The 269,617-nt window shown below is 42.5% G+C and overlaps 2 protein-coding genes and 1 non-coding gene across 11 annotated transcripts; 1 reads left to right on the top strand and 2 right to left on the bottom strand.

The window, feature by feature from the left end:
* Positions 1–7,886: 7,886 nt before the first annotated feature.
* Positions 7,887–62,098, bottom strand: ZNF346 (zinc finger protein 346). Of its 5 annotated transcripts, none has more exons than XM_066344727.1 (7): positions 61,893–62,098; positions 29,413–29,516; positions 28,589–28,681; positions 26,128–26,272; positions 21,926–22,159; positions 13,825–13,918; positions 7,887–10,691 (listed from the first exon to the last, which is right to left on the bottom strand). In XM_066344727.1, exons 1-7 carry the CDS (start codon positions 62,065–62,067, stop codon positions 10,604–10,606), a joined length of 933 nt encoding a protein of 310 aa, XP_066200824.1. In that variant the 5' UTR covers positions 62,068–62,098; the 3' UTR covers positions 7,887–10,603. The 5 variants fall into 5 exon arrangements, with proteins under 5 accessions (XP_066200824.1, XP_066200825.1, XP_066200826.1 ...); XM_066344728.1 differs by having other exon boundaries at positions 21,926–22,111; XM_066344729.1 differs by lacking the exon at positions 13,825–13,918.
* Positions 21,463–21,646, bottom strand: LOC136377718 (U2 spliceosomal RNA). Its single transcript, XR_010746377.1, has one exon. It is a non-coding gene; the product is annotated as a U2 spliceosomal RNA (small nuclear RNA).
* A 47,480-nt stretch (positions 62,099–109,578) lies between the features above and the next one.
* On the top strand, positions 109,579–263,513 carry UIMC1 (ubiquitin interaction motif containing 1). Of its 5 annotated transcripts, XM_066342610.1 has the most exons (15): positions 109,579–109,694; positions 129,917–130,071; positions 159,490–159,574; positions 179,095–179,219; positions 181,799–181,904; positions 182,216–182,946; positions 190,103–190,167; positions 192,374–192,450; positions 197,591–197,694; positions 209,162–209,315; positions 255,206–255,284; positions 258,398–258,569; positions 260,964–261,027; positions 262,038–262,074; positions 263,053–263,513. In XM_066342610.1, the coding sequence occupies exons 2-15, from the start codon at positions 129,925–129,927 to the stop codon at positions 263,261–263,263; spliced, it is 2,157 nt and encodes a 718-aa protein (XP_066198707.1). In that variant the 5' UTR covers positions 109,579–109,694; positions 129,917–129,924; the 3' UTR covers positions 263,264–263,513. The 5 variants fall into 5 exon arrangements, with proteins under 5 accessions (XP_066198707.1, XP_066198705.1, XP_066198703.1 ...); XM_066342608.1 differs by lacking the exons at positions 181,799–181,904; positions 182,216–182,946 and adding an exon at positions 250,312–250,371; XM_066342606.1 differs by lacking the exons at positions 181,799–181,904; positions 182,216–182,946 and adding an exon at positions 250,312–250,371 and having other exon boundaries at positions 159,487–159,574.
* Positions 263,514–269,617: the final 6,104 nt, after the last annotated feature.

Genomic DNA, 269,617 nt, shown 5'->3' with positions numbered 1-269,617 from the left:
CTCGAGTTTCAAACCTGGGACCTCAGTGTCTACATTTTTTTTTTTTTTACAGAGACAGCGAGAGAGTCAGAGAGAGGGATAGATAGGGACAGAGAGAGATGAGAAACATCAATCATCAGTTTTTCGTTGCTAACATCTCAGTTGTTTATTGATTGCTTTCTCATAATGTGCCTTGACCTTGGGCCTTCAGCAGACTGAGTAATCCCTTGCTCAAGCCAGCGACCTTGGGTCCAAGCTGGTGAGCTTTGCTCAAACCAGATGAGCCTGTGCTCAAGTTGGCGACCTCGGCGTCTTGAACCTGGGTCCTCCACATCCCAGTCCGACACTCTATCCACTGTGCCACCGCCTGGTCAGGCCACTTCTACATCTTGAGAGCCTGGCACACAGTAGTTATCCCTAAATAACTTTGCCCTGCTTGGTTCAAGTCTGCTTTACCTGCAAGCACTTCTCTTCTGAGCATTTTGACAGTGGCAAAATAGCAGGCCAGCTGACCTTTGACTTCTGCCCAACCCTCACCAGAGTCCAAGCCCTCAACTCCTTAAAGTCTCTTTAAGGGGAATCCTTAGCCAGGGTCTTAGCTCACTTCCCATTAGCCCTGGGCTGATGGAGTCCTTGGCCATGCAGAAGCACTTTCCGTTCCCATTGTTATGCCAAGGAGCTGGTCTCTCACCCTTACTACTAGGAAGGAGGTTTACTTTGCATAACTAAAAGGCCCATTAAAGTGATTTCTTTCTTTTATCTTACTTTTCCTTCTCAAAGAAAAGAATGGTCTTTCAAAGATAAGTCAGAAGATAATTGGCTATCTTTTAAAAAACAGCTTCTCCTAATTCTTGTCTTTCAGGGTCCCTTCTTGCTGAAACATCCAGAAAGGTAATCTCTACCAGCCCATATCCACTTTTATTCATTTATCCTTTAATTGACTCAACCACCATGCAGTTATGAAAACAATCACAGTACGATCTTGGGCAGGTAGCTCAGTTGGTTAGAGATCATCCTGATATGTCATAGTTGCGGGTTCAATCCCTGGTCAGGGCACATACAAGAATCAATCAATGAATGCATAATGGGTACAACAACAAATTGATGTTTCTCTCTCACTTTCTCTCCTTTCCCCCTTCTCTAAAATAAATAAATATATAAATAAATAAATAAATAAATAAATAAATTTAAACAAACAAACAAATGATCTCAGTCCTATGCTGGGCACTAGGGGACCCAATATAATGAATAAGACCTAGTTCCTGCTCTCAAAGAGTTTCTTTTTTTTTTTTGGATTGAGTTAATTTTTTTTATTTTTTTTTATTTTTTTTATTTTTTACAGAGGCAGAGATAGACAGGGACAGACAGACAGGAACAGAGAGAGATGAGAAGCATCAATCATCAGTTTCTCGTTGCGCGTTGCGACTTCTTAGTTGTTCATTGATTGCTTTCTCACATGTGCCTTGACTGTGGGCCTTCAGCAGACCGAGTAACCCCTTGCTGGAGCTAGCGACCTTGGGTCCAAGCTGGTGAGCTCTTTGCTCAAGCCAGAAGAGCCCGCGCTCAAGCTGGCGACCTCGGGGTCTCGAACCTGGGTCCTTCCGCATCCCAGTCTGACGCTCTATCCACTGTGCCACCACCTGGTCAGGCTCAAAGAGTTTTTTGTCTAAAGGAAGAGACAGGGAATGAAATAGATCATAACACAATATATTAAGGGTGTAAGGTATTTTTCCCACTCAGAAGGAAAGAAGAGGGCTCGGAGCCACCAAGTGTGTAATAGCAAAAGGCTTTATTGAGTACAGCGCATCCCCGCCCGGCAAGGTTCCCTGGCCCCGAGGTAAAATGGAGGCCAAGGAAGTTGCAAGGATTAAACCACGTGGGAGATATTTAAAGGGGTCCCTCTAGGGAAGTCGAGCTAACATGACGTGTTGAAATCCCACTGGCTGGTAGATGGTCGCTTTTTTCCAAACGGTTCCTGTGAAGCCTCTTTTGGCGCGCTTGGTTGTGGGTGGTCCTAGCCAAGGTCGGGGGTCTGGGTTCCCCAAGTGACCATCCCCCAATATCCACTGACCTTACAAAGGGCAATGCCAGAGTGGGTATGGGGCATCTGGAAAGGCAGCCAACTCAGCCTCGGGGATAGTGACACCTACCCGGGATCATCTTGGACATCTCCAGGTTGATAAGGGAACCTGGAGCAAGTATTAAGCAGAACTCTTGGTTGTAAGTGATAGAAACCTGACTTAAGGAAAAAGGGAATTTATTGACTCATCACTAAAAAGTCTTGAGAACACTGTCTTCAGGCATGTTTTGATCCAGGTGCTCTTCAGAAATCAGTCTCTTCTAATCTCTCAGCTCTGTTTTCCTCTGTGTTAATTCTCAGGCAGACTGTCTTTAAGTGTTGACAAAGACAGCTACTGACAGTTCCAGACTTATGATTCTGGTTGCTCAGTTCTAGGTCAGAGGTTCCTCTGGAACCAGGGAGTGGGATCAGTCTCTCAAACCACAGGGTTTAAGAATGGAGCAGAGCCTGACCTGTGGTGGCGCAGTGGGATAAAGCGTTGACCTGGAACACTGAGGTCGCCGGTTCGAAACCTTGGGCTTGCCTGGTCAAGGCACATATGGGAGTTGATGCTTCCTGCTCCTCCCCCTTCTCTCTCTCTGTCTCTCTCTCACACTCCTCTCTCTCTAAAAAAAATCAATAAATAAAATATTAAAAAAAAAAAAAGAATGGAGCAGAGATGTTACTCAAAGGAAGTTAAATGACGTCTAATGAGAAGGCCAGATATCAGGTGTGCTCCCAGACAGGTGACTAAATTAAAGATCTCAAACAGAGGTGTCCTCAGGCGGGAAACGTCCCGAGGGAAGGGCTAGTTGGCCTTTGGGGCTCAGGAATAGTCATCTTAGTCTCTTCTGCATTAAACCAAACAGCGGGGTCCTGGGGCTGGTCTACTTTGCCCCGCAAAAAAAGGAGCGTTCTCCACCTAGCGGCCATCGGGATCATTGCAGCTGTAGCATAGACCTGTTTAGGACTGGAAGTTACTTTGGCAGGGTGAAGTTCCTGGACAGATGAAGCAGTGTTTGCAGACAGGGAAACTGGGAGTGCCAGAACAGGGACCTGTCTGCCTTCTCTGTAATGCGGGCTTGGCACAGGGCAGAGTAAGCGAGGTAGTTAGGGGGACAGGTGGTCAGAGGAAGAAGTTGTATTTGACGGTAAGAGTAGCTCACCTATGCCTACCTGTGGTGATGTAGTGGCTAGAGAGTCCACCTGTGGTGGTGTAGTGGCTAGAGAGTCCACTATGAGGTCATAGTTTGAAACCCAGAGCTTGCCTGGTCAAGGCATATACAACAAGCAACCAATGAACAACTAAAGTGAAGCAACTATGAGTTGATACTTCTTGGCCTCCTCCACTTTCTGTAAAATCAATAAATAAAATCTAAAAAAAAAAAAAAAAATGGGCAGCTCACCTGGCAGGGGCTGCTGTTGAAGGAAGAGCTTTCTTCTTTCCCTGCTCTGGGAAGGACCCCTAACTGCCCATCATTGCTACCTCATCAGGACTCCTAGGAACTCTTGATTTCTTCCAACTTCTTCACAGACAATATTAAGGCCTCAGTTCACATGAAGCTGGTGGCAGGGCTCAGACTGGTGCCCAGGGACCTTGAATCCCAGGCCAGTGTTCCATACACACTCCATTACCATTATATGGGCACATGCACAGCTCTGGGTCTGCACTGGGAGTTATTACATCCCAACACTTGCTTTGCATCTGGCTCTGAACTAAGAGCTTTATATGCGTTGTTTTTTTTAAGGTAATAGGAGGGGAGACAGTGAGACAGACTCTCACATGCGACCCAACTGGATTCCACCTGGCAACCCGTCTAGGGTGGATGCTCAAATCAACCAAGCTATTTTTAATGCCTGAGGCCTGTGCTCGGACCAACTGAGCTATCCCCAATGCTTGAAACTAATGTTTGAACCAATCGAGCCACTGGCTGTGGGAAGGGAAGAGGGAGAGAAGGGGGAGAAGAAAGGGAAGAGAAGCAGATGGTTACTTCTCCTGTGTGCCCTGACTGGAAATCGAACCCAGGATGTCCATACACAGGGGCCACGCAACATCCACTGAGCCAATAGGCCAGGGCTGCGTGGTTTTCTTTTTTCTTTTTTTTTTTTGTATTTTTCTGAAGCTGGAAACGGGGAGGCAGTCAGACAGAATCCCGCATGCACCCGACTGGGATCCACCTGGCACACCCACCAGAGGGCCATGCTCTGCCCATCCGGGGTGTCGCTATGTCGCGACCAGAGCCACTGTAGTGCCTGGAGCAGAGGCCAAGGAGCCATCCCCAGGGCATCTTTTGCTCCAATGGAGCCTCGGCTGCAGGAGGGGAAGAGACAGACAGAGAGGAAGGAGAGGAGGAGGGGTGGAGAAGCAGATGGGCGCTTCTCCTGTGTGCCCCGGTCGGGAATCGAACCCAGGACTTCCGCACGCCAGGCCGATGCTCTACCACTGAGCCAACCGGCCAGGTCCTAAAGGAAGAATTTATTTAGAAATTCACAGAAATTGAAGAAGTGAGCTATGGGAAAAGTGAGCCAGCTGGGATGTGTGGGCTCAGGAAATGAATTAGTCAAAAGAAGGGCTCCTGGAGCTTAGGAGAGAGAAAGCAAAGGCACAAGGTGGCTTCTTGCTGGAGCCCAGCATGTTGCCTGCCTTGCACATTGAATTAGGTTTACAGCATTTCATAAATCATTGAGTCTTTTTTTTTTAATTGAATTTATTGGACATTGGTTAGTAAAATTATAAAGGTTTCAGGGGTACAATTCTTCAATAGCATATCTGTACAATGTAGCAGTCACCACCCCAGGTCAAGTTTCTTTTCATCGCCATTTATTTTCCCCTTTACCTTCTCCTACCTCTCCCTACCCCTTTCCCTCTGGTAATCACCATACTGTTGTTTGTGAATTATTTCTTATTAATTCCATCACAATTACTGAGTCTTAATACAAAGGGCTGTGTCAGATGCCATCTACCTGTGGACTCACTTTCTTTCCCAGGGAGACCCAGAGCTTACTTAGGCCAATAACAGAAACAGCAGCAGTCATGCTTTATGTAGCACCTATCATCTGTTAGGCACTGTAATTTCTTATGTAGCTATTCTTTTTATTCCCACAATCGCCCTGTAAGGTATAGTTTCACCCTGAGGTAGAGGTCAACTAACCAAGATCACATAGCCTCACAGTGGCAGAGCTGGGATCTGAACCCTGTCTGCCTGACTCTTTGCTACTACACTAGACTGCCTCTCCATAACTGATTCCTCTCCTGTGGGGACTTTCTTGGTCACCAGAGCCATGGAGCGGAGCTCCCTCTGATGTTTACTGGATTGTATTGTGGGTCCAGGAACTGACATCAGAGATGATTTCAGGCTAGAGAACTCCAACCCTGATATACAGGGGTGGACAGAGTACACGGGGCCCTGATATACAGTCAGGACCCTCGGGTTCAAATTCCTGGATGTCACCAGCTTGGCCAAAGTTAGAAAGACCAGCATTAGCAAGTGCTGCCTAGGATATGAAGCATGTGGGACTCTCCCACATTACAGGTGGGAAAGCAGGTGAGTAGAACCACTCTGGAAAACCTTTTGGCAGTTTCTAGACAAACTAAATCCACCTACCCTATGCTACAACAATTCCACTCCTAAGTGTAGTGCACACAAACACCAAACAACACAGACAAAATTGTTCACAACAGCTTTATTTATAATAGTTTAAAACTAGGAACAACCCAATTATCCATCAACAGTAGAATGGCTAAATTGTGGTATATTCATATAATGGGCTGCTACTCAGCATGAAAAGAAATGATCTTCTGATGCATACATTAACATGGATGAGCTCACAGACATATACTATTGAGCAGAAAAGGATGCATGACTTCATTTTTATAAAATTCAAGAGCAAACAAAATTAATTTATGCTAATAAGAGGTCACAATAGTGTTTACTTCTGGGGGATACTGACTAGAAAGGAAAACAAGGGAACCTTCTGGGAGCTGGCCCTGTTCTGTGTCTTGGTCTGGAGGACTGCCCAGATGTCTGCATGTATGTGAGGACTCATCAAACTGCACATTACTAAATGTATGCTGTATCTCAAAAACTCAGGGGGAAAAGGGTTAGGTGAAGACACTTTCTGGGTGTGGCTGACGAGTTATTTTTGCCCACTCGTACCCTGTTCTTCTCTCATAGTCTGGAGAGAACCCACACTTTCTTTTCTTTCAGTCATTGTGTTTCAGGAGATGCTCACTCCCTCGCAGGCTCCAAGTCAGAGCACCATTTCCCCTGCCTGCAGTGAATGGTTTAGGGATGGGAACAGGACCAAACTGGCTCATGAGTCAGTCCCAGAAGTTTTTGTTGGAATCAGTAGAAAAAGATGTGCTTTCGACTGCAGTTGCCAGTCTCCCAGGCCACCTTCTGAAGAGCCTGCTGGAGAAAGGTCACACAGAGGAAAGCGGCGAGACAATTCTTCCTGATGCCACTTTCAGAACCTGGACCTAGCCATGCCTCCACCAAGATTTTTCATTAGGTGAATAAAAATTTCCTTTTTAGCTAATCATTTCAAGTTTCATACAGTTATAACTACTGTCTAATACACTGAGAATCTTGGGTAGAATTATGAGTGATACGAGGGGGCTTGGAATATAAAGTAGCCACTGAACCTTGTTTGATCTCTTTTGTGGGTGCTGATGACACCCCTGCACTTGCTCTATGAAACTATGTCCTGTCAGATGAAGGGGTTGTGTGAGAAGGACTCTGGGCCTTGTTTGAAAAGGGTTCTATCTCTGGCCAGATAGCTTGGTTGGATGGAGCATCATCCTGAAGCACAGAGGTTGCTGGTTCAACCCCTGGTCAGGGCACAAACAGGAGACCTATATTTCTGTCTTTCTCTCTTCTTTCTTCTCTCACTAAAATCAACAAATAAAAGTTAAAAAGAAGCCTGACCTGTGGTGATACAGTGGATAAAGCGTTGACCTGGAACACTGAGGTTACTGGTTCAAAACCCTGGGCTTGCCTGGTCAAGGTACATATGGGAGTTGATGCTTCTTGCTCCTCTTCTCTCCTTTCTCTCTTTTCTCTCTAAAAATGAATAGCCTGACCAGGCAGTGGTGCAATGGATAGAGCATTGAACTGGGATGCTAAGGACGCAGGTTCAAGACCCCGAGGTCACCAGCTTGAGCGCGGGGTTACTTGGTCTGCTGTAGCCCCCCGGTCAAGGCCCGTATAAGAAATCAATCAATGAACTACTAAAAAACCGCAACGAAGAATTGATGTTTCTCATCTCTCTCCCTTCCTGTCTGTCTCTATCTGTTCCTCTCTCTGTCTCTGCCACACACACACACGCACAAAAAAAGAATAAATAAAAAGTCTAAAAAAAAAGAAAAGAAAAGGATTCTGGGCCCTGGCAGGTTGACTCAGTAGATAGAGTGTCAGCCTGGCATCCGGAAGTCCCGGATTTGATCCCCAGTCAGGGCACACAGGAGAAATGACCATCTGCTTCTCTCCCCTCCCTCCCCCTTTTCTCTTCCCCTCTCATAGTCAATGGCTCTACTGGTTTGAGCTTCATCCTGGGGCACTGAGGATAGCTCTGGTTGGTCTGAGCATTGGCTCAAGATGGGGGTTGCTGGGTGAATTCCAGTTGGGGTGCATGAGAGAATCTGTCTCCCCTTCTCTCACTTAAAAAAAAGAAAGGGCTTGGGAGCAGGAACCCTGCGAATTGGATTCTACTCCCCATTTTGCTGCCTTCTTAGTGGTAAGACCTTGGGCAAATCCCCACAGCTCTTTTGAGGCTTGTTCCTTTTCCATAAAAGGGACTATCATCATCTAGCTCAAACAGCTATTGCAGATCAAATGCATTTCCCAACTTCTTTTTTTTTTTTTTTTTTGTGACAGAGACAGAAACAGAGACAGAGAGAGGGACAGATAGGGACAGACTGAAAGGGAGAGATGAGAAGCATCAATTTTTCGTTGTGGCACCTTAGTTGTTCATTGATTGCTTTCTCGTATGTGCCTTGACCAGGGGGCTACAGCAGACCGAGTAATCCCTTGCTCAAGCCAGTGACCTTGGGCTCAAGCTGGTGAACCTTGCTCAAACCAGATGAGCCCACGCTCAAGGTGGCGACCTCGGGGTCTCAAACCTGGGTCCTCCATGTCCCAGTCCAATGCTCTATCCACTGTGCCACCACCTGGTCAGGCACATTTCCCAACTTCTCCAGCTTTTCATACCCTTAGCTGTTAGTGCCTACATCCTGGCATCTGTACAGCACCCTGTATGACCCTCTGACCATTGCCATAACGGTCTTTAATAGTATGTGAGCTTCCCAAGGAAAAAAGTGTTCATCCTTGTGTCCTCATGCCAACAGGGCACACACGGCTGGCAGGGACTCCTGAATCCAGACAAGGTGGTTCTGCAGGCCAAGGGTATGGCGTGGTATGGCAGCCCGCCCATCCTTCTGCCCATGACCTCCTTGCCTGGCAGAGGAACCCAGTTCCAACATCCTGGGTGGGACAGAAGGACTCTGGCAACTGGGAGGCAGCCTGGGCTCTAGAAGCCGAGAGTTGAGAACCCACACTGGGGGCTTCCCCTGCTGGCCAAGAACAGATGCTGAGTGACGAATGGGAGCTAAGACCATGGGCTCCTTCCTCAGATCAGTCTGCCTGAAACAAGGCTGGATCAAGGATTCCTAAAGCCATGATACTCTGTCTCATGGAAAAGGTTCCTCCTAGAATGACCAAGCCTATGGAAAGTCTCATGGGACAAACTTACCACTGTGTAAGAGCTGAGTGGGACAAGGCCATCTCTCCTTATACATCCTCATTCATTCATTCATTCATTCAACAAACACTTCATGACATGCCACTCCATGCATTGAGGAAGTGATGAACTGGGTTTCTGACCTGAAGGGGCTAGCCTGGAGACAGCCACAATGGACACAGCCTCCATTCTGATCTGTCTCCTTTCCTGTTCCCCTACAGTCCTTCTGTGCAGAGCAGCCAGAATAGTCCTCTCAAGCAAAGCATATCACTAGTTTAAACCTTATAAACACTTCCACGAGGCCCCCATCACAGGGGAAGGTGGATGAGCGAATGAGGTTGTACTGAGTTTAGGGCACCTGGGAAGACTTACATAGGGTTGCCAAACAATTTGCTTGTCTCTCTCTGTCTCAACTCTTGAGATCAGTATTTAGAGCCCTGGGAGACTGAGTGGGATGAGGGTGAGGGGTCAAGACACACACATTAGACTCAATAGCATTACAGTCCCAAATTGCATATCTGTTAAGTTACAGTCTGGCTCATGGGAGAACTTCTTTATTTAGATGCTTCAGTGACTGAGACAGAGTGTAAGTACACACCCACATGTAATACTCCAGGCTTTCATAGACAAGGGCCAAGGAGTGGCAGGAGGTGGCTATGAGAGCAGCTAGGGGCTTCTTTGACCCAATGAAGGGGAGCCTCAGATGGTGCCACTCCTTAGAACTCCTGCTTTAAAGATACAAGGAAATATATATCCCAGTGAAGTCCAGGTGATAAAAAATGCAGCAGAGTTGGAGAAATCTAGGTTTGGGGCTTGGGGTGCACCTGGTTCCTCACTGTGGAGACTTGTGCCAGCTCTCCTTTCTGTCCCTGGGGCTCTGTCCTGCTCCCTGGTGCCTAGGAATCTCCTGGTGGGTGATGAGGCCCAGGGGTTAGCACCACAGCAACCTGGGCAGGTGGCTGCTGCACATGGGGAAGAACAGGGCTGGTGGGGGCTGAAGGGCAACAATGACTCTGAACTGACTGGTATAAGGCAGTTTGCCTTTAAGGGCACAGAACCATCAAGCAAACCTGCAGGTGGGGACTTTCCCATATGACCCTGGGTCAGAGCACCTCTGACAGAGGAAGGGAACCCACTGGGTACTGCAGCCTTCTCTAGCTCTAGCTTGTCTCCCGCTGCTACAGGTCCTTAGCACCACTCAGTGGAGGAGGGGCAGGAGGGACAAGCTTTACTCTGCCAGGATGTAGAACACCAGGAGGAGACTTCACAATGGGTAGAAACCCATACCACTGGCTGGCATCTGGTCCCCGCTTAGGAAAGCCTGCACTTTTGGGGAAGGGGGAGGGTCACAATAACTCTAAGCTCCTATGTGGCAGCTACTTTCATCTGTCCTTTCCTCCTCGGTCAAGGTCTGGCGTGAAAGTGACAGATTTCACCGGAGATGCCTAGAGCCCAGGGAGAGCTCAACTGTTTAGCTGCAAGGACTGGTCTGACACTAACCTGCAGAGGAAACACAGGCCTGGAGCCTCATGCCACATGGCCCAGAAGGACTCGGGAAGGGGAAGGCCATCCTCTAAATACAATCCTGTGACAACCCAAGTCCTCTTAAGACCCTTGATTCCCTTGTCTGGACCTACAGGGCCCATTCCAAAGGGGAGCAGCAGGGGTGAATTTGCCTGGACCAATCAGAGGCTGTGGCCCACTCCTTCCTCAGGCCTATGTAAGAAAGGAGGAAGAGGGAGCCAAGGGCTGATCATGGTCATGGTCACAGTCACAGGGAGGCTGGCTCATGGCTGGTTCAACCTGGGGTGCTGAACAGAAACACCTCTAATCTTCCAAGGTAGTTGAGTCTTTTTGAATGTGTTGTCTTTGCACTGGAATCTGGCCCAGGGGTGATGCCATTGTTTTTGGTGACCTGTAATTTAAGAAGGAATAAAGGTACAGGGTCAGTTTGTAGTGGCTGCAACAGTGATCCAGGTGGCTTATTCTAATGGGGACAGCTTTTCCAGAGGCTTGAAGCAGGACAGCTCTCCTTCACTGAGGGCCACGGCATGGTATGCCAGGCATGTGCTTTGCTTCCAGCACCCTATTTTACTCTCATGGCAATTCTGCAAAGGAGTGGGAAACTGCACCCCCATTTTACACGAAGAAACTAAAGTTCAGAAAGTACAAGCAGCCTGACCAGGCAGTGGCGTGGTGGATAGAACGTTGGACTGGGCGCAGAGGACCCAGGTTCGAGACCCTGAGGTCGCCAGCTTGAGCGCGGGCTCATCTGGTTTGAGAAAAACTCACCAGCTTGGACCCAAGGTCACTGGCTTGAGCAAGGGGTTTCTTGGTCTGCTGAAGGCCCGCGGTCAAGGCACATATGAGAAAGCAATCAATGAACAACTAAGGTGTCACAATGCTTTTCATCTCTCTCTGTTCCTGTCTGTCCCTATCTATCCCTCTCTCTGACTATAAAAAAAAGAAAGTACAAGCAACCTGCCCACAGTAAGTTTTTAAGTATAGTAGAGTCAAGACCAACTCCCCCCCCCCCCCCCCCGCCTCATGTCTTCCCACTATACCAAACCATTTATCCTGCCCACAGGGCCAATAGGAGCTGCATGGTACAGACGGCCATTCCCCCCTACACTACATCTACAGTGGCTCTCCTGTCACTCTTAACCCCACTCTTTGGGTACCCAGCACCAGCTGATAGTCTTACTTGTTTGAAGATTTGCTTCTACCACCAGAGGGGTTGATTCTTCCTATAGCCCCAATGTCCAAATCAAGGCCTGGCACATAACAGGTGCTATATAATTATTTGCTGAGTAAATAAAAGCTCATTTCTAATAGCTCCCCTTTTGGTACTAGCACTTAAAGTACATTATCTCTAACCCTCACATTATCTGAGAAGGTGAAGATAATGAGCTCCATTTAGAAGTAGCAGAGCAAAATGAATGGGCTTTGGAGTCCAAGAAATTTTTTTAAGATTTTTAAATTTATTCATTTTAGAGAGGAGAGGGAGAGGGAGAGAGAGAGAGAAGAGGGGGAGAAGCAGGAAGCACCCTGCTTAGAGGGATAGAGAGAAGCAGGAGAACAGGCCAGGCCTGGAGTCCAAGAGATTTGAGTCCTGGATCTAATTCCAGGTAACTGTGGGATCCTAGGCCAGTCACCCGGTCTACCTGACATTAGGTTTCCTTGGGTTGTAAAAAGGGGGTCCTAATTCAGAGCTACTGTGTGAATTATATATTTTTTAATTTATTCATTTTAGAGAGGAGAGATAGAGAAGGGAGGAACAGGAAGCATCAACTCCCATATGTGCTTTGACCAGGCAAGCCCAGGGTTTCGAACCGGTGACCTCAGCTTTCCAAGTTGACGCTTTACCCACTGCGCCACCACAGGTCAGGCTACTGTTGTGAATTATTAAATGAGACTGAATTAGGTGTTCAACAAATTGTAGCTATAGTCTTACAGAAGTCCTAGTTTACTGACTTGCTCAACATGACATAGCTGGAAAGTGTAGGAGTCAAGTAGTAAACAATACTAGCATTTTCAAGTATGAGCAGCCCCAGGACGGGGGCTCTGGTTGGCTCCAGACTGTCTGTGAAATTGCCACCAGTCAAGGTGCCTCAAGCCGCAGGCATGCTAAAACAGCAGTGAGCCCTGCCCTGGAGGGCTGGGGCTTGTTTCAAGTCCATAACTAAGAGAAATCTCAAGAGTCCTCCAGTTCAAGACAAATCTACAAATAAAGAGAAAGACCTTCTGAAGCATGGGAGAGGAGACTTCGGCAGAGCAGAGAGGACCAAAGACATTTTTGACTCCAATACTCTGTTTCTACCCCTTTTAATTCATTTGGCTTTGTGAACAGTGCAGAACCAAAGACCAAAGTTAAAGCAATCATTTTAGCAGGCTTGCCTGCCTGCAACTCTGTTTACTCATCTGCAAAATGGGGATAATTCTGACCTCAGAAGTTTGTTGTGGCACACTCTCCACACTACACAGTTCCTGTCTGAGAGGAAAGGACGTAACCACATGGGTCCTTCCCGGCTGGGTCCTAGCCTCTTTGTCTCACGTGGTGCCACTACCTCCCTGTCAGCCTGACACTTGGGAGGAACACGCTGAAAGCCTCGGTTTGAATTATGGTTCTGCCTCATAGGTTCACTTTTTTTTTTTTTATTCATTATAGAGAGGAGCGAGAAGGGGAGAGAGAGAGACAGAGAGGGAGAGAGAGGAGAGAGAGAAGGGGGAAGGAGCTGGAAGCATCAACTCCCATATGTGCCTTGACCAAGCAAGCCCAGGGTTTCGAACCAGCGACCTCAGCATTTCCAGGTCAACGCTTTATCCACTGCGCCACCACAGGTCAGGCTTAGGTTCACTTTTAATGGGGGTTGCCTCTGTCTGTAAATCAGAACATTGATCCCCTCTTCCCAGGCTTGCTTGAGAATTACCTGAGAGAGAATAGGTGTTCAAAGAATGTTACTCATTTTCAAGATTATCACGAACAGACAACTCTCTGTTTACCTCTTCCTTTCACAGAAGTTATCACAATTTGCAATTATTGTTTGTTTATTTAGGTTTTGTCTCCTATCAGAATGTAAGGTCTTGAGAGCAGGAACTGGATTTGTCTGGGCCATGACCCAGAGGGTATTCAATAAATATATATTTGATTAATGAATGAAAAAAGCTGGTCATATTTGGTAATGACCTATAGAGGAAGCTCTTACCACAGAATTGATAGCAATGAAGAACAAGGTCTTGGGTCCAGTGAAAAAGGCTTCCCTAGTCAGGCTGCTTCAGGCCAGGAAATCCAAGTAGTCTTAGAAGGCCACCAAGGAATTGTCTATGCTTCTCTGCCCAAACTTTAGCCTAGGAGGTCCAAAGGCTGGGGTGAAGCTGATGGGATAAAAACTTACAGAAGAGATACTTCTTTCTCTTAACTGACTGATCTGTTGACTGAGAAAAGGCTGACAGGATTCCCTTTCAGCCAAGAAGTACCTGGTTTTGCTCTAATTCAGAGTCCAGAGCTCCTGCTGCAAACCCTTGAACTTCAAAGAACAGTTACTCACTGGTTCTTGTGTTTGAAGCCACTGACGTGAGCTTGGTACTGCTCTATGGAGTTCAGCACTATTTTACACGTCTTGCACAGGTAGCCCTTCCCGGCTGAAACACATACAAAGTCAAGATGCTTAGTTATCCAATAAGAAGGGACCTGGGGAGTGCATGCAAATGTCCTGAGGACAGAGGGGTGAGATGAGGGCCAGTGGTCGGCCCTGATGAGAATCCCAAAGGCCTCAATGTTCAGGGGGCATGTGCTGTGTGTCTATGTGAACCTCTTCTTTCCCCTATGCCCACAGTCCCGTCCCAGCATCAGACCTGGTCCACAGCAGCTGTCTATTGAATAAATAAGATTAACAGAACAAAGAGGTAATATTTGGTGTAGCTGTCTTGTCCATCTTGACTGTGTTAAGTGACCTCATTAAGAATGCTCTTTGCCCTGGCCGGTTGGCTCAGTGGTAGAGTGTTGGCCTGGCGTGCGGAAGTCCCGGGTTCGATTACCGGCCAGGGCACACAGGAGAGGCGCCCATCTGCTTCTCCACTCCTCCCCTTCTCTTTCCTCTCTGTCTCTCTTTTCCCCTCCCACAGCTGAGGCTCTATTGGAGCAAAAGATGGCCCGGGTGCTGGGGATGGCTCCTTGGCCTCTGCCCCAGGCGCTAGAGTGGCTCTGATCGCGACAGAGCGACGCCCCGGATGGGCAGAGCATCGCCCCCTGGTAGGCGTGCCGGGTAGATCCCGGTCGGGCACATGCGGGAGTCTGTCTGACTGCCTCCCCATTTCCAACTTCAGAAAAATACAAAAAAAAAAAAAAGGATGCTCTTTGTCCAGAGACCTCTGGGAAGGTGCCACTGTCTTTGGGCTTTCAATAACAGTAATTGATGAGAATGCTTACTATGAAAACCAATCTGCTTTTGTACCTTGGGACTCGCAGAAACATTGTCTTACTACCAGGGCTGCTCCAATGACCAAGTGGCCTTTCTCCACAGGGTCTAACAGAGAAATGAGCAGGAGCCAAGATATGGGACTGGACTCCTGCCTATTTCTTTATACGACCTTGGTTGAATCCCTTCCCCTCTGATTGACCCTCAGCTTTTCTCAACTATAAACCATAATACTGACAACTGATAACCATAATACTTGTCATAAAAAGCAGCTATTATTTACTAAGTGCTTGATACAGGCCATGAACTTCAACATGATTTCAAGAACTCTTCTGGCTCTTATACCTTTCACATCATCTGCCACCCTACTATCTCATAGCTCTGCACTGATATCACCTGGGCTCAAATCCCAGCTCTATATATCCTACTTGTAGGGCCATAGGCCAGTTACTTAACCGTGCTGAGATTTGGTTTCCTCATTTGCAACAGTGGAACTTCTCTGAAACTCAGGTTCCTTACCTATAAAATGAGGCTAATATTGGTATTAACCTCGTAGTTACATGGAAAAGATGCATAATGGACTAGAAACGCCCTGCCTCAAGGTCAAGTGTGGGACCTGGGGCTGGTGTGGGGTGATAACCGCCAGTGGTTAAGAGTCACTGACACCCAGATTACAAGAGCCTACTCTTACTATTCATTAAGCACTAGGCACCATGCCAGAATTTTGGATATTTGTGCCCTTGGATTCTTACAACACACCTGCAAGATGGGTGGTTATCTTCATTTTTCAGAGCAGGAAACAGGTCCAGAAAGGTTAAGTGGCTGACCTGAGGTCAGAGCTGGGATTTGCCCCCTGGTCGTGAAGCCCCTGTTCTTCCCTTTGCACCACGTCTCTGAACTCTCTTATGTTCCTTGTGAGGTACAAGATCTCAAAACACTATCTGCTGACTTGTAAGCCAGGCTCAAAATTGTCATTTGGGGAACTGCAGAATTCACTGGTGATCTAAAAAAAAATGAGATTTGTCCAGTACTTATGCTCATTAATTTTTATCTGCTTTTCATTTTACATGTTTGATATTCTTGTTTACCCATGTGATTTTATGAAGTCACCAGAGCTGATTTTTAAACATCTGGCTTATTTGGAAAAGCACCTCTATCTCCTTTACTGCTGAGCCTTTTGAAAGACCTGTCCACACTTGTTTCTCCAATTCTTTTGCAATCTCTCTCTCTCTCTCTCTCTCTCTCTCTCTCTCTCTCTCACTCACACACACACACACACACACACACACACACACACACACGTGCGCGCGCACCTTTCCCAAGGCCAGTGTATCTAAATTTTATGCAGCCCTGGCTGATAGCTTGGTTGTCTGGACTGGAGCATTGTCCTGAAGCACAGCGGTTGCAACTTTGGTCCCCAGTCAGGGCACACACAGGAACACAGTGATGCTCCTGTCTTTTTCTCTCTCCCTCTCTCTAAATCAAATTAAAAGAATTAAAAAATACAATAAATTTAATGAAAGCAATGGATGCTTATGAGGCCTCATCATATTTGAGCTCTCAACAGCAGCTGACAGATTAATGACTCTTCCCTCCCTCACCTCTGCCCTTGGCTTTCAGCATGTATACTCTTGATTTTTATCCTCTGGTGGCTCCTTCTCGGTTTCTTGCTAACTCCTGTTTCACCTCCATCATTAATAGTGGCATTCCATAGGGTGCAATCTTTTTTCTTTTAATTTTTTTTTTGTGTGTGTGTGACAGAGACAGAGAGAGGGATAGATAGAACAGACAGACAGGAAGGGAGAGAGATGAGAAACATCAATTCTTCTTTGTGGCAACTTAGTTGTTCATTGATTGCTTTCTCATATGTGCCTTGACTGGGGCTATAGCAGAGTGACCCCTTGCTCAAGCCAGCAACTTTGGGCTTCAAGCCAGTGACCTTTGGGTTCAAGCCAGCAACCATGGGGTCATGTGTATGATCCCAGGCTCAAGACAGCGACCCTGTGCTCAAGCTGGTGAGCCCGTACTCAAACTGGCGATCTTGAAGTTTTGAATCTGGGTCCTCTGCATCCTAGTCTGACGCTCTATCCACTGCGCCACTGCTTGGTCAGGCTTTTTAATTTTTTAAAAAATATTTATTTATTTAAAGATTTTATTTACAGAAAGAGAAGGTGGGGGAGAGTGAGAAGAATCAACTTATAGTTGCTTCACTTTAGTTGTTCGCTGATTGCTTGTCTCATGTGCCTTGATCAACTGGCGAACTCAGCGTTCCATGTCAACACTTTATCCACTGTGCCACCACAGGTCAGGCTAATTATTAAATTAAATTAACTATTTTAAGTGAGAGGAGGGGAGATAGTGAGACAGACTCCCGCATGTGCTCCGACAGGGATCCACCTGGCAACCCTTATCTGAGGCCTACACTCAGACCAACTGAGTATCCTCAGCACTGGGGGCTAATGCTCAAACCAATCAAGCCACTGGCTGCAGGAGGGGAGGAGGGAGAAAAAAGGGAAAAGGAGGGGAAGAGAAGCACATAGTTGCTTCTCTTGTGTGCCCTGACTGGGGATTGAACCCAGGACGTCCATACACTGAGCTAACTTCTATCCACTAAGCCAAGCAGCCAGGGATATTTTATTTTTAACTGTGGTAAAATACAAGAGGAAATTTACCATTCAAACCATTTTAAGTGTTCAATACAGTAATGTCAAAAGATAGGTCTGGTTAGAGAAATCTGTGTTTTCATCATCTTTAAGTATACTCACACTGCCATGCAACTAATCTCCAGAACTTTTTCATTTTGCAAAACTGAAAAGTTCCACCTATTAAACACCCTAACCCCTGAATCACCATCATTCTACTTTTTGTTTTGGTGAGTTGATTATCCTAGATACCTCACATAGGTGAAACCATACAAGATTTGTTGTTTATGCTCATTTCACTTAACATAATGTCCTTAAAGCTCATCCATGCTGTAGCACATGACAATACCCAGAAGGCTCAATCTCAGACCCTTAGCTCTTCTCTCATTAAACTCTTTAAGTCATTCCCCTGACTTTAATTACCACCTATTAGGTTAAAACATATGGAACTCCCAACATTTAAGTTTATTACCTATCAAATGGCAACATCTCTAACTCACACCTCTCGTCTGAGGTCTTGACCCACATACCCAACTGCCTCTTCAGAACCTCTGCCTGGGTACTGCACAAGCATCTGACACTCAGGCTGGCAGAACCGGTCATCTGCCTATTTGCTTGAGACTGAATCTGGGAGCCATCCTTGACTGTTCCCCTTCCTACATCTCTCACATCTGAGGGCCGAGCCCTGACAATTCTACTTCCGACATACATCTCTAACCCATCTATTCTCATCTCCTCCACTGCTGCCTTTGTCCAAGCTCCTGTCTTCTCCAGTATGTTCTTTCCCACTTCCTTTCCTCCCTATTCCAAACCACTCTTAACTTTGTAACCAGAATGAACAAATAATGCTTAAATGGTCAATGGCTTCTCAGTGCTTTTAGGATGAAGGCCCAAATCCTCAATACGACCCGCAATGCCATGAGTGGACACTTGCTTGTTTCCCCAGCATCATTTTGCTCCACATCATCCCCCTGACCCTTTGGAAACCTTCCGTGACCCCTGCTCCCCTACAGTAGGCTATCTCTATAGTTTCCCGCTTACCTCCTGCTCTAAAGCTTGTTGCACTTGTTAATTGCTCAATGCCTATCTTCTCTGTAGAATCTAAGTTCCATGAGAACTGGGACAATCTCTCGTTTACTACATGTACAATGTCTGGCATATATTAGGAAAGAGAACAACAAATATTTCTTGACTATATATAAATTTTGTAAGAACTAAAATCTTGTCCTGTGTAAGGGGTTGAAGAAACTGAGGGATCAGCATAGGCAGAGAAAGCAGACCTGTCCTGTGGAGGAGGCAAGGCCAGAAGTGGGTAGAGGAAGTGATGGGTGAAGCCGAGCTGCAGTAACACAGAGGGGATGCTGAGTGCTCTGGAGGTTGGAGGATCTGGTGCCTGGATGATATGCAGGTTTGAGTTTTATTCTTGGGTCCATGAGAGAATGTGAGCCTGGAGTATAAACTCCTGATCTTGTTGGATCTGCTGGTAGGTGCTGCATCTTCCCCTGATGGGAGAGCTCTAGATGCTCTGGGTCATCTCACATTTGACCCAAATTGTCTTGACACACTTGCCAGGAGTCCCATGAAAACTATTCTCTGGACTCAACACAGAGCTTGACCTATTTCAGTGCTGGCTCCACTGCTGCCTAGTGTGGGACCCAGGACAAATCGCCTCATCCTTCTGACCCTAATGTCCTTATCTGTAAAATGGGGAGAATAAAACTTGTACAACAGAATTAATGTGAGAATTAAATCAGGCAGTTACATATGGGAGCATCTAGCCTAAGGCCCAGAATTATAACAGCCACTTGTAAATGCAGGAAGACTGGTAGAATAAATGAGGGAATGAAGGAAGAAACTTTGGCTGAACTGAAGCCAGCCAGGAAAAGTCAAGCCGCTATCTAAATCCTTTGCTAGGGCAGAACCTGTCAGTTGAAGTCACTGCCTGCATACTTTAGGTCAACAGCCTACTTCTGTGAGAAAGGGGTCAGCGTTGGCCCAGTGTCTCTGCTGATGTCCTGTGACTGAAAAGCCTTCTGCTAAGTACACTCAGAGCTGGAGGAAGAAGGAAGAGCTTTGGAGCCAGACAGAGCTAGAGACCCCTGCTGAGGTTGTCACCAATCAACAGCAGGTCATAACATGTGGATGTCCTTCACCATGTCACTCTGAGTCTCATCTTTCTTATTTGTGAAGTGGGAAAACCATGCCTATTTATAGGAATGCTGTGGAGATTATGTTATAATGTATATGTAAATATAAAGGGGCATGTGATGCCCCTACTCCTCTGCTTATGGCTTTTTGTGTGTACTCCATTTTGATTTATTGATTATAAAAGTTATACAATTTGACTTCCTCTGCCTAGAAAGATTTTGGCTGACCTTTAAAGCAGACGCCTTAAGCAAGCAAAAAAAAAAAGATCAAGGCTACAGTACTAGTATTACTTATGTAATTCAGACAAACGGAGGAGGGTGGATAGAGAAAGGAGGCTTTGGCTTGAGATAAAAGAACAGGATGGATAAGCAGCCCAAAGACTGTAGTGCCTGAGTCCTTCCCAGAGACAAGAGATAATGAAGAATGACCAGGGCAGGGCCGAATCAAGGAGCAGGAGCTAGGGCAAAGAAGGGTCAGCTGCGAGAGACCCCGGGGGCATGACAGCTGAGTGTTATGCTGGTATCAGTCACAAGCCAGAATAGGAGGATGTTGTGAAGTGGGATTCTAAGAAACTTGGTTCTGAGGTTTCCAGACTCCTCAGCCCATGAGACTGTCCATCCTGTTAAAGGGGAAGTCAGTGCTTGTATGTGGGAATGGTAAGTAAGTATCAGTTACCTCTTTCCAGTTCTGAAGGTGTGTAAAGCGGGGCCCTTCAATCCTTGGTGCCCTGCTTAAGGGCCCTCCACCTTGTTTAGAGCCACTGCTTTGCACCCTCCTCATCTGTCAGTCTTGGCCCAAGGACGGCCTGTGTTGTATGGTTTCTTTGGGGTTTGGAGGGTTGTTAGCCATGATCCCTCTCCATGCTCTTATGTGGTCTGGAACATCTAAGACATCTGTGTGTTCACCTCTCCAGTACTGTGGGAACAGCACAGAACACTCTGGGAAGCACCTTCCCTGAGGCCAAGTTATTGGTACCCGGATGCCATGGGGGCCTCAAGTGCTGGATCTCTGTGGCCTGGGGAGGAAGCCCTGAGGACCAACACCAATGCTCACATGGGCTCCATGAGACAGGAACTGTCAGTCTTGGTCACTACTGTACCTCAACGAGGAAACACAGTAGGTGCTCAATAAATATTCACTGCCTGAATGAAAAAATAATCTTCCTCTTTTCCCTCCCTTCCTGTAGGCAGTGAGTAGTTACCGTGATGGGAAGGGTCCTAACTTTCTTTTTTTTAAAGATTTTTTAATTTATTCATTATAGAGAGGGAAGAGAGAGAGAGAGAGAGAGAGAGAGAGAGAGAGAGAGAAGGGGGAGGATCAGGAAGCATCAACTCCCATATGTGCCTTGACCAGGCAAGCCCAGGGTTTTGAACCGGCAACCTCAGCGTTTCCAGGTTGACGCTTTATCCACTGCGCCACCACAGGTCAGGCCAGGGTCCTAACTTTTTATGGACGCTCACTCTGTTGATGCTCACGGGCGAGCATCTTGAGGTCAGGGGTATAGCTAATATTCTGAGTCAGAATGGACTTCTTAACATTATCCGAGGAATATAGGCTGGCCTCAGCTGCTGAAAAAGGAGGGGCCCTGAGAACACTAAAATTTGGCAAAAGCTGTTGAGCCCTTCACACAAGGAATGGGGATGACAGGAAGTTTTAAATTAGGTTACAAACTGGTAGTTTGACCCAAATCTCACAGGGTTTGACATTTAAAAAAATTTTTTTACAAAAAAATTTTTCCATTTACTTAAGTGGGGGGTGGGTAAGGGAGAGAGGGAGAAAGAGAAGCATCAACTTCTTGTTCCACTTAGTTGTTCCATTTAGTTGTATACTCATTGCTTCTTGAGCGTGGCCTGACTGGGGTTTGAACCCACAACTCGGGATGCTTTATCCACTGAGCTACCCAGCCAGGACCTAACTACTTTTTACTCATTGATTTTTAGAGAAACACCAATTTGTTGTTTCACTTATTTATGTACTCATGGGTTGATTCTTGTATGTGCCCTGATTGGGGATAGAACCTGCAACCTTGGCATATCAGGACGATGCTCTAAGCAACTGAGAGTTCCCTGGCTAGGGCTGGGGTTTAATATTTTAAAACTTAGTTGCACATTTACACTGATAAGAACAGATACTTGATCTTAGCCAGAAGGCTGAGAAGCAATGTTGCACATTTAAAAAAGAGGAGAATTCTTATTCAAATCTGGCTTCTAGATTCTCTTTAAAGACATGGTAATAATTGGCTAGGGCTGGCAGGCCTGCACTCTTCAGCTGACCATATCCAGTCCAGGCTCTCTCTCTTATGTAAGTTTCCTATCTGTTTTCTGCAGGCATTTGAGTTTGGCACTCCTGCCTTAGGAGACCTAAGGAGGAAAAGCATAGCCGTGGTGGTCCAGCTGTGATCCAGTTGTGGGTTTGGGCTGGGGCCCCTCAGGCCACCTTACCTGATGAGTCAGTGACAGCAGGGTCTGCCAGCCGTCCATAGTGTGCCATGAGTTTGAGCTTGGTCTCCTGTTTCCTGTGTTTCTTGCCCACATAATGTTGTTGAGCCATGACAGGGTCGTTGAAAGTCGCATGGCAGAGGCTGCAGAACTTGTCTGGGTCTATCATCTCTCTATTCTGGTATAAGGCTAAGGTGGAGGCCACAAGGAAAGGGTTTGTAAGGCGTTTCGACAGAGCTGCGTTGAGAGATTCAAACAGAAACAATGAAAAGACCTAGAAGGTGCCAGGCTTTCGAGTATGCTGAATGCAAATGAAGGCTGGTCACTAATCATACTTGCACATGTAGTCCTGTGGTGTGAATCACACAGTGAAAGCTTTCTCTAAGAAAACAGCGAAGACTTGGGGGTGCTACCCTGTCCCACAGCTTTAACTGTCAGGCACGTGAGTCCTGATGTCACACTGCACTTTTGCTCTCAGGCTGCCAAGTGACACCAGACTGGAGAGGCACATGGTTACGTCTTTTTATCCTTCAGAATTCCCCAGAGCTTCACAGAGGGGAGGATAAGAAGTTCGGGTATTTTATCCCATCCTCACAGTATCCCGGTCACAGAGCTAGGAGCCGATGTGCAGATAGAGAAACTAAAGGTCTAAGGCCCTGCAGGGTCATTTAGAAAGGGCAACTATCCTGGAGACCTTCCAGGCTGTGGTGGGGAGAGAAGAGGGTTTATATTGCCATTTAGTTATGTGTCTCACACATATACTGCTCACAAAAATTAGGGGATATTTCAAAATGAATATGAAACAATAGAAAAAAAAGTATTTGATTTTTTTTATTAAACAAGAACATCAGAAAAGCAAATGACAAGTCAAAGAAAGTTGTTCGATTATGCAAATGAGATATAAAACCAACTTTTATTTCACTGGTGAAAATGCACTATACAAAAGGCATGTTCTCTGATCCCCTAATTTTTGTGAGCAGTGTATACTTTCTTCTTTGGTCCTCAGAGCAGCTCCTTGGGTTAGGTATCACTTTGCTCTACCATAAAGAAAAACCAAGGCTCAGGTGAAACGACTTGTCCAGAACCACCCAGCTACTGCGTGGAACCCAGGTCTGTGTGATCCTTACGATAATGCCCTCTTTGCTCAGCCAGGCTGCCAGAGTGTGTCAAGGAGCCCTGAAGGCCATGCTTTCACCTTAGAAAAACCCCTGGCTTTGGTCAATGAGTTGCATTAATCACAGCCTATAGTGTGTGCATATGTGTAAGCCTCCTATAGATAAAAGATGTCCTAACTCTGACAACAAGTCACGCTGCTGCCTTACAGAGTGGATGCCGTTACTCACTAATCAGGCCACATGGCCAAGATGGTGTGGATCTAGTAACCACTGCTTTAAAAATGTGGCCTAGAGTCCCCAGCATGGGTGGAGGAGGGCGGAGCTCAGCAGTACACACAGGTGGCTTAGGTGCTCGTGCATCTTGGTACCACTCTAGTGGGGAAGTCTTGAGGACTCTTAGCAAGCCAGAGAAACTTGCTGACTTTTCCCACAGTGATTTTCCAGTACAGGGAATCTTAATTTCTCTGGCTGTTGATTTTCCTTGGCCCTTGTTTCAGCAAGTCACTTGAAAAGTAATGTACATGCTACAGAATACATATTTAATACTATGAGAAATATTCAGCCGGGTACTGAGTGAATAAGAAAAGGTTATACAGAAATCTCTTTCTTTTGTCCTCTGTAAAACAACAACAATAAAAAACCTACTGGTGATGTATGGAAGAAAGACCAAAAGTATAGGTAGAGTAGAAGGGTGTTTTTCGGTATTTTTCAACTTTTCTACAATGAATGTAGATTTTTGAATCAGAAAAGAGATAATGGTTGACATAAGTGTCATTCTTTAAAAGACACTGAAGAGAAGCATCACAGTTGAATGGTTAAGTAAAGTTAGAGGAACCACTTAACGGACATCCAATAAAAATGAGAGGTATGGAAGTTTTCTCTCAGGAAACAGCTTGAAATATGGAGAGTATTCTATATGGATGCTTGCCGTAGAATTATTTATAAATACCAAAAAGGGGAGGGAGGAAAACATTAGAAGAATAGTTAAATGTGGTACGATGAAATATTTTAGTCATTTAAAATGTTTACAAAAATGTTTTTAATAACATGAGGAAATACAGATGTTATATTAAAATGAAAAGAGTATAAAAAATTACACATATATCATTATGAAAAGATAGATACATAGTTTACAGGTGTGTACTGGTATTTTGAAATGTCAGCAACATGTTTATAATGTTTTTCTCTTGCTGGTAGAATTTGGGTGAACTTTTACTGTCCTCTTTGTACTTTTTGAATTGTTTGAACTAGAACTATTTATAATGAGTATGCATCGTTTTCATAAAAACAATCTTTAAAGTATTCTATGTTTATATGGACATATACATGAATTTAATCTAGATATACATAAAACAGATATATACACAATATACACACATACACATAACAAAAGATTATAGGAGAAAGAGTACTATAAAATATTAATAGTGGTTTATCTCTAAATGGTAAAATGATGGGTACTTTTCCTTTCCATTTATCTATATTTTCCATATTTTCTACAACATGCTTGTATTACTTTTACACTAAAAATGTTTAATTTCAGAAATATAAACTCATGTAATAACAAGAAAATGTACTTAAACTACAAAATTCAAGTAAAAGCAGGATACATGTACAATGATTACAACTACCTAAAAATGTATCTGGCATGTGGCAAAGGCCAAAAGTGCATATGGAAAATAATTTTTTGAATATGGAATCTTTGGGATCAGGCTATTCCAGGGAATTTCCCCACTTATGGGAAAATAAGTCCGTGTAAAGATAGTGAGTGACTTTATCAAGTTCTGTTTTTAATCTGATTTCTCTTGGCCTAATGTTTAATCCTTTTGGTACTATGAACAGTGAATTTAAACTAAAGCAATTAGTAGCAGCATAACTTAATAATGAACAAACCAGAAGCAAGGCCAGTGATATGCTCTGTCTGACCAGCTACTGCATTTGGTGGGGGGGAATTCTACTCAATGACTACCTTACTGATGGTGATGATACTAACATTAGCAGCTGTCATTTACTGGGCATCTGGTTATGTCCCAGGTTCCATACATACTATTTCATCCTCACAATCTATGAATTAGAAAGCATTATCAACATTATAGGTGAGGAAACTCAGGCATGAAGAAGTCATATAAAGGGTAAATAGCAGCCCTGGATCTTAAACCTGAGTGTCTCCAAGTTCAGAGTCCACACTCTGTTGTTTCACAGCATGAATAACTAGCTCTGGGTATGATAAGAGTTATAAAATTGTAAGTGATGTTTTTACTGTATCTTCAAAGCCTTCTAAACGCTATTGTTTTGCTTTCATAATACAGTAATATAAAAAAAAGATAGTAAGTATTTTAGATAGTATAGTCTACTTCTTGGTCCAAAATGAGGAGAGAAGCAAAAATTACCAAGAAAAAATAAAGATCAAAGAACTTCCAACTCTTGACTAACTGTAGTTAGCAGAGGTTAAAAAACCCCAGAAAGTCAGGAGCTAGTGAGATGAAAGTGTGGCCCAGTGGTGACAAGGTAAAGAGGCCACTTTGGAAGTCACTGTAATGGGAATGAAGTCACAGTAGCTGTGAACACAGCCTGCTGGGCAGTAGCAGCAGCACTGAAGTACTGAGCTTTGAAAGGCAAGTCCCTACCTTAGGAGAAGAGGCAACTTTGAGGATTAAAGTGAGCAGGGCATAAACTGTGCACAAAAAAGACAAGGTTGTAGCTTTCAACGTCAAACATGATGATAAGGGCAGGTGGATGCTGAGAGGGAAAAATCTAAGTGGAAGAGGTAGGAAGTAGAATGCTCTCATGGTGTGCATAGCCTGGAGGACTTCGGCACTCCCGAGTTATAATATTAGTCAGAACAAAAGCTCAGGGCTAAGAATCCTCTACAGAGAAAAACTGATGTAACTAAAGAAAGGGAGGTTAGGTCAGAACAGCCCTGAGGCTGCATTTCAATGAAGCTAGGCCTATTTTAATATTTTTAAGGGCTCTCAAAAGCAATTCAACCTCTCCAAGTCTGTGGCCCCAGTGAGCATTCTGGGGCACCTGGTCTTGGTGCCCTGAGGACGGGAGGGGTCCCGACATAGCACTACTCAGGAAAACCAGTACCTTCCACCTTAGTGGATTGCTGCTTCAGCTTTAAGTTCTTTGCGTGGGTCTTCCCCAGGTAGTGCGACTGGGCCACGACAGGGGAGGAAAAGGTCATGTTACAGGTGGGGCAGCACTGGTTCTTGTCTTTGCTTCTGCTGCTCTTCTGGTTGGGAGAAAGAACACAGGTCTGATCACGCCACTGCCCGGCCAAAAATCTTCAATGGTTCCCCAATGCCCATAGGAGAATGGGCATCCAAGGCCCCGTGTGCATACTACCCCAACCTACCTTTCTGGATTCTTCTCCAGCTAACTCATCCCATTCGTCATTTTTGCTCTGTGCTTTCTTGCTTTTCTTGGGCCATTCCTGCTGCCCAGAATAATCTTCCCTTTTTTCCTGCCTGGCATATTATCTGCTTAGCCTTCAAGGCCCAGGTGAACTATTACCACTTCTAGGAGACTTACTCAGAAAATCATTCAATAAACAATTATCAAGCCACTTTGTATGAATATGCCAATAATAATTAATTTTGTTCCTCCTCTGTACTCCCAGCGTGCATGAAATATAACTCTCTGGCATACCATTGTCACCCTAAACTGACAGCGTCATCGCTTGAGAGACTTCTGAGAACTAAAGTTCAACGTTTGGGCTTGGGCTGCTTAACTTGTCTGTTTCCCATCCTTAACACCTGCTGGAGTCTGGCACATGGCAGATGCTCAGGGTTTGTTGAACAAGCAGATCATTGGGTTTTATTGGTTGATCATGATTACGAGCAAACAAGACAGCATTTTAAACCTTGGCACTATTGACATTTTGGACTGGATAGGTTTTTTTTTTTCTTTAAGTAGGGGGAGAACCGGGAGAAGAGAAAGGCAAGGACATGCTCCTGGGAGGGAGAGTGCACTGGATAGTTCTTTACTGGGGCATGGGGAGGAGTTTGTGATCTTATTTAACTGCCAACCTACCCTGATTTGAAGGAACTGAAATACAAAGAGGTAAAGTGACTTGCCCCGCCAGGGCCATGGGAGTTGATCCTGACTTTCTGATTTTTCTTTCTTTCTTTTTTTTATTTTAGCTGAGGAGGGGAGACAGTGAGGCAGACTCCAACATGCACCCCAATAGGGGTAACCCCATCTGGGGCTGTTGCTCAAGTACTGAGCTATTTTTTAGCACCTGAAGCTGATGCACTCATGCTCAGATCAACTGAGGTGATCCTCAGTGGCCTGGGGCCATGGTGGAACCATTAGAGCCACTGGCTGTGAGAGGGGAAGAGAGAGAAGGGGGAGGGGGAGAAGTAGATGGTAGTTTCTTTTGTGTGCCCTGGCCAGGAATCGAACCTGGAATGTCCATACACCAGGCCGACACTCTACCCACTGAGCCACCAGCCAGGGCTGACTTTCTGAATTCTGAATCACAAGGTGAAAGGCAACTAGAGGGTCAGTCTAGCGAAGTGAAGAAGGGATGAGCATGGCCCTTTCAACCTGTGGTCACTGTAACAGAAGGCACAGTTTACAAACTCACTGCGTGTCCACTAGGAATTGAAATTCTACCTCACAATACCCTTAGGAGGTAGGCAATACTATTTTCATTTTATGAGTGAAGTACACACCGGTTAAGTGATTTATCCAAAGTCATCCAACCAGTAAGTTGCAGAGCTAGTACTGAGGCCTAGTTGGTTGACTTCTTATCCAGCGGTTGGCAAATTCATTAGTCAACAGAGCCAAATATCAACAGCACAATGATTGGAATTTCTTTTGAGAGCCAAATCTTTTAAACTTAAACTATATAGGTAGGCACATTGTTATTTACTTAATTAGGGTATTCCTAAGCTGGCCTTTGCTGAAAACGTCATCAATCTGATTGAGCTGCATGCGGCTCATGAGCCGTGGTTTGCTGACCACTGTAGACTTATCCCATGATATTTACACATCCTCCAATGGAACAAAAATGACAGTACCCGTCAGAGACTGGGATTATTTCAGCATAATTCCCACAGTATTTCTAAACCAAAAAGCAAATATGTTAATATCTCTATCAGAACAGGTATCTGGAAAGGTGTTCCTTCTATTTGTTTATTCAAAACATTTAAATGTTCAACTCAGCTCCTTCTCCTGACCTTGAGAAAGCAGGCAGCCTGGGCCTCCTTCCATTTTGTTTCCTTGAGTAGTGAACGAGCAGTTTCTTGTCCTACTCCAACAAACCATTGGGTGGTAATGTATTGCAATGGCTCCATTTACTGAGCTCCTACTATGTGCCAGGCTCTCTGTTGGGTGCTTTATTCTTCCCTCATTTTAGTTAGGAAAATCCTAAAACATAGTTGACATTAGCATCCTCGTTTTTATAGAGGAAGAAATCAAGGCTCAGAGAAGTAATAAGACTTGGCCAAGTTAGTCTGACTCAAAACCCATGCTCTTTTACCACACCAACCTGCCTGCTGGCCTCACCAGGAAGCGAGCGGTCTCAACATGGCAGCTGAATTACCTGATCTGAGTCTAGCTTCTTCGTTTCCCCCTTTAATGTCTCCATTCCATGGATTGCTAGGTATCTCTTCACTTTGTTGGCATGTTTTTTGCTCTGTAAGAACCCAGGAGAAAGATCAAAGATAGCCAAATGCCATTTCATATCTAGGCACTCTAAAACACTTACTAGATTTTACCTGATTCATCCTCACAAAACTTTTGAGCAGGAGAGGGTATGGGAGTTTACCAAGTTCCTACTCTGTTCAAGGCACCTTACATGCTGTCAAATCTAATCTTCACAACAATCTATGAGAAAATGATTACCATCACTATTTTTTATTTATTCATTTTAGAGAGAGAGAGAGAGTGAGAGAGAGAGAGAAGGGAGAGGAGCAGGAAGTATCAACTCCCGTATGTGCCTTGACCAGACAAGTGCAGGGTTTTGAACTGGCGACCTCAGCGTTCCAGGTCGACGCTTTATCCACTGTGCCACCACAGGTCAGGCATCATCTCTATCTTATAGATGAAGAAATAAAGGCTGAAGATGATGAGAATTCTTGCCCAAGATGAGTAGCAGAGTTGTGATTTAAACTCCGGTCTATTTAAAGCCAAAGTACTTACTTTCTACTAAACAGGCTACAAGGAAACATATTAAGTATAATAGCCTGATTTGGATGGGAGAAATGAGAACTGGAAAAATTAATTCAGTCTTCAAGTTACAGTTAACATGCATGGAGGCAATGTCTGGGTGGCTAAAAAGGAACCTTCACTATGCAATCCAGGGAGAAGTGGGGGCTTGGAACTGGGTCTGGAAAGTAAGCCAGTTCTAAAGGTAATATGGCATACCTGGTAGTGTGCCAGCTTCTGGGACTCCGAAATGAGCAAGGCGCAGCAAACCTTACACTGGGTGTTGGTGAAAAGACACTGGTTCTTCTGGATCATGTGTTCCACTACAGAGAGGAAAATAAAAAATCTGAGTTAAAAACCTGCTTTGCCTGACCAGGCGGTGGCACAGTGGATAGAGAGTCGGACTGGGACATGGAGAACCCAGGTTCGAGACCCCAAGGTCGCCAGCTTGAGCCCAAGGTCATTGGCTTGAGCAAGGGGTCACTTGGTCTGCTGTAGCCCCCTGCTCAAGGCACATATGAGAAAGCAATCAATGAACTAAGGTGCCGCAATGAAGAATTGATGCTTCTCATCTCTCTCCCTTTCGGTCTGTCTGTCCATATCTGTCCTTCTTCTGTCTCTGTCACACAAAAAAAAAAAATCTGCTTCAATAACACTGTCTTTGAACCCTGCTGGCACTGAGTAATGGAATGCCATACTATTTTTTTTTTTTAATTTAATGATTTGAGAAAAAGAGAAAAACATTTTTGAGAGAGAGAAAGGAAGAGAGAGTGAGAAGTACCAACTCGTAGTTGCTTCACTTCAGTTATGCATTGATTGCTTCCTGTGTGTACCTTGACTGGGGATCAGACCTCAGGCTCAAGCCAGAGACTTGGGATCATGTGGATGATCCCGTGCTCAAGCCAGTAACCTTGGAGTTTTGAATTAAAGACTTCAGTGTTTGGGGTCAATGCTCTATATAACTGTGCCACCATCAGTTAGGGAGGAATGCCATACTGTTATATCCTGGCAACCTCAGTCACTCTTCTTCTACTGCTTTCATAACTCATGCTATGTTATGTTTTTACACAATCTATATCAGTGTTTTTCGACCACTGGTCCATGGACTGGTGCCAGTACAGCAGAAATTCTGTTCCAGTCTGCAAAAGAGTTAACCACTCTGATGTATGAAGACCCTATGATTATATGAAGATTAGAAACCCAATGATTAGAGACTCTATAATCTTCATATAACATCAGGGTGGTTAAATCTTTCGTGGACTGGCACGGAATTTCTGGCGGACAAGCACCAGTCTGTGGACTGGGGGTTGAAAAAAATCTATATTATTATTCACTTATAATCTTATGTAAGCCAAATTTATTTACTATATAAATTGTTAAAAAAAATTTAAGCTGGCCCTGGCTGGTTGGCTCAGCGGTAGAGCATTGGCCTGGCGTGTGGGAGACCCGGGTTCGATTCCCGGCCAGGGCACATAGGAGAAGCGCCCATTTGCTTCTCCACCCCCCCCTTCCTCTCTGTCTCTCTCTTCCCCTCCCGCAGCCAAGGCTCCATTGGAGCAAAGATGGCCCGGGCGCTGGGGATGGCTCCTTGGCCTCTGCCCCAGGCACTAGAGTGGCTCTGGTCCTCTGGTCGCGGCAGAGCAAAGCCCCGGAGGGGCAGAGCATCGCTCCCTGGTGGGCGTGCCGGGTTGATCCTGGTCGGGCGCATGCGGGAGTCTGTCTGACTGTCTCTCCCCGTTTCCAGCTTCAGAAAAATATTAAAAAAAAAAAAATTTAAGCTGAGCTATAACTGACATGTAACATTATATTAATTTCAGGTATACAATATGACTCAATATTTATTGAGTTATTTATATATATATTGTGAAATGATCACTGCAATAAGTCTAGTTAAACAGTTAACATCCATCATCACAGTTATTTTTTTAGTTAAGAAATTAAATTTAATATGGTACAATGTTTTTCTTATGAGAAATTTTCAGATCTACTCTCTTAGAAACTTTCAAATATACAATACAGAGTTATTAACCTAGTCACAATGTTGTACACATAAATTCTTATATTTATTTATTTATATTTAAGTGAGAGGAGGGGAGATAGAGAGACACTCTCACACGCGCCCCAACCAGGATCCAGCTGGCGACCCCTGTCTGAGGCCAATGCTCGAATCAACTGAGCTATTTTTAGCACTTGAGGCTGATGCTGGGAACAATCCAGCCATTGGATGTGAGAGGGGAAGAGGGAGGGAGAGAGAAGCAGATGGTCGTTTCTCCGGTGTGCCCTACCTGGAAATCAAACCTGGGACATCCATATGCTAGGACAATGCTCTATCCACTGAGCCAGCCGGCCAAAGCCAAAAAGGAATCTTTAGATTACAAACTTAAATAGACACCAATAATAATGAAACACAATTCTAGCCACATACTTGTGTCAGTGACTTGGAGCTCTCCTTAAAATGAACAATAAGAGGCCCTGGCTGGTTGCCTCAGTAGATAGAGCACCCAACTGAGTCTTCTTCCCTAATAGAACTGGAAGGACTGAAAGACAAAAAGGGAATCATTTTGCCTGACCAGGCAGTGGCACAGTGGATAGAGCATCGGACTGGGATGTGGAGGACCCAGGTTCAAGACCCCAAGGTTGCCAGCTTGAGCACGGGCTCATCTGGGTTGAGCAAAGCTCACCAGCTTGGACCCAAGGTTGCTGGCTTGAGTAAGGGGTTACTCGGTCTGCTGAAGGCCCACGGTCAAGGCACATATGAGAAAGCAATCAATGAACAACTAAGGTGTTGCAACAAAAAACTGATGATTGATGCTTCTCATCTCTCTCCGTTCCTGTCTGTCTGTCCCTATCTATCCCTCTCTCTGACTCTCTGTAAAAAAAAAAAAAAAAAAAAAAAAAAAAAAAAGGAATCATTTTCTTACTGTTTTTTAAGGAAATTTATTATAATAATACATTCTGTATCTTTTTATTACTTGTGGAACATTTTCTATGGAATTAAAAATAAACCTTCAAATTTGCTCCACTAAAAGATCAATAGCATTTTCTGATTATTTAAATTTACACTGGTACACACAGAATTGGTAGAAAATTGTATTGGGGTTTAATTATTAACAGACTAGAACATTCTTTTTGTATAGTAAGAATGTGAGTTTCTGTTTATTAAGAAAACATTAAAATTAGAAATTGGTTTTCTTTTGAACAAATCAGAAGATATGAAAAGAAGTTTCAGAGGAAAAGTATCAGAAGATGGTGCTGATGCGGAAAGGTAAATTAGTCCTATTCTTAAAATAAACACAACTATTATCTAATACCAGCTAAATGTTTATTGTACAAATCATGATTAGGAACTTGGGAGTCCCTGGGCATGATCACTTTGGTTCAAATCCTGCTGTTACTTACAAGCTCTGTGATTTTGCAGAGACTACTTAACCTCCATCCCACAGTTTTCCTTTTATATGTAAAATGGGGGTACTGGTAACATGTATCTGATAGAATGGTTTCTCTTGTGGTTTTCCATAATAATACAGTTAGCACAGTACCCAGCCTAGTATATATTAAATTTCAAGGTTACTGTCAAATTATTTTCTGGGCCCTGTGGTTATAAGCAAATTAATTATTTCCTATATTGTACCCATGTTCATATTTCTTAATTGGATAACTTAAAAAAATTTTCTTGCCTGCCTGACCAGGCAGTGGCGCAGCGGATAGAGCGTCGGACTGAGATGCAGAAGACACAGGTTCGAGACCCCGAGGTCACCAGCTTGGGCACGAGCTCATCTGGGTTGAGCAAAAAAACTCACCAGCTCGGACCTAAGGTCGCTGAGCAAGAGGTCACTCAGTCTGCTGAAGGCCCACGGTCAAGGCACATATAAGAAAGCAATCAATGAACAACTAAGGTGTTGCAACGAGAAACTGATGATTGATGCTTCTCATCTCTCTCCGTCCCTGTCTGTCTGTCCCTATCTATCCCTCTCTCTGACTCTCTCTCTCTCTGTCCCTGTAAAAAAAAAATAAATAAATAAATAAAAATTTTTTCTTGCCTGACCAGGTGGTGGCGCAGTGGATAGCGCATCGGACCGGGATGCAGAGGACGCAGGTTCGAGACCCCGAGGTAGCCAGCTTGAGTGCGGGCTCATCTGATTTGAGCAAGCAGGCTCACTAGCTTGGACTCAGGGCCGCTGGCTCAAGCAAGGGGTTACTCGGTCTGCTGGAGGCCTGTGGTTGGGGCACATATGAGAAAGCAATCAATGAACAACTAAGGTGTCGCAATGCGCAACGAAAAACTAATGATTGATGCTTCTCATCTCTCTGTACCTGTCTGTCCCTCTCTCTGACTCTCTGTCTCTGAAAAAAAAATTTTTTTTTTCTTGGCTTGTAGGCTCAGTGGTAGAGCGTAGGCCAGGCATGTGTAAGTCCTGGGTTCGATTCCCGGTCAGGGCACACAGGAGAAGAATCCATCTGCTTCTCTCACCCTCTTCCCCTCCTGCAGCTATGACTCAACTGGTTCCAGCAAAGTTGGCCCCAGGAGCTGAGTATGGCTGCAGGGCTTCACCTCAGGTGCTAAAATAGCTTGGCTTTCAAGTACCAGAGCAAGGACCCCAGGCAGGCAGAGCATCACCCCTTAGGGGGCTTGCTGGGTGGATCCTTGTTGGGGCACAAGCAGGAGTCTGTCTTTCTGCCTTCCTGCCTCTCACTTAAAAAAAAATTCTCACTGTTCTTACTCTGACTTTGAAACACCTAAAATCACCTAACATATTACACCTAACATTTGAACTGGCGACCTCAGTGTTCCAGGTTGACTCTTGATCCACTGAGCCACCACAGGCTAGTCTAGGCCAAAGCTTTTTAAAGGGAGGGTAAGAGGCTCCTTACAATGCAAAGCCCACAAGGGGAAGGTGGTATCCAAGAGTCAGAGTCCAGCCATCCCCTACACGCCTGGAGATGCTGAATTTTGTTTCATTAAAGGAGATGGGGTTTCTTTTCAAGGATACTCAGAATCTGACTCCCAAAGATAGGGCAGGAACCACGTCATTTACAACTTTTTTTTTTTTCCCTGAAGTTGGGAATGGGGAGGCAGTCAGACAGACTCCCGCATGCGCCCGACTGTGATCCACCCGGCACGCCCACCAGGGGGCGATGCTCTGCCCATCTGGGGCGTCGCTTTGCTGCAATCAGAGCCATTCTAGCGCCTGAGGCAGAGGCCACAGAGCCATCCTCAGCGCCCGGGCAAACCTTGCTCCAATGGAGCGTTGGCTGCAGGAGGGGAAGAGAGAGACAGAGAGGAAGGAGAGGGGGAGGGGTGGAGAGGCAGATGGGCACTTCTCCTGTGTGCCCTGGCCGGGAATCGAAGCTGGGACTCCTGCACGCCAGGCCGACGCTCTACCACTGAGCCAACTGGCCAGGGCCAACTTTGTATCCCTAGTACCTAGTATAATACCTGACCTATATTAGGGGGTTGAATACCTGCTGAACGACTGAAATGCACCTCTCTGGCCTCAGAGTACACTCATGTACTGCACAAACAAATGCCTTCTGCCTGGCTGGTGGTAGCACAGTGGATAAAGCAATGACCTGGAATACTGAGGTTGCCAGTTTAAAAAACCCTGGGCTTGCCAGGTCAAAGCACATACAAGAAGCAACTACTATGAGTTGGTACTTCCTGCTCCTCCCCCCACTCCACCTCTCTCTCTCTAAAAATCAATAAATAAAATCTTCAAAAAAAATACCTTCTATGTGCTAGCACTGGGCTTTACACGGGGGCCATATCAACAAATAAGAGAGAGTACAAGATAAATGAAAAAGCAAGATAGTAACAGAAAGTGAGAATTGCTATGAAAAGAAACAACGTAGAAGAGAGTGATGGGGGCAGTATGTCAGTGAAGACCATTCTAGAAAGCATCTGCCTCTAGATAAGAAGGTCTGCGGGAAAATGTGCCAGCCTGAGACAGTGCCACGTCTCTGAGGCAGGAATGAGTTTAGCATGTTCAAGAAATGAATAGAAGGCCAGTGTGGCTAGAGTATGATGAATGAGAGAAAAGGGGTAGGAAATAAAGCTGGAGAGAAAGCATGAAGACTACCGGATCATGGATAAATATAAGGCCTCATAAGTCATGATATGAATTATGGATTTTATTTTTAGTGCAATGAGAAGCAACAAGATCTAGCTAGTGTTTTGAAGCGATTACTTTGATCACTGTGTCAGTAGACTGTACAGGGAAGAAATGGAAGCAGGGAGAACAGGAAGGAGGCTGTTGTAGTCTTTCAGGCCATAGATCAGGGGTAGTCAACCTTTTTATACCTACCGCCCACTTTTGTATCTCTGTTAGTACTAAAATTTTCTTACTGCCCATCGGTTCCACAGTAATGGTGATTTATAAAGTAGGGAAGTAACTTTACTTTATAAAATTTATAAAGCAGAGTGACAGCAAGTTAAAGCATATAATAATAATTACTTACCAAGTACTTTATGTCAGATTTTTGCTAAGTTTTGCAGAGTAAATCTTTTTTTTTTTTTTTTCATTTTTCTGAAGCTGGAAACAGGGAGAGACAGTCAGACAGACTCCCGCATGCGCCCGACCAGGATCCACCCGGCACGCCCACCAGGGGGCGATGCTCTGCCCATCCTGGGCGTCGCCATGTTGCAACCAGAGCCACTCTAGCACCTGAGGCAGAGGCCACAGAGCCATCCCCAGCGCCCGGGCCATCTTTGCTCCAATGGAGCCTTGGCTGCGGGAAGGGAAGAGAGAGACAGAGAGGAAAGCACAGCGGAGGGGTGGAGAAGCAAATGGGCGCTTCTCCTATGTGCCCTGGCAGGGAATCGAACCCGGGTCCTCCGCATGCTAGGCCTGGAGTAAATCTTTTAAAACAACTTACTATAGTTAAATCTACTTTTTTATTTATACTTTGGTTGCTCCACTACTGCCCACCATGAAAGCTGGAATGCCCACTAGTGGGCGGTAGGGACCAGGTTGACTACCACTGCCATAGATGGTGGAAGTTTGGACTAGGTAGGCTGGCAGTAGAGGCAGAGAAAAGTAGATGGATTTAGAATCACGTTGTAGGCGTAGGTCAGGCAATTCAATTTCTTAGGTTGGGTGGGAGGGGCTGAAGAAAAAGAGAGGATTCAAGGATAACTCCTAGGTTTTGAACTTAAGAAACTGAACAGATGAGATCAGAACTGGAGGAAGACAGCCTTGGAGAAGAAATTGAAGACTTTTTTCCCTGCTATGTTAAATGTGAGTGGTTTATCAGACACATGGAAAAGATGTCAAGTAGTCACTTGGAGATTTAGGTCTAGAGCTCCAGGGAGAGATCAGAGCGGATATATTAGGAATCATCATTGTATCAATCATATTTAAAGCTGTAGATGGAAGAGAATCCTAGTGTAGATGAAAAAAAAAAAAAGATTCTGGGACTGAGTCTTGGGAATCTCCATGTCTACATATAAGTCAGGCAATGGAAGTGAGGTTGACTATGAAACAAGTACAGGACAGAAATCCTTTCGCCCCAAAGCAATTATAAAACTAGGCAAAACTGACAAAAACAACCACTTCAGCGCTCACGATGTTGACCAAAGGCACTTAATCTGTGAAGCACTTATGTTTGTACACCTGCTGAACACTGGGTGAGAACAGCGGGAATCTGAGGCTGCTCCCATTCCCTTGCACTCAGTCAGCATAGACAACCTGCCAACAAGAGGCACGTTGTGAAAACCAGAGCTTCCCAATGGAAGGGGAAAACACTTGATTGGGAGTAGTGGGCAACATGAATACCTAGTGATACTACTGGTGGAAGTGATGCTCTCAGAGGCAGGTGAGCAGGAAGGGCCCAAGGCTCTAGCCTGAGGTTGAAGTCATGGTTGGGGCAAGTGTGTACCTGGCTGAGACTGAGTGGCAATGAAGACCTGAGAGGGCCCAAGGTAGTCACATACTTTGGTCTATTCTGAGGCTGTGCATAGAAACAGAAAAGATGCAAAGGGCCAAACACAAAGCCATGGCAGATTTAAAAGGGCCTGAATGCTCTGGTTTCTCTTCAGATCATATAAATCCTTCGCCTTTTAAAAGGGCCTGAAGTGTTTTGTTTGTTTGTTTTATTAAGTGAGAGGCTGGGAGGCAGAGACAGACTCCCGCATATGTCCTGACTGGGATCTACCTGGCAAGCCCCTACCAGGCATTGCTCTGTTGCTTGCTTGGCAACCAAGCTATTTCAGCATCAGAAGTGCAGCCATGGAGCCATCCTCAGCATCAGGGCCAACTTGCTCGAACCATTTAAGCCATGGCTGCAGAAGGTGAGGAGAGAGGGAGAGAAAGAGAGAGAGAGAAAGGGAAGGGGGAGGAGTGGAGAAGCAGATGGTCGCTTCTCCTGTGTGCCCTAAGAATCGAACTCGGGACTTCCACATGCCAGGCTCACACTCTACAGCTGAGCCAACCAACCAGGGCTTAAAATGGCCTGAACTTTGAATGTGTGAACTACACACAGATCCAACAGCAGAGGACCAAGGCCTTACTGGCTCCTGGTGTCTGCGAAAAAGCTCTGCTGAATCACTGGCTATGGAAATGGAACGACGTATTTTAAAAAAACCTAATTGGGAATATTTTCTCTTCAACTTTCTAGTCATTGTGTAAGCAGTTTTCTTCCAAAGTGTGTACAAACTATTCCATACATGAAACCACGTGGAGGCTCTGAGACTATCAGTCAAAAATGCTTTCTGGCCAGCCTCTGGAAGCACCATCCCACAGCTGTTTCTGTTCTAGTCACCACCTGACCGCAACGGTCTAAGAAATCCTGTGTTAGACCTGTCCAGCCAGGTCTTTCCTAAATTCCTGACCCACAAAAACCATGATATTACTGAGGTTGGAAGAAGCTGCAGTTCACAAAGGAAAAAAAATTCAGGATTTATCAGTCTTGTGAGAAGGTGGTCTGCATTGCATCTCTGTTGCTCTGATAGGCACGTACAACTTGAATCCAACTACTGACCACCTCTCAAGAGTGAGATAGGTTTGATACAGGAAATTAGGTGCTTAGAAAATCTTTGGAAAAGCTGAAGGTATGAGATTGGGTCCCCAGAAACATCTCTAGTAACAATGCAAACTTTTCCAAAAGGCAAGCTATAGTCTCTGAGGCCTCCACCACAGTTGTTTTTTTTTTTTTTTTTTTTTTTTTTTACAGAGACAGAGAGAATCAGAGAGAGGGATAGACAGGGACAGACAGGAACAGTGAGAGATGAGAAGCATCAATCACCAGTTTTTTGTTGCGACACCTGAGTTGTTCATTGATTGCTTTCTCATATGTGCCTTGACCGCGGGCCTTCAGCAGACCAAGTAACCCCTTGCTTGAGCCAGCGACCTTGGGTCCAAGCTGGTGAGATTTGCTAAAACCAGATGAGCCAGCGCTCAACCTGGCGACTTAGGGGTCTCGAACCTGGATCCTTGGCATCCCAGTCCGACACTCTATCCACTGCGCCACCACCTGGTCAGGCTCCATCACAGTTTTTTTTGTTTGTTTGTTTTTATATTTTTCTGAAGTTGGAAACGGGGAGGCAGTCAGATCGACTCCCACATGCGCCGAACTGGGATCCACCTGGCATGCCCACCAGGGGGTGATGCTCTGCCCATCTGGGGCGTTGCTCTGTTGCAACCAGGGCCATTCTAGCGCCTGAGGCAGAGGCCATGGAGCCATCCTTAGCGCTGGACCAACTTTGCTCCAATGGAGCCTTGGCTGAGGGAAGGGAAGAGATAGAGAGGAAGGAGAGGGGGAGGGGTGGAGAAGCAGATGGGCGCCTCTCCTGTGTGCCCTGGCCGGGAATCGAACCCGGGACTCTTGCACGCCAGGCTGATGCTCTACCACTGAGCCAACCGGCCAGGGCCTCCAACACAGTTTTGACAGAAGAAAGAAGCTTCTATTGTCACTTGACCTACCTCTCAACCTATGAAGCTAAAGAATGGATGCTGGAACCGTGATGTAGGAATATCTCCTTGTTCCATGACTTTTGTTGACAGCAACAAAAGCCAATAGCCAAGGAATATGGCCTTCATTGCATTTCTGACTCTTAAATATTTTTTAAATTTTATTCATTAATTTTAGAGAGAAAGGAAGGCAAAGTAAGAGACAGAAACATTGATATATTCCTGTATGTGCCCTGACCCAGAATTGAACTCATAACCCTTGTGTGTTGGGATGACACTCCAACCAACCAAGCTATTCAGCCAGGGCTGCCTTCCAAATCTTATGTGAAAGCATATGATTGGCAGGATTTAATTTCTATTATCCATACTGTAGCCAACCAGAAGATGTATGGGGCAGTGGCTCAGATATCTACAGTGTAAAGTTCAGGACTGATTTTGACAGAGTCAGTGAAGTAGGGACAGAAAGAAACAATGTGGGAAAGCAAGCTAACTCACAAACTTAAGAAATTTAGTGGAGGTAGTATCTGGGAAACAAAATGATAACACTTCAATGAGAGTTACAACTGTCTTTGGGTGACTTAAGGTGCCTTAATTTGCCCTAGGATGACTCAGGGCCAGGATAGCTGGTTATTGTGTGACTAAACTCCTAAATTCCAAATAATAAGTCAACATTGTTAATTTATAATGACTTGCTACTCCTTGGGTCTAGATGTAGCCTTAGAAATTTCAATTCATCTCTACAAAATACCATCGACTGATTGGAGTTGATCCTTAAAAAGAGAAAAAACTGGGCCCTGGCCGGTTGGCTCAGTGGTAGAGTGTCGGCCTGGCGTTCGGAAGTCCCGGGTTCGATTCCCGGCCAGGGCACACAGGAGAGGTGCCCATCTGCTTCTTCCTCTCTGTCTCTCTCTTCCCCTCCCTCAGCCGAGGCTCCATTGGAGCAAAAGATGGCCCGGGTGCTGGGGATGGCTCCATGGCCTCTGCCCCAGGCGCTAGAGTGGCTCTGGTCGCAACAGAGCAATGGCCTGGATGGGCAGAACATCGCCCCCTGGTGGGCGTGCTGGGTGGATCCCGGTCAGGCACATGCAGGAGTCTGTCTGACTGCCTCCCAGTTTCCAGCTTCAGATTTTAAAAAAATTAAAAAAAAAGAAAAAAAGAAAAAACTGCCCTGGCTGGATGGCTCAGTTGGTTACAGCATCATCCTGAAACAGGTTGCCAGTTTGATCCCTAGTCAGGGCACATACAGGAACAGCTCAATGTTCCTGTCTCTCTCACTCTCTCTCCCACTTTCTCTCTTGCTAAAATCAATTAAAAAAAACAAACAAGAAAAAAAAAACCTATTTACTACCCTGCTTATTGAAATTATAGCTTATTAGGAGGTAGTGGGTTTCTAGGTACTGCTATAGTAGACAGTAACAGACAACTAAAAGATCCTAGAAAAAGACGGCTGGATATAATATAAGGTCTACCGGAAAGTTCTGTCCATTTTTGGAATAAAACAAAATACAAATTTTTCTTACCATCAATAAACTCTATTAAATAATATAATTGCCATTATTATTAATGATTTCTTGCCAGTGTGAGGGCAATTTGTATATCCCATTTTTGAAAAATGTTTTATCTTTTGATGCGAAAAATTGAACCAGTGCCTGTTTGATATCTTCTTCATTTTTGAATTTTTTGCCCTTCAAAAAATTTTGTAAGGACAAAAACAAGTGATAGTCAGAGGGTGCTAAGTCCGGGGAATATGGTGGATGTGACAGACATGCTTCAGTAGCATTTCTTCCTTGTTGAAATTCGTAAAAATACAGTGGCGTAAATGAACTTTATCAGTAGCCATGGGTACAACTATCGCTTCACACATAAGACTAATGTGAATTAACTTTGTTTTAGTTCATTTGCTACGTCAGTATGTATACATTAAGTGATAAAAATAGAGAGGCACACATGTGCCAAATAAACATGTGCTTACGTGTCGAAACTTGTTGTGATAGAAACGAACAGAACTTTCTGGTAGACCTTATATAACCGTGTGTCAGACTGGTTAGGCAGTATACTCTAACAGACAGGGTGGTCCATAAGAATGAACTGAACAATTAGCTCCATTAAGGTCACTTAGCCTTAAGACGTCAACTTTGTGAACCTGTATTTATGATGTCTCAAAAAGCTCAAATTTTCATTATATGAAAAGAGCATGAAGAAAGCAAATGTAAGAGTGCTGATGATGTGGTGCTAGAATGTTTTCTATTAATCCTTAAGTAGTGAGTTTTTTCATGCTCACTGACCTCCGGGATGGTCAGGAGGCATGAGGACGTACAAAGGGTTTAGAATTGTATAAAACAGAGTTGAGCTAAAATGAAATAAATGCAATAAATACGAGAAAAAAATTCACTAGAGGAACTCAATAGCAGATTCTAATAGCAAAAGAAAATAATCAGTGAACTTGAAGATAAATCAATAGATATATGAAATCTGAAGAACAGAGAAAAAGAGATTGGTGAGTAATGAACAGAGCCTCAGAGAGCTGTGAGACACATTGCGCATAACCATCCTATTTGTAAGGGGAATCTCAGAAGAAGAGAAGAAAAGGAACAGAAAAGAAATATTAAAAAAAATTAAGGCCTGAGAACTCTCTACCTTTGATTCAAGAAAAACATTTATCTACACATCCAAATATCTTAAGTCCCCCAAAGCAGAATAAAAACCAAGAGATTGATATCTAGGATATCACAGTTAATCCATTGAAATATAAAGACAGAAAATCTTGAAAGCAGTAAGAGAAAAATGACTCAGTATATACAGTGGAATGATCTGATTAATGGGTTAACTTCTCACCTGAAACAATGACGGCTGGAAGGCAGTGGAATGATATATTAAAAGTAGGGAGAAAGACCAAAACTATCAACCAAGAACTTTATTGCCAGAAAAACTATCCTTCAAACATTATGCTAAGTGACAAAACTATCAACCAAGAACTTTATTGCCAGAAAAACTATCCTTCAAACATTATGCTAAGTGACAAAAGCCAGTCACAAAAAGCCACATATTACACAATTCCATTCATATTAAACATTAAGAAGAGGCAAATCTATATGAACAAAAAGAAAAGATTAATAGATGCCAGAGATGACTGCTAATAGGTATAGGGTTTCTTTCTGGAGGAACTAAAATATTCTAAATGTACTTTTTACTTATTTATTTTAAATTTTAGGCATTGGCCGGTTTGCCCAGTGGACAGGGTGTCAGCCCAGCGTGCAGATGTCCTGGGTTCGATCCCCGGTCAGGGCACATATGAGAAGCAACTATCTGATTCTCTTACCTTTCCCTCTCTCTTCCCTTCTCACAGCCAGTAGCTCGACTGGTTCGAGTACTGGCCTCAGCTAAGGAAAGCTCGGCTGACTCAAGCATCAGCCCCAGACAGGGGTTGCTGGGTGGATTCTGGTTGGGACACACACGGGAGTCTGACTCTCTATCTCCCCTCTGCTCACTTAAAAACAAAGTTTATTAATTGATTTTAGAGAGAGGAGAGAGAGAAAGGGTGGAGGGGAAGCAGGAAGCATCAACTGGTAGTAGTTACTTCTCACATGTTGCCTTGATCGGGAAAGTCTGGGGTTTTGAACTAGCAACCTCAACATTCTAGGTAGTAGATGCTTTATTCGCTGCACCACCGCAGGTCAGGCAAAATGTACTTTTTAAAAGAGTGAATTTATGGTATATAGATTATGTATCAATAAAGCTGTTATTAAAAAAACAACCCTTGAAGGATTAAGACAAACTAAAGACATTCCCAGATAAAGACAGCAAGAATTCACTGACAGCAGGTCTGTCTTGCAAAAAATATTAAAAGAAGTCCTTTAGGCTGAAAGAAGGTGCCAAATGGTAACTTGAATCCAGAGGAAGAAATGAAGAACACCAGAAATGGTAAATATGTGGGTTAATATAAACACATTATAAGTATTTTTAATTTCTCTTAACTTCTTTAAAAGACTATATTGCATAAAGCAATAATTATGCCAATTAAGTTAATATGAAGTAGACTGTAATGAGTTAAGATGTATTCTATAGTCCCCAGAGCACCAATAGAAATACAACTTGAAAAGAGTAAAAAAAAAAAAAAAGAGAGAGAGAGAAACTATGTGCCTATTCAGTAGTGGTACAGTGGATAGAGCAGGGGTTGGGAAGCTATGGCTCTTTTGATGGCTGCATCTAGTTCGCAGACAAATCTTTAATAAAAAAATAATGTTAAAAATATAAAACATTCTAGCCCTGGCTGGTTGGCTCAGTGGTAGAGTGTCGGCTTGGCGTGCAGGAGTCCCGACTTTGATTCCCGGCCAGGGCACACAGGAGAGGCACCCATCTGCTTCTCCACCCCTCCCCCTCTCCTTCCTCTCTGTCTCTCTCTTCCCCTCCCGCAGCCAAGGCTCCACTGGAGCTAAGTTGGCCCAGGCACTGGGGATGGCTCTATGGCCTCTGCCTCAGGCACTGGAATGGCTCTGGTTGCAACGGAGTAACACCCCACATGGGCAGAGCATCGCCCCCTGGTGGGCATGCCAGGTGGATCCCGGTCGGGCGCATGCAGGAGTCTGTCTGCCCCCCCATTTCCAACTTCAGAAAAATACAAAAAAAAAAAAAAAAAAAGAAAGAAAGAAAAGGACATAGAAAGCATAAAAAGAAGAAGGAGGAGGGGGAGAAACAACCCAGTCAGAAATGAAGAATACACTAGAACAGGAAAATACATATTTATTATACAATACATTTTAAAATAAAATATGTATTTCCGATGGCTTTAGGCGACCCCTGTGTTTTGGTCCTTCGACCCCCGCCGGGGTCGCGACTCACAGGTTGAGAACCGCTGGATTAGACTTAAATGGAAGACTTGGAACCATAAAACTCCTAAAATAAAATATAAGCAGTCAAAATCTCTGACATTTCTTTTCTTTTTATTAAGTGAGAGGCAGAGGGGCAGGGAGGCAGAGGGACAGACTCCTGCATTCACCCCGACCAGGATCCACCCAGCAAGTCCCCTACAGGGTGATGCTCTGCCCATCTGGGGCCACTGCTCCATTACTCGCAACCAAGCTACTTCAGCACCTGAAGTGGGGCCATGGAGCCATCCTCATTGCTCAGGGTCAACTTTTTCAAACCATTTGAGCCATGGTTGTAGGAAGGAACAAGAGAAAGAGAGAGAGAGAGAGCGAGAGAGAGAGAAAGAGGAGGGGGAGGGGTGGAAAAGCAGATGGTCACTTCTCCTGTGTGCCCTGACTGGGAATCGAACCTGGGACTTTCACACGCTGGGCGCACCGCTGAGCCAAATGGCCAGAGCAGTTTTGTTTTTTTTTCCTGCTATATCTCCTCAGGCAATGGAAACAAAAGGAAAAATAAGCAAATAGGACTATCTCAAACTAAAGTTTTTGCAAAGCAAAGAAAACCAAAACGAAAAGACAAGGGGTTAATATCTAAAATTAATAAAGAACTAATACAACTTATAACCCCTCACCAACAATCTAATTAAAAAATGGGTAGAGGGCCTGACCTGTGGTGGCGCAGTGGATGGGGCAATGACCTGGAAATGCTGAGGTCGCCGGTTCGAGACCCTGGGCTTGCCTGGTCAAGGCGCATGTGGGAGTTGATGCTTCTAGCTCCTCCCCCCTTCTCTCTCTCTGATTCTCTCTCCTCTCTCTCTTCTCTAAAAATGAATAAAAAAAAGAGGGTGGAAGAAAATCTTTAAAAAAAAAAAAGCCTGACCTGTGGTGGTGCAGTGGATAAAGCGTTGACCTAGAATGCTGAGCTTGCCGGTTCAAAACCCTGGGCTTGCCCGGTCAAGGCACATATGGAAGTTGAAGCTTCCTGCTCCTCCCTCCCTTCTCTCTCTATCTCTCTCTCTTTCTCCTCTAAAATGAATAAATAAATAAAAATAATTTTAAAAAATAAAGTATCATGTTTATAAATTAAAAAAAAAAAAAAGGGTAGAGGGCCTGAATAGACACTCCTCTAAAAAGGACATACAGATGGCCGCCAATAGACATATGAAAAGATGCTCAATGTCACTAAATTATCAGAGAAATATATATTAAAATCATAATGAGATATCACTTCACACCTGACAGAATGGCTATCATCAATAAATCAGTAAGTAACAAGTGTTGGCAAGGATGTAGAGAAAAGGGAATCCTTGTGCACTGTTGGTAGGAATGCAGATTGGTGCACCCACTATGGAAAACAAAATGGAGGGTGAGGGTCCTCAAAAAATTGGAGGCCCTGGCCGGTTGGCTCAGTGGTAGAGCGTCGGCCTGGCGTGCAGAAGTCCCGGGTTCGATTCCCGACCAGGGCACACAGAAGAAGCGCCCATCTGCTTCTCCACCCCTCCCCCTCTCCTTCTTCTCTGTCTCTCTCTTCCCCTCCCGCAGCCGAGGCTCCATTGGAGCAAAGATGGCCCGGGCGCTGGGGATGGCTTCTTGGCCTCTGCCCCAGGCGCTAGAGTGGCTCTAGTTGCTACAGAGCGACGCCCCGGAGGGGCACAGCATCGCCCCCTGGTGGGCAGAGCTTCGCCCCTGGTGAGCATGCCAGGTGGATCCCGGTCGGGCGTATGCGGGAGTCTGACTGTCTCTCCCCATTTCCAGCTTCAGAAAAATAAAAAAAAAATAAAATAAATTAAAACTGGAACTGTTTTATGACCCCACAATTCCACTTCTGGGTATATACCTCCAGAAACCTAAATCAATTCAAAAGAATATATGAACCCCTATCCTATGTTCATTACAGAGTTATTTATAATAGCCACGCTATGGAAGCAATAGATGAGGGAATAAAAAAAGTAGTGGTACATATATATACAATGGTTTATTACTCGGCCATAAAAGGAATAAAACCTTACCATTTGCAATAGTATGTGTATGGCCAGTATTCGCGGCCACTATCAAAGCCGCCTGGCCAACGCAGGTTTGCATATGATTCTGAGAGATGGTACGGAATCAACAGAGCCAAAAACTGGTGGTCCATTTTCCTTTAATCCTAGCTCACACCCAGCAGGCGAGTAAATACACACAGCGGGAAACACTTCCCTTTCCATTCAGGGCTCCCAAAGCCACTGACTCATCCGAGTTTTCCTAGAATCTAAGGCTCCCACTTCTTTGCCTCCATTTTGGCTGCCTCCTCTCCCACACGTGGCCTTTCTCTGCCCTCCTACAGCATTGGCTCCTCCTCTCTACAAGAATGTGGTCACTCGCCTGACCAGGCGGTGGCGCAGTGGATAGAGCGTTGGATTGGGATGCGTAGGACCCAGGTTCGAGACCCCGAGGTCACCAGCTTGAGCGTGGGCTCATCTGGTTTGAGCGGAGCTCACCAGCTTGGACCCAGGATCACTGGCTCGAGCAAGGGGTTGCTCACTCTGGTGTAGCCCCACGGTCAGGGCACATGTGAGAAAGCAATCAATGAACAACTAAGGTGTCACAACGAAAAACTAATGATTAATGCTTCTCATCTCTCTCCGTTCCTGTCTGTCCCTGTCTATCCCTCTCTCTGACTCTCTGTCTCTGTAAATTAAAAACAAACAAACAAAAAAAAACCCGTGGCCATTCTCCTCCAAAATGGCCTCCTAGCTCCTTTTAAAACCTTTTGGCACGATCTCCCTCCCCCAACACACATTAGCATAACCACGCCCCTTCCCAGGCAAGAGGGTAATTAATATAACTTTATCTGCCCAACAGTATGCATGAACCTAGAGGGTATTACACTTGTTGTAAAGTAGTGTACCTTAATTCCACGGGTTATGTAGACACCAAGGCAGGATACAGAATAATTGTTAAGAGATTTATTGCCTGACAAGGCGGTGGCGCAGTGGATAGAGCGTTGGACTGGGATGCAGAGGACCCAAGTTCGAGACCCCAAGGTCGCCAGCTTGAGCGCGGGCTCATCTGGTTTGAGCAAAATCCCACCAGCTTGAACTCAAGGTAGCTGGCTCCAGCAAGGGGTTGCTCAGTCTGATGAAGGCCCGTGGTCAAGGCACATGTGAGAGGGCAATCAATGAATAGCTTAAGTGTTACAACACACAATGAAAAACTAATGATTGATGCTTCTCATCTCTCTCCATTCCTGTCTGTCTGTACCTGTCTGTCCCTCTCTCTGACTCAATCTGTCTCTGTAAAAAATAAATAAATAAAAATTAAAAAAAAAAGAGAGATTTATTAATAAGCCGGCTGCATATGACTTACAAGGGGTATAGCTGACCCAAATCGTGTAACCTGGAATATATCTCTGAGGCTAGTTATATACACTTGATCACATACAGGTTGGGGGGGAAAGGAAGGGGAAATACAATAATCAATCATTAACAAGCTTATAACATTTGTCTATACGATCTATAAAAAACATTCCTACAGCCTGACCAGGTGGTGGTGGAGTGAATAGAGCATCGGACTTTGAAGCAGAGGACCCAGGCTCGAGACCCTGAGGTCGCCAGCTTGAGCGCGGGCTCATCTGGTTTGAGCAAAAGCCTACCAGCTTAAACCCAAGGTCGCTGGGTCCAACAAGGGGTTACTCGGTCTGCTGAAGGCCTGCGGTCAAGGCAAATATGAGAAAGCAATCAATGAACAACTAAGGTGTTGCAACGCGCAATGAAAAACTAATGATTGATGCTTCTCATCTCTCTCTGTTCCTGTCTGTCTGTCCCTGTCTATCCATCTCTCTGACTCACTCTGTCTCTGTAAAAAATACATAAATAAAATTTTAAAAAAACAAAAATGATTCCTACATATTAAAACTTACAAGGTAACACAATAGTGATGTCGTTTTACATAGCAAAGACATTCACAAATCTTTTAGTGTTTACCTCCCATTCCTTTGTCTAGAGCGGTGTTTCCCAACGTGGGGCCCACACCCCACAGGGGGGCAATTCGATAGTTAAGGGGGGCAATTTGAAAGTGGATTCCACACGACTTTAACTCTTTCGCCCTGGGCCATTTAAATGCAATTCTAGATATCGGTGCCAAATTTAACAAAAAATGCAATTCTTAAATAATTGCGGTAAATAATTATTAAGTATAATTTCGTTTTATGAGACCAAAATATCAACTGGGTGATTGGCGTCATCAAGTAAACTTCGTCCTGGGTTCACCGCGGAGCATGCCGTCTGCCGCGGGGAACCTCGACGTTTTAAAAACTCACTAAACAACGCAGTTATTCTCACCTAATTGGCCCATCGCAACTTCTGTAGTGTTTCACATCATTCAGTTGGTGTTAATTTGAAATAAGTGTCAGTCAAAACTGTTGTAAAAGCTCGTTGATTTAATAAATATACATATATATATTATATAGATATAATTAGTAAGTTTGATTTTATTTTTATCAATATTAAACTCTTTATTAAGTACTTCTTGCATCGGGGCTAGAAAGCAATAATATTTTATAAATATTATTGGGGCTATAATAGTGCATGCACGACAATTTTAATTTTAGAAGCATAACTTTCCAGAAAATTTTGTCAAGTGGAAAAAATATAGATATCTTTTGATTTGTGGTGGTAGTGTAGTAAATGTGTTATATACATTTAAATAAATATGAATTTTTAGTATACGTTTACTCTATGTCACATTGAATATATTTTAACACATATTTTAATATTAGTTTTTAATTGATCTTATTTTTATTTCTTATAGCCCATAGTAAAATGAGTGGTGCAAGCAAGAAAAAAACTCGTCAATATTCGGAGGAATATTTAAAATTTGGGTTCATACCTGCTGTTCACGATGAGCAGATTCCTTTTTGTCTTTTATGCCAGCAATGCTTGACCAACGAATCAATGAAACGAGGTCGTCTTGAGGCGCATTTGAAGGCGAAACATAGTGCTCATATTAATTCAGATTTGAGTTACTTTAAAACTTTAAAGAAAAATTTTGAAAAAAGAACAACATTAAAGTCTCTATTTACTGCTCATACTTCAACTAATAATCGTGTTCTTGAGGCTAGTTATCAAATTTCTTTATTCATCGCTAAAAAAACTGGAGAAAATCACACTATAGGAGAGAATTTAATAAAACCGTCAATATCAGCATTTCTTAAAACGGTTCATTAAAAAGATGACAAAGATGAAAAAGCTATGCCACTCAGTAACAATTCTGTTAGCATAAAAATAGATGAAATGAGTGAGGATATTGAAAAACAACTTATTGAAAAGCTGAAAACAAGAAAATTCTCCTTGCAAATGGATGAATATTGTATTTGTTCCTGTTTTGTTTTTTTTTACTTTAAAATAAGATATGTGCAGTGTGCATAGGGATTTGTTCATAGTTTTTTTTATAGTCCGGCCCTCCAATGGTCTGAGGGACAGTGAACTGGACCCCTGTGTAAAAAGTTTGGGGACCCCTGATATATATAATAAGCTAAAAAACTACTTAGATGTCAATGATATACCAATGAAAAATATAACATCTTGTGCTGCAGATGGTGCTCCCAATATGATGGGCAAGAAAAATGGCTGCTTAAAATTGATGAAAGATGCGAATCCAGAAATGATTCTTGTGCATTGTGTTATTCATAGGGAAAACTTGGTAGCTAAAAACATCTCGCCTGTTCTGAATGAAGTATTACATACAGTAATAAAGTGTGTTAATGCTATTAAAGCTAGTGCCAAATGTGAGCGTCTTTTCAAGCTATTTTGTGAAGAACAAAATGAAGACCATGTGAGACTTTTACTTCATACTGAAGTCAGATGGCTAAAGGAAACTGTTTGAAAAGATTTATGGAACTGTTTGATACTCTTAGTGATTTTTTAAGCGACAAACCTGAAATGAAGTATCTGTTAACAATAGATGGTAAAGCATTTGTGAGTTATTTAGCCGATATCTTTGAAAAACTAAATATATTAAATAAGCAACTTCAAGGAACAAATAAAACTCTTGTCGATGCAAAAGCAAAGATATTTGGTTTCATTACCAATATTGAGTTATGTCAGAAACATATTAACAACAAAAACTTTAAACAGTTTCATTGGCTCCAAAAATGTGAAGTAACTGATACCGCTTTACTTGTTATTGTCAATCATTTGAATATTCTATCGGCTGATTTAAAAGAAACATTTTCTGATTTAAAACAAATTGATTTCCCAACATGGAAGATGCAGCCAATGTTAGTGGATTTGTCTGATATATCAAATATGCAGTATCAAGAAGAACTCGAAGAATTGCAAAATGATGAGTCAGTTAAAGCTTTATTTAATATCAAAGGAGCGATGGCATGGCTTTGTGAGGAAACAGAAATCAAATACCCAAATTCAACCAAATGTGCAAGAAAACTATTGCTACCGTTTCCATCTTCATTTTTAGCTGAATGTGGATTTAGTGCTGTAAATGATTTACTGGTAAAAAAAAGAAATCGGCTGGATATAACACAACGTGGAGACTTGAGACTAAAGCTAACCAAATTGGAACCTAATATAAAATCTCTGTGCAGCAAGCATCAAGCACAAGGATCACACTAAATTAAAATAATAAATTAATATAGAAAAATCTGTATTAAAATTATTTGGAATTTAAATTTCTGTTTTTCATTATATGTTTTGAAATTTTACTTACTGTGTTTGTTAACAATTTCATAGTGATTTCTTCCTAGAACCTATCATTTATGTTTATTAAGTGAACAAATCAATTTTTTAATGTTAAAAATTATGTATGTTACATAGGGGGGGACATAAAAATTTTAGAAAGGTTAAGGTGGGGCATGGCACAAAAAAGGTTGGGAAACACTGGTCTAGAGGTATATGTTACTCTCAGGATTCCAGGAAGGGAGGAAGAGGTTTTTGTTGTTGTTGTTGTTTTTGTATTTTTCTGAAGCTGGAAACGGGGAGAGACAGTCAGACAGACTCCCGCATGCGCCCGACCGGGATCCACCCGGCACGCCCACTAGGGGGCGATGCTCTGCCCCTCCGGGGCATCGCTCTGTTGCGACCAGAGCCACTCTAGCACCTGGGGCAGAGGCCAAGGAGCCATCCCCAGCTCTCGGGCCATCTTTGCTCCAATGGAGCCTTGCTGCGGGAGGGGAAGAGAGAGACAGAGAGGAATGAGAGGGGGAGGGGTGGAGAAGCAGATGAGCGCTTCTCCTGGGTGCCCTGGCCGGGAATCGAACCTGGGACTTCTGCACGCCAGGCCGACGCTCTACCACTGAGCCAAACGGCCAGGGCCAGGAGGAAGAGTTAAAATCAGTGTAGGATATGTAAATACTGTTTCTTATTGAAAGGGAAAGGAAATTCTTTTTTTTTTTTTTTTTTTTTTTTTTTTTTCATTTTTCTGAAGCTGGAAACAGGGAGAGACAGTCAGACAGACTCCCGCATGCGCCCGACCGGGATCCACCCGGCACGCCCACCAGGGGCGGTGCTCTGCCCCCCAGGGGGCGATGCTCTGCCCATCCTGGGCGTCGCCATATTGCGACCAGAACCACTCTAGCGCCTGAGGCAGAGGCCACAGAGCCATGCCCAGCGCCCGGGCCATCTTTGCTCCAATGGAGCCTTGGCTGCGGGAGGGGAAGAGAGAGACAGAGAGGAAAGCGCGGCGGAGGGGTGGAGAAGCAAATGGGCGCTTCTCCTATGTGCCCTGGCCGGGGATCGAACCCGGGTCCTCCGCACGCTAGGCCGACGCTCTACCGCTGAGCCAACCGGCCAGGGCCTAGGAAATTCTTCAGATAACCTTTATTCTTTCAAAGCCTGACTTTTCCTCTTTAAAATGGCGTTGCCCATACTAAGTTTTACAGTTCTTTAGCACCTTACCACACACTAAGTGAAAGCACCTTACCACACACTAAGTGAAATAAGTCAGCCTGAGAAAGACAAATGCCATATAATTTCACTTATAAGTAGACTCTAAAAAACAAAACAAAACAAAAACAAAACAAACAAAACAAAAGTGAAACAGACTCAGAAAACTGACTCATGGTCGCCAGAGGGGAAAGGGATTGGAAGATTAGGTGAAAAGGGGAAAGTACAGATTGGTGGTTACAGAATAGTCATGGGGCTGTAAAGTACAACAGCATAGGGAATATACAGTAGTTAATAATATTGTAATAACTATGTCTGGTGCCAGGTGGGTATTGGAAATACCAAGGGAACTCTTTGCAAAGTATGTGATTATCTAACCATTATGCAGTATACCTGAAACTAACATAAAATAATATTGAATGTAAACTTATTTAAAAATAAAATTAAAGCAGCATAAAGGGACTAACTGGAGTAATGGATATGTGTGGCTATACAACTCTATACTTTTACTAAAGATCATTGAATTGTACAGTTACAATGGATGAATTTTAATAGCATGTAAATCATAACTTAATGAAAATGCTAAGAGAAAAAAAACAAGGTGAATAGAACATGGTGTTACAGGTATCTACCTAGACCTCATAAATATTGCAGAAGTGAGGAGTCAGGAAATAAATCAGGCTGTAAGTGATACTGTATATTCATGCACACATAAAGACAGTTCACTTTTCAGTGCGCAGTTGCTGTGTTCTATGTCCCCTGTGGACAACAGTTACTTCCTCTTTTTGGGCACCCCCCACCAACTCTTAAGCATTCCTCTTCACTGTTCCCATTACATTATAATAAAACGGCTTTGGGCCCTGGCCGGTTGGCTCAGCGGTAGAGCGTCGGCCTGGCGTGCAGAAGTCCCGGGTTCGATTCCCGGGTTCGATTCCCAGCCAGGGCACATAGGAGAAGCACCCATTTGCTTCTCCACCCCCCCCTTCTTCTCTGTCTCTCTCTTCCCCTCCCGCAGCCAAGGCTCCACTGGAGCAAAGATGGCCCGGGCGCTGGGGATGGCTCCTTGGCCTCTGCACCAGGCGCTAGAGTGGCTCTGGTCTTGGCAGAGCGATGCCCCAGAGGGGCAGAGCATCGGCCCCTGGTGGGCAAAGCCTCGCCCCTGGTGGGCGTGCCGGGTGGATCCCGGTCGGGCGCATGCGGGAGTCTGTCTGACTGTCTCTCCCCGTTTCCAGCTACAGAAAAATACAAAAAAAAAATAATAATAAAACGGCTTTGGCCTGACCAGGCGGTGGCACAGTGGATAGAGCCTTGGACTGGGATGCAGAGGATCCAGGTTTGAGACCCTGAGGTCGCCAGCTTAAGCACGGGCTCATCTGGTTTGGGCAAAGCTCACTAGCTTGTGATAGATACATGAATCCCAAACTGCCCTCTTGCTGTTCCGCTTATCTGTCAGACCTCACCCTTACTGGACTATCCCCCTGAGACAAAGGAATTCCAAAAAGCTGACAACCCGCCCCAAGTAGGGGCTCCGGACATACCAGGACTTTTGATTCAACACTTACATGCTCGAAGCCCCCCAAGGAGGAGCATTCCGGACATACCAGGACTTTTGCCTCAGTATCCCCTCAGGCTCTCCCAAACACTATATAACTTGCCCCTAGTCTGTAACTGGTGCTCTTCTCCCCCAGGAGAAGTGCCCGGCAGGGTTTCTTTCTTCGTTTCAATAAAGCCTGTTACTCTGGTCTTTTGGACTCCCATGGATTCCAACATTTGGTGCCGAAACCCGGGACAGAGTACTAACTGTCTGGACGATCCCTCTTTGCCGTCCAAACTTACAACCAGAGAAGCAATGGGCAGCGGCAGCTCGTCCCAGGCTTACTCCCTGATTCTGTTTGGACGTGTAATTGTGGGTTGATTGGCCGGCAGTCTAACCCTGTCCTGAACCCTGCTGGACCAGAAAGGTAAGGAGTTTCTCCCTTCCCCTTCCCCAGTTGGCCTCTAAATTTCTCTCTAAAAACACCCCTTTCTGGTCAGACGGTTTTCTCTGACACGCCTCACGTCTTGAGGGGTTTGACTTTCAGTCTCAGTGGACTGCACGGAAGACTAGGCGCCTAGCCAAACCTCTCCACTCTCTCGGACTTCTCGTCCTTGGAGCTCCCTGACATGTGGTGACGACCTCTATTAGGGACGACTCCCCCACACGGAGATTCTCTCCTCTTGAGACAGTGACAAAAGGCGGGGACGCCCCCTCTTGCTCACCTGTCTCCACTATGGGCTCTTCAGGGTCTAAGCCTTCCGACCAGACACCTCTAGGATGTCTCATAAAAAACCTCACCAAACTCGGTCTCTCAGACCTCAAACTGAAGAAATTAATCTTCTTCTGTAACACGGCATGGCCTCAGTACAGACTAGACAATGACTCCCATTGGCCTGAAAACGGGACATCCAATTACAATATCCTAAGACATCTTGACAATTTCTGCCACCGGACAGGGAGGGCATCAGAAATTCCTCACGTGCAGGCTTTCTTCTCCTTTCTCTCCTGTCCTTAATTTCTGTACTTTCTGTTCTACACGCAGGCCATTTTTAGCCAAAGAAACCTCTCCTAAAACCTCTGCTCCTAATCTTTCCTTCTCTGCGGACTCCCAAACTCTCTCCTTCTCCTGCCTGACCCCCGGGGCACCCCTCTCTCGGGACCCCTCTCTAGTCTCTCAGCAAATCTTTTTGCTGGAGTCTCTTCCCTCCAGAAAGCCCTTCCTTTCACTAAATCTTGTTTTCTCATTTCACCAGTCTCTCTTTCTCCTCCCCTGCTGGCCAGGGGCCTCTCCCTTCTCCACTGTGTTCTTTGTCCCCTCCCCCCTCCTTAGAAGCTGTGCCTGTCTCATCTCTGACCTCTCTTCCCTCCTTACAAACTGCAGTTCTGTCTCCTCTCCGACCCCTCCTCCTTCCTTACAAACTGTAACTGTGCCTCTTTCCTCCTTGCCCTCTCCTCTCTCCTCAGAGCTCTAAATCCTTTTGACTCCTCTGACCATGTGGCGCCACACCAATACTTTAACCTCCTTCTCTCCTCCTGCAGATTCTGACTTTCCTTCTTTCCATCCAGCTGCTCACACTGTCCATCGTCTGCTTTCTCTCTTCCTCCCCTCTTTGCTGGCAACTCCCTACCATCTCGAAAAACTTAAAAAACAGAATTGTATATTAAGCTATGTGAGTAAGTAATCTGTCTTGTCTCATTGTTTGTCAGAAAATATTTCTAGTGAATTGAAACAAGTAAAGCGCGCTCATTTAAATTCCTTTATTCATAATATGTGAAGTCTTTGTTTAATGTGTAACTGTGTCTGTTTCTAAGGCCTTAAACCAGTAATTACCCACCTCATAAACCAGGTTTACTCATCCCCATGGGATCTCCCTGCAATACCCTCATCTTTCCTGTTCGAAAACCTTCAGGAGCTTATCACCTCATACAAGCCTTATACCTAATCAATGAGGCAGTAATTCCCCTCCATCCAGTAGTCCCTAATCTCTGTAAATTACTGTCACACATTTTCTCAAACACCACTCATTCATAATCCTAGCCCTCAAGAATGCCTTCTTTACCATTCCTCTACACCAGGGGTCTCAAACTCAACTCAGCATGTGGGCCGCAGAGCAAAATCACAGCCGTTCGGCGGGCCGCACTAGGTCTACAAAAGGCAACTGTTACACAACACTTTTCTCACTGCAGTTAAAAACAAAAAAAAAATCAGTACAACAAGCACAATCGTACATGCAGTTTACTCAGTGTCACAAAACGACCAGAAACTGTAGTTCGCATCACAACTGCTGTTAACTAAGCTAATATCCAGCTAGGATGCTAGAGAAATGAAAAATACAAGTAGGCCCCTAGGCTTACTTAATTTTATCCAAAATATTTTGAACTTCGTGGATTAGTCTGTGGGCTGCACAAAATTGTTCGGCGGGCTGAATGCGGCCCGTGGGCCGCGAGTTTGAGACCCCTGCTCTACACCCTGACTTTTACTTTCTGTTTGCCTTTACCTGGACACTAGTGCAGCCCAGCAATTTACGTGGATTGTCTTACCCCAAGGGTTCAAAAACAGCCCACACCTGCGGCAGGCACTAGCTCAGGATTTAGCAGCATGCAATCTCAAAACTAGTACTCTCTTACAATATGTAGATAACCTACTCCTCTGCAGCCCCTCCCTGCCTGCCTCAAGGAGACTCACCACCACCCTTCTTAACTTCCTCACTATGAAGTGTTATCCTGTCTTCTCTGCTAAGGCTCAACTTTATTCTCAGTCCCTAGTCTATCTAGGCATTACTTTAACCCCCACCACCTGAAGTCTCACCCTAGCTCAAACTCAGACCCTCCACAGTCTCCAACCACCTACCACAACAGATCAAATCTTTTTTTTCCTCAGTCTAATAGGCTTCTTTAAACACTGAATTCCCAATTTTGCTCTCTTAGTCAAGCCCCTCAGTGAGATCTTCTGAGCATGGCTTTTAAGGTCTATAATGACCAAGGAAGTAACAGAAAAGGCAAATAAGGCCCAAAAGAAGTCAGGAAATACCAGCTTTTGGCTCCAACACCCTAAGGGGCTTCATAGCTTTCATCAAGGCCCTGCTCCAGAGTGGAAAGAAAGGTCATTGAACTGAAGCCTGCCAGGCTTCCTGGCCCCACCGGTGATACACCTGTGCTGTGGAAAGAGGGACACGAGAAGGTAAGCTGCCCCCTTTCTCCATGGAGGGAGGGTTCAGTCTCTTCTAGCCCTGCTTCAGGTACCTGTGACCTGACCTTGCTCAGAGTGCTGGGAATTGCCAATGAAGGCCCAAGGACATCGTTCACGAGCCTAAGGTATTTCTTCCAAGTAGCAGATAAACTGATCTCATTTCTTGTAAACACAAGGGCCATCTACTATGCCTTGCCTGAATATTTAAGTTTTATTTATCCCTCAAAGATCTCTACTGTGGGTATTGACAGTCTGATTTTATTGCTTTATTTAATGTTTAGTATCTCTTTTGTTCCTCTTATCTCAATGCCCCATGCCTATTATAGGCTGGGACCTGCTGGTAATTCCAGCTAGAAGCAGTGGTCACTAGGACTTAAACCCTAACTACAAAGTGTAGAAATGTAACACCCTTTTCCTAAGTACTTGCAGGTTTTATAGGTCACTCAGCAAACTGTTCAAACACTGTCCAAGAGGCACTTCCAGCATTACATCACCCAAGGACTGACTTTCACATGGACAGGTCCACACACCATGATCCTGACAACTCCCACTGCTGCTAAAATAGAAAAACGGAATGCCTTACTCAAATCACAAACCTGAAGCTGGTTGGTCTACGTATGGCAAATATATGAAAAAAACTAAGGACTCTTTTAGTCAGGCTTTGGGAAAAGGGAAACTAGGATAAAAAGAAAGTCAACTTGATTATCACTAGAGGTTAAAATTTTTTAAATCAAGAGTTCTGACTAGAAAGGAATTGTATGGTTTTGATAATAGAAGGTATAAGGTATGGAAATACTTTTGAAAGAAAAAGGAAAAGCAAGTTGTTATGAAAGCCAGTTATTTCTGGATAAGAAAGTGCATGAAAGTTGAAGGTTTATGTAAGGTGTAGAAGGTTTGTGCAGGCTGTAGGAGATTTGTACCGAGAAAAAAGAATTTGTACAGTCAGAAAACTGGTTTTCAAAGAATGTTTAATCAGTCACCCAAGCTAACAATCCTCTACCCTCCCCACTTATTAGGACGACTCTTTCCTCCACCCTGACCATCTGGAGCTCAGAAACAGAGAAACAAAACCGACCCCTTGTCCTTCTATTCTCTATTCACCTGCCTCACCAAATCAGGAACTTTCTACTCGTGTGGGACCAACACCTATCTGCGTCTCCATACTAATTAGACAAAAACCTGTACCCTAATCTATCTCACCCTAAATATCAACCTAATCCTACCCCATGAGCCTCTTCCAGTTCCTAATACACTATCCATCAATGTAAGGACCAAACAAGCTATACAGGTAATTTCTCTTCTTATTGCTTTAGAAATCTCTACAAAAGTTGATCTAGGGACAAGGGGACTAGCCACACTGCCCTGTCTTATTCCTATTTACTCTCTCTCTCTCTCTCTCTCTCTCTCTCTCTCTGAAGCCCAGCGAATTTGTAAACATGGAATCAGTGGTTTCACACAAACTGGGCGTCTTACTATTGCCTTTCATTAGTCCACTCACTCTCCTATTTACTTTTCTAACTTTTAAACCCTGCCTCTTACATTTGTTTACTAGTTTCTTACAGAACTGCATGCAGACCTTCGCCAATCAGACAACTGGAAAAATCTACCTAACCCTACACATCAACCCTGAAACCTGCCCTCATGAAACAGAAAAATCTGAAACCCTGTATTTGCAAACCTCCTAAATTCTATCTTTCAACCTCTACAGGTCCCCTAACCCTAAAGCTCTCCCATATTCCTGAAGAACTAGGAGAATAAATAGCAACACCTCTTAACGCTTCTCAGTCTTTTTCCCTTCACATAGTAAAAGGACAAGATCACTGGGTCTTCTTGGAGCCTACAAACGGACATGAAACATTTCTTTTAACTCAAGCTAACTGCTCTCTCCAGGTCTGCCAGGAAAAAATATCTCTAACTTTACCATGGAAGAACTTTCACACACACACCCCTATACAATCCTCCTTATCTCTGCATTGCTAATCTCCAAATACCTGCCTCTTTCTTTATTAAGTTCCTACAGGCCGGGATGAGAGAAATCTCTAGGATTACCTACAATCAAATGCTCCTACACTCCTATTCCCCAGTACCCCAAGGAGAACTTCACGAGGGAAATATCAAATAGGTAGGGATGACAGCAGGAAGAAGCCGCCCCTCAGCCCGAGAAGTTCCCTCCTGAATGTTCTCCAAACTCTCTTCCTCTTTACCACACATACTCAGTCCTTCTAAAAACTTACACCAACAAGTTTCCTTCTCTTAAAATCTCCACATGTCCTCTCATTTGAGAGGAACCAGACCAGCATGTCTCATGAGGCTCATCCAGGAGACTATGTATCACCATGTCATTCTGTTCACTTGGCACTTGCAGCAAGCAACTAACAATTATTACCTCGCAAAATTTTTTTACTTCCTCACTCAGGTTTTCAGAGACATCACCTGGTTCAGACCTTACAGCATGGAAATTGATGACCTCCTTAACTGGATGAGGGATTTGGCTTGACAAGATTCCCTTCTTGAGTTCTCTCCAGAAGAAGAAATAATTTCCCAATTTTTTCTCCTCTTTCTCCTCATCACCCCTCACCATATAATATAAAATTAATAACTGCCTTTCTTTTATATGTAACCACAGAGTTGAGAAATGATAGATATGTGAATTCCAAACTGCCCTCTTGCTGTTCCGCTTATCTGTCAGACCTCACCCTTACTGGACTATCCCCCTGAGACAAAGGAATTCCAAAAAGCTGACAACCCGCCCCAAGTAGGGGCTCCGGACATACCAGGACTTTTGATTCAACACTCACATGCGCAAAGCCCCCCAAGGAGGTGCATTCCGGACATACCAGGACTTTTGCCTCAGTATCCCCTCAGGCTCTCCCAAACACTATATAACTTGCCCCTAGTCTGTAACTGGTGCTCTTCTCCCCCAGGAGAAGTGCCCAGCAGGGTTTCTTTCTTCCTTTCAATAAAGCCTGTTACTCTGGTCTTTTGGACTCCCATGGATTCCAACAGCTTGGACCCAAGGTCGCTGGCTCGAGCAAAGGGTTACTTAGTCTGTTGAAGGCCCACGGTCAAGGCACATATGAGAAAGCAATCAATGAACAACTAACGTGTCACAACGAAAAATGATGATTGATGCTTCTCATCTCTCTTCATTCCTGTCTGTCTGTCCCTATCTATCCCTCTCTCTGTATCTCTAAAAAAAAAAAATCTCAGTATTAAAAAATAATAATAATTAATTAATTAAAAAAAAAAACCAAAAAACGGCTTTCGTGTCTGCTTCCTGGACCAGACTACAATCTCCTCCAGGGCAAGAACAGTATTTTCCTAATCTCTGATACCCAAACAGTCTTGGGAATAGAGCAGGCATCAGTGAATGTCTATTGAATTAATGAAAGAAAAATTCCGGAGGGAGAGGGGGAGGGCAACTTTGTACCAAACAAGTTTGAATGTATGAGGGACAGTGTGGGGTCCATAATAATTTAGGAATCAGAATAGACTAGTTTTTAAATTGGGGAAGTACATATTGTATATATTAGGGTATACAGGTCCATGTACCAGCCCAAACTGAAACATACAGTCCTTGAATGTGGTCAAAAATTCCATTTTGGCTCTGGCCAGTTGGCTCAGTGGTAGAGCGTCGGCCTGGCGTGCAGAAGTCCCGGGTTCGATTCCCGACCAGGGCACACAGGAGAAGCGCCCATCTGCTTCTCCACCCCTCCCCCTCTCCTTCCTCTCTGTCTCTCTCTTCCCCTCCTGCAGCCAAGGCTCCATTGGAGCAAGGATGGCCCGGGCGCTGGGCATGGCTCCTTGGCCTCTGCCCCAGGCGCTAGAGTGGCTCTGTCGCAACAGAGCGACGCCCTGGAGGGGCAGAGTGTCGCCCCTGGTGGGCATGCCGGGTGGATCCCTGTCGGGCGCATGCGGGAGTCTGTCTTTCTCTACCTGTTTCCAGCTTCAGAAAAATACAAAAAAAAAAAAAAAAAAATCCATTTTACCCCAGGGCTATCAGTTCAGAGGCAACATATAAAACTTTTCAAGATTAGTCTGCTCAGCAAGCAAACAAAACATTAGAGAAGAAGCCACTAGTTGTTCTACTTTTGGGTAGAGTTAAGCAGGTAGCTCTGCTAAGGACTGTGTGAAGGGGCTCACACAACCAGGCTAGACCAGCCCTTTCCATCTCCTCTCTCTTCATCTTACCTCTGCCAGGTCAAATGCAGAGCAAGCTAGGAAGCTTGTTTCTCAGGCTCCTGGCCTCCATCTCAGGAAGGGGTAGAAACCAGACAACTAAAAACAGGGGTAAGCTAGAGCTTTGTCCAATGGTGGGATTCAGCCGGTTCACACCAGTTCGGTGGAACTGATACCTAATATTTTGTTCAGTTTGGCAAACCGGTTGTTAAAATGGCACTTGTAATCAGGGTACTCTCTAAGGTGGGCGCCTGGGCAGCTGCCCAATGTGGAAATAACAAATTTACATTCCTTACTCTTTTTTAATGTTCATCTGTGCAACAGCATATTCTAAGCACCTGTAGTAATGTTCATTCTGTCCATAGGTGAAAATAATTGCAGGTGAGGGTGGCAATCAAGAAGCAATATGGAAATATCCTAAATAACAGTTCTATAGTTTTTTAAATCAGGTATTATTTAATATTTTTCATTAATATTTAAAACTCATAGCATAATCTAGTTTTGTGTACCTCTTTTATTGTTCTTATTTAAGTATTAAATGCATGAAATAATAAACTACTTTTCGGTGTATCTTTTTTTTTATACTTAAAACGGTTATTAGGGCAGAGAACGGGTTGCTAACTTACTTGAATCCCACCACTGGCTATGTCACCAAGGTCAAGAGGAACATGGGGGTAACAAGGCCTTCTAGAGCCCTTGGAAGGGTGGGGGCATGACAGAAGGGAGGCTAGACACTAGAGGTAGAAGAGCCCAGAGACAGGGACGCTAGAGAGTGAGGGAGAAAGGATGCAGGAGCTGAGTCTGACAGGGAAGGTTCTGTCTCCCAGAAGGGCGTGGATAGGGATTACAGTCCGCAGCTTGGGAAGGGCTGCGCTCTCGTGGTCACAGAAGCACATCGCCTGAGCATGAGGTAGCCCTGAGTCAACTGCACGCGTCCTCGCGTGTCCAACCCTCGGTTTTCAGGAGCCGCCGGCGCTGCACGAGTCCGGGAGTCCCCGGGTGCGTCACGCAAGGGGTCGGGGGGGGGGGTGACCGTAAGCCCGGGGGTTGGTCCGTGTTGTCGCCCTGCGCTTCTGCCACAGCTGGCAAAACCAATTGGGCGAGGAGCATCCTTCCTTTGAGAACCCTCCCCCTTCCCGGACTCACCTTCCTCCTTCCCCACTGGCTGGACCCCAGACACTGCTTCCCACAGGCGGCACTCCCTCTCGCGGTCGAAGCGCAGCCCGTCCGGTTCCCGGTCATCCTGCTCCTCCAAGCTGCTATATGGCCGGGCACCTCCACTGTCCTTGGCCTCCACGGTGCCCAACGCGAGATACTCCATCTTTCCCGCAATCCCAAGCCGGCCGATAGGCGTGCCTGAACTTTAGTCTCGCGAGATGTGGCTGGAAGGGTGACTTTGCCAGGCTAGCAAATCTCGCGATGTTGGCGTCGCAGACCGTGTTGCGGTACCCGCCGTGGTGGTCCTTTCGCGGTTGTAACTGCTTGTGATCTGGATTGTCTGTTGTATATTTGGAGGGGAAAGGAAGGGAAGGACACCCCTCCCTTCTGGACAGTCCTTGGTGCAGGGTTCTCACTTTGCACATGGTCAGCCTCAAATGGAATCTTTTCCTCAAATACTTCTCATTTTATTCTCGTGAAGGCCTTGTTATGTGGAAATATTTTCCCCATTTCACTGGTAGGGAGACTGAGGCCCAGAACCTAAAAGTGGTTTACTCGAGAGTTCACTACTAGTAAGTTAGTGGTAGAGTGGGACTCCATCACCATAATTAGATAACATTTGAGTTTCAAATGCAACCCCCCAGCCTAACCTCTTCTTAAACTCCTTTCCTATATAACTGTCAAACCCGTAATTCTATGGGAGCCATCACTTCTGGCCAAAGTTCTTGTTCTAGAGTTCATTGGTCCTGTACTTTCCCCTTCAGGTAGTCCCAGAAAAGCAGCCCCAGTGATCCTCTGACACCCTGGTGCTCAAATTCTCCACCACCTTTTCTTTCTCTTCAAAAAGCCAAAATCCTGCAGTGGATAGAGCTTCGGACTGGGATGCGGAGGACCCAGGTTAGAGACCTCAAGGTCGCCAGCTTGAGCCTAAGGTCACTGGCTTGAGCAAGGGGTTACTTGGTCTGCTGAAGGCCCACGGTCAGGGCACGTATCAGAAAGCAATCAATGAACAATTAATGTGTTGCAATGTGCAATGAAAAGCTAATGATTGGTTCTTCTCATCTCTCCGTCCCTGGCTATCCCTCTCTCTGACTGTCTCTGTCTCTGTAAAAAAAAAAAAAAAAAAAAAGCCAAAATCCGCCTGACCAGGCGGTGACGCAGTGGATAGAATGTCGGACTGGGATGCGGAGGATCCAGGTTGGAGACCCCGAGGTCGCCAGCTTGAATGCGGGCTCATCTGGTTTGAGCAAGGCTCACTAGCTAGGGCTCAAAATCGCTGGCTTGAGCAAGGGGTTACTCGGTCTGCTGAAGGCCCACAGTCAAGGCACATATGTGAAAGCAATCAATGAACAACTAAGGTGTTGCAACGAAAAACTGATGATTGATGCTTCTCATCTATCTCCGTTCCTGTCTGTCTGTCCCTATCTCTCTCTCTGTCTCTGGAAAAAAAAAAAAAAGCCAAAATCCTTAGTTTAGCCAACAGGACCGAACCACACTCTGACATCCCTTAACTTTTCTGGCCTTATCTACCATGAGTTCGTTGGCCTCCAACCCCCTACATTCTTGTCCCAGTTACCCTGGCCTCCTGAAATGCATTTCCACTGATGTCTTCATGGCTCAGTTCTCTTTCCTTCTTGGGTTAGTACATCTAAAGTTGTACCCCTCCACATAGACTTCATGTCTTTTCCTGTTTTATTTATTTTTCCTTCATTAACATTTATCATTATCAGGCATAGTTTAGGTCAGGGGTCCCCAAACTACGGCCCGCGGGCCACATGCGGCCCCCTGAGGCCATTTATCCGGCCCCCGCCGCACTTCCGGAAGGGGCACCTCTTTCATTGGTGGTCAGTGAGAGGAGCATAGTTCCCATTGAAATACTGGTCAGTTTGTTGATTTAAATTTACTTGTTCGTTATTTTAAATATTGTATTTGTTCCCGTTTTGTTTTTTTTACTTTAAAATAAGATCTGTGCAGTGTGCATAGGGATTTGTTCATAGTTTTTTTTATAGTCTGGCCCTCCAATGGTCTGAGGGACAGTGAACTGGCCCCCTGTGTAAAACGTTTGGGGACCCCTGGTTTAGGTTTTACTTTTTTTTTTTTTTTTTTTTTGTATTTTTCTGAAGCTGGAAATGGGGAGAGACAGACAGACTCCCGCATGCGCCCGACCGGGATCCACCCGGCACCCCCACCATGGGGCGATGCTCTGCCCACCAGGGGGTGATGCTCTGCCCCTCCGGGGCGTCGCTCTGTTGCTACCAGAGCCACTCTAGTGCCTGGGGCAGTGGCCAAGGAGCCATCCCCAGTGCCCGGGCCATCTTTGCTCCAATGGAGCCTCAACTGCGGGAGGGGAAGAGAGAGAAAGAGAGGAAGGAGGGGGAGGGGTGGAGAAGCAGATGGGTGCCTCTCCTGTGTGCCCTGGCCGGGAAATCTAACCTGGGACTTCTGCACGCCAGGCTGACGCTCTACCACTGAGCCAACCGGCCAGGGCCTATTGAAAGTTTTTTTACTCATAGTTCACAAGAGAGGGGGCACACCACACCATGGCAAGGCCAGATGGTGAAGTACCAGGGTTGGTCAGGAGGCAGGAGCAAGGGGAGAGCAAGGTCCAGAGCCTTTTTCTTTAAGGGGAGGGAGAGAGAGATAGAGAGAGAAAAGAAGGGAGGAACAGGAAGCATCAACTTGTAGTAGTTGCTTCTTGATGTGCCTTGACTGGGCAAGCTCTGGGTTTTGAACTGGCGACCTTAGCATTCCAGGTCGATGCTTTATCCACTGTGCCACCACAGGTAAGACAAGGTCGAAGCCTTTTTGTGGTTTCTACAGGTAGGAATGGGTGAGACAAGATAAACAGTTTAGGATTGGCTAGTTTGAATAATTTCAGCAGGCTCTGGCTTCTAGGAGTGGGTTCCTAGTTATCTAGTGTTGATTTACAATAGGGGGTATACTGGCTGGTGTGCGAGTTAGAGAAAGGAGGTGGTGGGAGTATGGGCTTTGGATTGGTTGGTTTGCATGTGAAAGGTGTGCTCAAAGACAAATTGTTTGCTATTTCTAGGAATTAGCTCACCCTGAAAGGGGCAGGTCAACCTCTGTCCACAAGGCCCCAAGATGTCAAAGTCTGGGCCCTGGCCTGTTGGCTCAGCGGTAGAGCGTCGGCCTGGCATGCGGGGGACCTGGGTTCGATTCCCGGCCAGGGCACATAGGAGAAGCGCCCATTTGCTTCTCCACCCCCCCTCCTTCCTCTCTGTCTCTCTCTTCCCCTCCCGCAGCCAAGGCTCCATTGGAGCAAGGATGGCCCGGGCGCTGGGGATGGCTCCTTGGCCTCTGCCCCAGGCGCTAGAGTGGTTCTGGTGGCGGCAGAGTGACGCCCCGGAGGGGCAGAGCATCGCCCCCTGGTGGGCAGAGCGTTGCCCCTGGTGGGTGTGCCGGGTGGATCCCGGTCAGGCGCATGCGGGAGTCTGTCTGACTGTCTCTCCCCGTTTCCAGCTTCAGAAAAATACAAAAAAAAAAAAGATATCAAAGTATCAAAATACGAAAAATAAAACATGATACAACAACCAAGGCTAGTATGGTTGGGGTGAAACAACAAAGCCCAGTTGGGATCATGGTAGTATCAGGGTTAACCCATGTGAGGCTTTCTACTTCTTAGCTCTGTAGACACATCTCTAGCTGTTAGAGGTGGCCACAGATTAGGTTTTACTAACAGGATTTGAACAAGTGTTGTTTGACACAAGAACTGAGGTTGATTCAAAACAGCAGGGGTGAACAAGTGTTGTTTGACACAAGAACTGAGGTTGATTCAAAACAGCAGGGGTGCTCCTGAGGAAAACTGTGGAAAAGCCATACTCTGGGAGACACATCTTTGCTACAATTCTTCCTGGGCTGGGTTATTTTAAACTGCTTTCAGGGCTGCAGGGAAGCAATGTCTTTAGGGGATGCCAGGTTTTAGTTTAGTGACTTTCTAAGGACTAATCACAGAATGAGATTTCCAGATGCTTTTGAGAGGAAGGGAAGGAGGAGTATTATACTGGATTCAGTTAGAGTCTTCCAAACTTTTTCCATATCACAGCTGAGCTAGAAAATAAGCATATCTGTATGGCAAATTAGAATTAACAGAAGGCTTCCTTCCTGCTTATCACCCAGTGGCCACCCAGTGGCAGTCCTGGGCCTATGATGAAGACCATATCATCATATTGATCAATGTCACCTCATTAAATTTCTTTCTTTTTCCTTTTTTACAGATTTTATTTATTGATTTTTAGAGAGAGAGAAGGAGGAAGGGAAATGAAAGAGAGAGTGAGAACCTTCAACTCATAGTTGCTTCACTTTAGTTGTTAATTAATTGTTTCTCGTATGTGCCTTGACCAACAAGCCCAGGGTTCCCAACTGGTGACCTCAGTGTTCCATCCAGGTCAATTCTCTATCCATTGCACCACCACAGGTTAGGCAAATTTAATTTCTTAAAAAAAAAAAGACTGTATTACCTAAATCCTACTTTTCTCCATAATTTCTAGAATCAGTTTCAATTAATTGTGCATTTGATTACACTGGGGAACAACATTTTTGTTGCATCCACAAAAACACTTGTTCTTACCTAATTTGAGTGTGCTGATCTCAAATCTGACATTAGTTTTTCTCTGTAAGCTACAGGTTTTTTTGCAATTTAAGATTTTAGGTTTTCATCTTATTATAAAATTTTCAACATTTAGTTTAACATAATGAAGTAGAATGTCTTCTTGGGCATCATCTTTGTGAAAATATAATAATTTATATAATGCAGTAAATACACTAAAAGATATGATTGAATCAGAATTTGTCTATAATTTCAAAATAGAACATATTAAAACACTTATTTTAATCATAAAATTTGTGCAAAACTTATTTAAATTGTATTCAGAAAAAAAAACTGCATTTGTAGCTCTTGCATTTGTGTACTTTTTGAGGACAATCTCATTTGATGCTCCAGCAGTAGTCTGTTCATCACTAACAGCTCCAAGATTTTCAGGAAACTTATCAAGGTGACTGTTCAGGAAGTGAATCTTAACGCTCATGTTACATCCAATGTCACGGAAAGCTAACAGCATCCTTTGAACTAGAAATTCATAGTTTTCTGCTCCTTTGTAGCCAAGGAAGTTCTTTGTAACTTCCATAAAAGACTGCCATGCTGCTTTCTCCTCCTTATTCATCTTCCTGGCAAATTCTTTGTCACATATGAGGGTTCAAATTTGAGGTCCATCGAATACACCTGCTTTTATCTTCTCGAAAGACAAGTCAGTAAAAGCAGAAATAATATGTTGAAAGCATTCACTTTCTCCATTCAAAGCCTGAACAAACTGCTTCATTAAGCCAAATTTGATGTGAAATGGGGGAAAAATGATCCTGTCTCAATATAGGTTCATTTACAATAGTTTGCATCCTTACTTCCAGAGCTTCATGTTTTGGCCACTCCTTCTGTGTCCAGTGTTTCTCCTGAGCTTGGCTTTCCCACGAACACAGAAAGCAAGGATACTTCGTGAAACCTCCCTGTTGTCCTAGTAGGAAATTTACCATTTTAAGATCCACACAAATGATCCAGCAATGCTCCTCATACTTTAGAAAGTCGGGGACAATTTTTATGTCATTCTTACTAAGTCATTCAATTCGGGTTCGATAAACTGCTGAGGGGTTAATGACTGCTTGGCATCAGAAGAAGACCCTTCAGATTCTACAACTATTTCCTCATGCATCTTATCAAAATACACTTGATCACCATGTTCACTTTCTTCGTCCTTAGAAAAAATAAAACCATTGAAAACTGGAACCAGGAGTGTCTCAGAGTGTGGGATAGGTCGTATTGCTGAAGGAATATTAGGATATGCGATTATATGCCATTTTTTCTTGCCAATGCCCTTTGTATGGATCAGACAGAAATAACAGTCACTGCTGTGGTCCTTAGGTTCATGCCAAACCATAGGAATACCAAGAGGCATTCCTTTGCGTTTTCCTTTTGTCCAGTAATGAAGCATTTCCTCACAATTATGACACACAGTATGAGAAGCCCAATTCTTGTCTTGATTGCCAAGGGGAACTTGAAAATAGGCAATATATGCATGTGTCTCAAATGATGAAATATTGTGCCTTTGACGTTGAAGTGTGTAATAGCCACATATATAACAGAAGGTGTCAGGACTATTCTTACATTTACACCCACTCCAAGAAGACATGATTCAATCTTAAAGCAAAATAAGAGGGTGTTTTTTCAGATAATAATTTTTTACATTTAAAAACAACTACAGGCCTGATCTGTGGTGGCGCAGTGGATAAAGTGTCAACCTGGAAACGCTGAGGTTGCCGGTTCAAAACCCTGGGCTTGCCTGGTCAAGGCACATATGGGAGTTGATGCTTCCTGCTCCTCCCCCCTTCTCTCTCTCTCTCTCTCTCTCTCTCTCTCTCTCTCTCCCCTCTCTATAATGAATAAATAAAATCTTAAAAAAAAAACACAACTACAATTATGTAAAAGTGATGTTTGTAAAACATTAATTGCCTTGTGGTTATGTTCAGTCCAAGAGTCATTGCCCTTTAACTCCAATTTAAAAACCAGTGCATGCCATAACTGTAACAAAAAGAAATTAAAATTGCATAAAAACTAGAGCATGCACCAAAAAATGGATTTCAGCTTTAGAATCAGCGATGCAGAAATACATAGAAACAGTTCTAAAACCTCATGCAACAGAAAATGAAAAAAAAAATTGTTCCCCAGTGTTATGGATCAGAGTGATTTAGTGTAGTTTTTGTTTTTAGGTGAGAAGAGGGGAGATAGGGAGACAGACTCCCGCATGCACCCTGACTGGGATTCACGTGGCAACCCCATCTGTGGCCAATGCTAGAGTACTGAGCTATTTTTAGTACCTGAGGCTGATGTGGACCAACCAAGCTATCCTCAGTGCCTGGAGCCATGCTTGAAGCAATCGAGCCACTGGTTGCGGGAGGGGAAGAGGGAGAGAAGAGAGAGAAGGAGAGAAGCAGATGATTGCTTCTCTTATGTGCCCTGACTAGGAACCAAACCCAGGATGTCCATATGCCAGGCCAATGCTCTATCTACTGAGCCACAGGCCAGGGCCTGATTTAGTGTAGTTAATGTACTCAAGGAAATCTAGAATGGCCTAAGATGATTCAATGAAGTTCTATCATCTCTATTGAAGGATTCTCAGGAAATTGGTAGAGCTCTTAAACTGGCATAGAAGTTTGAGACACATCTAATCAATACATTTTATTTTGGGTCTACTATATTATGTATCAGTGTCTTAGTTCATTCAGGATGCTATAACAAAATACTACAGACTAAGTGGCTTAAACAACACACATTTATTTCTTACAGTTCTGCAGGCTGAGAAATCCAAGATCAAGTTGCTGGCAGATTGGATGTCTGGTGAAAACCTTTTTCCTGGTTCACTGATGGCTTTTTCTCCCTTTGTCCTCACATGATAGAAGATGTTGAGGGAGCTTCTAGGGTCTCTTTTGTAAGGGCACTAATCCCATTAATGAGGGCACAACCCTTATCACCTAATTACCTCCCAAAGACCCCACCTACTAATACCATCACATTGGAGATTAGGATTTCAACATACAAATTCAGGGAGATCATAAATATTCAGTCTATTGCAACTAGGTACTGTAATATACACCCTAACCTACAACACTTCAGTGGCTCCTCATTACTTTTAGGGCAAAGTTAAAATGTCCTATTGTGATATAAAAAGCCCTTTATAGTTACTCCTTCCCTCTTTACTTCTGATACTCTTCCAAGCATCTGTGCTCCAGACATACTGAATGAACTTGAGCACTGTGGTTTGTTCCTTGATGGAAAATCCTTTCACACCTCTTTGCCTTTGCACATGTGGTTCTACTGCCTTTAATGCCCTTCTACCATCTTGTCTTTTCCATTTGATGTACTTCTTTAAGTTTCACCCCAAGTTTCAGACACAGTACTATCTACTATCCAGAAAAGAATAACATACCAGGCATGAGACTGTTATCTTTTTTTTCTTCTTTTTCCAAGTGAGAGGAGAGTAAATAGACAAACTCCCACATGCACCCCCACCAGGATCCACCCAGCAACCCTTGTTGGGTGCTGATACTCTGCCCATCTGGGGCTGTGTTTGCATTGAGCTATATTTAGTGCCCGAGGCGGAGGCTCCATGGAACCATCCACAGCGCCTGGGGTCGATGCACTGGAACCAATGGAGCCATGGCTGAGACTGCAATCTTTTGAAAGGCCTGTTACCAAGGTTGGCTTTTAGCTAGCATCTGGGAATGTGGATTTTCAGAGGGTTCCTGAATTCCCTAACATATAAGAGTGGCTCACTGGGCCAAGAAGTTTGTGCAAACAATATGTTAAATACCCGTTTTCCTTCCGGGAGTCTGAAATGTTGGTACATGGTAGGCAGAGTGTCTACATGACTGCCCCTGATACATACCCTGGATGCTAGAACCAGGCAAGCTTTCCTATCAGATAACACTTATAAGTGTTGTCATAATTCTATGCTGGAGAAATTAAGTGTCCTGTGTGACTCCTCTAGGATTCTTGAAAGCCTGTGACATTTTTTTCCTATGGCCTTTGGCCCAATGTGCCCTTTTCCTTTGATGATTTTGCTTTGTATCCTTTAGCTATCATGTATCATAGCCATGAATGCAACTATATGCTTAGTCCTGCAAGTCCTAGTAAGTAAATGGAACTTGGGAACCCCTGACACACCTTATTTAGATAAAATTCTCCTTACTTCTACTTTTTTTTCCTTACATGGGGAAATGTGGTACACTTGCCTGACCAGTGGTGGTGCAATGGATAGTGTCAACCTGGGATGCTGAAGTTCCTGGTTCAAAACCCCGAAGTTGCCAACTTGAACGTGTGGTGATTAGATTAAAGCCCACAGTTGCTGGCTTGAGCAAGGGGTTACTCAGTCTGCTGTAGCCCCCCGGTCAAGGCATATATGAGAAGCAATCATCGAACAACTAAAGTGAAGCACCTACGAGTCAATGCTTCTCATCTCTCTCTCTCTCCACTTCCTGTCTTGGTCTTTCTCTCTCAAAAAAAATTATATATACTTAAATAACATTGTTTAATTTTGTTTGCATTTGAGCTTCATGAACATGACATCATACTGTTTGTATTTTTTTCTGTGACTTCCTTTTTCCCTCAACATTAAGTTTCTAGCCTGATCGGGCGGTGGCACAGTGGATAGAGTGTCAGAATGGGATGCTGAGTCACCCAGCCACTGAGTCACCCAGCCACAGCCTGCTATTAACATTCTTACATTTATCTCTTGGTGCACTTGGGCAAAAGTTTCTCTAGAGTATGCACCTAGAAATTGAATTGCCAGCTGGTAGGGTATGTGAATGTTATACTTTACAAGCTAATGCCAAATAGTTTTCCAAAGTAATTGATTATGTCACTTTATATTCTTATCAGCAAAGTATAAAGTTCCCACTGATTTTCATTCTCTCCAGCAGTTGGTACTGTCAGACTTCTTTATTATTTTGCCAACTTAGTGGGTGTAAATGGTATCAGATAGCCTGACCAGGCGGTGGCACAGAGGATAGAGCGTCGGACTGGAATATGGAGGACCCAGGTTCGAGAGTCCGAGGTCGCCAGCTTGAGCGTGGGCTCATCTGGTTTGAGCAAAGCTCACCAGCTTGGACCCAAGGTCTCTGGCTTGAGCAAGGGGTTACTCGGTCTGCTGAAGGCCCACGGTCAAGGCACATATGAGAAAGCAATCAATGAACATCTAAGGTTTCACAACAAAAAACTGATGATTGATGCTTTTCATCTTTCTCCGTTCCTGTCTGTCTGTCCCTATCTATCCCTCTCCCTGACTCTCTCTGTCTCTGTAAAAAAAAAAAAAAAAAAAAAAAGGTATCAGATATATGTTAGGTCTCTTCACCTCGTCCTGTATCTCTCTCTTTTTTAAATTTACAAACACTTATTAAGCACTTTCCATGAACTAGATATATTGTTAGGTACTAGGAAATGTAATGTCTTCCTTTTTCTCTAATTTACTTCTTTTTAATTGAGGTATAAAGTATACCAATACAAATCTTGAATGAATTTTATATATAAATACACCTGTATATCCACCACTAATATTAAGATATAGAACATGTCTGCCTGACCAGGAAGTGGCGCAGTGGATAGAGTGTCGGACTGGGATGTGGAGGACCCAGGTTCAAGACCCCAAGGTTGCCAACTTGAGCACGGGCTCATCTGGTTTGAGCAAAGCTCACCAGCTTGGACCCAAAGTCGCTGGCATGAGCAAGGGGTTACTTGGTCTGCTGTAGCCCCATGGTCAAGGCACATATGAGAAAACAATCAATGAACAACTAAGGTGTCACAACGAAAAACTGATGATTGATGCTTCTCATCTCTCTTTGTTCCTGTCTGTCAGTCCCTGTCTATCCCTCTCTCTGACTCTCTCTGTCTCCATAAAAAAAAAAAAAAAAAGATATAGAACATTTCTAGAGTCCCAGAATGATCATTTGTGCCCCTTCTCACACAAAAGAAATCATTATCTTGAACTCCATTGCTATAGATTTGTTTTGTCTGATCTTGAACTTTATATAACTTCTAAATATGTGAGGCTTTTCTAAATTTCTTATTATTGTTAATTTCTAATTTAATCCATTCTGATCAAGAACATAACTCTCTGCCTGACCAGGCGGTGGCGCAGTGGATAGAGCGTCGGACTGGGATGCAGAGGACCCAGGTTCGAGACCCCGAGGTCGCCGGCTTGAGCACAGGCTCATCTGGTTTGAGCAAAAATCCCACCAGCTTGAACCCAAGGTCTCTGGCTCCAGCAAGGGGTTACTCGGTCTGCTGAAGGCCCGTGGTCAAGGCACATATGAGAAAGCAATCACTGAACAACTAAGGTTTTGCAACACGCAATGAAAAACTAATGATTGATGTTTCTCATCTCTCTCCATTCCTGTCTATCCCTCTCTCTGTCTCTGAAAAAAAAAAAAAAAGAACATAACTCTGTAAGACTTCAGTCTTTTGAAATCTTTTGAGATTTGTTTTATGGCTCAACATATGGTCTATTTAATGCAGGAGTCGGGAACCCTTTTGGCTGAGAGAGCCATGAACGTCATATATTTTAAAATGTAATTCCATGAGAGCCATACAACAACCCGTGTACCTTACGCATTATCCAATAAAAATTTGGTGTTGTCCTGGAGGACAGCTGTGATTGGCTCCAGCCTCCGCAACCATGAACATGAGCGGTAGGAAATGAATAGCTTGTAATACATGAAAATGTTTTATATTTTTAACGTTATTATTTTTTTATTAAAGATTTGTCTGTGAGACTGACCAGGTGGTGGCGCAGTAGATAGGGCATCAGACTGGGATGCCGAGGACCCAGGTTCGAGACCCCGAGGTCGCCAGCTTGAGCGCGGGTTCATCTGGTTTGAGCAAACGCTCACCACCTTAGACCCAAGGTCACTGGCTCGATCAAGGGGTTACTCGGTCTGCTGAAGGCCCGCGGTCAAGGCACATATGAGAAAGCAATCAATGAACAACGAAGGTGTCACAATGTGCTACAAAAAACTAATGATTGATGCTTCTCATCTCTCCATTCCTGTCTGTCTATCCCTGTCTATCTCTCTCTCTGTCTCTGTCTCTGTAAAAAAAAAAAAAAAAAAAAGATTTGTCTGCGAGCCAGATGCAGCCATCAAAAGAGCCACATCTGGCTCTCAAGCCATAGGTTCCCAACCCCTGATTTAGTGAATGTTTCATTTGTATTTGAAAAGAATGTGTAGCCTGACCAGGCGGTGGCGCAGTGAATGGAGCGTCAGACTGGAATGTGGAAGGACCCAGATTTGAGACCTCGAGGTCGCCAGCTTGAGAGCGGCCTCATCTGGCTTGAGCAAAAAGCTCACCAGCTTGGACCTTAGGTCTCTGGCTCGAGTAAGGGGTTACTTGGTCTGCTATAGGCCCATGGTCAAGGAACATATGAGAAAGCAATCAATGAACAACTAAGGTGTTGCAATGAAAAACTGATGATTGATGCTTCTCATCTCTCTCTGTTCCTGTCTGTCTGTCCCTATCTATCCCTCTCTCTGACTCTGTCTCTGTCTTTGGAGAAAAAAGAAAAGAAAAGAATGTGTATTTTGCAGTTGTTGGGTATAGTGTTGTATAAATTTTCAATTATGTCAGTGTGGTTGAAAGTATATTCATACCTTTTATATCCCTACTGATTTTTGTCTAAGTCTTTCAATTGTGGGTGTATTTATGTGTGTTCAAATCTCCAACTATGATTTTGGATTTGTCTACTTTTTTTGTTCAGTTATTTTTTGCTTCATGTATCTCATTTCTAAACATAGAACAGGAAAGTCATATTTTCAGTTAGGAAAACACCTCTATTAGTATGAAATGTTCCTCCTTTTAGTAGTAATACTGATTTTCTTTTCTTTTATAAAGAAAGAGAGAGAGAGAGACAGACAGACAGACAGACAGGGACAGACAGGAAGCAAGATAGATGAGAAGCAGCAACTCATAGTTGTGGCACCTTAGTTGTTCACTGATTGCTTTTTCATATGTGCCTTGACCAGAGGGCTCCAGCCAACCCAGTGACCTCTTGTTCAAACCAATGAACCAGGGCTCAAGCCAGCGACCATGGGTTCATGTCTTTGATCCCATGCTCCAGCTGGCAACCCTGTGCTTAAGCTGGTGAGCCCGTGCTCAAGCTGGATGAGCTGGCACTTAGGCCAGCAACTTCCAGGTTTTGAACCTGGGTCCTCATCATCCTAGGCTGACACTCCATCAGCTGTGCCACTGCCTGGTCACCAAAGTAGGCCATCTCTTTTTTGTTTGTATTTGCTTGATATGTATTTTTCCATCTTCTTCTTTTATGTCCTTTTTTTTTTTATCTTGATAACCTTATATTTAGAGATTTTTTTTTTAATTTTATTTATTTATTTATTTTTTACAGAGACAGAGAGTGAGTCAGAGAGAGGGATAGACAGGGACAGACAGACAGGAATGGAGAGAGATGAGAAGCATCAATCATTAGTTTTCCATTGCGCATTGCAACACCTTAGTTGTTCATTGATTGCTCTCTCACGTGTGCCTTGATCGCGGGCCTTCAGCAGACCGAGCAACCCCTTGCTGGAGCCAGCGACCTTGGGTCCAAGCTGGTGAGCTTTGCTCAAACCAGATGAGCCCACACTCAAGCTGGCGACCTTGGGGTCTCGAACCTGGGTCCTTCCGCATCCCAGTCCGACGCTCTATCCACTGCGCCACCACCAGGTCAGGCGATAACCTTATATTTAAAGTGTATCACCTGTAAATAAAATAGCCCATAGTAGAGCTGGATTTGTAAAATCTAGTATGACAATCTTTTATTTAGAGTGTTTAGTCCATTTTTATTTAACTTAATTACGATATAGTGTGTTTATTTCTACCATTCTCCTATTTGGTTTGTTTATTTCATCTGTTCTTTGTTTTTTTAGTCTCTCATTTCCCTTCTTTTGGATTGAACACTTATTATTATTATTATTTTCCGTGAGAGGAGGGCAGATAGAGAGACAGACTCCTGCATATGCTTTAACTGGGATCGACCTGGCAACTCCCGTCTGAGGCTAATGCTAGGACCAACCAAGCCATCCTCAACACCCAGGGCCCACACTTGAACCAATCGAGCCACTGGCTGTGACAGGGGAAGAGATAGAGAAGGAGGAGAGGGAAGAAAAGAAGCAGTTGGTCACTTCTCATCTGTGCCCTGACCGGGAATTGAACCTGGGACATCCATACACCAGGATGATGCTGTAGCCACTGAACCAACTGGCCAGGGCCTTTTTTTTTTTTTTAAATTATTTTTAGGCCCTGCCGGTTGGCTCAGTGGTAGAGCGTCGGCCTGGCGTGCAGAAGTCCTGGGTTCGATTCCAGGCCAGGGCACACAAGAGAGGCGCCCATCTGCTTCTCCACCCCTCCCCCTCTCATTCCTCTCTGTCTCTCTCTTTCCCTCCCGCAGCGAGGCTCCATTGGAGCAAAGATGGCCCGGGTGCTGGGGATGGCTCCTTGGCCTCTGCCTCAGGTGCTAGAGTGGCTCTGGTCGCAACAGGGCGACGCCCGGGAGGGGCAGAGCATCGCCTCCTGGTGGGCAGAGCGTTGCCCCCTGGCGGGTGTGCCGGGTGGATCCCGGTCGGGCGCATGCTGGAGTCTGTCTGACTGTCTATCCCCGTTTCCAGCTTCAGAAAAAAAAAATATTTTTTTAATTCCATTTTTATCCTTTATTTTTATTATTATATATTTAATTTTTTTTTTTTCAGGGACAGAGAGAGAGTCAGAGAGAGGGATAGACAGGGATAGACAGACAGGAATGGAGAGAGATGAGAAACATCAATCATCAGTTTTTCGTTGGGAGACATTTGTTCATTGATTGCTTTCTCATATGTGCCTTGACCGCAGGCCTTCAGCAGATCAATTAACCCCTTGCTCGAGCTAGCGACCTTGGGTCTAAGCTGGTGAGCTTTTTGCTCAAACCAGATGTGCCCACGCTCAAGCTGGTGACCTCGGGGTCTCGAACCTGGGTCCTCTGCATCCCAGTCCGATACTCTATCCAGTGCACCACTACCCGGTCAGGCATTATTTAATTATTTAGGTATTTGATTATTATTTGATTATCTTTTTAGTGGTGGTTACTCATTAGGTTATAGTATAGATCCTTAACTCATCACAGTCTACCCTAAATTAGTATTTTCCCATATTCTGAATAATGCTAGAACCTTAAAAAAGTTTAACACTTTTTTCTTTCTGTGCTATTATTATCATATATTTTATTTCAATATATCAGCTATTTTCAACCAGTATGCTGTAGCACACTGGTGAGTCAAAAGAATTTTTAAAACATGCAATACTGCCTGAGCAGGTAGTGGCGCAGTGGATAGAGCTTCAGACTGGGATGCAGAGGACCCACGCTTGAGACCCCGAGGTCGCCAGCTTGAGCGTGGGCTCATCTGGTTTGAGCAAAAGCTCACCAGCTTGGACCCAAGGTCGCTGGCTCGAGCAAGGGGTTACTCGGTCTGCTGAAGGCCCGCGGTCAAGGCACATATGAGAAAGCAATCAATGAAAAATTAAGGTGTTGCAATGCGCAAGGAAAAACTAATGATTGATGCTTCTCATTTCTCCATTCCTGTCTGTCTGTCTCTGTCTATCCCTCTCTCTGACTCTGTCTCTGTAAAAAAAAAAAGCTAACATGCAATACCTGACTATTTAGTCAGGGACACTGACCACTTTTCTCTTAGATTGTCAGATTAAAAAATTGGCAACAGGTGACACAACATTCTGGTATGAATGAATCAAAATTATGCCTATATTTTTTTCAGATGGGCAAAAAATACAACTTTTTTAGTGAGTCGCAGAATTTTAATAGTTTGTGTGCCATGAAATGAAAATGGTTGAAAAATCATTGCAATATGTTTTTAAATTTTACAAGACATGATTATTGTTGTTGTTTTAAACTGTCAATATTTTCCTAACCCATGGTAGCACAGTGCATTTAGTGTTGACCTGGAATGCTGACATCACCGGTTCAAAACCCTGGGCTTGCCTAATCAAGGCATATATGAGAAGGACCTACTACTACGAGTTGATGCTTCCTACTACTTCAAACCCTGCCTTTCTCTCCTCTCTCTAAAATAAATAAATAAAATCTTTAAAAAACTGCTTGTATTTATTTATATTTACCTACTTAGTTAATGAAAAATAAAAAAGTATATTTACCTACGTAGTTGTCCATTCAGGTGTTCATTCTTTTTTTTTCTTTCTTTTGACAGAGACAGAGAGAGGGACAGACATACAGGAAGGGAGAGAGATGAGAATCATCAATTCTTTATTGTGGCATCTTAGTTATTTATTGATTGCTTTCTCATATGTGCCTAGACGGTGGGGCTCCAGCAGACTGAGTGACCCCTTGCTCAAGCCAGCGACCTTGGTCTCAAGCTGGTGAGCCTTGCTCAAACCAGATGAGCCCACACTCAGTCTGGCAACCTCAGGGCTTTGAACCTGGATCCTCTGCATCCCAGTCAGATGCTCTATCCACTGCGCCACTGCCTGGTCAGGCTAAAGTTAATTTTTTAAGATTTACTTATGATGATACATTTAGATCTAGTTCCTTTCTTTTAATTGTTTTATTATTCTATTATATAAATATACTATACTGTATAATATATCATTCCTTACTGATGGACATTCAGATTTATATCAGTTAGGATGTTGTCTACTGCAAGTAACAGAAAACATGTCTCATAGTGATGTAAATATTGAGACCATTTATTATTTCACATCACAGAAATACCATAAATGAAATGGTCTCCAGGCATATATATATATAGATATATATGATCAGGATCCTCACCTTGCCGTTTTTTTCTCCCCTCAGCTGTGTATTAGTTCTCTTTTGTTATGTAACAAATTATCCCAAAACCTAGTGGCTGAAAACATAAACATAATTTTTGTGGATTAGGAATTGAGATATGGCTTAGCCTGATGGTGCTTTTGACTTAAGATTTCTTATGAGCCTGACCAGGCGGTGGCGCAGTGGATAGAGCATCAGACTGGGATGCGAACCCAGGTTCGAGACCCTGAGGTCGCCAGCTTGAGCGTGAGCTCATTCGGTTTGAGCAAAAGCTCACCAGATTGAGCTCAAGGTCACTGGCTCGAGCAAGGGGTTACTCGGTCTGCTGAAGGCCCGGGGTCAAGGCACATATGAGAAAGCAATCAATGAACAACTAAGGTTTTGCAACGCGCAATGAAAAACTGATGATTGAGGCCCTGGCCGATTGGCTCAGTGGTAGAGTGTCGGCCTGGCATGCAGGAGTCCCAGTTTTGATTCCCGACCAGGGCACACAGGAGAAGCGCCCATCTGCTTCTCCACCCCTCCCCCTCTCCTTCCTCTCTGTCTCTCTCTTCCCTTCCCGCAGCCAAGGCTCCATTGGAGCAAAGTTGGCCCAGGCGCTGAGGATGGCTCCATAGCCTCTGCCTTAGGCGCTAGAATGGCCCTGGTTGCAACAGAGCAATGCCCCAGATGGGCAGAGCATCGCCTTCTGGTGGGCATGCCGGGTGGATCCTGGTCGGTGCATGTGGGAGTCTGTCTGACTGCCTCCCCATTTCCAACTTCAGAAAAAAAATTACAAAAAAAAAAAAAAAGAAAGAAAAACTGATGATTGATGCTTCTCATCTCTCTGTTCCTGTCTGTCTGCTCCTGTCTATCCTTCTCTCTGACTCTCTTTATCTGTCTCTGTAAAAAAAAAAAAAGAAGCCTCTTATGAGGTTGTGATTAAGCTGTCACCCTGGGTAGGTGGCATGTGTGTGGGGGGATTACCTTATGACATAGCATTTGGATTCCTCCAAAGGTTGAGAGTTCCCAGGAAGGAAGCCAAAATCTTTTTTATTTTTTTTTTATTTTTTAAGAGAGAGAGGAAGGGGGAAAGAGAGAGACAGACACATTGATCTGTTTTTTTTTGGGTTTTTTTAGTGAGAGAGAGGGACAGACAAGCTGGAAGGGAGAGAGATGAGAAGAATCGATTTTTTTTTTAACAGAGACAGAGAGAGGGATAGATAGGGACAGACAGGAATGGAGAGATATGAGAAGCATTAATCATCAGTTTTTCGTAGCGACACCTTAGTTCATTGATTGCTTTCTCATATGTGCCTTTATTGTGGGGCTACAGCAGATCGAGTAACCCCTTGCTCGAGCCAGAGACCTTGGGTCCAAGCTGGTGAGGTTTTTTTAAATTTTTTTTTTATATTCATTTTAGAGAGGAGAGGGAGAGACAGAGAGAGAGAGAGAGAGAGAGAGAGGAGAGACAGAGAGAGAGAAGGGGGGGAGGAGCTAGAAGCATCAACTCCCATATGTGCCTTGACCAGGCAAGCCCAGGGTTTCAAACCGGTGACCTCAGCATTTCCAGGTCGACGCTTTATCCACTGCACCACCACAGGTCAGGCCTAGGCTGGTGAGCTTTTGCTCAAACCAGATGAACCCGCACTCAAACTGGCTACCTCGGGGTCTTGAACCTGGGTCCTTCCGTATCCCAGTCCGACGCTCTACTCACTGCGCCACCGCCTGGTCAGGCTGATCTGTTCTTATATACGTGTTCCTGTATATGACCTGAGCAGGGATTGAACCTGCAACCTTTGCATATTGGGATGACATTCTAACCAACAAGCTATCTGGCCAGGTGTGGAGGAACAGTATATAAAAAATGTATATGAATTTGAACTCAATTGAATATGAACAATAAGGGCCACAAAAAATGCCTGCAGGAATGACTGAGTTATTTACTCAGGGTGGGATGAGATATCCTGTTGTAGTTTCCCTGGAAACCAGGAAGGATGTTTTTAATCTCTTGATTGCTGACCTAGTTAATTATTCCAGAATGTGGTGATCTTTCTTTGTTCCTAGAGCAGGGGTCGGGAAGCTATGGCTAGTGAGCCAGATGTGGCTCTTTTGATGGCTGCATCTGGCTTGCAGACAAATCTTTAATTAAAAAAATAATAACATTAAAAATATAAAACATTCTCGCCTGACCAGGCAGTGGTGCAGTGGATAGGGCATCAGACTGGGATGCTGAGGACCCAGGTTCGAGACCCCAAGGTCGCCAGCTTGAGCACGTGCTCATCTGGTTTGAGTAAACCTCACCAGCTTGGACCCAAGGTGGCCAGCTTAAGGGGTTACTTAGTCTGCTGAAGGCCCACGGTCAAGGCACATATGAGAAAGCAATCAATGAACAACTAAAGTGTCGCAACGAAAAACTAATTGATTCTTCTCATCTCTCTCCGTTCCTGGCTGTCTGTTCCTATCTGTCCCTCCCTCTCTGTCTGACTCTCTCTCTGTCTCTGTAAAAAAAAAAAAATAAAAAAAAAAAAAAAAGATAAAACATTCTCATGTATTACAATCCATTCATTTCCTACTGCTCATGTTCATGGTTGCAGGTGGCTGGAGCCAATCACAGCTGTCTTCCGGGACAACACCAAATTTTTAAAAAAATATATTTTTTAAGACTTTTTATTTATTAATTTTAGACGAGAGAGAGAGAGAGAAGTGGGGAGGAGCTGGAAGCATTAACTCCCATATGTGCCTTGACCAGTCAAGCCCAGGGTTTTGAACCGGCGACCTCAGCATTTTAGTTCGACACTTTATCCACTGCGCCACCACAGGTCAGGCTACACCAAATTTCTATTGGATAATGCGTAATGTACACGGGTCATTGTATGGCTCTCATGGAATTACATTTTAAAATATGTGGCGTTCATGGCTCTCTCAGCCAAAAAGCTTCCCGACCCCTGTCCTAGAGGCTATGCATTAAGGGCCCTTGTGCAATAAACTCCAGCCAAAGTTTTCCCATATAAAAGGTTGGGTCTCAGACTGCCCCAGAAGCTCTAGAGAACTCTTCCTTGTAGATGTGCATGATGGGTGGCTGACTTTGGAGCTCCGGCTGACTCTTCCCAGTCTGGTGATTGAAGTGCAGTGATACCAAAACCCTGTCCATAGAACAAGGTTTGCAAGATTTGCAGATAAATAAAAGAGTTCTGTAAAGTCCATAAATGTTCACTAATGTCTCTAGATTTGGAAAGCCCTCAGGATGCTGCCTTAACGACATCTATGAAAGGCTAAGATAACCAAACACATTCTTTTGCTTTTTGTAAAATGCTTAGCTGAGCACTCTCTCCCTAGATTGTTCCAATGATAACTGAAAGCTTGTTTCACTTCTGTAAAACTGCTTTGGCTAGGCGCTCACCCCCTCCCCTGCTTCTTTACACCTTTAAAAGCAAATCCCTGAGTTAGAGGCCGTGAGTTCTTTAGGATGCGATCCAGTAGTGGTTGCTAGCCTTAGAATAAAGACTCCTTAATCTGACTACTTGATTGTGTGGCAAAACGTATGTTTCCTCGCTGTCCAGATATAACATTTGGGGGCTCGTCGGGGATCATGTCCTCTGGGCACATTTGGCTTTGCCACACATGGGCAACTGGCCTCCTCGGCCTGACTGCCGGGAATGAAAACCTAGCAGGGGAGGCGCCACCTGAGACATTCCAGGGCTCACTGGTCTTTTCTGTCTGGCCGATAGTCAGCTGTGGACAATTGGCATGTCCATCCACCCATTTGGAGTCATCAGAAAAGCCTCCGGAGGTGAGTAGAGCAAATTTGCAGTTTATTCAATTTGTAACTTTCTTGTGGCTAGTCGTCTTGCATCTGTTGTGATTGAGGATTGGACATGATCCTACTCACACAACAGACTCTCCAGGGCCAAGATGTTGGCAGAGAGTTAGTGTGTTTTCAGGGAAGACATTGCAATTAAGTCTCACCTCAGGATTTCTGGGAAACGTTTGGATTTGCTCTCTCGCATGTTTACTTTCTGCTTGTTTTGTCACGTTCGTTTATTTTTACAAGCTACCTTAGAGGACATTTCCTGGTTTGGTCCCTCTTCTGGAATCTCCTTCCTGCATTCTTCAATGGATAGGGGACCTTTATTTTCAAGGGTCCCTCTCTGATTTTACTCCTGACAAGATCTCATTCTTCGCCTTTGCTTTGTTACTCTGTCTCTACACTGAAAACCCCTGAGTGATTGGTGTATGAATGAGGAGCTGTGGTACCTGCACCTGAGTTTCCAGTTTGTGGTTCCATGGTGAATAACCACAAAGTCTGAGTGGGCCCCAACCTACCATTCCGTGGTGATCCTTATATGGCTTAGAGTGGTATCAGACACTCTCTGATCCGAGTAGGGGCTTTACACCGACCCACCAATGCTAAGAGGCACCTAAGTTCCTGTGAGGGATGTGGCCAGGTGGGCACCTGAGTGGCTCTTCATGGGGCACCCCCTTCCTTTGTTTGTCAAACCTTGTCTGAAAACTCTCTGTCCTTTGATCCTCCAGGGTATGATCCAATGGGGGATATTTTAGAAACTGGCACAAACCTCGGTTCTTAATTTCTTTTGTGATCTTGGGAAGCTCATTTGTACTCATACTATTTGTAACAATGGAAAAAGGGCAAAGTAAGAGCCAAACTCCCCTTGATTGTATGCTTAAAAATTTCAAAATTGGCCTGACCAGGCAGTGGCACAGTGGATAGAGCGTTGGACTGGAATGCGGAGGACCCAGGTTTGAGACCCCGAGGTCGCCGGCTTGAGCGTGGGCTCTTCTGGTTTGAGCAAAGCTTATCAGCTTGGACCCAAGGTCGCTGCCTTGAGCAAGGGGTTACTTGGTCTACTGAAGGCCCACGGTCAAGGCACGTATGAGAGAGCAATCAATGAATAACTAAGGTGTCAGAATAAAAAACTGATGATTGATGCCTCTCATCTCTCTCTGTTCCTGTCTGTCTGTTTCTATCTATCCTTCTCTCTGACTTTCTGTCTCTGTAAAAAAATAAAATAAAATAAATTCAAAATTGCATTTTCTGATGATTATGTTGTAAAACTAAATAAGGGAAAACTTCAAACCCTTTGTGAATAGAGTGGCCCTCCTTTGGGGGTAGGATGGCCCTTGCAGGGATCATTAGACCTTAGAGATGCCAGAGCCATATGGAATGTAGTAACTCAACCCCAGGATCACCCAGACCAGTTCCCCTATATAGATCAGTGGAAGGCACTAGTGGAAAATCTCCCTCCTTGGCTGAAAGGTTGTGCAATCAAGGACGGTCATCATGTTTTACTAGCAACAGCCCCAAAATCAAAAAAGAAGGTCCCTGTCTCACAGACTGTTGAGGAGAAGTCTGAATGACCTCCTCCATGCCCTTCTTCTCTGTCAGCTCCACCTACCCCAGGGAGCCCAGAGCCACTGTCAAGGCGGACTAGAAGACAAGAAAAGAGAAAGCAAGCAGAATCCCTCTTACCATTGAGAGAAGCCCCACCAGCAGAGGAAAGGGAAAGGGAAGAGCCTTTTCTTCTTTATGTCCCTTTCTCCTCTAGTGAGAGAGGCTAAAAATCCCCCATACAGTATTAAGAAACTGCTAGAAGCTGGTATTCTTGTTCCTTGTCAATCCCAATGGAATACCCCTCTACTACCTGGTAAAAAGCCAGGCACTGCCTGACCAGGCGGTGGCGCAGTGGATAGAGCATCAGACTGGGATGCAAAGGACCCAGGTTCGAGACCCTGAGGTTGCCAGCTTGAGCGCAGGCTCATCTGGTTTGAGCAAAAGCCCACCAGCTTGAACCCAAGATCGCTGGCTCCAGTAAGGGGTTACTCGGTCTGCTGAAGGCCCACGGTCAAGGCACATATGAGAAAGCAATCAATGAACAACTAAGGTGTTGCAACAAAAAACTGATGCTTCTCATCTCTCTCCGTTCCTGTCTGTCTGTCCCTATCTATCCCTCTCTCTGACTCAATCCCTGTCCCTGTAAAATAAATAAATAAATAAATAAATAAATAAAATAAAATAAAAGATATGTGCAGTGTGCATAGGGATTTGTTCATAGTTTTTTTTATATTCCGGCCCTCCAACGGTCTGAGGTGTCGGGAGCCGATCAACAACTGCTGGCTGACAAGGTCACAGCAGGAGAAGACCCACAACTGCTGGCTGACAAGGTCACAGCAGAAAGAAGACCCACAACTGCTGGCTGACAAGGTCACAGCAGAAGAAGATCAAAAACTGCTGATTGACAAAGTCACAGCAGAGAAGACCAATGGCTGCGGGTTGACGAAGTCACCCAAAGGAGAGACACAACGATACTCCCCCCTTTGACTTTTTGAATTAATCTGGCCTTATATCCCCCCTTTTCTGGGTGTGTGCTATTATTTATGGCACAGGGATAATAGTACCGTACTTTCCCTGTAGATTCGTAGTGATTTCTTTGAAAATGAGACAGAGGGTGTGAGTTCCACAGAAAAGCCTGTAAGCCCCTTGAACTGGGCTCATAAACATAAGAGGCTGGCTATGATATCCCTCGTAAAGGGTTAAGTTTGTAGGAGAATTCCTTCTTAATCATGTTAGAAAGAATAGATTGTAACTTGTGAATAGGTAGGAGGCAGTGGCTGTGCACAGAGCGCCTTTCGGCCTTCACTTAATTCAACATTTTTCCTCCCTAGCCTTTTCATGTGATAGAGTAAAGAAACATTCCTTTCTTCTTGCTTATTTGATCTGCAGATAGTGGTACACTCTGAGAAGAATAGAGTTAGAACTTAACTAGTGTTTAAATATAATAAATAAGTAATATTTGACTAGACAATAGTATTTTAGGTAAGGTATAGTAGAATGGTCTATTGTGTGGCCTAGGATGAGAGTGCAGTCAGCAAGAAAAGAATTTTTTACTAAGAGAATTGTCTTTTGACTAAAGGCAATTGCTAGGCTTTCTCAATGAGATGGTCTCATGAGATTTATATGCTTTCCAAGATTCTTTGATAATGAGAAAAATGTAGGGGAATCCATAGAAGTAATAACAGTTAATGTCTTATGTTGCTACTAGGCTATCTTGCAAGTACACTCTGTATATCTTTGGGTGAAAGCTACTCTTAATGTTATGTCAATTTCTTTATAGGCAAGCCTTTTAGAATCTTGTGAGAAAAAGTAGGACACTGCATAAACTCAAAGCCATTTACCTGAGCGAGCAGTGGTCCATTGTTAATCCTTAATGATTTCCTCTGCTAATCTCTCTCTGCCCCTTGACTCACAACAGCAGTAAAGTTAGTTAACTATTAGTACTAATACTTTAAAAGCTTTTACCGATGTTGTTATTGCTATTCAAGTTATTTTGTATTTTGAATGATTTGCTACCTGGTTTGTGATTTATAGATATAATAAATTAACTGTTATCCGGAAACATGTAAACATAGTGAATCAAAAGCAATAATTAACACCATGTAATTGTAACTCAGTGTGTGTGTATAAAAAGGGAGCTATACTAGCAATTGGCAGAAATGCCTGACAGTAAATGCTAACCAGAGAATAAAGAGAAAGAAAAGAATTCGGCTCTCTCACTCGATTCGTGCCGATGCCGTCTCCTCCTGTGGGACCCCTGGATTCCCCCCGGGGCTGGACCCTGGCACTGAGGGACAGTGAACTGGACCCCTGTGTAAAAAGTTTGGGGACCCCTGCTCTAAAGGCTCCAGCACCCAGAAAGGGCTTCATAGGATTCCATCAGGGCCTTGCTTCAAGAGTGGAAAAAAACTCTTGAACTGAAGCCTGCCAGACTTCTCGGCCCCACCAAGGGACACATCTTTGCTGTGGGAAGAGGGACACAAGAAGGTAAGCTGCCCCCTTGCTACATGGAGGGAGGGTTCAGTCTCTTCTAGCCCTGCTCCAGCTACCTGTGACCTGACCTTGCCCAGCAGTATGTTGGGATTTGCCACTGAAGACTAGAAGGTGCCCAAGGCCTGCCATTGGCCCCATCTCACGACATCATTCACGAGCCGAAGGTATTTCCTCCAAGTAGCAGGTAAACTGATCTCATTTCTTGTGATCAAGAAGCTAAATACTATTTGTTCCCTGATGATACCTGGTGGGTCTGCACAGATGGACTCACTAGGTGTGCTAACAAAGATAGATTTAAGAAACAAGACACACCCTGACTTTGTATACTGGTAGTTGTTATGCCTCAAGTTTATTTATATGGAGGGGATGAAGTATGGCAACTAATAGAAACCCCAAGCTCATTATCCCATTGGAAACCAGCCCCAATTATGATCCCTGTGTTAGTAGCCTTAGGGATAGCAGGGGCAACTGCTATTGGGACCAAGGCTCTAGTAAGAGGAGAAATGCATTTGGGACTATTAACTAATTTGATCAATAATGATTTAGAAACAACCCATCTAGAACAATCCATCTCAAAATTAGAGGCCCAGGTAGACTCCCTAGCCGAAATGGTCCTACAAAATAGAAGGGGTTTAGATCTACTGTTCCTCCAACAGGGAGGTCTATGTGCAGCCCTAGGAGAGACTTGTTGCTTTTATGCTAATAACTCTGGGATTACTAAGGAAAGTTTATCTTTAGTCATGAAAAATACAGAAAAGAGAAAAAAAAGGAATTTGAACAGTCAGAGAACTGGTTCCAGAGAATGTTTAACTGGTCACCTTGGCTGAGAACCCTACTGTCTGCGGTGATCGGCCCCCTCATTTTAATATTGTCTTGCCTAATATTAGGACAATGCTTAATCAATTTTATAGCAAGGTTTGTTCAAAAAAGGATAAACTCTATTAAATTAATGGTAATTAGAAGTCAATATACACTCATACAAGAAGATAGCAATGAAGATGAATCAATGATTTGATTCCTACATAAATAAAATTAGGCCTGACCAGGCGGTGGTGCAATGGATAAAGCATTGGACTGGGATGCTGAGGACCCAGGTTCGAGACCCTGAGGTTGCCAGTTTGAGTGCGGGCTCATCTGGCTTGAGCAAAATAAAAATAAATATAAATGCTCACCAGCTTAGACCCAAGGTCACTGGCTCAAGCAAGGGGTTGCTCAGTCTGCTGAAGGCCCATGTTCAAGGCACATATGAGAAAGCAATCAATGAACAACTAAGGTGTCGCAACAAAAAACTGATGATTGATGCTTCTCATCTCTCTCCGTTCCTGTCTGTCTGTCCCTATCTATCCCTCTCTCTGACTCTCTCTCTGTCCCTGTAAAGAAAAATAAATAAATAAATAAATAAAATTAGTAGGGAATGAAGTGCAGTGATACCAAAATGCTGTCCATAGAACAAGGTTTGCAAGATTTGCAGATAAATAAAAGAGTTCTGTAAAGTCCATAAATGTTCACTAATGTCTAGATTCCAGAAAGCCCTCAGGGTGCTGCCTTAACAACCTCTGTGAAAGGCCAAGATAACCAAACACATTTTTTTGCTTTTTGTAAAATGTTTTGCTGAACACCTTCTCCCTAGATCGTTCCAGTGATAACTGAAAGCTTGTTTCACTTCTGTAAAACTGCTTTGGCTAGCCCCAGGTTGGCAAATAGTGGCTAGTGAGCCACATGTGGCTCTTTGGCCCCTTGAGTGTGGCTCTTCCACAAAATACCACGTGTGGGTGCTAGCTCGATAAAGAATGTACCTACCTATATAGTTTAAGTTTAAAACATTCGTTCTCCAAAGAAATTTCAATCATTGTACTGTTGATATTTGGCTCTGTTGACTAATGACTTTGCAGACCACTAGGCACTCGACCCCTTCACTCGCTTCTTTATACCTTTAAAAGCAAATCCTGAGTTAGGGACTGTGAGTTCTTTAGGATGCAAATCCAGTAGTGGTTGGTGGCCTTAGAATAAAGACTCCTTAATCTGACTACTTGATTGTGTGGCAAAACATTTGTTTCCTCACTGTCCAGACATAACAGTGATGTTGTGTAGAGCTAGAGCTCAGCCTGATTTTTCTTTGCCTGGTGATATTATGTAGCTCATCATTGCATTGATTCTTTTTCTTTTCTTTTATTATTATTATTTTTTATTATTTTTTTTTGTATTTTTCTGAAGTTGGAAATGGGGAGGCAGTCAGACAGACTCCCGCATGCACCCGACCGGGATCCACCTGGCATGCCCACCATGGGGCGATGCTCTGCTGTAAAGCCAGTAGCCACAGCCACTATCACAGCAGCCTGGCCCATGCAGGTTCACATTGGATTCGGACAGTCGGTGAAGAAACAGTGGAGCCAAAAACTGGTGGGCCTTCATCTTTAATCCTAGCTTGCACCCAGCGGGCAAGTAAAAACACACACTGGGCTCCAATACCCACTCACATTCAGTGCTTACAAAGCTACTGACTTATTCGAGTTTCCTAGAATCAAAGGTTTCTAGCTCACCAGACTTATTCACCTCTGTTTCCCATCTCCTTCCTTCTCCCTGCACAAACTCTGCACAAACTGGCTTCTCACTCAACACTCTGCCATCTTGGCTGCTTCTCCTGGCCTCCTCCACGTGGCCTTTCTCTGCTCTCTGCTCTCTCCTCTGTCCTCTCTCCTCTCATGATAATCTCAGGAACCAAGAGAGCAAGCTCCTGTTCTGCCCCCATTTTATAGTGTAGATTCATAATCCAATATACAAAATAGGGAAGTTTCTAATTACAAAGTCACTTATCTGGGGCATGATGGGATTGTACCACCCCACATCAAATCGGGTGGGAAAGGCTTAATCCTAAAACCAAGCCCCAAGCTACAAGGATCCTGCCTGCCCACAGCCCACAGAGACACACATTAATATCACCTGGGCAACGACCTCCACGTGGGCAGTGTCATCTTTAACAAAGTGAGCATAATACATTTTATCTGCCCAACATCTGCCCATCTGGGGCACTCCTGAGGCAGAGGCCATAGAGCCATCCTCAGCGCCCGGGCCAACTTTGCTCCAATGGAGCCTCGGCTGTGGGAGGGAAAGAGAGAGACAGAGAGGAAGGAGAAGGGGAGCGGTGGAGAAGCAGATGGGTGCTTCCCCTGTGTGCCCTGACTGGGAATTGAACCTGGGACTCCTGCACGCCAGGCCGACGCTCTACCACTGAGCCAACTGGCCAGGGCCTGATTCTGTTTCTTTATTCTACTTTAGGTTGTATAAATTCAGGCCCTCCTTTTTTTCTTCTTCTTTTTGTATTTTTCTGAAGTTGGAAACGTCAGGCCCTTTTTTGATTTTGCCTTAATTTTTTTATTGTTATTAATCATAATAAATTTCCACCTAAAATCCATCCATGAGTAATTGCAACTCTGTACTGCACCTCCTGCACAATATACCAGGGAGCCACAGTCTTTTTATAACTTAGTTTTGGAAATGACATCCCATCACTGCACCTTATTATATTTAAAGAAAAAAAAAAAAGAGTCATTAAGTGTAGCGTACCCTCAAGGGGAGGGAAGGGATTACACAAGAGTATGATTACCAGGAGGCTGGATGATTGCGTTACCTATCAGTTTAAAGTCTGTGTGCTGGGTGCTTCAAAATGCCAATATTTAAAACATCAGAGTTTGTAGTAAGGAAAATTTATTGATGGAGAAGGTACCAGCTTGAAAAGTTGAGGGTACTTACAGGTCCTCAAATCCGTCCCCAGGGTGTCCAGAATTTAGGTTTCTTTTACCTCATTGTAAGGGAGGGGCAAGGGTAATTGACAACAAAGATATCTGGAAACCAGCAGGAATCCAAGAAAGTGAGAAATCTCTAAATCTGTTTCTGGTGTTGACCCTCTGTTGATCTGAGTCACCTCTCCAGCCTAAGTGCCTTTTGGCTGTTCTTCCAAAAATTCAAGCCTCCAGCAGAATTCCTGTAATGATTAGCATATCTATAGAAGGAGCTATTTGCCTGGAGGCCTGAAGGCTGTGGGAAAAATGCAGACTAAAATTAAGATAGAGTCAAGGAGACTGACCAGGCAGTGGCACAATAGATAGAACATCAGACTGGGATGCAGAGAACTCAGGTTCGAAACCCTGAGGTTGCTGGCTTGAGCGAGGGATCATACACATGGCCCCACGGTCACTGGCTTAAAGCCCAAGGTTGCTGGCTTGAGCACAGGGTTGCTGGCTTGAGCAAAGGGTCATTTGCTCTCCTGTAGCCCCCAATCAAGGCACATATGAGAAAGCAATCAATGAACAACTAAAGAGCCTCAATGAAGAATTGATGCTTCTAGTGGAGCTCATGCTACCCTACCTGGAGCCCTGGGGACTGAACCCAATTTGCAGCCGAATGCAGGGTGGGAGGAGCCCTTCCTGAGCTGGTTTCTTGCGGCTACATAACAGATGCACAAATCCTGTTGTCGTTAGAGATGTGCCAATGTGTTAAGAAGGTTGGGACCCTTGACTGAAGGCACAGAATAAGAAAATCCTCACCCCCAAAACTATTAAAATTATGAAATATGAAGTAAAAGTATTTCTTTGTGATTAAAGGTCAAAATGCAGTAGAGTATTTCAATGTGAAACTAGATTTCTAAGCCCCAACATGATGGTCAGCATTTAATGTTAATTTTAAGGAGGACTCTGTAAATGTTTTCTTAAATGTTTGTTTTACTGGATTCTAGTTAGGGAACAGTATTAATAAAGTACTTGGTATGAAAAAAAAAGAAAAAAAAGAATTGATGCTTCTCATCTCTCTCCCTTTCTGTCTGTCTGTCCCTAACTGTCCCTCTCTTTGTCTGTCACACACACACACAAAAAAAAAAAAAAAAAAAATGATAGAGTCACAGAGCATTTCCACTACAATAGGGAACCATCTTACAATAGGCTGGGAACCATCTTACAATAGGCTGCCTAGCACTGGCTGGCACTCATAAGGGTTGCAAGATGGCTGAAGATGGCTGCTAACACAACAGCATCACCATTCTTCTCTGAACTAAGATGCTTTTTTTTTTGGTATTTTTCTGAAGTTGGAAACAGGGAGGCAGTCAGACAGACTCCCACATGCGCCCGACTGGGATCCACCCAGCATGCCCACCAGGGGTCAATGCTCTGCCCATCTGGGGTGTTGCTCTGTCACAACCAGAGCCATTCTAGTGCCTGAAGCAGAGGCCATGGAGCCATCCTCAGTGCCCGGGCCAACTTTGCTTCAATGGAGCCTTGGCTGCGGGAGGGGAAGAGAGAGACAGAGAGGAAGGAGAGGGGGAAAGTGTGGAGAAGCAGATGGGTGCTTCTCCTGTGTGCCCTGGCCAGGAATCGAACCTGGGACTCCTGCACACCAGGCCAACACTCTACCACTAAGCCAACCGGCCAGGGCCTGAACAAAGATGCTTTAAAAGGACCTTCTGGGCCTGACCAGACAGTGGTGCAGTGGATAGAGCATTGGCCCAGGATGTGGAGGACCCAGGTGCGAGACCCTGAGGTCCCCAGCTTGAGTGCAGACTCATCTGGTTTGAACAAAATCTCACCAGCTTGGACCCAAGGTCGCTGGCTCAAGCAAGGGGTTACTCGGTCTGCTGAAGGCCCACGGTCAAGGCACATATGAGAAGGCAATCAATGAACAACTAAGGTGTCGCAATGAAAAACTAATGATTGATGCTTCTCATCTCTCTCTGTTCCTGTCTGTCTGTCCCTATCTATCCTTCTCTCTGACTCTCTCTCTGTCTCTGTAAAAAAAAAAAAATAATAATTAAAAATGGACCTTCTGGGCCTGCATTGAAACTTTTTCAGATTTCCCTTCTTCACAATTCAATTCAATCAACATGTACTGAGTATTTGCTTTTGGCCAGGTTCTTTGCTACTTTCTAGGGTTATATATAAGCTAACTAGTCTTATAGAGGGATAGATATATACAGTGAATAACTGCACTATATCATGGGTAAGTCATTGTCCCAGAAGCTGAAGAAACAAGCAGAAGAAATCAACTGGAGTTAGAGGAGGCAGATGAAGAAGTAGTTTATCCCTGGCCAGGTAGCTCAGTTGGTTAGAGTATTGTTCCTATACACCAAGTTTGTGGGTTTGATCTGTCAGGCACATACAAGAATCGTCAATAAATGCATAACTAAGTGGAACAACAAATCAATGTTTCCCTCTCTCCCTTCCTCTCTCTCTAAAATAAATAAAATAAAATAAATAACATAAAATAAGATGTGGTTAGCTGGATTTTAGCAGATCAGTTGGGGGTAGGCAACTTGGGAGATAGGAAAAGGGCATTCCAGGATTATAGGTTACAAAAATGTACTGAGAATAATATATAGTTCTACTACCCAACTGTAACCTTTTTTTTTCTTTCTTTCTTTTTTTTTTTTAGTGAGAGGGAGAGGGAGATAGAGACAGGAAAGGAGAGAGATGAGAAGCATCAACTCATAGTTATGGCACTTTAGTTGTTCATTGATTGCTTTTCATACATTCTGTTTGGCAAACCAATTGTGTTTCAAGTGTAAAATAAATGAGTTAGGTTTGCTCACTTATATTTTGCATTGGCTCAGGGCAGCGCCAGGTGTGTATAGCCTATGGAAGGCTACAGGTGCTTTCCCTCAGGGTGGCAGATTGCAAATTGTGGACTGTCTTCCTGCTTGGAGGGGCCATAGTTTGCTATTGTTTGCTGGAGGAGGGTTTTTTCCCCCGGCCTGTTTTGGCTGGAGAGTGCATATATATATATAGTGAGAGAGAGAGAGAGAGAAAGAGAGAGAGAGAGCTGAGGGGCTTGGGAACCCTGCTAAGGTTGGTGGGTGCTGAAAGAGAGGGAAGCAGCCGTCTTCCCTGCCTGCTTGCTTGTCCACCGTTAGGAGACATTAATAAATAGAATGGCCCACCATTTTCTGGCTGTTGCGGTCCAGCTGCAATGAGTCTATTCCAGGGTCTAGAACGGGAAAATGTATGAAATTGAATAAATGATATACAGAGACTTAAAGATATATACATACAGATGGGTTCGGGAGGATGGCATGGCAAACAGTCTCTACTGTTTCTTAGCTGTAACATGGCTGCTCCCAAAGACACATCCATCTTTATTAAAGGAAAAAACGTGGTCCATTAGCAATTCAATTGTTTCCAAGACAACCCCCACCATACCTTTCAAATCTAACTTTACACCAATAAGAAACTAGCTTCCAGCCTCTTCTGGAGAACATGGGTGGGACAAGTGAGAATCAGGTATAGCTCTTTGTTAACTAGGCACAGGTAGGGAATTAGATGGGAGGTTAGGCCCAGCACCTCTGTCCCCAAGATGTCCAGATTATAAAAATACCCTGTTTATATTTCGGTCCCCAACATTGGCTCCACAGTTTCTTTACTGTCTGCCTGAATCCAATGTGAACATGCATGGTGATGGCAGTGGCCACTGGCCCTACATCTGGTGTAGTTGGCAGAATTCAAGTTCAGATTGGTATGGAGCCACAGCCACCCTTGAAGGGTAGGGCAGAGGACTGGTCATTGCTCTTCAGTGTACGGTTCCCCATGGACTTCCTTTTGGGAACTGTTGGCTGTTTTTTAGAGCCCTGCGAGAGGAAAATGAGAGCTGTGTGCGAGAGGCTGCCTTCAGTCAAACCCTCCATAAAGAGCTACAGATCTGAGAACTGCAGGTGTGGCTAAAGGCTGAGAACCAGCAACAGCTTGAATTGGAGCGAGCACTGGAAAAGGAGGCTGAACGAGTTTGCAAGTTGCAGTTTTCCCTAGAAGTTGACGTTGGCAGCAGCAGTTATTGGAGGCACAACTGCAAGTTCAGCTTCAGGCCAAGAGCTGGCAGCTACAGGAGCTGAAGATGGAGCTGTGTCAGTGAAGTAGCTCTGAGTCAGTGGGAGCAGGCGTTTCCAACTCCTCTTTTGAGGATGAGGAGGCTTGTGCTGAAGCTGCCATCCACACACTCAGAGCTTGGCCAGTGGTCATCGATTGTAGGAAGCCAATCAATGGCTGCTGGTTGACAAAGTCACAGCAGAGAAGATGAATGGCTGCTGGTTGACAAAGTCACAGCAGAGAAAAGGTGCAACGATACTTCCCCCTTTGACCTTTTGAATTAATTTGGCCTTTTATCCCCCCTTTTCTGGGTGTGTGCTATCATTTATGGCACAGGGATAATAGCACCATGCTTTCCCTGTAGATTCATAGTAATTTCTTTGGAAATGAGACAGAGGGTGTGAGTTCCACAGAAAAGCCTGTAAGCCCCTTTGCCTGGGCTCATAGACATAAGAGGCTGGCTATGATATCCCTCAAAAAGGATTAAGGTTGTAGGAGAATTCCTTTTTGTAAGGTATTTTTCCCCACCGAGAAGGAAGGAACGGGGCTCGGAGCCACCAAGTGTGGAATAGCAAACGGCTTTATTGAGTACAGAGCGCGCATCCCACTCGGCAAGGTTCCCTGGCCCCGAAGAAAGATGGAGGAGATGGAAGCTAGGGAAGTTGCATGGATTAAACCGCGTGGGAGATATTTAAAGGGTCCCTCTAGGGAAGTGGAGCTACTATGACGTCGTGAAATTTCACTGGCTGGCAGACGATCGCTTCTTTCCAAATGGTTCCTGGGAAGCTTCCTTTTGCGCGCTTGATTGTGGGCGGTTCTAGCCAAAGTTTGCGGGTCTGAGTTCTCCACGTGACCATCCCCCATTATCCACCGACCTTACATTCTGACCTTTTGTGTTAAATAGAAAAAGGGGCACTGTTTATTCATCTGGCTACTTCCTGCTGAATAGGGGCGTCATGGGGAGGGGGAGATCGGAAGGTGGTGGCTTTGAGGGGTGTCAGGAGGAACATCTGTGTGGCTGTGAGTTGAGAAACTTCGCAGATGCGGTCCTGTAAGGATTTTTTAAAAAAAGAGGAGTAATAGGGGAATTTGCAGGGTCCAGCTTTTTGGTGAGCTGGAGATGGATGGAGTCCAGTGGTTCCGACTGCCAGTGGTCCTGTAAGGAGGCAAGCTTGAGGCAGAACTGCATGTCAGGAGTAGCGTAAAAAGGGGAAAGGAAGAGGGTCCCATCCACTCCCATAACCGAAACCTGTGAGGGAACTAGAGGTCCAGAGTGTGATGGCAAAACAGAGAAGGCAGCCCCTGTGTCCACAAGAAATGAGATGGACTTACCCACTTGTTGCAGAACCCTGGGTTCTCCGAGTCCAGGCCATGTCCTAGGAGTTTGAGTGATGCACCCACCTCGCTGGATTGGCCTTCCCATTCAGGCGGCTTGTCTGCCACGTAAAGGCGCTGAGGAAAAACCTGTTGCCCAAAGGGGCAATCACTCCGCCAGTGACTGGGCTGCTTGCAGTCAGGGCAGGGCTCAGTGGGCAGCTGCGGGCAGGGGCCCTGTCGGGACCAGTGGTCCTGCTTGCCACACTTAAAGCATGCTGCTGGTGGCTCTGCTGGTCTCAGGGTTGCCACAAGAGTTTGGGTTTGGAGCGTTACTTTCTGCTGCATGGGGGCCTGGCGAACAGCCTTGGCTTGCTTCTAGTAATTGGGACCATTAAAAACTTTAAATGCCATATTCACAGGTTCCAGATAGGGGTTTGGGGGGTTGGGAATAAGAGGAGGGGGGCTTGTGCGGAGCCCGGCACCCAGATCCTGCAGGAAACGCTGGACAGGGCAGGAACTTCCTGCAAGAAAATTGGGGTTGAAAACCGGTGTAAGAGCCAATGCCAGGCTGAGAAAGGCCTGACGGAGGAGGGACTAGAGACTAGAGAACACAATGACGGGAGGGGCCCCTGGCCAGCAGGGGAGGAGAAAGAGAGATGGTAGTAGATGGTGAATAAGAAACAGGTTTTTGAGAAGGGAGGGGAGAGGGCTCTCAGAGTGAAGAGAGACCCGAGCATAAAAGAGGTCCGCAGAAGGACCAGAGAAAAGTCCCAAGAGAGGGGTGCCGGGGGTCACACAGGAGGGAGAGAGGGTTGGGAGCCCGTGGAGAAGGAAAGATCAGGAGTGGAGGTTTTAGGTGAGGTTTCTCTGGCCAGAAAAAGGCCTGCGCGGTGGAACAGTCAGCAGGCCTTGGGTGCATGCGGGAGTCTGTCTGACTGCCTTCCTGTTTCCAACGTTGAAAAATACAAAAAAAAAAAGTATTTCTGTACCCTATACCTTTCATAATAACCAAGCTGGTTGCTGGAGAATAGCAAGCTGCAAAAGGCATGCTGGGAGTGGGTGTTGCACTGCCAGAAGTCTTGGGTGCTCACGTGCCCACTAGCGTTCCTGCCATGGGGTGTGAGTGGCTGGATGCCAAAGTACTGGGCCAACAGCTACTATATCCAGAAGAGCATGAAGCATGCCCAGAAGAGTAGCACAATGCCCAGGATGAGGTGCAGCACTCTAGGGTTGGGCAGCCGCTGCGTCTGTGGGAAGGAGGCCTGCTGTGACAGTCAGTAGGCCCAGGCCAGGTACATGTAGAGCAGTCCAATGACCACGCCAGGCTCCACAATGCTGGTCCCAAAGAGCAGTGTCAGGCAGGCACGGTAGGTGCTTTGGCTCCAGGCTGGCAGGCAGAGGTTCTTGTGTTCCCTGTGGACCAGCTGGATAGCCAGCATTATGGGCAGTGCCAGCAGCCACGTGTCAAGCGCCAAAACCTTGTGGTAGCCCTTGGAGCACTGTGTAGTGTACATTGGCATCAGCATTACTCCAATGGCACCTGTGGTCACCTTGTCCTCCAGGTAGGTGGGTTCTGTCAGACTGGCCCACGAGCTGTTGGTGCTAGAGGGGCAAGGGGGGTGTACCTCACCCAAAGGAGGGCCACTTTTCACCGATTTGAAAAACTAATTTGGTTAAAGTTTCCTTTACAATTCAATTCATGCATTCTACCTACCCTTAACTTTTGGGGCCTGTAGGCACAATGTAATTTCCAATTAACTTCCAATTAACATTGGGTGCCTTTTCCACTAGCCATGAGACCTTGGATACAAATGCAAGCCCTTTATTAGACCCAATATTAATGGGCAAGCTAAATCTGGGAATAATTTCATATTGCAATTTCATAATAACTGTTATTGCGGTCTCATTTCTAGTAGGAAAGGCTTCTACCTAATTGTTAATTACTTTAGTAAAATCTATTTCTAAATGTTTACCTGGGAAAGTTCCTCTCTCCCTGTTTCTTTTTATAATTTCTTTACTTTGCTTAGTACATATAAGATTTATTTTGCCCTGGCCTGTTGGCTCAGCGGTAGAGCGTCGGCCTAGCGTGCGGAGGACCTGGGTTCGATTCCCGGCCAGGGCACACAGGAGAAGCGCCCATTTGCTTCTCCACCCCTCCGCCGCGCTTTCCTCTCTGTCTCTCTATTCCCCTCCCGCAGCCGAGGCTCCATTGGAGCAAAGATGGCCCGGGCGCTGGGGATGGCTCTGTGGCCTCTGCCTCAGGCGCTAGAGTGGCTCTGGTCGCAACATGGCGACGCCCAGGATGGGCAGAGCATCGCCCCCTGGTGGGCAGAGCGTCGCCCCATGGTGGGCGTGCCGGGTGGATCCCGGTCGGGCGCATGCGGGAGTCTGTCTGACTGTCTCTCCCTGTTTCCAGCTTCAGAAAAATGCAAAAAATTAAAAAAAAAAAAAAAAAAAAACATATAAGATTTATTTTGTGAAATATTGGTTATTTCAGTTGGCGCTTTTAACTAAATCTTTAGAATTTGAGACATAGATGTAATAGGAAATAGTTTAAATCCTTTTCCCCAAGTGACCTATAGAATTAGAAAGCTCAGAATTGCCTTTATCAGAGAAGCCTCAAGCCCTAACAGGAGTGTTAGAATCTGTACTGTACATATGCTGCCCCACTTAAGACAATCAAGACTACCTCAAGAAAATGTTTCTGGTTGCCTAGCTTAAGTGAGATTCTAGCACCTAAACAAGTGAGGAAATTTTGGACACTTTCCACCAGTTTCTGTTAGCCAGGATCAAAATCAAAGAAAATACTAAGGCAGTCAACTTAGCCTTTACATAGAAATCAGCTCTAGAAATTAGAAAGAAATGTATTATAAGGTTTTTTTTTGTTGTTGTTGTTTTTTTTTTGTTTTTTTTTACAGAGACAGAGAGAGAGTCAGAGTGAGGGATATACAGGGACAGACAGACAGGAATGCAGAGAGATGAGAAGCATCAATCATTAGTTTTTCATTGCGCATTGCGACACCTTAGTTGTTCATTGATTGCTTTCTCATATGTGCCTTGACCACGGGCCTTCAGCAGACCAAGTAACCTCTTGCTTGATCAAACGACCTTGGGTCCAAGCTGGTGAGTTTTTGCTCAAACCAGATGAGCCTGTGCTCAAGCTGGCGACCTCTGGGTCTCGAACCTGGGTCTTCCGCATCCCAGTCCGACGCTCTATCCACTGCGCCACCACCTGGTCAGGCTGTATTATAAGTTTTAAAAGGATAGCATCATCAGCTGCTAAAAAAATAATAAGTAAAACTAAGCATTTCATAAGGGTCATTGCTCCTCCTTCAATCACATAACTCTGATTGGCCCCTAGATGGCTGGTTAGTCAAAGACGGGTAAGATTCCTGAAGGCAGAAACAACCTAAGACAGGCACAGTCAAAGAGGGACCATCAGGAGAAGGCTTAAGAACTAACAAAGGTGAGGCTCAAACCCTCACCCCAACAATGCAGGAAACTGCTCCCCTGAAATAGTGGCCTTCATCCACTGTCCAGAGCACCAAAAGAGGGAGACTCCCTAGAAACTCAAGAAAAACCAAGCAGCTGATGATACAACCAATAAGGTAGCCCTAAAACCAGTGGAATTTTTGGGAAATTTTAGTGACTTTACTAGAATCCTGTTGCCAAAAGTTTATTCGCAACCAATTAGAAAAAGATTTTGCTAGCAGAAAAGGGATAATTAGAAAAGCCAGACTTAGAATCTATTGCAGAAGGCATAATGTCCGAGTGTTTAGTTTGTGCCCAAATAAATACAGTGTGTCTGTAAAGTCATGGTGCACTTTTGACGGGTCACAAGAAAGCAACAAAAGACAATAGAAGTGTGAAATCTGTACCAAATAAAAGGAAAACCCTCCTAGTTTCTGTAGGATGATGTGGCAGCATGTGCGCATGTGCAGATGATGACATAACACCATGTATACAGTGGAGCAGCCCACGGCCATGCCAGCCGAGATGTGGACGGAAGTTCAGTGTGTTCTGTGGCTTGCTAAATTCGAATCTGTGACTAAAGTGCAACGTGAATATTGGTGCGTTTATAATGAAGTGCCACAAAATAGGAATAACATTCTTCGGTGGGATAAGCAGTTGAAGGAAACCGGCAGTTCGGTAGAGAAAGCCCATTCTGGTAGGCCATCAGTTAGTGATGAGTCTGTAGAGGCTATATCGGATAGCTACCTAAGGAGCCCTAAAAAATCTGTGCGTGAGCCCACATTGAACTGCACTGAATAGGTATGAAACTGGGAGAGTTTTCCTTTATTTGGTGCAGATTTCACATTTCTTTTTTTTTTAATTTTTTTTATTTATTTATTTTTTACAGAGACAGAGAGTGAGTCAGAGAGAGGGATAGACAGGGACAGACAGACAGGAATGCAGAGAGATGAGAAGCATCAATCATTAGTTTTTCATTGTGCATTGCGACACCTTAGTTTTTCATTGATTGCTTTCTCATATGCGCTTTGACCGTGGGCCTTCAGCAGACCCAGTAACCCCTTGCTGGAGCCAGTGACCTTGGGTTCAAGCTGGTGTGCTTTTGGTCAAACCAGATGAGTCCGTGCTCAAGCTGGCGACCTCAGGATATTGAACCTGGGTCCTCTGCATCCCAGTCCAATGCGCTATCCACTGCGCCACCGCCTGGTCAGGCAGATTTCATATTTCTATCGTCTTTTGTTGCTTTCCTGTGATGGTCAAAAGCACAGCATGACTTTACGGACACACTCTATTCTACTTAATCACAAATTCCTTTTATATTCCAAGAAAACATACCTTATTTATGCTGTAATTTCATGCATCCTAACAGATAATGTCTAAAAAGCTCAAGAGAAACAGATTTCTGTTCACATCCTGTAGCCCTTTTAATCTGGGCTCAAAACTTAAATGTCTCCTACAACCACAATTAGTTATCTATTTTCTATTTTCTCCTTTCCACCTATTATGTTGAGAATTCTACCGTTAAGCCTATCAATACTGATATTTGTCACTCTGGGTTTGGTGACCTAACATGGAACAATATTGCTTCAAAAATGATAAACTAAACATTTATATACCACATAAAAAGATATCATTAATAATCAATACATATTTTCTAATATTTAAACCAAGATTTCAAAATCACAGGGCTATGAAATAGCCAATAAAAAGGATGTTGGGCAGATAAAATGTATTATGTTCACTTTGTTAAAGATGACGCTGCCCACGTGGAGGCCGTTGCCCAGGTGATATTAATGTGTGTCTCTGTGGGCTGTGGGCAGGCAGGATTCTTGTAGCCTGGGGCTTGGTTTTAGGATTAAGCTTTTCCCACCCATTTTTTTTTTATTTTTTTAAATTTTTTTATTTACTTATTCATTTTTTTTAGAGAGGAGAGGGAGAGACAGAGAGAGAGGAGAGACAGAGAGAGAGAAGGGGGGAGGAGCTGGAAGCATCAACTCCCATATGTGCCTTGACCAGGCAAGCCCAGGGTTTCGAACCGGCGACCTCAGCATTTCCAGGTTGATGCTTTATCCACTGCGCCACCACAGGTCAGGCTTATTTTTAATTTTTTTTTATATTTTTTTCTACAGGGACAGAGAGAGAGTCAGAGAGAGGGACAGACAGACAGAACAGAGAGAGATGAGAAGCATCAATCACCAGTTTCTCATTGTGACACCCCAGTTGTTCACCGATTGCTTTCTCACATGTGCCTTGACCGCGGACCCTCAGCAGACCAAGTTACCCCCCGCTTGAGCCAGCGACCTTGGGTCCAAGCTGGTGAGCCTTTTTTTTTGCTCAAGCCAGATGAGCCCGCGCTCAAGCCGGCGACCTCGGGATCTCGAACCTGGGTCCTTCCGCATCCCAGTCCGACGCTCTATCCACTGTGCCATCGTCTGGTCAGGCTCCCACCTGTTTTGATGTGGGGTGGTACAATCCCATCATGCCCCAGATAAGTGACTTTGTATTAGAAACTTCCCTATTTTGTATATTGGATTAAAGGTTATGAATCTACACTATAAAATGGGGGCAGAACAGGAGCTTGCTCTCTTGGTTCCTGAGATTAGCATTAGAGAGCAGAGAGCAGAGAAAGGCCACGTGGAAGAGGCCAGGAGAAGCAGCCAAGATGGCAGAGTGTTGAGTGAGAAGCCAGTTTGTTCAGAGTTTGTGCAGGGAGAAGGAAGGAGATGGGAAACAGAGGTGAATAAGTCTGGTGAGCTAGAAACCTTTGATTCTAGGAAACTCGAATAAGTCAGTAGCTTTGTGAGCACTGAACGTGAGTGGGTTTTGGAGCCCAGTGTGTGTTTTTACTTGCTTGCTGGGTGCAAGCTAGGATTAAAAATGATGGCCCACCAGTTTTTGGTTCCGTTGTTTCTTCACCGACTGTCTGAATCCAATGCGAACCTGCATGGGCCAGGCTGCTGTGATGGTGGCCCTGGCTACTGGCTTTACAAAGGAGAATTAACAAAAGACTCTTAAAGTAACATATACATTTCTAACATACAAAATACTTTTTCTGTCCTGGCCTGTGGTAGCGCAGTGGATAAAGCATTGATCTGGAATGCTGAGGTCGCTGGTTCAAAACCCTGGGCTTGCCCGGTCAAGGCACATATGGGAATTGATGCTTCCTGCTCCTCCCCCCTTTCTTTCTTTCTCTTCTTTCTTTCTCCTCTCTAAAAATGAATAAATTAAAAAGTCAAATTTTTAAAAAAGAAAATAGTTTTTCTTTTTGCAAACATGGCTTCTTTCTCTGCAAAACTGGCTTCTCCTTCAGCACTGTGCATTCTCTCTGCTCTCCCTGAAAAACATTAGCAAGACAATAGCCCTTTCCCATAATCCTATCACTCATTCTCCTTTTTGGAGCTGTAATTCATTTCAAGAAACTGCTAATCAACAAGGTCCACACATGTGGTTTGTTATTTTCCAAACATTTTTATCTGGCCCTGTTCCCTTTTCCTTCTCTAAGATTTTTCTAAAAAAAAGTTTAAATATTTTTAATACTATTCCTACCCCTTATCTTCCAATTGGGCAAAACTTCTTTTGGTCAGTAGGCAGATATCTGAATATCTGAAACTAGTTTTTATTCTATACTTCCTCCAGTCACCCAACCCTTAGTTGTCTCTGCCACCTTACTCCAGCACCCTTCCCCTGTCGCTCCACACACAGCGAATCGCGGCCCAGCCTCCCACTCTTCTCTCACCTAAACTGCTCACTAGCCAGCCCTTCATTCCCAGAAGCTGGAGAAACACTTCCCAGAGCACATTCCTCAGCCCTCCCCTCTTTGCAATACCCGCACTGATTCATTCCTAGCAGAGTCCTAGTCCTTTTTCTCGAATCCCTTTTTGTCCTAGATGTAAATCTGGCTGGACTAGGAAGACGTAATGCCCTTTTCTGTATCAAGCATGCTTTTAGCCATTGATCAATGAAGGGGAACTGGTCAGGGTAACCTGGGTCCTCAGTTACAATATTCCAGACTGCCCTTACCACCCGGGTATTAAAAGTCCCGGTCTGTGGCTATCCAATCCCGAAAGTGGGCCATTCTGATTCACAGAGAGTGCGAAGTCTTCCTTTGACCATTTAATTTCATACCCTCAGTTGTCTCCTGACATGCTAAGGTTTTTCTTGAAAGTGCTTTAGGAGACAACCTAAGGGGTCTTTTGTGTACTGGGCCCTCCTCCCATATTTAATAGCTAGGGCACTGATTTACAAAATTGAAGCTGTCTGGGAGAATGCAGGAATCAGCACACCAATAAAAGGCAAGAAAGATAAAACAGATAATAATTAGCACTCAGAATAAAGGGTGTTTGACTATAGGGGTGTCAATCATCACATAAGGCAAGAGGCAGGAGCCAACAGAAGATAATTTCTTCAGAGGAGAATTCAGACAGAGTGCCCTGAAGCCAGAGGTCTTGGATCCAAGAAAAGAGATTTAGTGGGTCCGGGGAAAGAGGCCCATACCAAGAAATGTCATGAGAGATTTCTTGGATGAACAAAGAGAATCTACAGTACAGACAATTCACCATTTAAGAATTTTTTTAAATTATTTATTTATTTATTCATTTTTTAGAGAGGAGAGGGAGAGAGAGAGAGAGAGAGAGAGAGAGAGAGAGGAGAGACAGAGAGAGAGAAGGGAGGGAGGAACTGGAAGCATCAACTCCCATATGTGCCTTGACCAGGCAAGCCCAGGGTTTCGAACTGGCGACCTCAGCATTTCCAGGTTGATGCTTTATCCACTACACCACCACAGGTCAGGCCAAGAATTTTTAATACTTCTATGAATTTTGCTGGTTTTATAATTTGCAGGCTCCGGCAGACAGCTGCTAGCTCATATGAGGTTTATGAATTTCCCTTCACTTTTGCCCTCTGGTTTTTAAGCCATAAATTTTTAATTTTTGCATGCAAGAACTTAATTCAGGCCTTGAAAACAGATACATTTAGACATTAAACAGACTTCACATACAATCACACAAATTAAGAAATTTAAATGAGCGCGCTTTACTTATTCTAATTAAAATTACACCAGAGATTTTTCTGAAAAACAAAGAGAACTTACAAAACAGACAATTTACTATTTTACATTTACACTTGATGTTTAGGCACACAGTTCAACAGACAAAGGAAGGGGTTCCCCCATCAGGGGCCTCTCAGGTGCTCGCCCAGCTGCGTCCCTTATGGGAGTTTACGCTCAGTCACCAGAGATCCCCACTTACTCACCAATCACTCATGGGTTTTAGACAGAAACATTAGAAGCAAAGAATGGGATCTCAACAAGCACAAAAGTGTCCCTGGAAGTCTGAGACAGGACTGATTAACTCAGTTTCCACTCAGGTCTCTCTTTTATTTTTTAACAGAGACAGAGAGAGGGATAGGTAGGGACAGACAGACAGGAACGAAGAGAGATGAGAAGCATCAATCATTAGTTTTTTGTTGCGACACCTTAGTTGTTCATTGATTGCTTTCTCATATGTGCCTTGACTGTGGGGCTACAGCAGACCAAATAACCCCTTGCTCAAGCCAGTGACATTGGATCCAATCTGGTGAGCTTTGCTCAAACCAGATGAGCCTGCGCTCAAGCTGGTGACCTCGGGGTCTTGAACCTGGGTCCTCCACATCCCAGTCTGACTCTCTATCCACTGTGCCCCCGCCTGGTCAGGCTCAGGTCTCTTTCTGAGAGCACCACCAAATGTCCTCACTCAGGTCTTTTCCTGAGAGCTCAACCAGATGTCCCTGGAAGTACAAGGCAGGATTGTTTAACTCAGTCCTCACTAATTGTCTTCCTAGAGTACAACCAGATGTGTCTGAGAAAAGCCCGAGGCAGGACCCAAAACTCTCCACCGATGTCTCGGTCTTGGAGAGGCTATTGCAAGAGTGTGACCGCGTCTGTTCATCTATGCAATAGTTCAAATTGACTAGTCCCAAACAGAATTCAGCGAAGCAAATGATTTGCCTCACTTACTTCTGGAGGTCAGAATTTACACTCCTCGATTTCTGCTGAATTGTTGAATTTTGGGGACCGGAGGTGTCTGCCAAGAAGTTGTCTGAACCTCACAGGAAAACGGGAGCCCTGGAATGTCTCAGGTGGTGCCTCTCCTCAATATCCCAGTGGGGTCAGGCAACCCTTCAGAAAGACCAGCCGATCCTGGTATCTCTACCTGGTGACACGGAACACCGGCATCTCAGATGAGCCCCCAAATGTTGTAAAGTAGTGTTCCGCAGGTTTACATAGAGACACCAAGGCAGGATACAGGAGAATTTTTAAGAGGAGATTTATTGATTAAGTCGGCTGCATATGACATACACAGGGTATAGCTGACCCAAATTGTGTAGTGTCGAATGTAACTCTGAGGCTGGTTATGTACCCTTGACCACATGCAGGTTGGGGGGAGCATGACACAATCATTAATAAGCTTATAACATTTGTCTAGAGGATCTATAAAAAACATTAAAACTTTCAAGGTAGCCTGACTAGGCGGCGGCGCAGTGGCTAGAGCGCCAAACTGGGATGCAGAGGATCCAGGTTCGAGACCCTGAGATCACCAGCTTGAGCGGGCTCATCTGGTTTAAGCAAAAAGCTCACCAGCTTGGACCCAAGGTCGCTGGCTTGAGCAAGGGGTTCCTCGGTCTGCTGTAGCTCCATGGTCAAGGCACTTATGAGAAAGCAATCAATGAACAACTAAGGTATTGCAATGAAAAACTAATGATTGATGCTTCTCATCTCTCTCCATTCCTGTCTGTCTGTCCCTATCTATCCCTCTTTCTGACTCTCTCTCTGTCTCTGTAAAGAAATAAAAAAAAGAAAACAAAAAAACTTTCAAAGTAACGCAATAGTGATGTAGTTTTACATATTAAAGACATCACAAATCTTTTAGTGTTGGCCCTGGCCGGTTGGCTCAGCGGTAGAGCGTCGGCCTAGCGTGCGGAGGACCCGGGTTCGATTCCCGGCCAGGGCACATAGGAGAAGCGCCCATTTGCTTCTCCACCCCTCCGCCACGCCTTCCTCTCTGTCTCTCTCTTCCCCTCCCGCAGCCAAGGCTCCATTGGAGCAAAGATGGCCCGGGCGCTGGGGATGGCTCTGTGGCCTCTGCCCCAGGCGCTAGAGTGGCTCTGGTCGCAACATGGCGACGCCCAGGATGGGCAGAGCATCGCTCCCTGGTGGGCAGAGCACTGCCCCATGGTGGGCGTGCCGGGTGGATCCCGGTCGGGCGCATGCGGGAGTCTGTCTGACTGTCTCTCCCTGTTTCCAGCTTCAGAAAAATGCAAAAAAAAAAAAAAAAAAAAAAAAAAAAACCAAATCTTTTAGTGTCTATCTCCTCTCCTTTGCTTAGAGGTATATGTTACTCTCAGGATTCCAGGAAGGGAGGAAGAGTTAAAATCAGTGTAGGATATGTAAATACTGTCTCTTATTGAAAGGGAAAGGAAGTTCTTCAGATAACCTTTATTCTATAGTTAAACTAAATGATCCAGTCGTCTTTGCAAGCCAGAAAGCTTCTGCATTCTTCTCCCTCCATTCTTTTTTTTTTTTACAGAGGCAGAGATAGACAGGGACAGCAGGGACAGACAGACAGGAACGGAGAGAGATGAGAAGCATCAATCATCAGTTTCTCGTTGCGCGTTGCGACTTCTTAGTTGTTCATTGATTGCTTTCTCACATGTGCCTTGACTGCGGGGCTTCAGCAGACCGAGTAACCCCCCTGCTGGAGCCAGCGACCTTGGGTCTAAGCAGGTGAGCTCTTTGCTCAAGCCAGATGAGCCTGCGCTCAAGCTGGCAACCTCGGGGTCTCGAACCTGGGTCCTTCCGCATCCCAGTCCGACGCTCTATCCACTGCGCCACCACCTGGTCAGGCTCTCCCTCCATTCTTTAAAGAAAGGACGGGCAGAAAGCCTGACTTTTCCTCCAAAAATTAATATTAATTTTTGCAATTCTTTGGTACCTCACCACAGTGGTAATATAATGTTATAGTAATTAAATATATAGAAATATAAAAATATATAGAAATATTTAAAGTCTTTAAGATATAATATTGGTCCTGGCCGATGGCTCAGTGGTAGAGTGTCGGCCTGGCGTGCAGGAGTCCCGGGTTCGATTCCCGGCCAGGGCACACGGGAGAAGTGCCCATCTGCTTCTCCACCCCTCCCCCTCTCCTTCCTCTCTGTCTCTCTCTTCCCCTCCCGCAGCCAAGGCTCCACTCGAGCAAAGATGGCCCAGGCGCTGAGGATGGCTCTGTGGCCTCTGCCTCAGGCACTAGAATGGGTCTGGATGCAACAGAGCAATGGCCCAGATGGGCGGAGCATCGCCCCCTGGTGGGCATGCTGGGTGGATCCCGGTAGGGTGCATGTGGGAGTCTGTCTGACTGCCTCCCCGTTTCCAACTTCAGAAAAAAAAAAGATATAATATTAAAATTAATTAAGGAAATTAAACTTATGCTATCTGGATAGGAATTAATATAGTATGTGCAGATGTGATAAACAGACTCTGATTTTTTTTTTTTAACATACTCTGATTTTCAAGCAGGGCTCAGTGTGTGTGTGAAGTTATACATAGATAAGAAGTGGCTTGATGGCCTAACTCTGTGAGCTAACATAAACAAGAAGCTTCCCTAGGAACATCTGAAAAGTGGCTTGATGTAACATTTCAGTAGATTAACATAAAAAGGGCTCCCTGTGAGGAACTCCCAAAAAGGTGGTTTGAGGTGATAATCCCTTAGATTGACACCTGTTAGAAGGCGTTGGCCAGCCTGACCTGTGGTAGCGCAGGGGGTAAAGCATTGACCTGGAATGCTTAGGTCACCAGTTTGAAACCCTGGACTTGTTTGGTCAAGGCACAAATGGGAATTGATGCTTCCTGCTCCTCCCTGCTTCTCTCTCTCTCTCTCTCTCTCTCTCTCGCTCTCTCCTCCCTAAAATTAATAAAAAGTAATCTAAAAAAAAAGGTACCAAAGCTGAGGGCCCCCTCTGCTGTGGTAGTTGCTCAGACTACAACGTGAACGTGGACTGTCTCCATGCCGCTCTGAGCTCTGACCAAAGACAGCTGAGGAGAGCATGACGACGGGGCCCCCTTAAGCTGTACCCAGTGAGTAATAAACTGCCTGTGTGATTCTTTTTTTTTTTTTTTTTACAGAGGCAGAGATAGACAGGGACAGACAGACAGGAACGGAGAGAGATGAGAAGCATCAATGCATCAATCATCAGTTTCTCGTTGTGTGTTGCGACTTCTTAGTTGTTCATTGATTGCTTTCTCACATGTGCCTTGACCGCGGGCCTTCAGCAGACCGAGTAACCCCCTGCTGGAGTCAGCGACCTTGGGTCCAAGCTGGTGAGCTCTTTGCTCAAGCTAGATGAGCCCGCGCTCAAGCTGGCGACCTCGGGGTCTCGAACCTGGGTCCTTCCGCATCCCAGTCCGACGCTTTATCCACTGCGCCACCACCTGGTCAGGCCCTGTGTGATTCTTGAAACTAACTTTTGTCTGGTTGTGTCTTTCCTCAGGTGGCAGTTGGTGTCGGCACTTATAAGTAGAATCCTCAGAGCTGCCTCAAGAGTAGTCTTGAAGAGACTGCCAGCCCTGCTGATAAGCAGCAGGAGTGTCCCATTGCACAGGGAAGTCGAATCAGGGATGCCTGATGGATGTAGAGCTTGGGCTCTACTGGGACACAAACCTCAGGGTTTCAAACCTGGGACCTCAGCATCCCAGGTCGACACTCTATCCAATGTGCCACCACTGATCAGGCATCTTGTTTAAAAAGAATTCATTTTATTTTATTAAGAAATATTTTTATTTAATGATTTTAGAGAGAGAAAGAGAGAGAGAGAGAGAAACATCAATTCATTATTCCACTTATCCATGCATTCATTGGTTGACTCTTGTATGAGTTCTGACAGGGGACTGAACTGCAACAACCTTGGTGTATCTGGATGATGCTCCAACCAGCTGAACCACCTGACCAGAGCTCTAGTTCATTTTCTATATACACATATATTTTCCATAATCAGGATATACTGTCATTCTATACATTTTAAAATTTACATATATCACTTTACAGTATATATATTTGTTGGCATGTTGCTATTCAAATACTCATGTTGTGAGCTGTCAAATATTTCAAATGTTGCTTCTTATAATACTCATTTATTAGTTTTATTTAAAAAATATTTGTTGTAATATTTTGTCATAGGAACGTATCACATCATCCATGTCTATTGGACATTTCTGTTGTTTCTGTTTATTTATTTATTTTGCAAGGGAGCAGGCTTGAACATGGATATGTCTTTTTGTGCACACCTGTAACAGTTTCTGTCTGTATTTTTAGAGATGAAATTGCTGGTTCATAAAATGTACATGTTAAATTTCACCAAAAAGTCAACCTACTTAAATACTATCATAAAAAATTTCACCCAAAGTGGCTGTTCTGATTTTAAAATTTACCTGACATCTCTAAATTTCCCAGATTTCCCCTGAAATGATCAGACTTAAACATTTAACATCCCAAGAGTTTTCAAGTAATCATACGAACAAATAATTTGCCTACAACTCTAGACTAATGCCAAGAAAGGGCCAGAGGAAGCTTGATATGGCAGAGAAACTTTGAAGGGTTTTAACTGAAGTGTTGTGGAGACTCGCTGCTACTCCTTGGTTTCCCTCAAAGTGCTAGCAGATAGATCATACAACGAACAAACACTGCAGAACAGCCCCGGGCCGCACTGCCGTAGATGCAGTGATCCCTCCGCCTCGCGCAGTTGGTACGTTCTGGAGGTGTCTTCCCCCCGTGGTGCACGTTGGTTTTGTCCCCGGGCGCCTGCGCCTGCGCCCGCCTGGGGAGCGCGCGCGAAGGCGCATCCGCTTGCCAGCCAGTTTCCAGCTCCTGACGCTGGTTACTCCAACCGTCCGTGGAGGGGGCTCGGCCCAACGGCGCGGGGCCGGTGGGTGAGTACCTGCTGTCTCCGCACACCTGCAGTCGGCCCTCTTCCTGCTTCCTTCTCCCCCTCCCGGCGCCCGCGGCCCGCTCCTCGCCCGCAGGGCCGCCTCGGAGAGGCGGGCAGGGCCTTCTCGACGCTGCGGCGGGCCTCTCGGGACAGCGGCTGGGCGCCTCGGCGTGCCGGTAGGCTTCCGTCCTCGGGGGCCTGACCCAGTGGGCTCACCCGGGGGTGCGGCTTCCCTCTTCCCGGGCGTCCGCCTGGGCACTTCCCGCTCTCTGCGGAGGGGCTGTGCTCACGCCCGTCCGCCCCTCGCAGGCGGCTTCCTGGCGTGGAGCCCCGGGGCGAGGCCCCGTTCCGCCGCCTGCCCGGCCGCTGCCTCCGTACGCCCTCCCTCCGTCAGGCTACTGTTTTTTCGGGGAGCGATCCTTGTAGTTACTATTTTGCCAGCGAAAAAGTTTTTCCTTGGAAAGCCTTGTCATTTCCCAGTTTCCCTCCTGCAGAGCCAGTGCGTGTCCTCTCCGCAGGACGGCAGACACGGGCTCCCGCCGTCAATGCTGGCACGTGCCCTGCATCTTCCCGAGGAGGCGCGGGCCGCTCTCAGTCCCACGACGGTCAGGCGCAGCTCCCCACCGCAGAGCTGGTTTTCAGGCCAGGCAGCTTGATCTGGTGTTCCTGTATTTAGTCACTTTGTCATGCTGAGATATAAGTAACACCCTGGAAAAAGTAGAAGCCTTATGCTTCTGTCTTTATTTTTTTCCTGTGTGTGTGTGTGTGTGTGTGTGTGTGGTGGGTGGGGGGGGGACAGTGCTTTGTAGTTGAGTCAGAGAATGTCTTTTTGGAATAAGATACGTTGAGCTTCAATTCTCAGGATAGTTACCAACTTAACAACTGTTTGATTTTCAGTAATTTCCCTAACGTGTAAAATAGTGATAAAAATCGTTTATAAAAATAGTGGTAAAAGAGTGTAAAATAATGATATCTGTCACAGACTTACTGGGAGAAATAATCTCTATAATGCAGGTGAGGTTCCTAAAATAGTCTATCAAGAACTTAATAACTACAATTTAATTATTACTAAAAATGTTTTTGCATTCTCTTGTTACACACTTGGTCTAAACTGAGGCTGAATATGAATATGTTTATGTTTATACAGTATATGTATTTATTTACCTTCTCTTAAATGTAAGAAACAGCTGCTGTCAGTTGATAAAGAGCTTGGTACTCTATTTATTTTTGAGAGAGGAATTTTTCCATTGATTGCTTCTAATATGTACTCTGACTGGGGCTCCAACTGGTGACTTCTGAGGGTCGAGCCCTTGGGGTGAAGCTGGCCTTCTTGGGGTTGAGCCTTGACTGCAGCTTGAGCCTGTGACCTCAGGGATTGAACTGGAGACTTTGGGCTCCATCTGGTGACCTCGGCTTGCCAGGAGGAGGCTCTTTTACTGTGCCAGGGCCTGCATTTCTTTTCTTTTTTTTTTTTGGTATTTTTCTGAAGTTGGAAACCGGGAGGCAGACTCCCACATGTGCCCGACCGGGATCCACCCGGCACGCCCACCAGGGGGCGATGCTCTGCCCCTCTGGGGCCTTGCTCTGTTGCAACCAGAGCCATTCTAGCGCCTGAGGCAGAGGCCACAGAGCCATCCTCAGTGCCAGGGCCAACTTTGCTCCAGTGGAGCCTCGGCTGCGGGAGGGGAAGAGAGAGACAGAGAGGAAGGAGAGGAGGAGGAGTGGAGAAGCAGATGGGCACTTCTCCTGTGTGCCCTGGCTGGGAATCGAACCTGGGACTCCTGCACGCCAGGCCAACGCTCTACCACTGAGCCAACTGGCCAGGGCCTGTATTTCTTGAATAGTGACTTATTTAGGGGTAAGAGTTATTCATTCATAAATATTGTTAAGGTTCTCTGCCCCTAAGCTTTCAAAGGAATTTTACAGGTTTGGTAGGTAGAATGTTAAGATTTCAAATTATCTTGTTAGTGATTTTCAGTTAGATCAAGATGATGGATGTGCTGAAAGAAAAGACAAATAGCATCCTGAATTGGAAATTTTCAGTGACACTGCCAGAATATGTTATATGTTAAATAGTAAATAACAGGTCTCAAATATTGGGTCACTTTTCCTGCTTGTGCATTCCTTTAGAGACATTTTATTCCTAACTGTCATGATTATGAAGAGGCTGTTGGCATCCATACTCTTCTCCTCCTTTGCAGACACTTAGTGGCAATTTGTTCTGTGGTCTCAGTTCAAGTAAGTGAAGATAAACTAGTATTTTAGTGAGTTTTTCATTTTGAAGGGTAAAAACTGAAATGAAAGTAGTTGAATTACATGCTGGTTTGGTTATTTAAATAGGCTGAGCAGTGACCATTTTTACTTAGATTTACTTTGCAAACAATGTGGCTAAATCTCTTGAAGCACTAGAATTTTGGAATCTGTATCTGTGGGTGCCTCTACTTAATGCTTCTTTTTTTTTTTTTTTTTGGTATTTTTCCAAGGTTAGAAGCAGGGAGGCAGTCAGACACAATCCCGCATGTGCCCAACCAGGATCCACCTGGCATGCCTCCCAGGAGGTGATGCTCTGCCCATCTGGGGCATCTACTTAATGCTTCTTATTGGTCCCTTATCTGCTATGATTCTTTGAAAACCCACTTTGAGCCCACAGGTAGTTCAGTCCTAGGGAGAAGGGTTTTTATTTATTTATACATCTTTCAGAAATTATGTACATATATTTGGTGATATAGCTACCCTTGCTATAAGATTTGAGCATATTGGTTTAAATAACTCTAGGAGAAAGAAGACATTTACTAAGATGGAAACTATTCCATGTAAGATGTTTTCTTAAGGCACTATGATTCCTCCAGTCTTCCCCCATGCTAATCCCCACTTCCAAGTCCTGCTCTTAGGTTCAAGGATCACTGTAAGTCTTATTATCTTCCATAAGGTCTTCAACCTATAATTTATTCTCTGTGCCTTTATTTATTTATTTAAAAATTTTCCCAGTCCTGGCCAGTGGCTCAGAGGTAGAGCGTCGGCCTGGCGTGTGGAAGTCCCGGGTTTGATTCCCGGCCAGGGCACACAGGAGAGGCGCCCATCTGCTTCTCCACCCCTCCCCCTCTCCTTCCTCTCTGTCTCTCTTCTCCCCTCCCGCAGCTGAGGCTCCATTGGAGCAAAAGATGGCCAGGGCGCTGGGGATGGCTCCATGGCCTCTGCCCCAGGCGCTAGAATGGCTCTGGTTGCAACAGAGCGACCCCCCCCCCCCCGGATGGGCAGAGCATCGCCCCCTGGTGGGCGTGCCGGGTGGATCCCGGTCGGGTGCATGCGGGAGTCTGTCTGCCTCCCTGTTTCCAGCTTCGGAAAAATACAAAAAAAAAAAAAAATCCCATTGATTGGGGTGGGGGGAGAGAGAAGCATCAGTTCCTTGTTTCACTTGTTCTATTTAATTGTGTACTCATTGATTGCTTCTCATGCCCTGGCTGGGGGTTGTGACCTCTAGTGCTCTGGGTGAGGCTTTATTCACTGAGCAACCCAGCCAGGGCTTATCCTTTGTGCCTTTATATAGTGTTTAATAATTTTAATATATACTTTATGCTATTTATTTATTTATTATTTTTTTACAGAGACAGAGTGAGAGTCAGAGAGAGGGATAGATAGGGACAGACAGACAGGAACAGAGAGAGATGAGAAGCATCAATCATTAGTTTTTCGTTGCAACACCTTAGTTGTTCATTGATTGCTTTCTCATACGTACATGCCTTAACCGTGGGGCTACAGCAGACTGTGTTGTTGTGAGTCGGGGGCACAGAGAGAGACATCAGCAGACGAAATCATCAAGGACTAGCAAAGGACCACCGCTCGTTCAGGCAAATGGCCCCGAGTTCATGCAGTGTCCTAATTTTATCCACAAGACTTCAAAAAGCTTGTTTACTGAGAAATTGGCATAACATCAAGAGTAACTTTTACTTAAAGATACATAGAGTGCACCTGCAAGATAGCTTAGTAACAACATAATATCATAAGGCATTAATTGCTATTGCTTCTATGGATCCCACAACATTCCTCTCCTTATCTTAAGGGATAACCGTGGAAAGTACAGAAATCTTAAGAGAATGTTTTACTGAGAAAAGTCCAGCAACTGCCTTCAGTCACATAGACCTGTTTCAGTGACCCGCCTTCAAGTCACAAAACAATTCTCCTTAGCAAAACATTCTTTTCTTGTTGGCTGTGTTCCCATCCAAGGCCATGCAATGGATTTTTCCACTACAAGACTGAGTGACCCCTTGCTCAAGCCAGTGACCTTGGATTCAAGCTGGTGAGCTTTGCTCAAGCCAGATGAGCCCGCACTCAAGCTAGCAACCCTGAGGTCTTGAACCTGGGTCCTTCCGCATCCCAGTTCAACGCTCTATTCACTGTGCCACCGCCTGATCAGGCAAACTCCTGCTTTTCTTAACAAACATGTACAGTTTCCAACTCTTTGTGAATTTAGCTTTCTACGATGGAAGAATAAAAACATAGCGGATTGAGCTGTTTTCTAATGCTCAATGGGAGGAAATGCCTTTGGCTCTATTGCCTACCAAGCTAACAGGTGTAGGGAGATGATATCTATTTATATTATAAAAATGTACATATGTTGAAAATATCTTTGCCTGACCTGTGGTGGCGCAGTGGATAAAGCGTCGACCTGGAAATGCTGAGGTCGCCGGTTCGAAAACCTGGGCTTGCCTGGTCAAGGCACATATGGGAGTTGATGCTTCCAGCTCCTCCCCCCTTCTCTCTCTCTGTCTCTCTCTTCTCTCTAAAAATGAATAAATAAAGTTAAAAAAAAAAGTAACCTTATTTAAAAAAAAAAAAAAAAAAGGCCCTGGCCTGTTGGCTCAGCGGTAGAGTGTCGGCCTGGCGTGCGGGGGACCCGGGTTCGATTCCCGGCTAGGGCACATAGGAGAAGCGCCCATTTGCTTCTCCACCCCCCCTCCTTCCTCTCTGTCTCTCTCGTCCCCTCCCGCAGCCGAGGCTCCATTGGAGCAAAGGTGGCCCGGGCGCTGGGGATGGCTCCTTGGCCTCTGCCCCAGGCGCTAGAGTGGCTCTGGTCGCGGCAGAGCGACGCCCCGGAGGGGCAGAGCATCGCCCCCTGGTGCGCAGAGTGTAGCCCTTGGTGGGCGTGCCGGGTGGATCCCGGTCGGGCGCATGCGGGAGTCTGTCTCTCCCCGTTTCCAGCTTCAGAAAAATACAAACAAACAAAAAAAAGTATCTGTTTACTTTTTCCATAGCAGAACATCAGCATGGTAAAACATTATCACCTTAAACACAAACAGGCAAGATGGACCCATCCCCCTAAATCCCCTCCCATCTGGCAACTCTCAAAATGTTCTCTGTATATATGAGTCTGTTTCTGTTTTGCTTTTTGGTTTATTTTTTTAAATTCAATTGTTGTAAATATATGTATTACCATTTTATTATAATATTTTTAATATTTTCTTCTTAAAGAAGAACCTTTAACATTTCATGTAATACTGGCTGGATGGTGATGAATGCCTTTAGATTTTCTTGTCTGGGAAGCTCTTAATGTGTCCTTTGATTCTGAATGACAGCTTTGCTGGGTAGAGTAATCTTGGTTGTGGGTCCTTGCTTTTTCATTACTTGGAATATTTTGTGCCAGTTACTGCAAAGTTTCTGTTGAGAAATCAGCTGACAGTCTAATGGGAGCTGCCTTGTAGGTAACTGTTTTTCTTTTTTTTTTTTTGTATTTTTCTGAAGCTGGAAACGGGGGGGGGGGGGGGGAGACAGTCAGACAGACTCCCGCATGCGCCCGACCAGGATCCACCCGGCACGCCCACCAGGGGGCGACGCTCTGCCCACCAGGGGGCGATGCTCTGCCCCTCCGGGGCGTCGCTCTGTTGCAACCAGAGCCACTCTAGCTCCTGGGGCAGAGGCCAAGGAGCCATCCCCAGCGCCCGGGCCATCTTTGCTCCAATGGAGCCTCGGCTGCGGGAGGGGAAGAGAGAGACAGAGAGGAAGGAGAGGGGGAGGGGTGGAGAAGCAGATGGGCGCTTCTCCTGTGTGCCCTGGCCGGGAATTGAACCCGGGACTCCTGCACGCCAGGCCGACGCTCTACCACTGAGCCAACCAGCCAGGGCAGTAACTGTTTTTCTTTTGCTGCTTTGAAGATTCTCTGTCTTCTTCCCTTTGTATTTTAATTATGATATATCTTGGTGTGGGCCTCTTTGGGTTTGTATTGTTTGGAATCTCTGCTTTCTGGACTTGTATGTCTATTCCTGTCACCAGGTTAGGGAAGATTTCTGTTATTATTTTCTGAGCAAGAGAGAGAGATACAGACAGACAGGCAGGAAGGGAAAGAGATGAGAAGCATCAACTCGTAGTTGGAGTACTTTAATATTTTATTGATGCTTCTCATATGTGCCTTGACTGGGGGTCTCAAGCCAAGTGACCTAGGGGTTTTGAACCTATGACCTCAGCCTTCCAGGTTCCAGTGACCCCTTGCTCAAGCCAGTGACCTTGGGGGGGGCTCAAGCCAGTGACCTTGAATCATGTTGATGATTCTGTGCTCAGGCTGGCAACCCTGCAGTCAAGCTGGATGAGCTCATGCTAAAGACAGCAATCTTAGGCTTTCATACCTGGCATCTCAGTGTCCCAGGTTGATGCTCTATCCACTGTGCCACAACTAGTCAGGCTGTCACTTTTTCAAATAGGTTTTCAATTTGTTGCTCTTTCTCTTCTCCTTCTGGCACCCCTAAAATGCAAATGTTGTTATGCTTGAAGTTTTCCCTGAAGCTTTTTAAACTATATTCATATTTTGAATTCTTTTTCTTTTTGCTGTTCTTATAGGGCGGGGGTCAGGAACCTATGGCTTGCGAGCCAGATGCGGCTCTTTTGATGGCTGCATCTGGCTCACAGACAAATCTTTAATAAAAAAAAATAATGTTAAAAATATTAAACAGGCCCTGGCCAGTTGGCTCAGTGGTAGAACGTCGGCCTGGCGTGCAGGAGTCCCGGGTTCAATTCCCGGCCAGGGCACACAGGAGGAGCGCCCATCTGCTGCTCCACCCCTCCCCTCTCCTTCCTCTCTGTCTCTCTCTTCCCCTCCTGCAGCCAAGGCTCCATTGGAGCAAAGTTGGCCCGGGCGCTGAGGATGGCTCTGTGGCCTCTGTCTCAGGTGTTAGAATGGCTCTGGGTGCAACAGAGCGACACCCCAGATGGGCAGAGCATCGCCCCCGGTGGGCGTGCCGGGTGGATCCCGGTCGGGCGCATGTGGGAGTCTGTCTGACTGCCTCCCCGTTTCCAACTTCAGAAAAATACAAAAAAAATATATATATATATATATAACATTCTCATGTATTACAATCCATTCATTTCCTACCGGCTGGAGCCAATCACAGCTGTCCTCCAGGACAACACCAAATTTTTATTGTATAATGCCTAACATACACGGGTCGTTGTATGGCTGTCACGGAATTATATTTTAAAATATGTGGTGTTCATGGCTCTCTCAGCCAAAAAGGTTCCTGACCCCTGTGATAGGGTGTTTTTTGCCTCTTTATATTCCAAATTGCTGATTTGATTCTTGGCTTTATTTACTTTACTATTGATTCTCTGTAAGTTACTCTTCATTTCAGTTAGTATATCCTTTATTTCTATTTTTATTATTTTAGTGAGAGAGACAGGAAGGGAGAGAGATGAGAAGTATCAAGTTGTAGTTGCGGCACTTTAGTTGTTCATTGATTGCTTCTCAAATGTGCCTTGACTTGGGGGCTCCAGCCAAGCCAGTGACTCTTTGCTCAAGCCAGCAACCTTGGGCTTTAAGCCAGTGACCATGGGATCATGTCAGTGATCCCATGCTCAAGCTGGTAACTCTGCACTCAAGCTAGCGAGCCTGCGCTCAAGCTGGCGACCTTGGAGTTTCGAACCTGAGACCTCTGTGCTCTGTGTCCCGGGTCAACACTCTATCTACAGCGCCACCACTGGTCAGGTAGTGTATCCTTTATTTCTGACTGGTTCTTTTTTTGTGGTTTCTGTGTGTCGTTTTCATGCTGTTGAAGTTTTAAGTTCTTTGAGTTTCTCACTAAGTTCCTTGAGCATTCTTATAACCATTATTTTGTCTCTGGTAGTTTGCTTGCCTCCATTTCATTATTTATTTTTTTGGAGAGGCCTCCTGTTTCTTAATTTGGATCCTTTTTCTTTGTCTCCACATTTTGGCTGCTTTCCGGTGTTAGTTTCTATGTATTAGAGCTGCTATGTCTCCTGGACTTGGTAGAGTGGCCTTGTACAGTAGGTGTCCTGTAGGGCCCACTGGTGCACCTCCCTATTCACCTGAGCTGGACCCTCCAGGTGCTCCCCTGTGGGCTGTGTGCACTGTCCTGTTGTAGTTGAGCCTTTATTGCTGTTTGTCACTGGAGGGATTGAACCCCCAGGCTGATCAGCTGCAGGCACAAGCTGTGACTACAGTGTAGGAGCTGCTGTGCAGGAGCTGGCTATGGAGCAGGACTATCTTTAGTGGGGCTTTGTTGCTCTTCCAAGTCTACTTCTTGAGTGTGTGTGTGGTGTGTGTCTCAGAAAAGGAACAGTGGCCTCTGCCAGCACTTCTGTCTGGCAGAAAGCAGACCCCAGCTCTCTTCTTGATGCTGGACAATTCAGTTCCTCTGGTTTCTTTCAAGCTGCTGTCCCAGTGCTAGAGCTCAGCGGAAGTGAGTCCAAGTAAGCCCATGCATGGACCCTTTACAAGGAACTGCCTGGGATTTCAGCAGCACTCTGTCTCACTCAGCCATAATCCTTGCTGGTTTTGGGGACTTCTTTTCCTGGCGCTGGAACCCTGGTGTGGGGTTGGGACCCTGGCTCTTCAGGGGGGACCTCCACAGCCAAGATATGTCTACTAATTTTTATCTGCCACATTTGGGTGTGGGACCAGCCTGTTCTGTGTCTCTAGTCTTGATTTGGTTTTCTTTAAATTTCTAGTTGTAGGACTTCCATTATTTTAGGTAGTTCTGAATGATGGTTGTTCTGTAGTTTAGTTGTAATTTTGATGTCGTAGGAGGATTCATCAACCACTAATCTTGTTTTCATTTCTAAAATGTGCAAGTGTTTAGGTATGTAATATTTTGGGATTGGCTTTTTGCTCAACGTACTTCCCTGAGGAGTCAACCAAGCTGTTGCATGTATCAGTAGTTCATTCCTTTTTATTGCTGCGAGTGTTCCACTGTATATATGTAGCACAGTTTGTTCAGCCTTTCACCTGTTGAAGGACATCAGACTAAATGATACTTTTGTCTGTTAAAAATAAAGCTGTTATGAGCATTTGTGTACAGATTTTTTGTGTGTGTGTGTGTACAGATTTTGTGTGAACATAGTTTTTATTTCTTTGGGAAAAATGGTTGAGAGTACAGTTATTGGGTTATATGGTAGTTGCATGTTCAGTTTTAAAATAAACTGCAAAAGCTGTTTTCAGAGTGATCATACCATTTTACATTCCCACCAAGATTGCCTGAGTGACCTAGTTTCCCTACATATTTGCCAGCATTTGATGGTGTGAATATTTTAAAATTGTATCCATTCTGATATGTTTAGTGCTATCTCATTTTAGTTTTATTATGATTAATTTCAAGTTAATTTTATATAAAGTGTGAAATTTGGTCGAGGTTCATTATTTTTTTGCCTGTGGATGTCCACTTGCTCTAATATTATTTTTTGAAAATGCTTCCTCCACTGAATTGTTTGCAGTTTTGTCAGAAATGAATTTGAGCATATTTGTGTTGGTATATTTCTGAGTTTTTTATTGTTCGCCATTGATCTTTTTGTCTATTCCTAATACATAGCCAGTACCACACGATCTTGATTTTTGTAGCTATATAGTAAGCCTTAATATTGAGTAGAGTAATTCCTCCCACTTTATTCTTTTTAGCTAAGCTGGTTTAAGCTATTCTAGGGCTATGCCTTTCCATATAAATTTTAGAGTACGCTTGTCCAATTCTATAGGAAGTCTTGCTGGAATTTTTAAAATAGAAATTATATTAAAACTGAGATGAATTTGGGAAGAATTGACACCTTTACTATGTTGAGTCTTCCAACCCATGAGCATGGCATGTCTTATTCAGATCTTTGATTTCTTTCATTAATTACTCAGAAGAGAAATACTTAGGTATAAATTTAACAGACCACATACAAAATGCAGCAAGATATTTTTGAGGCCCAGTGGAGCTTGGCAACAATCTGAGGCAATAAAGAGCTGCTCATAGGACAGAGAGGTAACACACCTTTGGGTTTCCAAATGCTGCTGCTGCTCCTTGCTTTGGTCTTGCTCTAGAACCTGATGAGTGTTCCTGGGTCCTCTTCCTTTCCTTTCACTCTGCATCTGCATCCCAGGCAAAGAGGCCTAAGTTGGGGAGGAAGAAATGATGCTTTTCTCTTCCTAAAGCTGAGGCCCTGGTCATCTTTAAAGCATATTGAGCAGAGCCTGAAATTCTTCCTTAACAAGGGGTGTTTCTGGTAGTCCTGGAGGTCCTCTTCCTGGAAATCCCCCTTTAGAAATGCTTGTGCCTGACTCTGAAGCTCTGGAATTGAGAGGAGTTCATCCTAGGATCTTGAGGATTCTGCAGAAAGTGTCCTAGTGTGTGAAGGCTTTATAGTTTCCTTATGAGAAAAAATTATTAATCTTCTTATTTTGTCAACAATAATCAGAAGTCTTGATGAATTTTAGTCAAAGTATTATACCTGTGTAACCACCACTACAACTAAGATACAGAACACCACCATTATCTCACAAGGTAGCCTTATGTATTTTTTTGTTTTTTTTCTTTTTATTTATTCATTTTAGAGAGGAGAGAGTGAGTGAGAGAGAGTGAGCGAACGGGGTGGGGGGGGGAGGAGCAAGAAGCATCAACTCCCATATATCCTGACCAGACAAGGGCAGGGTTTCAAACCGGCAACCTCAGCGTTCCAGGGTCGATGCTTTATCCATTGCACCACCACGGGTCAGGCCAAACGTGTGTGTATGTGTGTGTGTGTATATATATATATTTTTTATTTTATTTTATTTTATTCATTTTATTTTATTATTATTTTTCCGAAGTTGGAAACGGGGAGGCAGTCAGACAGACTCCCGCATGCGCCCGACTGGGATCCACCCGGCAAGCCCACCAGGGGGCGATGCTCTGCCCATCTCGGGGCGTCGCTCTGCTGCAACCAGAGCCATTCTAGCGCCTGAGGCAGAGGCCACAGAGCCATTCTCAGCACCCGGGCAAACTTTGCTCCAGTGGAGCCTTGGCTGCGGGAGGGGAAGAGAGAGACAGAGAGGAAGGAGAGGGGCAGGGGTGGAGAAGCAGATGGGCGCTTCTCCTGTGTGCCCTGGCCGGGAATCGAACCCGGGACTCCTGCACGCCAGGCCGCCGCTCTACCACTGAGCCAACCAGCCAGGGCTTTTTTATTCATTTTAGAGAAGAGAGACAGAGAGAGAGAGAGAAGGGAGGAGGAGCAGGAAGCATCAACTCCCATATGTGCCTTGACCAGGCAAGCTTGCGGTTTCGAGCCGGCGACCTCAGTGTTTCAGGTCATTGCTTTATCCACTGCGCCACCACAGGCCAGGCCATAGCCTTGTGTACTTCACAAGTTATCTCTCTCTCCCCTACCCATTCTGGCCTTGGGAAAATACTGGTCTGTTTATTTTTATTGATTACTTTTTTCTAGTATTTCATGTAAATAGAATTGTATGTACTCTTTTTTTTTTTTTTTTTTTTGCGAAAGAGAGATAGAGACAGGAAGGGAGGCAAATGAGAATCATCAGCTCGTTTGAGGAGTTGCTTCATTTTAGTAGTTCATTGATTGCTTTCTCATACATGCCTTGATGGGGGGGCTCCAGCAGAACCAGTGACCCCTTGCTGAAGCCAGCGACCATGGGGGCATGTCTATGATCTTGTGCTCAAGCTGGTGACCCTGTGCTCAAATTGAAGCTGAAGCTGGTGTGCCTATGCTCAAGCTGGATGAGCCCTACTCAAGCCAGCGACCTTGGGGTTTTGAACCTGGGTCTTCAGTGTCCCACATTGAGGCTCTGTTCACTGTGCCACCACCTGGTCAGGCGTTGTATGTACTCTTTTGTGTCTTTCTTTGACTCACTGTATGTTTTATATAGTTCTTTCTTTTCTTATTGTTGAGTTTTCCATTGTATGGATAGACCACAATTTCTTTATCCAGTGTCTTGATGAGTATTTGGATTATTTCTAAATTTTGTCTACTGTGAATAGGGCTGTTATGAACAGTCAAACTTTAGGCCGTGGTTATTTAGCTAAGTGGATAGAGTGTCATATGGTATGTGGATGTCCTGATTTCGATCCCTGGTCAGGGCACACATGAGAAACGACCATCTGTTTCTCTTCTCCTCCACCTTTGCTCTCTCTTCACCTCTCATATCCAGTGTCTTGGTTGGACTGAATGCCGGCCTCAGGTGCTGAAGATATCTCAGTTGGTCTGAGCGCCAGTGGAGGCTGCCGGGTGGATCCCAGTCGGGGTGCATGTGGCAGTCTATCTCTCTCTTCACTCCTCTCACTTAAAACAAACAAAAACCAGTCACACTTTATTTTTCTTTGGTAAATACCTGAAGTGGAGTGGCTAGGTCATATATATAATAGGTATATGTTTCATTTTTTATGAAACTGCCAGATTTTTCCAGAGTAGATGTACCATTTTATATTCCGGCCAGCAATGTGTCCGAATTCCAGTTGCTCTGTGTCCTTGGCAGCACTTGGTCTTTCCGTCTTTTAATTTTTAGCTATGCTAGTGGATGTGTAGTGGTATCTCATTGTGTTTAGTTTGGTAAGTTTTTCAGTTATATGCACTCATGAAACTGCTACTACAGTCATGATACAGTACATTTCCATCATCCTCAGAGATTCCTCATGTTTCCTTTCAGTCCCTTACTTCCTACATTCCCTGGAACTTGGCAACTACTTACTTGCTTTTTGTCACTGTAAATTACCGTATTTTTGTACCATAAGACACACCTAGGATTTTTTTTTTTTTTTTTTTTTTTGTATTTTTCTGAAGCTGGAAACGGGAAGAGACAGTCAGACAGACTCCCGCATGCGCCCGACCGGGATCCACCCGGCACGCCCACCAGGGGGCGATGCTCTGCCCCTCCCGGGCGTCGCTCTGTTGCGACCAGAGCCACTCTAGCGCCTGGGGCAGAGGCCAGGGAGCCATCCCCAGTGCCCGGGCCATCTTTGCTCCAATGGAGCCTCGGCTGCGGGAGGGGAAGAGAGAGACAGAGAGGAAGGAGAGGGGTAGGGGTGGAGAAGCAGATGGGCGCTTCTCCTGTGTGCCCTGGCCAGGAATCGAACCCGGGTCCCCCGCACACCAGGCCGACGCTCTACCGCTGAGCCAACCGGCCAGGGCCGACACACCTAGGATTTTAAGGAGGAAAATAAGAAAAAAATATTCTGAACCAACTGGTGTGTTAAAATATTTTAAAAAATACGATAGTTTGCATTTAATATAAGTGGAATAAAACAATGTATATATACTCTTTGTGAATGGCTTTTTTTTTTCATTCAGCAAAATGATTTTGAGTTTTACTTATGTCTTGCCTGTATCTTTTTTATTACTGGGTAGTATTCTGTTGTATGGCTAAACCACAATTTGTTTATTATCTGTTGATGAACGTTTGGTTCATCTCCATCGTTTAACATTGTGGAAGAAGTTGCTGTGAATATTTGTGTACAAGTCTTTGTGTGGTGATATGCTTTTATTTCTGTTGGGTAAATAATAGCAGTGGAGTGACTGGCCTGTATAGTAATATACCTTATTTTTCTAAGAAACTGCCAGTTTTTCAAAGTGGTTATGCCATTTTACATTCCCATTAGCAGTATATGAGAGCCGTTGATGTATTTCTCATCTGTGCCCACAGTTTTTAGCTGTAACTGTTCTAATGAATGTGCAGTGTTATGGCATTGTGGATTGAATTTCTATTTTGACAACTAATGATGCTGAGCATCTTTTTTGTTTGTTCTTTATTTTTATTTATTTATTTTTTTAGAGACAGAGAAGGATAGACAGGACAGACAGACAGGAACGGAGACATGAGAAGCATCAATCATTAGTTTTTCATTGCGTGTTGCAACACCTTAGTTGTTCATCGATTGCTTTCTCATATGCGCCTTGACCGCAGGCCTTCAGTAGACCGAGTAACCCCTTGCTAGAGCCGGCGACCTTGGGTCCAAGCTGGTGAGCTTTTGCTCAAACCAGATGAGCCCGTGCTCAAGCTGGCGACCTCGGGGTTCTCCAACCTGGGTCTTCCGCATCCCAGTCCAACGCTCTATCCACTGCGCCACCGCCTGGTTAGGCTGTTTGTTCTTATTGACCATTAGTATATCTGCTTTTGTGAAGTTTGTTCATCTTTTGCTTATTTAAAGAATTGGTTTGCCTTTTTTTTTATTATTGAATTGAGTTCTTTGTTAGATACCTATATTGAAAATATTTCTCCCATTCTGTGGCTTGTGTTTTTGTTTCCTTAATGGTGTATTTTGAAGAACAGAGATTTTAAATTTCAGTAAAGTCCAGTTTATTAATTTTTAAAAATTCTATGCTTTGTACTTTCTGTATCCTGAGAAATGTTGGCTTACTCAGGGTCACAGAGATTTTATTACCTTTTAAAAGTCTTAGCTCTACAGTAACTTATTGTTAGCACAATCCATAATACATGTATTAATTTAAACTTTTATATATACTTATGCATATACAAAAAAATAAAAATGTAAAAAATGAAATAGTCAAAGAACTTGAATAATACAAAGTAAACATACTTATTAAATAAAAGCACTGGGAGACTTTAGAAAAGGTTATGTCTGTTTGAACCTCTGGATTGCTTCTGAAAATGAAGGAGCTGTGGTGCAACAGTAGCGCATCTGACTCCAGAGCAGAAGGTTGAGTGAAAATGGAGTTTAGCTACATTGTTGGTCGTTTTAAACTCTTGGGTCTTAAGCTCCTTTAAGAATTGGATGAAAGGTATAAAAATTGTTCCCAGGGAATATATAGAAACAAGATAATAATTTTGCACACAATTTCAGGAGGTTGTGAGTCTCTTGAGGCCTATCCATAGATTCTTGTAGAGCTTGTGGATTAACAGGTTAACAATGCTTAGCCAGCATTACAGGCATAACTTAAGAAGCTGGTAAAAGCTCAAATAAACAATTTAACCCTGCATCTAAAACAACTAGAAAAAGAGTAGCAAGTAAAGCCCAGAGGAAACAGGAGGAAGGAAATAATAAAGATCAGAGTAGAAATAAGTGACATAGATGCTAAAAAAACAATACAGAGGATCAATGAAACCAAGAGCTGGTTCTTTGAAAAGGTAAACAATATTGATGAACCTTTAACCAGACTCATCAAAAAGAAAAGAGGACTAAAATAAATAAAATTAGAAATTAGGGTGGAGAAGTAACAACTGACACAGCAGAAATACAAAATATTGTAAGAAAATACTATGAAGAACTGTATGCCAAAAAATTAACCTGGGTGAAATGGACAAATTCCTTGAAACATATAATCTTTCAAAAATCAATCTGGAAGAATTAGAAAACCTAAATAGACCGATTACAACAAATTAGATAGAAACAGTTATCAAAAAACTCCCAACAAACAAAAGCCCTGGCCAGATGGCTTCACTGGCAAATTCGACCAAACATTCAAAGAAGAACTAACTCCTATCCTTCTCAAGCTATTTCAAAAACTTCAAGAGGAGAGAAATCTTCCAAACTCCTTTTATGAGGCGAGCATAATTCTGATTCCAAAACCAGGCAAAGACAACACAAAGAAAGAAAACTATAGGCCAATATCCCTGATGAATTTAGATGCTAAAATTCTCAACAAAATATTAGCAAACCAGATCCAGCAATACATGAAAAAAATGATACATCATGATCAAATGGATTATTCTGGGGAGGCAAGGCTGGTACAATATTTGCAAATCAATCAATCAATGTGATTCATCACATAAACAAAAGGAAGGACAAAAACCACATGATAATATCAGTAGATGCAAAAAAGCATTTGATAAAATCCAGCACCCATTTATGATCAAAACTCAGCAAAGTGGGAATACAGGGAACATACTTCAACATGATAAAGGCCATCTATGACAGAACCACAGAGAACATCATACTCAATGGGCAAAAATTAAATCCCCTTAAGATCAGGAACAAGGCAGGGGTGCCCCATTTCACCCTTCTTATTAAACATAGTTCTGGAAGTCCTAGCCACAGCAGTCGGACAAGAAGAAGAGAAAAGGCATCCAAAGTGGAAAAGAAGAAGTAAAACTATCATTATTTGCTGATGATATGAAACTGTTCATAGAAACCCTAAAGTCTCAGTCAGAAAACTACTGGACCTGATAAATGAATTTAGCAAGGTGGCAGGATATAAAATTAATATTCAGAAGTCAGAGGCATTATTATACACCAACAGTGAACTGCTTGAAGAGAAGTAAAGAAAACAATCCCCTTCACTATTGCAACAAAATAAAATAAAGTACCTAGGAGTAAATTTAACCAAGGAGGTTAAAGACTTGTTCTTGGAAAATTATAAAACATTGATAAAAGAAATCAAGGAAGATACAAACAAGTGGAAGCATATACCGTGTTCATGGATAGAAAGAACAAACATCATTAAAATGTCTATATTACCCAAAACAATTTATAAATTCAGTGCAATTCCTATTAAAATGCCAATGACATACTTCAAAGATATAGAACAAATATTCAAACATTTATATGGAACCAAAAAGAACACGAATAACCTCAGCAATCTTGAAAAAGAAGAATAAAGTGGGTGGTATCACTTCCTGATACTACAAGGCCATTGTACTCAAAACAGCTTGGTAGTAGCATAAGAACAGCTATAAAGATCAATGGAACAGAACAGAGAACCCAGAAATTAACCCACTCCTATATGGACAATTGATATTTGACAAAGGAGGTAAGAGCATACAATGGAGTAATGACAGCCTCTTTAACAAATGGTGATGGGAAAATTGGACAGCTACCTGCAAAAAAGTGAAACTAGACCACCAACTTACACCATTCACAAAAATAAACTCAAAATGAATAAAAAAATGTAAGTCATGTAACCATAAGCATCTTAGAAGAAAACATAGGCAGTAAGCTCTCTGACATCTCTAGCAACAATATATTTGCTCATTTACCTCTACAGACAAGTGAAAAAGGACAAGATGAACAAATGAGACTATATCAAACTAAAAAGCTTTTGCACAGCTAAAGACAATATGAAAAAAATAAAAAGACAAACCACACAATGGAGAACATATTCAACAATACATCTTATAAGGGGTTAATAACCAAAATTTATAAAGAACTTGTAAAACTCAACACCAGTAAGATAAACAATCCAATCAAAGAGGGCAAAAGAAATGAAGAGACATTTCTCCAAAGAAGTCAGACAGATGGCCAATAGGCATATGAAAAAATATTCAATAACAGTAGTCATTAGAGAAATGTAAATTAAAACCACAATGAGATATCACCTCACACCAGTCAGAATGGTGCTCATTAACAAAACAACACAGAATAAGTGCTGGCCAGGATGTGGAGAAAGGGAACCCTCCTGCACTGCTGGTGGGAATGCAGACTGGTGTAGCCACTGTGGAAAACAGTATGGAGATTCTTCAAAAAATTGAAAATCAAACTGCCTTTTGACCCAGCCATCCCATTCTTAGGAATATATCCCAAGAACACCACATAACTGATTCAAAAGAAGAAATGCACCCCCATGTTTATGGCAGCATTCTTTACAGTAGCCAAGATCTGGAAAGAGCTCAAGTGTCTGTCAGTGGACGAGTGGATTAAAAAGCCATAGTACATATACACAATGGAATTCTATGGAGCCACGAAAAAGAAGGAAATCTTACCTTTTGCGACAACATGGATGAACCTGGAAACTTACATTAAGTGAAATAAGCCAGGCAGAGAAAGAAAAATATCATATGACCTCACTCATTTTGAGGAATCCAATGAACTAAATGTGAACTGAGGAACGGAATAGAAACAGGTGGGATCAAATGGACCAGAGGGAAAGCAAACAGAGGGAAATGGGATCAGAGAAGGGAATGAGATTGGTGAAATTATATATACATTAAATGTTATAGAGAGCAGAAAAGCAAATCATGGAGGGTAGGGGGGGTAGGAGGATGTTGAGCAGAACATGGGGGAGGGGTGGTTGCATTGGGGGGATACTAGAATCTATGTAAACAACAAATTAAAATCAATAAAAATAGACTATATTTTCCTCATTGAGTTATCCTGACACCCTTGTTGAAAATTTGATAATGTGTGTTTTCTGGAATCTCAGTTTTGTTTCATTGATCTTTGTCTATCCTTGTGCCAGAGTGTCACAGTGTCTCAATAACTAGCTTTGTAGTAAGTTTTAAATTGAGATATGTGAATCGTTCACATTTTTTCCCTTTATTCAAGACTATTCTGGGACCTTCTGTTTCCATGTGAATTTTAGGATCAACTTGTCTATTTCCTCAAAAACGCCAACAGGGAATTTATTAGGGATTATGTTGCATTCATAGAGCAATTTGGGGAATATTGCTGTCTTAACAATATCAAGTCTTCCAGTTTGTGAACAATAGATGTCTTTGCATTTCCTTAGATCTTCTTTAATTTCTTTTAACAATATTTTAAAGGTTTCAGTTACAAGTCTTCTACTTTGTTAAATTTATTCCTAAATTATTAGAAATTGAATTTTTGGATTGTTTGTTGCTAGTAGATAGCAGTACAAGTGGTTTTTGAATATTAACCTTGTATAAACATCTTGCTGAACTCATTCATTAGTTATATTTTTGTATATTTTTCTTTTTTTTCAATTACAAAATTATGTTATCTGCAAATTATGATAGGGTTTACTTGTGTGTATGTTTTAGTGAGAGAGAGAGAGAGACAGACAGACAGAAAGGGACAGACAGGAAGGGAGAGAGATGAGGAGCATCAACTCATAGTTGCAGCACCTTAGTTGTTCATTGGTTGCTTTCTCATTTGTGCCTGGACTGAGGGGCTCCAGCTGAGCCAGTGACTCTTGCTTGTGCCAGTGTCCCCTTGCTTAAGCCAGTGACCTTGGGCTCAAATCAGCAACCTTGGGCTTTAAGCCAGTGACCTTTGGTCTCAAGCCAGTGACCATGGGGTCATGCCTCTGATCCCATGCCCAAGCTGGTGACCCTGGGCTCAAACTGGTGAGTCTGCGCTCAAGCCGGATGAGCCCATGCTCAAGCTGGTGACCTAAGGGTTTTGAATCTGTGTCCTCAGCATCCCAAACTGACACTATCCATTGTGCTACCACTTGGTCAGGCAAATTATGATAGTTTACTTCGTCCTCTTCAATTTGGGTATCTTTCCTTTGGGATAATGGACCTGTGTAGAATCTTCAGTATAATGTTTACCTTCTCAATTAAAGTCTCAATACAATAAACAGATAATGATGTATTATAGAATTGTACCCCTGTATAATTCAATTAAAAAATAAAATTTTAGTATCATGTTCAATAGAAATGATTAAAGCAGACATTCTTGTTTTGTTTTTCTAAGTGAGGGGAGGGGAGATACTGAGACAGACTCCCACATCTACCTCCACCAGGATCAACCAGGTAATCCCCTTCTGGGGCCGATGCTCTACCCATCTGAGGCCGTGCTCTCAACTGAGCTATTTTTAGTGCCTGAGATCGAGGCTTCCCCAGCCATCTTCAGTGCCCAGGCTGATGCACTCAAACCAATCAAGGCATGTCTCTGGGAGGGGAAGGGGTGGAGAAGCAGATGGTCGCTTCTCCTGTGTGCCCTACTGGAAATCGAACCTGGGACATCCACATGCCAGGATGATGCTCATCCACTGAGCCAGATGGCCAGGGCCAGCATTCATTCTTTTATCTTTGAGTATGATATTAGTTGTGGATGTTTTGGAGATGTTCTTATTATCAGGGTGAGGCACTGGTATTTAAAAAAAAATTTTTAAGATAAATTATATGCAATCAAGAAAACTAATTATCTAAGTCAATGTTTAAGGAACTAGGATAAATTATTGTATTATTCCTGTTGATATTTAACTAAAGAGTAGTGGAAAAGTTCAGATACCTAATTTTACTTTTATTAGATGGATATCTTTTTTATATATGACTGAATTACAAATAGCATCTAGAAAACTTTTACTTTGAGTGAATTATTTGTCCTTATTTTTCAGACAGAGGGATGCCACGGAGGAAGAGAAAAGTTAAAGAAGCCTGTGAAGCTCAGAACCTGGAGAAGAAAGCTGTAGAAGGTACCAGTGCTGTCAATGTAAAGAGGAAGCGTAAACTTGAGGGTGCATTCATTGTGATATCTGACAGTGATGGAGAGGTCAGTATTTTGAAGAGTGGAGCTCTAGGTCTCAAACCAGGCCTTGTTATATAAGACTGGTTTGTGTCGTGACCAAACCTTAGTACCAGCTTGTTTGACTGTGCAATTTTTACTCAGCTTTATTTTATTTGTAAATGGAAAAGAAAGTAATCATATTGTTTGGCTGAGGATGGATCATGGTACTGAGGATCATGGTTATAATTATTAACCCAAGATGGTATTTTTAAATTATTTGAATGATCTATATCAAATGTAAATCTTAATTTACCCACAGACATGGTTCAATTGGTTTGAGTGCATCAGCCTGGGCACTGAAGATGGCTCTGGGAAGCCTCTGCCATAGGCACTAAAAATAGTTCAGTTGTGAGCACGGCCCCAGATAGGTAGAGCATCAGCCCCAGAAGGGGGTTGCCTGGTTGATCCCAGTGGGGGTGCATGTGGGAGTCTGTCTCTGTATTTCCCCTCCCCTCACTTGGAAAAGAATAGATAAATAAATAATAAGAAAGAATGCCTCCTCAAGTCAGAAACAAAACAAGAATGTCTGCTTTAATCATTTCTTTTGAACATGATACTGAATTTTTATTTTTTAATTGAATTTATTGGGGTGACATTTACATAAGTATGGAAAATGCAAGAAAGGGGATGTAAATGCTCGCTATTTATTTAGAGGCTGGGAGGCAGACTTCTGCATGCGCCCCAACTGAGATTCACCTGGCAAGCCCATGGGGCTGTTGCTCTATTGAAACCATAACCATTTTAGTGCCTGAGGTGAGGCCATGGTGCCATCCTCAGTGCCTTGACCAACTTACTCCAATGGAGCCTTGGCTGCAGGAGGGGAAGAGAGAGGTAGAGAAGCAGATGGTCCAGTCTCCTGTGTGCCCTGACTGGGAATCGAACCTGGGACATCCAAACACGGACCAACGCCCTACCACTGAGCCAGCCTATGAGGGCAAGGTTTTGTGTTTCCCCATGTTTAAGACGCACCTTAATTTTGGGGCCCGAAATTTGAAAAAAAAATATTACATAACGTTATTGAACTCAAGTTTTATTCATCATAAAATTCATACAACTCCTCATCACTGTCAAAACTCCCATCCCTTGTCCTCGTCTGTGTCTGATGATGAATCACTGTCTTCAACAATGAGTGCAAAAACAAGCACAAAAAGTGGGAAATGCATGTAAAAAAATCTATAACCACTGTATAAGATGCACCCAGTTTTTAGACCCCAATTTTTTGCAAAAAGGTTCATCTTATACATGGGGAAATATGGTAATTTTGTGTATGGTATCTAATAGCAGTCTAGTTTCATTCTTTTGTATGTGACCTTCCAGTTTTCCAGCACCATTTTTTGAGGCTTTCTTTTCTCCATTATATGTTTTTTGTTCCTTTGTTGAAAACTAGTTGCATAATACATGTGTGTTTATTTTTATGCTCTCAATTCTGTTTCATTTGTCTATGTGTCTGTTTTTTTGCCCATGCCATATTGTTTTGTTTATTGTAACTTTGTAGTCAGGGAGTGTGGTACCTCATGCCTTGTTCCTTTTCTCAGGATTGTCTTGGCTATTTGGGGTCTTCTGTGGTTCCATAAAAATTTGATGATTTTTTTTTTTTTCTATTTTTTTTGAAAAATGCTACTGGGATTTGATGGGGATTGCATTAAGTCTGTCTATGGCTTTGAATCCATGTACACAGACTGTCTTTTCATTTCTTGGTGCCTTTTTAAATTACTCATAATAATGTCTTGTATTGGACCTTCATGTCCTTTAAGTTTATTCCTAGGTATTTTATTATTCTTGTTGCTCTACTTCTTCTCTTGATCATGTGTCATTTGAGTTCTTGCAGTAGACTCTGAACTTTCTTCTCTTCCTTCAGTTTTTTCTCTCTACATTTTACTTAACTTTCTTTTAGAAATTCAGATTTTAGTTCTTTGTACTTGCTTGCTTAAAAATTTATGACCATGGCCTGACCAGGCGGTGGCACAGTGGATAGAGTGTCGGACTAGGATGCGGAGGACCCTGGTTTGAGACCCCAAGGTCGCCAGCTTGAGCGCGGGCTCATCTGGTTTGAGCAAAGCTCACCAACTTGGACCCAAGGTCGCTGGCTCGAGTAAGGGGTTACTCGGTCTGCTGAAGGCCCGCGGTCAAGGCACATATGAGAAACCAATCAATGAATGACTAAGGTGTTGCAACGAAAAACTGGTGAGTGATGCTTCTCATCTCTCTCCATTCCTGTCTATCTGTCCCTATCTGTCCCTCTCTATGACTCTCTGTCTCTGTAAAAAAAAAAAATTATGACCATAATACCTACAAGATCAATTTAGAATTTTAATGTTACACTTGTCAGAAACTCACAATCTGGTTTTATCTGTACTCTTTTTCATTTTATTTTCTTTTTAGGATAGAGGAGGGGAGATAGTGAGGCAGACTCCCGCATGCACCCCGACCAGGATCTACCCGGCAACCTCAATAGGGGCCCATACTTCAGTATCAAGCTATTTTTAGTACCTGAGGTGCTCCAGTAGAGCTACCTTCAGAGCCCTGAGCCATGCTGGACCCTGTTGAGCCACTAGCTGCCGGAGAGGATGAGGGAGAAGGGGTAGAGCAGGGGTCGGGAACCTATGGCTCATGAGGCAGATGTGGCTCTTTTGATGGCTGCATCTGGCTCGTGGACAAATCTTTAGTAAAAAAAATAATAACGTTAAAAATATAAAATATTCTCATGTATTACAATCCATTCATTTCCTACCGCTCATGTTCATGGTTGCGGGTGGCTGGAGCCAATCACAGCTGTCCTCCGGGACAACACTAAATTTTTATTGGATAATGCGTAAGGTACACGGGTCGTTGTGTGGTCCAGAAGTAAACTTCTCTCCTTTTAATCAAGTAGTCAGCTAGCTAATTGCAGAAACCCTTTTGACGAAGAAGATGGCTAAAAGAAAAAAAGATGAAGACTATTGTACTTTTCAGCAGGAATGGACAGAGGAATTCTCCTTTGTGGAGAGAGCAGGTTCTGCAGTGTGTCTAATATGCAATGATAAAATTGCATTGATGACATGGTCAAATATAAAGCGGCACTTTGACACATGCCGTACTACATTTGCATCAAAATATCCAGCGGGGTGCCTGACCTGTGGTGGCGCAGTGGATAAAGCGTCAACCTGGAAATGCTGAGGTCGCCGGTTCGAAACCCTGGGCTTGCCTGGTCAAGGCACATGTGGGAGTTGATGCTTCCAGCTCCTCCCCCCTGTCTCTCTCTCTGTCTCTCTCTGTCTCTCTCTCCTCTCTAAAATGAATAAATAAAACAAACAAACAAACAAAAAATATCCAGCGGGGGACAGCAGGAAGAAAGCATGTCAAGAGCTACTGTGCAGAGTGCAAGCTAGTCAGCAGCAACTCTGTGTTTGGACCCAACAAGGTGACTGGAATTGGGCTAGCTTTGCTGGTGCTTTAGCAATTGTGAGAAACGGAAAGCCATTCACAGATGGGGAGTATGCCAAAACATTCATGCTTGATGTTGCCAATGAACTTTTTGATGACTTTTCAGATAAAGAGAAGATAATCAAATGAATAAAAGACATGCTTCTGTCACTAAGAACTGTTCACAATTGTACCATCATGATGGCAAATCAAATTGAGGCAACACAAGTGAAGGGCATAAATGCAGCACCATTCTTTTCTCTCGCTTTGGATAAGTCAACAGACGAAAGCCATTTATCCCAGTTCAGCGTGATTGCAAGGTATGTTGTCGGTGACACACTCTGTGAGGAAAGTCTTGCTGTTTTGCCTATGAAAGAGACAACAAGAGGAGAGGATTTATCCAAGTTTTTCACTGAGTTCGCTAAAGAAAAAAATCTACCGATGGATAAACTTATTTCGGTGTGTACTGATGGTGCTCCGTGCATGGTGGGGAAAAACAGAGGATTCATAGCGCTTCCTCGTGAACATGAAAAAAGACCCATCCTAAGTTTTCACTGCATCCTACATCAGGAGGCGCTTTGTGCTCAGATGTGTGGTGAGCACCTTGGTGAGGTGATGTTGCTGGTCATTCGGGTGGTCAACTTTATTGTTGCCCAAGCTTTAAATGATCGCCAGTTTAAAACACTGCTGGATGAAGTTGGGAATAATTATCCTGGTCTGCTTCTGCCCAGCAGTGTGCGTTGGTTGTCAAGAGGGAAGGTGCTCAGCCGTTTCGCGGTTTGTCTGAGCGAAATGCAGACTTTTCTTGAAATGAAAAACATCGAGCATCCTGAGTTAGCTAACACTGAGTGGTCCTGAAGTTCTACTATCTCATGGACATGACTGAACATCTGAACCAGCTCAATGTAAAAATGCAAGGCGTTGGAAATACAGTCTTATCCCTTCAACAAGCAGTGTTTGCATTTGAAAACAAGCTGGAACTCTTCATGGCTGACATTGAAACAGGTCATTTACTACACTTGGAAAAACTGGGAGAGTTTAAAGATGCATGCACAGCAAGTGACCCTACTCAACATCTTGATCTCCAGCAGCTAGCGGGCTTTACATCTAATCTCCTGCAGTCATTCAAAGCACACTTTGGAGAATTTCGTGAGAGCACTCGTCTTTTTAAGTTCATCACCCATCCACACGAGTGTGCAGTGGACAGCACTGACCTGAGTTACATCCCTGGTGTCTGTCAGAGATTTTGAGCTACAAGCTGCTGACCTGAAGGTCGCAGACATGTGGGTGAATGAGTTCAAGTCACTGAATGAAGATTTGGAAAGACTTGCACGACGGCAAGCAGAGCTGGCGAGCAAACACAAGTGGGGAGAAATGAAAAAACCAACCTGTGGACCAGCTGATTGTCAAAACTTGGAACGCGCTTCCTGTCACATACCACACACTGCAGCATGCGAGTATTGCTGTACTGACAATGTTTGGCTCTACGTATGCATGTGAGCAGTCTTTCTCACATCTAAAGATCGTTAAGACCAGTCTACGATCACGTTTAACGGATGGAAGTCTCAATGCCTGCATGAAGCTTAACTTCACCACATATCAACCCGACTACAAAGCCATCAGCAAAACCATGCAGCACCAGAAGTCGCATTCATGGTAAGAAGTACTTTATTCATCATTGGTTAGCAACAGTATAACAACGTTACTAAAAAGAATTCAGCCCTGGCTAGTTGGCTCAGTGGTAGAGCGTCGGCCTGGAGTGCAGGAGTCCCGGGGTTGATTCCCGGCCAGGGCACACAGGAGAAGCGCCCATCTGCTTATGCACCCCTCCCCCTCCTTCTTCTCTGTCTCTGTCTTCCCCTCCGCAGCCAAGGCTCCATTGGAGCAAAGTTGGCCCAGGCACTGAGGATGGCTCTATGGCCTCCACCTCAGGCGCTAGAATGGCCCTGGTTGCAACAGAGGAATGCCCCAGAGGGGCAGAGCATCGCCCCCTGGTGGGCATGCCGGGTGGATCCTGGTCCGGCGCATGCGGGAGTCTGTCTGACTGCCTCCCCGTTTCCAACTTCGAAAAGATACAAAAAAAAGAATTCAGAGACTTATTGTACTTAAAAGTGTTGGTCTTACAGAAAATGCACACATTTACTTGTATTTAGTGTTAAACATATTGTAGGGCTCTCACAGAATTACATTTTAAAATATGTGGCGTTCATGGCGCTCTCAGTCAAAGAGGTTCCCGACCCCTGGGGTAGAGGGAGAACTGGGAGAAGCAAATGTCGCTTCTCCTGTGTGCCCTGACCGGAATTAAACATGTGCTGGGCTGACATGCTATTCACTGAGCCACTGGCCAGGGCCTTATTTCTACTCTTATCAGCAGTTCATTCTTTGTCCCCATGCCAAGATTATTATCATTTAAAAAAATTTTTCCATTTGATATTTAAAAAGTTGCATATTTTTAATAATTATAAAAATTGAGTATTTTTTTATATCTTTATTGGGTATTTGTTTATTTTTTTTTGAATTTTCTCATAGTTTTTAATTAGGATTTTGTCAAAATAGATTTTTTTAAGATGTAAAAGTATAAAGAAAACAAAACAGCCCATCAATTCTACTACACAGATACTTTAAAAAGTTACATACGTTTAAAAAATCAAAACAATAAAAACTGTTTGAAAACAAACTGTATAGAAAGGTTTTAAATGACGATGTATACCTTAGTGTACATTTCTTTGTATTTTTCTAGAGAAAAAGCTTTATGCCTATGCCATCAATAAAAACTTTTATAGAAAAGAAATGCTACACATACTATTTTGCTTTTTTCAATGAATATTTCTTGGGAGTCTTTCTGTAACAGCACATATAGATCTATCTCAATTTGAAAAAGTTGTCAAATACATCACACATATAGGAGAGTGCATAAAATGTATATGCATAGTTTTTAAAATTTATTTTGAGGGAGAGAGAGACAGGAAAGGGGAGAGACAGGGAGAGGGAGGAGAAAGAAGCATCAACTTGTACCTGCTTCACTTTAGTTGTTCTTTGCTTCTTGTAAGTGCCTTGACCTAGGGGTCCCAGCCGAGCTAGTAACCTCTTGCTCTAGCCAGCAACCTTGGGCTCAAGCCAGTGACCTTGGGATCATGCTGATAACCTCATGCTCAAGCCACTAGTCCCCACTGGTCAGGTTAAATGCATAGTTTAAAAAAACAATCTGTCTGACCAGGCGGTGGCGCAGTGGATAGAGCGTTGGACTGGGATGTGGAGGGACCCAGGTTTGAGACCCCGAGGTTGCCAGCTTGAGCGCAGGCTCATCTGGCTTGAGCAAAAAAAAAAAAAAGCTCACCAGCTTGGACCCAGGGTCACTGGCTCCAGCAAGGGGTTACTCAGTCTGCTGAAGGCCCGCGGTCAAGGCACATATGAGAAAGCAATCAGTGAACAACTAAGGTGTCGCAGTGCGCAGCGAAAAACTAATGATTGATGCTTCTCATCTCTCTGTTTTTGTCTGTCTGTCCCTGTCTATCTGACTCTCTGTCTCTGTAAAAAAAAAAAAATCTGAGCACTTGTATTCACTACCTTAGAAGCCCTTTTGAATTAGTCTGACCCGTTCCAGTCACATTCCTTTTAACCCATGTAATGGTAACCACTGTATTTATCTTTCTATGCTTTTCCTTATGGTTCTATCTTATTTATGTGTATTCCTAGGCAGTGTACATATGTATATTGCAAAACTTGAATCTCAGTGGTTAGATGCTTCTACCAACATTTTTCTATAATCTCCTTTTCCAAAGATTTGAAATTTTATCTTTATTGTAAATTAAAATCTTCCCTTAAATGTTTTTTTGGATTTCTTTTTCTTTTTCATTTTATTTAGAAAATTAACAGGGTGACATTGATCAATAAAAGTACATAGGTTTCGCCTGACTATGTGGTGGCGCAGTGGATAGAGTGTTGGACTGGGATGTGGAGGACCCAGGTTTGAGAACCTGAGGTCGCCAGCTTGAGCGCGGGCTCAGCTGGTTTGAGCAAAAGCTCACCAGCTTGGACCCAAGGTTGCCGGCCCGAGCAAGGGGTTACTCTCTCTGCTGAAGGCCTGCGGTCAAGGCACATATGAGAAAGCAATCAATGAACAACTAAGGTGTCGCAACAAAAAGCTGATGATTGATGCTTCTCTCCTCTCTCTGTTCCTGTCTGTCTGTCCCTATCTATCCTTCTCTCTGACTCTCTGTAAAAAAAAAAAAAAGGTACATAGGTTTCAGGTCAAAATTTCTATAGCATTTGAACTGTTGATTATGTTGTATACCCATCACCCAAAGTCAAATCATTTTCTTTCACCTTGTATTTGTCCCTCTTTTTACCTTTCCCCTACCCTGATTTTTTTTTTCTCTTTTTTTGGAGCATTTTAAATTTTGTTCCATTGACCTGTCACATATTTTTGAAATTGTTTAGTGTATTATCTTGGTTTATTTAGGTAAGAGCTTGTATCTGCTAATAAGTTTCATTTTTTCTCTTTCTAGTAAACTTATACCTAATTTTTTTGTTTCATTGCATTGACTTTAGCCTCCAGAACAATGTTGATTGTCATAAATGATAGAGTACACCTTCGTCTTGATTTTGAATTTAATTGTAGAAGTATTTAATGTTTTGCTATTTGTTTCATATTTCTGTTCTTTATTGTATTACAGAAATATCCTTTAATTGCTTATATGCTATTAGTGTATTTAAGAATGGATGTTTAATCAAATGCCTTTTCATTATTTAACAAGATGATGGTATAGTTTTTCTCCTTTAATCAGTTAATATATAGTTCATTAATATATTTTCTAATGTTGGAACATCTTTGCGTTTCTGGAGAAAATTTTACTTGGTCACGTTGTATTACATTAACATAATATATATTTTTTATATATTGATTTTTAGAGAAAGAGGAAGGAAGAGAGAGAGAGAGAGAGAATCATTGATTTATTTTGATTATTTATGCACTCATTGGTTGATTCTTGTATGTGCCCTGACTAGGGATCGAAACCCACCACCTTGGCACATAGGAATGACACTCTAACCAACTGAGCTACCCAGCCTGGGCCACATTAATGTAATACTGAATTTGCTTTCTTAATGTATCATTTACGAGTTTTTTGTGTATTCCTTGAAGCATTGATTTTACATAAGTGTCTTTAGTTTTGGTACTAGGTCAGATTTTAATTTCAGGTTTATGCTGTAAAATAGAAGGGGCATGACCAGGCGGTGGCAGGCCGTAGTAGATAGAGTGTCGGCCTGGAACGCAGAGAACCCATGTTCGAAACCCCAAGGTTGCTGGCTTGAGTAGGGAATCATAGACATGACCTCAAGGTCACTGGCTTGAGTACAATGGTTGCCAGCTTGAGCAAGGGGTCACTTGCCTCTGCCGCCCTATCAAAGCACATATGAAACAGCAATCAGTGAACAACTAAGGTGCTGCAATGAAGAATTGATGCTTCTCACCTTTCTCCCTTCCTGTGTGTCCCTCTCTCTGTCTCTCTCACACAAAAAATAAATAAAATAAAATAAAATGGAAAGGAAGCTTTTCATTGTTTTTTTTTTTGTCCTACCACCATTGGATAGTATGTAGAGGAATTGTCTGTTCTTTAACGTTTACTAGTACTTGCTCCTAAACTGTTCTATCAACTAATTTTGTGTGTGTGTGTGTGTGTGTGTGTGTGTGTGTGTGTGTATTTTTCTGAAGTGAGAAGCCGAGAGGCAGAGAAACAGACTCCCACATGCACCTGACCAGGATCCAGCATGCCCACTAGGGGGCGATGTTCTTCCGATCTGGGATGTTGCCGTGTTGCAATCGGAGCCATTTTAGTGCCTGAGGCAGAGGCCATGGACCCGTCCTCAGCACCCAGGCCAACTTTGTTCCAGTGGAGCCTTGGCTGCGAGAGGGGAAGAGAGAGACAGAGAGGAAGGAGAGAGGGAAGGGTGGAGAAGCAGGTGGGCGCTTCTCCTGTGTGTCCTGGCCAAAATCGAACCCGGGAAATCCACAGCCTGACCAATGCTCTACCATTGAGCCAACTGGCTAGGGCTCAACTGTTTTTAATATTTACTTTATGTTTTTTAAATATCTTTTGTATTTTTGTGAGACTTTTAAATGACTTTGTTTTAGCATATAAATAAATAGATGATAGAGTCATTTGGGAGCATATTCATTTGGCCTTGGAAGTTGAAAATTGAATGAATTACTTGATATTTCTTTTGCTCTTTGTACTATTGACAGGACTACAATTTGTTCTTCAGTTTAGATATTACTACCTTTTGGGTTCCTTGCAGATTTTCCAAGACTGGGTCATTTGGCCATCTATTGTGCTTCCACAGAACCTATGCTTATTTCTGAAGTATTACTTGTCACAGTGTTGTGGAATTGCCATGTGTTTTTTCTGCCTTCATCATTGGACTATGATTTCCTGGAGGGCAGGAATTCTTTATCTGGAACACTTAACAATAATGTTTGGCCTGCACTAGTAGGCATTTTCAAAAAATATCTGTATCAGGTTTTACTTGTTGGTGCTGTTTTATATTTTTTTAAGAAAATAACCTAGTGCCTAGTACAAAAGAAGATTTGGAGTTTTATAGTTGGACAGAGCTAGATTTATTCCTGACTTTATACTGTTGGAGCCTCACTTTTCTCATCTATGAAATGGAGGCATTGATCTCTTCACACAGGGATTTTGAGAAGAATTAATTGAGGTAATGTATATAGAGTGCCTGGCACATAATAAATACACACTATAGACTAACTTGTTATTATTATTTTTAAAAGTTTCTATTTTATGATAAAAATGTTGTGTATAAATTACCCAGCTAATTTCTTAAAATTTATAGTGTTTCTAGTTGCAAAGTACTTTAATATAATAATATAATATGTTAGTAAAAATAAAATTCACTCATCTCAATCCACTCATCTCTAAAACTGGTAGACTTATAAGAAACATTTATATAAGAGACTACAAGAAGTGTGCTGTGTCACAGAATTGCTTCTTTGATACTAGTTGGAGCATCTGTCTCACTCTCTGAAAGAAGATGCCCACAAGGGTCAGTAATCAGTTGGATTTTGTCAATACCAAAGTTGATGAATTGGATTTATTTATTCTTGTCTTTTTCAATCTTCAGTTCTCCATTTTCAAGATTCTCAGTTGTCACTTTGAAGTATTTCAGTTGGATAAAAGTCTGCTCTCCTGGGAATAGGAAGATGCATTTCTGTCTGCTATTTCCCTCTTTTCTAATCTTTAAGAGAATAGTTTCTTGAACCTCACAGCATTTATTTTGCTTTTAGTATCTGCTTACCCCTTTAAGAAAGATGGTTTAGATATCACTGTGTGCTCTTAAAATTAAAATCTGCTATAGCCCTGGTTGGGTAGCTCAGCTGGTTAGAGCATTATCCTGATATGCCAAGGTTGTGCGTTTGATCCCTGGTCAGGGTACATACAAGAATTAACCATTTAATGCATAAATTGATGAAGCAGCTGATGGATGTTTCTCTGTCTCTCTCTTGTCTTCTCTCTAAAATCAATCAATAAAATAAAATAAAATCAGCTATATACCCAGAAATATCTTTCTCCAGCCCTTTGCTTAGGCAATGTTGCAATGTTTTTCATACAAAAAGTGAGCTTATTCAGGGAATGTGTTCTATCTCTTAGCAGATTCTGTGCAGATATTAACATTAAATATTTTAATCTAAAGTTAATATGTTTATAGCTTTTCCAACTGGTAAAACTTAAGAAGGCTTATTCATTATTTATTCAACAGTCAACATCATTGAGCACCTAATATGTGTCAGATACTATTATAGGGGCTGGAGATATAGTATGAACTGTATCTTCAAAACAGATTTTCTGCTCTTATGGAGCATATACTTTAGTGAGCACACTCTTAAGTAAAGGGATTAAGTATATTTCCCTTTGGTATTATAAACTTTAAACTTAGATAAACTTTTTTATAAAGTTGACCAATTAATCATTGTCTTTGAAGTTGTTTTTTCAACTTGATTCAAGTGGTTAAAACGTTACTTTGGGATTTTATGAACAGCCCCAACTTCAATTGTTCTATCTCTTGGATTCCCCAACCATGGAAATAATCTGGAACTCTTGTTATTTCATCATCCAAACTATTCCAAGACTTTCTTATACCTTGAGGGTTATAAAAATCTTTTTGTTTTGTTTTCTTGTTTCAGAACGTATTGTCACCAAATTTATGACAACAGTGTTTGTGTATTTGGTATCTGTTGAGATTAGAAACAATTCAGGTTTGTTAATTTATTTATTTATGACAGATACAGAGAGAAGGACAGATAGGGACAGAGAGACAGGAAGGGAGAGAGATGAGAAGCATCAATTCTTTGTTGCAGCACACAGTTGTTCATTGATTGCTTTCTCACATGTGCCTTGACGGGGGTAGGGGGTGGTGGTGGGGGCCTACAGTGGACTGAGTTATCCTTGCTCAAGCCAGAGACCTGGGGCTCAAGCTAGTGAGCCTTGCTCAAACCAGATGAGCCTGCACTCAAGCTGGCGACCTCAGGGTTTCGAACCTGGGTCCTCTGCGTCCCAGTCGATGCTCTGTCCACTGTGCCACTGCCTGGTCAAGCCAGGTGTGTTTATTTATGATGACTTTCTCTACACAAAGTCCTATATAGCAGTGGTCCCAACTCCCCGGGCCGCGGACCAGTACCTGTCCGTGGGCCATTTGGTACCAGTCTGCAGAGAAAGAATAAATAACTTATATTATTTCCGTTTTATTTATATTTAAGTCTGAACGATGTTTTATTTTTAAAAAATGACCAAATTCCCTCTGTTACATCCGTCTAAGACAGTGTTTTTCAACCAGTGTGCCGTGAGACATGGTCAGGTGTGAGTATAAATACATTTAGAAACTATGTTATTAACTATATGTATAATATGTACTGTATTAGAGTGTCATTTTGTGTCATTTTGGTAGGTGGTGTGCCCCAGGATTTTGTAAATGTAAAAAATGTGCCGCGGCTCAAAAAAGGTTGAAAATCACTGGTCTAAGACTCACTCTTGACGCTTGTCTCAGTCACGTGATACATTTATCCATCCCACCCTAAAGACCGGTCCGTGAAAATATTTTCTGACATTAAACCGGTCCATGGCCCCAAAAAAGGTTGGGGACCACTGCTATATAGAGTTTTAGCGATAGCACTTCAGTTGAATTCTGGAGTGCACAATTAATACTTTTGGAGCTTTTAAACTACCAATTTAATTTCTTTAATATACAGGGAGTATTCTGGTTATCTGTTTTTCTTGAGTAACCTTTGGTAGTTTTTTTTCAAGAAATTTTTTTTTGTGTGTTTTTTTGAAGTTGTAAACAGGGAGGCAGTCAGATAGACTCCCGGCACGCCTACCAGGGGGCAAGGCTCTGCCCATCTGGAGCGTCGCTCTGTTGCAACCAGGGCCATTCTAGCACCTGAGGCAGAGGCCACAGAGCCATCCTCAGCACCCAGGCCAACTTTGCTCCAATGGAGCCTTGGCTGCGGGAGGGGAAGAGAGAGACAGAGAGGAAGGCAAGGGGAAGGGGTGGAGAAGCAGATGGGCGCTTCTCCTGTGTGCCCTGGCCGGGAATTGAACCTGGGACTCCTGCTTGCCAGGCCGATGCTCTACTGGCCAGGGCCTTTTTTTTTTTTTTTTTACAGGGACAGAGTGAGAGTCAGAGAAAGGGACAGACAGATAGGAATGGAGAGAGATGAGAAGCATCAATCATCAGTTTTTTGTTGCGACACCTTAGTTGTTCATTGATTGCTTTCTCATATGTGCCTTTACCGTAGGCCTTCGGCAGACCAAGTAACCCCTTGCTTGAGCTAGCGACCTTGGGTCCAAGCTGGTGAGCTTTTGCTCAAACCAGACGAGCCTGTGCTCAAGCTGGTGACCTTGGGGTCTCAAACCTGGGTCTTCGGCATCCCAGTCCGATGCTCTATCCACTGCACCACCGCCCAGTCAGGCTCAAGAAATTTCTTAATTGTCAAATTTATGTGCATAGAGTTTTATTAATATTCCTTTATTATCCTTTGATGTTTGAGGATTAGTAATGATTAACCTCTTTTATCCCTGATATTTTTCTTTTTGTCAATCTGGCTAGTGGTTTATCAATTTTATTTTTTTCTGTTGATTTGAGAAGCATCAACTCATTTCACTTACTTGTTCCATTTAGTTGATTGCTTCTACTATGTGCCCTGAATGGGGGTCAAACCCACAACCTCTGGAGTGTTGGGTCGAAGCTTTATCTGCGGAGCCACCTGGCCAGGACCTATCATTTTTATTGATCTTTATAAAGAACCAACTTTTGTTAACTGTAGAGTTTTTTTTTTGTTTGTTTGTTTTTGTATTTTTCTGAAGTTGGGAACGGGGAGGCAGTCAGACAGACTCCCACATGTACCCGTCCGGGATTCACCCGGCATGCCCACCAGGGGGCAGTGCTCTGCCCATCTGAGGCTTTGCTCTGTTGCAGCCAGAGCCATTCTAGCGCCTGAGGCAGAGGCCAAGGAGCCATCCTCAGCGCCCGGGCCAACTTTGCTCCAATGGAGCCTTGGCTGTGGGAGGGGAAGAGAGAGACAGAGAGGAAGGAGAGGGGGAGGGGTGGAGAAGCAGATGGGCGCTTCTCCTGTGTGCCCTGGCCGGGAATTGAACTTGGGACTCCTGCACGCCAGGCCGATGCTCTACCACTGAGCCAACTGGCCAGGGCCTAACTATAGAGTTTTGATAGATGTTTTTGTTGTTTTTTTTTTTTTTATAGGGACAGAGAGAGAGTCAGAGAGAGGGATAGACAGGGACAGACAGACAGGAACGGAGAGAGATGAGAAGCATCAATCATCAGTTTTTTGTTGCGACACTTTAGTTGTTCATTGATTGCTTTCTCATATGTGCCTTGACCACAGGCCTTCAGCAGACCGAGTAACCCCTTGCTCGAGCCAGCAACCTTGGGTCTAAGCTGGTGAGCTTTGCTCAAACCAGATGAGCCCGTGCTCAAGCTGGCTTCCTCAGGGTCTTGAACCTGGGTCCTCTGCATCCCAGTCCAATGCTCTATCCACTGCGCCACTGCCTGGTCAGGCTTGATAGATGCTTTTTTATCAGGTTGAAGAGTTTTTTATTTTTTTTTGTTTTTTTTTTTTTTCATTTTTCTGAAGCTGGAAACAGGGAGAGACAGTCAGACAGACTCCCGCATGCGCCCGACTGGGATCCACTCGGCACGCCCACCAGGGGCGATGCTCTGCCCACCAGGGGGCGATGCTCTGCCCATCCTGGGTGTCGCCATGTTGCGACCAGAGCCACTCTAGCGCATGGGGCAGAGGCCACAGAGCCATCCCCAGCGCCCGGGCCATCTTTGCTCCAATGGAGCCTTGGCTGCGGGAGGGGAAGAGAGAGACAGAGAGGAAAGCGCGGCGGAGGGGTGGAGAAGCAAATGGGCACTTCTCCTGTGTGCCCTGGCCGGAATCGAACCCGGGTCCTCCGCACTCTAGGCTGACGCTCTACCGCTGAGCCAACCGGCCAGGGCCCTTGAAGAGTTTTTTTTTTAATGCTCCTTATTTGCTGAGTTTTTTTTTTTTTTTAGGAATGGATATTGAATTTTTAAAATGCTTTTTCTCTATATTTTGGGATATACTTACAGGTTTTCTTTTTTCTGATAATGGTGAGTTATATTGATCTTTGAATTTGTTAAACCAATCTAGCATTTTTGGGATAAACTCTACTTGCTCATGATGTATTACCCTTTCATGATATTGTTGAATTTGAGTTGCTAAAATTTTATTTAGGGTTTTTGCACCTATTTTCATTAGGGTTATTGGTCTATAGGTTTTCCTTCTTAAAATGTTTTTGTCTGGTTTTGATGTCAGGGAAATTTTGGCTTTCTAAAATGAGTTGGGAAATAAATACATCTTCAGTTTTTTGGAAGAGTAGGATTGGTATTATTTCTACACTTGATCTTAGCCAAAAGATCGAGAAGTGATAGGATTAGTAATATCTCTAATGTAAATGTTGGATAGAATTTACCATTAAAGTCACCTGGGCTTGAAGTTTTGTTTGTGAGAGGGATTTTAACTAAAATTTAATTTTTATTAATACATATAAATTAATACATATAAGGCTATGCATTTAATCTTTTCTTTTTTTTTTTTTTTCCCATTTTTCTGAAGCTGGAAACAGGGAGAGACAGTCAGACAGACTCCCGCATGCGCCCGACCGGGATCCACCCGGCACGCCCACCAGGGGCGAAGCTCTGCCCACCAGGGGGCGATGCTCTGCCCATCCTGGGCGTCGCCATATTGCGACCAGAGCCACTCTAGCGCCTGGGGCAGAGGCCACAGAGCCATCCCCAGCGCCCGGGCCATCTTTGCTCCAATGGAGCCTTGGCTGCGGGAGGGGAAGAGAGAGACAGAGAGGAAAGCGCAGCGGAGGGGTGGAGAAGCAAATGGGCGCTTCTCCTGTGTGCCCTGGCCGGGAATCGAACCCGGGTCCTCCGCACGCTAGGCCAACGCTCTACCTCTGAGCCAACCGGCCAGGGCTAATCTTTTATTTTTTTTAAGATTTTATTGATTTGAGAGAGAGAGAGAGAGAGAAGTGGGATGTGGGAGTAGTAAGCATCAACTCGTACATAGTAGTTGCTTCTTGTATGTGCCTTGACCAGGCAATCCCAGGGTTTTAAACGGGTGGCCTCAGCATTCCAGGTCAATGCTTTAACCACTGCGCCACCACAGGTCAGGCAAGTTATCTCTTTGTCGAGTGGGCTTTTATTGTGCCTTTTAAGGAATTTGTCTATTTCAACTACATTGTTCAATTTCTTGACATAAGGTTCTTTTATAGTATTCCTTTGTTATTCTTTTAGAAATCTGTACAATGAATAGTGATATCACCTTTTTTCATCTTTGATATCTATAATTTCTTTATCCTGCTCAGTCTGGCTTATCAGTTTTACGTTCATTGATTTTTTTTTTGTTTTCTGTTTTATTGATTTTCACTTTGATCTTTATCATTTTCTTTTTTCTGCTTTAATTTTTTTTCCTGATATTATATTCTTAATGTAGAAGCTAAGGTCATTGACTGGAGACCTTTCTTCTTTACTAATATAGGTGTTTAATGTTTTAATTTCCCCGTAAGAAGTGCTAAAATGTCCTACAAATTCTCATATGTGTGTTTTCATTTAATTCAGAATACCTTCTGAGTGAACTAACAAGCAACGTAGAAGCAGACTCATTCATAGAGATCAGGTTAGCAGCTTATCGGGTTGTGGGGGATGTTGGGTGAGGGAGATGGAGGGATAGAGCAAAAAAGGACACAAAAAAATAAAACTCGGGGATAAGGACAACAGTGTGATGATTGCCAGAGTAGGGGAAATGTAGAGAAGGATACAGGAGGGATAAATGGTGATGGACAAAGACTTGACTTGCGGGGATGAACACAATACAGTATACAGAGATGTGTTATAAAATTAGGAACCTGAAACCTGTATAATTATATTAATCATTGACACCCCAATAAAATTCAATTAAAAAAACAAAATACCTTCTGATTGCTCTTTTGGTTTCTTCTTCAATTGTGGGTTATTTAAAAAAAAATTTTTTTTAAATTTTATTTATTCATTTTAGAGAGGAGAGAGAAAGGGAGAGAGAGAGATAGAGAGGGAGAGAGAGAGGAGAGAGAGACAGAGAGAAGGTGGGGAGGAGCTGGAAGCATCAACTCCCATATGTGCCTTGGCCAGGCAAGCCCAGGATTTCGAACCGGCGACCTTAGCATTTCCAGGTCGACAGTTTATCCACTGCGCCACCACAGGTCAGGCCACTTCAGTTGTGGGTTTGTCTGTTTCTCCTTTCAGTTCTATCAGTTTTGTTTCATGTATTTTGAAGTTTTGTTATTAGGTGTGTAAACATTTAGGATTTTTATCTTTTCTTGATAATTGACCACTTTATCATTATGAAACAACCTTTTTTTTATCACTAGCAATATTCTTTTTACTAACATCTACTTTTTACAGCATTAATAAAGCTACTCTAGTTTCCTTTTTTTAATTTTTAGCTTATTTTTATTTTAAAATTTTTATTTAGTTTCCTTTTTTTAAACATATTACTTAAAAATTTTTTATATCATGTTTTATTTTTCAATTACAGATGACAACAGTATTATATTAGTTTTAGGTGTACAACCCAGGGATTAGACATTCTATAACTTACTAAGTTATCATCCTGATAAGTCTCATACCCATCTGACACCATACATACTGTAGTTATTAGAATATTGTTGACTGTGTTTCCTATGCTGTACTTTTCACCCCCATGATTATTGTGTAACAGCCAATTTGCCCTTCTTAATCCCTTCAGTTCTTTCACCCATCCACCACAACTCCCCTCTCATCTGGCAACTGTCAAAATAAATGTTCTCTGTATATATGAGTCTGTTTTTATTCTGCTTGTTCATTTATTTTGTTTTTTTAGATTCAATTGTTGATAGATAAGTATTTATTGTTTATTTTCATATTTTTTTGTTCTTTTTTTATTTTTAAAATTCATTTTAGAGAGAGGAGACAGAGAGAGAGAAAGAGAGACAGAGATAGAGAAGTGGGGGGAGGAGCAGAAAGCATCAACTCCCATATGTGCCTTGACTAGGCAAGGCCGGGGTTTCGAACTGGTGACTTCAGAGTTCCAGGTCGATGCTTTACCCACTGCACCACTGCAGGTCAGGCTGTTCTTTTTTTTTTTTTTTTTTTTTTTTTACAGAGACAGAGAGAGAGGGATAGACAGAGACAGACAGACAGGAACGGAGAGATTAGAAGCATCAATCATTAGTTTTTCGTTGTGTGTTGCAACACCTTAGTTGTTCATGGATTGCTTTCTCATATATGCCTTGACGGCGGGCCTTCAGCAGACCGAGTAACCCTTTGCTCGAGCCAGCGACCTTGGGCTCAATCAAGCCGGTGAGCTTTTTGAGTAACCTTTTGCTCAAGCCAGCAACCTTGGGCTCAAGCCGGTGAGCTTTTTGCTCAAGCCAGATGAGCCAGCGCTCAAGCTGAAGTCCTCAGGGTCTCAAACCTGGATCCTCCGCATCCCAGTCCAACGCTCTAGCCACTGCGCCACCACCTGGTCAGGCCAGGCTGTTCTTCTTTAAGAAGACTTATATTTCATGTAATACTGGTTTGGTGGTAATGAACTCCTTTAACTTTTTCTTGTCTGGGAAGTCATTTATATGTTATTTGATTCTCAATGATAGCTTTTCTGGGTATCATTGTTGTGGACCTTACACACTCTTGGTTGTGGGTCCTTTTCATCACATTGAATATTTCTTTTTTTTTTTTTTTTTTTTTTCTTTTTCATTTTTCTGAAGCTGGAAACAGGGAGAGACAGTCAGACAGACTCCCGCATGCGCCCGACCGGGATCCACCCGGCACACCCACCAGGGGCGGTGCTCTGCCCCCCAGGGGGCGATGCTCTGCCCATCCTGGGCGTCGCCATATTGCGACCAGAGCCACTCTAGCGCCTGAGGCAGAGGCCACAGAGCCATGCCCAGCGCCCGGGCCATCTTTGCTCCAATGGAGCCTTGGCTGCGGGAGGGGAAGAGAGAGACAGAGAGGAAAGCGCGGCGGAGGGGTGGAGAAGCAAATGGGCGCTTCTCCTATGTGCCCTGGCCGGGAATCGAACCCGGGTCCTCCGCACGCTAGGCCGACGCTCTACCGCTGAGCCAACCGGCCAGGGCACATTGAATATTTCTTGTCACTCCCTTCTGGCCTGCAAAATTTCTGTTGAGAAATCAGCTAACGGTTTAATTGGGAGCTCCTTTTGTAGGTAACTAACTGCTTTTCTCTTGCTGCTTTGGAGAGTCTTTCTTTGTCTTCTACCCTTTGCATTTTAATTATAATATATCTTGGTGTGGGTCTCTGTGGGTTCATTTTATTTGGAACTCTCTGTGTTTCCTGGATTTGTCTATTTCCTTTACCAGATTAGGAAAGTTTTCTGTCATTATTTTTTCTTTTTTTTATTTTAAGCAAGAGAGACAGAGACAGAGAGAGAAAGACAGCTAGGGACAGACAGACAGGAAGGAAGAGAGATGAGAAACATCAATTCTTTGTTGTGGCACCTTAGTTGTTCATTGATTGCTTTGTAATACATGCCTTGATGGGGGGAGGCCTGCAGCTGAGCCAGTGACTTTGGGTTCAAGCCAGCAACCTTGGGCTTCAAGCTAGCAACCTTGGGCTTCAAGCCAGTGACCATGGAATAATGTTGATAGCCCACGCTCAAGCCGGTGACCTTGGGTTTTTGAATCTGGCATTTCAGCATTTCAGGTCAGTGCTCTATTTCACCACTACGCTGTCAGGCTCAATTTATTCTTGTACTCTCATATAGGCTGTTTCTCATCCTCTGCACTGTCCTTCCACCTCCAGTATTCATCCTGGCTCTGCTGTCATTGTTTTTTTCTGTTTCAATATAACAACTTTATTGAGCTATAATTCACCCACTATATGAATTCACTAGTTTAAAGTATAATTCAGTGGTTTTTAGTATATCCACAGAGTTGTACAACCATCACCACATCAACTGAAAAAGAAATTTGTTATTAGTCATTATTCTTTATTTTCCCCCAAACTCCAGTCCTAGACAACCACTAATCTTTCTGTATTTATGGATTTGCCCATTCTGTGCATGTCCTATAAATAGAATTGTATACTATTTGGACTTTATGATTGGTTCTTTCATGTAACTTGTTTTCAAAGTTCATCATTTTGTAGCATGTATGAATACTTCATTTCTTATTTATGTTCTGGGGAGAGGAGGAGAAAGATGACACTCTATCCACTGCACCACCACCGGTCAGGCTTCATTTCTTTTTTATTCTTATTTTTTATTTATTTACTTTTTTTGTATTTTTCTGAAGTTGGAAACGGGGAGGCAGTCAGACAGACTCCCGCATGCGCCCGACCGGGATCCACCCGGCCTGCCCACCAGGGGGCGATGCTCTGCCCATCTGGGCATCACTCTGCCACAACCAGAGCCATTCTAACGCCTGAGGCAGAGGCCATGGAGCCATCCTCAGCGCCCGGGCCAACTTTGCTCCAGTGGAGCCTCGGCTGCGGGAGGGGAAGAGAGAGACAGAGAGGAAGGAGAGGGGGAGGGGTGGAGAAGCAGATGGGTGCTTCTCCTGTGTGCCCTGGCCAGGAATCGAACCCAGGACTCCCGCACGCCAGGCCGACGCTCTACCACAGAGCCAACCGGCCAGGGCCTATTTTTTTTTTAAAGCAGGTGCACCACTTTACATTCTCCTCAACAGTATACTAGGGTTCCAGTTTTTCCCCATCCTTGCCAACACTATTTTGTTTTTTTTTCTTTTAAAAAATATTATAACTACCCTATTGGGTGTGTAGTGGTATCTCATTGGTTTTGATTTGCATTTTTCTAATGGATAATCAATAGATCATCTTTTCATGTTCTTATAGGTTATTTGTATATCTTTTTTGGGGGAAATGTCTATTTAAGCCCTTTGAACATTTATACATAGCAATGTTTGTCATTTTGTTGTTAAATGGTAAGTGTTCTTTTTATATTCTGAATATTAAACCCCTTATCACAGTGTTTTCCAGCCCCTGACCGGCGGTTGAAAATCACTGCCTTATCAAATATTTGATTTGTAATGACTGTTTTTCTTTGAGTCACCTTTACACTTTCATGATGATGTTCTTTGATATATAAAAGTCTTAAGGTTTGATGAAATCTAGCTTATTTATTTATTTAGTTATTTGTTGCTTGTGCTTTTGTTCTCATATCTAGGAATCTGTTGTAAAATCTAAAATCATGAAGGTTGATCCCTAAGAGTTTTATATAGGTTTAACTCTTTTTTTTTTTTTTTTTTTTTTTTTTCATTTTTCTGAAGCTTGAAACAGGGAGAGACAGTCAGACAGACTCCCGCATGCGCCCGACCGGGATCCACCCGGCACGCCCACCAGGGGAGGTGCTCTGCCCCCCAGGGGGCGATGCTCTGCCCATCCTGGGCGTCGCCATATTGGGACCAGAGCCACTCTAGCGCCTGAGGCAGAGGCCACAGAGCCATGCCCAGCGCCCGGGCCATCTTTGCTCCAATGGAGCCTTGGCTGCGGGAGGGGAAGAGAGAGACAGAGAGGAAAGCGCGGCGGAGGGGTGGAGAAGCAAATGGGCGCTTCTCCTATGTGCCCTGGCCGGGAATCGAACCCGGGTCCTCCGCACGCTAGGCCGACGCTCTACCGCTGAGCCAACCGGCCAGGGCCAGGTTTAACTCTTACATTTATGTCTTTGATCTATTTTGAGCTAATTTTTGTATATGGTGGGAGATAGGGATGTGTGTACTTGTAAAATATACATAACAATATGTATTTACCATTTTAACCATTTTAAGTGTATCAGTTAGTGGCATTAAGTATATTTATATTGTTGTGGAGTTGTAGTTTTTTATATATTGTGCATATTAATCCCTTGACAGGTATATGATTTGTATGTACATTTTCTTATTCTGTAAGTTGCCTTTTTATTTTTTTTGTATTTTTCTGAAGTGAGAAGCAGGGAGGCAGACAGACTCCTGCATACGCCCAACTGGGATCCACGCAGCATGCCCACTAGGGGGCGATGCTCTGCCCATCTGGGCTGTTGCTCCACTGCAACTGGAGCCAATCTAGCACCTGAGGTGGAGGACATGGAGCCATCCTCAGCACCTGGGCCAATTTTGCTCCCATGGAGCCTTGGCTGCAGGAGGGGAAGAGAGAGAGAGAAAGGAGAGGGGAGGAATGGAGAAGCAGATGAGCACTTCTCCTGTGTGTCCTGACCGGAAATCTAACCCTGGACTTCCACATGCCGGGCCAACGCTCTACTGCTGAGCCCAACCGGACAGGGCCTCTAAGTTGCCTTTTTAAAAAAACTTGTCATTTGGTACTAAGTAGTTTTAAATTTTGATACAGTCCAATTTATTTGGCTTTTTTCTTTTGTTGCTTGTTCTTTTGGTGTCATATTTAAGGAAATCATTGCTGAATCCAGTGTCATAAAGCTTCCCCCCATGCTTTCTATTAAAAGTTTAAAAATGCTGCCTCTTACCTTTAGGTCATTGATTCACTTGGTGTTGGCTTTTGTATATGGTATAAGATATGGGCCCAGTTTTCTTTTTTTTTCTTTATTCTTTTTTTCTCTTTTTCTTTTTGAGGAGTGGTGATCATGAGACAGACTCCTGCATGCACCCTGACTGGCAACCCCCATCTGGGGTTGATGCTCGAATCAACTGAGCTATTTTAAGCACCACGGCTGATACGCTTGGACTAACTGAGCTACCCTTAGTGCCCAGGGCCAACTCTTAAACCAATTAAGCCACTGGCTGTGGCAGGGGAAGAAGAAAAGAAGGGGAAGAGGGTGGGGGAGAAGCAGATGGTTGCTTTTCTTGTGTGCCTTGACTGGGAATCGAACCTGGGATGTCCATTTGCCAGGCCCACTCTTATCTATCCATGGAGCCAACTGGGCAGGGGCCAGATCCACCTTTTTTGCTTGTGGATATCTGGTTTTACTAGCCCCATTTATTAATATTTTAACTTTAACCTGTCTATGTATTTACTTTGTAATTGAGTTTCTTGTACCATTTATATTTAATAAAGTCATTGAGGTACTTTAATTAAAATCTGCCACCTTACTGATTGTTTCTGTATTGATTTTTAGTTTTTTCTTTGGTTTTTAATTATACCATATTTCCCCATGTATAAGACGCACCTTAATTTTGGGACCCGAAATTTGAAAAAAAAGTTACATAAAGTTATTGAACTCAAGTTTTATTCATCATAAAATTCATATAACTTCTCATCACTGTAAAAACTCCCGTCCATTAGCTTGTCTTCATCTGTATCTGATGACGAATTGTTGTCTTCTTATATTGCCTCATCCTCAGTTCCATCTATGACATTTGAAATGCCACATTTCTTAAATGACAACGATTTCAATCTTGATATTATCCCAGGATCTTTTCACCCAGGTACAAACTTCTCCTATAGTTGGTTTCTTCACTCTTCCTGCTGGTGTCAAATTGTCCCCAGAAGACTTCATCTATTGGTTTCATTCATCTCTCATGGCAGCTTTGAGGGGTTTGTTAATGCTGACATCCAGTTAGTTGGAGCTGGAATGTCAAGCCTCTAGGTATGACGGCAAGTTTTGTATTTTGCTCTGCAGCAATCTTTGTGTTTTTTGTTATGTGTACCCTGAACTGACCAAGCATCAATAGGGCAGATTTGCATAAGAGCCCACCTGATCTCCTTCTCCAAATTTTCTCAAACCAGATCTTCATCCCATCCTGTTTCATCCAACCCTTGTCATGAACGTGGACAATCAATCCTTGAGGAATGTCTTCTTTTGGCATTGTTTGCATTTGAAAATCAGCATAGGAGGCAGCTTGGTTCTGTCAGCACAACAAGCTAGAACAACTGTATAATGGCTTTTTTCATGTCCACTTGTCTTCACAGTTACAGTTTCACCCCTTCTTATCAACAGTTCTGTTACTTGGGACATCAAATTGAAGGGGACTTCATCCATATTTGTAACTTAAACTGATGTGTCTTCCAACATTGACAAAACGAGGAAATTCAAGGACCTTCTGCTCATAGCTTTCAGGCATCTTTTGGGCAAGTCTGGTGTGTGTACGCATGCCTAGTCTATTCAGTTTCATGAACCTGAAACACCAATTGTGTCCTCCTTTGAAATCAGTAACTTTGCCCTGGCCGGTTGGCTCAGTGGTAGAGCGTCAGCCTGGCGTGCGGAAGTCCCGGGTTCGATTCCCGGCCAGGGCACACAGGAGAGGCGCCCATCTGCTTCTCCACCCCTCCTCCTCTCCTTCCTCTCTGTCTCTCTCTTCCCCTCCCGCAGCCGAGGCTCCATTGGAGCAAAGATGGCCCGGGCGCTGGGGATGGCTCCTTGGCCTCTGCCCCAGGCGCTAGAGTGGCTCTGGTCGCTACAGAGCGACGCCCCGGATGGGCAGAGCATTGCCCCCTGGTGGGCGTGCCAGGTGCATCCCGGTCGGGCGCATGCGGGAGTCTGTCTGACTGCCTCCCCGTTTCCAACTTCAGAAAAATACAAAAAAGAAATCAGTAACTTCTTTTTCATCAGCAGTTCTTCTTGCCTCATGCTGAACCATCTTTGTGGACACAGGAATTCCAATTTCCCTTTGCTCTTCAATCCATATCTTCAATTTCCTCTCTAAATCAGACCCTTTTTCTGACTTGCCTCCTCATGGCCTTCTTCTTCTTCTTTTTTTTTTTACATAGACAGAAAGTCAAAGATAGACAGACAGGAACAGAGAGATGAGAAGCATCAATCATTAGTTTTTTGTTGCGCATGGCGACACCTTAGTTGTTCATTGATTGATTTCTCACATGTGCCTTGACCGTGGGCTTTCAGTAGACAAGAGTAACCCCGTGCTCAAGCCAGCAACCTTAGGTCCAAGCTAGTGAGCTTTTGCTCAAACCAGATGAGCTCGCGCTCAAGCTGGCAACCTCGGGGTCTCGAACCTGGGTCCTTGGCATCGCAGTCCGATGCGCTATCCACTGCGCCACCGCCTGGTCAGGCTTATGGCCTTCTTCTGCCGTGGTGTTTTCAGTAGGGTTTCTTCTTCCCGTAGCCAGTCTCTGATTGATTTCTCAGTTGGAGGAGGACCACTTTTAGTTCAGCATCACAATTTCTATTCACTTTTGCAAACTGGATCACCTTTAACTTGAATTCAGCACTGTACGAAAATCTTTTCTGAGCCATTTCTGGGCAGAATGTGGCAAAACATAACCTACCGTAATATACTGGTAACAAGTGAGAAACAATGAGCACAGAGACAAGCACAAAAAAGTGAGAAATACAAGTAAAAAAATCTGCAACAGTGAGCTTAAAGACAAGTGCAAAAAAGTGGGAAATGCAAGTAAAAAAGTCTACAACAATGAGCGCAAAAACAAGCGTGAAAAAGGAAATGCCACTGTATAAGATGTACCCAGGTTTTAGACACCAAGTTTTTCGAAAAAAGGTGCTTCTTATACATGGGGAAATAGAGTACTTCTTGCAATAGTCAGTGAACTTATTCTGCTTTTTTACTTGTCTTCCCTTGTTTATTAGCTGCATTATTTCTACTTTATTAGAACATGTAACATTTACATATTTTTCTTCTCATCTCTACTTTTGTTTTTGTCTTAGACCTAAAATTAATTATATGAAATACTAGCTGTACCCGGCCGAGCGTTGCTGTGGCTCAGTCTGGTTAAATGGAAAAGAAAGAAAAGAGAAAGCGCATGTTTCTAATATGTTTAATTTCACAGTGCTTGTGGGTATACAGTATTTTTTGTTGTTCCATTGTCTGTGCAGATATAGAGATTGTCTGGATTGCTGAGTCTAGAACACGCAACATATAATTGCCCATGTGAGAAGCAATCCGTGTGTAGATCTAAAGCACACAATTCTAAAGATTGGCCCTGAGCTTTGTTGATGGTGATTGTAAACGCCAATCAAATTGGGAATTGCAGTCTCTTAAATTGAAATGGCATAACTGTTGGAATCATAGGAATGCGAGGAATGAGGACATCTTCACCTTTGAAAGGTCCTGTCAAGATTGTTGCTTCTACGACGTTACTCATTAATTTTTTACAGCGCACAGACCCAAACATTTCATGTTTTACCATGAAATCCATCAGTGATTTCAGCTTCTGTCTGAAAACACATGCTATGATGTCATGCCTATCCACCCGCGATTGGCCAGGAAGTAGGAGCTGTTGTATATCGTCCCAAGCTGGATTGCATGTGAATTGAATGAATAGGTTTGGATGCCCGTAGTGATGATCATACGCAATTGCATCTTGAGCATACCCATGCATATGACGTGGACTGCCTGTATATGAAGATAGCAGAATCGTTAGTCTTCCAACGTTAGTTGTATTACCATCATTTACAACTGCATCTCGCAAATGAACGTATTCTTCAGAGTGAAGCTTGGTCTGATTCAAACGGATGAATATCAAACGTTCTGTTTTGATTTTTGCATACATATCTATGATGTATTGGTGAAACAATTGACGGCATTTCAAAATGTGATTGTCTTCATTCTCTCGAATCTTTAATCGGTATGAATAATAGTTCATAGCACTGCATTTCATATTTGTTTCTTCGCCACTGACTGGATTTATCATTTTTTTTTTTAATTGTATTTATTTATTTATTTTTTACAGAGACAGTGAGTCAGAGAGAGGGATAGACAGGGACAGACAGGAACGGAGAGAGATGAGAAGCATGAATTATTAGTTTTTCGTTGTGTGTTGCAACACCTTAGTTGTTCATTGATTGCTTTCTCATATATGCCTTGACCGCGGGCCTTCAGCAGACCAAGTAACTCCTTGCTGGGGCCAGTGACCCTGGGTCCAAGCTGGTGGGCTTTTGCTCAAACCAGATGAGCCCGCGCTCAAGCTGGGGACCTCGGGGTCGAACCTGGGTCTTCTGCATCCCAGTCTGACGCTCTATCCACTGCGCCACCACCTGGTCAGGCTGGATTTATCATCTTAACGTTGAAGTGATATCCATCAGCACCATCCCAAAAAATGATTGGATATTGCAGTGCATCGTAGCATTGATGAGTTTCTCCAAGTTTTGTCAATTGATTGTTTCTCTGATGAAGAACAATATCTCTAGGTTGGAATTGATCTCTGACTATAACAATTGCCACTTCGTCTATAGTTGGAGCATTGAATCTTCGCACATGTTCTCCAGCAGCTGTTTTGTCAGCATGAATAACAATCTTATGTGTATCAGATGGCATCATGTCAATTGCTGTTTTGAACAAACGTACTAAATTATTTTTTTCGTGAAGAAGCTCTTGCAATTGGGAAACGATGGACCTTTTTATTCTGGTAGAAATTTCACAGCATGCATTCAATTCATCATTGCCATCACCGATGAAATACATTCTTAGGAATTTATGTTGACCATCTGGGAACGGAAGCAGGGAGCCGGCTTTATGATAAATTTGGCCTTTCGCTTTGAAAGTTTGCATGAATTGAGCTGTTACAATTTCTGCGCTGAACGTCATTTGAAAGCATGAGTTCTATTTCCTGGTGTTAGATAGAAAATGCTTTGATTCGGCCGGGTATAAGGTAAGCCAAGTTTTTAATGGCTCTGGCGGTTCTTCAAGTTGAGGCAGTTTAATTTTTTCAGTGGTGCAACATATTCCTTTCGTTTCTCCATTAAATTTCAGAGTCTTGCAATAAGGACACACTTCAGTCATAGTGCCGATGAGAACATGCTGGCTGATACTATAATCATCAGCTGGGTTGTACTGGAATGTAAATCTATTGTAATCGCGTGATTGCTGAGCACGGAGTCGTGTTTGACGCTGATCTGCTATTTCTCGTTGACGTCTTTCAGCCACTCTCAGCCTGTCACATTCATTCTGTTGAAAACGAAGCAGATCTGAAGCTGCAGAACATGATCACCATGCTCACAACTGTGCATCCTCAAGTCTGGGTGCATGTAAATGGATCGTAAATTGGAAACATTGAAATGGAATCATAAAATATTTAGTATAGCTTGTGTTGCTTTTATGTCCAACAGATGGCGCTGTTTTTTAAAAAAAGCATGTTTTTACCTGTCACAGGTGTGACACCTGTATTTATATAATAGTAAGTATATAAAAAGCATATATTCGAATGCAGCATTGTGTCAATTTCAAAGCAATCGGTAAGAACTTTTGGAGATTTAAGATTTTTTTTTTAAAGCTTAGTTTTCTGTGTGGCTTTTATTTTATTTTATTTTATTTTATTTTTTTACAGAGACAGAGAGAGTCAGAGTGAGGGATAGACAGGGACAGACAGACAGGAACGGAGAGATGAGAAGCATCAATCATTAGTTTTTCATTGCGCATTGTGACACCTTAGTTGTTCATTGATTGCTTTCTCATATGTGCCTTGACATGGGCCTTCAGCAGACTGAATAACCCCTTGCTCGAGCCAGTGACCTTGGGTCCAAGCTGGTGAGCTTTTTGCTCAAGCCAGATGAGCCCGCGCTCAAACTGGCAACCTCGGGGTCTCGAACCTGGGTCTTCCGCATCCCAGTCTGATGCTCTATTCACTGCGCCACTGCCTGGTCAGGCAGATTTAAGATTTTGAACAAATGAACATTTACATTTTTATTTATATAGATTCATCAATTTTTTTCCCAAAGTTTCTCTAATGACTTTTACTTGAATGATGCTTGTTTTTTATTAGGTTTGTTAACAGAACCTTGAGAGTGTAGTATTTTCTGAATTACTACATGTTAGATACTGTTTTTCTTAGTCTTGATATCAGAAAGATTGCTTGATAGGTTCAAAATCTTTGGTTTAAAATTTTTTCCTTGGCATGTCCAAGATGGCAGCAGAGTAGATGGAAGCTACATTTATGTCTACCCAGGACCAAACTGGAATTATAACTAAATTATAGGACAGTCTGAATAATCTGCTGAAAACTAGCTGAAGGAAAGTCTTATTTTTACTTTTTTAGATGAAAGGAAGAGAGGGAGTGAGGCAGGCTTCCGCAGTGCTCCAACCAGAATCCACCTGGCAACACCATCAGGGGCTGATGCTCAAGTACTGAGCTCTTTTTAGTGCCTGAGGCTCATGTGCTCCAAGGGCGCTATCCTCAGTGCCCAGGGCCATGCTTGAACCAATTGAGCCAGTGGCTGTTGAAGGGGGAGAGAGAAGGGAGGAAAAGCAGATAGCCACTTCTCCTGTGTGCCCTGACTGGGAATCAAACCTGGGCCATCTGTATGCCGGGCCAGTGCTCTATCCACTGAGGCACGGGCCAGGGCCTCAGTAATTTAACTTTCATTCTACATTTTTTGGGGTATTGTAAAGGATCTTTTACTGATGTTTTCTGTGAATGTTACAACCACTGATTCTTCAGAGGCTCAGCAGTCTCTTACCTGTAGAGGATATTGAAAGAGTACTACTTTTAATGGTAGCAATCCTGATCATATTTCTTATTTTGCAGCAGGAACAGAAGGAGGAGAATGGATTGCAGAAAACGAAGACAAAACAGTCGAATAGAGCAAAATGTTTGGGTAAAAGAAAAATTGCACGTATGTTTTCATTCTTATGTTTAGAACGGTTTAGAAATTTTAAGTCATAGAATTGACATTAGCACAGGCATGGCTAACAATTTTTTCCCCTGGGCCGGATTAGAAAGAAAACTTTTTTCATGGGCCGGACAAAATATTAAAATTAAAAAATGTTAAATACAAAAATGATTCATTTAAGTAAACAGAATTTTATTATGTAATTTGTTTATGAATGTGAGTGAAAAAATTTAATATATAATAATATTTTAATAAAAATATATTTTAATAAAAATATAATTACATACTGTATAAATATCCAAACTATCGCAATCGAAACAATATTTAATTAATAGAATGAGCTTGAAGGGGTTATATCGCAAATAAAACAATTATTTCGTTTTACAAACAGCCTGGACACGTTTTCAGTTATCAACTGCAGCTATTGTCTATGCCAGTGGTTCCCAACCCCCGGGCTGCGGACTGGTACCGGTCCGCGGGCCATTTGTTACCAGTCCGCAGAGAAAGAATAAATAACTTACATTATGTCCGTTTTATTTATATTTAAGTCTCAACGATGTTTTATTTTTAAAAAGTGACCAGATTCCCTCTGTTACGTCCGTCTAAGACTCACTCTTGATGCTTGTCTCGGTCACGTGATAACATTTATTTGTCCCACCCTAAAGGCCGGTCCGTGAAAATATTTTCTGACATTAAACTGGTCCGTGGCCCAAAAAAGGTTGGGGATCACTGGTTTATGCTACAATGCCACTTGATTCAGCACACTTGACCACAAAAATAACGAATTGTTTGACCTTAGGTGCGCACTGGCCAACTCCACCTAAAAGAATGTGGGTTTCACATCGCCACTAAATGTCAAACAGTTTGTATCAAATGCAGATGAGTACAAAAGTTGTAAATTTTTATAATGGAATTTTTTTAAAAAATAAAGAAGTATCGCGAATCCATTCGACCAATTATTGGAAGTTAACCCTAGATTAATCACACGTGGAATTTTTTTCACGTATCACTATCTTCTTACATATCTCGATTTCCAATAATTAAAGATGCTTCTGCTTCTGAGTAGCTGAGATTTTAAAGTAGCGGAAAATATTAAAAATTTAATTGCAGGTGGCATAAATTCATACAGGGGCCGATCCAGCCTGTGGGCCATATGTTGGCCGTTCCTGCATTAGCTTCTTTATTAGGAAAAGGTTTCTTTGAATAAGGATATATGTACTTTATATTTATTCTGGATTCCATTAAAATTTTTAGGAGTTACAGTTACCTATAGCTTATAGTTGACATATTAGAGGCAGAGTATTAAAATAAAAAAATGTAAAAAAAGAAATGTGGCCTGATCAGGCGGTGGAGCAGTGGATAGAGCATCGGACTGGGATATGGAGTACCCAGGTTCGAGACCCCGAGGTTGCCAACTTGAGCGCGGGCTCATCTGGTTAGAGCAAAAGCTCACCAGCTTGGACCCAAGGTCACTGGCTCGAGCAAGGGGTTACTTGGTTTGCTGAAGGCCTGCAGTCAAGGCACATATGAGAAAGCAATCAATGAACAATTAAGGTGTCGCAATGCACAATGAAAACTAATGATTGATGCTTCTCATCTCTCCGTTCCTGTCTGTCTGTCCTGACTATCCCTCTCTCTGTCTCTGTAAAAAAAAAGAAATGTGACCTTCAGACTTAGGCACACTTGGATTTAAGTCTTTACTTTAATAATGTGTGGACTGCTTTCAGCCTGCCTGTTTTCTTATTAAAAAATATATAGATAATCCCACTTACTTGGAAAGTCACTTAGTAAAATTATAAGGGAAAAACTCTTCTTTGTGTCTCCTCTACTCCCAACACCTCACTTTGGTCATCAATGTGCAGGATTTCTATCCCCAGATGGGGGTTGCAGGGTGTATCCCAGTTGGGGTGCATGTGAGAGTCTGTTTCTCTATGCCTCCTCCTCTCACTTAAAAGTAAGTAAATAGCTGATTGGCTCAGTGGTAGAGCGTCGGACCGCCGTGTGGGTTTGATTCCCAGCCAGGGCACACAGAAGCGCCCATCTGCATCTCCACCCTTTAACCTCTTCTTTTTCTCTATCTCTCTCTTCCCCTCCCATATCCAAGGCTTCATTGGAGCATAGTTGGCCTGGGCGCTGAGGTTGGTTCCATGGCCTCCGCCTCAGATGCTGAATGGCTCCGGTTGCAATGGAACAACACCCCAGATGGGCAGAGCATCGTTCCCTAGTGGGCTTGCTGGGTGGATCCCGGTCGGACGCGTGCAGGAGTTTGTCTCTCTGCCTCCCCGCTTCTCACTTCAGAAAAAATAAATAAATAAGCTGACCAGGAGGTGGTGCAGTGGATAAAGCATTGGACTGGGAAGCAGAAGTCCCAGGTTCAAAACCTGATGTTACTGGCTTGAGCATGGGCTCATCTGGTTTGAGCAAGGCTCACCAGCCTGAGCCCAAGGTCACTGGCTTGAGCAAGGGGTCACTCTTTCTGCCGTAGTCCCCCCCCCCCCCCGCCGCCCCTGCCAAGGCACGTATGAGAAAGCAATCAATGAACAACTAAGGTGCCACAACGAAAAATTGATGGTTCTTATCTTTCTCTGTTCCTGTTTATCTTTCCCTATCTGTCCCTCTCTCTGTCTCTGTCACCAAAATAAATAAATAAAAAAGACTGTGTAACAGTATACTCCCAATTTCTTGTGTGTGTGTGTGTGACAGAGAGAGAGACATAAATATTTCCACTCTCTTCTTGCTTACATGGTTCTGAGTCAGATGTAATTCTTATTTTTATTTTTATATAGGTAAGATTTTTTTTCTCTATGGCTTCTTTTAGAGTTTTTTCTTTATATTAGATTTTCCATAGTTTAAAAATGATAATGCTTAGTTGTAGGGTTTTTGTTGTTGTTTTTTGCATTTTTCCTGTTTTGTGTTCTTAGAGCTCCCTGGATCTGTGGTTTGGTATTTGACAATAAATGGGGAAATTCTGAGTCATTGTTTCACCTATTTCTTTTGCTTTTTCTTTCTTTTCCTTCTGATAATTCTATTATGTGTTTGTTCCACCTTTTGTAATTGTCTGTTTTATTCTTTTCAGTTTGTTCTCTTTGCTCTTTGTTCCACCTTTTGTAATTGCAGTTTTATTCTTTTCAGTTTGTTCTCTTTGCTTTTTAGTTTGGGGTTTCTATTACTATTGTATATCCTCAAGCTTAGATATTTTCCTCAGCTGTGTTCAGTCCACTAATAACAGGCATTCTTTATTTCTGTTAGTGTGTTTTCGATCTCTGGTATTTCTTTTTGGTTATTTCTTAGGATTTACATCTCCATTTACATTCTCCATCTGTCCTTGTATGCTCTGGCTCTCTGCTTTATCCATTAGAGACTTTAGTATAGTAATCATAGTTGTTTTAAATTCTGAGTCTGATAATTCCAACATCTCAGCTATGTCTGTTTCTGTCCTTTTTTTTTATTATTATTATTTTTTTACAGAGACAGAGAGGGAGTCAGAGTGAGGGATAGACAGAGACAGACAGACAGGAACGGAGAGATGAGAAGCATCAATCATTAGTTTTTCATTGCGCATTGCGACACCTTAGTTGTTCATTGATTGCTTTCTCATACGTGCCTTGAGCGCGGGCCTTCAGCAGACCGAGTAACCCCTTGCTCGAGCCAGCGACCTTGGGTCCAAGCTGGTGCGCTTTGCTCAAACCAGATGAGCTCACGTTCAAGCTGGCGACCTCCGGGTCTCGAACCTGGGTCGTCCGCATCCCAGTCCAACGCTCTATCCACTGCGCCACCGCCTGGTCAGGCTGTTTCTGTCTCTTCAAATTGTGTTTTTGGTTTGTTTGTTTTTTGCCTTTTAGTATGTCATTAATTTTTTTCCTGATAGTTGGACATGATGTACTGCATAAAAGAAACTTCTAAATAGGTCTTGAGTAATGTGGTATAAATGTAGGGGTAGGTGAAACATTTGATGGTTCTGTGATTAGGTCTCAGTCTTTCAGTGAGCTTGTGTATCTGGTCTTTGAACGTCACAAGTGTTTCTCAGATGTTTTTCATCCCACCCCCACCCCCTTTAGATGGGACAGAATGGCTAGAGTAGATAAGAGCTTGGTATTTCCCTTTCGTCAAGTCAGTTAGACTCTGATCAGTTTGGGCTCTGGTTAACTACTGTAGTTTCTCCCAGGGCAGGCCTAGTTAAAAAGAACAGGGTACTTTGGCATATTTCAGAATAGTTCCTTTCCTCCTCCCCCATATTAATTGTGAGAACCTGGTTGAACTCTTAGAACAGGGGTCAGGAACCTTTTTGGCTGAGAGAGCCATGAACGCCACATATTTTAAAATGTAATTCTGTGAGAGTCATAATATGTTTAACACTAAATACAAGTAAATGTGTGCATTTTATGTAAGACCAACACTTTTAAAGTACAATAAGTCTCTGAATTCTTTTTAATAACGTTGTTATGCTGTTGCTAACCAGTGATGAATAAAGTACTTCTTACCATGAATGCGACTTCTGGTGCTGCATGGTTTTGCCAATGGCTTTTGTAGTCTGGTTGATACGTGGTGAGGTTAAGCTTCATGCAGGCGTTGAGACTTCCATCCGTTAAATGTGATCATAGGTTGGTCTTAACGTTCTTCAGATGTGAGAAAGACTGCTCACATGCATACATAGAGCCAAACATTGTCAGTACAGCAATATTTACACGCTGCAGTGTGTGGTATGTGACGGGAAGTGCGTTCCAAGTTTTGACAATCAGCTGGTCCGCAGGTTGAAGTTTTTTCATTTCTCCCCACTTGTGTTTGCTCGCCAACTCTGCTTGCTGTCGTGCAAGTCTTTCCAAATCTTCATTCAGTGACTTGAACTTATTCACCCACATGTCTGCGGCCTTCAGGTAAGAAACTTGTAGCTCAAAATCTCTGACGGAGACGCCGGGGATGTAACTCAGGTCGGCGCTGTCCGCTGCACACTTGTGTGGATGGATGATGAACTTAAAAAGATGAGTGGCCGGTTGGCTCAGCGGTAGAGCGTCGGCCTGGCGTGCGGAGGACCCGGGTTCGATTCCCGGCCAGGGCACATAGGAGAAGCGCCCATTTGCTTCTCCACCCCTGCTCCCCTCCTTCCTCTCTGTCTCTCTCTTCCCCTCCCGCAGCCAAAGCTCCATTGGAGCAAAGATGGCCCGGGCGCTGGGGATGGCTCCTTGGCCTCTGCCCCAGGCGCTAGAGTGGCTCTGGTCGCCGCAGAGCGACGCCCCGGAGGGGCAGAGCATCGCCCCCTGGTGGGTAGAGTGTCGCCCCTGGTGGGCGTGCCGGGTGGATCCCGGTCGGGCGCATGCGGGAGTCTGTCTGACTGTCTTTCCCCGTTTCCAGCTTCAGAAAAGAAAAAAAGAGTGCGCTCACGAAATTCTCCAAAGCGTGCTTTGAATGACCTCAGGAGTTTAGATGTGAAGCCTGCTAGCTGCTGGAGATCAAGATGTTGAGCAGGGTCACTTGCTGTGCATGCATCTTTAAACTCTCCCAGTTTTTCCAAGTGTAGTAAATGATCTGTTTCAATGTCAGCCATGAAGAGTTCCAGCTTGTTTTCAAATGCAAACACTGCTTGTTGAAGGGATAAGACTGTATTTCCAACGCCTTGTATTTTCACATTGTGCTGGTTCAGATGTTCAGTCATGTCCACGAGATAGTAGAACTTGAGGACCACTCAGTGTTAGCTAACTCAGGATGCTCGATGTTTTTCATTTCAAGAAAAGTCTGCATTTCGCTCAGACAAGCCGCGAAACGGCTGAGCACCTTCCCTCTTGACAACCAATGCACATTGCTGGGCAGAAGCAGACCAGGATAATTATTCCCAACTTCATCCAGCAGTGTTTTAAACTGGTGATCATTTAAATCATTTAAAGTTCTGGCAACAATAAAGTTGACCACCCGAATGACCAGCAACATCACCTCACCAAGCTGTTCACCACACATCTGAGCACATAGCGCCTCCTGATGTAGGATGCAGTGAAAACTTAGGATGGGTCTCTTTTCATGTTCATGAAGAAGCACTACGAATCCTCTGTTTTTCCCCACCATGCACGGAGCACCATCAGTACACACCGAAATAAGTTTATCCATCGGTAGATTTTTTTCTTTAGCGAACTCAGTGGAAGACTTGAATAAATCCTCCCTTCTTGTTGTCTATTTCATAGGCAAAACAGCAAGACTTTCCTCACGTAGTTGTCACCGACAGCATACCTTGAACTGGGATAAATGGCTTTCGTCTGTTGACTCATCCAAAGCGAGAGAAAAGAATGGTGCTGCATTTATGTTCTTCATTTGTGTTGCCTCAATTTGATTTGCCATCATGATGGTACGATCGTGAACAGTTCTTGCCGACAGAACAGAGGCATGTGTTTTATTCGTTTGATTATCTTGTCTTTATTCGAAAAGTCGTCAAAAATTTCATTGACAACATCAAGCATGAATGTTTTGGCATACCCCCCATCTGTGAACGGCTTTCCGTTTCTCACAATTGCTAAAGCACCAGCAAAGCTAGCCCAATTCCAGTCACCTTGTTGGGTCCACACACGAATTTGCTGTTGACTAGCTTGCACTCTGCACAGTAGCTCTTGACATGCTTTCTTCCTGCTGTCCCCCGCTGGATATTTTGAGGCAAATGTAGTATGGCGTGTGTCAAAGTGCTGCTTTATATTTGACTGTTTCATCGATGCAATTTTATCATTGCATATTAGACACACTGCAGAACCTGCTCTCTTCACAAAGGCGAATTCCTCTGTCCATTCCTGCTGAAAAGTACAATACTCTTCATCTTTTTATCTTTTTAGCCATCTTCTTCGTCAAAAGGGTTTCTGCAATTAGCTAGCTGACTACTTGATTAAAAGGAAAGAAGTTTACTTCCTGACCTCACAACAACCTGTGTACGTTATGCATTATCCAATAAAAATTTGGTGTTGTCCCGGAGGTCAGCTGTGATTGGCTCCAGCCACCTGTTAAAGATTTGTCTGTGAGCCAGGGGCAGCCATCAAAAGAGCCACATCTGGCTCATGAGCCATAGGTTCCCGACCCCTGTCTTAGAGGTAAAACAAAAGTGTGGGGGCCCCCTATGACAAAATACCTCTGGAGGTTTTAACTCTTAAACTTGTCCGCACTGAGCCCCCAGCAATTTTACAGTTGCATTTAGGTTTGCTTACCCCGGCACTGGATTATGTGTCAGTTTCCATTATTGCGTCTTTGCTTTGACAAGCAGTGATCCCCTGTATTCCCCTGCCATCTCTCCATCTTGGGGGCAGCAGTTAGTCCTGTGTCCTCCCTCCCCTCTTAGGGGTCCATGAAGAGTTTGACTTTTAGTCTATTTAGCTTTGTATTTGCCATTAGGACAGAGTGCCAAACTCCAGACTCTATGTGTAGAACCAGAAGTTGGTGTGTTCACCCCATTATATTTTCATTTGGCTTTTACATACTTTATATTATTTTTTATCTTTATGATTAGCACTTTGATAACTTCTGAGTCTCTTTAGTTAACATGTTGTACTTTACTTAACCATTGCCATGTTTTAGGCATTTAAGTCAGTGCTCTTTTGTGTGTGTGTGTGTGTATATATGTATATATATAGATAGATATTTTTTAGATTGACTTTTAGAGAGAGAGAGAAAAAGAGAGAGAGAAACATGGACTTGTTGTTCCACTTAATTATACATTTATTTGTTGATTCTTGTATGTGCCCTGATTGGGTATCAAACCTGCCACCTTGGTGTATAAAGACTATGCTCTAACTAGCTGAGCTACCCTGCCAGGATCTAAGTCAGTGCTTTTATAGATAATAGTGTGGTGAACATCTTTTTGTGGATAGCACTTTTCTTCTTTTCAGTGATTGCTTTGGGTAAATTCCTAGATGTGGTATCACTTTGAGAATGTGCTTCTATAGGGTATGACACAGGGATTTATTTATTTATTTATTTATTTATTTATTTATTTATTTCTCTTTCTCTCTCTCTCTCTTTCTTTCATCTTCTTTTCTCTCTCTTTTTCTTTCTCTCCCTCTTTTTTTCCCCTCCCTTCCCCTCTACTCCCCTTCCCTCCCTTAATTTCCTTCCCTTTCCTTTCCTCTTTCTTTTTCTTTCAGGAGGGGAGATAGAGACAGGCTTATACATGCGTCCTGACCAGGATCCACCTGGCAACCCCTGCCTGGGGCTGATGCTTGAATTAACTGAGCTATCCTTAGCACCCAGGGTCAACGTTTCAACCAATTGAGACACTAGCTGTGGGGAGGAGAGAGAGAAGGGGGAGAGGGAGGGGAAGAGAAGCTGATGGTCGCTTTTCATGTGTGCCCTGATCAGGGATTGACTCTGGGACATCCTCACGGCAGGCTGATGCTCTGTCAATTGGCCAACTGGCCAGGGCCACATTATTGATTTTAAAAGTGTTTTCTAAATTTACACTCTAACTGGCAATATGTAGGTTAGGTATATCAGCTTTACCAGAGTTGAAGAGCTATATCTGATTTAGAAAAGAGGGTTCTTAGGAAAAGATTTGGGTGGGAAAATAATTTATCTTGTTTATTTTTTTGTCATATGAAATGTTCTCTTTCAGCCATTTTAAGTACTCACAAATTATACAGGTTCTCTTGATATGTACTATCTAGTTTTACATTCTGAATTATTATTAATAGTCTGTTTGCACATCTCAGTGGGAGGCTAACCTGAATGTTGGGAGACATTAATCATAATAAATTATGACCAGCATAATCAGCTTTCACACAAATTGTGTACTACTCTGAGTTTAGCTTGGCAGAATCAGTTGATAAGCTGAGTCGGCCAGTTCAGTTGGAGATTCTAAGGTTGACACTTGCTGCCAATTTCCTTAAAAGGAGTGTGCTCCCAGGTGTAATTCCAGTTTTTCCCTTTCTTCTTATGGTTGGCTTTTTATTTAGTAGAGAGTTCATGTAAAATGTTTTAGTTAACAGCAATATTTATTGAACTTTAGTCTCAGATCAGTCTTTGATGTGTGAAAATGAGAGACAGTTAGTGAATGAGAGTGTCCTTTTAAGTCTGGTTTAATTCTGAATGGTTAAAGTAAATTTTTAATGGTAACTTTGTCAAGTTATGTGGCTCTGTGTTGTCAATTATATATACATTAAATGACTGAGTTAGATAATTGGAATTAAAGTTTTGGATTTCTTTAATACAACACATAATTATTAATTAATGTAATAATTAATTATTGGTTACTTGTTATATGCCAAGCAGTATTCTAACTGTTTTACATGTGTTGTATTATTTAATCTTTTTTTTTTTAAGTGAGAGGAGGGGAGACAGTGAGACAGACTCCTGTATGCGCCCTGACCAGGATCCACCCAGTAACCCCTGTCTGGAGCTGATGCTAGAATCAACTAAGCTATTTTTAGCACCTGAGGCTAACACTCAGACCAGTCGAGCCACTGGCTGCAGGAGGGGAAGAGGGAAAGAAGGGGGAGAGCAAGGGGGAGAGAAACAGATAGTTGCTTATCCTGTGTGCCTTGACCAGAAATCGAACCCGGTATGTCCATATTTCAGGACAGGGCTATTTAGTCCTTATAACATCCTTGAATATTACCTCTTTTTAGATATGTGAACCAAGTAGTATAAAAGCATGGTATATACCTGAGACTTTCTAAAGTCGAGGTTCCTCAAAAAACTGCAAATAGAACTACCTTATGACCCAGCAATCCCTCTACTGGGTATATACCCCAAAACCTCAGAAACATTGATACGTGAAGACACATGTAGCCCCATGTTCATTGCAGCACTGTTCACAGTGGCCAAGACATGGAAACAACCAAAAAGCCCTTCAATAGAAGACTGGATAAAGAAGATGTGGCACATATACACTATGGAATACTACTCAGCCATAAGAAACGATGACATCAGATCATTTACAGCAAAATGGTGGGATCTTGATAACATTATAAGGAGTGAAATAAGTAAATCAGAAAAAAACAAGAACTACATGATTCCATACATTGGTGGAACATAAAAATGAGACTAAGAGACATGGACAAGAGTGTGGTGGTTACCAGGGGTGGGGGGAGGGAGGACAGGGGGAGAGTTAGGGGGAGGGGGAGGGGCACAGAGAACTAGATAGAGGGTGGCGAAGGACAATCTGACTTTGGGCGAGGGGTATGCAACATAATTTAATGACAAAATAACCTAGACATGTTTTCTTTGAATATATGTACCCTGATTTATTAATGTCATCCCATTACCATTAATAAAAATTTATTTTAAAATAAATAAATAAATAAATAAATAAATAAAGTCGAGTGTATTAAATGCATGTTCATAGCAGATTAAAAGAAGCAGAGTAAAAGAGGAGCAAGATTATCAGAGACCAGTACCCAGGTACAGAGGATAAGTAACCTGCTCAAGATTGTACAACTAAAGTAAATTGTAAAATCAGATTTAAACCCAAGCAGTCTGGCTCTGGAGCTTCCTTTTTATGACCTAGAAAAGAGAATCACATCAAGTTAAAGTTCTTGTTTTAATGGTGGTGCAAGAGGACAGAGTCTGAAAAACACTTCAGTTAATGTAGCAAAGCCTTCAGAGAATAGGATGTTTTGAAAAAGAGTATTACAAAGAACTCAGACTTACTTCTTTTGTATTACATGGGTTTTCTTTCTTTTAAATTGAATAGAAAGGATGTAATCAACTTTTTTATTTTTACTTAGTGACTTTGTTAGGAAGGTTAATCTTTTTCATTTTAGCTAGTCTAGTGGTGTGTAATGGTATCTCATTTTAACTTGCATTTTCCTGATAACTAATGATCTTTCCATGTGCTTAATTGGTCATTCTGATATTTTGTTTTGTGAAATATTTGTTCAGATCCCCTGCTCATTTTAAAAATTAGATTGTGTTTTATTTCAACTGTAGGATTTCTTTATATATTCTGGATACAAGTCTTTTGTCAGATTACATATATTGTGACTATACTGTGTTCTCCCATTTTGTGGCTTACCTTTTTATTTTCTTAATAAAGAGAAGTTTTAAATTTTGATTAGGTTCTATTTTTTTTCTTTAATGGAATTCTTTTTTCTTTCTGGGTCTTGTCTAAGCAAACTTTGACTACTTCAAGGTTATAAAGATTTTCACCTGTGTTTTTTCCCCTAGAGTTCTAGTTTTAGCTTTAGTATTTAGATGTACAATCCATTTTGAGTTATTTATTTATTAATTATTTTATTAAGTAAGAGGAGGAGAAGCATAGAGACAGACTCCTGCATGCACCCTGACTGGGATCTACCCAGCAAGCTCCCTGCCCTGCGATGCTCTGCCTGTCTGAGGCCATTGCTCTATTGCTTGGCAACTGAGCTATTTTTAGCACCTGAGGTAGAGGTCATGGAGCCATCCTCAGTGCCCAGGGCCAGCTCACCAGAACTAATCAAGCCATGGCTGCAGGGAGGGAAGAGAGAGAGAGAGAGAGAAGAGGGAGGGGTTGGGGTGGAGAAGCAGATGGTTGCTTCTCCTGTGTGCCTTGACCAGGAATCAAACCTGGGACATCCACATGCCAGGCTGACGCTCTACCACTGAGCCAACTGGCTCTCCAAGTTAATTTTTGTATATAGTATGAAGTAAGGGTTTTAAGTTCTTTGTTTGTTTGTTTGGTTGGTTTTTTTTAGTGAGAGCCAGAGAGAGAAGGAAGGAAGGGAGAGAGATGAGAAGTATCAACTTGTAGTTGTGGCACTTTAGTTGTTCATTGACTGCTTCTCATATATACCTTGACTGGGGGGGCTCCAGCTAAGCCAGTGACCCCTTGCTTAAGCCAGCAACCGTAGGCTCAAGCCTGTGACCTTGGGCTTCAAGCCAGCAACCTTTTGGCTCAAGCCAATGACCACAGGATCATGTTAATGATCCCATGCTCAAGCTGGCAACCCCGTGCTCAAGCTGGAGATCTTGAAGTTTCAAACATGGGCCCTCAGCATCCTAGGTCAGTGTGCTCTATCCACTGCACCATCACTGGTCTGGCTCTTTTTTTCTTTATAGATATCTAGTTCTAGTACTATTTATTGAATAATCTGTTCCTTCTGTATTGAAAATCAATCTGTGAATCTATTTCTGAATTTTCGGTTATGTTTCATTAAACGAGCTTATTGGGAATTTTTTGTTATTTGTTTTTTTGTAACAGAGACAGAGAGAGGAACAGACAGGGACAGACAGGCAGGAAGGGAGAGAGATGAGAAGCATCAATTCTTCATTGCAGCTCCTTTAGTATCCTGAGTTGTTCACTGACTGCTTTCTCATATGTGCCTTGACTGGCTGGCTACAGTAGAGCAAGTGACCCCTTCTTCAAGCGAGTGACCTTGGACTCAAGCCAGCAACCTTGTGCTCATGTCAGCGACCGTGGTGTCATGTCCATGATCTCATGCTCAAGCCGGATGAGCCTGCACTCAAACTCAAGCTGGTGACCTTAGGGTTTCGAACCAGGGTCCTCTGCGTCCCCGTCTGACGCTCTATCCACTGTGCCACTGCCTCTTTTAAATTTTTATTTTTCATTGCTGAGAGAGAGAGAGAAAGAGAGAGAGAGAGAGGGGGGGGGGGGGGAAGGAAAAGGGGATGGGAGAGAGAGAGAAGCATCAACTCATTGTTCCATTTAGTTATGTACTTATTGGCTGCTTCTCTTATGTGCCCTGATTGAAGAATCCAACCTGCAACCTTGGTATGCAGGGAGGATGCTTTATCCACTGAGCAACCTGGCCATATTATTGGGATTGTGTTGACTCTATAAATCAATTTGGGAAGATTTGTTTTTTTTTATTTTCTTTAAAATTTTTTAAAATTTATTGTTTGAGAGAGAGGGAGAGAAACATTGATTTGCTATTCCGTGTATTTATGCATTCATTGGTTGATTCTTGTGCCCTGACTAGAGATCAAACCTGCACCCTTGGCATATTAGGACAACGTTCTAACCAACTGAGCTGACCAGCAGGGCCAGTCTTTTATTTTCTGAATTACTTTGATATCTCTTTTTCTTTATTTTTTTTATAGAGTTTACCAGTGATAAATGTCAGATGGCTCTGGAATTTTCTTTATGGAAAAGTTTTTAATTATAAATTCAATTTCTTTAATAGTTATAAGGCTATTCATATTTTCTGTTTCTTTTGTGTCCGTTTTCATAATTTGTTTTTTATTTTTTTTATTTGTTTCATTTTGTTTGTTTTGACTAAGTCAGTGTTTTTCAATCCTTCTTCATAGTTCGCCAAAGGATCCTTTTTAGACATTTTTTCTCCTAATTACCCCACAGACTTTTAGTACCATAGGTAATGCTATCTATATCCTGTTTATGTACTATTTATACTGATTGTTTGTCTGTGGTTTTTTCTTTTGTTTGTTTGTTTGTTTTATTTGTATTTTTCTGAAGTGAGAACCAGGGAGGCAGAGAGACAGACTCCTGCATGTGCCTGACTGGGATCCACCTGACAAGCCCACTAGGGGGCGATGCTCTGCCCATCTGGGGCATTGCTCTGTTGCAACTGGAACCATTGTAGCACCTGAAGCAGAGGCCATGGAGCCATCCTCAGTGCCCGGGCCAGCTTTGCTTCAATGTAGTCTTGGTTGTGGGAGGGGAAGAGAGAGACAGAGAGGAAGGAGAGGGGAAGGGGGAGAAGCAGATGGGTGCTTCTCCTTTGTGCCCTGGCTGGAATCAAACCTGGGACATTCATACACCGGGCCAATGCTCTACCACTGAGCCATCTGGTCAGGGCTTGTATATCTGTGTTTTATACATAAAGAGAATAGGACTTTTTGACCTTCAAGAACCAATTCTTTCCACTTGGTAATTATAACATTCCTGTTGAGAATGCATGATCCAAACTGTCAGATTTATTGGCATGAAACTGTTCATGTTATTCCCTTAATGATCTTTGCATGATTGTAGAATCTGTAGTGATATATCTCCTTTTTTTATTCCTGATACTGCTTTGTGTGTTTTTTTTCTTTGTTAGTTTTATAAATTTTATGACCCTTTCATAGAACCAAATTTTTTATGATATCAAACAGTTTATTTTTCAGTTTCAGTTGACATTCAGTACTATTTTATATTTGTTTCAGGTACACAACATAGTGGTTAAACAATTACATAATTTACGAGTGATTGCCCTTATAATTCTAGTACTCACCTGGCCCCGTACGTAGTTATTACAGTATTATCGCTATATTCTCTCTGCTGTACTTTACATTGCCTTGACTGTTTTGTAACTACCAAATTGTACTTCTCAATTCCTTCACCTTTTTTACCCAGCTTCCAATCCCCCTTCCATCAGGCAGCCCTCAGTTTATTCTCTGTATGTCTGAGTCTGTTCCTATTTTGTCTGTTTATTTTGTTTTTAGTTTCCATATATATATATATATATATATATATATATATATATATATATATATAAAGTGAAATCATAAGATATTTGTCTTTTTCTGTCTGACTTAGCATAATATTCTCTAGGTCTATCTATGTTATCTCATATGGTAAGATTTTATTTTTTTTTATGGTTGAGTAATAAATATGCCATTGTATGTATGTACCACATCCTTTATCCACTCGTCTGTTGATTGTTACCTGGGTTGCTTCCATAGTTTGGCTATTATAAATGTTGCATTGAACATAGGGGAGCATATATCCTTTTGATTAGTGTTTTGGGTTTCTTCTGATATACCCACAAATGGAATTGCTGGGTCAGAACCTCTGTACTGATTTCTATAATGGTGGCACCAATCTGCGATCTTATCAACACTGCACAGGGTTTTCTTTTCTCCAGGTCCGCACCAGCACTTGTTATGTGTTGATTTATTGATGACAGCCATTCTGATAGGTGTGAGGTGATATCTCATTGTGGATTTTCCCCTTCCCTTCCTCCTTCCTTCACTTCCTCCTTTCTTTCCCTCCTTCCTTTTTTTTTTTTTTTTTTTAGTGAGAGAAGGACCCCTAACTGGGATCCACCTATCAACCCCTCTCTGGGGCTGATGTTTGAGTCAACTGAGCTATCTTCAGTGCCTGAGGGTGATTCTTGGACTAACCAAGCTATTCTCAGTGCGCGGGGCCAACACTTGAACCAGTGAGCTACTGGCTATGTGGGGGGAAGAGAGAGAGATAGGGATAGAGGAGGGGAAGAGAAGCAAATGGTCACTTCTCATGTGTACCCTAACCAGGGATCCAACCTAGGACTTCCTCACTCCTGACCAATGCTTTATCCACTGAGCCAACTGGCCAGGGCCTCATTTTGTTTTTAATTTGCATTCCTCTGATGATTAGTGACATTGAACGTCTTTTCATATGTCCTCTGGTCATCTGTATGTCCTCTTTGGAGAAATGTCTGTTCCGGTCCGGTCCTCTGCACATGTTTTCATTGGATTGTGTTTTTTTTTTTGTATTTTTCGGAAGCTGGAAACGGGGAGAGACAGTCAGACAGACTCCCGCATGCACCCGACTGGGATCCACACGGCACGCCCACCAGGGGGCGATGCTCTGCCCCTCCAGGGCATCGCTCTGTTGCGCCCAGAGCCACTCCAGCGCCTGGGGCAGAGGCCAAGGAGCTATCCCCAGCGCCCGGGCCATCTTTGCTCCAATGGAGCCTCGCTGCGAGAGGGAAAGAGAGAGACAGAGAGGAAGGAGAGGGGGAGGGGTGGAGAAGCAGATGGGTGCTTGTCCTGTGTGCCCTGGCCGGGATTCGAACCCGGACTTCTGCACGCCAGGCCGACGCTCTACCACTGAGCCAACCGGCCAGGGCTGTTTTCATTAGATTGTTTTTTGATGTTAAGCTGTATGAGTTCTTTATAAATTTTGGATATTAACCCATTATTGGATATATCATGGGTGAATGAATATCTTCTCCCATTCGGTAGGTTGTTTTTTATTTTGTTGATGTTTTCTTTTCTTTTTTTTTTTTTACAGTGACAGAGAGTCAGAGAGAGGGATAGATAGGCACAGACAGGAATGGAGAGAGATGAGAAACATCAATCATTAGTTTTTCGTTGCGACACCTTAGTGGTTCATTGATTGCTTTCTCATATATGCCTTGACCGGGGCGGGGGGGCTACAGCAGACTGAGTAACCCCTTGCTTGAGCCAGCGACCTTGGGTCCAAGCTGGTGAGCTTTGCTCAAACCAGATGAGCTTGTGCTCAAGTTGGCAACCTCGGGGTCTCGAACCTGGGTCCTCCGCATCCCAGTTCGACGCTCTATCCACTGCGCCACTGCCAGTCTGGCTATGTTGTTGATGTTTTCTTTTGCTGTGTGAAACTTTTTAGTTTAATATAGTCCCATTTGTTTATTTTTCTTTTGTTTTTCTAGTCTGAGCAGTTATATCCAAAAAATTCTAAGAACAATGTCAGAGAATTTATTGCCTATACTTTCTTCTAGGAGTTTTATGCATAGAACCAATTAAAATTTTTTTTTATTATTTATTGAGTTTAGAGAGAGAGAGAAAGGGAGAAAGAGAGACAGGAACATTAATCTGTTCCTCTGTGTGCCCTGACCAGGGATCAAACCAGCAGTCTCTGCTTTTGGGATGATGCTCTGACCAACTGAGCTACCCAGTCAGGGCTGCATAGAACCAATTTTTTGTTTCTTTATTTTCTCTACTGAATGTCATTTCCTGTTTTGTTGGTTTCTGCTTTTGATAATTCTTCTACTTACTTTGGGTTAATTTCACTCTTTATTTTCCTAAAGTAGGAGGTTTAGATCACTAATTTTAAACATTTTTCTTCTCTAATTTGATCATGTAAAGTTATATATTTCCCTGTAAACGTGTTAGGTGCATCCCACAGATTTTGATATGTTATGCTTTCCTTTTCATTAAGGGTATTTCAATTCAGTTTGGTGCATTTTTTACTGTTTGGATTCAATTTTAGGGGTCTACAATCCCAAATGATTTTATTTTACTTTTTGAAAATATAACATTTACATGATTTTATAAGTGATAGCCATAAGAAAAGTATAGCCAAAGAAGTGTCCCTCTGTTTCTTACACTTTCCACCTTATTCCCAACTTCCTATAGTTAACCACTTGGATTAGTTTTTACTTTGGATTAAGTTTTTACTTGTTCTTTTTGTGTCACTATTCGCAAAAATAAACAGGTATATGTATTTCTGTTGTTTCTCCTTTGTTACATAAAATGTTGCATACCATATATATATATATATATACACTTTTTTGTACTTTGCTTTTTTCTTAATTTTATATTTTTGAAATTATTCCCTGTCTATAGATATCTTTCTTATTCTTTTTTTTTTTACAGTTATATGTGTGTATACCAGAGTTTAATCAAGCAATGTTCTATGTTGGTCATTAAGTAGCTTTTAGTGTTTTACTAGTTCAAACAATGCTACAATGAAAAATGAGGGCATATTTATTTTTCTTTTAATTTGAAGTATATCTTTAGATGAAATTGTTAGAATTGGGATTGCTAGGTCATACATGTAGTTTGTTAGACAGTGCCAAAATCCTCTTCATAAACATTGTACAAAATGGTGATATTGTATCTTTTTTTTAAATTATTTTAAATTTTTCTGAAGTGAGAACCGAGGAGGCAGAGAGACAGACTCCTGCATGTGCCTGACCAGGATTCACCTGGCAAGCCCACTAGGGGGCGATGCTCTGCCCATCTGGGGTGTTGCTCTGTTGCAACCAGAGCCATTCTAGCGCCAGAGGTGGAGGCTGTGGAGCTATCCTCAGTGTCCTGGCCAACTTTGATCCAATGGAGCCTTGGCTGTGGGAGGGGAAGAATGAGATAGAGATAAAGGAGAGGAAGATGGGTGGAGAAGCAGATGGGCACCTCTCCTGTGTGCCTTGGTCGGGAATTGAACCTGGGACTTCCACATGCTGGTCCGTCGCTCTACCACTGAGCTAACTGGCCAGGGCCTATTCTATCATTTTTAAAAAACATTTTTATGAGCTAGAATAATTCTTTAAAGAGAAACTTTTCTTCATCTCTTTGGTTACCCAGAAGCATAGCTTGTATTGGAAGAGAAAGACAAAAACTTGTTTTTCTATCCTTTTATTTACCAGTTTTCAAAGTAATCAACTCACTGACATTCTTTTTTTTTTTTCCTCACTGACATTCTTCAACAATGTTGTGTTTTTTAAAGTATCCTTATTAATTCCTAGATGTAAGCATATTTATTGTGTTTTAATTCATTCCATTCATTATTTTTATTAATGTTCCAGTTTATGCCAGAACCTTTTTTGGTGTTTTTTTTTTGTGTGTTTTTCTGAAGCTGGAAACAGGGAGAGACAGTCAGACAGACTCCCGCATGCGCCCGACCGGGATCCACCTGGCACACCCACCAGGGGCTACACTCTGCCCACCAGGGGGCGATGCTCTGCCCCTCCGGGGCATCGCTCTGTCGCGACTAGAGCCACTCTAGCGCCTGGGGCAGAGGCCAAGGAGCCATCCCCAGCGCCCGGGCCATCTTTGCTCCAATGGAGCCTCAGCTGCGGGAGGGGAAGAGAGACAGAGAGGAAGGAGAGGGGGAGGGGTGGAGAAGCAGATGGGCGCTTCCCCTTGTGTGCCCCGGCCGGGAATCGAACCCGGGACTTCTGCACGCCAGGCCGACGCTCTACCACTGAGCCAACCAGCCAGGGCCGCCAGTGAGAACCTTTTTAAGTTGGCTCTCAAGTTCTTTTGATAGAACCATTGTAATGTCCTTGCTCACAGGACAGATATTCTAGCTCATCTTTCAGACTTTGAACCAGCCATTTCTCCAAGGTGCTTCAATTGCTGTTAATGGGAAATGATGTTTAGAGATCACATTCTAGTCACTAGGAGTGGCCTTTTATGCAGGGTAAACAGTTTCACCAAGAGGATTCTTTTTCTTTTTAAATATTTTATTTATTCATTTTACAGAGAGAGGAGTGAGAAGTATCAACTCGTAGTTGCTTCACTTTAGTTGTTCATAGCTTACTTGTTGTATGTGCCTTGATGAGGCAAGCCCAGAGTTTTGAACCAGCGGCTTCAGTGTTCTGGGTTGACACTCTATCCACTATAGTGTACACCACTACAGTCCAGACCCAAGAGGATTCTAATAAGCAAAATTATTCTGGTTAAATATTGAGCATAAAGCAGTGTTACATGTAGCCTGTTCCTCTGTTTATTCATTCACCATGTATGTGAGTATCTACCAGTTTCCAGGCTTCTTTTTTATAGGAGTGGACAAAAGTAATTAATAATAATAAATAGTATAATAATTAATAAATAAACAATAATACAAGAATAAAATGTGTTTTGTGTACTCACAACTGTAAACCTACTTTTGCCCCCTGCTTCCCATATTTTTGAGATAAAATAGTGAACAAAAGAGACAAAAAGTTTGCCTTCATAGGAGCTCACACTCTTTTAAACCCAGGATTCTTGTAACTTTTGCTATTGATCTACTTTTGGGGGCTTTCCTCGTTTATAAGATTGTAAAATTATATTAAATGGTGTATAGTGTCTTCACATAAAAATTTGAATAATTCTATTTTTTGCCTCCATGCTTATTCACTGGTTGTGGTGTCCCTCCCCTCTTTTTCCCTGTCTTCTTACAGAAATGACAGAAGAAGAACAGTTTGCTCTGGCTCTCAAAATGAGTGAGCAGGAAGCTAGGGAAGTGAACAGCCAGGAGGAGGAAGAGGAGGAGCTCTTGAGGAAAGCCATTGCAGAAAGCCTGAATGTAAATATGCTATTGTGGGAATTGATAAGCAATATTCTTTTACTTTACAGTGTTCTGGTTGCATTAGGATCTAGCTATAGTAGTTTATAGGGTTTTCAACTAATATTTCCCACAGGTTTTTTTTTTTGTATTTATTGATTGATTTTGGAGAGATAGAGGAAAGGTGGGGGGGGGGTAGAGAAGTATTCATTTGTTTTTCCACTTACTTGTGTGTTCATTTGTCACTCCCCATATGTACCCTAACTGGGGATTAAACTCGCAACATTGGTGTTTTGGAATGACGCTGTAACCAACTGAACTAACCGGCCAAGGCCCACACAATTTTTAAAGTCCATGTTGAATTCTTGATAAACCCAATTTAAAATCTCTTGTTGATTCTATATGAAAGAGTTTTTTATTTCACCCCACAGATTTTCAGTTTATGGCTTAAGAGAACCATAGTATATAGTTAGCAGCTTCTGAAAAGAATTGCCTATTACCAAGAAACCAAAAAGGGCAAGATAAGATACTTGCCTCCCTGTTTTGTGGAGAGAGCAAGGAAAATGAGAACTAGAGTTGGGTTGTGGAGAGAAAGAACGGACAGTTTAAAAAGTTTTCAAATACTGTTAAATTGTGATTTGAATATGTGTAGTCAAAATTATTTTAAAAGTGAAGAATATTTGCCAATGGCAGGTCCTGAGCCATTTATGCCATCCACTTCTCTAGATTAGAAAAGTGTTTAGTGTAGTGATCTAGTACAGTACTTTGCACATAGTAGGCATTCAGTATAATTGTGGAATTCCATTTGATTTGAGCATCTACATTTTTTTTTTTTTTTTTTTGTATTTTTCCGAAGCCAGAAATGGGGAGGCAGTCAGACAGACTCCCGCATGCGCCCGACCGGGATCCATCCGGCACGGCCACCAGGGAGTGATGCTCTACCCATCTGGGGTGTTGCTCTGTTGTGACCAGAGCCACTCCAGCGCCTAAGGCAGAGGCCACAGAGCCATCCTCAGCGCCCGGGCCAACTTTGCTCCAATAGAGCCTTAGCTGCGGGAGGGGAAGAGAGAGACAGAGAGGAAAGAGAGGGGGGGAGGAGTGGAGGAGCAGATGGGCGCTTCTCCTGTGTGCCCTGGCCGGGAATCGAACCCAGGACTCCTGCACACCAGGCCGATGCTCTACCACTGAGCCAACCGGCCAGGACGAGCATCTACATTTTAAAAATATTTTTTTTTTTTTTTTTCTTTTTGCATTTTTCTGAAGCTGGAAACAGGGAGAGACAGTCAGACAGACTCCCGCATGCGCCCGACCGGGATCCACCCGGCACGCCCACCAGGGGCGAAGCTCTGCCCACCAGGGGGCGATGCTCTGCCCATCCTGGGCGTCGCCATGTTGCGACCAGAGCCACTCTAGCGCCTGAGGCAGAGGCCACAGAGCCATCCCCAGCGCCCGGGCCATCTTTGCTCCAATGGAGCCTTGGCTGCGGGAGGGGAAGAGAGAGACAGAGAGGAAGGCGCGGCGGAGGGGTGGAGAAGCAAATGGGCGCTTCTCCTGTGTGCCCTGGCCGGGAATCGAACCCGGGTCCTCCGCTCGCTAGGCCGACGCTCTACCGCTGAGCCAACCGGCCAGGGCTTTAAAAATATTTTGATTATTAATTTTTAGAGAGAGAGGAAGAGAGAGAGAGAGAGAGAGAGAGAGAGAGAAACACTGATTTGGTGTTCCACTTTTTTTTTTTTTTTGTATTTTTCTGAAGCTGGAAACGGGGAGAGACAGTCAGACAGACTCCCGCATGCGCCCGACTGGGATCCACCCGGCACGCCCACCAGGGGCGAAGCTCTGCCCACCAGGGGGCGATGCTCTGCCCCTCCGGGGCGTCGCTCTGCCGCGACCAGAGCCACTCTAGCGCCTGGGGCAGAGGCCAAGGAGCCATCCCCAGCGCCCGGGCTATCTTTGCTCCAATGGAGCTTTGGCTGCGGGAGGGGAAGAGAGAGACAGAGAGGAAGGAGGGGGGGGGAGTGGAGAAGCAAATGGGCGCTTCTCCTATGTGCCTGGCCGGGAATCGAACCCGGGTCCCCCACACGCCAGGCTGACACTCTACCGCTGAGCCAACCGGCCAGGGCTGGTGTTCCACTTCTTTATGCATTCATTGGTTGATTCTTCTGTGTGCCCTGACTGGGGGTCAAAGCCACAATTTCGGTAGGTCAGGACAATTCTCTAACCAACTGAGCTACCTGGCCAGGGCCTGAGCATCTACATTTTATTTATTCATTTTTTATTTTTTTTTTAGAGAGGAGAGGGAGAGATAGAGAGCGAGAGAGGAGAGACAGAGAGAGAGAAGGGGGGGGAGAGGAGCTGGAAGCATCAACTCCCATATGTGCCTTGACCAGGCAAGCCCAGGGTTTCGAACCGGTGACCTCAGCATTTCCAGGTCGACACTTTATCCCACTGCGCCACCACAGGTCAGGCCTGAGCATCTACATTTTAAAGAGAAGAATGTCTTAGGGACAACGGCCTCCCCTTTTAGTCCTTCCTGTGACCCTTCATATATATATAGCTACATTAATAATAAACCTGGTCTGGTGTGGGATCACTTGTTTCAGAGTTGCTGGCGTTCTGATGCTTCTGCTACCAGATCTCGACCTCTGGGCACTGGACCATCTTCACAGTCCCACCATGAGAAAACCACAGACTCTGGGACCACTGAAGGCATGTCTCCCCATTCTGACTCCTTGCACTCATCAAGAATAACCATATTACAGGGATCTCATGCTGAGAGTAGATATACAGAAACTCCCCAAATTTATTTTGTGGTATTAAAGAGGTTAAATCAGAAAGTAGTTGAGATCTCACTAATATCCAGGATACCTTTATCTCCAAGGAAAAGCCAACATTTGTTTAAACCCAAAGAAGAGCCTTTCTTACCCTCATTATGTAATTCTTGGTAAGTGAGAACTTACCAAGCCCTCTTGATAAAAAACAGTTTGTCCTTAGCCTTACTTTTTCTCAAATACCCACAGGCATATGGCAGCTGGTACCTCCATCACTGTTTAAAGGCTCACATATCAGTCAGGGAAACGAGGCTGAGGAAAGAGAGGAGCCCTGGGACCACACTGAAGAGGAGCCTGTCTCTGGCAGCTCAGGAAGCTGGGACCAGTCAAGCCAGCCAGTGGTAGAGAATGAGGATGTTAACTGTTTTGACAGATGCACTGGCCACTTGGCTGAGCACACACAGTGTGGGAAGCCACAGGGAAGTACTGGGAGGGGACGTGATTTTTCTGAAGTAGTCCAGGGTAGGGGGGACACATGTAGGCACTGTCTGCCTGCCTCAGCAGATGCCAAAGATCTCCAGAACAGTGTGGGAACTGTGCACTACTTCTGGGGTATTCCATTTTGCCCAGCTGGAATAGACCCTAACCAGTATACAAAGGTCATTCTCTGCCAGATGGAGGTTTATCAAAAGAGCCTAAAAATGGCTCAGAGGCAGCTCTTTAAAAAAAAAGGATTTGGGGAACCAGTGTTACCTAGACCTCCTTCTCCAATCCAGAATGAGTGTGGCCAAGGAGATCAGGCTAATGAAAAAAATGAAGGCATCTCAGAAGATATGGGAGATGAAGACAAAGTGGAGGAGAGGCAGGAGTCTAGGGCATCTGTCTGGCACTCGCAAACTGACGATTTCCAAGAAAACCCAATTAAAAGCTTGAAAAAGAAACTTTTGTTGAAGGAAGAACCAACAACCAGTCATGGTCAGGTAAGGGTCAGTGATGCTGTGATTAAGGATGATTTATTCACAGATTAAACGGAGATTTTAGTTATTATTTTTGTGGTCTTTCCTACTTATTTTTAATGAAACACATGCCCACTATGGAAAATCAGGAAAGTACAAAAGAGTGTAAAGAAGAAAAAATTATCCCTAATTCCAGTGCCAACAGAGGCAAGCATTATTTCTATGCATATAAAAACATTTTTTGTTTAATTTTTCAACAAAGTGCAAACTCTTCTGTGTAAGCTTTGTTCTTTTCCCTTACCTGATAGTATATCTGAGATCTTTTCCTATTTATTAGCTCTACTTGAAGACATTCCTCATCCCAAGCTAACCAGTTCCCCTCCCTGGAGTTAACCTTTATGACTAGTTTTCTAGTATATCCTTTCAAGATAGTTTATGTAGTACAAGCAACTTCTTTTACACAGATCATAGTAAATTCTACACATTATTCTATAATCTGCTTTTTTCATTTAAAATCTCTGTGAGATCATTCCATAACAATACATAAAGAATTTCTCTCTTTTTTGTTTTTGGATGTGTAATACACCATGTATGAATGAGTTTTACTTCACCCAGTGCTTCTATTGGTGGACATTTAGGTTGTTTCCAATATGTTACTATTATAAACACTAGCAGTGAATATTCTTGAAAAGAGATTTCATTCACATGGGAGATATTTGTAGAATAATTCGTTGTAGATGTAACTGGTAGATCAAAATATATATGCATTTACAGTTTTGTTAGATAGCATCAAATTGCCTTCAATAGAGGTTTTATAAATTTACACTCACTACAGTGTGTGAGGATAAGCTTCCCCTACCCATACTAATACAGTATTATCAGGACCTCTTGATCTTGGTCAATCTGAGAGATGGGAAGTATCTCAAAGCAGTCTTAATTTGCATTTTTCTTATTGTGAGACTCATTTGTATTTCCTTTTCTGTGTTTGGATCTTACAGGTAGCCTGACCTGTGGTGGTGCAGTGGGTAAAAGGGTCGACCTGGAATGCTAAGGTCGCCGTTTCGAAACCCCAGGCTTGCCTGGTCAAGGCACATATGGGAGTTGATGCTTCCTGCTCCTCCCTCTGTTCTATCTCTTTCCTCTCTCTGTCTCTTTCTCTCTCTGTGTCTCCTCTCTCTAAAAAAATAAATAAATAAAAATGTAAAAATAAAAAATAAAAAAATAATAATAAATAAAGATCTTACAGGTAGTTTTCTTTTTGACAACCTTTTTCCCCCCAAGATTTTATTTATTCATTTTTAGAGAGGAGGGGGAGAGAGAGAGAGAGAAGGGTGGGAGGAGCAGGAACCATCAACTCCCATATATGTGCCTTGACTGGGTAAGCCCAGGGTTTTGAACTGGCGGCCTCAGTATTCCAGGTTGATGCCTTATCTACTGTGCCACCACAGGTCAGGCACTTTTTTTGACAAACTTTCTTAGTGGTTTGTAGGCATTCTTTTTGTATTAAGGGAAGTGGTCCTTCGTGATATAAAGTACAGATAGTTTTCTAGTTTATTTTTTTACCCCACATAGTGTTCTGTTTCCAATTTTACTTGTGGTAATTTGAAAACAGTCCCTTGTTTGGGGACATTAAGGTTGCCTTTTTAGTTTTTTTCTGACATATCTAGATTATTATATATGAAACTTTATATTATTATATATGAAAGCTTATATTCAGTTTTTTTCTGAATATCATAAAAGAAATCATATAATTTTAAATTCTTTATAGAGTATTCTGTTTTATGACAATACTGGTTTTTGTTGCTATTTCTGTTTTGGGTTTTGTTTTGCAGTTATCCTAGTCTGTTTCATATGATAAGGCTTCAAGAAATGGTAGCTATGAGAAATTTCATAGCCTAGTGTAGAGAGTAGGGATGGGAAGTTTGAATTTTGACTCTTTTTAGTAACTGTGTTCCTTTGAGCAAACCATTTAAACCTCTGAATCTCAGTTTTTTTACATCTGTAAAATGGAATAGCAAGCCTAAATAGTTTTAATGATTAAAGTGACTCTTATAAAATGTCTAGTATAATGCTTAGGACACTCAGTAAATGGTAGCTTTCTATAAGGTACCGGAAGGTCATTCATTGAGAATACCCATGGGAATCATTCTTCCCTAGCATCCTTTTCATCTACATTATGGAAAGATTGCTGTATGTGAAGAGAAAGCATCTTTCTTAACAGTATTTCTAATGACTTGCCTCTTGTCCAAATGAAAGGTTATGCTTATGATAACATGTTTTGTTACATAGTTTTTTGTAATTTAGAGATGCTTCCCCTGAAAAGAACAAATTAACTCCACATGGTTTATTGTAATTCAAGCTGTTAGCTTGAAAGATTGCAGGGGTCAGAGTTCTAGAACATAGACTTGTCGGGCTCTGAGGTTGGAAAGCAGTACCTTTGGAATAGCGTATATGTGGTTAGATCCTAGTGGCTGGCCTTATTAGATTGAAGTTTTTTTACTTCATGAACAGGCCACAAGATTCTAAAAATAGTATTATTTGGTACTGTTTGATTACAACAAATCAAATCAAGCTATCTTAATTAAAATGAGGACTTTAACTTGACCTGTGGTGGCGCAGTGGATAAAGCATTGACCTGGAACACTGAGATCGCTGGTTTGAAACCCTGGGCTTGCCTGGTCAAAGTACATATGGGAGTTGATGCTTTCTGCTCCTCCTCATTCTTTTTCTCTCTCTCTCTCCTCTCTAAAATGAATAAAGTCTTAAAAATTTTTTTTAATAAAAAAAAAATGACTATTATAAGGAAACATGATGCCTCATAAATTCTAAAACCTGGAGAAGGTACTGGCTCTAGAAAATCAACTGTAATTTATCTGTATTTCAATGCTATATTGTATCTATTTCATTTTTCTCCCTGCAGACTGTCTTCCTTTGCTTCTCTTTCACATGGTAGGTGGAAAATACTGATCTTACAGCTCTCAAACTTAAACACAGATTACAGGAGATTTACTCTCTCTCACCCAGTTTAACTTTGGATTTCTAGGAAAGGAATTTAGGGTCCTTTGAGGTTTTTAGCCTTCAGCAGCCCAGTTGATTATGGCCTGAAGGAGATATAAGTCAAATTGTACAAATGGCTGTGATGCTGTGATGCAGTGGGAGGGGGAGGGGCTGTCTAGCGAAAGGAGATCAGGAAGACAACCTAGTGAGTATCTAGTGTAGTCATTAACATTAACTTTAGAGATCACTTAGAACTATTGAAAGATGTTGAACATTTGTATATGTGCTGCCAAAGCGAGCATAAGATGTTGAAAAGTTTGAAGAATAAAGTTGAAAGCACCCACAATCCTACTATTTAGTGATATAGTCCTTTTTTTCTTTTTTTTAATTTATTTATTTTTATTTATTTTTTATTTTTTTGTATTTTTCTGAAGCTGGAAACGGGGAGAGACAGTCAGATAGACTCCCGCATGCGCCCGACCGGGATCCACCCGGCACGCCCACCAGGGGCGATGCTCTGCCCACCAGGGGGCGATGCTCTGCCCCTCCTGGGGGTTGCTCTGCCGCGACCAGAGCCACTCGAGCACCTGGGGCAGAGGCCAAGGAGCCATCCCCAGCGCCCGGGCCATCTTTGCTCCAATGGAGCCTTGGCTGCGGGAGGGGAAGAGAGAGACAGAGAGGAAGGAGGGGGTGGGGGTGGAGAAGCAAATGGGTGCTTCTCCTATGTGCCCTGGCCGGGAATCGAACCCGGGTCCCCCGCACGCCAGGCTGACGCTCTACCATTGAGCCAACCGGCCAGGGCCTAGTCCTTTTTTTCTATACCTGTTTTTGTATGGTTTAGATCATATTTTTGTATTTTAAAGTTAACATGCAAACATTTTCTTATGATGTTAAAATTATTTATAGATTTTATTTTAAATGACTAATATTCTGGCTTATGATTTTACCATAATATTTTAACCATTTTCCTATTGCCAGATATTTTGGTTGTGATAAACATCTTTCTAAATACAATTTTTTAAAATTTAAAATTAGTTTCCTTAGGGATAGGGAACCAGAAAAATGCTGAGTTAGAGAGTTATGAACATAAAAAATGATTTGCTATTTGTTGTCCTTTTGCTTGTTCAGAAAGGTGCTCAAATCTGTGTACTACTTCCAGCAATGTGTCAAAATACCTCCTTCACTGCTGCCTTACCAACGCATAATAGTATCTTTAAAAAACAAAGAACAACATTACCAATTATATAGGCAAATAATGAAAGTGTTATGATTGTCATTTCACCTCCTGTCTTGGTCTTTTGCTTTTAGGAACTGTGGGTAGAAAGAATTTATGTTTTTGTTAAATATTTTTCTATTGATTTTGGCTTTGCTGAAATTGCCCGCATTTGAGACTACTTAGTTGATAAGAGATAGCAAGACAGTCCCAGAAAATAGGACTCAGAAAAACCTTCACTTGGCACAGATTGCTTAGTCTTATATGAAGGTTATAAAAGCTTTAGAATCACTGAGATAATAGGGAAATTGTTAATGAAGACTCACAGGTTATCTTGATGAGCATACAGCAGGAAGGTGGTCACTACTTTCAATGTCTACGTTTTAATTTTTCAGTTCACATTCTGGAATTTGTTCCTCAGAAATGATCAAATTATGTGTTTGGGGGAGTGAGAACTGACTGACTAACTAAACTTGAAGCTGATAGGCATACCAAATGACACTTTGTTAATTTATTATGGAAGAGAGACATTTTTAGTGACTGGAATATTCAGATCCATTATCTACTGTACCTCCTTCTATAATGAAGTATATGGGAACCTGAAGTAGTAATCAAAAAATGGAATTTTAAGAGATGATTCAACTAGTTTATGAAAAGACTTGATAAGCTACCCAGTGCCTGACAAAAGAGGATATTTCTGAGGTGACCAGATGATGTGTCTAATTACTTTCACTTCCCAGGCCATGGTGTTGAAAACACTGCTTGATTCTGGATCTTTGAATTTTCCTTTTTTAGATTTTTTTATAAACTATCCTTTTTCCATTAGCATATTTCTTTTTCTTTCTTTTTTTTTTTACAGAGACGGAGAAAGTCAGAGGGAGGGATAGACAGGGACAGACAGACAGGAACAGAGAAGCATCAATCATCAGTTTTTCATTGTGACACCTTAGTTGTTCATTGATTGCTTTCCCATATGTGCCTTGACCATGGGCCTTCAGCCGACCGAGCAACCTCTTGCTTGAGCCAGTGACCTTGGGTCCAAGCTGGTGAGTTCTTGTTCAAACCAGAGGAGCCTGCGCTCAACTGGCGACATCGGGGTCTCGAACTTGGGTCTTCCATATCCCAATCTGACACTCTATCCACTATGCCACCTCCTGGTCAGGCTCCATTAGCATATTTCTTCAGGCAGGGTGCTATCTATGTCTTGATCAGGTCATAGTTTCCTTAAAGTTACATTGCTATTATGCTTTCCTATCTACCTTGATTAAATTTGGTTATTCAAATTTAATTTTGCTTGCTTGTTTTACTGTTATTTTCAATTCTAGAAGAATCTCGCTTTACTCTTATCTTCAGATTACTGCTATTGAGGTATAAGTTTAGAAATTAAAAATGATGTATTGAAATGAAGGTATTTTGGGGTTATGTTAAAATGGTTGGGAAGAAGATCATTTGAGTAAATATAAACGGTGATTAGAGCATGGATTTTGGAATTAGGTCCCAGTTCCGTTTTTGACCAATAATATTTAGAAAAAAAAACTTACTCTGAGAAAGGAAGAGATGCTTTAGCCTAAGGTAGAGGTGGAATATCTTATAACTTTTTTTTTTTAATTTTTATTTTATTTATTCATTTTAGAGAGGAGAGAGAGAGAGACACAGAGAGAGAGAGACAGAGACAGAGACAGGGGAGAGGAGCTGGAAGCATCAACTCCCATATGTGCCTTGACCAGGCAAGCCCAGGGTTTCAAACCAGCGACCTCAGCATTTCCAAGTTGGCGCTTTATCCACTGCGCCACCACAGGTCAGGCTCTTATAACTTCTTAGTGCATTGATTGGTTCTGAAGCCCAAGGCTTAGTCAACAAATCATTACAAGAAGGTAGAATTCTATGAAATGGACACTAGGTGTCAGTATTTGCCTTTTTTTTTTTTTTTTTTTTTTTAGATTTCAGGAATGAAACTGTTTATCACCACTGAGTTCAAACAAATAGGGACTTATTGCTGTTGTATTTTAATACTTTTGACAGTTTTGTTTAACCCTTATCTTTTATAATGGCTACATTTCTGATCATTATATAGCCTTATTTTCCCTTTGACTGAAGGGGTTCCTGTTTTTAGTGTATTTCATTATTTACCTGAGTTGTAGAGAGATGCCTAACTTGTTTAGGTTATTTATACCCTGTTAGGAGACCCTCAAAACTTCAGTCAGTAGCTTTCCATCTATTGGAAGAAGCCTTACAGTCCAGGCACACATCCCTCAGAAGTCCACCTAAGTCAGCAGTTGCTGCTTTTTCTATGCTCTTCTATACACCGGCATTTAATAAGTTGACATCTGTACAACTCTACCATTAATCAAAGAAAATAGTCTTTTCCTTATCAAGTCTTTATATGTTATGTTTCTTAAAAGATATCCCAGAGTCAGATACTCAAACCATAGTGACAGATTTCTAGTAAAATTTCGGGATGTTCTGTGTGGGCACTCGGTTGTGCCCAGAGAGATGTCTTTTATGGATTGCAGTGTTTGGTCCAATTCAATATTTCCACTGAAAACTGGACTTTTCTCTATATCTTTGCTTCTCACAACAAAAGCTTTATAACTGCTTTTCTCAAATCATAATTCATTTGACTCACAATATTTATGTGTCTTGGATTACAAAGTGCATCACATGTTACCTTGTTTAATTTTTACAACACTCTGTGAGGCAATTGTGAATACTCATAATAAGATGAGGAGACAGATTCAGATGTGACTTATCCAAGATTTCAAAGTTAATAGGTGGTTCACCTGTGATTTAAAACTCAGTCTTTTGAATTCACAGGATATGCTTTTTACTGAAACTTACTGACAATGTAAAATGTTAGTCTTATTGCTAACTGCCGAATGGTAATGTTGAAAAATTAACTTTTTTAAAAAAAGAAAGAGAAACTAGTACATTTGTGCTTGTATATTTAGGATGGTATGTATTTCTTTGCAGTCTTCCCAAGGGCTTTTTGCTGAGGAAACTTCTGAAGAAGGAAACTCTGTACCTGCCTCACAAAGGTGAGATTATATGTTGTTATGGGTCTGAATTCTGCTCTGATGGTTCCTGAATAAGAGAGATGATGGAGGGGCAGCTTCCCAGGATATTTTAACTCTTTTATAAGCAAAGATTAGGAGAAATCATTATCTCCCATTTCTCATATATGCATCTCATAGAATTCTAGAATATTTAGGTGGAAGAAATCTTGTTTTTCCTTGTTGGTTTTCTTGTCCAATCCAGCCATCCCGTGTAAATCTCATTTACACTATTTCTAAGAAGTGGTTACATCCTGCTAACTCTCTTGACTAACTATGCTAGCTTCCTAAGCCACTGTGAAGGCTCTGATTTCTTATTGATCCTTCTAGTCTTTCTGTCCCCTTTGTTTTTTCTGCTTATGTTTATATTATCTGCATATCTAAGCTGTATACATCTTTTAAGACTACTCTTTAAGATTCCTTAGGTCTTAAACTTACATCCTCCTGAAGCCTTCATATTATTCAGGCTACACAGAACCTGTATTACTCTCATTCCTGTTCTATGCTACTTATCATCCAATTATATCTCATTTTTTCCTTTAATGGTAGTATTTGTGTTACCTCCTTAATTATTTTCACTGATTGATTGATGGGGTTACTTTCTTAGATGTTCTCACTTTAATATATGGTGGTTGGGTAGTTATAAACTACTGTTAATTGGATTAGACTTCCAATTATTGTACTTTCCCCTTTTATCTGGAAGTTGACCTTTGGGGATTACATACGAATTTAATCTTCTTGCATTGAGTGACTTTCATCTCTTACATGGAAGTTGAGGCCCAATTGCCATTTGCTGTAATTTAGTTGGCATTCTTAAGTTTTTGGTTAATAGTACTAGATATTTCTTCCTGAACTAAAGAATATGGCTTTGGTTTGATTTTCCTGCTGTTAAGACAGTTTTGGAAGTGGTTTTAACTAGAGTAGGCTTTCTGCTTCCTTTAGGCCTCTCTCTGCTTTGTTGTGGTGAGCTTTGTGCAGAGCAGATGTAGGTTTTAATAAATGATTATATGCTTTGTCACCAGGAGAGAGCTGGAATTGCAGGCAATGCGGTTTGACTTCAAATTGATTAGTGCATTTTATAAATGTCAGCAAATTGTTTTGTGATGGACCCTTTGAATAGAGCCCTAATGTTACATGCAGAGTAAACTGTGTCTGGCTTGGGTTTATAACAAATGCTATGAAATGTTTTATTTAGAGAGAGAAATCACTTGTGGTTTTCTATCAGGTTTTAGTTATTTATCATGAATCCATGGTGGTTATTTTCTCTGTGGTTCTTGGTTGATTTGAGAATGTGTGTCATCTTGCATACTTGATCAAACTAACCATAAAGCTCTGTGAAGCATGAGGGGCCTAGCTCAGATGCTCAGATCTCTCCGCCATGTGTTCCTGTGTTAGGAAGAGATTGCACTCCATGAACAGGCAGGGTAAACCAGAAAGTCAGATGAGGGGAGCCAGTCATAATATGTTTTTCTTCCCTGGTTGGATAGCTCAGTTGGTTGGAGCATCATCCTGAAGCACAGAGATTGCTGGCTCTGTCCCTGCTCAGGGCACATTCAGGGACAGATTGATATACCTGTCTCTCTCGCTCTTTCACTTCCTTTCACTAAAATCAATAAAATAAACATTAAAAATATAATTTTAAAATGTAATTACATTTTTCTCAGGAGAGGTTTTCAGTTTCTGTGGGCAGATTTTTGGAGTTGTTGTATCTTATTTTTGTTGCCTACAAAGTCACATCTTGAAATAAAGAGGTAATTTTACTCCCAAGGTGCCAGAAAGGCTAATGGTTGTCAGAATAGTCTCCATATTTTCTCTGTGAGTTTACAAATCTCTAACCTTCAGAAGGCAGAGATGGAGGCTCTGAAACACCTGTGATATCCTTATATTGGAATGGAGTATTTGTCTTCTGTAGTATTCATAGTCCTTATCTTTCAACCTTCCTTTGTGAAGACTCCAAAAAAGGGTTCCTTTCACTCATTGACTTGACTGGAACCAAAGTTGTAGGCATGTTTATTTCTCTTTTCTCGCTGGAGTTTTCACTACTGATACTCTGCTTCCCTGTTGTGCTCTGTGGTATGAGACGGCAGGGACCAGGCTCCCTGCAGCTTTGTGAGTGATTGGCTTTGCTTTTTAGGTGCTGTGTTCTGGTTTATTTTACTGGGAATTCACTTGGGGTTTGGTTCTTTTTCAGCATTGCTGCTTTGACCAGTAAGAGAAGCTTAGTCCTTATGCCAGAGAGTTCTATAGAGGAAATCACTGTGTGTCCTGGTAAGCACCCCACTGTGATTTTACTGAATTTTTGATCCCTAGCTGTCTTTATGCCTATTAATTTGTCTGACTTTTCCGTCCCACTCCCAGGAGGTTTATGTGTGATCGATGTGTGTGTTTATCAACACACACACACGCACCATATATATTCATAAACATACTTTTTTTAATGGACATTGGCTTGGTTCTCAACCATTTTCTTCTTAAAGATATTTGAGTTTTGAACTAAGGCCCTGGCTGGTTGGCTCAGTGGATAGTGTGTTAGCCAGAGTGCGGATGTCCTGGGTTCGATTCCTGGTCAGGGCACACATGAGAAGCAACCATGCTTCTCTCCCGTCCCTCTCCCTCTTCTTTCTCTCTTTCCCTCTTATAGCCAGTGGCTTGATTGCTCCAAGCGTCAGCCTAAAGCTGGAGGATAGCTCAGTTGGTCCGGGTGGCGGCCTCAGGCACTGAGGATAGCTTGGTTGATTTGAAATCATCAGCCCCAGATGGAGGCTGCTGGGTGGATCCTTGTCATGGTGCCTGCAAGAGGGAGTTCTGTCTATCTCCCTTCCTCTCACTTAAAAAAGAAAAGAAAGGAAGAAATTAACATGGCTTTTTTTATTGTTTGCTGACCAGCCTTATCAGAAATGGCAGCAAAGAATCAGTAATAGCACTTAATTGTACATTTAGAGCTAAGAGGACTTTATGTTTTGGTTTATGGATTCTCAAAGTTGGGCTGTCCTTAAATCTGCCTGTCATTGAGCAGATTTTTCTCTGAAGCTTTTACTAGTTTTACATTGCCATTTGCAGGATATCACAGCGTAGGGAGTTAAGAAATTGAATTTAGTGCACAGTTCTGTCATTGACTTATATTTTAGACTCAGACAAGACACTTAACCTGGTTAAGTTCTGTACTTTGCTTTTTGTTAACTGTAGAGATAAAAAGACAGGTGTACCTTGCTTAGGTACAAGAACTGTTCATTCCAAGATGCGCATGCATAGATTTTGATAAATAATTTTAGATGAACTAAGATACCCACAATTTAGAGGAACTCTTGAGTTAAATCATTCTGCACCAGAAAGAATTATTTTGTGATATGAACCATTTCTTCCCAAGCAATTTGTTTTAGCTTGTTTTATTTTTCCTAAAAGTGAGGCCCATTATATTTCTCAGTAACCTTATTCATGTGAAATTAAGGGACTTCCTATTATTGTTTAAACTCTTGGGCAGCAAGTATTGTATAAATATTATCATAAATCATATCTAGTTTTCCTCTAGGTCTTATATAATTTTTCAGTCAGAGAAACTAGTATAAATTAAATTTCAGTTTTTGTGGGGAAAAAACTTATTTTGATTTTCTTTCAGAAGTCAAAATAAGAAAACTTAAGTCTCAAACATTTTTAAACATGTGGCAGCATATCATTAAGGTCTTTCTTTACTCATTTTAAAGTTTAACTGTGTTTGTTTTTATTGAAAGTGGTTTCTTTTAAAAAATTTTTTTTTTCGAGAGAGGAAGGGGGGCATCAACTCATTCCACTGAGTTGTTCCTATTAGTTGTGCATTCAGTGATTGCTTCTTGCATGTACCCTGACTGGGGATCAAACCTCTGGACTTCTGTGTGCCAGGACAATGCCCTATCTGGCCAGTGCCAAAAGTGGTTTCTTAACCATTGAAATGTATTTGGATTATTGCCCAGTAAGAGAACCCACTATCAAGTGCTCCAGTTTTGGCAGGACACTCAGGAATGCTGTGCTATCTTTGTGAAAAGAAAACTTTACTCCCCCCCACCCCCTGTTTTTGGGATTAGTGACTTGAGCCAGTCTGTATAGGATGATGGAATGTGACGTCACCCTGGGATCTTGAAGGAGGGACCTGCAAATACAATAATCTTGGAAGCCCTACTTAATGAGAGAAGAAAAAGCAAGCCCTTTATGACTGAGGTTAGGTAACTTTTAGATCATGACTTATTAGGCTACTAATTAAGTCTTAACTATTTGCTGACACAACTACTTCTAAGTGATATCGCAAAATATTTTCATAGAACTCCTTCTGCATGGAGCCAGACTCCTGAGTCTCTGAATATATAATTTTTTCTTTTTCTTTTTTTTTTTTATTAAGTGAGAGACAGACTCCTGCATGCGCCCCAACCAGGATCCACCCAGCAAGTCTACTAGGGGGCGATGCTCTGCCCATCTGGGGCCGTTGCTCTGTTGCTTGAGCTATTTTAGCATTTGAGGGGAGGCCATGTTACCATCCTCAGCACTCCAGCCAACCAGCTCAAATAAGCCATGGCTGCTGGAGAAGGAGGGGAAGAGAGGGGGGAGGGGAGGGGTAGAGAAGCAGGTGGTTGCTTGTCCTGTGTGCCCTGACTAGGAATTGAACCTGGGACTTCTACACTCTGGGCCGACACTCTGTTGCTGAGCCAACCAGCAAGGGACTAATTTTTTCTAAATACCAGTATATCTTTTTTTTAAGAATTTTTTATTTTTTCATGAAAGGAAAGAGAGAGAGAGAGAGAGAGAGAGAGAGAGAGAGAAGGGAGGGAGGGAAGGAGGAGGGAGGATCAACTCCAATATTTGCTTTGACCAGGCAAGCCCAGGGTTTTGAACTAGCGAACTCAGTGTCCTAGGTCCAGGCTTTATCCACTGTGCCACCACAGGTCAGGCCTCTAAATATATTCTAAATATATAATTTAAAAGCTGAGCATTTAAATTGTTTGAAAACTTTGCTCTAAATGGGTGAAACACAGATTGAGTGTAGTAGTCCATCTTAGCCGTTTAATTTTACAAATTTCTGACAGTTCCAGGGGTCTGATACTCAAAATTGTAACATTTATTTAGAATTACTCACTTTGCTGAAGAAACAGGATTGTAGCCTATGTCCACATTGTGCATGATACTAGCATTGTTTTGTTTTGTTTTTTACAGAGAGAGGGACAGACAGGAACGGAAAGATGAGAAGCATCAATCATTAGTTTTTTGTTGTGCATTGTGACACCTTAGTTGTTCATTGATTGCTTTCTCATATGTGCCTTGACCGCGGGCCTTCAGCAGACTGAGTAACCCCTTGCTCGAGCCAGCGACCTTGAGTCCAGGTGACCTTGGGGTCTTGAATCTGGGTCCTCGGCATCCCAGTCCGACGCTCTATCCACTGCACCACTGCCTGGTCAGGCGATACTAGCATTGTTTATTTTCAAGGAGCTAATGTCCTCTCAATTTGTCTTTACAGCTGAACATTTCAGCCATTTATAGAAAGCTTAATTAAAGACTTTATTATTACAGTAGTACGAGCAGTGAGCAGCTATTATTTTCTGATAGACTGAATGTCTGTTTTGGTAATATCTCAGGGAAACTTGACAAAGATTTTAAAGTTTATGCACTGTAATCCTTTTTCCAACAAGGTGGTAAGTTGTGTGTATCCAAATTTCAAAAAACAATGATTTATTAAAATATATTTAACACTAGAAATGTATTTAATTTGCCTTTGATCACTGAAAAGATGCTTCAGTGTTTTGCCGGGACTTTATTTGCTGAACGTTGGTCATTCAATGTGTTTGAGAAGCACAGAAGCACCCATTAGATGTCCAGTGTGTCTAGTGTAGATAACAGAGAATTTACTGGGTTTGTGTTCTCAGATACATTTCTTCTCCAGATGTATTGTCCTTCTTTGAAATATAGTTATTGTTATTTTTTTATAGTAGGAGATAGGGGGTCTAGGCCAAAAGTTAGCAAACTAGATAGTAATTATTTAAGTTTTATGGGCTGTACAGTCACTCTTAAAACTACTCAACTCTACCATTTTAGCGCAGAACAACCATGGACAATCCAAAGAAGAATGCGTATGGCTGTGTTCCAATAAAATTTTATTTATTTATTTTTTTATGTATTTAAAAATTTGTTATTGAATTTATTGGAGTGTCAAATAAAAATTTATTATCAAAACCAGGCATCTGTCTGGGTTTGGCCTATGAGCTATATAGTATGCTGGCTCCTAAACTATGACACTAATAGGGATCCCATCTTTCATCTCCGTATTTCTATTAGCCTATATAGTACCTAGAACTTGTTGAATGAATAGATGGTGTTTAAAGAATATATTAAAGAAAGGCATATCTTTGTTGAGAATGTTTTTTCTATTTCTGCTATCAAATTTTTATTATCTCTAATTATCCCTTTAACCTCAGAACTAATATTGGCAGGTTTTTGTTTTGTCACAATGAAATATACTTTAAAACCACAACTATGCTGGAAAGAAGCCAAGTGGATTAATTGATAATTGGATAAACAAACTGAAATATCCACAGGGTAGAATTCTACTCAGAAATAAAAAGGGACGAACTATTGATACATGTAACAACATGGATGCTTCTCAAACACATTATACTAAATGAAAGAGGTCAGGCACAAAAGATAACACTATATGACATTCTAGAATAGGCAAAACTATAACAACATGAAGTATATTGGTCATTGCCAGGAGCCAGGTGGGAGGGGATAGACTGCAAAAGGGTACACTTGGGGTGCCAAGAAGGGAGAACTTTTTAGGATTTTAGAAATGTTTTTTTTTTTTTTTTTTTTTCTAACAGAGACAGAGAGAGGGATAAATAGGGACAGACAGGAACGGAGAGATGAGAAGCATCAATCATCAGGTTTTTTTTTTGTTGCGACACCTTAGTTGTTCATTGATTGCTTTCTCATATGTGCCTTGACCGGGGGCCTTCAGCAGACCGAGTAACCCCTTGCTCGAGCCAGCGACCTTGGGTCCAAGCTGGTGAGCTTTGCTCAAACCAGATGAGCCTGCGCTCAAGCTGGCGATCTCAGGGTCTCCAACCTGGGTCCTCAGCATCCCAGTCCGACGCTCTATCCTGCACCAGCGCTTGGTCAGGCTAGAAGTGTTTTTATTAACTTGATTATGGTGGTAATTACATGGTTTAAATGATGCATATATAAATTTTATATATTTGACAAGACTCATCAAATTCATGAAATTCTATTATATATAAATTATGCCTCAGTAAAGCTTTAAGAAGAAACAAACAAACAATATACATTGCCACCGCAGTGTTATCATACCTTAAGCTTTAGGGGAAATAGTTGTTTTTTTTAACTGTGAAAATATAAAGTGAAATTAATAAGATTTATATTTTTTTAATTACAGAGACACAGCTAAGTTCCCCTGAAACTTTTGACGTTGAAAGAGAAGTCTCTCCAGGTAGCAGAGATACCTCAGATGAAATAAGAATAATAATGGCAGATAAGGAGGTGAATATTCTTTCTAATTTTTCTCAGTGTTTTCTTTCTGTTGATAGTCTTTTGTCTAATGCACATTGATCTTGGCTGAAAAGATTTAGGTGACGGGGTTGTAGCTTTCAGGATACTTATCTCAGAAGATTCTTATATTTAAGATCAGTTCAGCATTGTTTCTAAAAATAACAGTAGTTATCATCTCTTGAGTACTTTATTTTTATTTTATTTTTTGAGAGAGAGGAAGGGAGAAAGAGAGACAGGAAAATCAAGCTGCTCCTGTATATGCCCTGACCGAGGAATCGAACCAGCAACCTTCGTGTTCTGGAATGACACTCCAACCAACCAAGCTATTGGCCAGGGCTTATTTTTTATTGGTTTTTAGAGAGACAGAGAGAGGAAAGGGAAAAAAGGGGGTAGGGGAGGGAAGCATTCATTTGCTGTTCCACCTGGTTGTACTGTACATTCTTTGGTTGCTTCCCATGTGTACCCTGACCAGGGATTGAACAAGTAACCTTGTCATTTCAGGATGTTGCTCTTAACTGACTGAGCTAACTAGCCAGTGCCTCTTGAGTACTTTAATATGCTTTATTATTTCTGTTACAGATGGGGAAATGGAGGCTTAGGATATTTATTTGTTCAAATTCAAACTGCTAATAAAGGTACTAGAATTTGAACTTCGATTTATCTCTAAAATCTGGGGTATTTTCTATTATATATACTGATGAGTAACAGATGTAACTCATCTTGGAGATAGTTATATTTATATTATAAGATAGTTTTCAGCCCTAATTTCTAGATGTAATCAGAAATGCAGTCAGAATAGCAGCATAATAAAATAAACAAATCTCTATTTGCTGTATTACCTTTCCTAATTTCACAAATCTGGCATTAACTATAAAACTGATTGATACAAGTTCATACTTCTTTTTTCTTATTTATTTATTTGTTTGTTTTTGAGAGAGAGAGAGAGAGGAAGGGAGAGAGACAGGAAGGGAGATAGATGAGAAGCATCAACTTGTAGTTGCTTTACTTCAGTTGTTCATTGATTTCTTCTCATACATGCTTTACAGGGGACTCAAGCTCAGCCAGTGACCCCTTACTCAAGCCTTGGGCTTCAAGCCAGCAACCTTTCAGCTCAAGCTGGTGACCTTGGGATCATGTAGATGAGCCCAGGCTCAAGCAGACAACTTTAGGGTTTTGAACATTGGACCTCTGTGTCACAGGTTGATGTTCTATCCATTGAGCCACTACTGGTCAGGCTTTCCTTTTTTTATTTATTTTTTATTTTTTATTTTTTATTTTTTTTACATTTTTCTTATTTTTCTGAAGCTGGAAACGGGGAGAGACAGTCAGACAGACTCCCACATGCGCCCGACCGTGATCCACCCGGCACGCCCACCAGGGGCGATGCTCTGCCCCTGGGGCGTCGCTCTGTCGTGACCAGAGCTACTCTAGTGCCTGGGGCAGAGGCCAAGGAGCCATCCCCAGCGCCCAGGCCATCTTTGCTCCAATGGAGCCTCGGCTGTGGGAGGGGAAGAGAGAGACAGAGAGGAAGGAGAGGGGGAGGGGTGGAGAAGCAGATGGGCGCTTCTCCTGTGTGCCCTGGCTGGGAATCGAACCCTGGAACTCTGCACGCCAGGCCGACGCTCTACCACTGAGCCAACCGGCCAGGGCCAGGCTTTCCTTTTTTTAAAAAAAATTTAAATTTTTTATTTTTCAATTAGGGTTGACACAACAATACCATGTTAGTTTCAGGTATACACCCCACTGATTAGACATTATATCTTAGTGACATCCTGATAAATCTTGTAACCATCTGACACCATGCATTAGAATATTATTGACTATATTTCTATGCTGTACTTTACATGCCCATGACTATTCCGTAACAACCAATTTGTACTTCTTAATCCCTTCATCATTTTCACACGTCCTCTCAATCCCCCTTCTCTCTGACAACTCTCAAAATTGCCTGTTTATTGTTCATATTTTTAATCTTTTATTTTTTTCTTCTTTTAAAGAAGACCCTTTAACATTTCATGTGATAACTGGTTTGGTGGTGATGAACTCCTTTACCTTTTTCTTGTTTGGGAAGCTCTTTATATGTCCTTCAATTTTTTTTTAAGATTCTTTTTATTTATTCATTATAGAGAGGAGAGAGAGAGAGAGAGAGAGAGAGAAAGAAGGGGGGAGGAGCAGGAAGCATCAACTCCTATATGTGCCTTGACCAGGCAAGCCCAGGGTTTTGAACCGGCAACCTCACCGTTTCCAGGTTGACGCTTTATCTACTGTGCCACCACAGGTCAGGCGATGTCCTTCCATTTTAAATGACCATTTTGCTGGATTGTGTAATCTTGGTTGTAGGTCCTTTCTTCTCATCACTGAATATTTCTTGCCAGTCCCTTTTGGCTGCAAAGATTCTGTTGAGAATAGCTGACAGTCTAATGGGAGTTTCTTCTTTGCTTTTGCTGCTTTAAAGATTCTCTCTTTGTCTTAACCTTTTGTATTTTAATTATGATGTGTCTTGGTGTAGGCCTCTTTTGGTTCATCTTATTTGGGACTCTGCCCTTCCTGGACTTGTATGTCTATTTCCTTCACCAGATTAGGGAAGTTTTCTGTCATTTTTTCAAATAAGTTTTCAATTTGTTCCTCTTTCTCTTCTTCCAGCAAACCCATGATGTGAATGTTGGTATGCTTGAGGTTGTTCCAGAGGCTCCTTATACTGTCTTCATTTGGGGGGTTCTTTTTTTCTTTTTGTTGTTCTGACTGGATGTTTTTTTATTTCCTTATATTCCAAATCACTTACTTGATTCTCAGCTTCATCTACTCTAGCATTGATTGCCTTAAAATTTTTCTTTATTTCAATTAGTGTATCCTTCATTTATGACTAGTTCTTTTTTATGATTTCTATATCCTTTTTTTTTTTTTTTTTGTATTTTTCTGAAGCTGGAAACGGGGAGAGACAGTCAGACAGACTCCCGCATGCGCCCGACCGGGATCCACCCGGCACGCCCACCAGGGGGCGATGCTCTGCCCCTCCGGGGCGTCGCTCTGCCGCGACCAGAGCCACTCTAGCGCCTGGGGCAGAGGCCAAGGAGCCATCCCCAGCGCCCGGGCCATCTTTGCTCCAATGGAGCCTTGGTTGCGGGAGGGGAAGAGAGAGACAGAGAGGAAGGAGAGGGGGGGGTGGAGAAGCAAATGGGCGCTTCTCCTATGTGCCCTGGCCGGGAATCGAACCCGGGTCCCCCGCACGCCAGGCCGACGCTCTACCGCTGAACCAACTGGCCAGGGCCTATATCCTTTTTTATGCCTTTGAAGTTTTAAGTTCAACTACTCTTCCCCTAAGTTCATTGAGCATCCTTATAACCAGTATTCTGAACTCTACATCTAGTAGATTGCTTTTCTCCATTTTGTTTAGTTCTTTTTCTGGAGTTTTGTTCTATTCTTTCGTTTGGGATGTGTTTCTTTGTCTCCTTATTTTGGCAGCCTCCTGTGTTTGTTTCTGTGTATTAGGTAGACTGCTACATCTCCCAGGCTTGGTAGAGTGGCCTTATGTCATAGGTGTCTTATGCGGTCCAGTGACATAGCCTCCCCAATCACCCAAGCTGGGCACTCCAGTTGTGCTGCCCCACCCTGCCCCATGTGGGTACACCCTATTATAGTTGACCCTTGATTGCTGTTGGCACGTCAATGGGAGGGATTTACCCCACAGGCCAATTTGCTGCAAAGACTGGCTGCAAACATTGTAGAGGATCAGCTGTGCAAGGTCCCACCCACAGAGCAAGATTTACTTAAGTGGGGGTCTGGTCTGCTGAGTTTGCCCCTTGAGTGTGTTGCTGTGGAGGTGGGTGGGTAGTACTTCTATGTGGTCTGAAGCTGTCCACTAGGTACACTGGCTCTGACGAAGGCCAGCCACCCACTGTGTTCACCCAAGGCTACTCACTTGAGCTACAAAGTTATATTCAGCTACTTGTTTCTTGTGCTGGGCTTGGAGGTGCCCAGGAGAGGCCAAGCTGTGAAGCAAGGCTGCCGCTAGTGCCAGGTCTGGGGCCACTTAGTGAGAGGTACAGGGTAATGTAGAGGCCAGATGATACTTGTTTGAGATAGTTTAGGAAAATCTGAAGGGTGAGCCAAGACAGGCCATTTGTATGGAAAAGGCACTGGAAACAGCTTGGGTAGGGTCAAAAGTTTGGTGGGGCAGGGTCTCAGGGGGTCTCTAGGGCAGGGCAAACAGTGATAGCCAGGTTGATGGAAAGTCAACTACGGTGCCTGCTTTTGAGTCTCAGTGGGGTTAGGGCTCATCAAAGGAATAGTGGCCTCTGCCAGCACTTCTGTCTGGGAAAAAGCTGCCCCCAGCACTCACCTTAATGCTGTATACTTCATTTCCTCCACGTATGTCCCTGGTGCTTTTAATCTGCTGTCTCAGTGCTGAAGGTCAGAGTGAGCGAGTCCAAGTAGGCCCATGCATGGGCCCTGTAAGATAAACTGCCTGGGACTCCAGCAGCCCTCTGCCTCATTCAGCCACATTTGCTATTGGTTTTTACAGTCAGAAGTTATGGGGACTTCTCTTCCTGGCACTGGAGCCCTGGCCTTGGGGACCTGGTATGGAGCTGGGTGTGGACCTCTGCACAGAGATTCCTCCCAATTTTTATCTGCCACACTGCCTCTCCTACCAGTTTCAATGTGGCTTCTTTAAATCCCTAGTTGTAGAACTTATATTCAGCTAGATTTTAGGCTGTTCTGAATGATGGTTGCTCTGTAGTGTAGTTGTGATTTTGATGTGGTTGTGGCAGGGATATACTGCATTTACCTATGCTGCCATCTTGACTGGAAGTCCAAGTTTATATCTCTGATGAAGATTCTTAATGTATATTTTTCATATTTGAGTATTACAAAACACTTAATTACCAAGAGTTCTTTATTATTTTTATTTTAGTGAGAAGCGAGGAGGTAAAGAGACAGACTCCTGCATGCTCCCTAACCAGGATCCACCCAGCAAGCCCAATAGGGGGCGATGCTCTGCCCATCTGGGGCCGTTACTCTGTTGCTCAGCAACCGAGCCATTTTTTTAGCTCCTGAGGCAGAGGCCACAGAGCCATCCTCAGCGCCTGAGGCCCCCTCTCTTGAACCATTTGAGCCATGGCTATGGGAGGGAGTGAGGGAGGGAGAGAGAGAGAGAGAGAGAGAGAAATAAAGAAAGAAAGAAAAGGGGAGGAGAAGCAGATGGTCACTTCTTCTATGTGCCCTGACTGGGAATTGAACCTGGGATATCCACACCATGAGCTGACACTCTACCACTGAGCCTCCCAGCCAAGGCCATGGTATGTAATCATTTCAGTTTTTTTATTATTCGTGTGTGTGTGTGTGTGTGTGTGTGTGTGTGTTTCTGAAGTGAGAAGCGGGGAGGCAGAGAGACAGACTCCCATGTGCTCAACTGGGATCCACCAGGCATGCTCACTAGGGGGTAATGCTCTGCCCATCTGGGACGTTGCTCCTTTGCAACCATAGTTATCTTAGCACCTGAGGTGAAGGCCATGGAGCTGTCCTCAGTGCCCGGGCCAACTTTGCTCCATTGGAGCCTTGGCTGCAGGAGGGGAGAGAGAGATAGAGAGAAAAGAGAGTGGGGAGGGTGGAGAAGCAGATGGTCACTTCTCCTGCATGGCCTGGCCAGGAATCGAACCCAGAATTTCCACACACCTGGTCGACGCTCTACGAGCCAGGGCCAACCAGTCAGGGTCAATTCTTTTTTTAAAAGATTTTATTTATTCATTTTTGAGAGGAGAAAGAGAGAGAGGGAAAGAAAAGGAGAGGAGGAGCAGGAAGCATTAACTACGTTATGTGCCTTGACCAGGCTAACACGGTGTTTCAAACTGGCAACCTCAGCATTCCAGGTTGATGCTTTATCCACTGCATCACCACAGGTCAACAAGAATTCCTTTAAAGAATTTAAAGTCTTTAAAATTTGTTGTTGTGAAAAGTAGCCTGAGAATTAAACTAATTTTTTGTGGCAATAACAATTTTGGTTACATTTGTGTATACTGTACTCTTATTCTGAGTACTTTAAAAAGACTTCATTTTCTTATTCCTTTTTATATTCTAGGATTTTTGAATACCTTTTTTTTTACAATAAAAGTTAGATCTCCCCCCCCCCCAAAAAAAAGTTAGATCTCCCCCCCCCCCCCAAAAAAAGTTAGATCTCCCTAGTTTTTTCACTGCAGGTAACTGGGTAGAAATTCTGCTTTCATGAATCATACACACTGCTTGGTTCTCTGGAACCTGATCTGTTACAACTGACAGACCAAGATTCCCTGGTGCTGGTAGTGGTAGGAATGATGATGACACTCCCTGCAGCAGAGCAGCTCAGGACAGATTCTGCTAGAAAATGTCAGAATAGCCTCAGGTCCTTTTTCTCAGGAGGGACTAGAACCTTCTAAATGGAGTTGGAGAAACAGAGTGCTATTAACACAGTCATCTTAAAGTATAGCCTAACCAGGCAGTGGCTAGAGCATTGGCCTGGGACTTGGAAAATCCAGTTTCAAAACCCCAAGGTCACTGGCTTAAACACAGGATCACTGGCTTGAGCAGGGGATCATAGACATTACTCCACACCCACTAGCTTGAGCCTAAAGGCTGCTGGCTTGAATCCCAAGGTCGATGGCATGAGCCCAAGGTCACTGGTTTGAGCAAGGGGTCACGTGTTCATCTGGAGCCCCCCAGTCAAGGCACATATGAGAAAGCATTCAGTGAACAACTAAGATGCTGCAAGTATGAGTTGATGCTTCTCATCTCTCTCTCTTACTGTCTTTCTGTTCCTGTCTGTCTGTCTCTCTTGCTAAAAAAAATTCAAATATAGAAGAAACCTTACAAGTCTTTAGTTAATCAAGGCTGATTTCTTACCCATCCATGACTGCAGAGTAGACAGTTCTTTGTTTGGGATAAAGAGCATGAACCCTATTTAGAATTTATAGTGTATATGTCTGCACCACTACACATCAAATGGATGGAATTGCATGGCCTTTCTCACATTGAATGTCGTCCTTTCGAGTTGCTGTTTGCTGATATCGGTGTATGTCTCTAGCCTGAGGAGTTTCCATTAAAAGAAGTTAGAAATACTGTAGTGTTTAAGTCATTGAATGATCACTTACCTAGTTATAAGTCACTTTACTAGAAAGATAGAATCTGTACATTTTATATACACAAGGATGGTATAAGGGTTGTGGAAGCTTGCCTTTGGAACCTGTGTATAGGATCATTTGTCCTGAACTTTCTTGTTTATTGGAAAATGGTATGGAAGAATGCAAGTGTAGCTTGAGCATTGGAGATAGAAGACATGACTTTGAATACCAGTCCCATCACTTAACTCAGTGATCTTGGGGAAATTATTTAATTAATCAGTTTATTCATTTATATAGCTGATACTTATAACTAGTATACTTGGGTCCAGTCATTGTTTTAGATTCTTGAGACATAAAAATAAATAATAAAAAAAATGGTTTCTGTCTTCAAAGAGTTTTGTTATGGGAGAAGACATATATAAACAGAAAACTATAATGTGGTCTGACAAATGTAGAGAGATCCCTAGAGCATTAGGGGAGCACAGAAGAGGAATGCTTTTCTGAATTTCAGTTTTTGAGACATTTACTGAGTTTCTCTGAAGGTTAAATTAGATGAAGAATATAAGACCACACAGTAGAGATGTGGAACCAGTTATTATTTTACTGCTTTGTAATATATTGCGGCTGTTGAGTGACATTACCTTACTAATGATAGAGAATTACTTGACGTATTTGGAATATCTGTAACCCCTCTTGATTTGATTTCCTGCGGTGGTCAGGTTCCTTTTGAAATGTTTTCTGAATTATCTTGCCTGAAAGTTTCTCTTAGTTGGGGTCTCAAATAATCTGTTTTTACAAGAGTTAATGGACATTATTCAGGATCAAATAGTTGGTTTAGTCAGTTGGTTTTTAAATAATTTAAAAAGAAACCTATGGTAAGAAGGAAAATAGCTAAACAGATAGCTTTCTTAGCTACCCATGAGATGGGAGGGGTGGGGCAGGGAGTTAGTTATTTGGAGGACATACTCTTATTTTCACTGGGTCCATTTCTTGAGTTGAAGTTTCTTTTAGGCCAGAAGGTAAGAGACCTTTAAGAGATCAAGCTTTGATGTCCAACTGCCTCTAATGGTTGGATAGTATTTTAAAAGAAGTAGAAGCAACCTGACCGATGGTAGCACAGTGAATAGAGTGTCGATGTGGGACACTGAGGTCCCAGTTTTGAAACCACAGGTTCACCAGCTTAAGTATGGGCTCATCCAGCTTGAGCATGTGGTGACCAGATTGAGTGTGGGATCATGTTGAGCCCCTGGCTTGAGCCCTAGGTCTCTGACTTGAGCAAGGGTTCACTGGCTTGGCTGGAGCCCCCAGTCAAGGCACATATGAGAAGCAGTCATTGAACAACTAAAGTCCCTTTATGTCTCTCTCTCCCTCGCTCGCTTAAGAAAAAAAAAAAAGCAGTAGAAGCAGTTCTGCAGAGACTTAATCCCTGACTACTCAGTCCTAATAAAAGTTACTTTACTTGTATTTTTTTATGAGGTTCCTCATTAATAGTTAATATTTAAATAGACCATTTTAATGGTGCTAGAAGAAAATCTTGTTTTAATATAAAAATGTTCAGAAACTTGTGTTACCTATGAATGTGATTGGAAGTAGTCTTGTCTTCAAAATAAGACTATAATAGACAGACTACTCCCTCTTGAATACATTAATAGTTGAAGGGACATTTTCTGCATTTTCTGGAGCTGGTGATGCATACAAAGGAATATAGTGCTGGGTGTGAGTACTGTGACATTCATGTGGTATAATTCTGTGCTTAGTGAACTTTAAAAGGCCAAGTAACTGCTCAATTGACTCTAACTTTCAGTAACTCAAGACTACTGCAAATTATTGAGTATATTTGATTTTCTCCCCTCTGCTCAAACAGCTTTGCGTGCAGAAGATGACTTTTCATTGTAAAAATTGTAAACAGGTCCTGGCCAGTTGGCTCAGTGGTAGAGTGTCAGCCTGGCATGTGGATGTCCTGAGTTTGATTCCCTGTCAGGGCACACAGGAGAAGTGACCATCTGCTTCTCCATCCCTTTCCCTTCTCTCTCTCTCTCTCTTCCCCCCCACAGCCATGGCTTGATTGGCTCAAGCGAGTTGGCCTCAGGCACTGAGGATGGTTCTGTGACTTTTGCCTCAGGCGCTAAAAAATGGCTCAGTTGCAATGTAGCAACAGCCCCAGATGGGCAGATCATTGCCCCCTAGTGGGCTTGCTGGGTGGATCCTGGTTGGTGTGCATGAGGTACTTTGTCTCTGCCTCTCCTCTCTCTCTAAAAAAAAAATTATAAACAGAGGAACCTGGATTTGTAAGAAGCTCAGTGACTAAGCATGGAATAAATAACACCTAGAACTTCTAGACCCTGCACTTTCTAGAGAAGAATTATGTACTGTAACCTTACAGTCTCCCAATATCCATTAGAGTCAGCTTCTGGAAGCAAAGTAGAAGGGGGTGCCTTTTGCTTTTGCCACACTGTGGTGAAATGGAAATACAGAAGGTTTGATGTTATACAGGCCTGAGTTCAAGGGTAGATCGCCTGCTTACTCACTTTGTGATCAGTAGGTTACTTTGCCTTTCCAAGCCTCAGTTTCCTCTTCTGTAATACTGGAGCTAGTAATACCTTTAACAATTGGATTGTTGTGAGGGATGGATATGGAAAATGCCTGGCCAAGCATGGCATAGTATAGGAACTTAACCACTGTTAGTTCCTTTCTCAGCTTCCTTCTTTTCTCTTTCAGAATATGTCTTTTTAAGTACAAGGCACATGTGTTGAAAACATTTTCAGACATTTGTAGAAACTGATTGACTTGGTATATAGATGGCTTGTTTCCATCTCTGCTGGATCACATTCACAAGCAGTGGATTTTAGGGATGACCTCAACTTAGAGGAAAAAAAACAAACACAAACCCATTTGGCTCAGAGCTCAAATTATCTACCCATTGCAGTTTTGGTCCCTTTTTGTTCTTGTACCAGAAGTTGGTTTTTTCCCTGTAGTAAGGTATAATGACAGCCCAGGTGCTCCTTGCTCTTACATGGAAGCAGTAGCGATGCAGGACAGTTTCACATTGATTGGGAGGACATGCTGTCCTTTGAAGCAAGTGTTAGGCAGTAGTGCTGCAGTGCTCAGTCATACTGTTAAATTAATCACTGCAGAGCTCTCAGTTCTGACCTGTAAAGGTAAAATAAAACTGCCTCTGAGAGACCCTGGCAACTATCAGGAAAATGATGACTGTAGGGCATCGAGAGGAACAAGAGAGATAAGGTATAGAAATGGCTTCAGCAGAATTATCTTAATGACTTTTCTTTGGCCTTCTTAAATATTTGGGTCTTAGTTGTATTTTCTCTCTCAGTCCAAAAGTCATAAATAAAACACAAGAGATGATATGTCTCACTGGTGTAAGCTGAGACCTGGGTTATTAAATTTTAGTTGTATTGTTTTTGCGTAGAGCTCTTTTATTTTTCTAACTCCTTATATATGTCATGTATATATGTCAAGTCCATTCTTTTATGAGATTCAGAAAGTGTATTTAAGATGCTGTTGCTATATAGACTGTTGAAACACTGCAGACACAGAATACTGACCCAGGGAGAACAGCGCCTTGCAGTGTGATAGAGAGGAATGCCCTGTTTTTGGAGCCAAATAATCCTTGGTTTGAATTTTGGCTCTGCTACTTATTTGTTCTGTAACTTTGAGCAAGTTGCTTTAATGTTTTGGACAGTGCTTTTCTCATGTGTAAAAAAGGGTATGTTAATACCTTTGTTAGGTTGCCTCGAGGATTAAATGAATATTACATGCAGAGTACTTAGCACAGAGTGGGGTGGCATTGAATAAATTATGTTATTGTATCTCTCAATCATCAGTCCTGAATTTGCAAACTGATTGATATCATCTCTTTGAAAGTAAGTGAAGTATGAATAGAGTTTCTTGCAGTTCTTTGGGGGAAAATTATTTTATAAAGTAAAGCTGTTAAAATTGCTGTTTGTAGCCCTGGCCGGTTGGCTCAGTGGTAGAGCGTCGGCCTGGCGTGAAGGAGTCCCGGGTTCGATTCCCGGCCAGGGCACACAGGAGAAGCGCCCATCTGCTTCTCCACCCCTCCCCCTCTCCTTCCTCTCTGTCTCTCTCTTCCCCAACCGCAGCGAGGCTCCATTGGAGCAAAGATGGCCCGGGCGCTGGGGATGGCTCCTTGGCCTCTGCCCCAGGCGCTGGAGTGGCTCTGGTCGCAACAGAGCGACACCCCGCAGGGGTAGAGCGTCGCCCCCTAGTGGGCGTGCCGGGTGGATCCCGGTCAGGCACATGCGGGAGTCTGTCTCTCCCCGTTTCCAGCTTCAGAAAAATACAAAAAATACAAAAAAAAAAAAAAAATTGCTGTTCGTCATGTTCTTCAGGTTGGTAACAGGGAAGATGCTGAGAAGGAAATACCTACTTCTACCTTCTCATTCAGTACCAAGATATCCTGCCCACTATGTGACCAGGCCTTCCCACTCACAAAGATTGAGCGACATGCCATGTACTGCAATGGGCTGGTAGAGCAAGATACAGGTAAGGACTTAACTGTCCACGTAATGGTTTTGTAATTTTATACAATACAGTGCAGGAAGAAGAGGCAGTTCTTCAGAGTTACAGTTGTTTTTATTTGTTTTGTTTTTTATATAGTTAATTTTTTAGTACTTTTCATGTTCTTTATTACTTTGGCAAAAATGTGATTTTGTGGCAGATACCTGAGGAGAAGGGAAAGGGGAAAATATTTTATGTTTTAATGTTTCAACTTGTTCTTTGCCATATGTAGACCAAATTCACTATAATTCCATGAACCTTGCATTTCAACTTATATATTTAAATATTGAGACTGCTATGGAACTTGAGGAACTAAGTTCTAGAATTGCTTTTTTTTTTTTTTACAGAGACTGAGAGTCAGAGAGAGGGATAGATAAGGACAGACAGACAGGAACAGAGAGAGAGATGAAAAGCATCAATCATCAGTTTTTTGTTGTGACACCTTAGTTTTTCATTGATTGCTTTCTCATATGTGCCTTGACCGTGGGTTTTCAGCTGACCTAGTAACCCCTTGCTTGAGCCAGCGACCTTGGGTCCAAGCTGGTGAGCTTTGCTCAAACCAGATGAGCCCGCACTCAAGCTGGTGACCTCAGGGTATCGAACCTGGGTCCTTGGCATCCCAGTCTGACACTCTATCCACTGCACCACTGCCTGGTCAGGCTAGAATTGCTAATTTTTTATTTTTTATTTTTTTTATTTTACAGAGACACAGAGAGAGAGAGTCAGAGAGAGGGATAGATAGGAACAGACAGACAGGAACGGAGAGATGAGAAGCATCAATCATTAGTTTTTCATTGCGAGTTATGACACCTTAGTTGTTCATTGATTGCTTTCTCATATGTGCCTTGACCGTGGGCCTTCAGCAGACTGGGTAACCCCTTGCTCAAGCCAGTGACCTTGGGTCCAAGCTGGTGAGCTTTGCTCAAACCAGATGAGCCTACGCTCAACCTGGCGACCTTGGGGTCTCGAACCTGGGTCTTCCACATCCCAGTCTGACGCTCTATCCACTGCGCTACCGCCTGGTCAGGCTATAAGTTAGGATTTCTGAGAAAGAAAAGTATTTGTTATTTTTTATCTTATTTATTAAATAAGTAAATACCAAAACTTACAATTTAAGTAAATTTTTTATTCTTTTTCTGATTATTAAGTAGTTCATATTTACTGTATTACTACTACAAATAACAACAACAATAATAATGGCTTACATTTATGGAATACTTAAAATGAGTCATTTGCCATTTACATAAGTAGGACCATGACATCTGTATATTATTCTGCAACTTGTCTATAAATTTAGCGTAAATTTAGATCTTTCCATGTGCAGGTAATTTTTACATAGTTGAGATCTATTTTGCTTTTTCTTCTTATAGCATAAAATTTCCTTTATGAGTCAATAAAAGTTACTGTAAATATTTTTAGTGCCTATGTAATATTTTGTAATCTGAATTGCCTACATTTACTTAACTATTGTGTATTTAGAATGCTTTAAGTTGCCATGTATGTACATGGCACTGAACCTCTTAAACCTAAAGTTGTCGCTATATTTTGGGGTTATTTCCCAAAGATATACTTCTAGTTTGGGTGGTAGTAAGAAAAATGGGTGCTGGAGTCCAATCAATCTGAGCTTGAGTCCCATCTCTGTCACATATTACAGTGTGCAACCTGTGCTAGCTTCCAACTTCCCTCTATGCATCTGTCAAGTAATAGTAATGCCTTATTTGTTTTTTTGTGAAGTTAAATGAGATATTTTAAAGAAAATGTCTAGCACATAGTAAGTACTTAAAAATTTTCAGCTGCTGTTACTACTCCCAATAGTGAATTACTGGCCAAAGATTCTGTCATATTTTTAAGGATCTTTGTGAATAGCATTGTAGTCTAAGTACAATGAAAAGTGAAGATCTAAATCTGGTCATCAACGTCTTTTAATTGAAGAGCACTGAAGGCCTAGGATTCTAGATGCAGTTTTAATTTGACATAGCTCTTTAGTCTGATTTTTTAGCAGAGAGTACCAGAATTCTGAGGTTGGGCATTTGGTGACCAGAGAGGTAAGAGACTGTCTTGTGTATCTCACTGAACATGCTTACCCAACTGGTATTAATTGTCTGAGTCAACAAACTTACACAGCATTGAGGTCCAAAAATAAATGAATTTAAGAAGCTGAATGTCCCTTGAGCTCTAGGAATAGATGAGCTTTTTCTGGTCGGAATTATTAAAGAGTAGTTTAGAGCAGCTCCTACTTATATATTCCAGAATAATATCTGATAGTTTATGCTTAAACAGGAAGCTTTAGTATTCTTTATAGTTAGACATCTTTCAGCTATATAATATTTGCCTTTTACAGCCTGTTCTTCCTTACTGGGGTGTGGTGAGGTAACTCACAGCCCCCGATATTTGCTGTTGAGATGGATTCAGGCTTGTTTCTGAATTTTCTCAAACCAAATATAGACTTATACCACTGGAACAAGGTCATTCTTATTGAACTTGAAAAGCTGACATCATCAGGTTTGGGTAATGTAGAGTAAGACTTGCATCATCATCCACTCAGGGAAAGCCTTTCCAGTTCTCTTTATTCCACTGGGCCAGCAGTCAGTGACCCTGTCTAATACCACTTAATTGGATTTGCACTTTGGTCTTGAGAACTGCTTCAGACATTCTGTGTGTTTTGTGGTATAACTGGAAGCTTTTTTAATTTTGGCACTGTATGTCTTATAGTTCTGATCCAAATTTCATAGGGAAACCTGTCTACCTAAAATTAGAAAATTGATTCCTCTCTATCACCTACTGCCTTTCTACTTAACTTGAATGCTTCCAGATACTTCTGGAACACTTTTTTTTTTTAATGGTGCTAGACCTTATGTGGGGTTACTAAAGAAGTTTAAGACAAGATTAATGCAGTTAAGGAGCTAGATGTCTCATTGGGGAAATAGGCGTTAACTTAAGAAGTGAATGATTGTACACCCAAATGAGTGTCCCTGACTGTAAGTACAATAGGAAAAAGAAGAGCTGCAGTGAATAGGGATGATGTCTCAAAGAAGGTGGGCTTAGCCTGGGCCGTAAAAGGCTGAGCAGGTTTGATTAAACCAATAGGAGAGTAAGGGGCCCTATATCCTCTTAAAGGCTAGATAAGATAGAAAGCAAGGGAAATAGCACTAAACAACAGCTTCCTTTTAATCTTTCTAGTTGTGTTAGCTTGCTAACCTAAATTACTCTTTCTGGTGACATTTTAGGCCCTATGAGAGAAGTTGGAGGAGGGAGTCCTCCCTGGAACTATCCCACTCTCGGCTTACTCCTCTGCTTTCCTAGGAACAGAATTTGAGGCTGCAGGTGGGGTGGCAAAGTTAGAGGAATTATGCAAAGCACCAACTAGAGTGCCTGGCATAGGTTCTCAGTAAGTTTGCTCTGTGTCTGGTTTCTCTACCAGCTTACCTGTCTCATCCTTGACAGAGACAGTAGTGATTGTTTTGGTTCCTCTCAGCTTTATATCTTGAGACAGGCCAGGCCCTCAGCCTAATTTTATCTTTGGTTTAAGGAAGCCTCTCCTACTATGTATGGAGTGGAAAGAGTTACTTTGGAAGATACATAATCCAAGCTGGAAGACCATTAACCCAATGCCTAAGGGTATGGAATAAGAGAGAGACCTCCCAGAGTTAAGTGTCCAGCTTTCGCCTCCTTTCTGGTTTCCTCTGAATCTGATCCTAGCCATGCTTGGTTTGGCTGTGTGAAAAAAATATTAATTAGAGTCATTTACATAAAGTGTCTACCTTTTATACCATTTACTGTGCAATACAATAACAGTTATGCATATCATTAAATATATGTCTGATTAACTTTGTTATAAGTTTTATGTTATTGTAATATACACTCTGGTTAAGTTGGCTCAGTCTGCTCACTCTATTGCTCCATGACATGGCTGTCTATTCACAACTATGGAAAAATTAGAGGGAGTGGTCTTTAATGCATTGTTTAAGAGGAGACAATTTACTAAATTAATCTAGGTTAGTACAAAGGCAGGTTGCCTTTGCTTTCTGCAAAATGTCTTTGTGGCCATTTTTATTTAAACGTCTAAGAAGAATAAGACTCTTCATTTACTCATTCAATAAATATTTATTGAATAACTACTTCATACCAGATAGAGTAAACAGAATATACAAAGTCTCTGTTCTCAAGGAGTTTATATTCTAGTAGTGGGATACTGACAATAAACAATATGTTAGGCCTGACCTGTGGTGGCGCAGTGGATAAAGCGTCGACCTGGAAATGCTGAGGTCGCCGGTTCGAAACCCTGGGCTTGCCTGGTCAAGGCACATATGAGAGTTGATGCTTCCTGCTCCTCCCCCCTTCTCTCTCTCTCTCTTCTTTCTAAAATGAATAAAAAATAAAAAAAACAAAAAAAACCCCCAATATGTTAGTTGATGATAAGTATTTTGGAGAGAAAAAGAAGGCAGAGAAGTGGGGGATACGAAGTCTGAGGTCTGGTGGTAGCAATTTAAAAACATTCCCTTGAAAAGGTGACATTTGAGCAAGAGACATACATAAGAAATGAGGGAATAAGCTAAGAGGGTTTTGATTGGAGGGGAGAGGATGGTGTAGGCAGATGGAACAGTAAGTGCAAAGACCCTGAGGTGCTAACAGGCTTGGTGTGTATGAGTAATGACAAAGAGGCCAGTGTGGCTGGAGTGGAGTAACTAAAGGAGGGATAAACAGAGACCAAGACATGTAACTGGCAAGAGGACAAGTGAACAGGGCTCTTAGACCATAGTAAGGACTTCTGTTTTTACTCTGAGCAAAGGAGGAATCATTGGAGGGATTTGAGCAAAGACTGAATTAATATTTGAGCAAAGGGTTACTCTAGCTGTTGTATGAATAGATTGTTGGGATAGGGGACAAGGGTGAAAGCTGGGAAAACAGCCAACATTTTATTTTAGCAAAGTGATAGAGTGAAAGAAACATGGGCTGTGGAACTAGTTGGAGGTGTGATACTGTCTTCTGGGTAATATTTGAGAAATTACCTTACCTCTTTGAGGATCAGGTTTCTCATTTATAAAATTAATTTGACATCATCAGGATTGTTATGAGAATCAGAGGCTTAATAAAGTCCCTAACCTTGCGTTTAGCTTGTAATAGGCATTCAATAAATGGTAGTTACTGTTATTATTGAATTTTTTTTTGCCCATGTAGTCTTGGTGAGGTCTGCTAATACATAAAGGATAAGCCATCAGCACGGTAGAGATAAGGGAAAGATGAAAGGTGGGAGAAAAGCAATGTGAGAGTCCAAGTGGTAAGAATAAGCTAGTGAGAAATAGATCATGAGAGAGCCAGGGGTCACTCTGTCTGCTGTAGCCCCCTGGTCAAGGCACATATGAGAAAGCAGTCAATGAACAACTAAGGTGCCACAAATGATGCTTCTCATCTCTCTCCCTTCCTGTCTGTCTGTCCCTATCTGTCCCTCTCTGTCTCTCTCTGTCTCTGTCACTCACACACACACAAAAGTATTTTATTTATTGATTTTTTTTTTTTTTTTTTTTTTAGAGAGAGGAGAGAAAGAAAGGTGCAGGGTGGGGTGGAGCAGGAAGCATCAATTCATACTAGTTGCTTCTCATGTTCCTTGAATGAGTAAGATTGGGGTTTTGAACCAGTGACCTCAGCATTCTAGGTAGATGCTTTATCCACTGGGTCTCGACAGGTCAGGCTATACTATATATTTCTTTGATTAGTAATAATGTTGAAATTATTATATTTTTTTAAAAGCCTGTTTGTATTTTTTCTTTTAAGAATTGTTCTCTGAACTTTGCCAAGTATTGGTTTTTTAGTATTTTTTTTATCAGTTTATATGAGTTCTTTATAAGGCATTTGTCTTTTTCTTCAAAGGTGCTTTCCAAATTTTTTCCACCCACCCATCAGTTTTGACCAAGTTTCCAGATATATGCAGCCTGGGATGGCAACCCCCTTCTTGTGTGAATGTTGTTAAAACTTTTATTTCTTGAAGCAAAAGCAGTGCTGATCCTGCAGAAAGATTTAATTGGTGTGAATATGGGAAGAAGAGTATTGGAATCTATGCAAATTAAAAGGGGAGTGGGCAGCAAGGAGAAAGGTTAAAGAATTTTTTGCCATTAATGATAGTAGGAGGAAGCTAAGAGCTAGAAGAAGGTGGTGGTCTGATACAGGGGTTGTCTTAATTGTCTTCTGAAAACTTCTGTTCTACCTTTCTGTGGCACATTTCCTCCTAGCAGCTCCATGCTGGTGCATTAATAAGGTTGCTGTACGACATGGCCTGTGAAACGGCAGTCCGAATGCAGGCTGTGTCTTCCTGAGCCCTCAGTGCCTTCGCTGTTCCCATCTTGTTTTTCTTAGCATTGACCATCTTTGCTTACTTCTGCTCACTGTGCCATGCTGCTGAAGAGCCAGGCCTCAGGATCTCTTTTAGCAGTTTATTTCTGCCAGATGTGCTTTTACCTTCCTTGAAAAATAAAATAGCTCTTACTAACACCTGAGTTAATATCCAGAGCATTATATATTGAAGGAATATTAACAGCTAAAAACCACTTTAAAGAAGTTCTCTCACTTCATGATCTAGTCATACTTTTCAATTTAGACATCTAGAGCAGCGATTTTAAACCAGTGTGCTACAAGAATTTTTAAAACATGCAATAACTGACTATTTAGTCAGGACACTGACCTCTTTTCCCTTAGATCGTTAAATAAAAAAATGACAGCAGCCAACACAGCAATAGCTTTCTAGTGTGAATGAATCAAAATTATACCTAATTAAAAAATAAAATTTTGTCTATTGATATTAGAAGAGAGAGAGAAAAAGAAGGAGGGGAGGACAGGGAAGCATCAACTCATAGTAGTTGCTTTCTGATGTACCTTGATCAGGCAAGCCTGGGGTTTTGAACCAGTGACCTCAACATTCCAGGTCAACGCTTTATCCACTGCACCACCACAGGTCAGGCTATACCTTTTTTTTTTAGTCAGACTGGCAAAAAAATACATTTTTTGGTGTGCTGCAGAATTTTAGTAATTAGTTTATGTTGTGCCATGAGATTAAAAAAATTTGAAAATCACTGATTTAGAGCATTTTAAGAAAGAGGAAAGGTGAAAGAATTAATATTAGGTCAGTCATCTCCATTAGAACTGTTTTAGAACCAGTCAGGACCATAATTACCTTAGAGGGTAAGTGTTATTATCTCCAGTTTACCTAAGGAAATTGATATCAGAGAGATTTAGTACTTGTCCAGCATCTGACAGTTGCTAAGCAGCAGAGCTGGGTCCCATGGCCAGGTTTGCCTGAGACCAGAGCTAGCATTCTTCTTCATTGTTGTATTCTGTCTTCCTATGTGTAGAGACGGAGAAGGGCAAAGTCTGAGGAGACCATAGAAGCCTCAGTCAGTTTTAGGAGGGCAGAGTACTAGAATCCTTCACCCTTCAATGCAAACATGAAACCTTATCTGATCAGAATTGACCTTATCAGCTTTTCAGTTACCTGCAAGAAACAGTTTGATGGACTCAGACTATTTCCTAGTAAACTGAGTCAGTGTGACACAAGCCACGGTAGAAATATGTGCAAAGTTAAAGGATTAGATGAATTATCAGAATTAGTTCTGTGGTGGCTGTGGATGGAGATTGACCATTTACAGACTGACTTCTACTAAGGAATTTTCTAAAGGCCTAATATAAAGGAAACTTGATAGCAAGATATTATATTTCCATTAAGCAAAAGAATTTAATTTGCCAAGTCTTTATAAATCATCTGATTTTAACCAGTAATAGCTACCATTTATGAACAACTGCTGTATACTAGGAACTGTGCTTTTTGTATTTTTTTAAATTTTAAGTTTTTCATTAAGAAAAAGAAGCATTAATTTAGTTGTTCCACTTAGTTGTGTACTCATTGATTGTTTCTGGTACATGTCCTGACCTGGGGGTGGAACCTGTGACCTCTGGTGCACTGAGCTGACACTTTATCTACTGAGCCATCCAGCTATGGCCTTTTAATTTTTCAAGTAGAGTAGGAGAGGTATAGAGACAGTCTCCCTCATGTGCCCCAAATGGGATCCACCTGGCAACCCCTGTCTGGGGTGAATGCTCTTCCCATCTTGGGCCATGCTCACAACCAAGCTATATTTTGTGCCTGAAGTAGAGGCTCGAGGAAGCCATCCTGAGTGTCTAGGGCTGATGTGCTTGAATGAATCGAGCCCTGGCTGTGGGAGAGGGAGGGAGAGAGAGAGAAAAGGGAAAGGGTCGGGGAGGGGAGGAGAACAAATGGTCATCTGTCCTGTGTGTTCTGACCAGGAATTGAACCCAGGATTTCCACATACCCACTTGATGCTCTACTGCTGAGCCCAGGGCCTTTGTTTTAATTCTTACAACAAACTTTTGAAGTAGATATTATTCCACTTTTATAGAAGAGGAAACTGAAGCTTGACAGGAAAACAGTTTCCCCAAGATCACATTTTTAGAAATTAGCAAGAGCTGGGATACAGAACCAGCTTTAATTCAAAAGTTTATGTTCCAAAGAGTCATCTATGAAAGTTCAGATTAAAAAGAAAGCTTGAGAATACCAAATCCAATATGATAGTCAGTATATTGTTTTAAGAATTTGCCTGACCAGGTGGTGGCACAGTGGATAGAGTGTTGGACTGGGATGTGGAGGACCAAGGTTCGAAGCCCCAATGTCACTGGCTTGAGCATGGGCTCACCTGGCTTGAGTGCGGGCTCACCAGGTTGAGCGCAGGGTCGCTGGCTTGAAGCCCAAGGTCACTGGCTTGAGCAAGGGGTCACTCACTCTCCTGTAGCCCCCTGGTCAAGGCACATATGAAAAAAGCAGTCAGTGAACAACTAAGGTGCCACAATGAAGAATTGATGCTTCTCATCTCTTTCCCTTCCTACCTGTCTGTCCCTATTCTGTCTGTATCTGTCACAAAGAAAAAAAAAGTATGGTAAGACTAAGTGATATAAGAACAACATAATGATAACAGTTTTGAGAATAAAGGGTGCTTTTTGTGCGGAGACCAAGGATGAGGGATCAGGAAGAAGCACACAGCTGATTGGTTTTGGTAATAGTCTAGTTCTTAAGTTGGATGATTGGTTTGCATGTTTATTCTTTTGTACATATTATAAAACATTTTTAAAAGCTCATGTTTGTATTGTAAAATACAAACATTTCACTTTCATGGGAAACTTGATAAAGCAGCGACTAGTACAATTCTGTTTTCTTCATATGAAACTCATTTAGTATTATCTTAATTTAGACTCTGATGACAAGATGCAATCACTGGATAATATTATACCTAAAAATCAAAAATCTGGATTGTTGAAATCTCCTTGACTCTGATAATTTTTTTTATTGGTATTTTTCTAAACTGAGAAGCAGGGAGGCAGAGAGACAGACTCCTACATGCGCCCAACTGGGATCTACCTGGCATGCCCACCAGGGGATGATGCTCTGCCCATCTGGGCAACCGGAGCCCTTTTAGTGCCTGAGGCAGAGGCCATGGAGCCATCCTCAGCACCTGGGTCAATTTTGCTCCAGTGGAGCCTTGGCTGCAGGAGGGGAAGAGAGAGACAGAGAGAAAGGAGAGAGGGAAGAGTGGAGAAGCAGATGGGCGCTTCTCCTGTGTTCCCTGGCTGGGAATCGAACCTGGGACTTCCACATGCCGGGCTGACTCTGTACCGCTGAGCCAGCTGGCCAGGGCCTCATAATTGTTTTTTTACAGTTGTTGTGGTAAAATCTGGATCCAGCTCCTACTCTTTCGGCTGCAGATACCAAGATGGCAGCAGAGTAGGCAGATGCACAGACTCCCAGCTCACACCACCAAACAGGATTACAAATTAATTTAGGAACAATCAGTGTGAAAAAGCAACTTTGGACTAAAAGAACAGGTCTCAGGAACAAAGGTGGGGTGAGACTGAGAGCCCAGAAGGGCTCTCATTACAAGGAGAAGAGCAGAAAATATCGATCACAGCCACTTGCCTGGGGACCTGGGAACAAGGTGGGCTGAGAGGACTGGCTTGTTTTTCAAAAGGAAACGGGAAAGAGAGACAGATGGTGACGGGCAGAGAAATGCATGGGATGACCTGAGAAGCTGACTCATCCAGTGCAGAGGTGTCCATAGCTGGGGTATGGGTTGATTCCTCCATGCAGCACAAGCCAAAAGTGGTTCTGGGTGACCCACCTCCAGAAAGTTCTCCAGCTTCAATCGAGCAACAAGGCACAGCTGAAAACAGGAAGTGGGGAGGAGGGGCAGTAACTCAGGTCTCCATGGAAATCTGAGATATACCTCCCCCTACTGAAACAGAGAAAGCATCCTGCCCCTGGAGAGTAGTTGGCAGAGTCTCAGAGTTTACACCCACCACATTCCTGGATACATTTTCAAATAAGCCTGAGATCAGTAAACAAGATTACAACCGAATTAAGAAAACTGAGAACAAAACAAACAAATCAAGACTTCAGAGTGGCTCTACTAAGCAAGGAGACCACAACTGAATCAGAGAAAAATGGGAAGGCAGAGAAGCATAAGTCATATGCTTCAACAAGATAAATCCTCAGAAAAAGTCATGGATGAATCGGAAGTAATCAAATTACCGGATGCAGAGTATAAAATAATGATTGTTAGGATGTTTAAGGATCTTAAAGCTACAATGGATGGACTTAATGAACACCTCAATAAAGAAATTATAAGCATCAAAAAGGACACGGAAATCATAAAGACAGAAATGACAAACCCAGTAACAGAAGTGAAGACTACACTAGAAGGAATTAAAAGCAGACTGGATGAAGCAGAGGATCGAATCAGTGACTTAGAGAACAAGATAAGTGAAAGCACAGAAAGAGAAAAGAAAAAGAAGATTAAAAAGTCTGAAGAAACTCTTAAGAGAGCTCTGTGACAACATGAAGAGAAACAATATCCACATAATATGGGTTCCTGAAGAAGAAGAGAAAGAACAAGGACTAGAGAAGCTCTTTGAAGAAATTTTAGCTGAAAATTTCCCTAAATTGATGCAGGAGTCACATAAGTTTAAGAAGCAGAGAGAACCCCTTTAGAAAAGAACCCAGAGACCCACACCAGGACATATCATTATCAAAATACCAAAGCGAATAGATAAAGAGTATTAAAAGCTATAAGAGAAAAACAATCAATCATCTACAAAGGAACACTCATAAGGATGACATCCAACTTCTCAACAGAAACACTTGAGGCCAGAAGGGATTGGCAAGAAATATTCAAAGTAATGCGGAACCAGAACCTACAAGTAAGACTTCTTTATCCGGCAAGACTTATCATTTAAATTGAAGTAGAAATAAAAAGCTTCCCAGACAAAAAAATAAACTCAAAGAATTCATAACAACCAAACCAGTGCTGCAAGAAATGTTAAGGGGCCTGCTGTAGACAGAACAAAGCAGGGGTGGGGGGGAATATATATATATATATTAAAAGAAGAATATAGATTTAAAGAAAAAAAGGCAATAAACAACTACATATCAATAATAACCTTAAATTTAAATGGATTAAATGCTCCAATTAAAAGATACAAGGTAAAAAAAAAAAAAAGATACAGGGTAGCTGAATGGATAAGAAAAAGAACCAGTACATATACTGTCTACAGGAGACCCACCTCAAAACAAAAGATACACATAGCCCTGGCCGGTTGGCTCAGCGGTAGAGCGTCGGCCTAGCGTGCGGAGGACCCGGGTTCGATTCCCGGCCAGGGCACACAGGAGAAGCGCCCATTTGCTTCTCCACCCCTCCGCCGCGCTTTCCTCTCTGTCTCTCTCTTCCCCTCCCGCAGCCAAGGCTCCATTGGAGCAAAGATGGCCCGGGCGCTGGGGATGGCTCCTTGGCCTCTGCCTCAGGCGCTAGAGTGGCTCTGGTTGCAATATGGCGACGCCCAGGATGGGCAGAGCATCGCCCCCTGGTAGGCAGAGCATCGCCCCTGGTGGGCGTGCTGGGTGGATCCCGGTCGGGCGCATGCGGGAGTCTGTGACTGTCTCTCCCCGTTTCCAGCTTCAGAAAAATGAAAAAAAAAAAAAGAGATACACATAGACTGAAAGTAAAAGGATGGAAAAAAAAATATTTTATGCAAATGCAAATGAAAAAAAAGCTGGGGTAGCAATACTTTTATATCTGACAAAATAGACTTTAAAACAAAGACTATAGTACGGGATAAAGAAGGTCACTACATAATGATAAAGAGAGCAATCTAACAGGAAGAGATAACCATTTTAAATATCTATATACCTAATATAGGAGCACCTAAATACATAAAGCAGATTTAGATGGACATAAAGGGAGAGATCAACAGCAATACTATAATAGTAGGGATTTCAATACCCCACTAGATCATCAATGGATAGATCTTCAAGAAAGAAAATTAACAAAGAAACAGCAGAATTAAGGGACACACTAGATCAACTGGATCTAATAGGTATCTTCAGAACCTTTTACCCTAAAGCAGCAGAATATACATTCTTTTCAAGTGCGCATGGTACATTCTCTAGGATAGACCACATATTAGGGCATAAAACAAGTCTCAACTAATTTAAGAAGATTGAAACCATATCAGACATCTTCCCTGACCACAATGGCATGAAACTAGAAATCAACTACAATAGAAAAACTGAAAAACACTCAAACACTTGGAAACTAAACAGCATGTTATTATATAACGAATGGATCAACAGTGAGATCAAGGAAGAAATAAAAATTTCCTTGAAACAAATGAAAATGAGCATTCAACAACTCAAAATCTGTGGGACACAGCAAAAGCAGTCCTGAGAGGGAAGTTCATAGCATTATAGGCATACCTTAAGAAGCTAGAAAAAACTCAAATAAACAACTTAATCCTACAACTAAAAGAACTAGAAAAAGAACAACAAATAAAGCCCAGAGGTAGTAGAAGGAAGGAAATAATAAAGATTAGAGTAGAAATAAATGACATAGAGACTAAAAAAACAATACAGAGGATCAATGAAACCAAGAACTGATTCTTTGAAAAAGTAAACAATATTGATGAACCTTTAGCCAGGCTCACCAAGAAAATAAGAGAGAAGGACTCAATAAATAAAATTAGAAATGAGGGTGGAGAAGTAGCAATTGACACAACAGAAATATAAAGGATTGTAAGAAAATACTATGAAGAACTGTACGCCAAAAATTAGACAACCTAGGTGAAATGGACAAATTTCTTGAAAAATATAATCTTTCAAAAATCTATCTGGAAGAATTAGAAAACCTAAAGAGACCAATTACAACAAATGATATCAAAACAGTTATCAAAATACTCCCAACAAACAAGCCCTGGGCCAGATGGCTTTCACTGGCAAATTCGACCAAACATTCAAAGAAGAACTAACTCCTATACTTCTCAAGCTATTTCAAAAAATTCAAGAGGAGGGAAAACTTCCAAGCTCCTTTTATGAGGCGAGCATAATTCTGATTCCAAAACCAGGCAAAGACAACACAAAGAAAGAAAACTATAGGCCAATATCCCTGATGAATTTAGATGCTAAAGTTCTCAACAAAATATTAGCAAACCAGATCCAGCAATACATGAAAAAAATCATACATCATGATCAAATGGGATTTATTCTGGGAAAGCAAGGCTGGTACAATATTTGCAAATCAATCAATCAATGCAATTCATCACATAAAAGGACAGAGAAAAACCACATGATAATATCAACAGATGCAGAAAAAGCATTTGACAAAATCCAGCACCCATTTATGATCAACTCTCAGCAAAATGGGAATATAGAGAACATACCTCAACATGATAAAGGCCATCTATGACAGGCCCACAGCCAATATCATACTCTATGGGCAAAAGTTAAAAGCAATCCTTTATGATCAGGAACAAGGCAGGGGTGCCCCCTTTCACCACTCTTATTTAATATAGTTCTGGAAGTCCTAGCCACAGCAATCAGACAGGAAGAAGAAATAAAAGGCATCCAAAGTGGAAAGGAAGAAGTAAAACTATCATTATTTGCTGATGATATGATATTGTACATAGAAAACCCTTAAGTCACATTAAAAAAACTATTGGACCTGATAAATGAATTCAGCAAGGTGTCAGGATATAAAATTAATACTCAGAAATCAGAGGCATTTTTATACATCAACAATGATCTGTCTGAAAGAGAAATTAAGAAAACAGTCCCTTCACTATTGCAACAACAAAAAATACCTAGGAGTAAATTTAACCAAGGAGGTTAAAGACTGTACTTGGAAAATTATAAAACATTGATAAAAGAAATCAAGGAAGATACAAACAAGTGGAAGCATATACCATGTTCATGGCTAGGAAGAATAAACATCATTAAAATGTCCATATTGCCTAAAGCAACTTATAAATTCCATACAATTTCTATGAAAATACCAAGGACATACTTCAAAGATAATAGAACAAATATTTCGAAAATTCATATGGAACCAAAAAAGAACATAAATAGCCTCAGCAATCTTGAAAAAGAAGAATAAAGTGGGTGATATCACACTTCTGGACGTCAAGTTATACTGCAAGGCCACTGTACTCAAAACAGCTTGTTACTGGTATAAGTACAGGCATATAGATCAATGGAACAGAACAGAGAATCCAGAAATAAACCCTCAGTTTTATGAACAATTGATATTTGACAAGGGTGGTAATAGCATACAATGGAGTAAAGACAATCTCTTTAACAAATGGTGTTGGGGAAATTGGACAGCTACCTGCAAAAAAATTAAACTAGACCACCAACTTACACCATTCACAAAAATAAACTAAAGTGGATAAAAGACTTAAATGTAAGTCATAAAACCATAAGCATCCTAGAGGAAAATATAGGCAACAAACTCTCCGACATCACTCACAGCAATATATTTGTTGATTTATCTCCATGCGCAATGGAAATAAAAGACAGGATAAACAAATGGATCTATATCAAACTAAAAAGCTTTTGCACAGCTAAAGACAATATGAACAAAATAAAAAGACAAACCACACAATGGGAGAACATATTTGACAATACGTCTGATAAGAGGTTAATAACCAAAATTTATAAAGAACTTGTAAAAATCAACACCAGGAAGATAATCCAATCAAAAAATGGGCAGAAGAAATGGATAGACACTTCTCCAGAGAGGATCTACAGATGGCCAATAGGCATATGGAAAAATGCTCAACATCACTAATCAGTAGAGAAATGCAAATTAAAACCACAATGAGTTATCTCCTCACACCAGTCAGAATGGCACTCATCAACAAAACAACACAGAATAAGTGCTGGTGAGGATGTGGAGAAAAGGGAACCCTCCTGCACTGCTGGTGGGAATGCAGACTGTTGCAGCCACTGTGGAAAACAGTATGGAGATTCCTCAAAAAATTGAAAATCGAACTGCCTTTTGACTCAGCTATCCCACTTTTAGTATATATCCCAAGAACACCACATCAATGATTCAAAAGAAGAAATGCACCCCCATGTTTAACGGCAGCATTGTTTACAATAGCCAAGATCTGGAAACAGCCCAAGTGTCCAATAGTGGACAAATGGATTAAGAAATAGTGGTACAGCCTGACCAGGCGGTGGCGCAGTGGATAGAGCGTCGGACTGGGATGCGGAAGACCCAGGTTCGAGACCCTGAGGTCGCCAGCTTGAGCGCGGGCTCATCTGGCTTGAACAAAAAGTTCACCAGCTTGGACCCAAGGTCGCTGGCTCGAGCAAGGGGTTAGTTACCTGGTCTGCTGAAGGCCCGCAGTCAAGGCACATATGAGAAAGCAGTCAATGAACAACTAAGGTGTTGCAACGAAAAACTGATGATTGATGCTTCTCATCTCTCTCCATTACTGTCTGTGTGTCCCTATCTATCCCTCTCTCTGACTCTCTCTCTGTCCCTGTAAAAAAAAAAAAAAGAAAAATAGAAATAGTGGTACATATACACAATGGAATACTATGGGGTCATGAAAAAGAAGGAGATATTACTTTTTGCTACCACATGGATGGACCTGGAAACTATTATGTTAAGTGGAAATAAGCCAGGCAGAGAAAGAAAAATATCATATGACCTCACTCATTTGAGGAATCCGACGAACAATATGAACTGAGGAGCAGAATAGAGACAGAGGTGGGATTAAAGGATCCAGGAGGAAAATGGACAGAGGGAATGGGGATGATAGGGTGATAGGATGGGATGAGAGCAGAATCCTGGAGGGAAGGGTGGAGGGCACCACGGGACGGGGACAGGGGGGTTGTACTGGAGAACATGGGGGAGGGGAGAAAGTATTCGGGGGGACACTAGATATGTAAACACAATAAATTTAAAAAATCTGCATCCAAACAAGGCTCTCACATTGCAGAGAGTTTTCGATATCTTAGGTTCTCTTAATTTATAGGAGAGTCAAACCCAAAGAAGTTCCTTTTAGGACTGAAACGTTAATGATTAATACTCATAAACTTAGTATTGTTATTAACAATGTCACAGTCATTTTAGTCCCTCCACAGCATCTTAACACAGTGCTATGCAGCTAGGCCCTCAAAAAATGCACTCTTAAAGCAAAAGTTGATAAAATGGACAGATTGTAAATATTTTGGGGCTTGCAGGCCAGGCCGTATGGTCTCTGTTGCAGCTACTTAGGTCTCTGTGACAAAGATTCTCTGTTGTTATAGCATGAAAGCAATCATGGACAGTGTGTAAATGAATGAGGCGGCTGTTTTTGAATAAAAGTTTATTTTTTAAGAAAGGTGGCCAGCCCATGATTTTTCTATTCTTGTTCTATATAACATTGTTTCTTCAGAATGTGGTTTGTAGATCACCAGGGTTCTGTGGAGTTGTTGAAAGGGTAGGGTGTCCAGGAGGACTACTGGTATAACAGTTCACCTTCACCACCCTTCTCATCTAGAGTTCTACTTTTTTGTTATAAATATATACTTTCAAATGAGATTTCATTTGAAAACAGGATTCCCTTGTTTAGAAAAAAATAGTTGAGATGAATGAGTGTATAACATACTCTTGATCTTTATATAATAACAGTGAGTACAATTACTACTGGTTTGTACTAGGTATTATACCCTATGTCCTTATTCTTACCTTTATCTCACCTGATCTTTGCAGTAACTTTACAAGTTAGATTTTATCATCCCCAGGGAAAACTAGTTGGTTGAAATCACTAGGCTAGTAAATTGGATTGTTTGACTTTAAAAACTATATATTTATTGATTAATTGATTTTAGAGAGAGGCTGGGGAGAGAGAAACATTGATTTGCTGTTCCACTTATTTATGCATTCATTGCTTTATTCTTGTATGTGCTTTGACTGGGGATTGAACCCACAACCCTGGTGTATTGGGATGACCCTCTAACCAACTGAACTACTTGGTCAGGGCTGATTTTGTATTGAGACAGGAGTTCTTCATATGTCCTGAATACTAGTCATTTGTCAAATATGTTGTACAGATTTTTTTTCCTAGTCTGTGACTTGCCTATTTAAAAAATTTTATTTAGATACTGAAATTTAATGGGGTGACATTGATCAATAAGAGTACATAGGTTTCAGGTAAGCATTTTTATAGCATTTAAACTGTTGATTATATTGTGTGCCCATCACCCAAAGTCAAATCATTTTCTGTCATTGTATATTTTCACTCTTTATTTCCTTCTCCTTAACCCCCTCCCCCTGGTAACCACTTCACTTTTATCTATGTCCATAAGTCTCAGTTTTATATCCCACCTATGTGTGAAATACGTAGTTCTTAGCTTTTTCTGATTTACTTATTTCATTTAGTATAATGTTCTCAAGGTCCATCCATGTTGTTGTAAATGGCAATATATCATCATTTCCTATGGCTGAGTAGTATTCCATTGTATACATGTGCTACATCTTCTTTTTTTTTTTTTTTAATTTTTTAATTTTATTTTTATTTTTACAGAGACAGAGAGAGAGTCAGAGTGAGAGATAGACAGGGACAGACAGACAGGAACAGAGAGATGAGAAGCATCAATCATCAGTTTTTCGTTGCGCATTGCGACACCTTAGTTGTTCATTGATTGCTTTATCATATGTGCCCTGACCATGGGCCTTCAGCAGACCAAGTAACCCCTTGCTTGAGCCAGCGACCTTGGGTCCAAGCTGGAGAATTTTGCTCAAACCAGATGAGCCCATGCCCAAGCTGGCGACCTTGGGGTCTCGAACCTGGGTCTTCTGCATCCCAGTTCGATGCTCCATCCACTGCGCCACCGCCTGGTCAGGTGCTACATCTTCTTTATCCAATCCTTTATAGAAGGACACTTTGGTTGTTTCCATGTCTTTGCCATTGTGAATAATGCGATGATGAACATGGGGGTGCATATGTTTGCACACCAATATTTTCGATTTTTGGAGGTAGATACCCAGTAGGGGGATTGCTGAGTCATATGGTAGTTCTGTTCTTAATTTTTTGAGGAACCACCATACTTTCTTCCATAATGGTTGTACTAATTTGCATTCCCACCAGTAGTGAATGAGAGTTCCTTTTCCTCAGCCTCTCCAACACTTGTTATATTACCTGTCTTGTTAATAATAGCCAATCTAACAGGTGTGAGGTGGTATCTCATTGTAGTTTTGATTTCCATTTCTCTAATAGCTAGTGAAGATGAGCATCTTTTCATATATCTATTGGCCATTTGTATGTCTTCTTGGGAGATGTGTCTGTCAAGTACTCTTCCCATTTTTTAATTGGATTGTTTGCTTGTTTGTTGATGAGCTTTGTGAGTTCTTTATATATTTTGGATATTAACCTCCTATCAGAGCTGTTGTTTGCAAATATCATCTCCCATTTGGTTGTTGCCTTTTTGTTTTGTTGTCAGTTTCTTTTGCTGTACAGAAGCTTTTTAGTTTGATATAGTCCCATTTATTTATTTTTGCCTTTACTTTCCTTGCCTTTGTGGTCAAATTCATAAATTGTTCTTTACGGCCAAGGTCCGTAAGCTTAGTACCTATGTTTTCTTCTATGTAATTTATTATTTCAGACCTTATATCTAGGTCTTTGGTCCATTTTTAAGTAATTTTTGTGCATGGGGACAAACTGTAGTCAAATTTCACTCTTTTGCATGTGGCTTTCCGATTTTCCCAGTATCATTTATTGAAGAGGCTTTCTTTTCTCCATTGTGTGTTTTTGGCTTCTTTGTAAAAGATTATTTGTTCATATATATGTGGCTTTATTTCTGGGTTCTTGATTCTGTTCCATTGGTCTGTATGTCTGTTTTTCTGCCAATTCCATGCTGTTTTGATTATTGTGACTCTGTAATATAAATTTGAAGTCAGGTACTGTGATACCTCTGGCTTCATTTTCTTTTTCTTCAGGATTGCTTTGGCTATTTGGGGTTTTTTATGATTCCATACAAACCTGGTGAGTTTTTCTATTTAGAAAAAATTACATTGGGATCTTGATGGGGATTGCATTAAATTTGTATATTGCTTTGGGTAATATGGCTATTTTAACTGTGTTGATTCTTCCAATCCATGAATGTGGGATATTTTTCCATTTCATTGTGTCTTTTTCAATTTTTTTCAATAATACTTTGTAGTTTTCAGTATATGTCCTTCACATCCTTTAAGTTTATTCCCAGGTATTTTGCTATTGTGTTGTTGCAATTGTAAAAGAAAAAATTTTTTGAGTTTGTTTTCTGAAGTTTCATTGTTGGCGTATAGAAAAGCTGTAGACTCTTGTATATTGATTTTGTATCCTGCAACTTGACTGTAATGGCTTATTGTTTCTAATAGTTTTTTAATGGAGTCTTTGAGTTTTCTATATGTAAGATCATGTCATCTGCAAAAGTTGATACCTTTACTTCTTTTTTTCTGATACAGATGCCTTTATTTTTATTTTTATTTTTTTATTTTTCTGAAGTTGGAAACGGTGAGGCAGACAGACTCCCGCATGTGCCCGACTGGGATCCACCCGGCACGCCCACCGGGTGGGTGATGCTCTGCCCATCTGGGGCGTCGCTCTGTTGCAACCAGAACCATTCTAGCGCCTGAGGCAGAGGCCACGGAGCCATCCTCAGCGCCCGGGCCAACTTTGCTCCAATGGAGCCTTGGCTGAGGGAGGGGAAGAGAGACAGAGAGGGAGGAGAGGGGGAGGGGTGCAGAAGCAGATGGGCGCTTCTCCTGTGTGCCCTGGCTGGGAATTGAACCCAGGACTCCTTCACGCTAGGCCGACGCTCTACCACTGAGCCAGCCGGCCAGGGCCTACAGATGCCTTTTATTTCTTTTCTTGCCCTATTGCTCTGGCTAAAATTTCCAGTACTATGTTGAATAAGAGTGAAGAGAGTGGTTAACCTTATCTTGTTCTTGATTTTGAGGAAGAGCCTTCAATTTTTCACCATTTAATATTATATTGGCTGATGGTTTGTCACATATGGCCTTTATTATATTGAGGTGCTTTTCTTTTATACTCATTTTATTGAGTGTTTTAAACATAAATAGATGTTGTATTTTATCAAATGCCTTTTCAGCATAGGCTCATATGATTTTTGTCCTTTGTTTTGCTGATATGTAGTATGATGAACACTTTACATATGTTGAACCATCCTTGTGCTCCTGGAATGAATACCACTTGATTGTGATGTATTTTTTTTAATGTGTTGTATTCGATTTGCTAGTATTTTGTTTAGGATTTTTGCATCAGTATTCATTAGAGATATTGGTGTGTAGTTTTCTTTTTGTGTGTGTATTATTCTTGCCAGGTTTTGGTATCAGGGTTATGTTGGCTTCATAAAATGTGTTAAGGCAGTAATGTTTCTTCTCTGTTTTGGAAGACTTTGAGAAGGATAGGTAACAGGTATTCTTTGAATGTTTGGTATAATTCACTAATGTAGCCATCTAGTCCCAGACTTTTATTTTGGGGGAGATTTTTGATAGTTGTTTCTGTTTCCTCCCTGGGTCTATTTAGGTTTTTTTATTTCTTCTTGACAGTCTTGGGAGATTATATAGTTCTAGGAGCTTATCCATTTCTTCTAGATTGTTAAATTTGGTGGCATATAATCTTTCATAGTATTGTAGTATGATCTTTTGTATATCTATGATGTCTGTGGTAATTTCTCCTCTTTCATTTTGGATTTTGTTTATATGAATCCTTTCTCCTTTTTCCTTAGTGGGTCTAGCCAGGGCTTTGTCAGTTTCACTGATCTTTTCAAAGAACCAGCTCTTTGTTATATTAATTTTTTCTATAGTTCTTTTGTTCTCCATTTCATTTAGTTCTCTAATTTTTACTATTTCCTTCTGTGGACTTTGGGATGTCTTTGTTCTTCCTTTTCTAGTACTTTAAGATGCAATATTAAGTTGTTTACTTGGGATCTCTCTTGTTTCTTGATATAAGCCAGTGATGATGCAAATTTTCCTCTTATTACTACTTTCGCTGCACCCCAGAAGTTTTGATATATCATGTTGTTATTATTCTCTCTCTCTCTCTCTCTCTCTATATATATATATATATACATATACACATATATGTATATATATATATATATCTTTTGATCTCTGCTTTTATTTCTTCTTTGAGCCTGTCATTTTTTAGAAGTATGTTGTTCAATTTCCACATTTTGTGGGGGTACTTCCTTTTTGCAGTTGAATTCTAATTTTAAAGCCTTATGGCCAGAGAATATGCTTGGTATAATTTCAGTCTTCTTGAATTTGTTGAGGTGAGTTTTGTGGCCCAACCTATGGTCTATCCTTGAGAATCTTCCTTGCACACTGGAAAAAAAATGTATCATCTGATGTTCTGGGGGGGATTGTTCTGTAAATGTCTATTATGTCAATTTGGTCTAGTGTGTCATTTAAGGCTGATATTTATTGATATTCTGTTTGAATGATGTATCTAAACTGTCAGTGGTGTGTTGAGATCTCACAATGGTAATTTTTGTTTTTGTCTGTTTCTGTTTTTAGATTAGTTAGTAGATGTCTTATATATTTTGATGCTCCCTGATTTGGTGCATACATACTAAGAAGTGAGGTATTCATTTTGTTTTATGAGTTCATAATGTTGCCCATTGGTGTTTTCTTGTCTTGTTGAATATTTTCAGAACTTCAACTTTGAATTTTCTGTTGTTTAACTCCAAGGTTTTCATGTGATTGAGATTGCTTTCTAGATATTTTTAATTTTCTTTCTGAACTATATCTCTTTCTTGTGTGGCCATAGTATTTGTGTTCTTCTTCCTTGATGGCATTTGAGAGTGGTATTGGTAAGAACTATAACAAGAAACATCTATAGTAATAAAGAAAATAAAAAAATACAATGAAAATAGAAAATTTTTAAAATAATGAAAAAGAAAAGAAAAAAACACAAAAAGAGCAAAAACCAAAAAATAAAATCAAAACACCCACAAAAATGATAAAATATATAAAAATTAAAGAAAATGAAATTCAAAAGAAAAAAAGATATTTCAGTTTTGAGAGGTTTTTTCTATTTTCTCCCAATAGGTGGCACTGTATTACAACTTTTAGCTCTGTGAAATTTCTGGGTTGACCTCCACTAAGATGTTGCTGTTGCAATGATGGAGACCAGGCTGCAGTAGCGTTGATGGATGGGGTGTGTTGTAAGGGCTTTACAGCTTTAGCAATGGCCATCTCAGGTGTCCAGGAGCTCCTCCCCACATCTCAATAGATCAGGAGACCAGACACAAAGCACCTCTATTCTACAGGGGAGAGTGTGGCTCTGGAGACTAGCTGTGGGGTATGTCTCTGCAATGCTTCATACTCCTAAAGGTGAAAGAGGTGGGATCTAGAAGGCTAGAGGGCTGCACTTTATTTTTCTCTCTTTCCGAGTGTCGGCTACTTGCTGACTGCTGGAACACTGGTTATGACCTCTTGTTCTGCTGCCACTTTGTTTTAGTATCTCGCCCATCACCCCTCCCATCTCTTCACTCCTGCCAGCAGAAGACCCAGTCACTCTGGGTTTCTCCTCTCCAGAACCCCAGCAGACAAAAACCCAGACAGTCCAGGTTTCTCTCCTTCCTGGAGCCCGACCACAAGTACATCTTATCTTCTGCCCCCTTCTTAACCCTTCCCACCTTTAGACAATTCCATGCACAGATCTTTTCAGGCAAGCCCAGCTGGGGTTCTTTCACTGCATTATAGCTGTTTAATTTGTTGAAATTTCAAGGAGAGAGATCAAGGGTATATCTCATGCTGTTGTTACTCTGGTGTCATTTTATTTGCTTTCTTAATGATGTCTTGATGAGCAGAAGTTTTAAGATGAAGTCTAATTTATCAATTTTTTATGGTTATTGTTTTATATTTAGGTTTATAATGCATCTTGAATTGATTTTTTTACAGAATGTGAGGCAAGGATTGAGGTTTATTTCTTCCATATAGTTACCTAGATGGTTTGTTTGTTTGTTTATTTATTTATTTATTTATTTATTTATTTATTTATTTATTTATTTTAGCGAGACTGACAGAAAGGGAGAGAGATAAGAAGCATCAACTCAGTTGTGGTGCTTTAGTTGTCCATTGATTGCTTTCTCTTATATGCCTTGACTGGGGTGGGGATGGGGGTTCCAGCCAAGTCAGTGACCCCTTGCTCAAGCCAGTGACCTTTGGGCTCAAGCCAGCAACCATAGGGTCATGTCTATGATCCCATGCTCAAGCTGGCAACACTGCACCAAGCTACTAGTGAGCACGCACTCAAGCCGGATGAGCTGGCACTGAAGCTGGTGACCTCGGGGTTTCTAACCTGGGTCCTCAGTGTCCCAGTTCAACACTCTATTCACTGTGCCGCCTTAGATTTCTAGATATTTTTGAATTGTTTGTTGAAAAAGACTTCTTTTTAATTGGGTTACTTTAGTGCTTTTTTAGAAATTCAGATGACTTATATAAGTGAGGGCTTGTATCTAGGATCTGTTACATATCTGTTCAGTTTTTCTTATGCCTATACCACAAATATCTTGACCACAGGAGCTTCATAGTAAGTCTTTTTTTTTTTTTTTTTGTATTTTTCCAAAGCTAGAAACGGGGAGAGACAGTCAGACAGACTCCCGCATGCGCCCGACCAGGATCCACCCGGCACGCCCACCAGGGGGTGACGCTCTGCCCACCAGGGGGCGATGCTCTGCCCCTCCAGGGGCGTCGCTCTGCCGCGATCAAAGCCACTCTAGCGCCTGGGGCAGAGGCCAAGGAGCTATCCCCAGCGCCTGGGCCATCTTTGCTCCAATGGAGCCTCGGCCACGGGAGGGGAAGAGAGAGACAGAGAGGAAGGAGAGGGGGAGGGGTGGAGAAGCAGATGGGCGTTTCTCCTGTGTGCCCTGGCTGGGAATCGAACCCGGGACCCCTGCACGCCAGGCCAACGCTCCACCACTGAGCCAACCGGCCAGGGCCCATAGTAAGTCTTGATATCAGGTACCTTTGGCCTTTTATAAATTAAAAAAATTTTTAATTTTTTATTGGCCCTGGCCAGTTGACTCAGCAGAACATCATCCTGGCGTGTGGAATTCCCAGGTTCAATTCCTGGTCTGGGCACACAGGAGAAACAATCATCTGCTTCTCCCCCTTTTTTTGTCTTTCATTTTCTCTCTCTTTCTCCCCCCTTACCCCCACCATCACTCATTCGAGCAAGTTGGACCCTGGTGCTGAGGATGGCACCAGGCTTTACCTCAGGCACTGAAATAGCTCAGTTGAAGAGTAACGGAGCAGTGGCCCCAGATGGGCAAAGCATCACCCAGTAGGTGTCTTGCCAGGTGGATCCTGGTTGGGGCCCATGCGGGAGTCTGTCTCTCTGCCTCCCCACCTCTCACTTAAATAAATAAATAAATAATTTTTAAGTTAAAATTTTAAAATTACATTTGACATTCAATATTATATTAGTTTCAGGTGTATACCATAGTGGTTAAACATTTATATAACTTACTAAGTGATTCCCTTGATAAATCTAGCCACCCGCCTGACACCATATAGTATTATTGGCTATATTCCCTATGCTGTACTTTATATTCCTGTGACTGTTTTGTAACTGCCAATTTGTACTTATTAATCCATTCATTTTTATCACCCAGCTCTCTAACCCCCTTCCCATCACATCTGTCAACCATCAGTTTGCTTTCTTTATCTATGAGTCTGTTTCTGTTTTATTTTGTTTTTTAGATTCACATATAAGTAAAATCATAGTGTTTGTTCTTATCTTTCTGATTTATTTTATGTAGCATAGATCCATCTATGCTGTTGCAAATGGTAAAATTTTGTTCTTTTTTACAGCCAAGTAATATTGTTGTATATATGTACACATCTTCTTATCTTTTCTATTCAGTCATCTATTGATGGATACTTAGTTTGCTTCCAAATCTTGACTATTGTATATGAACTATCCTCTTTGTCTCTTTTTTATAGCCTTTGTTTTAGAGTCTTATTTTGTTTGATATAAGTATCGCTAGCCCAGCTTTTTGTTTTTTTCCATTTGCATGAAATATCTTTCTGCATTCCTATACTTTTCATCTTCGTGTTTCTTTCAACCTGAAGTGGGTCTCTTGTAGACAGCATATATATATAGGTCTTGTTCTCTTACGTATTCAGCCACCCTATGTGTTTTTTTTCTATTTATTTTTGTATTTTCTTTTTTTTTTATAAATTTTTATTAATGTTAATGGGGTGACATCAATAAATCAGGGTACATATATTCAAAGAAAACATGTCCAGGTTATCTTGTCATTCAATTATGTTGCATACCCATCACCCAAAGTCAGATTGTCCTCCGTCACCCTCTATCTAGTTTTCTTTGTGCCCCTCCCCCTTCCCCTCTCCCTCCTCCCCTCCCACGCCCCCTCTCCCCCTCACCCCCAGTAACCACCACACTCTTGTCCATGTCTCTTAGTCTCGTTTTTATGTCCCACCAATGTATGGAATCATGTAGTTCTTGGTTTTTTCTGATTTACTTATTTCACTCCGTATAATGTTATCAAGATCCCACCATTTTGTTGTAAATGATCCAATGTCATCATTTCTTATGGCTGAGTAGTATTCCATAGTGTATATGTGTCACATCTTCTTTATCCAGTCTTCTATTGAAGGGTTTTTTGGTTGTTTCCATGTCTTGGCCACTGTGAACAATGCTGCAATGAACATGGGGCTGCATGTGTCTTTACATATCAATGTTTCTGAGTTTTGGGGGTATATACCCAGTAGAGGGATTGCTGGGTCATAAGGTAGTTCTATTTTCAGTTTTTTGAGGAACCACCATACTTTCTTCCATAATGGTTGTACTACTCACATTCCCACCAACAGTGAATGAGGGTTCCTTTTTCTCCACAGCCTCTCCAACATTTGCTATTACCTGTCTTGTTGATAATAGCTAATCTAACAGGTGTGAGGTGGTGTCTCATGTAGTTTTGATTTGCATTTTTCTAAGAACTAATGAAGATGAGCATCTTTTCATATATCTGTTGGCCATCTGTATTTCTTCCTGGGAGAAGTGTCTGTTCATGTCCTCTTCCCATTTTTTATTGGATTGTTTGTTTGTTTGTTGTTGAGTTTTATGAGTTCTTTGTAAATTTTGGATATTAGGCCCTTATCTGAGCTGTTGTTTGAAAATATCATTTCCCATTTAGTTGGCTGTCTGTTTATTTTGTTGTCAGTTTCTCTTCCTGAGCAAAAACTTTTTAGTCTGATGTAGTCCCATTCATTTATCTTTGCCTTCACTTCTCTTGCCATTGGAGTCAAATTCATAAAATGCTCTTTAAAACCCAGGTCCATGAGTTTAGTACCTGTGTCTTCTTCTATGTACTTTATTGTTTCAGGTCTTATATTTAGGTCTTTGATCCATTTTGAATTAATTTTCGTACAAGGGGACAAGCTGTAGTCGAGTCACATTCTTTTGCATGTGGCTTTCCAGTTTTCCCAGCACCATTTGTTGAAGAGGCTTTCTTTTCTCTATTGTGTGTTGTTGGCCCCTTTATCGAAAATTATTTGACCATATATATGTGGTTTTATTTCTGGACTTTCTATTCTGTTCCATTGGTCTGAGTGTCTGTTTTTCTGCCAATACCATGCTGTTGTGATTGTCGTGGCCCTATAATATAGTTTGAAGTCAGGTATTGTAATGCCCCCTGCTTCATTCTTTTTCCTTAGGATTGCTTTGGCTATTCGGGGTTTTTTATAGTTCCATATAAATCTGATGATTTTTTGTTCCATTTCTTTAAAAAATGTTATAGGAATTTTTTTTTTTTTTTTGCATTTTTCTGAAGCTGGAAACAGGGAGAGACAGTCAGACAGACTCCCGCATGCGCCCGACCGGGATCCACCCGGCACGCCCACCAGGGGCGACGCTCTGCCCACCAGGGGGCGATGCTCTGCCCATCCTGGGCGTCGCCATGTTGCGACCAGAGCCACTCTATCGCCTGGGGCAGAGGCCACAGAGCCATCCCCAGCGCCCAGGCCATCTTTGCTCCAATGGAGCCTTGGCTGCGGGAGGGGAAGAGAGAGACAGAGAGGAAGGTGCGGCGGAGGGGTGGAGAAGCAAATGTGCACTTCTCCTGTGTGCCCTGGCCAGGAATCGAACCCGGGTCCTCCACTCGCTAGGCCGACGCTCTACCGCTGAGCCAACCGGCTAGGGCGTTATAGGAATTTTGATGGGAATTGCATTAAATTTATAAATTGCTTTGGGTAATATGGCCATTTTGATTATATTTATTCTTCCTATCCAAGAACAACGAATATTTTTCCATCTCATTGTATCTTTTTTGATTTCCTTTAACAATGCTTTGTAGTTTTCGTTATATAGGTCCTTTACATTCTTTGTTATGTTTATTCCTAGGTATTTTATTTTTTTTGTTGCAATCGTGAAGGGGATTATTTTTTTGAGTTCTTTCTCTAATATTTCATTGTTGGCATATAGAAAGGCTGTGGACTTTTGTATGTTAATTTTGTATCCTGCGACCTTACTGTATTGGTTTATTGTTTCTAGTAATCTTTTTGTGGAGTCTTTGGGGTTTTTGATGTATAGGATCATATCATTTGCACAAAGTGATACCTTTACTTCTTCTTTTCCAACATGGATGCCTTTTATTTCTTTCTCTTGTCTGACTGCTCTGGCCAGAACTTCTAGCACCACGTTAAATAAGAGTGGAGAGAGAGGACAACCTTGTCTTGTTCCTGACTTAAGGTGGAAAGTCCTCAGTTTTATGCCATTTAATATGATGTTGGCTGATATCATATATGGCCTTTATCATGTTGAGATATTTTCCTTCTATACTCATTTTGTTGAGTGTCTTAAACATAAAGTTGTGTTGTATTTTATCGAATGCCTTTTCTGCATCTATTGATAAGATCATGTGGTTTTTGTTCTTTGTTTTGTTGATATGGTATATTACGTTAACCGTTTTACGCATGTTGAGCCATCCTTCAGATTCTGGGATGAATCCCACTTGATCATGCTGTATTATTTTTTTAATATGTTGTATTCGATTTGCCAGTATTTTGTTTAGTATTTTAGCATCTGTATTCATTAGAGATATTGGTCTGTAATTTTTTTGTGTGCCGTCCTTGCCAGGTTTTGGTATGAGGGTTATATTGGGCTCATAAAATGTGTTTGGAAGTATTGCTTCTTCAATTTTTTGGAAGACCTTGAGTAGAATAGGAACTAAGTCTTCTTTGAATGTTTGATAGAATTCACTAGTATAACCGTCTGGGCCTGAACTTTTATTTTGGGGGAGGTTTTTAATGGTTTTTTTCTATTTCCTCCCTGCTGATTGGTCTGTTTAGGCTTTCTGCTTCTTCATGACTCAGTCTAGGAAGGTTGTATTGTTCTAGGAATTTATCCATTTCTTCTAGATTGTTGAATTTGGTGGCATATAGTTTTTGTAGTATTCTACAATAATTCTTTGTATATCTATGATGTCTGTGGTGATTTCTCCTCTTTCATTTTGGATTTTGTTTATATGAGTCCTTTCTCTTTTTTCCTTGGTGAGTCTTGCCAAGGGTTTGTCAATTTTGTTGATCTTTTCAAAGAACCAGCTCCTTGTTTTGTTAATTTTTTCTATAGTTTTTCTGTTCTCTATTTCATTTATTTCTGCTCTGATTTTTATTATCTCCTTTCTTTGGCTGGTTTTGGATTGTCTTTGTTCTTCTTTTTTAGTTCCTTAAGGTGTGAAGTTAAGTGGTTCACTTGGGCTCTCTCTTGTTTGTTCATATAGGCCTGAAGTGATATGAACTTCCTTCTTATTACTGCTTTTGCTGCATCCCAGAGTTTCTGATATGTCATATTGTCATTTTCCTTTGTCTGTATATATCTTTTGATCTCTGCACTTATTTTTTCTTTGACCCATTCATTTTTTAAAAGTATGTTGTTTAGTTTCCACATTTTTGTGGGGTTTTTTTCCTCTTTTTTGCAGTTGAATTCTAGTTTCAAGGCTTTATGATCAGAAAATATGCTTGGTACTATTTCAGTTTTTCTGAATTTGCTGATGTTATTCTTGTGGCCCAACATATGGTCAATTCTTGAGAATGTTCCATGTACACTAGAGAAAAATGTATACTCTGTCGCTTTGGGATGAAGTGTCTGTAGATGTCTCTCATATCCAGGTGCTCTAGTGTTTTGTTTAAGGCCAATATATCTTTATTGATTCTCTGTTTGGATGACTGATCTAGAGCCGTCAGCGGTGTATTGAGGTCTCCAAGTATGATTGTATTTTTGTCAGTTTTTGTTTTTAGGTCAATAAGTAGCTGTCTTATATATTTTGGTGCTCCTTGGTTTGGTGCATATATATTAAGGATTGTTATGTCTTCTTGATTCAGTATTCCCTTAAGCATTATGAGATGACCATTTTTGTCTCTTAGTACTTTTTCTGTCTTGTAGTCAACATTATCAGATATGAGTATTGCTACGCCTGCTTTTTTTTATGTTATTTTCTTGGAGTATTGTTTTCCAGCCTTTCACTTTGAATTTGTTTTTATCCTTGTTGCTTAGATGTGTTTCTTGTAGGCAGCATACAGTTGGATTTTCTTTTTTAATCCATTCTGCTACTCTGTGTCTTTTTATTGGTAAGTTTAATCCATTTACATTTAGTGTAATTATTGACACTTGTGGGTTCCCTATTACCATTTTTATAAATTGCTTTCTGTTAGTTTTGTATCTTGTTTGATTCTTCTCTTTTGTTTTTCTATCATTTGTTTTTGTTTGTTTGCATTCCATACTTCTTTCCTCTGTTGCTACCTTTTTTAAGTCATGTGCTCTGTGGTGGTTTTTTCAAGGGTGGTTACCATTAAGTAATGAAAAGGGTACCTACCATATTCATTGTAGTACCCTATCTTATGAGTGTTTCTGCACTTCATCGTCCTTTGCTACTGTTAATCTCCATCCTCTCCCCTTTTTTTGCTTTTGTTGTCACAGTTTAAGTTTGGTTTTATTGTGTTCTTGGTGGAGCTTTTACTTGTGGTTTTGTTTTGTTTTGTTCTTTCAATCTGGTTGGAAAACCCCCTTTAGTATTTCCTGGAGTGTGGGTTTTCTGATGATAAACTCCCTCATCTTTTCTGTATTTGTGAATGTTTTTATTTCTCCTTTGTATTTGAAGGATAACTTTGATGGGTATAGTATTCTTGGCTGAAAGTTCCTCTCTTTTAGGGCTTTAAATATTGGGGTCCACTCTCTTCTAGCTTGTAGAGTTTCTGCTGAGAAATCTGATGATAATCTAATAGGCTTTCCTTTATATGTTGTATTCTTCTTTTCCCTGGCTGCCTTGAGAATTTTTTCTGTCATTGGTTTGTGCCATTTTCATTATGATGTGCCTTAGAGTAGGTTTGTTGTGGTTATGAAAACTCGGTGTTGTTTGCTTCTTGAATTTGAGGCTTTAGTTCTTTCCATAGGCTTGGGAAGTTCTCGTCTATTATTTGTTTGAATATATTTCTCCATTCCGTTTTCTCTCTCTTCTCCCTCTGATACACCTATTATTCTTATGTTATTCTTTTTGATGGAGTCAGACAATTCCTGTAGGGCTTTCTCATTTTTAAAAATTTTTGAGTCTCTCTCTCTTCTCTCTGTTGTGCCTGAAATTGCTTGTCTTCTATGTCACTGATCCTACCTTCTATCTGGCTTGTTGTAGCTAAGCTTGTTATCTCGTTTTTCAGTTCATAGAATTGAGTTTTTCATCTCTGTTTGATTTGTTTTTATAGTTTCAAATTCTTTGTGTTCGTTGAATTGTTTTCTGAACTCTCTAAATTGCCTTTCTGTGTTTCCTTGTATATCTCTGAGTATTTTTAGGATTTCTATTTTAAATTCTCTGTCATTTAGCTCCAAGGTTTCCAATATATTAAATTTTTTCTCCATAGATTTTTCAACATCTATCTTTGCTACTTCTCTATCTTTTGTATCCATGATATTCGATTTCCTTTTTCTTAATGGCATCTGAGGGTGGTCTTGTTAATAGCACTAATGAAAATTAATAAAGAATAAAAAGTAAAAAAAAAAATTTGGAGAAAAAAAACACAAAAAAACCCCAATAATAATTTATTATTTTTCTCCCCCATTTTTTTTTCTCTTCCCCTCCTCTTCAGGAAAATATCGTGATGAACTGTGAATTATATTATGCTAAATGGAGCAAAAACTGCCTATAACGGAGGGCCTGAGTTGGGGGGAAGTATTCAAGGGGCAAAAAAGGAAGTAGGGACCCACAAAATGCAAAAAAGGAAAAAATTTGGGTCAAATATAAAATTATTTGCTTATAAGTGATGGGTTGACTAAAAGATATAATGAGAGGGATAAGAGGGAAACAGAAAAAAGGAAAAAAAACCTATTGTATTAAGTGAGTAAAAACTAAATAGAATTGAGATCCTGGGTTGGGAGGATTGCTAATGAGTTAAAAAGCGAGGTAAAAAGCGCCCAAAATGCCACACACAAAAAAAAACTTGAGTCCCAAACTAAATAATTTGTTTGTGATTGAGGATTGAATGAGAGGAAAAGTAAATGGAGAAAAGAAGAAACTAATAGAGAGGGAGAAATAAGAAAAAGGGGGAAAGGAAAAGAAGAAAAACAAAAAAACAAAAAGAGGGAGAGAGAGAGAGAGTTAAGGGTTTTGGAGTGTAACCCTCATGGAGAGTAAAGAAGAAGAAAAGAAATAAAATGTAACACTTATGGGTAGTATAGTTCAAGAAGAGGACAGAATAAGACAGGCAGAGAATTAAAGGTCCAAGGTGGAGGATATAGAAATAATAATAATAAAGGCAAGAAAATGAAAGAAACAAAAAAATAGTGGAGCAAGTTATAAAGTCTGTGGAATTTTCTTGATTTTGAGAGGTTAACTTCTTCTTTTTTATTTCCTCTCCCTCTTCCTGGTCGGTGACTCTGTACCCCAGGCTCTGCCCCTGTGGCACGCTTAGGTGGAGATTTGCAGTTGATGATACTCTACGGCAATGTCATATATTAGGCTTCAGTCTCGTTGGTAGTCAAGGCTTGTTAGCGTTTGCAGGCTCTGACAATGAGAGAGTTCGTTTTCCCGTAGCCTCTCTCCTACTCTCTCCTTCCTGAATTAGCAGCCTGATGATCCAGCTATGAGGCTGTCGCTGCTTCTGCCTGGGGAGTAAGAGGCTCAAAGAGCTGGCAAATCCTCACTCTATCCCCACTCAATTTAGGGCTCTGGGTAAGGCGTTGGCAGTCAGAGCCGCCAGTGTAATCACGCAGGGCTGGGAGCGAATTGCTCTCAAGGTGACTTTCTATGAGCCTCCAGGCCTGTTCAGCAGCCTAGCACTCTGTGGGAGCACTCTCCCCGGGCTTTCCACACTTTGTAACCTGTTTTGGCTGGGAAGAAGATGCACCAGTCGTTGCCTGCAGTACAGGAGGTCTTAACATCTGCCAAGTCCCTCTTTTTAGCGTATATCCCTGAGTATGAAAGCTCTGCCAATCAGAAGTTGCCCCCACCCCTTTAGCAAGAGGCACTAAAAAATATCACGCCTCTTGTCTTAGATCGCTGAACTGAGAGAGATCTTGTCAACTAGAGCCGCGTAGGTCAGTTGGGAGGTGAGCAGACTGTGGGTTAAGCTAATATCAGCGATTGGATCTGCCGATCTGCTATAGAAAGGACTGCAAGCTGCCCGTGCGCTCCTCCCCTGAGGCTTGATTGTTAGCTTGAATGGCTGGGTGAGGTGCCCCGCCTGCCTAGAAAAGATCGGGCATAGGGTAGTTTGCTTTGGCGCACTCCCTGTGAGCCGCTGGCAGCTGCTGCCTGTGGCACAGGTGGTTGGGATGCTCGCAGCGCCCGGGCGTTTGCTTGCGTGGGCTAATTCACCACAGGCACACTCTTTTCTCAGCTTGAAGGAATATCCGTGCCGCAGCCTAGCCTCCTCCACACCCTTAGCCACCCCCTACTCTCAGTTTCAAGTGAAAGCAGCCTTTGCTCAGGCTAGTGAGGAAGGCAGAGTATTTTTTTGTCCAACTTATTTCCTTCAGGGTTGATTATATATTTAGTCAATTTTTCGCTCAACCCTACTTTCGCCTTCAGTGTGTGGAACTCCCGGACACTCCAAGGATAGATTTTTCTGTCTCTGGTTGATGAACTTGTTGAAATTTTGGGGAGATTTGTCAGTCGCACTCCTCACGGCACCATTTCTCTGACGTCACTCCATTTTTGTATTTTTCTGAAGTGAGAAGTGGGGAGGCAGAGAGACCGACTCCCGCATGCACCCAGCTGGGATCCAACTGGCATGCCCACCAGGGGGCGATCTGGGCCTTTGCAACCAGAGCCATTCTAGTGCCTGAGGTGGAGGCCATGGAGCCATCCTCAGTGCCTGGGCCAACTTTGTTCTAATGGAGTCTTGGCTGCAGGAGGGGAAGAGAGAGACAGGAAAGAGAGGGGGAGGGGTGGAGAAGCAGATGGGCGCTTCTCCTATGTGCCCTGACCGGGAATCAAACCCATGACTTCCAAAGCTGAGTTGACTTCTACCACTGAGCCAACCAGCCAGGGCTGCCATCCTGTGTGTTTTGATTAGAGCATTTAATCCATTTACCTTTAATTATTGATAGGTATGTAGTTATTGTCATTTTATTATTTATACTTTTATTTTATTTTTTGAGAGGAAGAGGAGAGTGAGAGAGAAAAAGAAACATCAACTTGTTCCACTCAGTGGGTGCCCATTGATTGCTTCTTATACCTGCCTTGACTGGGACTTGAACCAGTGATCTTGAGGTCAAGCTTGGGATTGAGCTCTGACCAGGCCTGAACAGGTACCTTGGTTTGAGCTGGTTTCTTCAGGATTGAGCCAGCAACCCTGGGATTGAACCAGCAACCTCAGTTTTCTGGGATGACACTCTATCCCCCACACCACTGTTGAAATTTCAAGGGGAGAGATCAAGGGTATCTCGCACACAGCCATTACTCTAATGTCTGGGGTTAGGATTTCAACATATAGATTTTGGGGGAACACAAACATTCAGCCCATTACACAATTACATCAGGGAGCAAGTGATAGTAATTTATGCTATTGGGGTTGTTAAATTCAATCTTGTTTCAGGTGGCGTCTATCAGATTTTCTTCTGTAAACATACCCTTTTCCCATTGTGTTCAGTAATGTCATCTGTGGGGTGATGATTTAAGGCTGTAAGAATATCCTGTTCCTAAACAGGCATTCACCCATGGTTTTAGCATCCATTGGTAATTCTTGCTTAAATTAATTATTACTATTGTAGTAAATGGTGCCTTGTTTTTATGACTGGTATTCTTCTCTAGAGAGGAACTCTCTCTCTCTCCTTCCTCATTAATGTTTGTCTAAATGTGTTATGGACTTATGGATTCATTTTTTTTAAATTTAATGTGTTATGAATCATTTTTCAAGTAGTCATTTTGATGTTCAAATTGTTCCACATTCAAAAGTCATTTCAGGTTGTCTTTTATGACTTTTTGGCTTATGCCCATCTGTTCTTTGAGCACTTTCTTACTTTTTATTAGAAAAGGTCATGGGGTTACCTTGACTTCGGCTTCAGCCCTGGAATTTGCTATTTATCCAAGGGCTCCACTCTTAATCATTAGTCTGTTTCACCTTCTAACATTTTTAAAAAGTAGTATATCTTTATTGTTGAAGATTTCAGGGAAATTTTACTTAGGAAAAAATTCATCAATGATCCACCTCAACCCAAGGCACTTTGTATATCCTTTCCTTACTTTTTTGTTTTTACATAGTTAGCTTTTAACATCAGTTTTTATTTTGAGGCAATTTTTTTTATTGTTTAACAACGTAATCCCTGTACACCCATTTTGCGGCTTTAGCAATTATCAGCAGGTGGCCAGTCTTTTATCATGTATAACTTGCCGTTCATCCACCCCCACACTAGATTTCTTTCTCATTTTACCTATAAATATTTTAATGTGTATCTCTAAAAGATAAGGACTGTTTTAAAAAAATAATAATAATAATAAATAATGCTACAGTACCAGTCAGCATCTCCCTTTCTCCAGTTCTCTTAATTTTTTAATGGTTTGTTCAAATTAGGGTCTAAACAAGGCTTATACAGTAGATTCATCTCTGTTATGCCTTTTTTTGTTGTTGTTATGCCTCTTTTAATCTATGCTATCCTCCTTTCTTTCTCTTTTTTTCTTAATGATTTATTTGTTAAAGAGACTTGCTTTTTGTTTTTTAGAATTTCTCTCCTGGATCTTGCTGATTGTATCCTTTTTCTATCTTTAAAATGTTCTTCTGTTCCAGACTGTATTTTCTAGAAACTTTAGTTAGATTTGAGGCTTGATCAGATCCAGTTTTATTTATTTTTGACAAGAGTACTTCATAAGTATAATGTATTTTATATTCCATCAGATTGGGAGGTTACATACTATCTGATTACCTTTCTTTTATGATGTTAAGATTGATCAGTGGGATCAGACTGATCTTTCTGACTTTCAGGTAATTGTCACTGTTGATCATTGCCTAGATCTATTTTTTCATTTAGGGTGTCCCTCCGTATTTGAACAGTTTTTAAATGATTAAAATGGTATATGCTCATTGAAAAAATAAAAGGGCAATATAGAAAAATAATCATCCCAAAATAATCACCTAAAACCAACACCCTCCCCTTCCCAAATTACAGTTCATGTTTTGGTATATTTCTTTTCAGTCTCTATTTTGAATTCCTGCATAGTATTTTATCCTTTATTTGGACATTGGGTTGTTTAAATTTTTTTTTTGTTTAAATTTTTTATTGTTATAAATAATACTTTGATAAAATATCTTTTTTGTATGATCTCATTTGAATTCAGATGATTTCCTCAGAGTAGTTTCCCAAAGTATAATTCATGGATTAGAAGATGAGTTATTTTGGAATTCTCAATATATATTGTCAGATTGCTTAAATAAAAATTCCAGCTGTTAGAGAAAAAGATTAAGCTATAAATATTATATACAAGTACTAGTAGGAACTAGACAAATGGCTGTTTTTCTAAGACCTCTAAATTATTCAATACCTCATAGACTGAGAAATTTTGTTCATAAAAATATAATGGTTCTAGAGCCTTTATTTTTACATTCTAAATTGGAATTGTGTGGTTTAAGGATTTTCTCAGTATTGACTCTTTCCTCGAGGTAGAGGGCACTGCTAAGAATATTTTTATATGAGTATTTTTGTCTTTGTATGGAAAGGCGTTGAACATGCTAACGCTTCAGATGCAGGGGCTGACTACAGCAGCATTGGAGGTTAAGGTCAAGAGCTCAACATTCAGATGTACCTCTTGAGAAATGAAATTTATCTCTCAACTTGAAAGGAAATTGCTGCAACTTGTATAGGGACAGGGGTCCTCTGTGACTTCTGAGCAGCAAAGAAGGCAGTTTGGTGTTGTACTGGCTTTAGGATCTAACAGACTTGGAATCATAGCCTAGACCAGGTATTTCTAGGAGTGAAGCTTCTGAGCTCTTTCTTGTTTGTCTGTAAAATGGACCTGAGGATGCCTGCCTTTTTTAGGGTTGTGTATACTTAGGAACTGTTGACATTGTCATTAGGATTTTTGGGTTAGAAGCTACCTCTAATAGAATAAGATGATGAAATCTAGTACCCAAGAGAATAATAAGAATTTATTTATTGAGTGGAATGAGGCAGATAAGGTCTTTCCATTTCAACAGTTATTTCAGATCAGGCTCTAGAGACATTTTAATCTAAGTTTTAAAAATATTCTGTTCTTAAAGCCAGGAAAATACTTCATCAAACTTGTGAATAAGAAACTACCTTGCCAATTTGACTCATTAAATATACATTTATATTAAGTGTCAATTTTATGCTAGGAATGTGGAATTCTGAAGTGAGGAAGAGAGTTTCTGCTGGGAGAAATAAACAGGTAATGCCGTAGTTAGAATGTTTTATGAGAGGCGCTATGATAGATATGAACATAGGGTTCTGTTCAAGTGCAGAGATTGGGGCCTTCTCGAGTCACAGAAGGCTTCCTATGCATGCAACTGGTAATACTAGGCCTGAGTTCTTTGAGCAGTATGAAAGATGGATTGGAGCAATTGAGACTAGAAACAGGGAGACAAGTAATGAAGCTGTGTCAGTGGAAGTGGACAGATATGAGAATCTTTTGATGAGAGAATCACTCAAACTTTATGACTAAGGGTCAGGATGAGAGAGAAGGCAGCTTTAGCTCAGGCTTCTGGCTAAGCCCACTTGTAAGATGCTCAGCTTAGAGAGTCTCCCTGAATAATTCATAAGATGACTGTGCTGTTTATTTATTTATACTCCTTTAACGGACAGCCCAATATTTATTTAGCACCTACTGTATAACCCAGCTACTGTTGTGTAAGTTGAGGATACAGCACTGAACAAATGAGAAATCTGTACTCTCATGAAGCTTATATTCTCATGGCAGGAAACAAATAAAATTTAAGAAAAGTAAGGCTAAAAAAGGGCTAGAGAATGACCTGGGTAGGAAAGATGGGGGGGGGGGGGCTCTTAAAAAAAAAGATTAAGGAAGACTTTTTGAGTTGATATTTGAATAATCATTCCAGGTAAAGGAATATATAAAGGCCCTAATGCAAGAATGTGTTTGAAGTGTTTCTTAGTGTAGCAGGGAAGCCACAATGAATGAAGTGGGATGAACAACAGGGAAAAATAGGAGAGAGAGAAACAGTGGTCAGTTCACATGGGAATTTTGTACTTTTCTTCTAAATATGATGAAAAGCCCTAGAAGGGATGAGAGCAAAGGAGTGGTGTAATCTAACTGGCTACTGTGTGGAAAATAGTCTGTTGAGGTACAGGAGCAAAATGTAAAAGGGAACAGACTAAGCAGGAGGCTGTTGCAGTATTCCAGACAAGGTCTAATACTTTCTTGGATAACAGTGTTAGCTGAGAGGTGAAAAAATTGTCAAATTTGGGCTGTATTTTGAAGGTTGACTCTACAGGATTTGGTGTAGTGTAAGAAAGAAAACTTGGGTTATGTTAAGGTTTTGCCCAAGCACCTGGGTTAATGGTGACTCCATTTTTTGAGATTGGAATATACAAGGAACCAGAAGAGCCAAAATATAGTCCTTTTTTTTTTGCCCCCCCAGAGACAGAGAGAGGGATAGATAGAGACAGACAGACAGAAATGGAGAGAGAAGCATTAATCATCAATTTTTTGTTGCGACACCTTAGTTGTTCATTGATTGCTTTCTCATATGTGTCTTGACCATGGGGCTACAGCAGACTGAGTAACCCCTTGCCCGAGCCAGCGACCTTGGGTCCAAGCTGGCGAGCTTTGCTCAAACCAGATGAGCCCACGCTCAAGCTGGTAACCTCGGGGTCTCGAACCTGGGTCCTCTGCATCCCAGTCCGACGCTCTATCCACTGCGCCACCATCTGGTCAGGCCAAAATACAGTCTTGATAAAGAACAAAGCTGAGGGTTCACACTTCCTGATTTTATAACTTGTTAATCAAGACAGTGTGGTACTGATGTAGGATAGATATATAGATCAATGGAATAGAATTGAGAGTCTAGAAGTAAAACTAGACATTTATGCACAATCAGTTTTGACAACAGTATCAGGACAATTCAGTGGGTGAAAAAGTCTTTGAACAAATGTGGCTGGGACAACTGAATATCCACATGCAATAGAAGTGGTACCCCATACCTTATACCGTATACAAAACAATGGATCAAAGACCTAAATGTAAGTGCTTAAAGCTATAAAACTCTCTTAGAGGTAAATCTTCCCGACCTTAGATTTGGCAGTGGCTTCTTAGATTCTTAAACACCAAAAGCACCAGCAACATGAAAAAAAGATAGGTAAAATGGACTCTATCAAATTTTAAAACTGTTGTGCACCAAAGGACACTATCAAAGTGAAAAGAAAACCTACAGAATGGGAGAAAAATATGTACAAATTATATGTCTGCACAGGTCTAGATTTCAGTATATAAAGAACTTGTACCCCCCCCCCCAAAAAAAAAGAACTTGTACCATTCAACAACAAAAACATAACCCAGTTAAACCAAAGGAGTTGAACAGACGTTTCTCCAAAGATTTACAAATGGCCAACAAGAACATGAAGAGATGATCAACATCATTAGTTATTAGGGAAATACATGTCAAAAGCACAATGAAATTAATACCCTAAACCCACTAGGATATCTATTAAACAAACCTGAAAATAACAAATGTTAGCAAAAATGTGGAGTACATTGTTGGTGAGAATGTGATATGATGCAGCCACAGTGGGAAAAAAAATAATGAAGCACTTACATGTGCTATAACATATGTTAAGTGAAGGAAGCCAGTTACAAAAGCCCACATGCTGTAGGATTCCATTTATAGGACATGCACAGAACGGGCAAATCCATAGGTACAGAAAGCAGATTAGTGGTTGTCTAAGACTGGAGTTTGGGGGAAAGTGGAGACTAATGACTACTAAGAATAAATTGCCTTTTCAGTGAATGAAAATCTTCTAAAGTTGATGGTTCTACAACTCTGTGAATATACTAAAAACCATTGAATTATACTTTGAACTAGTGAATTATATATAACGGGTGAGTGGTAGCTCAATAAAGTTGTTACATTGAAACAGAAAAGAACGATGACATCAAAGTCAGAATGTATACTGTAGGTGGGAGGACAGTGCAGGAGATGAGAAATAGCCTCTGGGAGAGTGCAAGAATGAACTGACTATGGAAACATATTAGGGTTGCTAGGCAGTACTGAGGGGCCGCTTGAGGTTTGTGGTCTTAAATATAACGTGAGCCCAGTCAGCACCGTTGTGCTGCTTATGTAGGAACATATAATGTTCATATGAACATATAAGGTGGAGGGCTAGATTTAACCAAAACTGGGTTTTGCCAAGGAGTACAAGAAAAATTAAAAATAAGTTGAGGGAATATTTGAAGGAATTGTTCATGTGATTACTGAGATCTAAATAAGGTAAGAAGGAAACTGAGGCCATAACAGGGTAATGGATACTGAAAAGGTGATAGTCTGAAATTAGATGTCCTACAGGCACTGAAGAATTATTGCAGTTAGAGTACTAGAGGGAGAGAGTTGGAAAAGATTGGTGGTGGTGATCAGAGAATAGGACTTCTGAAATTGAGATCTTGCAAGCAGCACAATTATTAACAGGCTCGACCAGGGTTTCCGTCGGAACCGCAGAACACAGAAAATAAACAGATTGTTATCCTACTTTTCTCAAGAATGGTACAAAACTGGTACCAGCCATTCTAGATGCAGAAATTAATTCATCACATACAATAGATGACTTAGGGCATTAGGCTTACTTCCTTCAGAACCCTGCCCACCTTGAGAAAGGCTGGGAGGGTATGATCATGGGACTAGATGGTCAAGTGGTCAGGAGTACTGGATGGAACATACCTTAGGTTGAAACCTATAAAACTGCAACTTCATATGCTTCAGTCTAATACAGTGTATAGATATTGAAATCACCAAGAATGATGGCAGGAGTGGTGAAGAGGAAGACCGTAAGTGATATGTTAAAATTTTCAGTGAATGGCTGGGAAGTGTAGGTGGCTGGTGGGGGGCTGGTGACCAGGAGGATAAGAGATGACTACTACTTCAGGATGAGATCGCACGAGTAACACAAGATTTGTGCTCCAAACTAGGTTTCCCCAGTAGGCGGGAAGCAAGAACGAGGAGGAAGAGGCCATCGACTCCAACTCCAGGTCAGTAGTACTGTGGTGTAAGGAAGAAGAAACAAGCCAGTACGTACTTGAGAAGGTACAACAAGAGGCGTAGCCTCAGAAGACAACCACAAGAAGGTGAAGAGAACTTTCAGAAGAGTTTGAGAACATTAGGGGTCTTGTTGATCACTGACACAAATTCCGGAAGGCAGAGTCATTTTGAGAGTAGGAGTGGGTGTTCAAGTCAGATTAGAAATGTTCCCCCAGATGACAGATCAGAGTTATGTGAGGATTTGAATCTAGGTGATGAGAGATACCAGAGAGACTTGGATTTCTTGTGCCCAAGTTAAACAGACTTAAGGAATGATAGTATTAGTTCTGGTTATCTCTTAAAGGAACGGTACTTGCCAATGAAATTGCCTGTAGTGACGGAAATGTTCTATATCTGTGGGGTCAAATGTGGAAGCCAGTAGTCATGTGTGGCTATTGAGCACTTGAAATGTGGCTCATAGGTATGCTGAGGAGCTGAATTTTAGATTATATATATATATACTATATATATATATATATATATATATAGTATATATATACTATATTACATATATTTATATTATATATTATATATATACTGCTCACAAAAATGAGAGGATATTTCAAAACTGAATATGAAGCTATTAGTTGTACCCTAGTTTTTGTGAACAGTAATATTTAATTCTAATTAAGATTTAAATTTAAATAGCCACATCACTCAGAGAATGGTAGATAATTAATGTTAATGATAGCCTTTTTGTTGGGACTGGTTTCTTTTTTTTTTCTTTTTTTTTTTTACAGAGAGAGTCAGAGAGAGGGATAGATAGGGCAGACAGGAACTAAGGTGTCCTGAAGAGAAATGAGAAATGAGAAGCATCAATCATTAGTTTTTCATTGGGACACCTTAGTTGTTCATTGATTGCTTTCTCATATGTGCCTTGACTGTGGGGCTACAGCAGACCGAGTAACCCCTTGCTCTAGCCAGAGACCTTGGGTCCAAGCTGGTGAGCTTTGCTCAAACCAGATGAGCCTGCGCTCAAGCTGGCGACCTTGGGGTCTCGAACCTGGGTCCTCCGCATCCCAGTCTGACGCTCTATCCACTGCGCCACTGCCTGGTCAGGTGGGACTGGTTTCTTAGGGGAGGCCAGCAGCATTGCAGCAGGCAACATGCAGGTGAAGTGCACCTTCCCTTCTTCCTCTTCCTTTTCTTCCTTTTACAGCCCACTGAGGATGTACCCAGCTGGCGGAAGGGCACTTTTAACAGGAACATATACAAATCTGTGGCCTCCCGCTATTTTCTGCTGAGGTGGTTTTGAGATTGAGGGAGAGAAATTGAGGATGACAAATGTCTGTTCTTTGTATATGTAATTTCTGCTCTCCTCAAGGAGCCATTGTTTTCACTTTTATAGGCACTGTGCTTTTATTTTTGATTGCTTGTCTTTGGATTTTGGAAATAAATGTACTGATGTTTACATAATATTGATAATTGTTCTGGAATGCTTTGGTTATTTGCTGTCCATTATGTTTGTGCAAATTAGTGTGGGAACCACTTAAGACTAAGACCTAACCCAAATTATAGACAGGCTGGTAAGTGCTTATTCTAAGGATGGGCTTAAATCTTTGGCAAAGATAAGAAATAAGTCTGGAAGAGTAATAAATGACAATTACAATTAGCAACTTAAACGTTTGCTGAGTGTTTTCTGTGGGCTGGACACTAACAACTTATTTGGATTATCTGATGTGATCTTTACCAAAACCCATGAAGGTAGATGCTATATCATCTAATTTTGTAGGTTAGTCAACTAATACTCTTAGAGGTCAAGTTATTTGCCTATGGTGAACAGCTAGTAGAATCCCAATTTATATACCATTTTGTCCAACTCTTTATTCCACTAGGCATTGCTGCTTTCTGGTATCTTGACAGTGCCAAGGCAAGTCCCAAGTACAGCTCCTTAGGGTGTTTTCCATTCAGTGATGTATAAAGAGCTTAATTAATGATTGTAGATTTATACGTGGCTCTCTCAGCTCTTAGTGATAGCCCTCCTCTCCTCTATTTTTTTTACCTTGCCCTGGTCCTTGTTTTTCTGATAGCTGTCCTCAGACTCCATTGTTCTCTTTGGAAATCTTTGGGTGCAAGGGTTTTAGATTTCAGTTTCATGGCTGCAGCCAGGGCTGAAATAGCTATTTCAACCCTCATAAACTGGAGTTGGAGGCTCCTTTAAGGTCAGCTTACACCTTTCTGTTCCTTTGTAGGGGTAGTAGGTTTCAAAGGAAAAAGTTATCTACAAGTCTCAGTCCCATCTACACTGATCATAGCATTAAATAATAGAATTAGCATATAGTTCACAGCTGTCTGCTCTCTCCCCTCAGATTCTTTTCCACCTGCCCACTCACTTACCACTTATCACATTTTTTCTTCCCATCCTTTAACCTCTAATTTCCCAGGAGAGGCAGCTTGCTCTTTTAGAAGAACATATGCTTCTTTAAAGTCAGACTTGTATTGCAGTCCCTGGGGTTTGTTGTTGTTGTTGTTGTTTAGCTTTGTGATCTTGATCAGGTTATTTAATATTGTGGCATCTATAAAATACAGGTAATGATATATGCCTTGTAGGGTTTTATTCTAAGGATTAGAAATTATGTTTAGAGAGTCCTTGGTACGCAGTAGGTCCTCATAAAGCAAGAATTCTTTTTTTTCTCCTTGAATCCGTTGCTATGATTTATTTGGCAGGTATTTATTAGCATCTTTTGTGCTTGATTCTGCTGATGATACTGAAGAGACCAAAGTCAAACAGAAAGCCCTGGCCAGAGAGCTTGGTTGGTTAGGGCATTGTCCCAAAGCATAGAGGTTGCCAATTTGATCCCCGGGCAGGATACATACAGGAACTGCTACATGTTCCTGTGTCTCTCTCTCTCTTTCCTTCCTCTCTCTCTAAAATCAATAAATAATACTTTAAAAAAACTTAGAATCTCTTAAATTCAGAAAGTTACATGGTGTAGAAAGACTGACATACAAGAAAATAACAAATGTGCTGTAAGTGCAGTAGAGGTATATAAAGTGCTAGAAGCAATTAATTCTGTTTCCAGCCCTGTCTGTGGAGTGGTTTCCAAGTATTTCTTTTAGAAAAATACTTGGTAGTCAAGATGGGGGACAAATGGAAAGAGAGAGGAGAAAAAACAACCATTAAAGGTTTCTGTAATCTGTCAGGTGTCAACCTTTTAAGAATTGATTTCAGTAAGGCACTTGATAAAATCTCTCATGAAGTCCTTGTACATAAGATGGAGAAATGTGGGCTGGCTGATAGAGTAGGGGGAGGATTTGAAGGTGGTTATACAACTATGTCCAGGATGTTTTTCTCCTGCAGTACTTTATTTTTACTTTTAAAATCTCTGGGTTGGAAGGAACATTAGAAATAGATTGCCTACTCTCTATAATCTGATCTCTTTTTCTCCCTTTTAATTTTTAATTTAACAGTACAGAAAGTATGAAGTGAAAAACATACCTCCTTCCTATTCTAGTCTTCAAGTGTTCCTGTCATCCTCCCAAGAGACAAATACTATTAATAGTTGCTTGTGTGTATGATCTTGTTTTATTATGCACATCTCTTACACTTGGTATTACAGTTATTTTAATGTATGTGCTGTCCCCCTGAATACATTGTAAGGTCTTTAGGAGCAAGAACCCCACCTCTATCTCTTCAAATTACTTGCACACTGAAGATTCTTTTTTTTTTTTTTTTTTGTATTTTTCTGAAGCTGGAAATGGGGAGACCCGGCACGCCCACCAGGGGCAATGCTCTGCCCACCAGGGGGCGATGCTCTGCCCCTCCGGGGCGTCACTCTGCCGTGACCAGAGCCACTCCAGCGCCTGGGGCAGAGGCCAAGGAGCCATCCCCAGCGCCCAGGCCATCTTTGCTCCAATGGAGCCTTGGCTGCGGGAGGGGAAGAGAGAGACAGAGAGGAAGGAGGGGGGGGGGGGGGTGGAGAAGCAAATGGGCGCTTCTCCTATGTGCCCTGGCTGGGAATCGAACCCGGGTCCCCCACACGCCAGGCCGACGCTCTACCGCTGAGCCAACCGGCCAGGGCTGAAGATTCTTTATAAATATTTGCTTGATCAAATATTTACAGGAAACTTGGACCAGGGGGAAAAGATAGGCTTCTATGATAATACCTACAGTTTTTTGTCCTTGGCCATGTCCTTTACAACCATTTTTCCCCAGTGACTTGGATGTATTTATAGAAAGTATTCTTGTCACATATGCGGATGACACAGAGGTGGAAAAGTGAGCCGATATCAGATGACAGAATCAAGACTTCAGAGTAACTCCACAGGCTGGAATGTTCACCTGAAAAGAACAGGGACAAATATAAAGTCTTGTATTTAAGGGGCGGAAATACCCAACAACATAGTTACCCAAGTATAGAATTAGGAGACGTCTTGATAATATTCTGTTTGAAGATGATTCGGGAGGGTAGAGGATAAACTTTAATTACCTTTAATCTTAATTTAAGACAGTCAGAATTTTGATTGGAGAAGTATAAATCTCTCCCGTAGGTGCTGCAGGTTGGGATAATATACAAAAACGTTTCTTGGTATAAAGTAGGTCTTTAGTTCTTGTGGAAAATAGGGGATAGATTTCATTAGCAAATCCAAGCATATCTTGTAGCTGGCAGTTTCAGTCCATACATTACAGGCATTATTCTCTGCTAGAATGGCAGCTGTCTCCCAGACAGTGCACATCTCCCAGTGGAATAGGGTTTTAAACTTTGCTTCTTCATATACACTTTGTCTTTTGGATTCAGAGTCTACTGCTAACTAACAGTTTTTCTTCTTCTTTTTTGTTGAAAGTGTTGACTTGGAGACAAAGAAAAGCCCAGAGCAAGAGTGACAGTGGGATAGCTGCCCAGATTTCCTTGGACACTGAGAAGTAAGTAGGTATGCTGTGTTCAGGGAGCTCTTGTTTAACATACCATTGCTTGGACCAGAAAAAGAGACTGATTCTTGGCTTACCCTGGGTTTCTTTGGCCTGCCAATCACTTTGTTGCTTGGATGCCTGAATTTCTTTTTCTTATTCCCAGTTTATATCACTATGTATGGCCTCTATGTATCCCTTTTTATTACTCTAAAATAACCCTGCTATGCACATCACTTCCGCATTACTCTTAGCTTTGGAATTGGAGCATAAGCTAAAACAGTAAGGCTAAATTTCAACATACCAGTTCTATAAAATAGTTTATGTTATAATGATTTAGTAGAATACAAGAAAACATATCACATTTATACCAAATTAAGGATGTTGAGTTATGTTACTAATGTCTGCAACTTTTATTTTTTTAACACTACCTGCCAACATAAACTTTATTTCCTATAACTTAAAGTTTGTGTGTGTGCATGTGCACATGTACAGATGTGTAATAGTTTCGTATGTCAGGTAATCCCACTGTTTTGGCTGCATGAAACTAATTTTGAAACTAAAATAAAAATTTTTTTCTCTGAAACTTGCATATTGGTGTTTGGTGCTTTTGGGAAGCAGTGAGCTGTTTTTAGATGTAATGATACAGCAGTTGAGTTGGTTGCAGAGGTTGGGCAATATAGAAGACGTCCTTGGGTTGTGGGTTGTAGATTGACAAAGAAAGCACATTCTAGGGGGTTAGGGGGTAGTTGGGTTTGAGTGCTGCCTCCGAAAAGTAAAGACATTACCAACAGTACATTAGAGCATTTAGTGATTAGGCAGGAATGTTTGTCTTTGTAACACAGATTTTAGCGTTGCTGTAAGGCCAGTGGTTGTGGGCATGCAGGTTCACTTTGGAATCGGGCAGATGGTAGAGGTACTATAGAGCGGAGGAGGTTTCGTTTATCAGTCTGGAGACGGGGGACTAGCAAGCAGGCAGGGAAAACTGCTTCTTTCTCTCAGGGCTGACAGCAAAACAGGTGGTGGGGACCCCTTCTCTGTCAAACAATATCAAACACTGGCCCCTCTCAATGGTGGCAGGCAATCTGCAATTTACAATCTGCTACCCTGTGGGCAAACATCTACAGCCTAACATAGACTGTACACACATTGCACTGCCCCGTGCTCATGCACCCATCAGGCAAAGTGCAAGCAAGCAAACCTAACACACTTGTAACACACTTGTTTGCCCAACAGTTGCTTTCCCTAATCCAGTTGAGCAGAGTTGATCACTATTTCCTTTTGGGATCCTACTGTCATGTGGACATTGTTCTAGGACTATTAATCATAATGAATTTCGGTAATTTTGCTTTGTTCGTTTTTTGACATTTGTTTCCCTGGCTAGGCTGTTAGCTATTTGAAGGCAGACACTTGCTTCTATTTGTACTTTATTCCTCAGCATCTAATAAAAGGTGTCTGAGACAGCAACGACAATAATAGCTTTGTTGAGCACATAATATTGTGTACCAGCCACTGTGCTAGGTGCTTTATTTACTATATAAATCTCACAATAGCTGGTAAGGTAGTTACTATCTTTTTTTTTTTTTAACAGAGAGAGGGATAGATAGGGACAGACAGACAGGAACGGAGAGAGATGAGAAGCATCAATCATCAGTTTTTCGTTGTGACACCTTAGTTGTTCATTGATTGCTTTCTCATATGTGCCTTGAACATGGGCCTTCAGCAGACCGAGTAATCCCTTGCTCGAGCCAGAGACCTTGGGTCCAAGCTGGTGAGCTTTTGCTTGAACCAGATGAGTCCGCGCTCAAACTGGTGACCTTGGGGTCTCGAACCTGGGTCCTCGGCATCCCAGTTTGATGCTCTATTCACTGCGCCATGGCCTGGTCAGGCACTCTCTCTTTTTTTAAATAAAGAAACTAAAGAAAAATTTTAAGAAACTGGTTGAGATCATGTAGTCAGAACTGGCAAAGCATACCTGACTTATGCTCCTTCCCCAGTGCTGCTCTCTGTCACATAGTTGGAGATTAAGAAGAGCTTTTCACACTAATTGATAAAACTCTGAAAGGTACACTGGTCTAGCTTTTCTCATGAGGAAAAGTGTTACTTGCATTTTCCCAGATGCTTAAGTACTTGAGAGACTTACTTATTCTTCTCTTTTAAAGACCTCCAGAGAAGTTCTTTCCTAAAGCTAATCCAAATCTCTGTTGCTGTAGTATATAATTGAATAGTAACAGCCAGAAAGAGAAGTCTAAGACAGCAAACTTTGGAAAGTTTTCTTTAGCTTCTTAAAACTAAGATGATCTTCTGAGTCAGGCAGACCTGGCTTCTGTCAATAATTAACTATAGGATCTTGGGGAGAAAAGTACCTCCTTAATAGGGTGGGAAATTAATTGAGAAATTGTGTCTAAAGCATCTTCTACCAGTTTTCACAACAGAGGAAATAATAAATGTTCATTTTCTTCCTTCGTCCCCAATGGTTCCATTTTCACCAATGTCCAATAAGCCTTACCTTAAGGACACAATTTCCTCTCTTTCTACTAACGTGACTGTTATAAAAAAAGTTAAAAATAAAGCTGTGTGTATGAAATTATGCAGAGCCTCTGGCAGAACCACGTGGTTTTGGTAACTTCCTAGCTGATGTTGCTAGTTGTAGAATTAAGGAAGTCTCGTATGGACAGTCTTGATTTACTAATCAGACAAGTTCATCTACCCTGGTAAATTGTCATCTTGATTTAATGTTCTTGGTGCTCCTTTTTCTGTCTAAATTTTAACTTCCCTTAGAAAAAACTACTATACTTAATTTCAGAAGAGTTTGACAGAATATTTTATGTCTGAAGAGCAATCAGCATTGTTTGAGATAGTTAGAAGAGCTGATTTTATTACCATCCCACTGCTGCAACAGCAGGGTACCAAGAAGCAGCTAGGGAAGACTACTAATCACTCAGTTCTTTTGATTGTCATCGGGTTAGTTTTATTGGCGGTCCTGCTGAGCAGATCTGCATTGGTTGACATATCTCCTCCACAGAATAACTTGGAGACATAAAAACACAATTTGAGACATATCCAGGAGACCAGTGGCAAAATCAAATCTTAAAACTGCCTTTTCTCCCTTTCTCCTGATTGGCTAGGAATGAGAAATGTTACCTCTGTAAATCCCTGGTCCCATTGCAAGAGTACCAGTGTCACGTAGAGTCCTGTCTCCAGCTGGCAAGGGGTGACCAGGGCGATAGGCCTTCTGAGAGTGGGAGAGTGTATTCTGCTGTGGAGGCGAAGCAGCCGCAGTCACTGAGGAACCCAAAGGTATGTGGGCTGTTTTGGGAAAGGCTACCTGAACCTCCAAGTTCTGTTCTGCATTGTTTTCTCTCCCCTCTGGTCCTCCCTTCCTTTCTTCTGTTTATCTTGAAATAGACTTGTGCTGTTTAAAATTATATTTTTTCATTTAATTAAAAAATAATATCTTATTGTAGAAACTACAGGAAGTTTTTTTTTAATGTATGAAGTTATTGAGTGTAAACTATAATTGAAAAAATAAAATTAAAAAGTATGAGGAATTGGGGAAATTATCAAGCATAATTTCTTCCAGTCTTTTTTTTTATGCATACTTTTTTTCCTGTGGCACTATACTATATATGTATGTGTGCATGTACACTTAACATTGTAGCATAAATATCTTTCGTTTATTTTTAAACTATTTACAATTTTTTATTTATTGATTTTATTTTTTTTAATTTTTATTTTTAAATTATTTTTATTCATTTTTTAGAGAAGAGAGAGAGAGAGATAAGGGGGGGAGGAGCAGGAAGCATCAACTCCCATATGTGCCTTGACCAGGCAAGCCCAGGGTTTTGAACTGGCAACCTCAGCATTCCAGGTTGATGCTTTATCCACTGCGCCACCACAGGTCAGGCTATTTATTGATTTTAGAGAGAGAAAGCGAGACATCGACTTGTTGTTACATCCACCCATGCATTCATTGATTGATTCCCGCATGTAGCCCGACCCAGGATCAAGCACACAACTTTGGCATGTCAGGATGATGCGCTAAACCTACTGAGCCACTCAGCCAGGGCTAAACTTTTTTTTAAGTGAGAGGAGGGGAAATAGACAGACTCCTACATGTACCCCAACTGGAATCCACCTGGCAACCCCCATCTGGGGCCAATCAACGGAACTATCCTCAGTGCCTGAGGCTGATGCTTGAACAGTTGAGCCACTGGCTGCCAGAGGGGAAGACAGAGAGAAGGAAGAGAGGGAGGGGAAGTGAAGCAGGTCACTTCTTATGTGTGCCCTGTCTAGGAATTGAACCTGGAACATCTGCATACTGGGCCGGCACTCTATCCACTGAGCAAACTGGCCAGGGCCAGGGATAAACTATTTTTAAAAATTACTCTTAATGTTTGTATCACTCAGTCACTTAACCATTCTCATCGTTGGACATTCAGGTTCTTTCCAGTTCTTCTGTATTATTATTACACTGTATTTAAAACATTAATCAGTCTTTGAACTACTATTTCCTTAGAATAGATTTCCTAAAGCGGAACTCTTAGGGCAATGGATATAAACATTTTAAAATCTCATGAAATTGGCCCTGGCCAATTTGCTCAATGGTAGAGTGTCAGCCCGGCATGTGGAAGTCCTGGGTTCGATTCCTGGTGAGGGCACACAGGAGAAGTGGTCGTCTGCTTCTCCATCACTCCCCTGCCCTTCCCCTACCCCTTTCTTTCCCCCCAACCCTGCAACCATGGCTCGAATGAGCAGGTTGGCCCTAACACTGAAGATGGCTCCATGGCTTCGCCTCAGGTGCTAAAAATAGCTTGGTTGCCAAGCAGCAGGGCCAGAGGAGTTTGCCAGGTGGATGCCAGTTGGGTTGCATGTGGGAGTCTGTCTCTCTGCCTCCCTGCCTCTCATTTGATAAGAGAAAAAAAAGTTTAAATGAATAAATAAAATCTCATGAAACATACTACCAAATTGCTTTCCAAAAAGGTTACTGTCTAATCATACCACCACTGCCACTATCTGAAATCAACTCTCTTGAAGGCTTTGTGTGCCTGGCCTTAGGAAGCTGTGGGTCTGGCCCCTGGTCGCTGGGAAGATGAATGTGCTTTCTGGGCTTTGTGATTAGAGATTAGGAAGAGCAAGTCTTGGCTAAGGGATCAAAGATAAAGCAGCAGCTCCATATTGTAGGCTTACTCACATAGCAATTACTGTATGCTAAGATGAAGAAGTCATTAACTGTCATGACAGAAGAAAGGGACCCCTGTATGGATGGGTTAGTTTTGTGGTGGTAATTTGGAGTTGGGACTTATAGGTATGTGCTTATACCATAGAGCCAGTTTATTCCTCTGGCATCACTGCCCCTAGAAGTCACCTCAGAACTGTTATCTTCTATGTTAAATTTCTCCGAATCTATCATCGGTCAAAAGCCACTGTTGTTTATTATGATCTTGGTGGAATAATTTGCCTTCTCTTTGCTGTCTGTTCTTGGATAATATTGGCATAAAGATGTATTCTCTTTATCATGGTTTGCTGTTTTAGTTGTGTACCCTCATTTATTACAATAGAAAGCGGAAGATTTCCCTAGAGGTATACCTCCACACCTCTTTCTCTTGGAGACAGGTGTAATCTGGGCTAAGGAAATTTAGATTCTCTGCTGTGAGGTAACCCTCCCTTTTCATTTGTTTTCCTCCGTCACAGGAAAAAGATTGTAATGAAGGCCGACTCCTCAGTCTCTTGGATCAGTCTGAGCACAAGACTGCAGGTAAGGACCCAGGACCAGTTTTCTAGGCTTCTGGCTAAGACCTTACAGAAAGGAACCACTGCCAACTCCCTGTTTGTTGGAGTTATGTAGGTGCACATTTGACCTAAGTAGCTGGTCTTTGAGACTCAGACTAGGTCGTCTCTGTCTACAGAAGATGGAGAGATAGCTTGTCTTATTCATCATGCATTTTGTTTCAGATTTTATAAAGCCTAAACTTTCAGGAATGCCTGTTGATCTGGGAGAAAACATTTCCAATGTCAGGGCAATGATACAAGACCCAAGTACTTTCTTAAGGAACAGGCATGGAGAATCAGAGGTGCCGACGTTACTGCCTCCTGCTAATATTTTATGCTTCATTCCTATGTTACCTTAGCTTAGTATCCCAACCTGAGCTCCTGAAGGATTGCAAGAAGTGACTCTGTCTCTTTGTGCCTAGTGTTAGGGAGCAGTAGAGTAGGTTGGTTACAAGCATTGCATAGAGTTTAGTAATATCAACTTCACAGATTGTAAGGGTTATATCTAATAAAGTTCCAAAAATATTCCCTGGCACAAGTAGGCCCTTGATCAGTGTTAGCTGCTATTATTACTGTGATTGTTATTAGCTGCTATTGTTGAAATTTGCTAGATGCAGGTGGAAGAGGAACTTTTGCTTAACCCTTTCTGGTGACTTTTATAAAAAGGCAGCCTCTCTGAGCCCCATGTCCTGTTGCCTCTAGATGAGCAGGTTGTGAGTCTCTGGAGGTGGCAGATTTCCCTTGGAACTCCTTGTTCTTCAAGTCCAGATTTGAAGTGGATTTATTCAGAAGTTGTTCATCTCAGTACTTCTGCTACTGAGCCTCTAGGATGGCCCCTCACATTCCATTGGTCTGGGAGTTGAGGGGCTGGGTTACCTGGATGAGCCTGATGAAAAGCAGTGCCAAGAACACAGGAAGCACATAATCAGTGAGGAGCAGTATGATTACAGCACTACTAACAGCATTACTGCTTTTTCTCTCCTCTCACCGATGCAGAGATAAAGACCAAGTCTACAGAAACGGTGGCCTTCAGGTGAATTGGGGTGTGCATTGAAGTGTGGCTGTCAGCAGTTGTAGAAAAGTGCTGGCCTGGTCCTGGGTTCTGTATATAGTGTGATATACACAGAAGGTAGAAATCACTCTGGGGCCCTGGCCGGTTGGCTCAGCAGTAGAGTATCAGCGAGTGGAAGTCCCAGGTTTGATTCTTGGTCAGGCTACACTGGAAAAGTGACCATCTGTTTCTCCACCCCTCCCCCTCTCCCCCTCCCCCTCCCCCTCCCCCTCTCCCTACTCCCTCTCTCTCTTTCTCTCTTTCTCTTTCTCTCTCTCTCTCCCTCCCTCCCTCCCTCTCTCCCTCTCTCCCTCTCTCCCTCTCCTCCTGCAGCCATGGCTCGAATTTTGGCCCTGAGTCTGAGGATGACTCTTTGGTCTTGCCTCAGGTGCTGAAATAGCTCTGTTCAGAGCAATGGAGCAGCAGGCCCCAGATGGGCAGATTATTGCCCTCTAGTGGGCTTGCCGGGTGAATCCCGGTTGGGGTGCATGCAGGAGTCTTTCTGTCTTGCTGCCTCTCACTTAATAAAAATGAAAAAAGGAAGGAAGGGAGGGAGGCAGGGAGGGAGGAAGGAAGGGAGGAAGGAAATCACTCTGGGAACTGTTTGACCTCTGTATACCTCCAAGACCTTTGCATATCTTGAATAAGAATTGGGTGATAGCTCAGTTCACTTACAGTATTAAAAGAAGCAGAGCAAAAGCTATTTCTTACTCCTGTCTACCTCTATCCCCCCCCCCCCCCTGGTCTTCGGGCTTGGATTTAAGAAGTTTGGAATTTGGGTTTGAACCCTCATTCTCTCACTGCCCAACTGTGTGACGTTAAGGTATATGGTTTACCCAGTGTCCTTATCTGTAAAAGGGGAATGATAGTATTTATCTGGTTGGATGATTACAAAGATTATGTGAACTAAGCTCATTAGCAGGTACATATTGAATTCTGAATTTTTTTTCTCCTTTCTAGGGTAAACTCACCAGGGATGGAAGAAGCAGGCTACAGCAGAGAGATGCAGAGTCTCCTTGCACCTCTTGACTTAAAGGAGTCTCCCTTCAAGTCTTCTGTTTCCATTTCAGAAGCCACAAATTGCTTAGTGGACTTTAAAAAGCAGTTTACTGTCCAGCCAGGTAGCCGGACACGGTCCAAAGCAGGCAGAGGAAGAAGAAGAAAATCCTGAATTTCTAGGGTCTGAAGGTTGACAAAACCATTAGCAATAGGGGCAAGCTATGTTCATTAAGTCTTAGTGGCCCCCAGCTCATTGTTGGATGTGTGTTGGCCCTGCCATTTCCACCACCATTCTGGTTTTTATTTTCTATGCTCTGTCCAGACACCTGTGTACAGTGTTCTGTTTTATAACAGCCTGTTTGAATTTACTTATAGTTAAGAGAAAATTTAAATATATTTATCTATGTTTGTATGAAACCTTATTTCAATGAAATGGAGGTCTTCCATTTTTCCTCTGTGTTACGGGGTTTGGTGGGGATATTTTAATTGTGGAGCTAGTTCTCAGACTCATAAATTACATGTTTCTGAATGAAAGTTTGCACTGGCCTTTGATATTACTGCCTATATTCACTGAATGTGTAGTGCACAATTCCAAACACTGATTATTCTCATGACCTTTTCTGACATCCATTCTTCAAGGTGCCACTGCATTGAGACACACCACTTGTTCTGCTGTCCTCCCACTCAGTGACCTGTTGCCTCCTCTCGTTGCCTAACCCAGTTAGGAATTCCCAGCCAGAGCCATTCTCCTAAGGAATGTGTCCATGAACATTCTGTTTTTAGTTAGTGCCTATGCAATTATTCTTTCTGCCTAGATTAACCAGTGGTGATGCCAGGCACATTCATCTGTTAAAACTGCTTGGTTTTCTTGCTGTCAGAGGTCATAGCGGCGACAGGAAATAGGTCCTGATTCAGTACATTAGTAGAAAATACACATTCTCAACCACATTGGCCAGGAGCTTCCAGAACAGAACAGAGGTGTACTGTATATCCTCAGTGCACAGACAGTCATGAGAGGGTGTCGAAGGGCAGAAGAAACTACCGGAGGAAGATGATCAAACAAGGATGTTAGGAAAGCTCGCTTTGCCCAAACTGATGTGAAGACATAATGAGACTATGGGAGGTGGTTACTGAGCAGGAAAAGATCCTGGGACAGGATATACAAGGACACTCCTAACTTCTGAGATATCAAGTCCAAAGTTACCTTTTCCTTTATTTTAAAGTGAAAATGAGGTGTGTGTTAGACTGGGGAGTTGAGAGATGGCTAGGTTGGAAGACACTGCTTCCTGCCTGGGCACCTTGCACACAGGGTCTGAGTTGGAAGGCAGATGGCAGGCTCACTGCCTGTTCCTCTCGTGTCTTGCTGTTGGATGGCACTGACATTAAGGCCAGCATCACATAAGTAATACCAATTATTTTTTGAGCAGTTACTATGGTTCAGGCAATGTATGTACTTTCATTTAATCTTTACAGCCAGCAATCTTGTGAGGTAGGTATTATCCTCTCCAGTTTTCATATGAGGAAACAAAGGCTGAGAAGAACAAATAAAGCCATTTTTTTGTCCATGGCAATGACACTGCGGTGCTCCTCTTTATTCCTAAAGAAAATGCTTTATTTAAACTCTAGTGTTGATTATTTTCCTGTTTTCCTTATCATAAAAATTAATTTATCAAGCCCTGGCCGATTGGCTCAGTGGTAGAGCATTGGCCCAGCGTGTGGATATCCCAGTTTTGATTTCTGGTCAGGGCTCACAGGAGAAGCGACTATCTGCTTCTCCACCCCTCCTCCTCTCCTTTCTCTCTCTCACTCTTTTTCTCTCTTCTCCCACAGCCATGGCTCAATTGGAGTGAGATGGCCCTGGGCACTGAGGATGGCTCCATGGCCTTACCTCAGTTACTAAAATAGCTCAGTTGCTGAGCAATGGAGCAGTGGTCCCAGATGGACAGAGCATTGTCCCATAGGGGGCTTGCTGAGTGGATCCCGGTCAGGGCGTATTCGGGAGTCTGTCTCTCTGCCTCCCTGCTTCTCACTTAAGGGAAAAAAGAAAAGAAAACTAGTTTATTGGTTAATTTCATCAGCTTGACTCACTAGTCTTCTCATTAAATAACAATTTATTGGAGGTAGAGCTCTGTAAACAGGATAGTATGTTATCTCTGCCTGAAGATAAGAAAGGGGAAAGGGCTGATTCTACAAAGTGAATTATTTAGCTTAAAATTGAGCAGTCTACTTAGAACATGGGTCATTGGCAGATAGTTGGAGGATGATGTAGATAAGCAGGACCAGGAAGAATGGGATATTTGTTAGCTGATGGGAGGTCAAGGGGAAACAGCCACCTCCCCAGTTCCCTCTCCCCACCCCACTGTATGGTAAAGACTGCTTGCTGGTCTTATCACCGCTCCACTGACAGTGGTCCCGTCGGAGGGGCATTGCTGAAACGGTGAAGAGATGAAGTGCAGAGAGCATCTGTCACATCAACCTGAATCTAGACCACTGCTTCTGATACAAGTTAAGCTCTCTGAGGTCTAGTTTCCTTGTTCATGAAATGGAAAAAATCATACTTACAGGATTTTCAGCGTTAAGATAATGTATTTAAGGCATAGTGTCTGTCACATAGAAGATAATGAAGAATAGCCACAGCTGTTACTAACATGATGCTAGTTTTCTGTCATGAGCAGCATTACAGCGAGTAACCGAAAAGCCAGATACAGAGGTGGGTTGCAAATACAGGAAGAAACAGTTCTTAGAGGAGCGAGCCCTCTATCTTAGCTCCATTAACTACCCACTCCTGGGCATTTAGAGCTCTCTTACTGGTGGGTTTTTTGCTTCTTCCAAGATAGGAAGCAGCTGTTCTGCTGGTGTTGCCAATGTGTGGAGATCTAGGAAGCTCCATGAACTTCACAGGTGGTTGCTGTAAGTTGGGAAAGAGAAGGGGACTTCTCTGTGTTAGGCATTGTGGTTATTTCCATTCATCCCTACAATAGCCCTCTACCAGAGGTAGTGCCTTGCTCATTTCCCCTGGGCATTCACTACTCTAGTATGCAGCCCACTGCTCCTGTTGCAAGAATTAATGCCTCTGCCACAGCACTTCTTTAGGCTGGGACACAGGCTAGAGGTGCCTGGGTAATTGGGGCTCTTGAAGCAGCCCTTGGCCAGTGAAGATGGAAGTTAAAGGATAAATACCCCAGCTTTCTCACCTTTCAGGTGGGTGCATTCTCTCCAGTTCCCTCTCTAGGGCTCAGCTCCCAGCAGTAATTTGATTACATGCCCTCTGTGGACTTTCTTCTCTTTCTGCCTCACTGCCAACTCCCCTGTCAGTGCTTCCTGGGTCAGGCCTGGGATCAGGGTGGGACCTCCCGCTTGGGTCATGTAAGGGCAAGGTTGACACTCGTGAACCTGAGGGTCTCTTTACATTTTGTAGCAGGGCACCTCGCGTGTGTCATTCTAATCCCACCCCTGGCCGGCATCACTTCCCAATTAAACTATTTGCACTCAAATTTGGTCTATTTCTGAGGGATCCCAAACTAAGGCAAATCCTATGGAGAAATTAGCCTCCTGTTTTACACACAAAATGAGGCTCAGAGAAGTTAAGAGGTTTGCCTAAGGTTCTATAGGTGGCAAATGGAATGGGATTTGAACCCAGGTCTCTCTGACAGCAGAGCTAATGTTCTCCGTGCTACACTTGACTTCCTCATACCTCTCCCTTGAGCCACAGAACTCAGTGGAGATTTCAGATTTGGATGGGCTCTTTTTGGTAGGGCCAGGCAGCTTTAGCCCTAAGTTACTTACCAGGTAAGAGGCTGGGTGAGGGAAAGACAGGGAGTGCTAAGTGGATATGACACCAGTGGGAAGACAGAAGTGTGTATAATCCCTAGTGGAAGGGCTGCCGAAGCTGTGTGCAGCAGGAAGGTAGGAGGAGGCCACTGCTTTCCTCTCAATTTCAAAAGCCCTGGACTATTGACGTTGTGGGAGGGCTCTTAAATTGAACAGAAATTAACATTTTTTTGTCAGATCTAGAACTGGGCCCCAGGGCTCTAAAGATGAGTAAGAAGAACATGACCAGGTGGTGGTGCAGTGGATAGAGTGTCGTACTGGGATGCAGAGGACCCAGGTTCAAAACCTCAGGGCCACTGGCTCAAGCGCGGGATCACTGGCTTGAGTGTGGGATCATAGACATGGCCTCATGGTTGCTGCCTTGAAGCCCAAGGTTGCTGGCTTGAGTAAAGGGTCACTCGCTCTGCTGTAGCCCCCCCACCCCCAATCAAGGCACATAGGAGAAAACAATCAATGAACAACTAGGGAGCTGCACCAAATATTGATACTTCTCATCTCTCTCCCTTCCTGTCTGTCTGTTCCTATCTGTCCCTCTCTCTGTCTCTGTCCAAAAAAAAAAATAATAATAATAATGAGTAAGAAGCATATGCTGATGGCCCACAGTTGTCAATGCAATGATGGGCGAAAATCCAAGACACTCTGGGATCCATAAGCCACACCCAGCTGGGATGAGGGCCAGGAGGAGCTTGTCAGGGAAGACTCAGGTGAAAAGGCTGGGGAGGGTAAAGAGAGACTCATCCCAGACAGATCATCATGAACAAAGACCTGACAGTAAAGTAGCTCTAAGGGTATATAGGTTGCTACAAGGCACATCCCAGTGACAGGACGTGGAGGGAACGGTGGGCAGCTTACTGTGGGCCTGTCTGCCTTGTTGCCAAGCAGTCTGCTGTGAGAAGCTGGCCTGGGTGCAGCTTAGAGGGAGGCTTTGGCTCTGGCCACCTTTCCTCCTGCTGACTCTCTCTGTCCGCTTAGTTTCTTCTGGATAGCTGGAGATCGATACTAAGGGACTATGAAGGAGCCCTGTCAGATTTGTCCTTCCCCTTGTTGGTCAGTGGCCATCTGGTGTCTGAAGAGAACTGCTGGCCACTGCTGTGCCTCTGCGACAGCCAAGACTATATCGGCTGTTCACAGACCTCAGGTCTAGGTGGCCTCTACCCTCTAGAGGCCCTGACAGAGACCTTCCCTGATACTCAGGCTAGGGTGCTGGGAACCCCTGCTCCTTGGGAGATGGACACGGGATTTCCAGAAACAGACAAGCCTCGGCTCAGGAGATTGCAGACTGGTCATCAGCATGAATCACAGGTGGGCCTTTCACATTCAGTTCCATATCCTCTCCCAACTGAACACAGTGGAGAGAGACGGAAACTCCAGGCTAGGCAGGATGCTATGTTGTGGGTGACTCTGTCTTCCCCACCCCAGCCCCGAATTCCTGCCTTTCAGGGCCTATGTGCCTGATTGGTGCTCCATGAGCTGTGCAGCAGGGCTGGTGTCTGGCGTGTTTCAAGGCCCAGTCATGCTAGAACTGACGCAAGAGCTACTGCCTCTGGTCTCCATGCTGGTGTTATGCAGATGTACTATCTGAGGATAATAGCAGGGTTACTGAGGCAGCCTGGAATTTAAAAGTATCTGCCCACCAGTTTCCCCAAAACAAAAGTCAGTTCAGTATCTTGTCTCCTACCATGGTGGGTTTCTTAATTCGTTTGGGCTGCTAGGACAAAATGCCACAAACTGGGTGGCTTATAAACAATATAAGTTTATTTCTCATGTTGTAAAGTAACATTCCACTGGGTTTATGTAGAGACACCAAGTCCAAATGAATTTTTAAGGAGTTTTATTAATGGAGGAGATTTATTAATAAGCTGGCTGCATATGACAAACACGGGGTATAGCTGACCCAAATCGTGCTGTCCAGCACATAGCCCTGAAGCTGGTTATATACCTTTGATCACACACAGGTTGGGGGAAAAGGAGGAGGAGAGGAAGATGACAATTTATTAGTAAGCTTATAACATTCGTCTACAGGATTTATAAAAATAGTCCTACATATTAAAACTTATAAGGTAATACAATAGCAAAAAATGTTGTTTTACATATTAAAAGACATTCCCAAGTCTTTCAGTGTTCATCTGTCATCCCTTTGTTTAGAGATATATACATTAACTATACACCTTCAGGATGGGAGGGGGAGCCTACAGGGTGCCAGGGGATAAGCATCTGTGAATGGTCCATTAAAGAAAGAAAGAGAGGAGAGGAAAAGGGCGCTTAATCTTTCTTCCCTTCCCCCGCACCTGGCCAGGTGTTTATCCTCTTCCACACAGGTGTGGGGGAAGGGAGGGAATCCGAGTTTCCTCTCCCCTTCTACTCAAAATTCAGCACAAAATCTCTCTATTTACAACACAATGCTGTCATCCATCCTGAGATGGTGCAAATCACACACAAGTATAAAAATCATATTTACAAAATCTCTCTGTTTGCTTAGCCCAAATTATAAAATGCCCTTTAAGCTTCCTAGTAAAAGGGGGTTTTCTACACAGTATGTCTCTGCAAGCCAGAAAACTCCCACATTTCTCTCCCCTCAACCTTTACAGAAAGGAGAGGGCAAAAAACCTGACTCTCCTAAAATATTAATATTAATTTTTCAATTTTTTGGTACCTTACCACACTCACAGCTCTGGAGACCAGAAGGCTGAGATCG

This window comes from Saccopteryx leptura, chromosome 6 (assembly GCF_036850995.1).
Source record: "Saccopteryx leptura isolate mSacLep1 chromosome 6, mSacLep1_pri_phased_curated, whole genome shotgun sequence".
Lineage (NCBI taxonomy): Eukaryota > Metazoa > Chordata > Mammalia > Chiroptera > Emballonuridae > Saccopteryx > Saccopteryx leptura.
The sequence above is the reverse complement of the archived record's forward strand: the minus strand, read 5'-3'. Positions and strand labels throughout refer to the sequence as shown.

Bases quoted from the DNA above. Each gene is read 5' to 3' on its own strand.
- ZNF346 (XM_066344727.1), bottom strand. From the start codon at position 62,067: ATGGAGTATCTCGCGTTGGGCACCGTGGAGGCCAAGGACAGTGGAGGT. The intron at 28,682-29,412 runs GTATGCCATATT...GGGTTCTTACAG, and splicing joins AGAAGCTGGCACACTACCAG to AGCAAAAAACATGCCAACAA. The intron at 22,160-26,127 runs GTACTGGTTTTC...CTCTCAACGCAG, and splicing joins GCAATCCACTAAGGTGGAAG to CTCTGTCGAAACGCCTTACA.
- UIMC1 (XM_066342610.1), top strand. From the start codon at position 129,925: ATGCCACGGAGGAAGAGAAAAGTTAAAGAAGCCTGTGAAGCTCAGAAC. The intron at 159,575-179,094 runs GTATGTTTTCAT...GTCTTCTTACAG, and splicing joins GGGTAAAAGAAAAATTGCAC to AAATGACAGAAGAAGAACAG. The intron at 190,168-192,373 runs GTGAGATTATAT...GTTCTTTTTCAG, and splicing joins TCTGTACCTGCCTCACAAAG to CATTGCTGCTTTGACCAGTA.